Genomic DNA, 288,358 nt, shown 5'->3' with positions numbered 1-288,358 from the left:
AGCCAGAATTGGTGTAGCATAATTCTAATACAACTGGCAACACTTGATCTGTCTGGCAAAGGCGATGTCTCTACCATGTACGGATAAGTCGAACGCAACGTACAGCGCAGCGAACGAAGTTCTCAACCCCGAAAGCACACACAAACAAGCTATGTACCAGTTTCACCCTCCTCCCCTATTGAAACGGGCACAAGACCAATGAGCTAGCTGATTGCACTGAGTCACCTGCAAGGAACACGGAATACGGCACAAAACGAAGCTGTCTGTTGTATGGGGGAGGTGGGTCGGAAAAATCCGTAAAGCAGAAAAAAATGATTGCTCGAAATTATTCGTAACCCATTCAACACATAACATTCAAACTCTTATATCTAAGAGTCACAATACAAAATTTGAAATACCCCACGGATCCCTGACGTCATAGGGTGCTGTGCTGTAGAGCGACCACAAACAAAAAAGCTTCGGTCAAAAGTCCCCGCGCACCTCCTCCTTCACCCGTTCGACTAGGGCCATAAGGAAGCATGATTCACTCTGTCCCTCCCCTCCAAGCGGGGGCGATCATACAGACAAACAACTAGAGTACGTGGAAACAGGACTGCAGGCTCTTTTCCATGTGGTCCCATTATAACCACTCCGTCACGGAAGTCGGCTTTAACGCGCCCATTCCATTATTCATAGTTGCATTACAGCATTCGTGTAAAAAAAACTCCTAAACGGATCGGAGCGTGCTGTCAAAAGCACCACGCTCCGGAGCGGAGTACTGTTGCCTCACGCTCCGCTCCGGATCGGAGCGTGCGTCTAAAAAATCTGAACCACTCCGCTCCGGAGCGGAGTACTGCTGTATCACGCTCCGCTCCGGATCGGAGCGTACGTCTCAAAAAGCTGAACCACTCCGCTCCGGAGCGGAGTGCTGTTGTATCACGCTCCGCTCCGGATCGGAGCGTGCGACTCAAAAAGTCGAACCACTCCGCTCCGGAGCGGAGCGTGTCTCTCAAAAAGCTGAACCACTCCGCTCCGGAGCGGAGTGCTGTTGTATCACGCTCCGCTCCGGATCGGAGCGTGCGATTCAAAAAGTCGAACCACTCCGCTCCGGAGCGGAGCGTGTCTCTCAAGAAGTCGAACCACTCCGCTCCGGATCGGAGTGCTGTCGTACCACGCTCCGCTCCGGAGCGAGGAGCGGAGTAGAAATGACGCTTCGAAGTCGCTCCGGAGCGCTCCTTTAGTACGCTCCGCACTCCGCTCCGAAACCCTGCAACTACGTCGAGGTGACAATAACAGTGGCCTAATGAGGGAGTAGTTATTCACCCCCGTTGAGGTCGATAAATCAATTGATTGGAAAAGATCGATCAAAGATCAATTGATGACCAAGCAGTGTGGGCAAGCAAGGGTGGGGGTTTTGAGCGTTTTGATTTGGTTGTTGGAAAAAAGTGGGCGGGGCATAATGACATGGGTTTCCTGTTGTTAATGAGGAGCTTGATAAGTGTTTCCGGTCTGGAGTTGATTGACGGAGGGCGTTTGCGGTTTGGGGGCTTTGATAAGTTTGAGTTTGAGTTTATTGAGTTTATTGAGCAATTTTCACACCGATAGTACCCCTGGGGGCATTGGTGCATGTACATTACAAAAGACATGTTAACATCGCACACATATATATATCTATACATCAATTTGGCAATTTTTTTAATAATAATATAACATAATATAATAGTAAAACACACAATGACAAATTATTTGTTGAAGTGAACTATATGTCAAATCACAAACCCTGAGACCTTCTGTAAACAAAACCACCTGTATGCAGAAAGCATTGCAAACTCATAGAAGTAAAATAATCCACACGAAAATCCAGCGTTGTTACAGGATTCATTACGTAAGGTAAAACAATGGCCAATTTGTAGTATGGGATACGCTGCCGCAAATGACGTCTCACTTTAAACCCAATGCTTTTTCTTTTTTTACTTATTGTTTCACCTTTATGGTTAACTCTTTGCACCAGTAATCATTTCCCATAAATTTGGCTTCTTTCTTTGAATATATTTTACTTGCATTTTTTAGACAAAATGATATAACATGGTAATAATGTATATTTCTAAGGTTTGATATAGATAGGAGTGTATTTGAAATTTGTTTGTACATTTTATGTAAATTGTATCTTATGTAAATAAAATATATAATGGGCATAAACAGCCATATGCATTGCTGTAAGTCCAATAAATATATTGATGATGATCAAAACAAGACAAAAAGTTCGTAAATTTATTGCGGTTGGAAACTTTGACAAGCATCCTAATAACGATTTTTGTTCCGCCAAATATAGTGCACTTCGAAAAATAACTTGGTGACATGTCAAGGCAAGATAAGTGTGAACATTTTGTAGTAATATGCATTGTAACTTTCAATGAGCTTAGAGATTTGTGTACATAATGATATTTTATAACATTGGTTATTTTCTAAAAATAATCATGTGAACAGCAAGGAAGTAGTGCAACTTAGTAATATTGCCTGACTTATCCTTAGAAAAATAACATGCCGAGTTCTATGCGTGCGGGAAAGTCTCCGTGTTCTCCGAGCTTGTTTTCAAAACACCAGCAAGGACAGCCTTTGAAAAGGGGTGAGAAACAGATTCTACTCAATATTTATGTAACGTTCTGTCAGTGGTATCCTGAGAAACCAGTAAATGAAGTGGTTAAGTTCGTATCCCAGTGCAGTGGTGTGTCAGTGTCTGCAGTTTTAAGGGTTATGAAAGAGAGAATGACCGGGAGAGTAACATTGTATGCGGCTGCATATTCGTCTGATGTTTTGAGAGCGGGTTCTCACATTCAGAGGCTCTTATATAAAATGAATAAGTGCGGCGAACTATGAGTGTAACAGCAGATGATTGCGGTCATGAATCAGCTGACGCGGAGTGATACATCGAATCGGTGAGACCGTTTGTTTACAGAAGGTCTCAGGGTTTTTGATTTACACCTTAGTGCTGTAAAAGTACATGTTATATAGTGTATACAATCTAAATTTATTTTATAAAGTTAGTTAATTCTTGAAATTCTTGAACTGAATATAATGTGTATTCCAATAACAATTTTTTCACTTTACTTTTAAAGATTGTGGTTCTCTCAAAATTTTTGTAACTTTTTGGTAATATATTGTATAACTGGATGCCTGAGTAAAAAGGTCCTGTTTGGAATGCAGTTAGCCGCACTTTGGGAATGTGGAAGTTATCTTTTTGTCTGGTATTGTAATCGTGAGTGTCTATGTTCCTTGGATAGTTCGATTTTGTTTCGTGTATGAAAGTAAGTGTTTCAAGTATGTACAGACTTGGAAGTGTTAATATACGTAATTTTTTGAAAAGCGGTTTACATGTATCAGTTTTATGTGCATTTGCCAAAATACGCAATGCTCTTTTTTGAATTTTAAAAATCCTCTGCGATTGAGCCGAGTTTCCCCAAAATTGGATACCGTACCTCAAAATACTTTCGAAGTTTGAGAAATAGATATTTAGCAAACATACTGTATTGAAACTATTTTTTAAGGTTCTTAATTGGTAACATACGGTGTTTAGCCTCTTGCATAAATGATCTATGTGAACTTTCCAGTTTAGACACTCGTCTATAAATATTCCAAGAAATTTTGTATTGTTAGTAGCTGTTATAACGGCATGCCCTACTGTGAAATTATATTGCTTAATAGAAGAGTTTTTGGCTCTAGATACACCAAATTTTATTATATTAGTTTTTTCGTTGTTCATAGAAAGTTTGTTTGCTGAAAACCAGCTTTGTAGTTCAGTAAGAGCTTCTTCCGTTTTTTGAATTAATGTTACATCGTTAACAGAATCTACCAAAGCCGTAGTATCATCAGCGAAAAGAGTAATTTGGGCGGTATCAACATTTGCTGGAAGGTCATTTATGAACAATAAAAACAACAGGGGTCCTAGTATCGATCCTTGGGGGATTCCAATAACCACATCTTTCAATTCGGAGTAATATGTTGTTTGCGTCCCATTATTGGATATGCTATTTATTGCAACGCTCTGTTTTCTATTCGATAAATAGGATTCTATTAATTTGTTTGATACACCGCGGATTCCGTAGTATTTTAATTTCTCTAGTAGCAAGTGATGATTCACACAGTCAAACGCTTTTGATAAATCACAAAAAATTGCAACAACAGAATAGGTTTTGTTTATGGCGGAAAGAATATTATCAATTACATCAAAAATGGCATTTTTTGTTGTTTTCGATTTCACAAACCCATTTTGTTGCTTTATGAGTATCTTTTTATCTTCTGCATACTTTATTATCCTATTATAGATTAATTTTTCGAAAATTTTTGAAAAAATTGACAATAAGGAAATTGGTCTGTAGTTTTCAATTTTTGTTTTATTTCCTTTCTTATACAAGGGTATTACTTTTGATATTTTTAGACAATCTGGGAAGCTGCCATTTTCCATACACTCGTTAATTAATTTAGCCAAGGGCTCCTTAATGTACGTGCAAACCTCTTTGATCACGTTAATCGGCATTGAATCTAGCCCTGTTGACTTTTTGTTTTTCATATTTCGAATTATGTTGGAAATTTCTTCGTCTGTAGTAGGGGTCATATAAAAAGAATGCGTGAAAGATCTTTTGACGTTATTTAACTTTTCTTTGTATGTGTCCGTTACGCTGATGTTACGTTGCAGGTTAAGTGCTACATTAACAAAATAATTATTAAAAGTATTAGCTATTTTTTGCGGATCTGTCTCTATTACATTACCTGTTTCTAATATGATATCTTGATTCGTGTTCGTTTTTTTACCTGTAATATGATTAACTATTTTCCATAGTTCTGCAGTTTTGTTTTCTGAATTATTCAACTTTTTATCAACATATAATTGTTTGCAATGTTTTAATGTTTTCTTGTAATTTTTGTTGAACTGTTTGTAATGATCTTTAAGGGTAGGGCTGTTTGCATATTTACTCTGTTTATGCAATGATCGCTTTAATTTGCTAAGATTTTTAATTTCCTTGGTTATCCATAGGCAATTGTTTTTGTTGTGAACTCGTGCTTTTTTTATGGGAAAACATTTATTAAAATGGTATCTTACAGTATCAAGAAATTTTTCGAATTTCTCGTTTACATGTACAGCCATATTGTTTATAAAATCCCATGTTTCTGATTTAAGCGCTTTTCTGAATTTTGAAATGTTCTCGTCATTGTTTGTGGGTCTGACAAATCTGAATTTTGCGCGTGGTTTATGATTTCGCTTGTCTTCTATTACGTTTACCTTAATAAGCTGAGAATCATGGTCAGAAAAACCTATGCAAGTTTCTACTGAATATTTATTAACGTTTATATTGGTAAAAATATTGTCTATTGTACTTTTTGTTTTTTTGGTGATTCTAGTTGGAGCTGTAATTGTATGAAACAGACCAAAAGAGTTCATTACATCCAGAAAACTATTTTTTTCTGCAGTGTCTTTAGCTACATCAATGTTAAAATCTCCACAAACAACAATATTCTTTTTGGAGCTTTTTGTTACGAGATTTAGTAATAATGTTAACTTATTTAAGAAGACATCCATGTTTCCACTAGGCGTTCTATATATTGATATTATGCATAAGTTGTAAATAGCTATTTCAATTGCTGCGCATTCGAAGTCTTGTTCTACAGAGAACTCAACAGCTTGTTTTATTTCAACTACGTTACTTTTAAGTTCATTCTGAGTGAAAATTAAAGACCCGCCTCTTATTATATTTTGCCTACTGTAACTAGATGCAATACATAAATTATCAATATAATTAAACTTTGTTTCATCTTTCGCTAACCAGTGTTCAGTGCAACAAAAAATAGTAATTTCATTGTTGTTTTCTTTTTGTTCCTCGAAAAATATATCTATCTCTGACGCTTTTGATATCAAACCTTGAACGTTGCTATGAAATATGGTGATAGTTTCTAATGCTAGGTCACTGCTCGACGGATTCTTACCTCCCCTTTGAACCGATCTCCCACTCCACAGGACTCACTTGTTTCGGTTCCTCAGCTGCATCCTGGAATCCTCGCAATTCGATAGCCGGGGGTGACGTGGTGTTGGGGTGGGGATAGCAGCAGACACTCGTGATTCACGTTCGACACTTATATTCTCATTCACAGATGCATTTCCCGGAATTTCCTGCGTTGTCATATTTCTTTCAACGGAACGCGATCTTGCATATTCTTCGCACTGTTGCAAGGAATAACGCACACCGTTAACAACGAGATGATCGTAACGAAGGAACGCACTGTCACCGCACTTCCTGGCTTCTTCGAGATGAGGTTTTAGCTCGTTTCTAATCTGACGCACACGATCAGAGTAATGCTCCGAAACCGCTACACCGCACTGTTTGAAACTTTTAGATTTCATCAGTATTTTCGTCCTGTCTTTGAACGAGAGAAACTTGGCTACAATCGGACGGCAGCCTCTTCTTGAGCCAAAGCGATGGACCCTCTCGAACGAATTTCCTTCTAGCGCGATGCCTGTATTCTTTTCTATCACTTGGCATAGTATTTCCTCAGTCCTCTCCCATGTTTCCCGTTCTTCCTCCTGGACGTTGTAAAAAACGAGGTTGTTCCTTTTAGATTGGGACTCAAGGTAGGATACTTGATCATTTAACCTGGCGTTCTCTTCTTTTAAGAAGTCCATTTCTTGCTTAATGGCCTTCACGTCTTTCTTGAGAGACGACAGTTCTTCCCGGAAACACAGCACGTTCTTATTTATCTCGTTCACTTGGGACGATAACTGTTCCTGACCTTCCTTCAGCAACCTATACAGATTCTCGATTGTCATCTTCTCAGAGTCTGGACCCGGGTTTTGCTCTATTCCTCCGATGATGAGCAGCATGCAGAGAACTCCAAAACACAAAACACATTGGGCAAGCCATTGCCCGTTACCAGCCCCGTTTCCTGTGATTTTCTTCCATTTAGAAGAGTTGAAAAGTCCTATGCGGGCTCTGTAGGATTCCACGCCTATCCCCATGGTGAAAGTGGGTCACCCAGGAGCGTCTTCGAAACCGGTCTGTGCGCGTCAACTGACAACTGACTGCTGCGGGAAGTGTTTCCTGTTGTTAATGAGGACTTGATAAGGGTTTCCGGTGTTGATGAGATAGGTGGCTATTTTTGGGGGGCATTTCCCGTTTGAGACCATTGATTAGTCTGAGATTCCTGGAAATGAATGTAACGGTTTTCTGTCTGAATAGAACATGTCCGAACATGTTTTGGGCGTAGGTTTGGATGAATTTGCAATTTCTGGGTGATGTAACGGTTTTCTGTGTGAACATGCCCGAACATGTTTTGGGCGTAGCCTTGTAGTTTTAAGTTTGCTTAACGGAAATGGTGACGTAGGAGGGAAAAGGGTATAAATAGAAAGGAAAGAGGATAATAGTATCATGTGAGGATGGATGTAAGCGGTACACGTTTGTCTGATAATGGTGTGAATTTCTATTAGATCAGCTACGAAGAGTTCTGGGAACTTGTTCGGTCTTGCGGCGATCTGGACAGCGATCGAACGGCCCTGGATCGGTTGCTGAGTTATTTCCCGTTTATGTATGTAGCGATACCTGAATCTCCCTGGTGTGGATGTCACGTGGTCAACGGATCAGGAAAAAGACTTCACCGTCGCTGCGAGACTTTGAAGGAGATAGAAGAGAGTAAAAGAAGAGGTGAAGAACAGGATTTCCGAGTCACGAGTGTATCTGCGAACTACGTCGCAGGAAGAGAGAGTTGGGCGAAGCTTTGAAGAAGAGAGTGAAAGAGTGGCTTTCTTTGTTGGCAGACAGAAAACCGTGTGGTGTTTTGGCTGTGATCGTCCATTGTTACTTAACTTAGAAGGTCATCCTTGTTTCCCTGTGGTTCCTCCCGAAGGTTTCGGTGTTCGCAGACGGCTGTTCCCCGACGATCCTGAGGATATTCTGGCTGAACCTTTATCGCCGATACCGAGGACCCCGTCACCTACAGTATCTGATTTTGAGAATATTCTGGCTGAACCTTCATACCCGATGCCAAGGACCCTGTCACCTACAGAACCCGATTTAATTCGTTTTTACCTCGTATGAGAGTGTTTACTCACCACGAATGCTGGACTCGCACCGAGCCGTATGTTATCGATTACCTGTCAGTGAATTCGAGATACAGAACATACAGAAAGTGGCCTATAGGATTATGTCAGACTCCGGAAGAATTAGTGACTGCAGGATTTTACTATTCAGGCTTTAGCGACAGGGTATTGTGTTTTCATTGTTCGTACGGACTTTGCGATTGGACATCCAAAGATTGTCCTATTCTAGGACATTACATGTTGATACCCCTGTGTCCTTTCATACAGAGTGTTGCGGCGTTACATCGTAACTCCAAGAGCTGCAAGTATTGTGACAGTATAGAGACTGTTGAGAAAACATCCGATAAACCTAGTGTGGATTCCATGACAGTGTGCAAAATATGTTTTGAGAATCCATGCAGTGTTGTAATTCTTCCGTGTCGACATTTTGTTTCCTGCGGATTCTGTGCTTCCCAATTGGACAAGTGTGCCGTATGCCGGGGCAGCATTGAAGATACCTTAACTGTTTTCACCTGTTGAACAAAATGGAAGCTTGTTTTTTGGACGTTCAAGGTCTTCGCGGAGCAGGGGGAGAATTTGTGTGGAAACAAGTGGGGATTTTAAAATTTCCTTTCGACAGCGCATTTGACTGTTTAGTGAAATCTCCATATGGTTTTCACTTGTTGAGTGAAAAGTATCGCCGGGTGAATTACTGGCTCCGTACCAACAAACACGGTCTGAACTGGGGAGATGGGTTGCTACCGTATGAGAAATTAGGAGACGTTTTATATTTTATGCTTGTGAATCAGGAAGTGTACGTCAAAGGTATGGAGAAAATAAAATGGTTGAAAAAATTACTTGGAGAAAAACGTATGGGTATAATATCTGTGCGCAACATCGAAGAACTTGAATGTCCAAAATTGGATAGTGTGAAAAAGACTACAGGAAAAAGCAGAGAACATAGTAAATGTGAGAACGTGAAAAAAAAGTGTGCAGTTGAAAATGTCTGGAAGATGTACAGTTTCTATTGTAATAAGTACGAGAAATAAAAGATTTTTTGAACATTTACAAATGTTTTATTTATAATTGTAGATATAGGTTAACAATATGATTCGATCACAATGTGAAATATATTTACATATGGACATCGATAATGGTAATTTTACACAATACATAAAGGTAACAATGGTTTATTTACAATATGAAATACAATGGATAGTTTACAACAGCAAATATATAAACAGATTTTATTTACAATACCAATGTGTGTCCAAGATTGTTCTCAAGATATATTTCAATCATCAGTTCGTTGTACCAAAGTACATAAAAATAGTTCAATACATCGGGTACTTCTTTTTTTTCTGAAACCATATTCTTTTTTATACAATATACAAAAGCCTCCATTTCGGGTTGTAATTTATGATAACGTTCGTTCATTAATTTTTGCAGAGGTCTGAAAAGATTACACATAAATAAATGTAGTTCAGAGGCTGTGAAAATGAAAGCATCCGGTGAATGATGTTGATACATCGAGATGCAACGTTTCCCGAAAAAAATTACACCACTAACGGTGATATTTCCAGTAACCAAATAATTGAATCGTCGACCAGTGTCGACGTAATTCAGTAAGTCAGATTTTAAAGCACACAGTTCTCTAATCTGTTTAGAATCGATGCGTACCGGTGATCTCCCCTGTTGCGAAAACTCCCACACTAAATTGAAAGGGGATTCCTTTTCGAATGCTATGGCTACGTACTTGTTTTTTTCTTTGTTCAGAAAATATGTGTTTGCAAGATAGAGATCTAAACATGCATCTACGTCATGTAGTTTAGGACACTCGATTTTGTCTGTGGAAAAACCAATTTCCCTACGTCTCTTTATGAAATCACAGTCCGTAGTCACATCCATTCCTTCGTCAGCCGTCTCGTTCTTGATAGCAAGTGTTTCTAATTTAATGGGTTGCACACGTTTGCGAGGATTACGTTTGGAAACATCATCCTGATTGGTCATGCGTGTCACAAGTTTGTCGTGTTTCTCCATTATAGAAACAGCAGGAGGTTCCATGGTGTGTTCACTAGAACTGTCTCGATGGCACTGAGAGAAAGATACGCAGCACACATTTTAAATAGATTTCTTCATGACACGAGCCCGGATCGTGTGGATAGAGCAACACGTTTGTTCCCCTCTGGGACACTTGGAATGTGGTAAACATTTGAAGATCTGACGAAAACGGTGCAGGATATATCCATCTTTACTGATACCTGGTGGAAATGTCTGGATGAAATCCTTGGTTGTAACGTGACGTGCTTTGTAATAAGCATACACGCAACAGTAATGACCGCATGTTGTGGCCGATATCCCCTGTAAGGGAATGTTGTTGTAAGTCCAGACCGATGAATGACTGTTCAGGAAAGTTACGAATTCTTGATAGAAAGGATGAAATCCGTATGAATCGAAATACTCGGCCACATTGTTTTTGTTGAAATAGAAGGCCACCCAGTGTGTACCCCGGGATTCGGACTTGTCAGTGTTTGCGATGATAAAGGCTGGCTTAGGAAACGTCCGAGGTAAAAGATCTCTCGGGTAAACACCGTAAAAAATGTTTCTGGTGGAACAGTTACTAGATAGAATCTGTCTGATCTGCGACGTGTTCATGCTGCTTATGTTTTCAATAATGTATAATAATGTGTCTGTCTTTGGTCATTTCTATGCTTCCAGGGCTATTGTCAAGTAGTTCGGGAAACAATTGTATGTTCACAGGTTTTGAAGTTGTCACTTTCGAAGAAACACTACTATGCATAATAGTACGGGTTATCACTTTGGTGGGTTTTTCCATCACAAGCAGTATAATGTTTACATCGGAGCTGTTTCGATAACACTGTGAGTCAGAAACACAGGCACACATATTAAGGGAAAATTCGGTCTCACTGATGGAGGATGACACTTCTATCTTTAGGTATATCTACCTCAGATTCAAATTCAGCATACAAAGGCATGTTATATTTTCCGTCAGCTGAGGAGAAAACTGCATCTCGGCTCCGATGATGCCTTGTTCCTGGAGACTGGTGTGCGTGTCGTTTCCTGAAGAGTCAGGCGTTATGTCGTAAATCAGGAAAAAGAATCCGTTCTCGAATATTTTCCCTGTGATCTGGTGTCCGTAATTGGCGTGGTGAATGCCTGTACCGGAAAATAGAGTTTGATAGGCACGTGTTATCAATCCGCTGTTTCCTCCTGTAGTGATCCGTAAAGGTTCGGAAGGTACGAGTTCTCCATTTTTCACAAGATGGAAAGAAGATAGGTTATAACTTCTAAAGTCGAACGGATTTTTCTTACTGTCTCCGAGAAAGCTGGCGGTGGATACCATAGCAAAAAGAACAACATTCGGAAAAGGACCTTGAAAAGCATTATCGATCGAAATCTGCTGCGTTCCGGCGACGTAAGAATAAGCTTTGATGACGCTTCTGGTGAACGGATAATGGGCAGGAGCGTACGTGAGTGCTTTGTCTATGGCCAAACTGGTGGTAGGAGTAGGAATGATGTGATTTATTTCGAGAACAGCCTTTAAAATTTTTATTCTGACTGTAGGTGATGTCTGGTCTCCCCAGATGTAAAAAGCGTCACGTGATCTAGCTAGATCCATGCGTACTTCAACACCGTTGATCAGGTATTTAGACTGGTGGAAGAAATCTATGTGAAGTTTTCCCATAAGGTCGACCACGGCTGTCACTTCCGTAGGATTTCCGGTCGTCGGAACATACTGGAAAAATTCTTTTCTGGTGGTGAAACCTGTGTTGTCGGCAGTGATTTAATCTTGATGTTCAGGTGTGTCCAAATACCATAGGGCATTCGTGAGATGCGTGTTTGCGGCATCGCTTCCGTAATTGATAGCTGCTTCGAAGATCGCTTTATATGCGTAATTGTTATCGGCGGTTGTTACAGCAATGCCGTTGAGAGTCACTGTACATTGGGAAAAAAGTGAATGGAGAAGATAATTCACGACCCCGCAGTTTTTTGTGAGGGCATTTTCGGTTTCGGAAGCACTCATGGGACTTCCATCCTGTTTAACCATTTGCGTTTGCAGACGGAGATATGCAGATGAAAGATCGAGAAAATCAGTTCCTGCCCCCGGTATGACAAACTGAATTATATTCTGATTATCGATGGAAGCGATAGGTTTGTAGGTGGCTGTGTACATTTTTTCCACATTTTGCTGAATAGGTTTTTTCCGGAAGAGGTCGAACTGCGAGATCATGCACATGTTATCCTCCATCATTATCCAAAAATATCTTTCCCTGAGACCTTCTGTTTGATTTTTCTTTTACGTGTTCGCCTAGATTTTGCGGATGTTTTCCTTCGTTTTTTGGATGCTCGTTTTTTACGGATCGTAGATGTTCTAATACGGGTGGCTCAACGTTTTAACATCAACTGAGCAATTCTTGTTGCAGGTTTCGTTCTTATACTGGAACCTACCAGACAGACGATTTTCCGTTGTGCTATATGCGTAATAATTGTTATCGGCGGCTGTTAGAGCAGTGCCGTTGAGAGTCGCTGTATATTGGGAAAAAAGTGAATGGAGAAGATAATTCACGACTCCGCAACTTTTTGTGAGGGTCTTTTCGGTTACGGAAGCACTCATGGGACTTCCATCCTGTTTAACCATCTGCGTTTGCAGACGGAGATAGGCAGATGGAAGATCGAGAAAATCAGTTTCTGCCCCCGGTATGACAAACTGCGAGATCATGCACATGTTATCCTCCATCATTATCCAAAAATATCTTTCCGTGAGACCTTCTGTTTGATTTTTCTTTTACGTGTTCTCTAGATTTTGCGGATGTTTTCCTTCGTTTTTTGGATGCTCGTTTTTTACGGATCGTAGATGTTCTAATACGGGTGGCTCAACGTTTTAACATCAACTGAGCAATTCTTGTTGCAGGTTTTGTTCTTAAACCGGAACCTACCAGAGAGTCGATTTTCCGTTGTGCTTTACTTTGAAGATATTGACCTGCTTCACGTACCCGTTGACGAATAATAGTTTTCGGAGTTTGTTGGCTTGTTGCAATGTCGGTGCTAATGTTAGCGCCTGTTTTTAAAGCTTCTCTTCCGATCGTCTTTGCACCACTCCAGAGTAGAGGTTTCACCATTCTAAACAGTCCTGCGAAAAGTGACCCCAATCCTCTCCCTTTTTGATTTCTAGTTGAACGGTAGATGGGGCCAATTCCTCCACGGATTTGGTTACTGTAATATTCGGTCTGCGAATTCATGGTGATTCATTCGCTTTTCGACAAAGACTGAGAGAAATAGCGGTCTACTGTTTTTTAAAAGGACTTTGCTTTTCTACGAAAATGTAAAACAGCGATTGTGGGTACGGACCCAGTTCTCTTCTTCTTCTTCTTTTCCCTTATGCCCACTTAGGCGTCGGGTCCTTTCAGCCACTTCTTGAAAGAAGTTCTATCCTGTGCCAGTCTTTTCACTTCGTCTGGTGTCTTCCCTCTCTTCTGTGCCAGTCCATAAATGTACTGGTTCCAGTTCAACCTGGGTCGTCCCCTTCCTCTCTTTCCTTCTGGTCGGGCCTCAAATATTTGTTTTGGTTTTCTCTTTTCCTCCATCCTAATAAGATGTCCCAGCCAGCCTAATTCCCTCTTCTCGATGATTTCAATCAGTGGTTCCTGATTCAGGCATTCTCTTCTTATTGTTGTGTTTCGTATCATATCTCTCCTTGGCTTTCCTACAGTTTTTCTTAAGAATTTCATTTCAGTAGCAGTAAGTCTGCTCTCCAATTTAGTTTGCATTATCCAGCTTTCTGATCCATATAATAGCGTGGGGAGATAGACTGTTTTATATATTTTCATTTTTGTTTCTTTACTAATCTCCTTTTTACCTATAATGGTGTTACTAATATTATAGTACAGATTATTTGCTTTCTGAATTCTGTGATTAATTTCAGAGTCCATTTTCCCGTCCGCAGTTAGTATGGTTCCTAAATATTCAAACTGTTCTACTTGTTCTAAGGTCTTATTATTCCAATGAATGTGCATCCTTGCTGGTTCTTGTTTAGTGAAGTGCATGACTTTCGTCTTGCTAACATTGATTTCCATCTTTCGTTCTTTGAATGCTCGGCCCCACTCTAGGACAGTATTTTGTAGGCTGTTGCTATCTTTTGCTAGGAGAACAATATCATCAGCGTATGCTAATGTTTGTACCCATACCGGTTTCATCTTATAATTTCCAATTTTGCATTTTCTTGTTCTTCTTTTGCATTGCTTTATAATTTGATCCATGAATAATATGAAAAGAAGAGGACTAAGCCCATCACCTTGTTTTACACCTTTTCCCATATTAAATTCCTTGGAGGATTGTCCATTTATTCTAACCGTTCCTTTTAACGTTTTTATATAGACATTGAATTATTCTAGTCAGTTTTGACGTTACTTGGAACTGATGAAGGGCCTTCCATATTTGTCCTCTTGGTACTCTGTCGAAGGCAGACTTTAAGTCAATAAAAGCTGTAAATATTTCCCCTCCTCTGCTTAATATCTTCTCTATTGCGTTCCTCAGGGAGAAGATTAGATCTTGAGTTTGACGATGAGGCCTGAAACCTGCTTGTTCTTCTTCCAATTTATCTTCCACTTGTTGCCTTAATCTTTTTTCTATAATGTGTGAATATAGTTTCTGGGCCACTGGCGCTAAGCATATTGCTCTATAGTTTGAGCAATCGAGGGTACTTCCTTTTTTATGTATAGGAATTATTACATTCTGTTCCCAATCTTTTGGTATTTTCTCTGTTGCCCATATTAGTCTGTATATAATCCCATATCCATTTTACTATTTCCTTTCCTCCATATTTTATAAATTCTGGATGTATATTATCCCAACCGGGTGCTTTACCAGTTTTTAAAGATTTAATTGCCTCTTGTACTTCTTTTAGTTGGATTTCTTCCTCAGCTTCCACGTTCTCATTTTCTTCCCTCATGGGTCTTTCCTCATACAATTCCTCTTCTTCTCTAAAGGTTTCCGCATAATATTCATTCCACGTATCTAAAATTTCCTTCATATTGGTTTTCACCTCGTTATTCTTGTTTTTGATATTCCTTATTTTCTTTCCTCGTTTTCCTTTCAGATTTTTCAACACATGCCAAAATGTTCTTGGATTATTTTTATGATTTTCTTCTATTTCCTTTCCAAATTGTTCCCAGGTTTCCTTCTTCGCTGTTCTCACTATCCGTTTTGCTGTATCTCTTGCCTGTATATAAGCTTCCTTGTCCTCCATTCTTTTGGTCTTTAAGTATTTTAGCCATGCTTTCTTTTTAATTGAAACTTTTTCTTTCACATTATCGCTCCACCATCTTGTCTGCTTCTTTTTATTTGTTATCTTTACTATTCCACATATTTCTGTTGCAACTTCATTGAGGCTTTCTTTCATTACTTTCCATTTATTTTCCACATTCCATTCTTGTCCATGGTTTTGTTCTTTTTCTCTAAGTTTTTCTTTCAGTTTCCTCTGAAACTCCTTTCTTTTATTTTGGGTTTCTAATGTTGATATTTTAAGTTTAGTAAGGTTTATCTTAATTGGTGCAGGTAGTGGTTTGAATCGGGTCGTCATTACTAGTAGTCTATGTTGAGTACTGAGCTCGGCACTGCGAAAAACTCTTACATCCATTACATCATAATGGGTGTTTTTTGTATATACGCAGTAATCTATTGTGCTTTGTGCTCCTCTGCTAATTGCTTCAAAGGTAATTTGATGTATTCTTTTATGCGGGAAGAAGGAGTTTCCGATGCGGAGCTCGTTATCAATACAGAACTCCAGCATTTTATCTCCATTGCTGTTTCGGGTCTTTTCAGCACCATACATTCCCAAACTTCCATGTCCTCGTCTAATTTCATTTCCCACTCTAGCATTCCAATCTCCCATTATAATAACGTTTTCCGTTACATTTCTAGCCTCATCTAATATTTGTTGGAGGGAGTTGTAATATAGTTCTTTTTCTAGTTCATCTTTATCCTCTGTAGGAGCGTATACTTGTATAATGGTAATCCTACGGTTTAATTCCAATTCCAAATTCAGTCTTATTATCCTAGAGTTAACTGCTTTCCAGTCAGTTACTCTAGTGTTCAGTCTTTCGCTAACAATAATTCCCACGCCTTCTTTTGCTCTATTCCTTCTTTCTACTCCTGAATACCTGAGAACATATCCTTTTTCCATGTCAACCTCTCCTGATCCTTTCTGTTTGACTTCACTAATTCCTAATATTTCTAGTTTGTATTTCTCCATTTCCTTTACAATCTCCACTTCCTTTCCTGAGAGGGAGGTGATGTTCCAGGTTCCAAATCTCATAGTCCGTTTTACCTTGCATTGTCGTCGTTGTTTACTCTGTTCGGCTTCTATTCCTGTGTTTCTCTGAATATGTATTATTTCACTTCATGTGGGTTATTAGCCCTACGATGAAGCTAGGGCAGTGGGAGGAGTGCTCCCTTTAAGCCTCTGCCCTTGCTTGGTTTTCTTTCTTGGTTTGCTCCCATAGCCTTCGGGTCAAAACCCTTACCACAAGGCACTGGGGTTGTAGCTCTTCCGCCTCTTAGGATGTTGGGACTCTACAGTCTTTTCCATCTGTAGAGCCGTTGGCCGGTTTTCTGTTAGGGTTCCTTCCCTTAGCCTTTGGGGATCCCTCCCCTCCCTACAAGGCAGTAGGGGCACTTCCTCGCCATGTCAAAATGCTGTCATTGGGCTTTTCTGGGTTTTTATTGAGTATGGACTTGCCAAAGACCGTCCTCCCCAGGCCCTGTTAGCATTGTCGCCTCGGTCCGGGACTGCTTATTTGGCATTGCCTTATTCGCAGCTAACCACCATATCTGGTGGCCGTTCGCCATCCGCCACCTGCGACCCGCCCAGTTGCTGAGGCTCGCATCGGAAAAAAGCTTCATTGAGGCTTCTACCGCTGGGGACCCAGTTCTCAAAGGTAAGAAATCTCCTTTTCTATCGTACAACGCAATTTCTATTGTTTCGAAAGAGGCTTTATCCAGAGGAACGTAATGAATCGGGTCGAATGTTTGATGGGCTACGGGTACTGTGCAAGACGTATTTGTGTCCGAACACTGTTTTCGGGTAAGACGCAAGAGACGTACCATTTCTCCCCCGACCAATTGTTGTTTCACCAGATCGGAGTAAATGAATATATATGGGTTTTTATCCACAACGCTATTGGACATTGCGTGCGTAGAATAAATAGATTTCAATATGTCATATCGAAATTTAGCATAGTCATCAGTTTCGTCTATGGGTGTAACGGTATTTGTTGGAGCATCGTCAGGTTCAGGCTTCGGAACCCCTATCACGGATAGATGTTTGTACACGGCCTCTTTGAAGAAAAACCTGAGATGAGTAGGAACAGCTACATTAGCAGGGTCTGTTTTCAGGAAATAAACCAGATCCTCTATCGTATCTGTTGCTGCAGGAAAATAAAATGGTTGTTCGTTAATATAGAGTGTGTTATCCGCACAGACAGTAGATCCAAATGTTCCCCATTGCGGTTCCGTCAAAAAATGCCAGAATTTCTCGAGAACGGATCTCCTTATTTCCAGGTTGTCGGGGAGAGATTCGATGATGGTAGAGATCAGGTCCTCAGCACTTGCATATGTCCGAACAGGAAGAGTTAACATTTAAGAATCAGTTTCCAAAACATTGTCGTATAGAGTTGAATAATGTAGTTCTGCCAAACTGACTTCCCACAATTCTGGAGACAGATCGATCCGTTTAGCAAGTTTTACGGTGAAATGGGTGAGGGTGTTGCTTGGAAAATATTCCTCCGATGCAGATGATAGGAGGTAAACGTAGAAATTATCGTCCATTCTCGCCGAACACAGAGGAATCACTGGATCGCAGTAACGTCATATTTTGATATAAATATGTTTTGGAAATTATTTCCCCGATAACTGTTTTACGGAAGATGCCTTGATCCATGAATCGAAACTAGGCGGATATCCGAGCCAACGAACCAGGTATTCCAAATTTTTTCCTTTTCCTCGGGTGTTCAAAATTTTATCAATTTTATACTCTTCGTCAGGATCCGAATAAACTTTCTGCAGTTCATGTTTGTAAAATGTACCTTTTACAGGTTCTTCATTTAAGTCGTCTAATATGTATACAGGTACAGGTGTTCGCTGAACAAGGGAATGGATTTTGAAAAGTTCTCGTGACCACGTTTGTTCGTATCCTTTCTCAAAATGTCCTTTGACGACAGAAATTCGTACAATATCACCTACATTAAGATCTGAAGAAGGTTGTGAAACATGTTTGTCAGGTTTGTTAAGACGTTTCCACACAATGTAAACGTTTGTTTCGTTGAGATCTCGAGGGGCCATTCCTATGGAACTGTGGATTGCTGTATTGTAACCTTCGAGAAGTTGTGGTAAAATATCTACATAACGTCTTGTCTGTTTTGAGGTGAAATATTTCCACATCCGTTCTTTTAATGTTCTGTTGAAACGTTCAACTACACTCGCTTTCACAGGATAATTTGTTGCTGTCGAGAACTGTACATGTTCATTTTTTAAAAATTTCTGGAATGTAGAATTTGTAAATTCCGTTCCTTGGTCGGTCTGTAGTGTAACAGGTTTCCGTCTGTTTTCTTCGAAAATAGTTTTGAAAGCTTCGGTTACCGAATTGCTTGTTTTATTTTTTAGCGGTAATGCAAAGTCATATTTTGAAAATACGTCGATCACTGTCAGAAGATATTTGTATCCGTCGTTATGTTTTTGTATCGATGTCATGTCGTTGAGATCAGCTTCCCAAAGCATGTCTATGTTCCATACATTGTAATGATTTCGAGGAAACCTTTTTCTCGCAGGTTTGTGGAGAGTGTAGGTTTCCTGATGCATCAGCCATTTTTTCACCGTATCGCGGGATATATTTTTATCCCGTACCGCTTTCCACAGACGATCTACAGATGAGAATGAAGCATGGTGTCGGGGATCGTAATATATTTTGGTGAGAATTTTATTGTGTTTCAACTTAGAGACTCCCATGACCGATCTCTCTGTCTACGGCTTTTTCTCAGAGGAACCAGTTTGTAAGCGTCAGGTGTTCTCAGAAAAGGTGTAGTTTTCCTGGAAACACGGACGGTCACTTTCTTCTTCTTCTTCTGTCGATGAGACGGTCCAGGGCTTTCCGTTGGCGACGATGAGAAGTTCAACGTTTTCGGATCCGGAAGTGTTTTTTCCTGACGTTCGTCTATCAAATGTTGTGCCGTGGATTGGTACTCATCGATGATATTCTGTAACTGATGACGTGTATTACGGGGTAATGTCTCTGCCAGATTCTGAGGAAAATACGTCGATTCTGGTGAAATAGTAGAAGAACCGTCGTTATCTTGAACAATAGGAATCTGTAATGGTTCTTTGGATTTTCGACTCAGCCATAAATACTCGTCCAGTTCGTTTCTGTATAGACGCCATTTTTGATCGTCTGATATATTTTTCATTTTTAGAATATCGTTCATCTTCTTATCTAGAACGGATAATTTTTGAGTTACAGACAATTCGGAACCACGAATACGTGCTAACTGTTCCGGTGAAAGGACGATCATCTTTTTGTAAGAAGATGTCATTTCTCAATGAGGAATGAGAGTACCGAGAAGACCCGATAACAAGGAGCCTAGAAGTAAAGGTAGAAATCCTCCTTTCTGAACAAGAAGCTTTCTGCGTTTCTCGATGTTCACTTTCGGTTTCACTAGGTTGCGTATGACCGACTTGTAAGGTGTCAGACGACGTTTTGCGGACGGTTTAATTTTCACGTTTCCTTTTAAAACGTTCAGGCAGCATTCGCTGATGAAACGTATTGTCTTTTTCGGAGCACTTTTCAATAATGATTTACGGATTTTGGGTGGTGAATTTTTCAACACGTGCAAAAAAGGTGAATGTTTCTTGAAAGAATTCGAATGTCTATTCCTGTTAGAACGTGAGTTGGTACGTGTCTTCCTCGTTTTCCTCATCTCGATGTTTTAAACATTCATGAGGAAGATATACAGTTGAGTAATTCTGGTTGAAAACGTCTGTTTGATAACGTAAAGGATCCGGTGTTGACTGTGAGAGATCAATATACAAATAACTGTAAGGTTGCGTGGTAGCATCTATATATACTTTTTCGAGTTCCTTCATGCGGTGAGGATGAAGTTGTCGTGCAAAAACAGTGAATTGGTTCATATCTCGAGGATTTTTAAAAATAACAAAGTGCTTCACGTTCAACGAAATGTCCCTGCAATTTTTTCCTTGGTGGAAAAGATTCTGTGTTATGAACACCACCGAAATGTTTTTGTGATGGCTGCCTTTTGTGAAAAGGTCGGCGACTTTTTCCCCTTGTGCAACCATCATAAGATCATCCAGGATTATGAGTGTAGGAGTTTTTCCGTTCCACGACTGCCAATCGACGATACCTTTATGATATTGCACATCTCGAAGATTTTGTGGAATACTGTTCTCCTGATCGTAACACCATATGATTTTCTTGACAAATCCTTCTACAAGATGAACGATGGAATCGACCATATTTGTCACAAAAGTAGTTTTTCCGCTTCCTGATACTCCGCAAACCATCAAGGTGAAAGGATGAGAAAGTTTAGGAATCATGCTGAAGAAACGTCTTACAGATTCTGAAGAAAAATGAAGGTCTGTCAGTCTGCAAACACGTTTTATATCAGCCTACGAAGGGTTCGAACTCTGGACCGTTACAGACATATTTTAGTCTGTACAGTATCCGAAAGGAAACGATAAATGTTCATGGTCGAATTGTCGTTTCAACAATACTGGCTGAAACAGCTTCTTTTCATTTGTACTGATGACTTGGAACTGTTTTGTTCTTCTGATTCTGAAAATATTTTCGACCATAACTTCAGGTTTCTCATTGTTTATCATGTCGCACATGGTATTGAAATTAATCAATTCTGATGTGGAGGTATTCAATGTAATCCATTTCACTTTACAGATATACTGTGCTTCGGAGAACGGTTTTGTTCTTTTCATGCTGTAACTTTTCGGTCCCGTTGAAACAAACTGTTCACAAACCGCATCGGTGCCGAAATCTGCCAATTCATCGGTGAGTTCTCCCAGTGCGTCACCTGTCTGGGGATGGTATTCCATTTCAGGACTATCTATGTAAATTACTGAATCTGTATCACAGTAACATATACTGTCACCCAATTTTTCTAGAAGTTCATAAAGTTTCAGACGAGCATGACATGTTGTGAAGGCAGCGATAGGAACGTTTACTTTCCTGTTCAGACTGACTGCCTCTTCAACATATTTCCCGTGCACTAAAACGGTGTCCTGATTGATGAATACGACTCCTCCGATTATGATATTTGGGTCAGTCATTTTATCAAGGAAATCCTTCGATTCCTTGATGATGGCTGTCTGGGAAAGATTGTCCCGTTGGCAGAACTTGCCCCATAAAGAATTAAGGCAGAGTTTAGCCAGAGTACGTTTCCCGGGATTGACTTCGATACTGTTTTCTTCCAACAGAATACCCTCCTTATCGAAATATTCCTGTATGTATTTCTGCTTATCCTCGTCGTTCTGACACCATGAAGGCCACCCGCTCGCTTCCTGTTTTATTTTCAAGAAGGTGTTGACATAACCAGAAAAAAGTCCTCCAGTCTTTGTGACAGGGTCGTACATCGATGTTTCATACTTCCACACTTCCGACACTGACAGTACTTTGTAGCCTAAACTGTAAGCTTTACGCACCTCGGCTATGACCCAAGTTCCTGAAAGTACACGTTGATCATCGGAATGGCTGCATGTACCTTCACATTTTAATCTAAAAGCACATTCCTTGCACAATACAAACATCAGTTTTCCGTGCATTTTTGTAGGTAAAACAGGATGTAAAAGGGTTTTCGGTGGCAGAATAGTACATTTGATGAGTCCCTCCATGTTCAAAACCTCATTTACCGGAGGAATAGAATTTCCTAGAAATATTGTAGGATGTCCGACAGGATAGGCACAGTATTTGTTCACATAAGGGTACAAACTTGTAAAATCGTTGTACTGCAATTTCTCGTTTTCCTTGATATTGTAATAAGTCCTGACTGTTTCAACTCTTCCTCCATATAAGGCGTCTCGTGGATTTAAAGGAATGCAGCAAACAATAGGATGTGTCGATAGATATCTATTCAGTTCAGGATCTGCTTTCAATATTTTGTTGAAATCGCTTTCCCACATAGTGACGACATGATATCCTTCAGAACGTAAAGCCGCAAGTTTACGACATGTTGTCTCGTATCTGAAGGCTGCAGTGTTCAACATGTCACTGTGTTTCTGACTGTTACTATCCTGATCGGTTTCATCGTCATCTTTCGGATACATATCCCTGTTAACGGATATGCAACGTTGACAACCATGCCAGTAACAGCCCAGGGCCTCATACACTGTCCTCGTCTCCTCGTGATAACCGTCCACTCTGTAACGTCCTCCTATGACATATTTTTCACGAGTACGTCCGCCGTGAAGAAGTATTACATTATTCTGTTCTTCAACGTAGGTTAGCCATTTCAATGCAAACTTCGACATCTGATCTGCATGATGGTAACCTCCTTTAGGAATTATTCCTATAGTGTTAGCAGGCATAAATTTCTGTCTGTAAATTAGTGAACAGACAGATGCTATTGTGAGGCAATCCTTGAAAATGTCTATTTTGCATATGTCTAGGAAATTCTGTCTCAGCTTCAGACATCCCTGTCTCAACAGGGTAACATCCTTGATGCAGTATTGGAGAAGTTGGTTTCTGTTGTTGAAAGGTATGTTTCGCATGCATTCGACGTCATACCAAGACATGAAACGGTGTTGATCTTCAACTGTTTTCATGTATTCATAACCGTATGCAGAAGGAGGAGGCATCGGTCCAATGTAATTTCTGTTCTTGTAGGTGTTCCACAAATGCGGATAATATCCTTTCTGAACAGACAAACCGAAAAGTTTCGAAAAGCCTGCAAGATTTGTCTGAACGTAGTTGAGGCTGTCCACAAAATGAAGATTTTGGTATGTCATGCTGATGATTTTGGTACCATCTAAGATGACACGAGGTTTCATTTCTCTCTCCAACATTCTCCGTAATAAAAATGTACAATCGTAACCTCGTGCATTATGTGCACAGATGGTTATGTCAGAAAACTTATGCTGCAATTCCAAATAGGACAGGAATGTGTCTACAGGGTCATCCCAGAATATAAACTCTCTTGTTCCACAAACAGAACACGGAACTGTTAAATCCTCTTTTTTGTAACATGCGTGACAGGCCGTCTGCACCACAATAAGATTCGGAACGTGAAGAAAAGTTTTTTTCTTTCTTAAGATAAGGAATGTCAGTATAGCATTCAAAGTCGTAAAACACAAATAGAAATTTTGAGTTCTGTTTAGGTTTCGGTATAGACATGTACCAGAAATGATTTACAGGTTTCACACAATTACATACCGTACAATATTTCATGTTGCATCTATGTACTTTCTCATATCTATTGTTCGTGAGAATAATTCTGAAACATCGGGGACACTATTGGATTTTGCTCCAGACAGTACCGTTTCGGAACGGTGTAGAAACATGATTTGTGAAGCAGTTCTCATTTTTGAAAATTCTGTTACATGTTTGACATATTCTACGAACACCCTGTTCAGGCACACACACACGGTGGAGTTAAACGGCACATAGAACATAACTGTTTACACAGATGGTTATGAGCTTTCTGAAATATTAGTTCGGTACACCCGCGACATTCTTGTTTTGCCGCAAATGCTCCAACACGGTTCACTATCACATCATAATGCTGTCTCAGGTTATCGTAGAGAAGATATATAAATTTGGAAGCGTTTTCAACCAGTCCTTCAAACAAAACATCTTTAACGTCACGAAGATTGTTGTATACAATAATTTTATATTCTGGGAGAACTTGCTAAAATTTTCTCAGTTCTGGAATTCCACTTCCGGCACACGTATTGTCTGTCAGATCTACATCTGCTTTTCGCATAATTTCGAAAACAGGTTTGAGAAGATTTCTGTTTCTTCTGTATTGAGTATAGGAAGGATCGTTATCAGCGTAGGCTTTCCCTATGACCAGCGCTTCAGCTAAACAGAGTGTTTTTTTCTATTCGGCTCACCGACGATACTTCTTTTTTGAGTGCTTAACATGTAATTAGGTAAACAATATGTTCGATTACCCCCACCTCCAACAGGTATATTGACATGGTCTGCTCGTAAAATTAAGCGATCTGTAGCAGTGAAGGTTTTCGCACTTCGTAGTATTTTGTACATAATGTTCCACACCATATCACTATGCAACTGATCACATCTATGCCACCCGATGTAAATATGTTTCACAGTTGGGTCAGATATGTTAGACGAAGTTAAACCTATTTTGTCTTCATCCTTGCTGTCTTTTTTAACGTAGGTGAGAAGATTTTCAACACCCTCGCGAATCCAAGTGTGAGGATCGACATTTTCTGGTGGGTGTGAGAAACTGAATTCAACACGTCGTCCCTTGGAACGGAATTTAGGATATTCACGTTCTTGAATGTTATGTAATGTTATATTCCCTATCTGTTCACGAGACAGTGAAGCACGTTTCCTTTTCTTACCTTTCCCATTTGATGGCTGTTCTGCTGGGGGGTCCGGTCTCCATGACGGTCCTGGCAAAGGCTCCGGGTGTGATCTGGATGCAGCGTTAGTTCCTGTGTCGGATGCCTGCGTCTCATTGGTGACTCGGGATACAGGATCAGGTGTCGCCGGGGGCTTGGGGACTCTTCGGGAATACCTGTCCATCCTCCGTCTGCTGGTGGGTCCGGTCTCCAAGACGGTCCTGGCAAAGGCTCCGGGTGTGATCTGGATGCAGCGTTTGTAGAAGTTCCTGTGTCGGATTCCTGCGTCTCCTTGGTGACTCGGGATACAGGATCAGGTGTCGACGGGGGGCCTGGGGACTCTTCGGGAATACCTGTCCATCCTCCTCCTGAAAGATAGTTGTCACTATCCGTAGTAAGTGGTCATACTCCTCGACCAAAGAGATACTTTCTCCTGCGATGATTTTCTGCGCAATGATCGCCAACACTTCCCGTAATTGTGCAGATGTTGTGTAATATCCGTCACGATATAGCACTAACAGATCGTCAGCGGATAACTGTACGTCCATGATCGTACAATGATTATTTCACGAAGACTGTCTTGTGGAGAGAACGCCGTTCTTTATATATGCAAGCATGACGCAACAGTTATCTCCGATCCTAACGGTTCTACTGACCCTATGTAATTATCCCGGAAATGGTTAACAGGCTTCACCACATGTTTTCCTCTTTGATATCACTATGTAACGGTTTTTATGTTTATCTGAAAACGCGGGATACAGGATGTAGATAAATGCTTAACGAAGGAACGTCTGAAATGTTTATCTATCGACAAAGGAAGAAGGACGTAGATAAGGAAATAGCTCGGCTCCTAATTGAACTAGAGAAAAAGTGATTACAGATTCCGAATCTGCACGACAAGACCTTTCATGTGAATGTAACATCAAAGGTCTCCGACCGGAAATAAAGAAACTAGAAAACCGCTAGACCTAGGGAAATGAAACCTGGTTCATCTGAAAGAGCATGTTTTTATGAGAAAAATGACGTTTGAAAGTTTTCGAAAAAAAAAAAAAAAAAATCGAAATTTTCAAATCGCTCTAGCTCCTCCCCTAATCGACGTAGAGCGAATCTGATTATATATTCGTAATCTGCACGTCAAGACCTTTCAGTAGAGTGGTCGGAAGGGGGTCTACGATTGAAAATAAAGAAAGTAGGAAACTGCCGGTCCTAGAACAATGAAACCTGGTTCACCGGAAAGAGGACTTCACTCCGAGTCCAACAAGCTATCAATGATCCTCCTAGCCGAGATATTCGATGGTCAAGCTCAAAGGTCAAAGGTCAAGGTCAAAGGTCAAAAGTCAAGGTCAAAGGTCAAAGATCAAGGCCAAAGGTCAAGTTATATATATGTATATTATACTTATATATTCTCTGTGAAAGCTTATAGAAGTTCGGATCCCCTTTAAAACTATAGGTCCGATCCCGATTAGCCTTACTGTGCATAAAGTGGACTTATAACAGTAAATCAATAACCCCATTATAAAACATATATATCCGATATTATAAAATACATCTTCATTATGGGAGACACCTGCCTCAGTTAATAACATCCATATTTGTAGACTTTTCCTGCCGATCGGTTCATAACATTACATTGGGAAACAGAAAGAAGGAACTTTATATTAGAACAGTTTATCTCAACACTTCTCGACCGGGCTGTCAGAGAGCTGTATATTTAAGTAGACCCAACTTGATATGATACTGCGATCCAAATTTACCGGATATGCCGAATAGCCAGCAGTGAGTTCATCTCGCAAGTGTTGACACCAATTTGATATGATACTGCAATCAAAGTTTACCGGATATACCAATTAGCCAGATTCAGCAATTAACTTACTATCTTGAAAGGCGATATGATACTGGAATCTGTGTTTGCGGCAGCTGCGTATGTTTCTCTACGATCATTTCACACTTGGAAATTGTTAACGAAGGATCAGAATGGAGAACGGGGACGATGTAAGTACCTTATTTTAATTTCATTTTGTCAAATAATAAGTTCATATTTATACATCGCAACCTTTATTGGTGTCGATCATCAGTTTACAAAATATATACACAGAAATTCTTACACATAATGAAACTCTACAGGTGAGTAATTATATAATATCAGTGTTGCAACAAATCAATAGTGCCGATCATCAGTTTACAAAATATATACACAGAAATTCTTACACATAATGAAACTCTACAGGTGAATAATTGTATTGCAACAAATCAATAAACTTCCCATCTATCTCTTCGAATGCAACCGCAGAAAATTGAACAGTGTGTTAGTGTATTAGTACTGTTAGTTCTAGCTGTTCAATTTTCTCTTTTTCAAAAGCTCCACCATTCTCTTCTCCATTCCTTTCTCCTCGTCCCCCATTTTCTCCTCTTCTTTCTGCTGTCTGACACCTTTAAATAACTCCATCAATTCAAAGCACACTCGAAGAGATAGATGGGAAGGTACATACTGCCCACGTTTTATATTTTCGACGAAATCCCCGAATACAGCAGATTTTTCTTTTTTCCCGATTATACATGAAAACATTTTTATCAGATTGTCGATTCTTACTTCCATATCTTTGCACACTTCTTCCAGATTTTTTAACAGATCTTCAGCTAAGTTGTTTTCTTCGCAAAAGTCTACGTAACACGCAATATGTTTCTCCGCTTGCTTAGCCTGGTTCTTATTCCACAGGTTTCTTCTTTCTCCCTTCCGATTCTCGTTTTTAAGGTCAGCATACAAAAGGTCGAAATCAAAAGGTAACAATGCCATCTGAAAATAAAAAAGAAACTGTTATTTTATGCACGCGTCAGTATTATACAATTTACATCAAAACATCTTTATTTTCAGCAACAGTGGATGAATTTCATCAGATATAAAAAGTAACCAAAAGGCTTTCCCTGTACCTCACAGGAGCATCGAAAATTAATAATTTTGAACCGTTATTTATAGCCTTCTCTGGTTTACCAGACTTCACTTTTCCTCGACCAGAAACCGTAACAGGATATGCCAGACACATCGTCTCACCTGGAGGACGTTCCGTATACCCATATAAAAGATTGCACGTTAGATTCTTGAACACAAACTGCTTCCTTTTTCTCAAAGGTTCACCAGCACTGTCGATAGAGTTTCGTTTACGCTGTTTTTTACTTTCTCGTATGCATGATGTGCCGCATTCCTTTCTTCCCACAATTTACAAAATTCTTCTTCACTAATCCAGCTCGGCACATCCCTATTCTTTTCCGTACTCACACCTGAACGCATCGGCGGCTCTGGTGAACATTGAGAAGTAGGTAGCTAACTATCATCAGTTACCGGTTCAGGTGGGGATGACTTTCCAATCATCCCACCGACAAATGACAGCATCCAGGATACAAAACCCATAGTACTCACCTCGGAATACAAATTTTATACCTAGCTCGTCCAGGAACAAGTGTCAGCAAGGTCGCAGATGATTACTACCTGATAGCTTACAGTCTGCCGAACTATGTAAGTGAAACACGGCAAAACTTCTTATATACCTACCTACCCCTCCTCAAATTCACTGATATTCTCTGCGCATTCTCTCGCGCAAGGCATCCAACGCCCACGTGCCTCGTCGGTCCTCCTCTTTACCCGGTATACTATGAAACTCCACCTCCTCCGAGAACACAACTTTTTTTTATTCTATTCACATGCTGCCTCTCGGAAACTTTTTTTCCTTTTTGCCCGCTCTCCATTCCGCCGCCTACTAACGTATCCTGCACACAGTCATACCTTATCAACATTCCCACGAACTTCTACACGCCCATTCCAAGAAACACCGGACATGTCCCAACACGTGTTCCTCAATCTCTCCATATCGCTTTAACATCCCAACACATTTCCTTTCCAACTCCTTTATCTTCTCAACCGTCGACTCTTATCAACTTCAACAGTCATTTACGCCCCTTTATTCCAACCGAAACGGAAACCCATATCATCATTCCCAGAAAACCAACCGTAGTCACCTCCTCATTAACAACAGGAAACCCCAACCCATATCAACATTCCCAGAAAACCGTCACCTCATCATTAACAACAGGAAACCGTCTTATCAATTCCCCAACAGCCACCGATTTTTCCTCCTCCCCCCAACAACCAATCAAAACACTCCTCACAAAATAAACACAACCCATTCAATGACGTCACACCAATCAAATCCCTCCTAACAAAATAAACAACACCCATTTCATGACGTCATCACTCAAAACCCCCACCCTTGCTTGCCCACACTGCTTGGTCATCAATTGATCTTTGATCGATCTTTTCCAATCAATTGATTTATCGACCTCAACGGGGGTGAATAACTACTAAGGGAGATTTCACACAGTGTCGCCTGAAGATTAGGTTTGTGCGACCTTTTGTGTCGCTACGGTGTGAAACGTTGCTGTTGATTGGCACATTCCAATCGACATGTATCGCGTGTCCCTTCGGTCTGAAACCTTCCTACGTCTTGAAAATCCAAGTCACAAGGGTGGAAAATTAGGGCCTTGTTAAGGTTAGGTGTGAAAGCAGGCAGACGACGGCACCCTAAAGGATCATATCCAAACCTGCAGGAAGAACGCATCTTACTTCAATCTCCAATACGGAATGATAAAAACTTCTGGTGAGTTGATTTTAAAAAATGTGTCCGAGATAAAGAGAGGCGTGCCCAAGATTTTCGGAAGGGAGAGGGGTTACGCATACTATATTTGGTGGTCAGTCCTGATTTTGCTATTTTTTCCTGTCTTTGACGTTCCTCTTTTTTTTTTTTTTTTTTTAAAAAAAGGGTGAATACTGGGTCAAATGGGGTTATGAACTCACCAACCCTCCCTTGGGCACGTCACTGGAGATAAATGAGTAAGCATTTGATCATATTGCGAGACGAAACATTAGATGTGTTGGGAACGGAAGGGTTTTCACATTGCATTAATTGTTTCGTGATCCACCTGTATTCGAGAAGACTTCCTTTGTTTCGTGCCGATATATGACAAGACAGCGGTAGCTGTGACAGGCATATTTGAACACTTGTGAGTGCTAAGGCCTGAATCTGAACAATTTGGTGGGTTTCGGCTTTTATAAGAGCTGTAAACATGGGAGGACAAGACACGTTAGTGGTGTTCAGGCTCGAATCAGAGATAAATATTCGAGAGCTGTCTGCGTCCAGTTCGCAGCCCACAATTTGAATCTCGCGTTGTCGAGTGGATTGTCCATCCCGTGCATGTGTAACAGCTTCGTAAAAACACTCAAAGACACCGTAGATGTTTTTATGCCTGATGAGAAGAAATTGACAAACACACATACTGAGATGGTTCCGGCACACAATGTTAATGTGTGGAAACAGAGGAGTCGAGTGGTAAAAAGTGTTCCGATTTCACGTTCTGATTAAAATGACAGCCTTACAGTAGCGACAATTTACGGGATAGTTGCTCCCCATTTTTTCTTTTCTTTTCTCAACATTATGGTCTCTTAATGTTAAGCCTTGTCTACCAAGAGAAAGTAAACTTTCATTGCAACGCCCCCCGCCCGCCCCCCCTGGTTTTGGAACTCAATTGCCACCACTAGTCTTGAACATACAATTGTGAGGTTCTTACTATACCCCTTAAAAAATGGTGTTGATACCCTTCCCCCCCGAAAGGAATTCCTGGAGACGTGGCTGATTTCAGTTACACTTTTCCATCTCCCGTGTAATACGATACACGACTGACGACACTAATAAATCTTGATTCTTCCACTTATACATTCTATGTTCTGTTTATATTTCGATTTGACATTTGCGTGCGTATCCATATAAAATCCAAATAAGTGGTGTGGAAAATGATAAAAGAGACAATAGGCCAGTGCAATTAGTGATCTGCGATCGTAATTATTCTGGTAGTTTCAATTTTTTAATATGTTTTATAAACTGATCCCCTGTTGTAAAATCCAAGTTGTCGACCTTGGCGCGTCTGTGCGCGAGCCGCCATCTTAGAAGAAACAGCCGAAATCACGACAAAATCTAGTTTTTCCCATATATCAACTTTCTAATGCAAATTTCAGTTCAATCAGCCTTAACAAATTTTGTAGAGCATAAAATTTCCTACAACTTTTGTATAGACGGTGTTAAAGGTGGGGCTACTGCGGAGCATGCGCACTCGTCTGGCTCCCCTGGAACATCCGGGTACGCTTATGGTGCTATGGACGTTCATATGAAAAGGCAAAGTGGAGATTCTTTTACGAGGAAATAGCGTGTCAGCTGCATAGCATATGGTTGCAAAGCTCGAAAGGGAACAAATTTATTGAGTCAAGTATCACTTCGTAGGTTTCCGAAGGACGTAGAGAGACGAAACCTGTGGTTACAAGCAGAACGAAAAAATGATTGGTACCCGTGCAAATTTGTACGAGTTGCATTTTGTTACAAGCATGTTGATCGCTTATCTGCGTATTAGTAAGGTTTCAAACCGAAGCGACACGACAGCAATGGTTCACACCAGGCCCGTAGCCAGGAATTCTTAGTAGGGGGAGGAGGGCAAAGTCAATTCCAGAGGGGGCAAATTTTTAATATTGTGTTGCATTGGCAGCTATAGCAGGGTGCACTTGCCCCCTCCCCCAAAAGCTATAAGCAACAGGAAAGGGATGATATCTTGAAACTCCAACGAACAAAAAAAGTTCGAGCAACATCAAATAACAGTATTTCGATAATGACCTTTCCGGGCTGCCAAAGAATACAAAGATATCGTCTAGTAGGGACTGTATCTACTTGATATTTACAGGTCGATAATGTTAATAGACGATTAATATGCACCAACAGCTTTGAGCCTCTCTGCAGAACTGATTAAGGGAGTCCTTTATAAATCGTGCTTCATAATGTTTCCCTCTAATTTCCAGTATGCAAAATTTTTACGCACAAAGGAATCTAATGAAAATCCAACTACAAATTTTGCCGCCTTTTAACCAAAATAATAAATGTGAAACACAATCACATTTTCATCGTGTTTGATAATAATTTGACCAACTAAGCTGTCCTACATCTTTCACCAGCCGACCTCTATGGTGGGATGATTACACAACACACTAGGAAGCCAAGGGTCCCAGTTTCGATCCTGGGCATGAGTATTCTTTGTGAGCAGAGGTGCAACCACTGGCGTACGCTACAGCCCCGTCATAAATTTTGAATAATCGATCATTTCAAGTAAAATCACCATAAGCTCGGGAAAAACCAGAGTGGTAAATTCAAGCCCTATAAAATTATCTCCAGTTGACATTTTTGAGAGTGGAAAGTTGTAAATATATATCTTATTGTGTATGCCGCCCACTAGAAAGCAGTCAGGGATGCCATATTTTGAAAAACATTGGGTTCTTATAAGTTTAAAAAATCTCAAATTCTCCCTTCCATGTATTATGATATTAATACGCACCATACTCGGTATTCTAAAAATATTATTTATTGATTTTAATACGAAAATATATAACAATAATAAATATAATAATAACACGACAAATTCTTAGGTGCGTTATGTTCCCACGGATCCCTATAAGTTTGCGCCACTGAAAGCATCCACCTATACAATTTCAACCCCTCCAGAAAAAAAAATCCTGCGTACGCCAGTGGGCGCAACCACGATTTTTTGTCTGGAGGGGGCCTCTACCAGGACAAACGTGCAAATAATAATAATTGTAATATAGTGGTGATAGTGGAAGTAATAATCGTAGCATCAAAGACGTTATTAAAAATCGCACAAGAAGGGGTTAGAAGTCGGTGCTAAAGCATTTGTGATGGAACAAATGATCTGAAAATATTTTTCCAACACGTTCAATTTCACATTAGCTAATACTGGAAAACAAGCACACAACTGTACTTTTGAAAGACACAAAATGCATGATGAAAATAATTCTATTTGAACATATGACATGTATTACTTTCATGTACGTACAACATATATTTTATTTATGCAACATGGAACGACGTAAAATAAGAAAATACATAAGTATGCAACATATTAACGCTAAATTGTGTATGCATTCAAAGTTTCTTTAATATATATATTATTTATGAGAATACATTAAAATCATTACATAATCAATTCATCCGCCTCATAACAAATCAACAGTAAAAATAATACAAATTTTGTCTCTTTTTCCTCAAAAGAATTATTCTTGCATTTGAGACGAAACGTTTTAGCCGCAACAGTCTGAAGTAGCTACATATTTGGTGTTACTTCTCTGTCGGGTGATTTAGAATGCATTACCGAAAATAATCATATTGGAATCGATGCGAGCAAGAAAATTTTTAGATCTATAATTTTCAAACTGAAAATAGGGTGCAAATAATTTCAGAGGGCGCCATGGCATTTTCTTTAACACATTTTTTATTTCATTTAGACCGTTTTGGCCCCGTAGCTCTGACACAGCAGACATTGCGAGCGAAGCGAGCAAGAAAATTTTACGAAAATTTGAAATCAATGGGGGCAATTGACCCTCTGCTCCCTCCCCCGCAAGTTCCCTTGGCCGTCTGGAAGAAAAAACTAATTCCATCTTGAGTATCCATTTGTCTTACTATTCTTAGATTCTGCTAGTCTTGTTTTATTTTACTTAAATGTTTGCCCCCCCCCCCTCTAGAATGGATTTCTGTTCAAGGTTGGGAGGACAATGACCCCTGACTCCCTGTGGTTGCGGCTCTGTTTGTGAGTGCCTCTTCATCAATTAAATATCCATTCTCCCTTTCTACTGCATGAATCGCTATTACTAAATGGTAGACTTGGGAAACAAAAAATTAAGTAGTTCAATCTTCATAGCAACACATCCAAGAAAAATATCCAAACACATTAGGCACCTTTAATATAAGACTTCTCAAAATGTCATAACTATTCTAGATACTGAAAATTATGAAATAATTTCCCGAAGTCTGAATCAGGAAGGGATCCCCCCCCCCCAATTCTAGTACGACATTATTCGGAATCCCACACACCTTATTAAATCACAAAATCAATAAGTGTCTTTGTTATGTTGCTAGAGTAATACAGGTTATAATTGTAAAGATTAGTGAGAATACCAGGTAGGAATGTGTTCTGTATATTTCGCAGGGGGGCAAAGCAGGCTCTCAGGGGGGGGGGCAGTTGCCCCCCCCCCCTGCCCCCTCTAGCCACACCGAAGTGACAAGTGACACAATACACGCCATTGGGAATCTGAGCGACACGTGCAGCTTGTCTCGTCCTTTCGGTTCGATACATTTCGTTGATCATGAGGATTCACTTTCAAGTGGCACGGAGATTACACACCGAAGCGACAAGCAACGGCCCCTTATTCTAAAGTAAATAATCCACCTTGCATACGAGTACAAAAGACCGAGGCGACACGATACATAGTACTGAGAAAACAGACCAGTCCAAGCGACACGTGCATTTTCTCGTGGTGAATGTGTTCGAAAGGAAGCTTTCAGACTGAAGCGATACGTGTCTCTTGGAAACCAACATTCAAAAATAAACAACACCTTCCGAATTAAAGTGACACGAGAAATTGCAGGTGTCGCTTCTCGTTTTCATGTCGCTCGGACTGGGCCGTTTTATCAATACTGTGCATTGTGTTGCCCCGGTCTGTTATTTGGCAAACATGGTGAATGGTTTGCTTTAGATCGAATGCTTCTATGCGAAATCTCGATCACTTGTCGCTTCAGTCTGAAAACTCCCTTGTTGTTTGAAGTAAATTCGTACAGGTGAAAGTGGCATGCCATATCATAGGTTCTCCCTAAATCCCTCAGACGGAAAGGCAAAGTTGAAAGCACACATATTTATTAGCATTTGCATGTGTCATTACTTGCAGATTTGTTGGCAAAGATTCAGTTAAGCATACTTTATAATATAATAATATCACTAGTTTTATAGAATTCTCTTTTCCTCACTTTTCCATTTACAAAATAATTGAATATATCTAAACTTTCGTACGTTTTGATTTCGTCGTGCGTGTACAGTGTCTCTCAAACGTTTTAGGACAACGACATTTTAAACTAGGCAACCCAATTTACACAAGGAGTTGGTGGGTTGCGTGTAGAGTTAGGCTCAATTTCAGGGTTGCCACATGCACAATAGATATTTATAAAATACGCGAAAGAAATAAAAACAAGTATTATTGTATAAAATTATTAAAAATATCACTATTATATCGCAAGTGATAAAATTCTTTCTCAAAGAAAAAAAAAAGTTCTCTAGTATTTCATCGCTGATGAGTTTACAGAAAGGAAAAGAGGTGAGAGAAAAAGAGAGGTGACAAAGGACAGGAGAAAGAGAAAGCAAAAGGAGAAGAGCAAAAGTAGAGGAGAGAAGAAAGAGAGGATGGACGAGGAGAGCAGATGTAGTGAGGAGAATGGAAAAAGATTCTAGGAGAGATGAGGAAAATGGAGCAAAGAAGAGAAACGAGAAGGAAAACGAGATGAGAGAAGAGGAGACGAGAAGAGGGGAGTGGAGAGTAGAGTAAAGGAGAGAAGAACGTAAAGAAGAGAAGAAGAGTGCAGTGGAGTAGGAAATCTAAGACAGGAGAGGAGATACGAGGAGTGGAGATGAGTGGGATGGAGATAAGATGCGAGAAAAGTAGGGAAGGCGATATGAGATAAAAACATAGGAGAACGAGAGGAGAGAAGAAGGAGAAGGAGAAGAGAAGAACAGAAGGGACTGAAGAGAAGAGGTAGTTGCAGAAAATATCGTCTCAGCGTCAAGAATCGATGCAGTGGTCAAATTATCGTCATGAAACATTCAATAACATTTTGAAATGTATTGGAGAATGTATTTGATCGGTTCAAAATGCTTTTTGGCTTAGTTCAGAGCAAGGTAAAATCTTCCATGTAAGATCTTTGATTTTGCCTGCGATTATATTACTAAAAATATGAATGTAATTTGAATATTTATAAGAATTATCCAATTTTTGTCCACTTCTCGGTTCATTGCAATGGAGATTTTGTAATTTAATACTTCCCCTCCCCCCATCGTTAATTTCAAACTGAATCATTCCGTTTCACACGGCGTGGACAATGAACACAATGGGATAGGTCTAAAACTTACGAAAATTTTCTGCCACCGGAAGGGTTTGAACCTACGACCATCAGATTGACAGTCCTGAACGTTAAATACTACCCTACAAGCTTTCGCTCCTGAAAGTAAGTAGAAGGAGCTGACCATTGTGAAATGTAGATACAACTCTCCTCCTACATGTAATGTGCAAGCAATTCTTGTTTGTAACATAGAAAACGAAGGTAGTACGACTCGGCGAAAACATTTAATTTAGAATTGCACATGATGAAAACTTTTCATTCGATATTTGCGGAGGTATCCTTGCATTGAACTCGAGTGGGAAAAGGGGTAAAATTAGTATGTCCTGAATTGCCACAAATATAAATAGTTATTTCATTAATATTTGTCAATGTCTTTGAAACAGTACACAGTTATCGTTAGAGTATCATAATTCACGATCTTATACATGAAAATATCCCTTTGAATGTGTGTCAATTCATTTATTTGTTTATTTTTTTATAAATTCCATATGCATAACAATGTAGCCACTATACACTGCTATTACAAATAATGTTACCATGCTCTTGTTTATAATAAAAAGAGAATTAAAAAAAGTACACCTAGTATGGAGGATCGAATGCTTTCAAGAACTCTAACCAAGACACTACGCCCATTGTTTCCCTTGGAGCAACAGTTCTTAATTATTCTGTCCCGTCAATATTGTAAACGTTATCCTGCAAAAAGAAGTTCAATACTCTGAAATAGGTCTGTACTTCTAGAATTACTCTATACACATGCATTTGAAATTTAACTCTGAATTTATTTCTTCGTTGTTAGTATATAAGCTTGTGAATATACTTTATTTGTAATTTTATAACGGTTACATGAACATCTACGAAGTAGTTCCTTATAATAACCTCCGGTTGACCAAGTTGCCAATATAAACAAATGGAATACAGATTGTCTTCGAGCTAACATTGTTAAAAAGGAGCGGATACATGTATTACTATCCAAATACTTATTCAATAAGATTTCTTGTTTGTCAGAAATTATGACTTAAAGTATTGCATGTTGACCTAGTGCCCACCTATCCGCCTCTGACGAAATCTATCATTCTTCAGATTCTCTTTCAAATTCGACTCTGGTCACTTGTAACATGCTGGGTGCAGACACTGTGCATCGACGCACGGTGTTTTGCGATAAGAAGCGGCCTTGAATAGCGTGAGTGAGTCACTTTGAATGCGAGCAAGCTACGCTACCAAGCTTGTCTGCCTTTGAAAACCAAGTCATTTTTTTTCACCGTTTCCGAACGCGATTGCTATTGTAGAAGTATATATTCTCTCAAAAGAGCACGAAAGGAAATTTGACCAATATTCTCCCGTCGTTTAAAACCAAATATTATCTATTAAACGAAAAGTTCACGATTGTCAATAAACGGTTTAACCTATCTCAGCATAATTTCGATCCCGTGTTCAGTCTCCGGGAATATTCGGCCTGTGTATAGGGCCGGTGGCAACCCACCATCGTGAGGAAATTGGGGAGCTCCGAGTGAGTGAGCGTAATCCGGTCGCGAAGTCCTACAACGGCTGGGGGTCTGTCGGACCGACCACCCGTCCCCCTAGTCTGGCTGCAGATCTCCACGCCCCCCTGGTTGCCCCTAGTGGGACGGAGGGCAGCAGTCGGTAGGTAAGCCTTGGCCCAATATTGGGCTGTAGCCCAATAGGATTTTATTTATTATTTAAATAATAAAATTTAATAGAAAGATTCTCCGAAATTTCTCTCCCACTGTCTACGTCAGGCCAGTACCCAGGGAGGGGGGGGCATGCCCCTCGAACCCTGAAAAAATATTTAAATGTGAACCTATCAATAACTACGAAAATAACATCGTCGATTTTAGAAATGTGTAAAAATTTCAATTTTGTTCTTACATAAATGAATCTGTTTCTTGCGCAAAAGTCTTCAGGCTGCAATATTGGATGGTTTTAGTTTTATAATCATTGATGCAAGGCTACCAGATGTCCGATTCAGCGATTTTGTCAGGACAGTGCGTTACTTTCAATCCCTGTCCCGACTTTTTCGAACTGCAATCGTGATGCGAGAATGTCTCTCTATTATTGCTTTTTCTTAACTCACAATTAGACATGTTCTTTATTGCAATAATAATTCCTAGTACGCAACATTTAATTTATAAATATATTATTTTCTAAACATAGAATTATCATGACTTTTCAATGGCGCTCGGACTATTTGAACTATTTTGTAATGTCTGTCTCTCTTTCTCTCTCTCTCTCACTCTCTCTCTCTCTTTTATATATATATATATATATATATATATATATATATAAAAAAATTATAAATATGGGTCTGGCCCCTCCCTCAAAGAAATCCTACGTATGGGCCTGGTCTATGTCAATGACAGAAATGCAAGCAATATTTGTATTTATTTTTAACCCAATTAAAGGAATGTGGAAGAATTTAAAAGAAATAAGAAAGAGCAGAACAACTGTTACTCTACTTTAAAAATTGTTGTTCTTCGAGGAAGAAAAATAAGAAGTATTTACTCCAGGACCTTAACACAGTGTCCCACGAGTCTCTCTTGACTAATACTGTCAAATGTGAAGTGATTTTATGAATACAATTTTCCGCCTGTTTACGTCTAACGTTGCGCAGATTTGGTAGTTCGCAAACGGTTTAATTATTTCGTGTTACCTCACGCAACAGCAAATACATTTCAGAAGACTGTTCTGAACACGACACTTGCGTCAGTAAACAATCATTTCGTCTGTTGCAGTATCACAGGAAAAGAATATCGTCCTGCAATGTTCAAGCCTCTAGATATTCTCCATTAATAATGTCTAATCACAATAATAAGTTACAAGAAATAACTCGCATTCGCAACTATCAATATTCTCGTTTTTTTTTTCATCACTTCGAAAATTATTTCTCGAAGATATCTGTTATACTACAAGAAAGCAATTCAAAATTAAAGTAAAAGTTCAACTACATGTATACCCAACGACATTTAAAATATTGGAGGGACAGAATACTTAAAAATTGTTGTTTCAATCGAAGGTAAGGACGTGGTGTAGTGGTTAGAGTTCTCGATTGGGCAGCTAGCGTTCCCAGGTTTGATCCTCCATACTAGGTGTGGAGAGCATGGTAACATTATTTGTCATAGTAGTGTATAGTGGCTACATTGTTATGTATATGGAATTTATAAAAAAATAAACAAATAAATGAATTGACACACATTCAAAGGGATATTTTCATGTATAATAATAATAACCCATAGCTCTACAGCCCGTGAGGGCCTTGGCTTACCTACCGACTGCTGGTCTCCCTCCCACACTGTTCCTCCGTCACCTGTTATAGCGTGGAGATCTTAGACCAGTATTGGAGTGTCGGGGGATCAACCCGACTAGCCCCCAGCCGTTGCAGGTCTTCTCGATCGGGTTACGCTCACTCACTCGGAGCTTCCCAATTTCCTCACGATGGTGTGTCGCCACCGGCCCTATACGTAGGCCGAATAAATTCCGACCAGAGCCGGATTCGAACCTACGCCGTCCCACAGCGAACGATCTCAAGACGAGTGAACGCCTTAACCCGCTCGACTACGGAGGAGGAAATTTTCATGTATAAGATCGTGAATTATGATACTCTAACGATAATTGTGTACTGTTTCAAAGACATTGACAAATATTAACGAAATAATTATTTATATTTGTGGCAATTCAGGACATACTAATTTTACCCCTTTTCCCACTCGAGTTCAATGCAAGGATACCTCCGCAAATATCGAATGAAAAGTTTTCATCATGTGCAATTCTAAATTAAATGTTTTCGCCGAGTCGTACTACCTTCGTTTTCTTTGTTACAAACAAGAATTGCTTGCACATTACATGTAGGAGGAGAGTTGCATCTACATTTCACATTGGTCAGCTCCTTCTACTTACTTTCAGGAGCGAAAGCTTGTAGGGTAGTATTTAACGTTCAGGACTGTCAATCTGATGGTCGTAGGTTCAAACCCTTCCGGTGGCAGAAAATTTTCGTAAGTTTTAGACCTATCCCATTGTGTTCATTGTCCACGCCGTGTGAAACGGAATGTTTCAGTTTGGAATTAACGATGGGGGGAGGGGAAATATTAAATTACAAAATGTCCATTTCAACGAACCGAGAAGTGGACAAAAATTGGATAATTCTTATAAATATTCAAATTACATTCATGTTTTTAGTGGTATAATCGCAGGCAAAATCAAAGATCTTACATGGAAGATTTTACCTTGCTCTGAACTAAGCCAAAATGCATTTCGAACCGATCTAATACATTCTCCAATACATTTCAAAATGTTATTGAATGTTTCATGTCGATAATTTGACCTATGCATCAATTCTTGACGCTGAGACGATATTTTCTGCAACTACCTCTTCTCTTCAGTCCCTTCTGTTCTTCTCTTCTCCTTCTCCTCTCCTCTCCTTCTGCTCGATCTGCTTTTATCTCATATCGCCTTCCCTACTTTTCTCGCATCTTATCTCCATCCCACTCATCTCCACTCCTCGTATCTCCTCTCCTGTCTTAGATTTCCTACTCCACTGCACTCTTCTCCTCTTCTTTTCGTTCTTCTCTTTTTCTCTCCTTTACTTTACTCTCCACTCCCCTCCTCTCGTCTCCTCTTCTCTCTTCTTTGCTCCATTTTCCTCATCTCTCCTAGAATCTTCTTCCATTCTCCTCACTACATCTCCTCTCCTCGTTTATCCTCTCTTTCTTCTTTCCTCTACTTTTCCTCTTCTCCTTTCGCTTTCTCTTTCTCCTCTCCTTTGTCGCCTTTCGTTTTCTCTCACCGCTTTTCCTTTCTGTAGACTCATCAGCGATGAAATACTAAGAAACCTTTTTATTTTCTTTCAGAAAGAATTTTGTCACTTGCGATATAATAGTGATATTTTTAATAATTTTATACAATATTACTTGTTTTTATTCCTTTCGCGCATTTTATAAATATCTATTGTACGTGTGGCAACCCTGAAATTGAGCCTAACTCTACACGCAACCCACCAACGCCTTGTGTAAATTTGGTTGCCTAGTTTAAAATGTCGTTGTCCTAAAACTTTTGTGAGACACTGTACATGAGATACGTAGTGGTAGTATGGTATACAACTGGCGGCCACAAAGACACGTCATGTTTTAATAATCTGCTCTGCAGTTGACGTCCACTCCTTCATAGTAGAACTTTAACAAATACCTTTCTTCATGGACGTCCGCAGAATTTTTTTCCAGGGAGGGGCAAGGAAGGTATTTTTTTCCAGGGGGGGGGGCAAACAAGGCACATTTTCTCCAAAAAGTGTTGTTCTCTAAAAAAAACATTGCTTAAATTTGAATTTATGATGTTCATGCAATAATTAACACATATTATTGTGGCTAAAATGAAATTATATGTGTGAAATACATCATTTTTGGTTGACTTTCATTTTCCAGGGGGGGCCACGGCCCCCCTTGCCCCCCCTTCCGGACGCCCATGCCTTTCTTGACTATCGTCGCACAACTGATGAAAACAAGCGCTCATTTCTTGCTTCGTATGCCGGCGAATCTGTACTGGAAACAACGGGAACTGGCCTAAACCGGAAGTTCAGGGGGGACCGGGCAAGACCTCACCAATGTTTATGTTTACATTTTTAACACGGTCCATTTAAAATTTTCTTCTATCTCTAATAGGTACGGATATATAAAACCGTAAAAATGTGTATACGTTTGCGAAAAAATTTACCAACACCAATTTTGTAGAGCATAAAATTTCATAAAAGAGGTATATGTTTTATGTTTTCAATCTCTGTTACGTATAAAGGTTATAATCCGCCAAAAAACAGGTAAAAAATTGAAACAGAGGTATAGTGTTTTGAACTCGGCATTTCTGGATTTTTTCTTTGTTTAAGAATTTGTATTTGCAATTCCTATTAAGGCGTGTACGGGATCCCGAAAAGTCGGGACCGGGATCGGGTAAAAAAAATTCCAGTCCCGATGCCGACTTCCGGAAATGAATTCCCGACTTTTCGGGATCCCGAGCAGTCGGTAAAATACCGAATGGTCATTTTAAAAAGTCGTTAATTCTTGACTTTTCTGCATTGTAAATGTCTGGAACTTATCGAAAATTGTTAGTTTTTATACCAGAAATGCAAAAACAATCACTTAAAGTGAAAATGACTTGTAGAATTCAAGATTTCCGGAGCTTCGGGAAATTTTGAACATTTCCCGTCCCGAATGTCGGGATTTAAAACATTTCCCGTCCTGATCCCGAACCCAAAAAATTCTGACCGCACACCCCTAACTAAGATACATAGGTATGGTAAAAAAAAAAATTGAAAAATTGGAATTTTCGTAAAATTAACATTTATTGACAATCTTATTTAGTTAAGTCTTGAGTATAACAACAAAAATTAATTTTAATAATTCTTAGCGCTATTAAAGTTTATATTTAACTCATTCACGCTTTTGAAAACACAATAATCAATTTAGGTAGGTGATTCGTCTTTCCTTTTTTGCTTTGGCAGGATATAAATTTCAGCAAGGCCTGAGGTATAGCTCTCTTCATCATTGGTACTAGAGTTAGTAACGTAACAGCATCATTCTTCCACCCCCATTCAGTTGGATCTTTATCTTGCCCTAGCCAAGTCTGCACTTGCAAGTATGTTATTGAAGCGTGATGCTGGACTGCATCTTTGATGGGTGGTAGTCTGGATAAATTGAGTTTGTTCTTTATCACTCCTTTGACAAAAAGAGTGTACCTTAAATTTTCCAAATTGTATGTCCTGCTGAAAAATCCTGAAGAATCCATGCGAACTTGGTGAATTTTTTCAGCAAGTCAATGTGTGTACATTTTCTTATACCAAATTCTCCATATTCACACTAGAGGATATTCTTCCTCTGCCTTGTAATCAAGGGGTCCCGGCTTCGATACCCGGTGGAGACACAAGTGGTTCGAAACCCACTTTAAACTGTAGGTCCAGTCCCAATTAGCCTTACTGTGCATAAAGTGGACTTAAAACACCAAATCAACCAACCAACCAACCATATTCTTCCTCTGGATATGTCAACCTAACTAAAATGCCCAAAAGACACGTGAGGTTATTCTATAAGTCCATTTTATGCACAGTAAGGCTAATTGGTCTTGTGACGTGTTGAATAATGCTCGAACTCTATTTCGTCCACTTTGATCTACATACTTCACTTTCACATTATTATCCATCAACATACATATATCCAACTTTAATTGGATGCAAATTTCCTAACTGTTGGTTTCTACTTTCTATTATCACTAACTAGGGTTCGTCGGCACCTATGTCATACTGGTATATTTTTTCTTCATGATTGGTAGTGTGTTCCATCCTAGAACTTTTGTTACCCATTTCATTTTGTGTTGTATTGTTCCTTCTTTTATTCGGCCCATTTACTTTGTGTGAAATGTCCATAACATCACTTCCATAATTTTCTTCATGTTTTGAATCAGATGATATTCTATCAATATTATCACTGGCTATAGTAATCGCACTATGTCCGTCCTCAACAATATTGCTTCCCTTTTGATCCATTATGATAAATAAACGAGACAGTTAGAGCACATCTCTAATACAATCCAAAAATATATTGAACGTCTTAAGTTGTAATTGATTTGGTTATTATCAATCAACTTTTGTCCTTTTCTTTCACAATAAATAATAATCTAAACACTATTTAGTCTTACTGCACAAGTCCTTCAATTAAATTCACATAACACACGATTCAATCTAGCAAACAATCTTGCTTATTGAACCAATACGCCACGCCATCTTTCGTAGTTGAACAGTATCTTTTAAAATATTACATAACACCATGGGCGTCCGGAAGGGGAGGCAAGGGGGGGCACGCCCCCCGGAAAATGAATGTGAAACTAAAAATTATATATTTCACACATAGTTTCATTTCAATCACAGTAATTTATGTTAATTATTATAAATTCGTTGAAGAAACATGATAATTTCAAAATGAAATAGTGTTTTCTGAGAGGGCATCACTATTTTGGAGGAAAATATGTGTCCTTTGCCCCCCTGGAAAAACATTACCTTGCTTGCCCCTCCCTGAAAAAAATCATACGGACGTCAATGCATAACACCTGTCACTACTAGAAGAACCCGAGATATCAGTATTAGATAGTAAATTTTCTGAAAATATCAAGGAGTCAATTGTTGTAGAATACAGTGACCAGTCAATAAGGTTCGTTTTCCACAATTGAAGCAGAGGTGTATTACGTGGGATCTGTACATTGTACATAAATCTTCCTTGGGCATGTATGGGTTAGTGATCACTTTCACGCATACCTCATCCATAGACCAGGTAAGTTGTTGGAAAATTACATCAGACACTACGGATAGATCTATCACAGAAGGATTATTTCCGGAGCGACGAATATGTGTTACGGAGCCATCATTAAGTTATGTTCTATCCAGTCCACTAAAATTTGGCCTAAATGATCTGATCGTGACCTGCCCCACATTGGGATGATTCCCGTTAAAATCTCCTACACAAATATAAGAGCCTGGAACAGGGGCAGCGCCAGGGGACGCGAGGGGTGCTTGCACACACCTTAATTTTCTTCCGCACCCTCTACGTTCAACTGAAAACACTTGAAAGATATGCCGATATAGGAGGGGGTATCAAAAAGTTCCTGCAATCACCTGGAAGGAAATAACTTTGGACAAATACAAAACCATGGTGGTATTATTCCTTCTCCACATAGTCGCCATGCTTGGTGACACATTTCTGCCAGCGGTCTTTCACTTTGCGTAAGCCGTTTTTATAGAACATTGCATTTTGGGCCTGAATCCACTGTTCCACCTCAGAAATGACATCGTCCCTCGTGTCAAAGTTGCGTCCTTTGAGTGGACGCTTCATTTCCGGAAAGAGGAAGAAGTCACTCGGTGCCAGGTCTGCGGAATATGGAGGGTGGGGCAAAATTTCGTATCCTAATTGAACTGTTTTCGAAATGGATGCATGGGCAGAATGGGCTGGTGCATTGTCTGCCAACAGCAGCACTACCTTTGTGAGCTTTCCTTGCCTTTTCACCTTCAATTTTTGATGTAACCGAGCTAGGAGATCACAATAATAGTCACCTGTGATTGTGTGGGTCTGTGGCAGGTAGTCCTGTCAGGATGACTCCCTCACAGTCCCAGAAAACGGACAGCATTACCTTAGCGGCTGACTTTTGCACTCGTGCCTTTTTGGGGTACGGTGAGCTGTGTTTCCACTGCTTACTCATCTCCTTTGTTTCTGGGTCATAAAGGTAGATCCAGCTTTCGTCCATTGTAACCAGTCTGCTGAAAAAATCCTCTTCATCCAGCTCACAGCGGCCTAACATCTCAAGTGCTGCTTCCTCTCTAGTCCTCCTCTGGAAAGGGGTGAGCAATCTATAACGATCAAATCTTGCTAACTGCCAGGCAAATAGATTAATCGCCGTAATAAGCAATAACAAGCATTGGATGGTGGCTGTTCACTGAGATTTGGACTGCGGAGTGCGGAGGACAAGCCTGTTTCCCGAGCGAAGAGGCCGATCCTCGGGTAAAAAATCATAAAAATACAACTTTGGAAGCAATGATCGGATTCGATTGAAATTTAAGACGGCCCAGCATCAGATTCTAATCGACAAAATCCCAAAAGCACAATATGATAGGAGGTGAATTAAGCCAGATCTTAAAGGTTAAACAACGAGAGTGGATAACAATAACTATAGACTCCCTGGCGCTATCTTCGGAGCGACCGTGCAGGAGACAATGGGTCCGGTCTAAGGGTAACCTCCCTTCGAGGTGCCGCTGGAGAAGGGTCAAGGAACTCAAATTACACGGGCGAAGATAGCAGGATAAGAGGCTACGATTTGAGGACGAGTTAACAAGGCTTAGACAGAGAGGGTATCTTAACGAATATTTTGAATACCAAATAAATAGACGAGCGGAGAGGCGGAAGACACAGTTTTTCTTTGACTTTTAACATTGAGAACCTCTCGGGAACCACCCGCGTAAAGTACCCGCCTCGTGTGTTTGACCGATCCGTGTTGTGTTTATTTCGCACGGGATTGTTTACTAACACGATGGAGTAGAGACAGCAAAAGGCCCCGCTGGGGGGGGGGGGGGCGTCCGACTGAAGATGCTGAGATCCAATCTTATCGCCCGGAAGCCATCTATTCATCACAACGCCAAGCATCCACAACTCCAGCACGATGACTTCAATCAGAGCCGACAAAAGTAAGCCGTGAATGAAACGTGAAAATGGATAAGCTTCGTTCGCCCCGTCGTAACATCCAATGAACTCGCTTAATTACGTAAAAATTACCAAGTGACATTGCTTATTAAGGTGATTAAATCGTACCAACGATAATTTTATCATGGAAAACCGTACAGCTTTCAGTTATTCATTTATCCAAAGTACTTAACATTCAGATTGTACGACGCTAAAAATTGTCAATATAATTATATAACAGTGATCCAAGTTAACCTCAAAAGTAACAATATAAAGATTAACATTCAATTACAACAACATAAAAGGAGTAGTGTACAGGTTTAAGCTCCTACCGGAACTTAGGTTTCCCGGAAAGGGAAAAGTAAATGTTACTATCTTTAAAACATCACGCCGAACTATTTTTGTATTAATTAACATGTCTTTGGAATACCGAGAAACGAATGCGTGAGTGAATGTAAGAATGAAAGGGGCATTAATGTAAGTGTTTATGCATGTGCTCTTATATAGCAATTACATCATATATAGAACTAACCCTGTGGTGTGTAATTTGTTCTACCCTATGCAATCTCTTGGGCTCCAACTGATGACACTTACCTTGGCACAAAAGGTAAATATGTTATTAATGATTGCCTTTTGTTTATTTGTTTAATTGTTTTTTGTTGGTTTGGCATTACCCATGTAATGTAGAGCCAGAACGTCGTCAGACACATTAAATAAGGTAGACGTCGTTACAAATCGTGGCACCTACCGTGCCGACACTTTATGAAGGTGCAGTTGGTGATGGGTGATATTCCAGATGGAACCATAACTAACACCGATTACAGACATCACACTTTCAATGGTGATCCTCCTGTCTTCCATTCTCATCTTCTCCACTTTCTCCATCAATGTGGCATCATTTGTGAAGGACGGTCTCCCTGTCTAGGGGCATCGGAAATGACCATGTGACCGGTTTGGAACTGCCGTTTCCACTTGAAAACCATCTCATAGGATGGGCTTTCCTCCCCGTACACTGCTTTCATCTCATCGTGAATTTGCTTCGCTGCTTTCCCCTGGAGATGCAGGAATTTGATAACTCTCCGCGCCTCAATTTTGTCAATCATGACACCTTCCTTTATTCACCTGTTAAAAAAGGATAGCAATAAACATCCAAAACAGACAAAAATTTGTGTGCTTAACCTAGAAGGGCCATTGTACAATACACATATCCGAGGGGGTTTCTAGTTTGTTTTCTTCTAGGAGATTGCACGAACTTTTTGATACCCCCTCGTGCATACTTTCCTGTTTAAAGATCAAAGGGCCGTTTGTTTTTTTCGTCAACATTGTTGTTCAGATTTGTTTCTTGTCAAGTTTCTTCAAGTGCTCTGTTTGTGGTTTTCGATAATTGCCTGTAGCTTAGTATTAGAATTGTTTTTCCTTTTCCTTTTCCTTTTTCTTATTTGCATTGTTGATAAAATGTTTATTTTCCACCTACTTGTTCTTACTCCCACTGGAGACAAAAAATTCAGCTCCTTGCAATGTATCACCAGGTCGTGCTCGGGAAATTATTTAATGCGATGCAAGTTGTAACGTGAAGGATACTTTTCTTGTTAATACGTTCTATGTTCTATGTTCCACGTAACATGTCTAGTAAACGTACCATTTCAGGTTTTTTTCAAAACTGTTAGTAAGAGGCCCAATGTGCATGAAGAAAGTTTACAGTTCATTGTTGTGGATTGTGCGGCAGAAAGGCTTTTAACGAAAACTAAGTTGCGATTTGTCCTGAATCGGCAGACGGAAGGTACAATGTACTATGTATTTTGTACCTCCATTGGTTACATTGGAAAGGTTCAAAAATTGTGTTTTTAAAGGCAAGGATAATTTCATTTTGTTGATTGATTGATTTGGTGTTTTAAGTCCAATTTATGCACATTAAGGCTAATCGGGACTGGATCTACAGTTTAAAGTGGGATCCGAACCACTATGTGCCTCCCGGGTATCGAACCGGGGACCCTTTGATTACAAGTCGACGACGCTACCACTGCGCCATCGGGAAGGCCCTAATTTAATTTTGTATTTCACTACATGGTTCCATGAGATTGCAATGTATATCTGAATGTTTACACTGTATGACCACTTTCTTGGAGTATAAGACTTAATACATATCATCATGGACGTCCAGGGGGAAGGCAAGGGGGCACAGCCTCCATGGAAAATGAATATATTTCACACATATAATTTAATTTCAGTCAGTAATTTATGTTAATCATAGGGGGCTATTATCTTTTTGCTATTTTCCCCCAGCACCATATCTACTGTCCTTGCCCACATCCCCCAGTTTTAACAACTTGCTCCCCCAGTCTTGTAAACTGAGTATTAAAGGGTGGGATTCCTCAATTAGTTTATTTATTTCTATTTTACGCGCGGAAAAGCTATTTACATTCCACTGAATTAAAAATTCCATCCCCTACAATACTGGTGATTTTTTTCTTTTTTTATATACTTGGATTTAAGAAATCAAGGTTTGCAGTACTAGCTCATGAATATGATGAAGTAGTGTTTGTTGTTTTCTTAATTCTGATATGTATGAGTACCGACCACAGCTCCGGTAAGGTTTCCATTAAGAATTTATATAGTGTCTGGAGATTTTCTGGAGGTTTTGAAATATGTCTATTTGATAATTTTATGCTCGTGTAGATGTTGCTCAAGGTGGTTAGTTTCACACTGGGGTTGTGCATTTCGTCCAATCGGGGGTGGTGGAGTATTCTCCTCGTCTTCGGACAAACTGTCAAGTGATGAAGAGTCATGAAATAGTTCTTTAGGTGGTTTTGGCGTTTCTTGTATCCATGTTTTTCTTCTACGTGAGTGCAGACCATCGTTACCCACACTCGTGTATTTTTTTCTGTTTTCGTACTGTGGGTTGCGAGGACGTAACTATTTTAGGAGATGTTGATTCTCTAGTTGTCACTGCTAGTGATGGACGTGTCATTGTACGTTGAATGACCTTATCGTGAGAAGGGAGCGGTGGAAATTGTTTAGCAGTTAAAGGAGGTGCAAAAATGTCGCTTCTGGTCAGAGGTGGTTTACATGTCCCCAAAATTTTTGCCTTAGCCTCAAAGTAAGATAAGTTTTCCTCCGCCATCTGCGTCTGTATTTCCTGTTCAATTCGTCGCTGTGGGCTTTGCCTTGACATGTGACACAAAATGGGACTTCATTGCAGGAATCTCCATGTTTTTCTTTTCCACAGTTGACACATATTGCTTTTGAACGGCAGTTCTTACTTTGATGGGCATAACGGAAACAAGTTTGACATTGTAAGACAGACCTCGTTCTAGGCCGAACCTCGAAAATTTCACTGTTTACTATTATTCTTTCTGGTAAGACATTACCCTGAAAGGTTATGCAGATTAATTTTGTATCTCTCAGATCGAAATAACCCGCATTATTCCATATTTTCTTTTGCATACGCCTCGCACTGATGTCTGGGATCGCCGATTCCACTCCATCCATAATATCTTGGACACTGATATCCATGGCAACCCCAAAAATGAGACCATCTCGCTGTACAAGAGCTTGAGGAATTGTAACTCGAACCTGTAAATTCTTATGATACATTTCATTTTGTGTAAAAGCATTTGCAGGTGTTGCATTTGGAAAAGTCACACGTACTCTATTTTTACCACACTGTTCGATCAATTCTATGTCTAGTCCTGCTTTTCGAAATGTATTCCCTAAACTGCCACCGGACAGTTTTCCTATATTTTTTCCTATTCCCTGTAATAGTACACAGAAAAAAAAATAAAGAATCGCCCACTCTTACGGTTATGCAACCCAGTCTTGTTCACGCCAGTTCGGTACATACCGGAAATAAGTCCTACTTCCTTCTTGGCGTGAAGATGTTGCCACGTTTAAAGTGTAACAAATGAAAAACAGCAAGCGCTTACGCTTTCGCTACACACTTCGTTCTCTGCTGTCGCTCCAGCCGACGCCAAGATATATTTTTCTTTTCTTTTTTGTTTCAGTGATGTGAAAGGGTCTCCATTGTCAGTTCCCGCGGTCCCCCTACGGGAACTTTATGGGATAATAATTTGTAATGTAAGTCATGTGCCGCCAATATTTTAACGCGTATGTATTGATTTTTTTTTGAGGATCCAATTTTGTTTTGTGGAAGTAACTTAGGCGGGTTTGTGTTCCTCCTTTCGTAACATTGTAAAGACTATTTGACCTAAAGCGTAAGGGATTTGTCTGAAGTAGGAACAACGCGGGCCAGTATTTACAGTTTGAAGCGGTTTTGAACTACTATTTGCTTTCATCACGGGGTTTCGAACCACAGACCCTATGATAATTGCTTTAGGAAACAGCAGGATTCACGTAAAATTGACCAGGGCCAATATTTCACATTTTTCGCGTATTTTTACTCAGAAAACGCTATTTGAACAATTCAAGCAAGAGTTTGTATTGCAATTGAGACACACAAAGTGAGTTTCTTTAACTTTAGCTGAAATTTAGGATTATCTTTTACTCTAATAACACAATTCCATCTATTCAGGCAACATTTTTTATTGCATTTTGAACTCACAAAGATATTTTTTTCAACTTCTTTTATTATTTTTTCTATTTATTGCCTTTTGTAGCTTATATTTCTCATTTACTAATTTTTAACTTTGAGTTTTGTTTTTTTATTTAAATAATTTCTCTAATCACTAAGGAAGAAGTACTTTTAACTAAAACTTTAGCCACAAACTTTATTATTACTATTATTATTATTGTTGTTTTTGATGTAGTTGTTGAATGTGATGATCTTGTTAGGGTTTATTGACTTCCACTATGCTATTTTTTTGTTTTGTATTTCTATATTTATTTAAGTAAGGTGCTACGTACGAAAGTTTGTCTATTTTAGAGTTTCATCGGTATATTTTTAGAGTCCAGCGCAGATATTTCTGCCGTGCGATGCACGAAACAACTAAAGAAGCAGTGTTGCTAATGGAGCAGATAGAAAAATCGCTGCAGTGCGCCGATGCACAGCTGTTACGTTCAACAAGGAAATTAGAGAATTCAGGTCTATCTAACGTTGAGTTTTAAACGTCATGCATTATACCAGGACTAGAATTAATATGTACTAGCAAGTGGCTTTGTATGTAGCTACATACATATGGACTAAAAATTCGCAAAATATGAACTAACACATAAGTAAAATTACCAAAAATGCTGCAAAGAAGACTTCTTCATACGATTCCTTATTTGAGTGATTTCAAACAAAATAATATATATATATATATATATATATATCTATATATATATATATATATATATATATATATATATATATATATATATATATATATATATATTATTTTTCATTGCATTAATGCACTGGTGGCGTTCTAACTTTTCACTCCCAAAACCCGTACTATACACTGGTATGGAACTGCAACGGCAGATAATAACATGCCAACGTGTTAAACCGCTACAATTGCACCATAACACTCCTCCTGAAGCAGTATTATTATTTCCTCTCTGAGATCGGCGACAGTCGGTTGCCTTTGTTGTACATTTACAAAGGATGCCGGCTTCCACAACAATAACAAGTACATATACTGCCAGTGAGAATCATAGAACTTCAGACCTTCTGTAAACAAAAGCACGTGTACTCTAACAGTGTTGCAAACTTATGAAAAAAAATAATCCACATAGCCTACAAGGTGTAAAAACATTTCCATTTGTCAACAGATGCGGAATAAGCAGTGTATCACTGATGACCTGTTGAAAGTTATTGAATGTATGTAAAAAAAAAAAGAAAAAAATGTACATCTTGCCTGGTGGCCGACTTTCAGACTCATCACCGAAGTTCCCTGGCTCGAATCCCGGCATGTGTGTTATTTGTGAGTGTCCCTTCATCAATTTCATCTGACGATCACTCATTCTCATCGTCGGGATTAGCCAAAAGTGGAAGAAAAGCAATGCTAAATTTTAAAAAAATCAAATACAAAATTGACATCTTATCCCCCAAGAGTAAGACGGTTCCGTACCAAAGGATTAATTTTCTCTCATATTTTACTAAAAAAAACCTTGCTAGAAGAATGTGACACATTGAGATAAATGACGTTTTGAAACCGGGGTTTCTTCATTAAATTTATTTGATGTTTGAAAGTGTTATGATTTATTATTATAGATAATGAAAGTAAGCTAATACATATGATTTGATTGACTAAATTAATAATTATTAATTAGATAAAATAATGAAACTAACTCATTTGATTTGATTGATTTGCTTTATTTTACTTCCCCTCTTGTGCCACGTATGGCTAATTTGCGAAGATGGGGATGAGTGATGATATGATGAAATCGATGAATGGACATTCACAAACATTCATGCCCAGGCCACGATTCGAACCCGGGACCCATGGCGTCATAGCCGGATGTGCTAACCACTCCGTCACGGGGACGGCTAACTAATTTGGAATTCAAATATCACCTATCCCTCATCATCTCGTAACTAATGACAAATGTGCGTGTCACAGCGTGGTCGATCTACACCTCAATGTCACACATTCCAGTATCCTCCAGAGTGTACTTCAACATATCTAAAGTTACTTCATCCAAAAACACACTCGTTATGTCCTTTTTATCCCGTTCAAAAATGATGGATTATGCAGAAAGACACCAAGGGAAACTAAAACGGCAACTTAGAGAAGCATAAAAGTGGGGAAAGAAGTTTGTAGAATACAGAAATATTTTGAGGCAGTCACATTTTATTGTACGCTACATATAAAATAAAATGCATATTTGCGGGTGAATTTTTAAATATTGTCACATTTTTCTTCTCTCTTGTTGTGAGGTGTTCATTTTAAATCAACCTCCCTCACCCTACGGCCTGCCCTCCTTTACACACAAAAGTATTCCGGAGTGTAAGGATGTCACCATCCAGATGGTGAACACCTCTGAATTATAGATAGACTCCTGCGTCCCACCCCCTCCCCCATCCCGGAGGATCGTCACTGACAATGTGAAAATATACTATCATATGCCGACATTCGACATACCACTTCCGTTTTCTGCACTTGACTTAGTGAGAAGTATTGAGGTTGGCAACAGCCTAATAACGGATTTCTTCCGCATCATGTAGTCCGTTCTATGAAAGTACGCTAATGGAAAAGAAACGTGTAAATTACATTGGATTATACATTTTAAAATATATTTTCATTAAAGGTTTCTGTTTATAATAATAATACGTGATTATTGTATAAATTACAATCGATCACGTGAACAGCAAGAAAATAGCGCCAGTTTCGAACATGGCGACTTCCATGCGTGCAGGAAGGTCTCCCGTGTTTTTAGAGTAGTCATTCGGAAATACAGACGTTTGAAAAGTGGCAAGAAGCAGGTTGTTCTTAACGTTTATGTGACGTTGTGTCGGAGCTATCCTGAGCAAGCAGTGAAGTTGGTGTCCAAGTGTAATTGTGTGTCTGTCTTTGTATTTTCGGTGCGGTGAAAGAAAGGAAAAGGACCGGTCAAGTTGTGAGTCCCGCAAACACGTTCTTGCTCGTATAAACAAGTACACCGATTTAAAGATAAGCGCAATACAACGCGAGGTGTTTTCATATTCTTTCAATCAAACAGCCGTCCTGTGCACTGTGGGGAAGATGTTGATAGTGATGATTGTGATGATCTTCCTAATTTTAGCAGTCTGCGTTAAATCGCCTCTTGTGCCACGTTGAGTTCCTTTTTGGGAAGCAAATTTGACAGACCGTACTCTGACAGGATGATGTCTAGCGCCGAAAATGCCTCAAGTTCAAAAAGGAACTGCTGAATCAAGGTAAGAAAATACATTACTTGCATGAGACGTGCGTAAATAATGCGCTTATTATCGCCTTCTTGTGCACGAGAAACCGAGAGAAAGATAAACAATCTCTTTTTATTCCCCGGCTTATCTTTGTATAGCTTCTGCTAAAACCGGGGTGTATTTTTGTTGCACAAAGGAGAAAACAATACTCTACATGTCAACAATGTTGGGCAATAAAGGCTTGAATTTACTGAAACGAATCTCTCACTCTCTTGTATAACTTTGGCTCTGTCATACTGAGAGAGGAGGGGGGAAGGGGGGGATCTGTTAACCCAGTGTCAGATAAATGTGACTTTTGGCGTAGAAAAATATGTTCATTCTTGAACAAGAACACGTATTTAATCACTTGTAGAAAATTTATTATACTTCAATGTGTAGATTATCAGTTAAAATAAGAATACGTTTTTCCATGTTACGTAAAATTAAAGGTTGCGAGTGAACAGCATATGATGGCCGCACCATTCACGAACAGCTGGCGCGGAGTGATACGTTACTCGAAGTGATACGTTTGTTTACAGAGGGTCGGAAGGTTCGTGATTCTTAATTTTTTTATTTTTTTTAGACGATAAGCTGCGCGGCTTTTTCTTTTGTTATGAACCAGGGCCGGCGCTTGTCATTTTGCCTCCCTGGGAGGTGGCGGCAGATGCCGCTCTAGTTCGATCCCCCCCCCCGGTCATTACGCAGCAACGGAAAATTGAAAATCAATATATTCCTAACTAAAACATCAAAATATAAAATAAATAATGAGAATTTTTATGTTATTTCAATACTCCACCTAAATCCCATCTTTCGCAGCAAACGTCGCAAACTCTCTTGACTTCCCGCAAAATTTATGTCCGCCTGTAATTTGACATGCAATTTTTTCAATGTCGGCACTTCATTTTCACGCAGAGCGTAGTCGTATATGCGCCTAAGGATAACGTTTTCATCGAAAGCGTCCACTGACGATTTGGTCGCTGGTCTTTGTCGTTCTTTCCCGGGAGTGTGGAATGATGTGGAGGGGCCTTCTGACATCTCAAGAGATTGTCTTTCGTTCATGATAGCCCTGATTGTTCTTTCAGGAACTCCAGTCGCAGCCGCTGCTCTCTTGCCAAAATGCTTTATTGGGATGCTAACACCATGACTGGCTTCCTCCTTCATGAACTCGTGCACGTTGCTTAGAATTTCACGAGCTTGGCTATGCAAGGTTTTTGATTTCAACTTCGACAGAACTGGAGGCATTATGGAATTTAACGTTCATTAGCAAACACACACTTTTACATACACGCACGCAATACACGCACACAACGTCAAACCGGTCAAATACTTAGTATAAAATAAAAATATGGTGCTTCCAATCCAACAAAACTCACCGCCACTTTACCTGCCTTTCCCCTTCCGTGACAGAAATAGTGCTTCATTATTACAGTTGGCAACACTAGTTACTAGCTAGCCAATGAACATGCACTGCATAAAAGAAGCAACCACTACGCCGTGCTATATTGCCACATTATCGTCCCTGCCGAACGGTGGGAACCGCGAGCTGGAGCGCTATTCAAATGTTTTCAATGATTTTTGCGCCAGTGTGTCCAGGAATGGAATGACAATATGGCAACAATAGCGAAGGTTTTCGAGCAGGGTAGAACACGTGATGCTAAGAGAGAGGGAGACGAAACGAAAATTCGTTTCTACGCAACGGCAAATTTATGTGTGATGCACTCTACTGTTAGTGTTGGTAAAGTTTCCTAAATACCGTGCGTTCATTTCGATCTTCAGCCGAGAGATCGGGAGAAGCGTGGCGGGCAGCGCTGACGAAGATGCCGACATTTGCGCCCTGTAATGCCCGCTTATTTTTATGGACATATGCAGACATTTATATAAATATTGCAAAACGAGCACTAACCTGTGTTATTAGAGTACGGTTTTAATTTTAGTAGCTTAGTGGCTGTATGTGCTGATGATTTTCACACGCCCATCTCCTGTGAAACACGGCGTAGAGGTTTGTTTGGAGAACGTTCTAACGCTGCACCAATTTCATCAAGTTTTGCTTCGGTTAGAATCCGTCGTTTTGGCTTAGGTGCTTAAAATTCAACGATCCAGTTTCTCGTAATTTAAGGACAAGATGTCTAACATCTCTATGTGGAGGTGAAACGCCTGGGAATTCTGTACAAATTGCCTACACACGTCTCGACACGAGTCTGTTTTCACGTAAGTGTCATACATAAGAATTCTTTGTTCTAACGTGAACCTTGCGGCTGGCATTCCAATCGTCTCACGGACACAACACACATACACACTGCAATAACACAAACAAGTAACGGCAAGTAACAAAGAATATCACTCTTGCGCACAGTACGAAATTAACAAGCTATTGGTTTACATCTGCTCGCCACTATATTCACAGTTCTGTCTTTATCTAGTCGCCAAGGAACAAAAACCTCGAGCTCGGAGATTTCGGATTGCAAGGAAGCTCACGAAAACCATAGACTTTTAACGGTTTCGTCTGCAGCGTAATCTTGATACAGTGTTGCACATTCGAAACCTCCAAACGATCCCCATCGACACAAAACTCTTTCAAGGATATAAACTTAAGCAGGACGTTACTGGTCAAAACTATGATTAAAATGATTATCGTTTCTAAAGCGTATTTTTTGTGTATATAAGGGCAGAACTCGGATGAATTACAGAATAACTTTTGCGTGTTATAACACAGGTTAGTGCTCGTTTTTTTGCAATATTTGTATAAATGTCTGCATATGTCCATAAAAATAAGCGGGCATTACAGGGCGGAAATGTCGGGATCTCCGTCAGCGCCGCCCGCCACGCTTCTCCCGATCTCTCGGCTGAAGATCGAAATGAACGCACGGTATATGAGTAGGGTTCCATATATTCTTGTTCTTGCATGTTTTTTGATATGATGTGATCAGCACAACTCTCCAAGTGCCTTTACTGCATGTTTCCATTTTATTGAGGCTTAGTGATTCCTAGAGCCACTTTATGCATGAGAGAAAGCTTGAAAATTTCGATCTCAGATAACCCAAAACCATATGTCAGAGTATTTTCGAGTATATTTTAGACTTATTACGTGCCATTAGAATATCACTGCTTGCTTAATTTTTAAGTATGTTACGCTGTTATTGTATTTTTAGCCATTGCTTACCTACTAGATATACTGTACGAAATGTTTAATATTTGTACATTTGCACTTATAAGAGGCCAAACTTCTACTGTAACTAAAATTATTGTGTGTCTATAAGGACTGAAATCCCTTTATCAAGAGGACTATAACTGGACGTTTATTAATATTGTTTATTTTCCCTTTTAAATATAACAATATAATGACAAATCACAGGACAAAACTATGTTAGCATACGACTACGTGGCTCTTAAGTCCACCTACCAAACTTTTTTTTTACCATGTTAGAAGAAATATTTAGCCTTATAGCCCTTTATTCAGGGTACTTTTCAAGTATTACTGACTTTCTTGAGTGATAGTGATAGACTTAATATCAGGGGCTATTTGTATCATGCGAGTCTTATTTTTACTACAATCAGGATTAAATTCCACTGACTGAAGCTTAAAGCTTAGGCTCTAAACGGGCCATTTAACACGTATAGTGACAATTCATAGGACAATATGAACCTTACAGAGGCTTGTAAGAAGCAGAGGAACACATGCCAGAGCCTTATTAGACTGCAAGAAGCACTTACAAGGAGTACTGCGAGGGGTAAATATGCGATATCGCCCGAACGGATTTCTTCAAATTTTCAGGAGAAACTACTTACTGAAATCAGTTTCTATAGCATTGTCGAAGTTCTTCAAGGTATTTTCTTTCGCGGAAACTGAAAACTTCACCATAGAATGCTGCAGAACAAGAAATAATCACTTGTTATATAAGGAACTTGCATTTTCTGTAAAGCGACAACATCATGCCTTTGTTTCCATTATGTACCTGCAGATTGCGCGAGCGTCGAAAATCACGCGGTCTCGCCAGTGTTTCCAAACGTGCCTTTTTTCTACGATTTTTTTCTTTTTTTTTTAACTATGCTTACCTAACCTGACCCAACCTAACCTAACCTTGCCAGAAATGGTTCGTGGGGCTATCCGTCAATGGTTCGTGGGGCTATCGTGAATAGTTTTTGGGGCTATCATGAATGGTTTTTGGGGCTATCATGAATGGTTTTTGGGGCTATCCGTCAATGGTTCGTGGGGCTATCGTGAATACTTTTTGGGGCTATCCGTCAATGGTTTGTGATGACATAATGAACACGAAAGTAGGTATTTTTCGGTTAAGAAGGTTGAAACACTGCATACCCCACTCCAAATCGACAAAACACAAGCACGACGCGCAATGATCCATGACGAGTGCACGCCATATTGTCTGTACCCAAGAGGAACAAGGAAGACAAATAATGGGTGCGTTCCGAAAGTCTTAACGAAACGAACGCATTCAACGAAAATAACTGGGCTCGTGAATCTGGTGAAACCAGTTATTTTACGGACTTATGGGACACTCTAGGCGAAAGCGCAGGCGCAGCGTTTTGTTTAGAGAAACTTTCCGCATGGCGTCAGCGGAAGGAATGTCCTTATGGAAAAAATAAACTCTATTATGGCCACTGTTACTCATTTTAATCACATTCTAAGAACGGTCAAGGCATACTTATCTTGTGCATGTTGCTTCATATCGCTATCTGTTAAAATTATAATACATTTTCCGAACTAGTGCAGTTTGAATCCATCAGCACGCGCTTTGTCTGCAAGGAGCAGACGATTTTCACGGAACAAACCAGCATCCTGGCCCGTGCGTTTGGTGAATCTCGTTCTTGCACGAAACGCACGGAATGCGACTTTTGGGACAGCATAATGAAACTCACGAAACGCACGGAAGCACTTATGGAACGGTCAGTTACCATAACTCGTTTAACGCATTAAACTCGTGCGACTTTCGGAACGGGCCCAATGACTCGTAATATGAAAAGTTGACACTATTTTATGGATAAAGGCATAACTTAACCTTCAGGAATCTTCCGCAATGCAGAATAGGTAAGTATCAATGCTAAAATTAACGAAATAAACGAGTGAGAGGTGTTCGGGCGATATCGCATAATTACCCTGCGAGGAAACGAAGTTGATTTTTTGAGAGCTTTATTATAAGGTTACCAGTTACACAGCCAATATTTGCTATTTCAAGTAAGTACATGTACCACATCTTCAGGCGCTGTTGGCCTTATAGCGCACAGGATCAGTGAACCCCCAGTAATATATGTAATTTACCTCGAGAATGGACAATAAACAATGTCTTTACCTTTTGACAATTTTTCGCTAAAATTTCTCCACAACAAGTCATGTATTTGTGTCTGTAACAAGGCAAATTCTTTTGCTGAGAGAGAGAGAAACCGCGAGTCGGCCGCCCTCGTGCAGACCCTCAGCTGAACCGCCACAGGAGAGCTCTTGCCATAGGGAAGGTTCGGGCGGCAGGCAGAAGCTGGGGGTAGTTATATGGACAAAATATATGGCAAGGGATACTGAGGAACCTCGATCTCCAACCAACGGCCATGCGCAGTTCGTGCTCTTTCAGAAGCCGCAGCAGAATCCAGAAGGCACCGTCCTCGCTGCGAGGAGTGAGACCCAGCTGGTTCTACCTTTCAGTGTTGCCCTGTGTAACGAGCACATGAGCAACAGCCAGCGGTTGGCTCGATGCCAACAGATACCTAACCCTCCCAATAATCAACAACATATGACGTGTCTCTTGTCAGCTGCTCTGCAATGTGGAAGGTCGTAAATAGGAAGTGTTTACAGCCAAGAGAACGGAACCTGTGACTTAGCATTGGGCTAGTGCCAAGACTTGGCACTGAACAAGGTCTACAAAGACACGTGTGACATTGGAAACATTCCAAAGGTCGGCCTTGCCTGACAGCTGCCAACAAGCTGAAAGGTTGCCAACTGACCAAGTGAGTCCACGTGCCAATAAATGAACTTAGGCGAAAATAGTCACAATGATAAGGAAGCTCTAGGAAGGCCACGCGGTAGGGCAGCTTGACGAGTAGACAGATAATACTATAAAAACCACTTAAACATAAAATAAACATCCTGTTGTGTCTGAGGATTGCAGGCACGGGGAACTGCTGACCTATCGAGAGATCGTTGGCTGTGGCTAGACCAAAAGGTATGATGGACTTTATTTGTCTGTTGTTGGCGCCTTAGATTACTCTTCTAAGTCAGGTCTTACATATATATTTAGTTAACATTAAGAGTGCATAAAATGTAATCCTTAGGCTTAGTTTTAGAATAAATATTCTGAATCGTAGAAAAGCGAGTGTCAGTCCACATCTTAAAAAACCTCTTCTGAGTCACACTCCCGAGTAACTGTGTCTGCCAGGCAGTAACAGTTACATTTAATGGTGGAGATGCGGGGCACTCTAGTTGCATCAAAGCGTTGCTTTCCTTGTTGGTGACGTTTTTCGTGCATTTCCTTTGTGATTTTCTGCACTGATTTTAGATGTTCACGGAAGTTTTCGGAAAAAGGATCTATGGGGTTTGCATTCAAACCGATTTCTAGGGGAAACTGGGGTTTCCGCCCAAACAGTATCTCATATGGGGACATCCCTATACCTTCTAGGGGACTGCAGTTATAAGCGTAGACACAGAGGTTGAGATAAGGTACCCAATCATTTTGATGTTTATTAATGTACTTGCTGATCATGGTGGCCATAGTGTGATTTAATTTCTCAGCCTTTCCGTTGGTTTGTGGGTGGTATCCGCTTGTATTTAGATGTTTGATTTTGAGTTCTTGGAGTACATTTTCCACGAGGGTTGCTTGATATATGGACCCACGGTCAGTCAAGATGGACTTAATTGGTCCGTAAACGGTGTAAATTCTGTTTATAAAAAATTTCGCCACTGCCTTGGCGGAAATGCTCTTCAAGGGTTGTGCTACGACCCAGGATGATAACATATCGATTGCAAAAATAATGAATTTGAACCCTTGAGATGAGCTGATTGGTCCAAAGACGTCACTAGCCCAGTTTTCGCAAATATTGCCTAAAGGAATAGGGTGTAAAAACCCTTGTTTCCTTCCCGTTGGTGAATTCTTTTCCTGGCATAATGGGCATGACCGTACGTATTGTAACACATCTTGCCGTGCTGTTTTCCAGTAGTACCTTTCGTAAACTTTCTTCAGGCACTTTTGCTGTCCTGTATGACCTCCAGTGTAGGCGGAGTCATGGATGTCGGATAATACGTCAGCAATCATGTTATCAGGTATTACTAAGAGTTTACGATCCTTATTTGTGCGATATAATACTCCATGTTCTAGTACAAAATATCGCACAGATAAATGATTTGGGTCCTTCTCCTTTAATTCAATTAATGCTTTAATTTCTGGGTCTTGCATTTGGCGTGTTCTTACGTCTTTTTGTCTATCGTTGATTGGATGTCTTGTTTCTTTGTCGATCAAGTCAACAATATCTCCAAAGTCGATGTTATCTCTTTCCTCATCGGTAAGCTCTGATGATGGGGCCCTACTCAAACAATCGGGGATACAGTGGAGTCGACCTGGTCGGTGTTTGATAGTAAAACGGAACTGGGAAAGACGGATCGCCCATCTTGCAAGACGACCATTCAAATCGCGAGCTGTGCGGAGCCAGCAAGCCCCGGAACTATCAACTACTGCTGTAAAAAAAGTGTCGGTGAGATATTGCCTATAATGTAAAATGGAAAATACTAGGCAGTACACCTCTTTTTCACAGATGCTGTAGTTGACCTGTGCACCTGTAAACAGTCGTGAGCAGTAACTTATCGGCTTAATCATGGTTTTCTCGCTATTAAGAGGGTCTTCAACAGTGTGACAAAGTACTGAGCCAAACCCTAATGTCGATGAGTCGCAATGTAATTCTATGGGCAATTTGGGATCGAAGTGATGAAGTACAGGGGCTGTCGTTAGGCATTCCTTGAGTTTATTGAATGCAGCAAGCTCTGTCTCTCCTATGTGAAATTTAATTCCTTTTCTAGTGAGATCAGTCAGTGGTTTTGCTATCAGACTGAAATTTCTGATAAATCTCCTGAAATAATTGCAACATCCTATGAACGATCGTACAGCCTTCACCGTCATGGGGACAGGAAGATCTATTATAGCACTGACTTTCTTTGGGTCAACCGCTACTCCGTTTCTTCCAATGATATGTCCTAAGATTTCTGTTTCTGGAAAACCGAACCTACATTTGGAAGGCTTTGCCTTTAAGTTTGACCTTTCAAGGGCGGCGAACATTCGATCAAGTCTTTCGAGATGTTGAGGCCAGTTTTCACTAAATATTATAATGTCATCAAGGAATACACAGAGACTATTCCACTTAAGTCCAGCAAATACCTTATCCACGCACCTTTGAAAAGCAGCAGGAGCGATTTTAAGGCCGAAAGGTAAGCGTTTGAACTGAAAGAGACCACTATCTGTTACGAAGGCTGTTTTATGTCTATCCTCCTCTGCTATTTCCAGTTGAAAATATGCAGAAAAAAGATCACAATGTGAAATATATTTCACTCCACTCAAATAATGTATAATATCTGAAATAAGTGGAATAGGGTATACCTGGTCAATTATTTTCTCATTTAAAGAACGATAGTCGATACAGAGCCTTGTACTACCTTCTTTTTTACTTACAAGCAGGATAGGAGAACCATACGAAGATTCACTCTCCTCTATAATGTCTAATTTTAACATTTTTTGAATTTCTTCATTTATAAACTCGCGTTGTTTTGGGGACACCCTGTATGGTGTTCGACGTACTGGTGTATCGTCGGAAAGTGGTATTGTAACCTTGTAGACATTTGTAACTCCTAGCTGCTCAGGAGATGCAGCAAAACAGTGTTTATATTTCTCCAATAGCTGTAATAGTTCCTGACGTTGTTGTTGAGTTAGGTCAGGTGAAATTCCTACGTCGGTCTCTAGGTTAAATTCTTTGGTAACCGCTTGAAAGGAAGTTTTCAAATCTTCGTCCCGTATCGCGTCTACTTGGTGATATAAAGGCGTATCAGGTCCTGGCGAGATATTTAGTACTTCATGCAAAATTCCAACCACCAATTTTGCTGGAAAAGTGACAGGAAAATGGTTCATGTTAATAATTGGAATTACGTTCGTCGTACTGGTGTTCAAAAGTAGTCGCGGAATGAGGCAACGAAATTTGTCGTAAACTCCTTCATGAACCTCAAAAATATAATCCCGCTGAGGTGGGACAAAAGGTGAAAAACAAATGTAAAGTCCGGTATAGCGATAAGGTTCTAAAATAATTGTCTGAGCCGAAGAGACCTTCAATTTCCTGTTGACCGAGTTCCGACTGTGCTCTTCCTCAGTATCGTTAGCGAAAGGAAGTTGAGTCAAGATATCGCTATCAGTTGTGTCAATGGTATTATGCAGCAATGCATTCCGGTCTCCATAAGGATTCTCGGCCGTCATATTAGCTTCCCTGTGTGTCGGGGGGACTTGGTCTTTCTGAATGCATTCACTTTGGACTTCGTCGCGGTTAGCCTTGGTGCAAAAAGTAACGAATTTCTTAGGAGGTACAAATGTAACCGGTACTTCGATAGTACTACGCAAAAAAACGTTTTTTGGAGTCTGTTCGCAAGCTGGAGCACCTTTCAGCGAGCTTTTTGTTTTATGTCCGATGTTAAAACACCCACCTTCTGACTCTAAAGTTATATTAGTGCCGTGCATTTTGTTGTTAATCGCACGCTCCGATTCTGATTGGGGATACCCATGGTGTTCCTGCGTGAAGTAAACAAATTTTGCTGATTTCCTGCGCAGCTGCAAACCTCTTGGAGACAGTGAGTGTACAAATTGATTGAAGAAATCTGCTCCGAGAATGATACGGTTACGTAAAGAACTGTTTGTACATACTGCAAATGGCATTGTAATTTTATGCCTTCCTATCCAATAATAAAATGTGCATACTGGAGTGCATTTTGAAGCAACTCCCGCTAAGGTTGTTAACGTAACTGTACCTGTTTTCCTACTATGCAGAGAAAGTGTTGGGGGAATCAAACCTATGTACATAAGGCTACAAGTACTTCCTGTATCTATGAGAGCTGAAACATTTTTGTTAAATATTCTGACGTTGATTGTAGGGCGATTTCGCAAATCATTGTTATCGTCCTGAAGATATGATGAACATGTTACAGAGTCTATAGGTTTGTCAATAAGGGGATTTTGATGACTTGGGCGTAAACGACCCCTGGACCGTTTCCCCATTATTCGTTTGGGTTTTCCTGATATGGAGATGGTGACCGGCGCTGTTGCGTGTTTGGAAATTGACTTCGTGGAAAAGACTGTTGATTACGTTCCCCAAAGTTTCGTCCTCTGTTTGTAAATTGGCCCCTTCCTCTTCCTGAAGGGTACGAACCACGATTAGGACAAGTGTAACTGTAGTGATGTGGGGATCCGCAAGAATAGCATCGCCTATCGGTAGTGCGTCCATTTCGCGGTGTGGGACGTCCTCGGAATGATGCTCTGCCTCTGGCCTGATTATTTCCCCGTGAAGAATTTGAGTCTCGACTGTCCCATGACTGTTGTTGTTTGGGTGAACGTTCCTGATCTAAAGTGTTCACATATCTAGTTTGATTTCCCGACCTAGCCTGGGAAGTCTGAGGCTGCTCGTAATGACCTTTTACTACTTGGGCGTAAGTTCGCTCAGCGAGGTTCGCTTGACGCTTAGCACGCTCTAGAAGACGTAAATTGGATAAAAGGTCTTCGAGAGTTTGTGACTTCATTGTAACTAAAGTTTCTGCATCGCGAGCATGTAATCCATTGCATACGAAATTGATTTTTCCTTCAACATTCATGTTTGGGTCAGCTCGTTGGCACAATTTGAGAATATCATAGAAATAGTTCTCGATTGATTCGGTGGGGTTTTTCTTTCGCGCTGCAAGCTCCAGATAGGCTTGACCTACTGGCAAAAGAGGTTGAAATGCCTTTGTGAGGGTTTCCTCTATTTGAGAGAATCGTTCTAGGCCCTCTAGTGAAGTGTGATTTAAGTCCCAATACGCCAGCGCACTTTTCTTGAGGTAAGCAGGCAAAAACACAATTTTCTGCGCATCTGTCCATCCCAGGATTATAGCAACTCTGTTGTATGTTTTTAAAAAGTCTGTAATGTTTTCCCCTGGATCTGCACTAAATACGTCTGGTTGTATGGAGGGCACTCTAGGATGAGATTGCATAGTTTGTGTGAAAATCTCATTTGGATGCGGTTGGTCCGGCATAGTGAGGCCTCGATCGCAATCACTAGGGAGTGGTGTACGTATAGCTTCGTCAGCACAAGAGGGTAAGTGGCACCTCACGGAATCTGATAGGAGGGGTTTTTGATCACCAGAAGCCTGTTGACGTGTTACAACCATGTAATTGGGCAATTACGATCACAGATAGTCCTTTTTAGCAATAGAGGATTACTCCAAAGGATTACTCCAAAGGACAATCATGGACTTTATACAGCTTCGAAGAATGAGAAAAAGTACAAAAAGAGAGCATCCCATATATTTGAACCTTACTTAATCGACAGAAGCGAGGGAAAAGGATCAAAGCGCACCTCCACCATTAAATGTAACTGTTACTGCCTGGCAGACACAGTTACTCGGGAGTGTGACTCAGAAGAGGTTTTTTAAGATGTGGACTGACACTCGCTTTTCTACGATTCAGAATATTTATTCTAAAACTAAGCCTAAGGATTACATTTTATGCACTCTTAATGTTAACTAAATATATATGTAAGACCTGACTTAGAAGAGTAATCTAAGGCGCCAACAACAGACAAATAAAGTCCATCATACCTTTTGGTCTAGCCACAGCCAACGATCTCTCGATAGGTCAGCAGTTCCCCGTGCCTGCAATCCTCAGACACAACAGGATGTTTATTTTATGTTTAAGTGGTTTTTATAGTATTATCTGTCTACTCGAGTTCGAGTCTACGGACTTGACGGATATTCTTCCATTCCCGTATTCTGTCGATATGACTGATGCAGTAGATATACAATTAGCTTTGACCCCACCTGACTTTGACGAGGAGACGGAGGTCTTAATTTTTAACTTTCTAAACCATGAATTACCCACTGCGTTTGTCGCACCTTTCAACAGTTATGTGGATCTTGGGACCAATGTTATGGATCTTGTCTTACCTCGGGATTCTCCTAATTTTTTCTTTACAATTTTTGACGTTGTCTCGTTCTTACGAGCTGGACTAGGATGCCTTAACTCTCTCCAATCCCGAGAAGACTGGCTTTTCCATTTCTCCCAGACCTTGCGACTCCACGTCCAGATGATGATTGTCGCCGCTGGAGATTTATGGACCCTTCATACATACTTTGACGACCTCGGGGGCACATTGCACTTTTGGCCCCTCTACTTGGAACCTCGAGTGGGTCTCTTCGAAGAATAAACCCAACGACTAAGACTACGATGTACATCTAGTATATTGCAATCTTTTTCTTATATATATATATATATATATATATATATATATATATATATATATATATATATATATATATATATATTTTTAGCTTATATTAATTTCATATTATCTATGTCATGACATATGTTTTTGTTATTTTGTTTGTATGTTCATTCATTACTAGTTTAGGTTATAATCCCACTGGCTTCGGGGCGAAGCACTCTTGTGGGGGAGCTAATTAATGAGAATAGTGGCACTCAAACTCTTTTTAGTTTCAGACCCAATAATGAGATTAATATATCTGTTCATGTTGCTGGGATGGGCATGGTCCAGCCCTACAATTAGGCTCATGCCAGGAGCCTACTGGAAGAAACTTCCTAGGGTAACCCTCTACGAAGGCAGTGTACCCTTGACGTACACGCAGGAAATAACACCTTCACTTACCTTGGACAAGACGCTGAGTGAACTAACCAATGGAGAGAAATTCAATCAGGTAGCAGACAGAAATGAAGACCAGGTATTTAACGCACTAGAACAATTGGTAAGTACTTACCAGAAATTACTACAAAAACACTTAAATACGACATGGATGGATTTTCCTGTCCCAATTGACGACTATGCTAAGACAAAAAGAGGACTAGGACTTAATTTTATAGGAGATTTTGCCAATTGGTGCTGTGGAATCATCAGCCAGCAGCAATTCCAAGACGTCCTAGTAAATGAACGCACCTTAAATTCAGAAATCTATAAAATCACTTCGAGCTTGAAGGGAGAACATCAAACAGTACACTTACTAAAGGCTCAGATTCACGACATAGTATCTCAGACTAATAATACACTTGTAGAGATGGAAAATCAGATAAATATCCTACGAACGTCATTTAAAAACACTCTTTCAGAACTCACCAAGCAAGAAGAAGTAACCATCTATAAATTACACTTAATTGCCTTGCGTTCAGTAATTTTGCATCAAATAGTAATATTAAACACAAGAAACACCGAATTGCACGAGTTAAGGACAGCATGTTTCACAAACAAAATTCCATTGAACTTAATTAAACCTCAGATCCTCAAAAGAGACTTAAAACGGCTACAATTCACTCTAGAGAAACATGGTTATCAATTAGCTATTCCTTCGGCCCAACTTATGAAATATTACACTATGCCACTGGCCCACTGTTTGTTTTCATCAAGAAAAATTGCTGTTACTTTGAAGATCCCTATTATTAAAATTGGTGAAAACCCTGTATTAGAAGAATTTCTAACGGTTCCCTTTAGATGGGGAAACAGCACATGCAGTATTATTCACCCACCTTTATTTTCGGCAACAAGTTCCGCATCCATAAGACTCTTATCAGGAACATTTCTATCAACTTGTGACCCCCATAACTCCCCTATGTGCTACATACCTCGTTATGGCCACGATGCCACACTTGGAAACTCCTGTGCACAAAAGATAAGACAAGGCGCAACGATTCAAGAGCTAGCAGGGCACTGTATGTTTCAGTGCTACGACGGAACTAACGTCATAATCACGGAAATAGCTCAAGACCACTACGTCATTACTAATCCACCGCATGAGATAACAGGAGAATGTAACAACGAGATATTTAACTTCACCACTTACGCTAACGAACCTGGAGCACTAGAGATCACTTTACCATGTCATTGTTCCCTGTCAGTAACTAGTGAGACTTTCATCCCTAGAACCTTCCCTTGTTCTAGCCAATCAAAGGATAATATGGAAATTTATCACATTTTGCCTGCATCTTGGGGAAAAATTCCCACTATGAAAATCGATGTATTATTTACCGGAACAAAGGCTGCCGAATTTAAACATTTAAATGACTGCCTGGATACTACATGGCCCGAGAAAATCCCTTTCTTAAAAATCTCTACACAAACCGAAAATACTGACGTATATAATGATATCTTAGAAAATATCGATACGACTGCTTTACCCCCTCTTACAGGAAAACACCACTACAAAACATCTTTATTAATAATTTGGAACATAGGGCTTACCATTCTAATTGGATGGACAATACGAAAATACCGCTTGCAAGCTACCCAACTCATAGCTCTTAGTCAAATTCAGAATACTACCGCCCTAGACCCCGCTATAGAACTCTTAGACGACATTTTTTTTTACATCCTTATGTCATTAGTCTTCTTACTGTTTAGTGTGCTAATATTCTGGCTATCTAAACGTTATGTAAATTGTGGTAATAAGACAAATCCGACTCCTCATAGACTCACATACGCTCACAGTAACCCTGTTCTTTTCATTAATGACGAAATCCCTAGAATTCACCTCCCTAATAACTCAAGGACAGTACCTACACCCTTACCACGTAGACATAACCCTAGACGCAATCCTGTACATCTCACAATGACGGCATGACTAACCGTTCTGTTCGCAGTAACATTAGGGATGACATCAAAAGCTGACGGATTAACAATGAGAACTTTTATTACTTCTGGGTTTCATCTTAATCAAGTCGATTCCCCTATTCTGTATGAAACTTCCGTACCTCTAATCTATCGCTTTCAATATAATCCAATAACATCAATTTATTTAGATTGGAAAAACTTACCCAATACATTGGGAAATACTTCTATTAACACTGATCCCTCATTACAAGGTTGGAGTTACTTCAGGGCCAAGAAGACACATTTAAGAACACTCTTCTTAAGAGAGCCAGATATAACTGAAATACAACATAGGATCCAAAAATTTCCTGCCAGAGATTGGATAAATATTCGTAACTGGACATTAAAGGACTTACCGGAAATATTTCATCTTCTAGTATCAACCTGCCAAAATAAAGTCATGCATCCTGCGTTACTATCCTTTCAATTGTTGGGACAACATCTCACCCACCTAAATCAAAAGATCATTAACTTCAACTACACCTTAGCGATTCCCCTCATCAATCTAGGCCAATATTATAACATCCCCATTGTCGAATGTACAATCAGTACCACGACAACCTTGCTGGCGTTTAAAGTTCCTCTAGTGCATAAACATGCCACATTAGTTACATACCATCTCAATCCTATACCCTTTCAGTACTATGACAAAACTTGTCAAGTAGCTATTTCTCCTACTCATGTTGTTTACAACGTAAAGGATAAAAGTCTCTATAATCCACTCTGCGCTATTTCTCAAGACACACTGTGCTTTATAACCCCTTTTCGAGACATGTATACTGTTCGTAACAAATGCCTCCTATCAACTATATTAAATGATGTCAAGGGACATGTCCAATATTGCCCCTTAACTTGCACTACTAATCCTAAATTCACTACTCCAATACTGTTCAACGTATCCACATATCTATTGTTATCGCCTTCTGACGTCGACATCAACGTCAAGTGCGAGAGCATACTCTTTAGTTTCCAACGTCAAAACCCCTTTGGTACTCTCGTTATTCAATTAGGTTGCCAATGCAATCTATGTATAATGCACTCTTGTTTCAATGCCCAATTCCCTTGTATACTTCCTGACCCGACCAAAGCACAGATCTCCCAAATCTTGCCCATTCATTGGGTAGACTATAATTTGACTAACAGATCTAACTATGAATGCCCTATTGAGCTACAGAACGCACCTGCCTGCAGAATCAATCACCAACGTGGTAACATGAACCATTCTTTCTCACACATAGATGTGATCGTTTATGTTTGGTTGACCTTAATATCATGTGCCTTATTTACACTCATCTTGTGGATATGGTGGCGAGTTCACCGGCGAACTCTGAGAGCTCGGAAGTCTGTTCCGCGGACCGTTCCGATGAGGGCTCCCACATATGAAGCCCCCAGGGAACCCCCTATCTACGAGAGTATTCTGGAATAATAATGTATGTAAGAATCTATACCCTGTTAATATGTTCCTTCTCAAATTACAGTGATGTCAGTACCAGTGAAGCTGTCCACGACTTCAACCCGCACTACGGAGGCAGCGCCGCTATCTCTAGAAATTCGGACTTTGGACCTACTACCTCATGGTCCGACTCCCCTTAAAAAGAAAAAAAAAAAAACTCTCGTCACTCCTTCCCTTAGTGCTTCCCCTCAAGAAAGAGTGAGCCAGACACTTATAAACCAAATGATTTATAACACTACCTGCGGTGTTTCAAGAACATCGTTGTGTAATGTGTCAATGTTTTCAAGATTCAGTGCCTCTTCAACTACTATGTAATATTTATCAAGAAGACGCCTCTTTACTATATGTATGTAATCTGCTTCATATGCACTCACTATTTTTGTTCATAGGTGAACCCTCCAAGGTTTGGTACGGAGCCTTCTATGTATTTTCAACTTATTAATCATGTTATATGTCACTTGTCTAACTTGCTCCTTGTGGAATTTTTAATTTTTTTTTTATATATATATAGGAGGGTTTATAATTTAGTACTGACTTAGATGGAGACCATCTAAGGATAAGGTGGGGCAATTGTAACGAGCACATGAGCAACAGCCAGCGGTTGGCTCGATGCCAACAGATACCTAACCCTCCCAATAATCAACAACATATGACGTGTCTCTTGTCAGCTGCTCTGCAATGTGGAAGGTCGTAAATAGGAAGTGTTTACAGCCAAGAGAACGGAACCTGTGACTTAGCATTGGGCTAGTGCCAAGACTTGGCACTGAACAAGGTCTACAAAGACACGTGTGACATTGGAAACATTCCAAAGGTCGGCCTTGCCTGACAGCTGCCAACAAGCTGAAAGGTTGCCAACTGACCAAGTGAGTCCACGTGCCAATAAATGAACTTAGGCGAAAATAGTCACAATGATAAGGAAGCTCTAGGAAGGCCACGCGGTAGGGCAGCTTGACGAGTAGACAGATAATACTATAAAAACCACTTAAACATAAAATAAACATCCTGTTGTGTCTGAGGATTGCAGGCACGGGGAACTGCTGACCTATCGAGAGATCGTTGGCTGTGGCTAGACCAAAAGGTATGATGGACTTTATTTGTCTGTTGTTGGCGCCTTAGATTACTCTTCTAAGTCAGGTCTTACATATATATTTAGTTAACATTAAGAGTGCATAAAATGTAATCCTTAGGCTTAGTTTTAGAATAAATATTCTGAATCGTAGAAAAGCGAGTGTCAGTCCACATCTTAAAAAACCTCTTCTGAGTCACACTCCCGAGTAACTGTGTCTGCCAGGCAGTAACAGTTACACCTGTGAGGTTCAAGTTTGAAGCGCATTCGTTACACATTCAATCTTCTCTGTTGAATCATTTTTGTACCGAACTTCTTGGCATTATTGCAAAATTGTGGCAGAGAAGGATGAGTAGAAATGAATGAAAGCTGGAATTAGACACGATGAATTAAAATAAAAGAAATACATTACTAAAATAACTCGTGCATGCATTCAGACATTTTCCTTAAAGATGGAAGCACTTCGGATATGTGAAAGTAAAAGAATGCCGCGATCTTAGACAAGAAAGGAACCTTGTCGGTGTCAATGTTTCAAGTTTGTAAGTTTTCGAAGTGCTTGGATAGTTGTTGCAAAATATTGATGCTCCAAAGGATGTTACGTCATTTGATGCAGTGTAGGTGCTGCTGTCTGCGCAGGTAAGAAATGACCGATAAAACATACCCTCTCGTCTGTTGAAAGAAAATTAGAGATAAAACGTGTGCTGGTCGACCAACTCCAAATTTGAAGATAGAAAAAATTAAAGCTGTAACATTCCAATGAAAGGTTCTCAGGTTTCTAGTACGCATATGCCATTGGTTGCCATTTCCCTTTAATAATTGTAGGACCATTGTGATTAGTCGTTTTATAATTGCAGGCATGGACGTCCGGAAGGGGAAAAGGGGCCACACCCGCCTGGAAAATTACTGTCAACCTAAAACTATTTATTACACACATATATTTTCATTTCAGTCACAGTAATTTATGATGATTATTATAACGTGTCATTCTATAGAATGAAGGGATCTGAACCAGTTAATTGTTGGGGTGATGTAAACTACTCATCATTCATCCTCTTGATGAGACCACTCGTCATGGACATGACGAGTTATTGCTTGGCATGCGAAAGGTATAAATTACACAAAGGAATTAAACTACTGAAAAGACAATGGTAACTCGTTGGATTTTGTGAACCGTTGAACCTGTATCATGGCTGGGTGTAGGATAATTACCTGTCTAACTGAAGTCTCTGAGCTGAATCGAAAATAGCGAAGTCCTCTGTAAGCTTCTCTCTAAGTGTTGACCAAAGCGTGCTTCCACTATCGACCTCCTGTCTTGCTGACCTCCTCTCTCTACCAACTCAATTCCCAAAGTCCAGTCACTTCCCAGCTTGTCTCACCTCTATCTTCCCTGGCCATCGAGCTCTTCCTCGATGCCGAATCGCCGAATCGTGTTTATTATAATTGCTACCATGCAAACCGCTGACACCATAACCAGAAGTGTTACCTGTTCCTGAATGCTCAGGAGGTTTGCATGGCACAACACAATGCATTGTAAACATGCCTAAGAGGCTTGAGACAGCTGAGAAAAACAAGTGAATGCCCTGGTCAACATGAAGCGTTCAGAGAGACTTAATAAAATAAACATACAATCTTAGGGATTGATACGATAAAGACGTTGCAGGGACTGAAGGAGTGTTTTTTGAGAGAACAGTACTATTACAGGGAAAAATGTGCCTCGTTTGTCCCCCCTAGAAAAAAATGATCTTGCTTCCCATCCCTCGAACAAATCCTGAGGACGTCCTTGATGCCCATAAATCCCGAAATTTATTTCATAGATGAACAATTTATTGTACTTAGTTTTAGTCCTAAATTTATACGCACACCTCTACTATGAAACCTCATTCCATGAAAAAATTATGTATCAATCTTTTAAGCCCCCCCCCCCCCATCCCTTTGTTTGCAGAAGAAAGTCTATTTGCGGAAACTGAATGTGTGTCATATGACTTCGGTGAACCCCCAGGAAAATAATGCACGAGCCGCGCCTGCACATCTTACATCTCCAAATTAAAATTCACTTCGAATACCTCACAAGAGGTCCTTTATAGCCGAACACGGAATAACTACGAACTAAAAACTGGATAACACAATCACAATCCGAAAAACCTCTTAGCCGAACACGTGCCAAAATGGCGAATCCTGGATGTCGTTACTTGAAAAAAAAATGTATTCCCCGTTCATTTTAGGATACAAATCCTTTTTTTTTTTTTTTGTTTTCGGTGCGGTACAGGAAATATACACTCATCCGTTCTTGCTAGCCTGATTGAGTGATTTACGAAATATCTTCCACCGCAGAACCAAACCAAAACAATGGCGAAGATTGGCGAGCAGGGTAGAACACGTGAGACAGGGAGACGAAACTAAAATTGGGATCTGTGCCGCGGCAGAGATTGGTGTCTTGGCCTCTACCTAAATCTTATCATTTTGACACGGGGGCCATGGCCCACTCTGGCCCACCCGTGCTGACGATCCTGCTGGTCATGTGCTCCAGCTGCCACATTATTATTGTTGTTATTATACATTTCGTTTCCGGTGGGCTACTGTAACATCTTACGGATGACAAGAGATGACATCGACATCACAGCGAAACAGATTTAAGTTTTCCGAAGCAGTGGGAAGTGAATGTTGTTGAAGTAATCCTACACTATGGAGTTTCACTGGTGACACCCCCAGCTGCTGCACAGGAGGTGTGCATTTGTTTTGAATGCGAACTGATTGCGAACGAATGAAGGAAAAACTTAATATACACCTTCAGAGGAAATATTTATGGATGTCATTCGTATTTTGCTGATGACAAAGTTTTGGTAACGTATTCAGAAGCTGTTCTGGTAATGTTCTACATGGTAAACATAAGACGATAACACACGAAGGTTGACGTTTACGTAGGATGCTAAATCGTGGAAGGAACATTCCCAACATCAATGGTATCACATGCACATTTTTTTCCGTAATGCAATAGCAAGTAAACTTGAAATAAACAGTAAGAACATACTAACATAAACACATTCGTAACGATGTTCACATTTTTATCAATTTCGTAAGTGCTGGTTTCATGAAATTAATTTCTAACACTATTTCTAAACGTGTGTATATCTAGAGTGTTATGTATTTTCCCACAGACACTACATATCAACGTCGAATCGTAATTAATGGAAAACTGGTGCATACAAATGTACTACGAAGAACAACCATTTTTCTATCAAAAGTTGCACTGAATATTGTGGCGTTTGCATGTAAGTACACCGAAGTACAACCACAGAATAAAGACATATGTATTCTTTTACAACTTTCTTAACTTTATATTAATCAAATATATTATATATGGCATGAGTTTACAATACTGGACCACTCTCCAATTTCTATACAATTTCGCCTACTTACTGATTTCAGTGTCCTGATGACGTATCTGTAGTTCATATTTGGCGGTCACTTGTTAAAATTGTACATTTACGTCTAGAACTTGTAAAATAATCTTGCGATTTACCACGGTGATTGTCCATACACAGCAATTCGGAAACATCTTTATTTCGCAATTCATTAATGGTATTCCTTTACGCACAACAATCTTGCTGACATCAGACGAGGAATGCCTACGAGGTTAGGTTAGGTTTCATTAGCTTAAATACAAAGAAAAATTAATTTTTAGCTAAGAGAACTATACCTTGTCTTGCCTGTTGATTTCTTCATGTTGGGAAAATAGCGTCTTTCATGGAGCTATTGTTCTTAAGGTAGGGTTACATTACGTTAAGAAAACATAGTTTATTTCATATTTTTCTCGATTTCCATACTTGACCGCCAATTATTACATGCAGATTCGTGATTAGGAGTTCACAATTAGTGAGTAGGCGAAATTTCATAGAAATTGGAGAGGGATCCGGTATTGTAAACTCATTCCCCATAAATTTCGAAAATTCAATATATATCCTGCTTTCGTAAAAGCTTGTAATTTTTCCTGTCCCCCTCTCCCCCTTTAAATGCCAGCCCAAGTTCACACACCTGTTTGATTTATGCATAATATTCTCAGTACTGGTATGTGATTATTGATGTGTATGAGAGGCAGTAGCTACTTAGGATATACATGTTGCATTTTTGGGGCTAAGATGGAGGTAGTTAATCATAAATACTGCCCACATAGTTATGCATGTAACATAACTCGTGGCACATATTGCATATGCAAATGCATACATTCGTATTGTTTCATGATTTTTTTCAAATTCGGTAAGAATTGACAATATAGAGAAAGTAGGTAATTCACTTCCTACTTATTATACTCACTTCTTATGCACTCCTGGTGACGTATCTGGAGTTATGATGTGAGGATTGCATGTTAAAATTGTACATTTACATGTAGAAGTTGTAAAATAACGTTGTTATTTACCGCAATAATTCTACATATGGCGTGTTCCGTAATGATGAAACATTGTTCGTCCGTTACGTACTACAAAACTAGGAATTGCTTATTGAAAGTGATCAGTGGCCTACAAATCATTCACAGATAACCATTTCAGGTAAGGTTAGGCAAGCATAGTTATAATGATACTAATCTGATATTCCCTGGACAGATTTCTTCATTTTTATAGAAGAAACTACTTATGGTAATAAGTTCCTGTAGCATTGTCTAACATCTGGAAGGTGTTTTGTGTCATGTGGGAATGTATCATAGCGGAAATTCATGTTCTTTGTTGAAAATTAATTCTCCGATGGACAATAGCGTTTGGCGCGTACACCTTCGTACATCATCACACGTTGTGATTGTGTTTTGTTCATTGGTTATCCAGTGTTTCGAACTGTCTGTGTTTGCAACGAAAGTTAGAAACATGACGTGTCATGGATGGGTGGTGAACTTCGTACCGGGTGTGGAAGATCCAGTGGATTTTTTAATTGAATTGAACACAGGATCGTGAAGAAAGGAAAGGAATGTTGAAAATGTGGCAGTGAATGTAAGCTACTTGTTAGAAGGAATGGGCTGTGGGTATATGCCTAATATGACGTGTCGTGGATGCGTGGTGAAATTCAGGTAAGTTTTCCGTATCCTGGAAACTGATTTCTTCAAATTTAAAAGTTTGGTGCTCATTTGGGGCAGGTGACTCCGGCCAATTTCTAACATGCCTTTAACAGGGACTCTATAGAGAAAGCTGGAGCAGAGCGGAGGCGGGGCTGCGGTTGGGGTGGAAGGTCAATTACCCTGGGGGCGGAGCCTGGAATCTGTGGGAAATTTGAACTCAAAAATTTCAAAAACGAAAATAATTTTTTAGTTTAAATTTCCCATCGATTCCGGGACGGATAGCCCCGAAAACCATTCATGGATAACGCCACGATACATTAGAATTTTCTTCGTAAAACAATGCGGGGAAAAAAATGGATCAGATGAGCTTTGTTTACGGGTATTTCTTGGGTTCCGAAGGTTCAAACACTGCATAATGAATGAAAATCGACAAAACACAAGCATGACACGCGATTATGTAGGAAGGTGTATGTGCCATATTGTGTCTCAGGCAAACGAAGAGACTACGAGAAAGAAGTACTTGTAATGTGAAAAATTGCAATTACTTTGATCAAAAAACCGTGATTACTCCTTAAAGAGTGTTCCGCGAAAAATTGACAAAAGGAAGAAGTTATAGGTGTCCAGGGAATAGTAGATTTTTACCGTCAAATTTATGGGTAAACTAAGATGTTAGAGGTACCTTGCGCAAAACTCCCCATTTTGCATGCTTGATACATTACACAAACTACAACCTAACCTAACTATCAAAGCATTCAAGAATATTTTAATGCTAAGAAAACTAAACCTGACGTGCCTAACCTAACCATGAAAGCATTTAGGGTTGTTATTGAAATTCTAAGGGAACTAAACCTGACCATCCTAACCTAACCATGAAAGCATTTAGGGTTGTTATTGAAATTCTAAGGGAACTAAACCTGACCATCCTAACCTAACCATGAAGGCATTTAGGGTTGTTATTGAAATTCTAAGGGAACTAAACCTGACCCTCCTAACCTAACTATGAATGCATGAATTGAACAAAATCTTCGAACATTATGTCAGCAAGAATTATATAGAAGTATGTACATGGAAGTGAAGAAACAGTGTCAAGGAAATATGCAGTAAGTAATCGCTAAAACTCTGTAGCATGTGTTAACCGACATAAATCGAAATCGAACCATGTAAGAAATACATACGTAACATGATGAAATCGGAATAAAACAAAAGGAACAATATAAATCATATGCATTAACTCCTTGCATATTTTAGAACCAACAGCCATTACTAAAATTGTATTTTACATCTGTACGTTGGCAATATTGTCTTATGTTTAATCTCCACTTTCTTTTACCAATGAGGTAAGACTTCTGTTGTCATTCTTGTGGAACACTCAACATCTACTCTTTTTGAGAGAGAAACGACAACAATGTACATGGAGAAGATATCTAATTGTACCTTGAATTTTTGGAAAGTTTGCTTTGAAAACAAGAATCTGTGGAAGAATTCAAAACTGCAACTTTTTACATTTTTTACATGTTAAATCGTATGAGCTGAAAGAAACAAATATGTTTACATGTAAGATTTTTGCAGTAACTGATGGTAAACATTTAAAAATGTAAGTTGTTGTTCTCAAGTGCAAATATGCATATTTGCATTCATATTTTAGATATTTTATAACCATCTTGGCCCTAATCATGAGTGAGGTGCAAGTGGAAGGAATTTTGGAGCTGAAAATACCTCTAAAATCACAAGTAGAGTGAGGAAATTTTTTCCTTGAATAATTATTTCAGAGATAGATCTTTGTCTGTTTTTCTTAGATCTCGAAGCTTCCCAATTCTTAACTTCATATATTGGAACTGTTCTGTGAACAATCAGTTCCATTAGTAAAGTGCTCCCCTGTGCTTTGCACCATGCCATAAAGGTGTAAAAGGGTGGAGTTAGGGCCTTGATCACGGCCGAAATTGGGGTGATGTGATATGTATCTCTACCCCCCTCCCAAAGTTTCCTGCAGGTACCCAGTTTATACGATGCTGGGGGGCGTCGGAGATGCTTGAACATGTGGAAAAAAAATTCCAGTTCTCCCCTTCCGGGGATCAAACCCAGGTCTCTTGCATGGTAGTCAGGCACCCTAACAACATAGGTACCACAGCTCACAATGAGTCCCATTAGACATTTTCAAATTGCATGATCCATAAATCACTGTTGCAAACAAACACAATTATGATTGCCGAGAGCTCGGTTTAATTTTAATGTATCATTCTGTAACTAATTAATCACATTTGAAGCTTGCAATGTAGTTGCTAAAGGTGATATAAGATCATAGGTCTAACCTAGGGTATGCAAGAAACGTGCCTTTTTTTTTTTTTTTAGGATTTGAGGGCCTCCCAATGGCGTAGTGGTAATGCCATCACCTTTTAACCAAGGGGTCCCAGGTTCAATACCTGGTGGAGGCACATGGCACAGTGGTTCATATCCCACTTTAAACTGGAGATTCAGTCCCGATTAGCCTTTCTGTGCATAAAGTGAATTTAAAACAATAATTCATTTTTTAGGAATCAAAGGGAAAGAAGAAAACAAAAAAAGCTCAATTTATTTTAAATGTCTTTATTTTTACATTGAAATATTTTGTACAAAAATAACATCTACTTTCGAGATTAAATATGTCAGATTTGAGGTAATTGAAGTTTGGTTAAGCTTGATTAGAAGTGCTTAGGTTTCTTCTCTGTGATTAGTTGTGCTTGTTATAATTTTGTGTGAGTTAAAGTTAGTTTAGGTGAGAGTAGGTTAGGTTTCATTGATTTGCTTATCTTTAGCACATGGCCCCTTTTATGCCGTGTAAAGTCTGAGGATGGTAGGTTTTCACGTGTTCACTTTTCATACATGTGGGCATGTAAAAAAGTGCAAGAGTAAAAAATCACTACCGAGCCAGCTTGGCTTCGCCTGATTTTTCACTGTCACTATTTTACTTGTGTGGAATCATCTCTGCGGTAAATCAGCGAAAAATCAGGCGAGGCCAAACCAGCTTGGTAGCACAGTGGTTAGTGCAAAGGCACGGTATGCCAGAGACCCGGGTTCGAGTCCTGGTGGAGTCTGCATTTTTTGCTGAAAATTTCTACGTAGTACATCTCCTGTGTCTGCCTAATCTTCAATAATTAACATCTCTACGCTGGGAAGAACCAGGCAACATCGAAGTCTACTGTGTTTCAAAGGCAACAGATCCTGTCGTGGTAGCACTGGCAGAGACGATTCCACGCAGGTAAAATAGCGACAGTGAAAAATCAGGCGAAGCCAAGCTGGCTCGGTAGCTCAGTGGTTACAGCAATGGCACTGTATGCCAGAGACCTGGGTTTAAGTCCTGGTTGAACCTGCATTTTTTGCTGAAAATTTCTACGTAGTACATCTGTGTGTGCCTAATCTTTCAATAATATTACTTACTGTGAAAAATATGTTACGGGGGGGGGGGGGGGGGGTTGAATGGCAGAGATCTAATGGTGAGTGAAATTTCGAGATTCCCCCCGAAATGAACATTTTCACAAAATTATTTTGCCCCAATGATTCAAAGTGAACAGAAAACTTCTAATCTGTAGCTTTAGGCTTATCATTTTCTGTAACATACTTATGTACATGGGGTGCACCGTTCCTCCAATCCTTCAACAACCTTGAAGTATGAAATGCACCGTGAATGATACTGTGCATGCTCAGTTGTAGTGTTTTGCTGCACTTTCTAAATGATGTAATATGGTGATGTTAAAGTCAGTCGTGTACTTGGGGTACAGTTTGAATTTGAATTTAAAATCTTTAGTGTGTCAGCACTAAGGCTATTTTGCACCCGTCACATTATACGGGGTCCAGCCCTTTATCGTTACACGTAAAGGAGCTGTAAAGTAAGGACAAAACACAGGACAACACAAACAAAATTATACTGGCCATGGGGCCAGTCGCCAGAGCCTCGCTTGGGGTACAGTTGTCTCCCTACATGCTTAAATATAGAACAACCGAAGCGGTGCCCTGTTCATTTTCATCACTAACACATACCTATGTGTCCTTCCTTTTCTCACTAACCCACTTTCATATGACATCAGAACCTGCTGTGTGTTCTCTGTTTTGACGCTTTAATATTTTTCTTGTTACATATTTAGGTGCATGTAGACAACTGTACCCCAAGCACGCAACTGACGTTAACTGTATATTATGTAGCTTAGAAGTGCAGCAGAACTGAGAACTGAGGTAAGAACAAAGAGACAAAAAGAATATTCAGCTACACAGAAGCACTCATGTTCAGTATAGTCCACAGTGTTGTAATCTCACAATGAAAATCGATGGAGGACACTGGTACACCATGTGCCTAACGTAAGGACATTCATCTTCAAAAAAGTGAGACACTTAGATCCTGAAATACTCAAACCTTTAGCAGATGGGCATGAATATCCCCCTCCCCCTCTCCCTGGTGTAATCCCCTTTCTTAGCTTCTCAGCACCATCTGACAGCAATTAATGTACAGTTTCTTGAAAACTACACACGATGTTTCAGCTCTTTTTTGTTCATTTGTGTACATACTAAGGTGTGACATACTCAAATTACGAAACACTATATCCATTGTTACTATTATTAACAAGCGGAGTTTGAAAAAGGTGTTTGTTTCCTTTTGGGAAAATATGGGCTATAATTCCTCAACCGCTGCTTGTTGCTGATGTATTTCACTTTTACATGAGCTCTAGGGGTAAATGCCCAATTTTCTAAATTCCTCGTTAATTATAACTTTTAAAAATGTTGTGTAATTTCTTTTTTTTTTTTTTTTTCAAAATTGGTAATGAACATTACATATCCTTGAAGAATGGTGGTTTTGTCAAGCCTCCCTCCAATATCCAGCATCCACAGGGTGGACACCAGAATCAACATTCCGAAAATTTTTGCTGCAAGCTGGCAACACTGCTGCTCTTATATATTGTTATTACTTTTTACCCAAGAAGTATCAGCCTATTTTCAAGGCAGCTTTGCATGGTTGTAGAAATATACCAGTGCTACATAATATATTTTTCCATTCACTTTGGTCTATTGTGGTGGCCACAAAGGCATGCCTAATACCATTTTCTGTTTAATTTTTAATCTTCTTCTTCCACCACCCGTGGTGGAGTGGTTAGCACATTGCAGGGGTCCCAGGTTCGAATTTCAGCCTATACATGAATGTCTGTGAGTGTCCATTCTTCAACCATTTCTTACACCCCTAGTGAATGCTATGTGCGAATCTTTGCCTAGTATACATGTAGATACACTCTCAGCAGTCAAATTTTACTCATTTCTTAGAAAGTCCAAAGAAATGTTTTATGCTTATAGCTAATTCGGATGTTAACAATTTCTGTTTATTTCCCAGGTGGTGACAAAATGATGCCCATCAAAGATAACCAGGATCTTGCATGCTTTCATGTTACCAAACATTCTAACTGGAAAGGAAGGTAAGACAGCACATGCAGATTTTTTAATTATATATTTTTTCCATACTAAACAGCTTCAATGACATAAAAAATGATAACCAACGAACGTTAGATTTGATTTTAAGTAACGTTAATAGCATAACAGTCACAAGGGAATCCGATCCTCTCGTACCAGAAGACATTCATCACCCAGCTTTAAATATTGACATTTCCATGACTAAATTTAAATCTATCACGAAAAATTCAATTCAAGCAGAATATAACTATAACTTTAGGAATGCAGATTTTTTAAAAATGTATAATCTTATGAGAGCTGTAAATTGGAATGATCTGAAGAAATACACTAATATTAATGCCGCTATTGATAAGTTCTATGAAATGGTGTATGACATATTTAACAAATGCGTACCTTCAACGAAAACTCAACCGAAGAAATTTCCGAGCTGGTTCTCACGGGAAATTATAAAGAATATCAGGAAGAAAGCATGTCATAGGCAAAAATGGAAAAATAACGCTCCCCACGCTGAACATCATCATGAGAAATTTAAAGAACTTCGGAATATTGTTAAACGAGGGATTCAAAAAGCATACACGCATTATATTTCAAGCACAGAGTATAACATACTTCGTACCCCTAATCTCATCTTCAGCTTTGCCAAAAATATGAAAAAACAAAAAAGAGCAGAACCTTTTCAATATCAAGGTAAAGTACTTTCTGACACTCTAGAAGTAACAACAGCGTTTGCTAAATATTTTCAATCTGTGTACCGGCAGGATGATGGAAAAAATAAGACTTTGAATATTCAAACTTACAGTGAAATCGATAAACTAAACCTATCAGATATTAGTCTTAAAGAAATCGAAGATGCCATTAAAAATCTTAAACCGAAAAAATCTATTGGTTCCGATAAAATTCCGCCTTACATACTTAAAGGATGCGGTGAGATACTCAAATACCCCCTGCACACGCTGTTCAATCTTGTACTTTCCACCTCAACATTTCCAGATATTTGGAAATTAGCAAAAATTACCCCCATACCAAAAACAAATAAGCAAAATGATGTAGAGAATTACAGGCCGATAGCAGTCCTGGCAGCACCTGCCAAGCTCTTAGAGCAAATTCTTTACAAGCACATTTCTTTTCACATACGATCAGTGATCTCTCCTTATCAACATGGTTTCTTATGTAAAAAGTCTGTCTGTACCAACCTATCAGAAATAACTCATTTTATCGCAACTGCGATGGATAGCGGAGCTCAAGTAGATGTAATATATACAGATTTTTCGAAAGCGTTTGATACCGTAAACCATAGAATCTTAATAGAAAAACTGAAATCATACAATCTATCGAATCCGATGTTACAATTGTGTCAATCCTACTTAACAAACCGCAAACAGTACGTAACGTTTCAGGGAAATACTTCCGATGAATTTGAAGCTACATCCGGAGTTCCCCAAGGCTCTAACCTTGGTCCCTTATTCTTTCTCATGTACATAAATGATCTTCACGAACATCTGAATCAATCGGGTAAACTACTTTTTGCGGACGATTTAAAAATATACAAAAGAATTTGCAGTTACAGTGACTGTACCGAGTTACAGGCGGACATAAACAGTCTTGTGGAATGGTGCGAAAGCAACAAACTAATCTTAAATAGCGAAAAATGTTACCAAATGTCATATACTCGAAACACTACATCAATAAAATACGACTATTGCATAAATAAACAAAAATTAAAACGGGTAGAAACAATCAAAGATCTAGGAGTTCTGTTTGATTCTAAACTTACATTTCACGCGCACGTTAACTTTGTAACAAACGAGGCTTACAGACTTCTGGGATTTATAATGCGTACATGTAAAGAGTTCAAAAATGTCGGAAGCTTAATGATGCTTTATAATGCTTACGTTAGAGCGAAAATTGAATACGCAAGTATAGTGTGGCACCCTCAAACCCAGCAAGATGTAAACAAAATAGAACAAATTCAAAGTAAATTCTTAAGACACTTAAAGTACAAACTAGATGGTATATACCCTCAAATGGAATCCCGTGAGAACCTTCTCAGATATTTTAACCTAACAACTCTCAACAACAGACGCATCATGCATCAGCTCATTTTCCTCCACAAAATTTTAAATAATCTCATCGAAGCTCCTTTCGCCCTGTCACAGCTCGACTTCTACGTCCCCTCAAGCAAATTACGACCAAGAACGCAACTCTTCAGCCTCCGTCGTAATAGAACCAACGCTCTGACAATATCCCCAATTTGGAATATGTGTAAAACATTTAATGATACCATCAAAAGTGAAAACAGTGTGGACTTATTTTGCCCGACCGCAATTTTGAAAAGGAGTATATTAAAATTACATAAATTACGATAGAACCTAAGATTTATATGTTTGTTAAATGTTTTCTGTCTATATACTACATTCATCTGTGCAATATTTCAATAATGTTATCACAAAATTATTGTATAATGAACGCCATTAATGGGTAATATACCTGTTGCGTTCAATTTCTGAAATAAATAAATAAATAAATAAATAAATACAAGTAAATATATGGTGATCAGTGGCAGTATCTCGCTGTAATTATGCAATAATCATTTTTACATATATTTATATGGTTTGCTGAATAGTGATATTGTTTTAAACATGTATAATGTAAGGTATGAGCCAAAGGGAAAAGAAACTTACTATTTCATGTAAGTCTGCAGTAGCAGCAATAAACTTATGCACATTTCTGTTAAGCTGAATTTCAAATACTGCCTAGTGCATTATGTTTATAATATCGTTAATTTTTCATTAATTAAATATTTATTTTTCTTAATTGCTAATTTCCAACTTTACCCAAGTAGGTTTCGAATAAATAAAGGTTAAGAAAAATGAAAAGAAAGAAGGGTCAAGAAAATTTCAAGAATTTTGTTTTTGTTATTTTGGTAGACACTGTGTCCTACCCCCTCCCCCCATTCGCATTATTTCGTACACTGCTTATAAGGTTCACATTCTCTCTGAAGAGTGACTGGATTGTGGTCACTAGTGTTTGGTGATATATCGTCCAGATGATATATAAATTTCTAAATCTCCTGTAATTCGTATCAGATAAATAATGCAACTTTTTTCACACAGGTACAAAAGAATCTTTTCTGTGGGAACAATGGGAATTACAACATACAATCCAAGTACGCTTGAAGTAACCAACAGATGGCCATACAATGACTTCATTAATGTCACTCCGAATGCCAAGGGTGCTGGTCAGCTACCTAACAACCAGTTTACGATTACTATGAAGAAAGATAAGAAAGTGGATACGATGAAATTCTCTACAGAACATCGTGCAGACTTGCTGACTGAAGCTCTTAAATTTCGACAACAGTTTGCTGAGAAGAGCAAAGAATTGCCTGTAAGTACAGTATTTTTGTAAAAGAATATGAAAGTTTTAATTTTTTAAGCTGTTGAGATGTAGATATATTTCACCAAAATGTGTTAATTTTGGTTCAGATTACTTTGATATCCACTTAGTCTTAGTCTCTCTTTCATGAATCAACCTTCTTGCTCGTAGGCATCTCCAATGGCATAGTGGTAACTCCATTGCCTTGTAATCAAAGGATCGTTGGTTTAATACCCGGTGGAGGCACATCGATGTTCGGATCCCACTTTAAACTGTAGGCCCAATCCCAATTAGCCGTACTGTGCATAAAATGGACTTATAGAATAACCTCATTTCACTTTCATGCGTCTTTTGGGCATTTTAGTTAGGTTGAGATATCCAGAGGAAGAATATCCTCTAGTGTGAATATGGAGAATTTGGTATAAGAAAATGTACACACCATTTGCCATCTCTATTTCACCAAGTTCACTTGGATTCTTCAGGATTATGCAGCAGGACATACTACACAAAGTCAATAACTATCTGCACTTTTCACCGTAACTTTCTTTAGGTTGGCCACACTGCCTTCAGTGCTTGCTTGCTGAAAGGTGGTACTCGTGTGTTTAAGTGGCAGAGGTTACATATTAATCACTCCATTCTTCTTTCTTTTGTAACAGAGTAAACATGGCTACACTACTGGCAGTGTGCACCAAGGGAAAACAGAGATCAGTGATCTGAAGTTTGTCGTGGATGATTTTGCACACAGAACCATGACTAACAATAGCGTGCCCAGAATTTTCGAAAGGGGAGTGAGTTACATACACTTTTTTTTAGTAGTCTGTCCTTATTTTGCCATCTTATCCTGCCTGTGACATTCATTTTTATAAGAATACTTTGCCAAAGGGGAGGTTATAACCCCCATGCTCGTTGGGCATGCTACTGATGACTAATTTGCAGAGAGCATGCCACCTCATCGACTGCCACCCTGTGACCAGTCTGTTCGTCAGAATCATCTCTTGAGCTTGTTGAATCTTTCCATCAGTGATGGAGATTGATGGGCATCCTGCTCTCGCTTCGTGCTTCTCACTTCTCCGGTCATTTTTAAATTCTCCATCCACTCATACACACTTCTACGTGGTAGAGTACTGTCCCCGTGTTGTACTGAAAGCCCTTGACACACCTTTGGAGGAGAGAAACGGATCGTTGATATCTGTTCTACCTTGGTGCACACTGGCAGCAGAGGGGTCGTGCTTACTCTGTTAGGAAAGGAAGAAAAATGGAGTGATTTATTTGAAACCTCGGCCACGTAACCACTAGAGTATCACCTTTCAGCACGCGAGCGCTGAAGGCTGAAACGCCGCTCTTTTAGAGAGAGACATTTCTTAAGGGCAGTAGTTCAGGGAACATTAGAGACACTCACAATTCGGAATAATATAATTTATTTAACATGTAGCAAATGAATATTATTTGTTAGTATCCTACTCCTAAGCTATGTTATAACCCAATCATATCAGTTAAGTTTGGTATTACACAAGGAGCATCTAAGTCTCCAGCAACACTGAACTCAGTTGTAAGCTTACCTTGAACTTGCACCCTGAAACAGCTCGGGCAGCGTTCCGACACACACAACATACTTAATTCTCCAATCTTCAGTATATGTAATTTGTTGTTGACCTTGCCTAATTACTCAGCCTGTCAATCAGAAGTGTGTTCTTTCCTGTTTTTGTGGCTATCTTCGCAAACTGTCCTATTTCTATAAGAAAGGCCTTGCCAGGCACATCCGTACTAGATGCGTAACCTTCTAGGTACATCTGCACCGGATGTGTGTCACATTTATTGACATTTGATGATATCACTTGATTGACATCAGATGATTGGCACTTGATGACTGACACCTAATCATATGATGATATCATATGATTGACACTACACGACTGACAGCTAGTGATTGATATTATTGTCATATCATGGCTAAGACCTTGCCTTTTGAGTGGTGTATGCTAAGCCACAGCCGTCTCCGAGGTTCAACCTTCACACGTGGAGGAAGGCGTCTAACCTTAACTGCCCAGTGCTGAGTAACTGGCAAGATCAACTTCCTTTAACTGTCTGTTACTTCTTTTCAGAACCAACTCATACAATTGTAATATGCATTATAACGCTACATTAAATGCACGTTACAATTTGCCCCACCTGATCTTAGATGGTCCCCATCTAACTCCTAGCTAACTAAGTACCCTCATATTTGCTTTGCGGAGCTCACATATACAAAAATATATATATAAGGCAGCGTTTACATGATTGCAGCTCCCGGTGTTGCAAATGACATTTGTTGAGTGTAACGTTAAGAGAAAAATTACCTTCACATGAATTCACATTAAAAGTTCCTCTGGGTTCGAACCAAGTTACGATTGGGTTATTTCACTTAAATCTAGGGTTAGTAATAACACATGAAATCAAGACATTTTACATGATTATGTGAATATATCTCATGGTAGTTGTCTTCTTTGATAACAATATAACTTTGAAAGTCCATGAATATATATATATATATATATATATATATATATATATATATATATATATATATATATATATATATATATATATATATATATATATATATATATATGGTAGTTAACAATATAGGTGATATAAAGTGTGTCTCTATAATTCACAAGCACTAGTATAGTATTCACAGCGTTCACTTGTGACGTTGAGTATCACTAGATCGCAGGTCCACTTGAAGGGTAGTAGTGTTTCTTAGGGATGTGATCCAAATTTCGGGGTTAACTTCACAGGGATGCGTTTTTCGATATCACTGTTCATTTTAAGATTAGAATATCAGGCTGGCCGCACACCCGAGACATCTTGGACATCAAAGGCACAATTGGAAATCTGGAACTCAAAACAGAATATTAATACCTAGGTTTAAAGGTGTATTAACTATTCAAGAATGGTGTCGTAAATAGGGGGGCATTTGGGAGCTTCATATGAGGGTGCCCTTACTGGAGAAGTTCTCATAGCCATTGGAATTGAGGTATGAGAACGTGTTTTACTTTTACGAATCCTATATAGGATCCAAGAGATAAGGCTTATGACTAGACAAGTTAACAAGGTAAGCCAGGTGTAAACAGTTACGTGAGAAGGTACGTTGGAGAGTTCTGGTGCTTGGAGTTGTGATCGCACTGTACAATTAGAATAATGCGTCATTTCCTCGGTACATTCGTAATTAGCGTGATCGACTAATTGATAATGAACCCAGTGCACTGGTAAGAATCGGGAGATTTGTGCTTTGGTAGGATTAGGAAGGATGCAGGGGAACTGCGCTCGGAAACATTTAGATAATACACATAATACACATTGGCAACCCAGTTGAATAACTAATGTACCAAAAGGAGATATTCTTCTGAAACTAAAAAGAATACTTTCACATTTAACATTTATTTCCACCTGAGGAGGGGCTAACACAAGGTAAGTGGAAACATTTAGCAAGATGGGTGGTACCACTTGTGGGTTTTTGGTGCAATGTAAAGGACATCGTTCCACATGAGCTACCACATCTTTCTGTAGAACGGAGTCGATACATTGATACTCAGGGGTGAACATGTTTCTTACTGGAGTGATAAACCAAAGGGTGTCTTGGGAAAGAGAACATAAATGATCATAGAAAACATTATTGCTGTCATCTCGGATAACAGTCTCTGTCGATAATTGTATTTGACACGTATTGTCATAATACTGATACGGTAGAGGGTTTAAATTATACGCTTGAAAATTGGCATAGTTATGAATTAAAGGAATTTTAAGTGCTAATAGGGTGATCACAGAACCAATCGTACATTCTAGAATAGGGAGGTTATAATACTGCCCTAATTTCTCAGGGGAAATGGCTAAGGTATAATTAAAGAAGTTTAATTTATTTTGTAATGATCTTACGTGTTGTTCAAGAACTTTAAATGGTAATAATGCGGGGTGCATTGTTTTACTTTGGCAAGCGGACACTAAGATATGCAACATTTCAGGCAAGTCTCGAAGCGGAAGATTTTGAATTTTAATCCAATCTGTTGCAGGAAAGTCTTCGATTCTTTGCTGAATTTGAGCTATATCTTGGTCCTTTAAAAACAGCGTTCTAATATGGGTCTTTGTAGCCGAGAAATAACTCCACCCTTGAAGTGCAGGGTCAGTTGATATGGTTGTATTGCCTAAAGATGAGGGCAATGTTTCCCAATCGAGAATGTCAGACGTGTGGGGGCTGTACTGTAGGCGATATAGTAAAGGGACAGAAGTTTCGTACAAAATGGGAGGATCAATTTTATTTAAATATAATCCAGACGTTACAAAGGTTTTCATTGATAGTCCATAAGTAGTTGAGAAGAAAGGCCAGTTTAAGATAAGGACAGCTAGTCATGCTGTCATGGTTAAGTGCACTGGTTTTCGGCCAGGATTGTACCTGCGAGGTAAAGGTTTTGGTATGGCTCCAGTGTTTCGAGCAACTTGTAACCTGGGATCGTCATCGTTTATGAATAGAACCTGATTAGAGCCAGTGTGTGGTGGTGTATGAATCAGGGATTTTCGAGTACAACAAAAATGTAAATATTGTCTGCTTACCCAGTACACAAGTAAAATTATCAAAATGCAGAGAAAGATGATAATTACATAAATAAGTATATGATCTAATATGCCATTTGAGAAATCTAGAGCCTCGGTAGTTCGGACCTGGCTAAGGGCAATGAGTTGAATTGCTTGCATTCGGTATCTGTGGATAGTCCATCCAATCAGAAATGTAAGACACAAATTCCATATAATAATTAACGAAAGTTTCGATCGACCATTGTCCACTATTAATGACGAGGGAATATCGGAGATATCAGTCAGATCGCTATCACTCTCGACAGCTTCCGTTTGAGTGGAAATTTTCAGAAATGGAATCTTCTCGGGCCAAGATGCGTCCAGACAGTCATTAAAATGTTTGAATTCAGCTGCTTTTGTTCCTGCGAACAAAACATTAATTTTCATCGTAGGGATTTTACCCCACGAAGCAGGTAAAATATGATAACTCTGTACGCTATCGCTAGACTGACTAGGGCATGGAAAAGTTCGGGAAATAGAGGTTTCATTGGCTACAGTTAAAGAGCAATGACACGGAAGGGTGATTTCCAAAGCGCCAGGTTCATTAGCATAAGTTTTGATTCTCAGCTTTTCACCGTTGCATTCGCCCGTTATCTCTGGCGGTGGGTTTGTGATTACGTAATGGTCTTGCGTAATTTCCGTCACGATAATGTTATTTCCTTCATAACATTGGAACATGCAGTGACCGGCCAATTCTTGGATCGTGGCCCCTTGTCTTATCTTTTGTGCGCAAGAACTACCCAAGGTGGCGTCGTGCCCAAAACGAGGTAAGTAACATAAGGGGGAATTATGTGGGTCGCAGGTGGCCAAAAAAGTCCCTGATAATAACCTTACAAAGGAAGGGCTTGTTGCCGAAAACAAGGGGGGGTGTATAATGTGACAAGTGCTATTTTCCCAACGGAATGGAACTGTGAGAAATTCCTCCAATACGGAATTTTCCCCAATTTTGACAATGGGTATTTTTAAGGTTACCACTACTTTATTTGGAGAAAATAAGCAGTGAGCTAGAGGAAGAGTATAATATTTCATTAAATTCTTGGTGGGGATTGCCAGTTGATAACCATTTTTAGATAAAGTGAATTGTAATTGCTTTAGATCTCTTTTTAACAACTGTGGCCTAATTAGATACAGTGGAATTTTATTTGCAAAGCAGGAAGTTCGTAGTTCTCGTAACTCAGAATTAATAGTGGAACTTATTAAAAGTTGATGCAACAATACGGATCTTAGGGCGATAAGATATATTTTGTAGTTAGTCACATTAGCATCCCTTCCTATAGCGGTTACTCTGTTTTCCAATTTAGTTCGTAAGAGGTTTATTTGTTTTTCAATTTCGCCTATAGTGTTATTAGTTTGTGTCACAACATCGCGAATTTGAGATTTTAGAAGATGAACCTGTTGGTGTTCATTTTTCAAACTCGTGGTAATTTTATGTACTTGTGCATTCAGTACCCGTTCATTTACCAGCAGATCATGGTATTGGCTCTCGCTCACAACTCCACAGCACCAGTTAGCGAAATCACCAATGAAAGTTAAGCCTAGCCCTCTCTTTGTCCTCTCATATTCATCCGCAGGAGGGGGAAAATCTATGTAAGTGTGATTCAAATGATGTAGAAACAAATTTTGTAAGTCACTTACCATCCCTTCCAAGGCATTAAATACCTTATACTCGTGATTTTCCTCCTCAAAGGTGATCTTTTGTCCCCTTGTGGCTTCCAGTAAAGTGTGGTCCACCACCGTGGGTGAAGGGAGACTTTCCGTATAGGTGAGGGGCACGCTTCCCTCGTAGAGTATGACCTTTGGCAGACTTCTCCAGTAGGCTCCTGGCATGAGCCTGATTGTTGGGTTAGTCCACACATATCCCCAAAATAGGAAAATATGGTACAGAAATATCATGGTACTGATCTGAAATTAAAAATATATAAGTAACGGTACTACACCCTACTATCCTCTATTTACTCCCCTTACCAGAGAGCTTCGACCCGAAGCCTCTTCGAGTTAGAGCTCAATTATACTGGAATGAGGCGCAAAGAAAAATGGGGGGAACGATATGTCCTCGCCCCCTGTTTTTTTTTGTTCGTATTATTATTATTATTATTTTTATATATACACATGAGAGCATATATAGTCCATAAGGGGGCAAAATTTCCGTCATCCGAAAACAATAAATATATAAAGAGATATAATAATAAATTGTAAGCGTAGCGAATGCAAAACAGTGAAAATATTTACAAACTGAGAATTACTATTTACAATCTTTCAATTTCATTAATATCCTCTTCATTCCTCAAAGAGACCAATGCGGGCCTCTAAATAAAGGGGCCAAAAATGCAAACGGCCCTGTTCTCTATCGAAGTATGTGTGAAGGGTCCACCAATCGCCTGCTACTTGAATTACAGAATTGACACGTGCGTGTAACTCGAATTACATTTGCGACAGCCATTCGAGTCGTTCCTTAAGACTTGTGAAGTGTCGCAACTTAGGCGTAGGAAGGAAATCAGATCGTAAAGCACATGAAAATATGTGGCTGATCCTTGGGGCAAAACAACGTTGAGGATATTCCTTCCTGTTTCAATGTAGTTATTTTCACATGAAGTGAATGCCCGAACAAAATCTATCACCAGAAATTGTGAAATGAGGATTTCAGCTTCGTCATCCGAAGCTTCTTGTAAAAGTGAAATCTGTATATCAATGGCATCCATGCCTAACAAGTTTGGCGGGGCCAAAGTAACTTCAGGTAAAAGAGCAGAATCGAATTCCATATTAGAATGTATCGCTTCAAAATCCTCGTCCAAACTGAGATCTGAAACGGGAGATCTAACGAAAGGTATTGTCTCTAAACTAGCGAGAGAGTCGTTATCAGAATCTGCTTCTCCTACTGGCTGACTGGAGACCTCCATGTTAATATGCGAATAGATCTAAGGTTTTACTGGCCACCCGAAATTCACAGTCGAAAGTCCAATCTAAAGTATATTTAGCATAGCAAGACTGAACAAATAACTTGATCCTGTCAAAGGACTCCTCTAAAAATGTATCTTTATCATCGGTAGCAGCAGCACAATCATTAACAAATTTTACAAATAGCCTAAGTTCAGAGTCAACAACAGCCTCACAAACGTGCTCACGTATATTCCCCACCTCGCATATATAAAATATGTCCTGAGAAAACCTCGATACCCACCAGTCGACGTTAATGGACATTGTACGCCACTGGCATGAGGAATTTAATGAAAGCTAGCTTATATTGTCCACTGTGCCTGTTATATATATGTATATATCCTTGCCGTGGAGAAAAGGGAGGGGTTGAGCATAGACTGTGTACCACATAAATAATGCTTTTCTGACTGCTTCTAGGGCGCTACCCTATACGGTTCACCATTTCTTCTAATTGTTTCAGGTGATTTAATATTTCCACATTACTTTTGTCGCTCGTATCAATGGGGAATTGTCTATAGATTCCCGCCTTAGAGTGGATACGTATAAAATTTCTAGTAACCTCTGTGCAATCTAAGAAGAACTTCTCCGCCGTTTGCGTTCTGAATAACCATAGCAAATACTTGTTTATCTTCTGAACTTTTTCTGGTTCCAGAACGCGAGAAGAAGGGACATTTATTTGTGCTGCAATTTCGTCGACAATGGATTGGAACTGTGGCCCTTCAGGGGTTAGAACTAAACCAAGACCCTCCACAACAATCTTCCCGGAATACATAAGTGTCAATAATAGAATGTAGGCCAAAGTATGCGGTATTCTACGATAAAGTTCTGGTGATAGTAATCGTTCCCAAGGAATCAAAAGAAACTCTCAGAACCCAATCAAATTGAAAGGTAGCAACCCAAGTGCGAATCTTGTAAACAAAAGATGGAATAAAAGTGTTGTAGAGCCAATTAACCCACCTAGTAGACGTGGTTAGATTTCGATGACAGACAGTTTCGATGAAATTATAGCCAAGGGCGAAGACTAAGTATTGAAGAGTGTTGTTTGGAAATAGGCCAAGCGTTTGTTCGGTGGAATATTCACCTAAAGCTTGCGAAAGAGCAATATTTACAGCTTCGGCGATGATAATGACAATTTCGTCAGGTAAGTTCCACACGGTAGCGGACATATGGTTCTGTCTTTCGTGTAAGCGTACAAGAAAACGGGAGCTAATTTACACGCTGTTGGAGAAAGAAAAAAAATTGTACCTGACTAATAATTCACGGTGGAAACAATATTGGTAACTCTGCAAACTGTAAAAAAAAAGAAAAGGTAAGCGTAAGTTATTTTAAGAGATTTTATTTTGCTTTTCTGAATTTGTCTGACCTCAAAATAAGAAAAGAATTTTGTCGTCGGTACAAGGCAACAGTCTGGGGTTGTATTGGCGGAAATGCGGTATCCGTAGTGATAAGTAATTCTGGCTAAAAATTTCATTGCCTTAGTTATCGTGAAGAGAGGAAAACAACAACAACAAGAAAACAAACAACCTTTAACAATATGAAAGGGGGGGAAAAAGGAATGGATCCATAGTTGTTTATTTGTCGACAATTAGCTTTCGTCCTTTGCTCGTCCCTTCCAATGTTGTTTACAGCTGAGTGTTACGAAAAATCTTCGAAGGCAGAAAGCAGGGGGGGGGGGGGGGTATTTACATGTCTCCTCTTGAAAGTTGAATCCGAACCAGTCAGGGTTTCCACCGTTTACCGAACTAGGTTCATCGTGTGTAATGGTTCTTGTGTAGACCTTATCCTTGGGTAACGATTAGTGTCGGTGCAGAAAAGGAAGGTTTTTTTTTTTTTTTTTTTTTTTTTTGTGTAGCGATTAGCTTTGGTGCAAAAAAAAAAGTCATGCTTTAGTCTTCCTTGACTTCCGCACGCGACCAGTATGGTTTTAACCGGCCTATATTTACCCTTAAGTTTCTTTTTCCTTTTAGGCGTTCAACATCATATACATTTTTGCCGCGAACTTTAGTAATGCGATATGGTCCATCGTATTTCCTTCTTAGCTTATCTGATATACCTTTCTTTTTTGCAGGAAAATAGACCATGACTAAGTCATGTAATGCATATAAGGGTTCACGTCTGGTGGCGTCAAAACGTTTTTTCCCTTGTAGGTGACGTTTGGTATGCAATTCTCTGGCAAGAGTCTGAACTGTTTTAAGATGTTGGCGAAAATTCTCAGAAAATGGGTCAGTGGGGTTAGCGTTTAGTCCCGTTTCAAGGGGAAAAGAAGGTTTTCGCCCAAATAAAATCTCATAAGGTGATAGACCGAGGCCTTCTAGGGGACTACAATTATAGGCGTAGACGCATAAATTTAGGAAAGAAACCCAATCTTTTTGATTTGTTGCTGTGTACTTGCTAAGCATCGTAGCTATGGTGTGGTTAAATTTTTCAACCTTTCCGTTACATTGTGGATGATATCCGCTCGTGTTTAAATGCTTGATTTTTAGCTCACTAAGTAAGTTATCTACTAAAGCAGCCTGATAAACAGAGCCACGATCAGTGAGTAAACTGGCTATGGGTCCGTAAACTGTGTACACTCTGTTAACAAAAAAATTTGCCACGGCCTTTGCCGATATAGTCTTAAGGGGTTGAGCTACCACCCACGACGAGAGCATGTCTATAGCTACAATTACATATTTATACCCTCCTTTACAAGGGGTAATAGGGCCCAGAATATCACTTGCCCAGTTCTCGCAAATATTTCACACCGGCAGGGGGTGAAGGAAACCCTGTTTCCTTCCTGTCGATTTGTTTCGTTCTTGACATATTGGGCAGGAACGGACGTAATTCAGTACGTCCTTCCGTGCGGTTTTCCAAAAATAACGTTCGTATAACTTTTGCAAACTTTTGGATTGTCCGGTATGTCCCCCGGTATAAGGTGAGTCGTGTACATCAGATAACACATCAGCCTTCAGATTGTCAGGAATTACTAATAGTTTCTTATCTTTGTATAGGCGATACAATACCCCATTATCTAACGTGTAGTATCTTACAGTCAGATGGTCTGGGTCGTTTTCCTTTAACTCAATTAAGGCTCGCACCTCAGAGTCTTGTAATTGTCTAGTTCGTATCTCCCTTTGTCTTTCATTGAAAGTCGAGTCTGTCAGTTCGTCAATCAGTCCAACCATGTCACCATGATCGATATAATCTCTTTCGTCATCAGTTAGAGGAGAAACTGGGGCACGGCTCATACAATCGGCCACGCAATTAGTTCGCCCCGGGCGATGTTTAATTTGATATTTAAACTGGGAAAGTCGTAGACTCCATCTTGCAAGCCTCCCCGATAAATCCTTTGCTCGTTGCAGCCAACAAGCACCGGAACTATCGACCACTGCTGTAAAGAATATATCAGTCAAATACTGACGAAAATGGAGGATGGAGAATACAAGGCAATACACTTCTTTTTCACAAATACTATAATTTACTTGCGCTCCCGTAAACAATCTGGAGCAGTAGCTCACGGGTTGAGTCATAGTTTTCTTTTCATTGTTGGGATCAGGAACAACGTGACAAAGAACTGAGCCGAATCCCAGCTGAGATGCATCGCAATGGAGTTCAATGGGCAGATTGGGATCAAAATGTCGTAGTACAGGGGCGGTCGTCAGACACGTTTTCAGCTGGTTAAATGCGGACAATTGTTTTTCACCCATGTTAAATGGTATCCCTTTTTTGGTTAGATCAGTCAAAGGTTTAGCTATGAGACTATACCCTTGTATGAATCTACGATAGAAATTACAACATCCTACAAAGGATCGAACTTCCTTTAAATTCTTTGGAACAGGAATATCCTTTATGGCAGCTACTTTCTTCGGATCGGTTGCAACACCATTCCTGCCTATTATATGGCCTAATATTTCTGTTTCGGCGTACGCAAAATGACATTTGCTAGGTTTTGCTTTAAGATTCGACCTTTTTAAGGCGAGGAAGGTTTTTTCTAATCTCTCCAAATGTTGTGTCCAATTTTCAGCAAACACAATGATATCGTCAAGGAAAACGCATAAGCTGTTCCATTTAAGGGCTGCGAAGACTTTGTCGACGCATCTTTGGAAAGCTGCAGGGGCGGAGGCTAAACCAAAGGGTAATCTCTTGAATTCAAAGGTTCCATCAGGTGTTACTATGGCTGTTTTATGCCTGTCTTCTTTTGCGATATTTAGTTGCCAGTAGGCAGTATAAAGATCTAGGGTAGAAATATATTTCACCCCACTAAGATAATGAATGATATCAGAAATGGCCGGAAGAGGATAACTTGGAACTTTCAATTTCCGGTTTAGAGCCCTGAAGTCACAACAGAGCCTACAACTTCCGTCCTTCTTTGCAACTAACAAAATAGGGGCGCCATATTCCGATTCGCTTTCTTGAATGATGCCCAGACCGAGCATTTTCTCAATTTCCGCCTTTATAAATTCCCGCTGCTTTGGTGATACCCTGTATGGTGCTCGTCTAACCGGAATATCATCCTCGAGTGGTAAAGTCACTTCGTATGCATTGGTAACTCCTAATTGTTCTGGCGAGGCTGCAAAACAATGTTTGTATCTTTCGAGCAGTTGTAGTAACTCGTGTTTCTGGGGATCCGTCAAATCAGGTGATATATCTAAGTCAGTGCAAATATCAAATTCTTTCTGTGGGGATTTCAAGGTACTTTCTAAGTTTGCTGCGTCTATGGCGTTTACCTGTTGTGACGGAGCACTTTGCAAATTTGAAGAGATATATTCTGGTTTGTGTAAGACTCCTACTACATAATTAGGCGGAAATGCAACTTTGAAATGGTTCATATTAATTATAGGAATACATCTGGTAGTGTAGGAATTTATGAGCAACCTAGGGACCAAGCAGCGATACTGATCATACAGACCGCAATTGATTTCGAGAATGAAATCCTGATGAGGGGGAACAGAAGGAGATAAAGTTATCGCCAATTCTGTATATTCATAAGGTTCGAGTATCACAGAATGTGCAGAAAATGCCTTTAACATTCACCGATTATCTGCAAACTTCCTGTTTACACTCTCGGATCCGAACGGAAGTTCTTCGAAAAGGACTTTATCTATATCCTCACTCGACTTCGGTGTCGCGGTGTTTTTCCTATAAGAGGGAAAATTATCGTTCTCCAAAACGTCCTGCCTCGTTTGTTTACTAACGGCAACGTTTTCCTTACTACCCCTGGCAAAATATGCTTCTCGATTAGTTTTTGTATCGAAAGAGACAAATTTTTGGGGTGCAATAAAATTTGGTGGGATATGTAATGAATCCGAATCCAAATATACTGCCGTAGATGTTTCTGCAGTTGGAAATGTTATTTGGTCCTTGTTCTGTACTTCCTTTCCCATCTGTACTTGGATCTCGTTACCCCAGGACTGTATCTGTTTATCCCGCAGATATGGTACAAATGAAGCTTTGGATTTACACAATCGTACACCAGTTCTCGTCAAATGTGTAACATAAAGGTTAAAGAAATCCGCACCCAAAATAATACGATTTTGTAATGAAGGGTTACCACAGACAGCTAATGGCATGCTGAACTTGTGAGGGCCGATCCAGAAATGAAAGTTGCACACTGGCGTGTGTTTTGCTGCAATTCCTGATAACGTAGATAAAGTTACCGAACCTGTTTTTCTAACAGAGAGGGAAAAGTGTCGGGGTAATATTCCAAAATGCAAAAGGCTACATGTACTCCCCGTATCAATAAGAGCAGGAAAATGACGTCTAAAGATAGAAATCATAATCATTGGTCGTTGATTTTGTTTTACCTCATTTTGCGAAAAAGTGGAACAATTAATGGCACCATAACATTGCATTTTCAGAGGTTTTTGTTGATGAGGGTGTAGACGACCCCTGAGGCGTTTCCCCTTTACTCGTTTGGGTTCCCACGATAAGGAGAAGGACTACGTCGGAGATTTGAAACTTGATCTCTTGGAAAATCGCGATTGCTTTCTCTTCGAAAAGGTTGACCTCGTTGTGAAAAAGAACCTCTTCCACGGTTAGTAGAGTATGAACCCCTTTGTGGACATGATCTAGCAAAATGATATGCCGAGCCACAAGTAAAACAACGTTTATCGTTATTCTGAAAATTGCCTGTTCTTCCGCGAGATGATATTCGGCCTCTATTGTTTCCCCTTCCTCGTGAAGAAGTCGAAGCTGGGGAATTCTTTTGTTTCTCGGTATCCTTTGAACTTGTTTGTTCCACGGTGTGCACATATCGCGTAGGATTAGCCGGACGATTTGACGAGTTTTTCGGGCGGTCGCTGGTCCCTTGTACAACCTGAGCATAAGTACGAGATGCAATATCCGCCTGGCGTTTGGCACGTTCGAGCAACCGCAGGTTCGCTAATAGGTCGTCTAATGTTTGAGACTTCATTGTTACTAACTTTTCCGTATCCCGTGCATCTAAACCGTTGCAAACAAAATTCATCTTTCCGTCGTCATTCATATTTGGATCTGCCTTTTTACACAGTTTGAGAACATCGTAAAAATAGTTCTCAATGGATTCATCCCGTTGTTTCTTTCGTGCTGCCAACTCAAGGTAGGCTTGTCCAACCGGTAAGACGGGTTGAAAAGCCGTAGTAAGCGCGTCTTCGACTTGTTGGAATCCCTGTAGGTTTTCCAACGTGGTTCGATTCAAATCCCAATAAGCCAAAGCGCTTTTCTTCAAATAAGCTGGCAAGAATTTTATTTTTTGTGCTTCCGTCCACCCTAAAATCGAAGCTACACGTTTGTACGTGTTAAAGAAATCAGCAATACTGTCCCCAGGGTCTGCATTAAAAACATCCGGCTGTATTGCAGGGACTCTGGCATATGAATGCATCGTTGCAGCGGAGTCTCCGCCACTGTTCTCTTGCGGAGTGATCGGCATATTTGTCTCTATACTATGCTCGTCAGGGAGGGGTGTACGAATTGCCTCTTCAGAGCAAGATGGGAGTGGGCATCTAATGCTAGTAGACAATAGGGGTTTTTGTTCGCCAGTTGCCTGCTGACGTGTTACAACCATTCAAAAGCGGAAAACAAGTAACAATAGGAGATCTGAACAAGTCATTTACAACCCTAATGAAGGAATCTTAGGCTACAATCAACGAGAACAGACCGGAGTCGAAACCAGGATGCAGACCACGACCAAACATCCGGACAATCGAACAACCAGCCGACGTGGAGCGACCACTTACAAGAGACCATGAACAACCATGAAAGACAGATGCAACAGCAACCACTAAGATTTCTTCGACAAATGGAGCAACGTATTCAAACTATCAGACGCTTTACGAAAACAAGAAGAAAGTCACAGAGAGGGGGAACACAGCGCCTCCACCAATATGAAACGCCGCTCTTTTAGAGAGAGACATTTCTTAAGGGCAGTAGTTCAGGGAACATTAGAGACACTCACAATTCGGAATAATATAATTTATTTAACATGTAGCAAATGAATATTATTTGTTAGTATCCTACTCCTAAGCTATGTTATAACCCAATCATATCAGTTAAGTTTGGTATTACACAAGGAGCATCTAAGTCTCCAGCAACACTGAACTCAGTTGTAAGCTTACCTTGAACTTGCACCCTGAAACAGCTCGGGCAGCGTTCCGACACACACAACATACTTAATTCTCCAATCTTCAGTATATGTAATTTGTTGTTGACCTTGCCTAATTACTCAGCCTGTCAATCAGAAGTGTGTTCTTTCCTGTTTTTGTGGCTATCTTCGCAAACTGTCCTATTTCTATAAGAAAGGCCTTGCCAGGCACATCCGTACTAGATGCGTAACCTTCTAGGTACATCTGCACCGGATGTGTGTCACATTTATTGACATTTGATGATATCACTTGATTGACATCAGATGATTGGCACTTGATGACTGACACCTAATCATATGATGATATCATATGATTGACACTACACGACTGACAGCTAGTGATTGATATTATTGTCATATCATGGCTAAGACCTTGCCTTTTGAGTGGTGTATGCTAAGCCACAGCCGTCTCCGAGGTTCAACCTTCACACGTGGAGGAAGGCGTCTAACCTTAACTGCCCAGTGCTGAGTAACTGGCAAGATCAACTTCCTTTAACTGTCTGTTACTTCTTTTCAGAACCAACTCATACAATTGTAATATGCATTATAACGCTACATTAAATGCACGTTACAAGGCAGTGTGGCCAACCTAAAGAAAGTTATGGTGAAAGTGACTTCCCCTCATACATGCATACATACTTACTGGAGGCTACAATGTTAAAAAGTATAAAAGTAGTATCCATAGAAAGATTAAAATCATTGTATTACTACATGTATAAGGTGAAGGTTAATCTTTAGTGGATGGGAGTCTCTCAGACGGGACTTATCAAGCATGTGCTTTAAAAACTTGCCACGATTTACATAATTTTTTTCCTTCTGTAAACCTCACAGTTACTGACAAACAGGAAGCTAAAGTTTTAGAGTTTTGCATGGATCGGTCATTGCTAAAGATGTGGTGGTAGCCTGTAGTCGTTAACAGAAAAAGATTATATCTCAGAATCAAATCAATATAACACTTTGAAATTTATTCGTAAGTTCATAGAAGTTGTCAGCAAGATTCCTTTGGACTGCGAGTCAGAAAAAAGTCTTGTAATATATATAGTGGACTTATTTGTGTCAATGTCTCATTTTACTAAATTTGCATTATTACTATAAGGCGCTGCTCCAGATAGTGTAAACTTTCATAATAAGTCAATAAAGAATTTTTTGAAATGCAGAAGATAGGAGTTTTGTAGAAGAAACTCACTATTTATAATATCTTACAAGAAAAATTGATAATTCTCTAACCAAACAATAGTGTTGTTTATATATTGTAAGGTAAATAAATGTTTGTTAAAAAAATATTTAAACTTGAAATGATTTGAATATTAAAATAATATTTTCATATTTTTTGAAGTTAACTTAAATAACATTAAATACAATTTAGAAACAACTCAATTTGATATGTGAAACAAAGAAGCATTTAGATTTATAAAACATTACATTCTTTTATTATTGTAGGGTGGTGATATGATAATAGAGAAAATTGCACCAGAGAGAGGCATTTGAGATTTTGTACTTTTTGTAGTGTTCTAACAGCTGAACAAAATTCAACTTGTACAGAATTATTCCCAATATTCAATTTTATTTGTTTTTTATTGTTGTTGTTGGTGTTTTAAGTCCACTTTCTGCACAGTAAGGCTAATCGGGACTGGACCTACAGTTTAAAGTGGGATCCGAACCACTTGTGCCTCTACTGGGTATCGAAGCCAGGACCCCTTTATTACAAGGCAACGACGCTACCACTGCACCATCGGTAAGGCCCTTTGTCCCTTTATTGACTGGACTACAAGTTGTTTAATTCAATGTGGCATATACTACTGTCACATTGTTTCTTCTTTATTCCTGGTCCCAAAACGAAACTTACACCATTCAGAGACTGCATTTAACTCTGTAGCATATTTTATCCTCCCCCTCCCCCTTCCAAAAAAGAATTGAACATATACTTTGTGAGATATTCAAAGTCCATCGTCACGTCATGTGTCCTAAAAAATAAAATTTCAATATTTTCATATAAACATTTTTTTAATGACAACTATCCTCCCTTAGTTTAAAAACAAGCCCAAGATGAAAGTTATACCATAATTAGAAACAAATTTGGGTGATTTTTTTTATTTGACCTTGTAAGAATACATTTTACATTTTTTATAATGTTGCCAATCTTGCTGTATGAATACCGCATATGACTGAGGGCTAAAATTTTACATATGTAGGTTATTTCATGTTCTCTACCATCCTCACTGCTTTTATTTCATAGCCTGTCAGAACATACGTAAGCTGCTGTGCCTTATAGTGATATTGAAAAACTAAATATGCTGACCAAGGCAGTAATTTATTTTATTAAAAACATAAACTAAAACGTAACGTTTCAACCTTCTAGCAAGGTCTTCATGTTTTTAATAAAATAATTTACTGCCTTGGTCAGCATATTTAGTTTTTCATAATCATGGAAACAAGGCTTAATGGTGTTATACTTATAGTGATAATGCATATTTAGTAATGTGAGACATTGAAACAAAAAGTACAGCATTACAAGATTTTTTTCTGATTCGCAGTGCAAAGGAATGTTGGTAACAACTTCGTTTTATGGAACATACATATATCTATGAACTTAAGGAATATAATTCAAAGTGATATGTCGATTTGACTCGGAGTTATACCGTATTTGCCAGCTTATGATATGCACTTTTTTTCCTTTAAAAGTAGGTCTGAAAAACAGGGTGCATCTTGTATGCCAATTCTCAATTTTTCATTATGTTCATTTCTGGAAATTTTCTCCTCTGAGTTAGACGTTTTCCTTGCAATGTGTGATGAAGAAGATTAAAATATATTCTTTTCTAGTAAGATTATTTAATTTATTTGTTGTACCTGCATATTACTGCGTATTTGAAAGTACTGTAAATTAATTATAAATTCAGTGAAGGATTTTTCCTCAAAAGTGTGTATGAAACACATTTTATATCTAAATATATTTTATATCTACGCCGACAAATATGGTAATTTTTTCCTGTTAACCACTATAGCCTACCACTACAGTCTTGGCAATGACCAATCCACACAAGATTCTGAAAATTTAGCCTCCCATTTCTCAGTAACTGTGAGGTCTACAGAATAAAAATTTTGTTAGTTCGTACCTTGGTAGTATTAACAAATACGTCAAATTTAATTAAAATCTGAATCGATAGGAAAATTATGCATGTGTTCATACCTTGGTAGTATTAACAAATACATACATCAAGTTTCATTAAAATCTGAAGCAGTGGCTGTCATTCTGAATTTTGCTGGGTGATTTGATGGGAAACAAGTCAGTCCCTTTCATGAAATGATTATATAGTATTTCATGTTGATGCAGGTGCGACTTACTCATGTAGTATAAATTATTATCAGTACAATATAAAAAGATTTTTATAAAATACTGAAAAGTACTTTCGTTGGTGAGTATGAGATTTCCGTGAAACTATGTTTCGGGATATAACTAATCCCTTCATCAGGTAGATATACTATGCCAATTTAATTATGACATTGGCTGCGTCAGACAAGGTGTGGATCAAGAGGTGTGGTAAAAATAGGTAAAAAGGTTAAAAAATGACAAGGCTGCTGAACGTGTAAAAGTGCCTTATTCCTACCATTGCGTTAAAATCCTGATGGGTGTATGCATAAAAACACAAATGATAATACTCGAAACGTGTTAAAAACCACTTTTTCTCTAACATATTTCGAGTATTGTTGTTTTAGTTTTTTTATGCATACACCCATCAGGATTTTAACGCAATGGTAGGAATAAGGCACTTTTACACGTTCAGCAGCCTTAAGTCATTTTTTAACCTTTTTACCTATTTTTACCATACCTCTTGATCCACGCCCTGTGTGACTCAGCCAATGTCATAATTACATTTTGGCATAGTATATCTACCTGATGAAGGGATTAGTTATATCCCGAAACATAGTTTCACGGAAATCTCATACTCACCAACGTAAGTACTTTTCAGTATTTTATAAAAATCTTTTTATATTGTAACTGATAATATATAGTATTTGTTTGGTGTATATATTTTCAGAGGTTTCAAGCTTACAAACAACATTGGTCAGAGACGAGATTGCCTGTGGTACTTAGTGTCACACCATGTTCTCTAGATCAGTTGGATCCTGCAACAAACGCTGTGCTTGCATCCTATTATTACAAAGATATTGAGACTATAGTAAATGTTAAGGACTACCCTGGAGGTTTTGTTGTCAAAAGTGGAGGATTTGGAAGAATGGTAAGTTATTTTTTCCTGAACTAATGTAGCTGTGAAAATATATTTGTTGACAAATTACTGCATGCTAACGGCTTTTCACTGTGGTGATGTTTGTTAAAATTTTAAGAAATACTATCATTTAAATGAAAGCATAGAACTGTTTATTTGGTAGCATTTAGAGAGATCCTCCGTTCCCTTCTTCAAACTTAACATTTTTAACCAGCTTACGAATAAAAGTTTGAAAAGAGTGCAAGTTCTGAAATGGTACCAAATAAATTAAAGATGGATCTCTATACAATTTGCATATTCTATCAGTGTGATATAAAATTGCAAATGATCTGTGAAGAGCCTGAATGATTCATTTACCTGATGGGTAATTCTGTAAGACCTGCGTGAGAATAAGAAACTGCATATTTATGCATTTCCAGACCAGAGTATGTGATTATGCTTTTGAGCTCATTAAAAGAGTATTATAATGGTAGAATTTTGCCCTGAGTTATATACTATGTACAGAAACATCAGATCAGCAAAGTTATCAGTAACTTTACTATTATATTGATATGATTATATCACAATACCAACAAATTGTGTTGTTACTTTGCAATGCATTTAGTCCACCTGTCCACAAGGTTGTGGATACTCTCTAGAAAAGCCTTTTTGGTGTTGCTTTTAACAAGGCCTTAACCAACTTTGCACCACCTCCATTACATCATTTTCATCTGCAAACAAGTGAAAGCCCTATCGTGACAAGGCCAGACTGTATGGTGGGTGTTTCAATACCTCAACTTTCAAAATATGTAGTGTATCCACTGCATGGGCAGCAGATCATATTGTGGGCTTCAACTTGTTCGCTAGCATATCACTGTTTCAAGCACTAGTCACAGTTTGACCATAGCACACCAATGACATCCAAAAAGATGGGCAGCATGACCTTCTCAGAAGAGGCCTGTTCTTGATTTTTTTCATGGCCAGAGATGATGCATGCTCCACTGCATCAATTCTCTCTTTTCTCTGGTTTGTAATGGTGTAATCAGGACTTGTTTCCTATCACAATTTGATCGAGAAAAGCATCTCCTTTATGAGCATAGTGCTCCAAATGCTCCTTAAAACTTGTTTCCGATGTATGCTTGTGTTCATTGGACAGGTTTTTATTTATTTATTTTACCAAAAGTTGCAGATACAGTACAGAATGACCATTTTATACTGAAATAGCAACAACAGGAAAACAACAACAATAATAACAACAAAACTATAGAGTACAAGATGGCACAGAAAAAAATTAAGATTACACATACATTGTTAACAATTTTCTAAAACTGTGCTCTGACAAGAATATGTAAACATTTGGAGGCAGATTATTATATGAGCGAGGAAGGCTGTAGAAAAGAGAGCCTTGTAGTGGGATTGTGAACGAGCTTTACGTTGCGAGTTGGCCTGGTGCAAACTCGTAGATAAAATTTGTTGAGCAGAAATTCAGATTTAATTTTGCCGTTGCTTGGATATTCAAGACAGACATAATATCTGTTTTATGGAGGTGCCTCAGAGAAGATATTCTATGGTGAGCAAGAAGTTGAGGACAGAATCAATCTGGAGAGATTAATTTTTGAATCTTGGTCTTCTGATTCAATGTCTCACTTCACTTGCCACACTATCTGGTCTCCATGTTGGTGTTGTTCACTAACATTTTTTCTTCAGTTTTGAGAATTATCCACTCACTTGTACACTCTCCCCTGACTCAAACAACTGTCTATGTACTGAACTTCATTCTGTATATTTCAGAAGGTTCCACACCCTCTGACCACAAAAAACAAATAACATGTTGCAGGTTGTGCAAGTCAACAGTACAAGCTATTGCATAGGCACATACTACTCGATCGTCATGAGACCCACATAGAAATTTTGCTAATGAGCTATTTTGTGTCCCTAAATAAGATTTTCCATGTACTTAGGAATAAAATACCTGTTTTTTATTGACCTAGTGGATCCTGTTCGGATCCTCCTTTAAACTGTAGGTCTAGTCTCGATTAGCCTTACTGTACATAAAGTGGACTTAAAATAACACCAACTCAATCATTCAATCAAAATCATGTCTACAAATGTTCAGTGTGTGCACGTGCACCCTGAATGACATGCAGACATAGATGCGATATTCAAGTTCATGCCACACACTCTCAACATGGGCCTATGATAGTGTTTATGCTGTTTACTTGTCATCATGCAATTGTTGCGTTCGATTCCCAGGGTGGCTGACCGAAGGTCGGAATTTTTCTGGCTTTCACCCCACATGAAGCGATTCGGGGGCTCACCCAGCATCAAATCAATGGGTACCTGGGGGCAAAGGTGGCCAGAGCATTGTGCTGATTAATCCACCTCCAAAATAGCAGAGATTGAGAATGTGCGGGACCCTACCCCCACGTACCTCTAAATGTACCTTCATGGCACGGTGCTACATGCATGGGGAACTTTACCTTTACCTGCCTTCCAATCTTAGTGTACAAATACTTTTCTTCTTTTATTTTTGTAGCACTTGTTTGCTTCACAACGGAGCACTGAAGTAAAGAAGCACATAATTGAAACTGCTAACCACTATGTAGGAGTACTCATAAGGGAAGCCAAAGATCCAATCTCTCTAGAGGGATTTTTCGAGCAGAGATTGGGAAATTACAGGTAATGTAACTTTTTGCCAGCACAGTGTTTAGTAAATATATATATACAGTTTAAATATATGTTACATATACAGATTTTTACAGGTTTCTACATTATACAATTCAGCTTTCTAGTTCTAACAAAAGAACTCATACAATTTTCCTTCATTTTACCTTTCCTCCTACCCAAAGGCACACAAACATAATTTTAATTGTAACCATCAACAACCATTTTAAAGTGTTAGTCTTAATATTTTTTAAATTTTGGACACGTTATTATTAGTGGTGTCATTTTAACATTTTAAAATGTAATTGTGGTTAAAAATTTCTAACGTTTGCGACAGCAGTAATAATAATACATTTTGAACTGTTACAAACAGTATTTGTTTTTTTTTGTTCTTTTTTGTGATTGTGTATGAATTTGTATGCTTGGGTTTCTTCCATGGTTCTGTGTAGCTTATAAGAGCCAATAAGGTTTGAACTTTCAGCCCTCCCCCATGTGACGCGGGAGGAAGTATAAATATGGCCTGTGTCAGAGGACCAGGAGAGTGTTTTTTTGAACTGGATAGCAGAAGGGAGAGCGATCTTCGGGCTCCAGTGGCCTCCCTTGAGAAAAAGCATCCCGAGGCAGTTCTGCCGATGCTCAGCTTTCCACTTGGCAGTTCTGCCGTGGGGCTCACGTTAGAGGAATGTAAATAATGTAACTTAGAGAATTATTGGAAGAATCCGAGCCTTGTTTTGTTAAATTGTAAATAAATGTATAAAGCCCATTTCTGCGAGTTTTCAGCAATCACCCTGCAACATTAATTCAGTAAGTTCTTACCTGTGATTGATTCTTTGGTTCCGAGCGCTCTGGTGAGGAACGGGATGGGAACCCAGGACTAACGAGCCTATTTAGTTGTTTATTTGGGTTTTTCCTGCCAGAAGCGGCCCGGTAAGGGTGGAGTGTTGCGGAACAGAGAATTATTGGGGTCTCGTCCTTGGATTTTTTGTGTGAAAGGACACAGGCAAAGAAAGGAAAACGGTTGCTGAAAAAGGGTCGAAATGTTGACAAGGGCTCAGTCTGCGTTGTCGTCCGTTAATGGGGAAACTAGTTCGACGCCAACAATGGGTACAGAAAATAATGCTACAGTAACAAACAGGCCGAGGATTCTTCCAGACGACATTAGAGTACAGTTACCGACTTTTAATGGGGAAACAAAAGGGATGGAAGTTTATAGCTTTTTGGATGAACTGGATGCATACAGGGATCTTTTGGGCATAAATGAAGAGGAATTATTGCTGTATCATCTTCCGTTAGCGTTGAAAGGAGAGGCGAAGGAATTCTTTCATTTTGCAAGCCCGTTTGAAGGATATGTGCAATTCAGGGATTTGTTTCTCAAGAATTTTCATGGGTTGGATCACGAACGAGAATTAGAGCGATTCTTGGATTCTCGCTTTCAGCTAAAGAGCGAGTCATTGGCAGTCTATATTCGCAAGATAGATAGATGGTTCGAGAGGGCAAAATCCACCGCTACAGTCGAAGAGAAGGTTAATTTTATTCGGCGTAAATGTAACCCTGTGTATCGTGAGAGATTAAGATGTCAGAATTTCAACAGCATGAAAGAGCTTCACGTAAATGCTTTGAAGCTACAGGGAGAGATGTTGGAAAACGCTACGTTTCCTCAGTATGAGACAGAACAGGAAATCATTAACTTTGCCTTGAGAGGCGCCACACCTCCTCAGTCCGAGGGGCTGTTGGCCGTTAGAGGGGCGAGTAGCGCCGCGGGGGATGATCTGCTATGTGTGCTCGACCCTGGGAAATATTCGAGGTTAGGGAAGGAACCCCCTGCTGTTTCGAGGCAGACAAAAGCGACTACTGACCACCCAAGAATGTCTGGCAAAGAACGCAAGTGTTACGTTTGTCAATCAACTGCACATCTGGCACGTTTTCACAAAGTTGCAAAGAAAGATAATGTTTCAGAGTCAAGAGAACGTCATGGACAGGCCGTGACAGTGAGACGCGCCTGTAATTCGACAAAAGTAAAGATGTCTAATAGTAAAATTCAGGAACCTTTCGTTTTTGGAAAAATAAATGGAATTCAGATCCCTATGTATATGGATACCGGGGCTAATATATCCTGCATGAGTTTGTCTTTATTTCGGAAATTGGCAGAAAAGGGGGCGAAATTACGTCAGAACAAGTTGAATGTACAGTTAGCTGAAGGGATAACAAGAACTGTGGGACATGTCTTTTTTAATGTAACTTTCTATGGTCAACGGGTCCGAGAGAAATTCTTTGTTTTGGAGAATCCCCAGAATGACCTGATCGCCGGTAGAAGTTTTATGGCCAGGGCGAAGATTTTAATTGCACCCGCGTTGAACGGTTGGGCTTTTCAGAATGAAAGGGACGATATTATTTCATTTGACACAATTGGGAAGAAAGAGAAGAAAACTAGTAACCTCCTGTCTTCCACTGTCATTCACGTAGAAGAGAACCGCGACAAAGAAGTGTTGCAAACCCCCAAAACCGAAAAAGTCAGGAAAAAGAAAAGTTTATCGGCGAGGAAAGAAAAAGAAGATCATATTCCGATTAGCGACCTGAAGGATGTGAATAAGAAATTCAGTAAGTTCCAGGAAAAAAGGAAGAGAAAGAAGCCTACTTGCCTGGGAAGAGAGGACTCTGGTTCGAGTCCCGGTACTTCGGCTGCGCAGGGAATGGAACGCGAGAAAGTAACATTAGTTGACATTCAGGAGGATGTAATGTCACTATCTAATTCGGATGATGATGGACGGAACAGCGAAGATGAAGAATTGTATAGCTCTGTTTTCTTCAAGCGTCTTTTGAGAGACAACCCTGACACCGCTTCTGTTGAACTCCTTGGTAATGCAACACCCGAGCTTCGTGGCGAAATCAACAGTTGCACTCAGTCAGCAATAGAACCTAATGCAAAGAAGTTGGAAGTAAACGAAATAACAACCGGCAATATAAACTTGGAAGATAAGCGATTATGGGCAAGAGAGCAACAGAAGGACTCATATTTGTCTTTGTTAATTGCGTGCCTTAAGGGAGAGGAAGTTCAATTGGATGAGGAATTGAACAAGAAAGTTTTCGATTTTCATCTGAGCACTTCTTACCTGGATGAAGATGGGATTCTCTACAGAAACATAGAAGAAGGGAAGGGGATGTTTCCCGTGTTTGGACAGCAGCAAAAGATTTGGACACCGGATTCCTTGAAACCGGAAGTGCTGCGAATATCCCATGACGAAGTTCACGCCGCACATCCAGGGGCAGCTAAGACACTGTTCAAGATTTTGGAACAGTTTACGTGGAAAAATGTTTACTCTGATGTTAGAAATTACTGCAGATCATGCCTCACCTGTTTGAGATACAATCCAGATTCTTATAAAAAGATGGGATTCATGAGAAGTCGCAATCAGCCACGCCCAGGAGCGAAATTGTACGGAGATTTGTTTGGACCATTTCCGACCAGTTCTAGGGGGGGTTATCGCTACGTATTTCTCATTGAAGATTCTTTTACGAGACACATATTCTTGGAATCCATGACAACAGTGACAGGCAGGACTATTTCCAATGCATTACTGAAATATTGTCATCTTTACGGTTTTCCATTGATGTTTACCAGTGACAATCGAGGTGTGTTTCGTAGCCGCCTGTTTCGCCAAGTACTGAAAACCATCAACTGCAAACCCGTGTACATTGATCCATACCGCCCACAAGCAGATCTTGCAGAAGCAGCAATTGAGACAGTAAAGAGAGCGATAGCCAAGTTTTGCACAGGACACAGCAGGTGGTCAGAAAACTTGGATTCGATCGCATTAGCAGTGAACAACCAGGTGAAAAGATGCCCGAAGCGTGACGTACGGTTTCTGGTGGAAACGGAAGGCGCCGGGAAGAACGGTCAGCTGACCCAGAGACACCCCATAGAGCTTCTGGGGAAACAGCTGGGTAGACCATAACAAACCAGTCTTTTCTCCTTTGCCGATCCCTTACAAAATAGTTTCTTTAAAGGGACAGTTCTAAATGAAATCTCCATTAGTTAAAAGTTTCTTTTTATTCGGAGGCACATATTTACTCGCGAGTGTTTGCACCTTCTGTAGTAATTAAGCAGAGAAATGCCGTGAATTCACGTGCTGGATATTGCTCCTACCCTAGGAGTGAATGGGAAGAGGTTCGATCCCAGAACCTCAAAAGAAGGAAGCAGCCTGGAAGAGGACGTCCTTGCCATGGTCAAACAGCCCACACCTGGAAATGGACTTCACAACGATGAATTAGGATGTCACCGGTTCCAGAGATCACAGGATGCAGTGAGGAACATTCGGAAAGACTTATTCCGGAAAGTGTAAAGTCAGTGAAGTGAAGTGAAGTGGACGGTGTTAGTGTTTAATTTTAATTTCAGGCAAACCTCACCAGGACATTGGACACACAGACTTACCTGGGTAAGCTCTTTTTTTTTCGGTGAGGGGAGTATAATACTGTTACAAACAGTATTTGTTTTTTTTGTTCTTTTTTGTGATTGTGTATGAATTTGTATGCTTGGGTTTCTTCCATGGTTCTGTGTAGCTTATAAGAGCCAATAAGGTTTGAACTTTCAGCCCTCCCCCATGTGACGCGGGAGGAAGTATAAATATGGCCTGTGTCAGAGGACCAGGAGAGTGTTTTTTTGAACTGGATAGCAGAAGGGAGAGCGATCTTCGGGCTCCAGTGGCCTCCCTTGAGAAAAAGCATCCCGAGGCAGTTCTGCCGATGCTCAGCTTTCCACTTGGCAGTTCTGCCGTGGGGCTCACGTTAGAGGAATGTAAATAATGTAACTTAGAGAATTATTGGAAGAATCCGAGCCTTGTTTTGTTAAATTGTAAATAAATGTATAAAGCCCATTTCTGCGAGTTTTCAGCAATCACCCTGCAACATTAATTCAGTAAGTTCTTACCTGTGATTGATTCTTTGGTTCCGAGCGCTCTGGTGAGGAACGGGATGGGAACCCAGGACTAACGAGCCTATTTAGTTGTTTATTTGGGTTTTTCCTGCCAGAAGCGGCCCGGTAAGGGTGGAGTGTTGCGGAACAGAGAATTATGGACACGTTATTATTAGTGGTGTCATTTTAACATTTTAAAATGTAATTGTGGTTAAAAATTTCTAACGTTTGCGACAGCAGTAATAATAATACATTTTGAACCAAGACAGAAGAAGCATCAAGACTAACTTGTAAACAAATTATCAAGTGAGAGTACATTCTTCTTCAACTCACTTGTTGATGACTGTTACTGTTGAAATACCTATTGTGTTCAAAGCAATAATATGTGAGAGAAGTATAAATAAAAAAAACATTAGTGGTTTATATATGTACTAGGGATGAATTGATATTTGAAATTTTTGATGATACTAATAAAATGCTGAATTGTTTAATTTAATTTATTAAACCACAATATAATCATGAATAATAATCCTCACAGACATTTTCCAGGCTATTATGCAAATATTGGGATTGATATCAGTAATTGCTTGCTGTTAAGAGGTCCTTCACTTGCAGAGCTTTTACGACTGCTGGGCTAATCTTTCAGGTGCTGCATGTCCACACTTTGTAGGATTACAGCAATGTGGTTATCGTCTTTTGTGGATAGGGAAAGTCTTCCCACTTTTTTCCCTGTAAAATTCATAGAACAAAGAGTAGGGTGTGGGGAGAAGGGAGAAGATGAAGGACATTTAGCTGCCAGTTAAGGTGGGGTGAACTGATGGATAGAAGAGGACAATCATCGAGATAAAAGCCATCAAATTCTATCTATTCAACATAGCCTTACTGAATTATTTATGGAGCATTTTTGTATTATTTCTATTGTTGATGAATTATTCATATCTGTTACAGTTCAGATGAACATATTACGTCAGTCTCAGAGTTTATAGTACACAAAATTCATCCACGCCACCAAGAACCTCAGCGCCGAACTCTGTGTTTATCAGAAACATGCCTTATAGAAAGGGACCCTCAGACATACAGTGTCTGCACAATAAGGCCTTTATGTGAGATATTTGCTCTAGTCAGAAGCCGAGACAATCCCCAGCTTTTTAGCATCGAGTATGTGAAAGGCCAAATAAGAACATACACAGCTATCGACAGGTAAGTTATATCTTATTACTAACTGGATTGCTCATATTAGGAAAGTTAGAAGTTAAGTAGGTCCAAGCTGATATTGATGCTGATGTATTGGTATTAGAAAGTATCATTTGCATTTTATTTACTGATACCAGCAGATACTTTTCCTGCATTTTAATCATTTGCAGGGCCTTCAAAAATATCTAGCAACACTTTTGTGAAGTGTAATTATCCTGGATATTATGCAAAATTAGAACCTTCTATTGATTTTTTTCCAGTATTATGTAAAAAAAACCTGCTTTTTGTGATTTCAAGCATCCAAGTGTCTACTGGTCATGAAAAATCGAGAAAAAGTAAAGAAATCAACAAGTCAAGAATTTATACTTGGGGTCAAGAATTTTTGCTATCGCAATGATCGATTTAATATACAGGGTATCCGAGATGAAACACCCTAATTTGAACTGTCTGTAATACGACATGTATTCGATTCATAAAGAAGATTGATACAATGATGGATACACATAGTTATGAAGTCTTGTTTGTGCAATCACACCATTTCTACATGTGCCCCACGAGTGGCACGGAGGATGTCTAATCGATACTCGATTTCACACCAGGTAGCCTGTAGCATCTGTGGCGTAACTGTCTCAAGCAGCTCTAATCCTCTCATGAAGCTGTTCCACAATTGTCACTTTGATAAGAGTACACCTTGTCCTTAACATACCCGCACAGGAAGAAATCCAGGGGAGTAATGTCAGGCGACGGGGGTGGCCAGGTAATTGGACCACCTCTCCCAATCCATCTTTGTGGGAATTCTTCAGTCAATGTGTAAGCCACACCAAACGTTGACCTTCGGGCTATCTCGTTGATACTCTATGGCCTCTCAAGGATGTTCACTATCCCAAATTCGCACGTTGTGTCTGTTGACCTTACCACTGAGGTGAAATGTTGACTCATCAGAAAACATAACCTTGGCCAAAAAGTTGTTGTCTTCCTCGATGCGCTGAAGAATGTCTTCAGCAAACGTTGCTCGTTTGGGTTTATCGTCATGTTTCACCTCATGTAACACTTGCAATTTATATGCATAAAGCTTTAGGTGCTTGTGTAGCACATCGTGGACAGTTATTTCGGGACATCAAGCTCACGTGACGCCAGACGAACAGATTTTTTGGGACTTTGTATATGAAATGCGCCGAACATTCTCCTCTGATGTTCTTGAAGGGCCACTACCATGCCTCTTAGCAACAGATCCTGTCTCTAGAAACGCTGCTTTCCATGCCTTGATTCTCTTGGCATCTGGAGGGTCTCTGTGATACTCTGCACGAAAACGTCATTGAACTGCGATAATGGACCCTAATTCTGCATACCACCACACGGTTTGTGCTTTTTCAGCATTCGTTGTCATTTTCCTTTTTTTTTCGGTTTTCAGCACCTGCAATGAAAATGATCTTGCTATTACATTACATAATTAAAATTTCCACAGCTAATCTACCATATACCACCTAACAAAATTGTCTTGGTTGTTTATTATGTTTAGTATAAGTGTTTCAAATTAGGGCGTTTCATCTCGGATACGCTGTATTTTACTTTGCTTTTCCGCCCCTTTTGGCTAATCGCGACGATGGTGGAAAGAAGAGATGGATGAAGGGACAATCACAAACATGTAGGGACAACAACACGAGCCCCACATGTTTGCACTGGCTTTGAGTCCAGATGCCAGAGCCTTGCTAGATTGCCAAATGCAGTCCAGAGTGTACTACATGGAAGGGAACATTAATTATTACATGCGTTAATACATAAAACAAATCTGTTTTTCTTAAGTTAAATTGCAGCTTCAATTTTCATCTTCACCAGCCTTTTGATAAGGTTTTTCATTAAATAAAAAATATTTATTTTCTTAATTGCTAATTTCCAACTTTACCTATGTAGTGGTCGAATGAATAAAGGTTAAGAAAAATAAAAGGTCAATAAAAAGTCATGAAAAAGTCAAGAATTGTTAGTTTATTTGGATAGACACCCTGATATATTCTGATGTAATTTTTTGAATATTTTAAAGCAAAATTGGTAAATTAATGCTTGTAATTGGAGCGCAATTCTCACCCACTAATAATAATTAATATTTTTTAAGTAAGTCGTTTTTTCACCTAGCAAGAAAATAATAACAAATTTGTGTTGACATGTGTACTTTTTAATCTTACCTCCAATTAGTAATGTCTGAGTAAAGTAATAATAATGGTAAATGTGCAGTAAAACTGTACTTGATACAGTGGAACCTTGATCCCAGACTTTACATCTTTATGGTTTTAACATTGCAAAATGTAAAATTTCCCCAGATTTTTCAATTAACCTGCATTTAACATTTTTTCATCTTGTCTCCCTGGAAAACGTAAAATCAAGTTCACACTTAGAATTTGTTGTACGTAAAATTCAGTTATGTAGAGAACAACTGTGGACAGTAAGAAGGTTAGTAGCGAGTTGAAGTAAACTAGTTCTTCATTTAAATATTCACATTACTAATGATAGTTTATAGTAAATGAGAATGGTGAAACTGATTTTGAATAACATGACACAATCATGTGACATAGAAGAACATTTAATGATTCTAATATACTTGTTTTAAGTTTCATTTTATGTTCAGATAGGCTAATCCCACAACAGTTTAATGTGGGATTGGAGCCACTGTTCAAGTACCTATACCAGGGAACAAACCTGTGACTCCTTGATTACAAGGTAACAGAATTGGAACTCTGCCACTACTGAAGTACTCTCTGAAAATGTTGAATTCATTCTGATGATAATATTATCTGATTCTGATATACACTCAGTGTTCACTGCAGGCCCTGATGCTAGAATTGATCTCCAGGTAGGGGCTCACGGGTTATCAGGGGAGGGGGGCTTTGTAGACCAAGTCCATTTTCGAAAGTTGAACAGTATTAATTGAAGGTAAATTATGTGTGTGTGTGTGTTGGGGGGAGGGGGGCACCAAGTTAATGTAAAACATAAAATTTAGAAATATCATGCAAATACTACATTTTTTTCTATATCTTCTTAAACATCCCTTGAAGTGTTAATTGACTTTTACTGACCTCATCCCTTACTACACTCTCCATACTACTTTTGATAATACAGATATTTATATCATACAAGAAAAAATACACAATATTCAATCATAGTGCCTACAGTACATTCCACACTCCCCGAAGCAATAAAACTCCCCTTCGTTCCCAAAAATTGGTGGCTGTTGACCTTTGATGCAGATGTGGTAGGGGCAGCGAAGGTACAGATATAGAAGTTCCCTTAAAAAAGAAGTTCCTAAAGTCTAGAGAATCTTCTACCTAGACTTGAGCTCATAAACAAGATGAATGAATGTAATAGCTGCTGTCTGCATTTTCAATTTTCACTGTAAACAAATTATACAAAAAACCTAATGTCAAGGGGGCTGACGGTAGTGCCAGGGGGTGCTGAGCCCCCCCCCCCCCCCCCCCGCCTGGCTACGGGCCTGGTTCACTGAATAGTTACAATACAATGCCAACCCAGCAAGAGTCAGGAAATGGCGAAGGATGATGATCTCAATTTTACATTTTTCAGGGGACCAAGCTGTAAGAACTTAAAATGCGAGAAAATCAGGAAAATTTTACAGCATTTTGCTATGTTGCGACCATGAAGATTAAATGTGTAATGCGGGAAAATGTAAAATCAGGGAACATAAAATCGGGATTCCACTGTATATGCTAAATGCACTTTTTTTTCACCTGAAAACAATTTGGACCTGCTTTGGAATCTAATTGAACTCAACAAGTTGCTGAGAGATAACAATAGGTATACTTAGACATAGATAACTGTTGTACTCTAGTGTAATTGGCATTTGTCTTTTTTAATCTTTATAAAAATATTGTTCTCTCTCATCAGGGATTCCCTATTGGCTTCTCTGCTGGATGGTGTTCGGGCATCGGGTAACAGAGATGTTCATGTAAAAATGAGACCAACACCACGAGGGAAACGGTTGGGTCCTTTAAGTCCTCCTGTAGATGAAGAGGTTTGTAAATTGAAATATAATGTAAAATAATACAGTGGAACTTAATTTCTTTTTCAGGGGATTATCCTGGAAAAACTTAAAAGTGCAGGAAAATGTAAAAACTAGGAAAATTTTACAACATTTTGCTACATAGGGAGCACCAAAATTGAATGTATGATACAGAAAAATGTAAAATCCAGGTTCCACTGTGTATAGGGTGGTTCCTAAGTGTGAAAACTTTCATTCGAAAACAAATACACACAGAGAAACATGTATAAAATGTGTTAGTACATGTTACATGGGAGGAGTACAGTACTGCCCAGTACAGTTTATAGTCATTCCTCAATTTCATTTCTCCTCTTTCTTTCCATTTTGTTTCCACAATTTCTTCAGTCCTTGCTGTCAGTGTTCCAATATTCATTTATCCATATTCGTAACCTGCAACGTCTCCTATTTCCAGTCCGGCTTGCTTCTTTCTTTTCTCTAATTTTTTATATTTTCGTCTGTCGGCTAATCAGGCCTGTCACAGCCTACACCTGGGTGGTACTATTACATTTAAACGTGAAACACATCAGCAAAAATGTTGGTTCAAAAAGAATATGTTTCAAATAACACTGCACATTTTTGGGAAGGGGATTGACATTTTCAAAATGTGTTTGTTAAAAACAGTAACAATAGATATATTGTTCTATCATTCCAGTATTCCATACCTTAATCTGTACATAAATGATAAAAAGAGCAGAACTGAAATATTGTCATTACTTACAGGAAATTTTGAAATTTCGTATTTCCACGTTGCACAGTTTAATGACCATTTCCGCTCCAGATGCCATACCCTTAGTGAATGAAGACAAAGAGTCTTCGAAATTAATTGGATATAACCATTAAATTGTGCAACGCGAAAATACAAAATTTCACGTATGTAAATTTTAAACCGCGTTTACTGTATCCATCATGTGTTAATTGCTGCCATGTGAACCAGCCATTCTCTAAAGGTTAAATACCAAAATATTGGAAGAAAAATTTTTTAGTGTTCTCTGCCCACTCTTGTACAGCAACACTCTGGAATTCCGCTAATTGCCTCATGTGTGAAACAATATGTAATTATATTGTGGGGAATTATTACCAAGAAATATGATGCCTTTGTTGATATGTTATAGCATGTCTTTGTGCATAGTCAGTTTTACTTTGCTATTCATTATCCAGTAACTTATCCAGCATTAACTGTACTTAAAATACAATTATTTTAAAGTTCTAATTTGAATTTATGTACAACCTTTGTCAGAAAAGATCCAGGGCTGATTTTTTTATTCTTTACCTGTGATATTTGAACACACGACGTGGGTGTTATTCAGTCACCTGATATGTCTGAGTAGACATGGCCTTGGAAGTGCTTCCATATAAACTCACTAGGTGACAGGGCTTTGCTTAGGAACTCACTGTTTGGCCTGTTGGCTCATTTAGTTGGAAGTTACATGAGTGACATGATGGAAATGTATTCCAAGCAGAGAGTTAACATTAAGTTCTGCATTAAGCTAGGAAAACCCCTAGTGAAATATGGAAAATGATAGAGCAAGCATATTCTGACGAGGCATTATTGAGAAGCTGCATCTTTGAATGGCACAAAAGGTTTCAGGAGAGCAGAGATTCAATGCAAGACGATCCCAGAGTGACAAAGACACTGTTGGTTGCAGTTTTTGATGCTAAAGGTTTGGTGCACCATGAATATCTGGCTGAAGGACAAACGATAAACCAAAACTTTTATGTTGACGTCCTGAAATGTTTGCGTCAAGCAAATTTGGCAGTGCCGTCCTGATTTGTTGGCATCTGAGCAGTGGTTCTTATTGCACGACAATGCAAGGCCTCATACTGCTTTATCAGTCGAGGAATATCTGGCCATTCATCATATCCCTGCTGTACCACATCCACCATATTCACCCAAACTGTCGCTGTGTGGTATTTTTTTTGTTTCCCCATGTGAAAACACTGCTGAAATGGAAGCACCATAAAGATATTGCAGAAATCCAAACGGGTGTGACAGATGTGCTGAGAAGGATCCTAGATGAAGCTTTCCCTGCTTGCTTCCATGACCTCCAGAAATGGTGGCAGCTGTGCATAGATAGCCCAGGGGACTACTTTGACAAGACGTAGGACCATTAGTTCATAAGTTGAATAAATTAAGTCCTGGAACTTTTCTGACAAAGATTTTATCAATGTAAAATGGCAATGTTTTGAAATATAATGATATTTAAATTGTCATTGTGCAGGTAGAGTCGATGCATCTAAGATTTCTTCAGCAACCACCAGGAAGGAGGACTTTTGGTGAGATAGTAGACAGGTTTAATGCAAATATACCATACAGTGGGCTACTCCATTCAGTAACACAGGATGTAAGTAAAAATGATCATTATTACCTCTTCCGAATTATTGTTTATGCTCTCTCAAAGATTTTACATTTTCTTGGGAAAACAATCACCATAAGTAGATTAACATGTTGACTGCCATGTAATAGGCAGGAAAAGTATGTCCTTGACACCAATCAGTATTATGAACAAAAAATATTTTAATTTTGGAAACACGAAGCAATAACACAATCTTCAAATTTGGCACAAAATACTATTGTTAGAAGCACATATTTTTGGTAAATAAAAAAGCAAAATTTCGGTACAAAAACTGAGTCAATTTCGGGTTCAAAAGCGGTAAATAAAGTAAAATTTCGGTGTTATAGCGGTGAAAAATTGAACGGAAAGTGGTATATAAGAAGACATTTTGGTTTTAAAATTGTGAATACAGAAGGTCAATCTGCGTATATGTGTCCGATTTTGAACCGTCACCCCTGTGCACAAATTTGACCGATCCAAGCGGTTAAAAGCATGGGAGGATGGTTAGAGCCTTTAGTATCGTGGCACTATCGCGAGTGTGTGTTGTGTGCATCATGGCTCCTAAGGTGAACAGTTTTTGGGAGGGCTACATAGTTGCACTTTTCCACGCCAAATATTCGGTGTCAAAAATTCAGAAACAGTGCAAGGAACATGGATGCACCTTGGTTCGACGACCATCAAGAACATAATCAAGCGACATAAAAACCATGAGGTTCCAGCTATAGTCGCCCACCAGTAGGACGAGGAAGTGAGCATGCACTGCAGTGATGCAACCCGTGTGTCTTAAGTTGCATCGAATGGCACTGAAGGAAAACCCCCCGACGTAACGTGTGATGGCCACACGACTCCACGTGGCCCAGTCAACTGTGAACCGCACCCTGTGGGAGAAATTAAACCTCCAGAAGGTTTTTCAAAGCCATGAACATTACCTCAGTGAGGTCTTATCTGTGTAAGGCCTCATCACATACATCTCGCTCTACCCAGAACTTTCTGCAACAGATGGCGACTGACACCGGCATTCGGGCTATTCCATTTGACGATATACCAGTGAAGTTACCGGATGCGAGTCCCATGGATTTCTGTGGGTTTGGTCTACTGAAACGTACACTTTCCTCTCGTCGTGTCACCACTCTCCGGGGCCTGTGGAAAGCCTGTCAGGAGGACTGGCAGAAGATTCCACTTCCTGTACTTCATCCTAGCCTCCTACAATGGAAGTTACGGTGCAGGGCCATTGCCAAGACAAAAGGTGATCACATTGAGGCCAACCAATGGTGGTCCCGTGGATTTTCATAAGGTAAGTGCTAGTCCAAAATCGGATCGACCTTCTGTATAATCCTAAATTTGATTTAAACTACGCTTATTACACAAAATTAACATTTCACTTCTAATAGGACATTTATGTAGTTATCAAAGTATCAAGTTTATTTCTGTGTAAAGGAGTCCATTTTTGCTTCTCCAATATTAAAAACAGAATTAATCAATTTTCCGTGATTTGCATAACTCACAGGATAATTCAGACCTCAGAATGTGTCGGGTCTGTAAATAAACCCTAAATTTCGTGTTTAAGAGTTAATTTCGCATTTTGAAGTTCCTTTTGCATTATTTTGTGACAAAACATGATAGCAAAATGCATCTCACACCTTTCAAAATCTGAAAAATGAACACTACAATGTGTTTTTTGACATTTCGTTTTTTTGTCAAAAACAAAATATGTATGCCCCTAACTATTGTATACCTTGCTCTGAAATATTAATTTTATTCACTATTTAGAATCTGAAGTCCAACACATCTTATTTCAAGTGGCGACTTAACGCCTTTTTTTTCATGTTATGATTAAGACAAATACTATAATTGTTTGTGACGCTCCTCCTGGTGCTTCCTTCTCTTCTTCCTCCTGTGGGTCCCGCAGTGTTGATGCTGGTTCGCTGGTCAGATTCCGGTCCATTATTCTTTCACTTCTTCTGAGCACTTGTGGGGTGGGATTGGGTGCAGTCTCCTGTTTCGTCAGATAAGTCCGCAACTCCATTTCCGACACGAAATTGGCAAGGTAATTTATTTCTTTTTAAAAAACTGGAAGATGTTTCCATTGGGTAGATTCTTTCTTGCTGAGATGATCTTGCTTGAAGTAGGGAGTTAGACATATGTAAGATCGAGGTAAACTTTTTCCGTAACCTGAATGACAACGTATTGAGTGGGTTGACAATCTTTAGTTGGCCTACGTGGCTTTGATTATCTGTAACAGTTTCCTTTTTTATGAAGTGTTATAGGGAACAAAGTTGATTGAAAATAGTTTCCGGAAGTTGTCAGCTACAAGAACAAGAGTTGCTCACTCACCGGAAACTCCTGAAACTCGTGTTCAGAGCTAGACAGATAGGCGAGCGTTCCAGGTGCCACGCATCTGTATTTTGGAACACTCCTGTAATATTATCTCGCATTTCTCGTGTGGCACTGGTGAATATTTCCAAGGTGGTGCATTCAGCAATGAAAGAGCATGCCCTGCCGTGCACATTAACAAAGAATGCAAGTCCAGTGGGTCCCCGAGTTGTCAGCAACTTTTAGGACAAGGAAACAAGCCAAGGTCAGTTGAAATTAACATCCAAGCTCTCTCCACATTTTATATTCTCTTTTCGACTTATGCAGGTGTCTACTTCGAATTAAGCGAAACCAGTTTTGCCGAAGGATCTTCTAAACATCTTCGTATTAGAGATTATGTGTATTTCGATTTATCTGTACCAAAATACATTAAAAATTCTATGTTATCGGCTGGGGAGTGGGAAGAACTTCGGATTAAAGGGAGGGTACTTCGTATTAACTAATATCATATTAGCGAGGTACTCCTGTAACTTGTGCCACTACAGAAAGTATCCTGTGAAGCACATGAATTTTGTTAGATAAAAAAAATATATATATAATTTTAGTAATGATGTAGTTTATCTCAATGAACTTAAATACCAATGAAACTCGATGACAAAGTCAATCAGTGTTTCTGATAACAGTGATCATGTACAACATTTACATATAAAAATTGAAGTGAAGCATTAAGGTTTATTGCAGATGTCATAATGCAACCATAGACTCAAGTTTTTCCTTATTGATTTACATATTTTTTGACATTACTGTATTGGAAGATTTCTGTCCATGCATTCTAACACATATTCTTATTTTCTCAGGGTCTGTTTGCAGAAAATAAAGACAAACTCATAACTGGAGCCCTGCAAGCACTGGTTCAAAAAGAAGGGGATCAGAGTTCAATTTCACTGTCAGATCTTGAAGGACAGTTCCAAGCATTACGGAGGCTTGTGGCTTCTAAAGTTGGTTTTGCAGGATTTACATCTCTGCAAGGGTATGTAAAATTTATAATAACATTGTTTTATGTACACCCTGTGTCTAAGTAGTTCGGTGAATAGTCCGATATATCAAAAAAGTTCGGTGAATGGTCCGATGTATTATGACAATAAAAATAATACATTGTCATAACTACATTTGAAAATGGTTAGGCTAAGTCCAAAGTTCCACATTTGTGCTATATCTATAATAATTTAGTCATATGATTGCTCAAAATTTTATTCATATAATGCAATTAAGTGTCTGAAATTACTATTTAAACTAATTTCATTAAATATGATGTTTAAAAAAGCCAATTTGTATATCATGACAAAATTATCAAATTGTGCAATATTCTGAATTCATATTCATAACAGTTATTTTTCACTGACAATATGAAAAAACAAATATCTTCAATCATATGTGTTATTTCAGGCAAGCAAGATAAGTTACATTCAAATTTATAATTAAATTTATTGAAATTATGTACATTTGCATTGACATCAAGGTTTATATACAAAGGTCAACTCTTTAAAATTGTTCAATGTCTTATATGATGTCATACTTGGTATTTTATATCAACATTCATAAAATGGTAATTGTAATCATTAGATAAGTATATTGTGATATACATAGTAAAATAGCTGTAACAGAGCAAATATGTACATTTACAACACAAACATTCAAGGTGTTAAGCAGTTATGGACAAAAATATAAAACAAAAAACAATTGAAGATAACTCATACTAAAAAATCTGGTTTGAACTAGTTGCTCTAAGACTAGTTGTCTGTGACTTGGAAGGGATCTCAAGATGGATGGTACATAAGTAAAAATGTGACTATTGGTGAAGGTTTGATATCATTAAAAATCTGGATATTTTGAGAGATTATACTTGATAAGTTAATCTTTAATAGTTTGTTTAAACTATATAGAGACATTTTGTTGATAACAGAAGCTTGGAAATGCTTTTATAATGGAATAATCTGTATAACGAAAAAGAAAAGATTTGGAACTGGTGTAAAGTGCCTAGTTTAATAATTGTGAGCAGGAAATTATTATCTGCTGGCATCAGCATTAACTAGCTAGTAAATGAATATTGCATTATCTAAAATGAAATGTTATGAGAAATAAGACTAAGTGAGTGTAATATTTTCTGCATTATGAATGTGAACAAGCCAAATGTGAAGTTTTGAAAATTGAAGGAAGCCATCTTGTGGACCTGATTGAGGAATCTGACATGTTGAGTGTGCTCAGATGTAGAACTGACGCATGCCCAAATATTTAGAGGAGGACTTGCTCTGCCTAGCAAGGAGACAGTAAAGAAGTGTTTTCTTCATATAAATGTTCTTTCAAATAATTGCATAATTTGATGCTATTGTAATTTTTGTTGTTTCTAGTTTTTTTTTCTTTTCATTTTTATCAATATAATAATTATAAAGTTATCAGTATATGTAAATTTAAATTTCCTTTTCAACATAGCACCATAGTTACCTATTGTGCCAATACTGAGTTTAAAATATACTGACAAAGTTGTTATATATTTAAGATTATGAGACGTCAGGTGATTAGTTGAAAAGGTTCAAGCTTATAATAATCTTTGTATTGTTTTGCTTCTTGTTCTGGTTTCTGAGGTTAGGTGTTTTTACCTTTAAATATGTCAGATCCAAAGGGTGATTTCTGCTTGGCAGATGTTATGGCTGCTCTCAATGCTATCAAGGATGGCCAAACAGATCTCAGGAGCTAATCAGGAGGATCTCAAAGCTAATCAGGATAAGACTAATGCTCAATTGATAGAGCTGAATGATATTATTAAAACTAGTATCTCAGAAGTCAGAGTGTTCAGAGGTGAAATCAAAGCTACTTGTACAGAGCTTAGAGAAGAGATCAAAGATGAACTCGAGGTGGGCGAAAAGACAAAAATGGTGGCAGTTATATGTGTGGAAACAGCCCAGTCAATGTCAACCTCAGATAAGTTAGAGGAAATAGATGATATGTCCAGGCTTCTGCAAGAACAGGGAGATGAAAGTGAAGAAGATGCAATTTGTGTCAAAGAACAAAGTATCTTGAAACTAGGAGAGACTTACAAGAAAGATGGCAAAGCAAAAGAACTGGCTGAACTTATTAAGCAGACGAGACTCTTCCTCTGCACCATTAGTAAGGCGAAGGCAGCAAAATTGGTTCGTGCTCTGGTTGACATGTTCTTGGATCTGGAAGCCACCATTGGCAGTAAAGTTCAGTTGTGCAAGGAATGCATTGAGTGTGCAAAACAAAATAAAAAGACTATCCTCCGGCAGTATTTGGAAGCCTGCCTAATAGCTTTGTATTTTGATACTGGAGTGTTTACTGAAGCTCTTCACTTAGGATCGACCTTATTAAGAGAACTGAATAAGTTTGATGACAAAAAGTTATTGCTAGAGGTTCAACTTCTAGAAAGTAAAACTTACCATGCCTTGAGTAATCTTCCAAAAGCACTTACCTCAGCTCGGACTACAGCTAATTCAATATATTGCCCTCCAAAACTACAAGCATCGCTTGATATGCAGTCAGGCATTCTTCATGCTGCTGATGAGATAGACTTCAAAACAGCATACTCTTACTTCTATGAAACATTTGAAGGCTATGATAGTGTGGAAAGCTCAAAGGCTTTGACTGCATTGAAGTACATGCTGCTGTCTAAAATAATGTTGAACACACCAGAAGATGTGCAGCAGATCATAAGCGGGAAACTGGCTCTGAAGTATGCCGGAAGTGCAATTGAAGCTATGAAGTGTGTTGCTCAAGCAAGTCTTAAGAGATCTCTGGTAGACTTTCAGGAGGCTGTGGTTAAGTCTAAAGAAGAACTGGAAAATGATCCAATTGTTCGAGCACATTTAGACAGCCTTTATGACACAGTGTTGGAACAAAACCTTTGTCAAGTTATCGAACCTTATTCTTGTGTTCAGGTGGATTATGTTTCAAAATGCATTAACATACCTGTAAACCAAGTAGAGAAGAAACTTTCACAAATGATTTTGGACAAGAAGTTTCACGGTATTCTAGACCAAGGTGAAGGGGTGTTTCCCCAAAGTGTTTCAAATGTCCAGTTGAAGGATACAATTAGGAAAGACACCAAATTTAAATTGAAAGAAATTAGTAAGACTGTTTTCACCAATTGCCCAGGTGCAAGGAGAAAAGTAACAACTCATCCTAAACATGTTCGTAAAAGAACATTCAGGCAGAGATGTTTGAAATTATGGAGGAGAAAACTTCATCTTGAAGCATTCCATGCTTTCTCCTCTCATAATTGTATTTTGACTGTGATAGCATGCTTGATCATGCATCGTACACATGTACGCAGAAGATGTCACGATGATGTCATGAAGTTAAAGTTAACTTCAAATTTATAATATCTTAGACTTACATTTTAATCATTTGATTACTTACCTGTAATGTATCTTTTCAAAGGCATTGTTGCAGCATGCAGACATGTCTTACTATATTTTATCAGATATGTGACTGAAAATTACTTGATGGGTAAAGATTGTTACATACTTATAGTGCTTATCATTCGTGATTAAGTTCAGTAGTACAGTAATATGAACTATGTGTTGTAACATTCTTATGTGGTTGCACATGTTTGGAAAAAGTATGTTATGAAACATACATAGTTTTATTAGTATGTGAATTTGAAACATACAGTTTAGCAAAATAACTTTATTGTGTACATGTAACATCTGATACGAAGAGTTATCTTGAATATTTTCACTATGATAGTATCAGTATATGTTTAGTTTGGGTATTGTCGATGGAGTAAGGTCAGTGGTTACATAGCTTGACATGTTGAGTCATGAATATAGTTCTGTTTCAATGCTGAAATAAATAAATCACATATGCAAACCCTAAAGTTGAAAAATATTATCAAAGATTCTTTGTTTAAAGAAAAGAATTACACTTTACTTTGTTCTGTGTGAACATCAAGTATAACATTGTGGCCTAAGGATAGGTTCACATGCTTCCGATATCATGTGAAGGATAAACATGGTGACTTCAAAGTGTTAGAAGGGGATGTTGAAGAAACCAAAGACAGGTTTCATCCCAACACAAAAAAGTCTCGGAGCTTCAAGCCTAAAAATGTTCAATATAATTATTTGGAATTTAATATCCTTTACCTCAGATTGCACGGTGATGGTAGGGGAGTAGTTAGAACACTCACAGCCGATGGTAACCTGTTGTCTAGGTGGAGTAGTATAATATTAATAAAGGGGTTCATGCATATTTATTTACTGTGTTCAGCAGCCTAATTCTTCTGTTGGTATACCTGTTAGCAATAAAGGTGCGGTAATTTGGGCACACGTGTTAACATTTGACAACATGTAAGCTGACAACTTATTATGATTGTATACCCATCTGACTTTCAAGCTTTTTAATTTTAACAAAGATTGATTTGCTATACATCCTGAAATATTGTTGCAGGATAATTTAATCTATACTTACCATCCACAGAGTGTAGTAACCCAAAAGGGTTGGTTGGTTGGGAGTTTCTTATTGACTGAGTGTCAAGGGTGGTATATAAGACCTCAGTTCTTTATTTTTTCATTCTTCGTATATTAATTTTGGCATTATGAAATTGCTTATGCTAACTTGTTGTTTATTTTGTTGGTTTGAAGGACAAAAGATACTGCTTCATTTCACAACCATACCCATGAGGGTTGGTTGGTTGAGTTCTTCTCTTAGGATGTTGGTTAAAGGTGGTACTGTGAGTCACTGTACTTTATGCATAATTTTTCTATTGTCGGCTGTTAATGTCAAAATTTTGTCACTTTTCGTGCTTCTTTTCTTGAGTCCGAAACATTAGTTCAGGTGTGAAGTATTCTTCTGTAGAGTTTGCTTTAAGTTGATCTTCATGATCCAATATCGGTCCTCATTCATATTTCTTGATCCTTAGTTGTGTTGAACGGTGGAAAAATTTGATATAACAAATATTCTTTGTTATTTGTATTTTGGAATGCAAAAAATGTATAATATAATGTGATGGCATGTGCATAATAATTTTGAATGCTAAGATTTAGCTTTGGCTTGACAAATATTTACTAGAGCACAAAGATTCCAAGAGTTGAATCGTAGGCTCAAATAGGAATGAACTTGACAAAGAGCAAAGAGATTCACGTGTTGATCCAAGCTTCAGTCAAGTAGTTGTTTCCTTTAAAAATGCTAGAATGCATTATGGCTCCAAAATGTGTTCACAAAGGGCTGAATAGTAAGTTCGAGCCGTGACGCTGCGAGTTCAGGAACAACAATTATTTATGATTTATAATTTTAGTGCGCACATCATAATTTATACATTTCTTGCATGAATTCATTTGTGATGTAAAAAATCTTATATTCAGCACTCCGTAAATCTGAGGATGTTTGCTATTCGATGCAGGGACTTACATTTTTGTCTTGTTAGCTGATGTTGCTAGATGAATGGATCAATTCCTAATGGGAAATTTAGGGAAATTTAGATCAGAGGTAACTTACTCTACATGTAAAAAATTATTATTAATATATTTTTTGGCTAAATAAAAATTAATATAGAAATTATGCTCCCAGGTTGAGAATGAAGTTCTGAATGGTGCTTCATTGTTTGATAATAAATAATAATGTTATGTAGGTACATTGTATATGTAAAAATGGTTACTTTACTGGATAATAATTGTTGGTATGTCGAACTTGATGTTTCTTGTTTTTCAATATTATTATGTACTAAATGTTCATTATGAGTAGTTGCACTGTATTGGTTCATGATGAACAAGTTCTTGTTGTATTGTTGGAAAACAAATATTCAGTCACACTCAATTGATTATAATGCTGAACATGTAAACAGATTGTAAATATAGAGGCATTATATTAATTATTATGTGTTAAATGTCTCAGTAGGGCTCAGATCTGTTGTGGGTTCGTCCCTTGTTGAGCGCCAGTATGACAATAAAAATAATACATTGTCATAACTACATTTGAAAATGATTAGGCTAAGTCCAAAGTTCCACATTTGTGCTATATCTATAATAATTTAGTCATATGATTGCTCAAAATTTTATTCATATAATGCAATTAAGTGTCTGAAATTACTATTTAAACTAATTTCATTAAATATGATGTTTAAAAAAGCCAATTTGTATATCATGACAAAATTATCAAATTGTGCAATATTCTGAATTCATATTCATAACAGTTATTTTTCACTGACAATATGAAAAAACAAATATCTTCAATCATATGTGTTATTTCAGGCAAGCAAGATAAGTTACATTCAAATTTATAATTAAATTTATTGAAATTATGTACATTTGCATTGACATCAAGGTTTATATACAAAGGTCAACTCTTTAAAATTGTTCAATGTCTTATATGATGTCATACTTGGTATTTTATATCAACATTCATAAAATGGTAATTGTAATCATTAGATAAGTATATTGTGATATACATAGTAAAATAGCTGTAACAGAGCAAATATGTACATTTACAACACAAACATTCAAGGTGTTAAGCAGTTATGGACAAAAATATAAAACAAAAAACAATTGAAGATAACTCATACTAAAAAATCTGGTTTGAACTAGTTGCTCTAAGACTAGTTGTCTGTGACTTGGAAGGGATCTCAAGATGGATGGTACATAAGTAAAAATGTGACTATTGGTGAAGGTTTGATATCATTAAAAATCTGGATATTTTGAGAGATTATACTTGATAAGTTAATCTTTAATAGTTTGTTTAAACTATATAGAGACATTTTGTTGATAACAGAAGCTTGGAAATGCTTTTATAATGGAATAATCTGTATAACGAAAAAGAAAAGATTTGGAACTGGTGTAAAGTGCCTAGTTTAATAATTGTGAGCAGGAAATTATTATCTGCTGGCATCAGCATTAACTAGCTAGTAAATGAATATTGCATTATCTAAAATGAAATGTTATGAGAAATAAGACTAAGTGAGTGTAATATTTTCTGCATTATGAATGTGAACAAGCCAAATGTGAAGTTTTGAAAATTGAAGGAAGCCATCTTGTGGACCTGATTGAGGAATCTGACATGTTGAGTGTGCTCAGATGTAGAACTGACGCATGCCCAAATATTTAGAGGAGGACTTGCTCTGCCTAGCAAGGAGACAGTAAAGAAGTGTTTTCTTCATATAAATGTTCTTTCAAATAATTGCATAATTTGATGCTATTGTAATTTTTGTTGTTTCTAGTTTTTTTTTCTTTTCATTTTTATCAATATAATAATTATAAAGTTATCAGTATATGTAAATTTAAATTTCCTTTTCAACATAGCACCATAGTTACCTATTGTGCCAATACTGAGTTTAAAATATACTGACAAAGTTGTTATAGTATCAACAGCAACATGAGCCAGGTGCGTGCACATGCACATCCAGAGACATGTCGAGAAGTGCCACCTAGCTTGGAGTACACGTGGACATCAGGATAAACGCACTATAGGCAGTCGAACGTAGTCAGTGTGAGAGGTAGTGTAACAGTGCAATGGAGCAATGAGTGAACATCAAGTCCTGCTACAAATTGGGGAAAACGGCAACGGAAACGCAAAAAATGTTGAAGCAGCCGTGGCAGAAAATGTGTTTATGACGCTTTTGCGATGGAAAGGGAATGACTGAGGATGAGCCACGTTCAGGTCGACAGTTGACAAGCAAAACCCCATGCATGATCGAGCAAGTGTGACACTTGTTAGCATGAAATCGGCAACTGATTACGATTGATAGTGGAGTAATTGCGCATTAGTAAGAACATGAACGTGGTGGCAATCCAAGAACGTGTCAGTGGTTCTTTGATCGATTCCTAAAGAGGCTTTTGCTGACAGTTTCCAGAAGCTTTATGAACATTGAAAGCCAATATAAATAATTTATTTGTATCTTTGTTTTGTTTGTTTTCTGATACCTTTCACCAAACTTTTTAGACACAGGGTGTATATATGCAGTGTATGTTAGTGCTCATCCGATACAGATACAGTCAAACCTCAATTTTACTTTTTTCAGTTGCCTGTAAATAAAAAACGTAAAATCTGGGAAAAGTAAAAAGTGGGAAAGCATAAGGGAGGGGTGAAACTCAAGTGTCAATAAGAAAGTACTACATAATCGACATTTTAGGAGGTATATTGTGTCAAAAATTATTTAACAACGGGAAATAAGTATGATAATGAATGTCTTAAGGACAAAAGCAAGACGTGCTGTGAAATTCAATAATGGATTAACGGGATCCACTTTCGAAGATAGGAACAGTGGATGACTGTTTCTAACTGCCGCATATTAGGTTCAGTTTATGCATCTGATGATGTGAGATCTCAGTTTACTCTGTAAATTGGTAATTAGTTGCTATTTTTAGAAGTCCCGGGTAATTGGAGGGGGGTGATTAGCCGCGAAGCATTTATATATATTGTATTCAAAGTAGGGATGGGACCGATTAATCGGTACTCTATCGGTATCTGCCGATATAGGCATATCGGTGTATCGGTTTATCGGTAAATTAACGATTATTTTACCGATCCAATATATCGATAAATATCTGATAATTTAGTGGAAAATTCTGCCATTTTGTTGTAATTTTTATGGATAATCTCCATGCTCTTAATTTCTAAAAAAATAAATGTCTAAATATGCAATTTCTTTTTTCACTGCAGTCACCTCAAAACACATTTATTAAGGAGGTCAATGAACCTTTCAGGTTCTTCAAAGACCATTTCTAATTTTATATCGGATCGGTAGAATATCGGTTATCGGTATCGGTAAATTTTATATCGTTACTTTATCGGTATTGGCCAAAATTTCATATCGGCCCATCCCTAATTCAAAGTGTCCTCAAGATGTGCAGAATGGTTCAGATTCAACTTTGAGCTGCATATGTATCCAGTCCCGATCAGCCCAACAGCATGAAGTGAATAAAATAAGCTTTGTCAAACTTGCTCATTTTTAGACGTCACAATAAATTATCGGTAACGCACGCAGGATTTTCGGAAGGGGGAATGGGGTTACGTATACTTCTCATAATAGTCAGCCCTCCCTTTGCCATCTTTTCCTGCCTTTGACTTTTCTTCTTTTTTTTTTTTAGAAATACTGGCTTATGACCTTTTTTATTATTGGATTAGGAAGTCTTGTGGAGGGCAAACACCCCTTCCACCAATAGTTTCCCCATAAATAATGCATTTCTTTTTTTAATATTGCATGATTTATTTTCAGCACGTGAATGGTTCTGATGAAAAGCGGTGGTTGTATTATTCTTAGCATCATGTGCATTTCCTTCATTCTCGGCAAAGTTGCAGGAAGAAAGAAGGAAGAAGGGGGAGGGGAGAAGGATCACTGCTTGAAGCTCTCCCATGTTGTCATGTCAAAGCTTCAGACATAAGAGCAAGATTTCTGATGCGGGGCATTAAAGAATGATAAAGGGGCTCAATCATTCAATTACTGCATAGCTCTGCACAGTGCCAAAGTAATGAGCTCATGTGGAGGAAGATGGGCATCTTTTATTTTTCACTTGCAGTACGCTATGTTCGTTGAATGTGCGTATTCATGTTGAAGAGCAATTTCGTAATTTTAGGATCCAGAGGAAGTCTCTTCGCCTTCATGTTAAATTGGTTAAGATGTCTCGTGTAAGGATGCTCACTTCCACACGAGCAAGAAAATCGAGGCAGAAATACTTGGCAGTTTTCAGTAATTACAAGACTAGTGATTTGGGATGGATGATATCGGAAATTTGATATCGCAATATATTGTCATGAAAATATTGTCACAGACGATACGATACTATATTTTTTCTGTATTGTGATAGCAGCGACATATTGTCTCCACGATAAAAAAAATGTAAAGTACTCCCCTGTGCTTAGCACCACGCCATGAAGGCATCTAGGGGGTGTGGGGGTAACGCCCCACACTTTCTTGATCCGGTGCCTGCATGATATATATTGCCAAATATCGTGACGATATATTGCTGACATGATATATATCGCTAAAATATCATGACGATATATTGCCAAATATGATGATATATTGCCGACACGGTATATATTGCCAAACATCGTGACAGTATATCACAGACACGATATATATCACTAAAATATCGTGACAATATATTGCCAACACGATATAGATTGCCGACATGATACATGTCGCTAAAATATCATGATGATGTATCATCAACACAATATATATCGCCAAAATATCGTGACAATATATTGTCTAGTTGATATCACCTAAACAATATTTTTTCAATATCACAATATATCATCTCGACGATATATCTCCCAACACTAGTAGTAATGAATGATACCATAGGTGGCATGAGAAAGCAAACGCTCCCGCCTGAAAATGAGAAAAAGGTGAAGGTAAAGTTTCCCATGCACTTTGCACCATGCGCATGCATGCACACGCACGCGCGCGCGCACACACACAGACACAGACAGACACAGACAGACAGACAGACATATATGTATATCTATCTTCACCTTTTTCTCATTTGTTGCGTAGTCGAAATAACAGGTTTCTTCCAAATTTTAAGACATCGCCACGGCTCGGAAAACGTATAAAGCGGGAAACTGGAGTTTGAGCGAACGTAAAATAGAGGTGAACGTCCTATTATTTAACATGGCCTTTAGCCGGGGCCTGACTGGATGAACGTTATTAAGCGGGAAACATAATATCGGGGTTTCACTGTACTGATGTATTTATATTGCTATTGGAAAGTATCAGTTGAATTTTATTTACCTATAACGGCCAATATTTTTCTGGTACTTAGTCTTTCACATGGTCCTCAAAAATGCCATGCAACACTTTCACCCTCTCGTGACACTGTTGAACCAAACAATGTTTCACAATGAATCCTGGATGTTCAAGAAATATTTTGCCCCAGCTCATAAGGCATGGATGACGTGATGGTAACTGAAGTGGGCTACAAACTGTGCCCAGAGGTAGAGGGGACTGTATGCAAGAGGAGGCACCCTCTAATTGAAAGTTAAAAGCCCTGCTTGATAGCAGCAGGGCCGGACTTTCCCATCAAGACCATCCATGCTGCAATAGATGCCTGGCCAGAGAGACTTCGGGCCTGTGTGACTGCAAAAAGTGGGCATTTTGAAAACTGTTTGGTGCTATTTGTGTGTAATATATGTAAGTGTAACATACTAAAAGAACATTTAAAAATCTGAAACCATATTAAATTTATTCACAAAATAGTGCGTAACAGTATTTATGGCCAGACTAGGTATTAACTAGCAATGTACAGTCACATGCAATAAAAATGGGACACCCACACACAGCACCTTGCAGGGAAGTGAGTATTTCAGGATGTAGGTGTCTCATTTCTATTGCCGTGACTGTACACACTTAAAAATTAGTTTTTGTAATGATTATTGTCTATATGAAGTAATTATACTTGTTTTGTCAATGAAATATTAATTTCTAATTATTTTATCATGAATAGGTTTCGAGAAAGTGTTGGTCTAAAGGTGGTAAAAGCTTTAAAGAGGAATGATGAGGGTGTAACCCATTCTGCTATTGATATGATATGTGCTCTTATGCATCCAATGCATGATGACTATGATCTGAGGCAGGAGCAGTTGAATAAATCTTCCCTTCTATCTTCGAAAAAATTCCTAGAAAATTTACTGGAGATGTGGATAAGTCATGTGGTAAGTAAATTAGTCCACCATGTTCTATGGAGAATTAGTATTATACAGCTCTCACTATCTTCATGGCTTATATTAATAGCAATAATAATACTAGGGCAAATCAAAAAGTAAGTTACACCTCCCTGTATAAAACAAACAAGACACATTAGAAAGAAAATAATTATTGGAGGAAAATGCATGAACATTTAACTTTTTTCGACATAGTCACCAAGGTATTCAAAGCACTTTTTCAATCGTGTGACCAGTTTTTTGATTTCTTGTGTGTAAAAATTCCGTCCAATTTCAACTCAGTTGACTTTTGTGCTCATCGGTTAACTATCGTGGCACCCAGTGAGAGCACACTTTACTATATACCCAACTGGTCATGAATCAGCATGGACACACTGTTGTATGATGTGTTCAGTTCACTTGCAATCTCTTCTAATTTTCACATGGTGGTTGGCAAGGATGATTGCATTCACATGTTCAGTTTTGTCGATAGTGTTCCATTTGCAGGCTGCCCGACACACTGTTTGTCGTTCACGTTCGTTCTTTCGAACATCTGGCAATTTCCTAATCATGGGATGTGACATTGCATTCCTACCATATACCTCGACAATTTGGCGATGGATGTTACTCTGATTATGCCTTCGTGCCCACAAAAATCGGACGATTGAGTGCAACTCAATGTTGGATGCCACCTCAGTACGACACGCCATATTGACATGCTGACTACTCTCATATTAAAGCAGCTGCATCATGTCTGCTTTGGGTATGGAGAATACATTCTGGTCAGTGCTGCCACCAAGTGTGATTATTTTATTTCTTAGTACAGGAAATGGCTCGGATGTAACTTACTTTTTGATTCGCCCACGTACTAATAATTAAGGAGCAGAGAGTTTTTAAGTCCACTTTATGCACATATAGGCTAATTGAGATTGTAGGTTAATGGGACTGTACCTATTCTCTAAATTGAGTTCTGAACCAGTGTGTGTCAAACTGGGTATTGAACCCAGGACCCCTTGATTAAGGTGTAATGAATGCAGATAAATCAGTTTTTAATTCAAAGTTCAGGGGTTAATTGTGCTGGCAAAATGATTTTTTTAAATATTTTATTTACTGTTAAACATTTGTTATCTAGTGCTTTAAAGTGACTTAACTTTTGTGCATTATACATTGGATAAATTTCCTATAAAGGAAGTTAAATTTTTGTTGTCACAGTCTTGATTATTACTTTATTCTATTATAATATTACAAGGTTGAATGAAACGTCTCTTAATTGAAATGTAAAAGTCCTCATGAAATTGAAAAAATCTTCAGATAGATTCATAGATTTCATCCACGTAGTACATTTCCTTATATCTGACACTCATTTCTCAAGATTTCTCTTCAGAAATACTAAATGGAAATCCAGATATTCAAATATGATGGAAAAATAAAAGTGAGAACCAAAAAGTAACAAAAATAGAACATTCTTGTGTGCATTTGCTGTACAAAAATATCTTGGTTAATAACAATAAAATCAAATCTGTTATCTGTTGATAGAGTTCTCGCCAGTACACATTGTAAGAAGTTGTAATATGTGTGAATGTATCTCTCAGTAGGTGTAAAACTTTTGAAAATAACTTTGCTACTTCAAAATGTGATCTACAAGTCTTAAAAGTTTTGCGAAAAGGTAAAAGTAATAATAATGAGTCATTGCACTCTGCTGTAAATACACATAAGGTGCTGTGGTGTTCCACATTCTCAATTTCATCCATAGGAAAGATGATGGGATCAGCACCATTCTCCATCTGCTCCCTCCTTCTATACCAGTCAGGTACCCTTCAAGCTGGGCCATCATGGTTCTAGAGCAATTAAATGGTTTGTAATAAAATTATTTAATTATTGCAAACTAACGGAAATGTTCATTCCTTTCATAATCGAAAGTGTACACTGGCCTGCTGTTATTCAAGAAATAAGGCTAGGTGTGACGGATACATGGAAGGAAATTAATAATAAAGCAGGACCTCCACGATGGCGCAGTGGTAATCAAGGTGTCCCAGGTTTGATACCCGGTGGATTCACATAGTGGTTCGGATCCCACTTTAAACTGTAGGTCCAGTCCTGATTAGCCTTACTTAAAACACCAAATCAATCAATCAAAATGATTTGCAAAGTAAGACTCTTGACACATTGAGTAGGATATTTTACTGCGCTTGGTAGAAATTATGAAATTTGTAAGTAAATTTTAGTACTGTACCTATCTTCTACAGATTATCTGACAGATTTCTTGTTTTTCTTTTTACACAGACCCGGGGCACTGGTGCGCTTGTTGTCTCCTCTATGCTAGATTTTCTTACTTTTGCTCTTTGTGTTCCATATAGTGAAACAACAGACGGAACACATTTTGATACTTTACTGGAAATGGTGGCTGAAAGAGGAAGGTCATTATTTCGCCTATTTCAGGTAAGAACGTTTATGTGTTGTGTACCAGAACAATAAATTATTTTTAGAATTACGATGGGCAAAATTTTAAATTGTTTATGTCTTTGAAGATCTGCCTTTATCATTGTGTGGTCCTCATACCAGTGTGCGAATTGACAGGGTGGATGCCGGGGAGTTCCCCCCCACAAAACATTTTATCCAACGGCAAAAGAAAATTATTTGTATCCTGCCAGGGATGTTTTCATCACCCTCAAAGGGCCTCCCCAATAGCGCATTGGTAGCGTCGTCGCCTTGTAATCAAGGGGTCCCAGGTTGGATACATGGTGGAGGCATATAGTGGTTCGGATTTCACTTTAAAAGGTAGGTCCAGTCCCGATTAGCCTTACTGTGCATAAAGTGGATTTAAAACACCAAATCAATCCAATCATCCCCCTCAAAGAAAATGGAATTGAATTCATATACTGGGTGTCCCACTTAAAACTGGCACAAGCACATTTCCACGCAGAACAGGCAGGCAGGTTTTACATGGGACACCCAGTAGTATACCATTTCTTAACTATGTAACACACACAACTGAAAAATCATTCTTGTCCAGCACACCACGCTACGACGGCAGTCATCCAAGTGGCAGAAAAGCGAAGTAAAATAAACCAAATCAATCAATCATTGGTGTCTATTAATGGTCCATTCATTAATTATATGCATGCTGAAAAGTATGCAGCCTTGTGGATTAAAGAAGAACCATTCTGCAACTGACCACCTCACCGAATATATGTATTAAAGTGTTCACAAGAAACTTGCATAGGTAGGCTAAATGGACATTAAGTTTGAACGTGGTGATGGAAATTTGGATAAGTTTTTGGTGTTACTACTTCAATAGCTCTTTTTGTGTACGAGTTTGAATTTTCTTAGAATGTAAATACACTAGTAGGGGTAAAAAGACAGTTCTGCGCCAGAAAGTGGCACGTTTTTTGCAGCCGTAACGGAAAATATCGGTAAAGCAAACGCGAAAGTGGCGCGCTCAAGGTTGCCAACCCACCCCAAGAAAATTTCACCATGTGATCTTTTACAGGCGAAGCTAACCTACAAATAGGAGTTGGCAACACTGACTATCAGCATCTTGGAAAACGTCTTAAGACAAATATCTTAATTTTTAAGAAAGTCGACTTCCGGTTTGTCAATTCCCGTTTCTAGAGGCTAATCTACAAATAGGAGTTACTTTTCAAGAACGAAACTTGCCATCATTACACGCTTATTTGCTCTCTCTCCCGGTAAAAAGACAGTTCTGCGCCAGAAAGTGGCACTTTTTTTGCAGCCTTAACGGAAAATATCGTAAGGCAAACGCGAAAGTTGCACGCTCAAGGTTGCCAACCTACTGGGCTCTCGCCATAGCCTTTTACGATGGGGGTTCACCAACATCAAGAGTAGACCTAAAAAGACAGTTCTGCAACCGAAAATGGGGCTCGGAGTGAGGCTCGCCTTAATGGGTCTTGGAAGACGTCTTAAGACAAATATCTTAATCTTTAAGAAAGTCGACTTCCGGTTTGTCTCAAGAACATTTTCTTGAGACGAATATCTTAAGACGTTTTTCCAAGACATTGATTTTCTCGGCTCCTAATTGAGCTAGGATGACGATTTTAGGTTTGTTGGATAGGATTCGACGAGAACTATTCGACTGGCAAATAAAATCGATTCTACCCCCTCCCCCTCTGTATTTTCTAGCATACTGATCTGTTGCGTGCTAACCAAACCTCTTTTGAGGCAGGGGGCTCTTGTAACGCTACGTATGTATGTATGTAATGTGATTTGTAGTAAGAGGGGGCCAAAATTTTAACCTTACGGCTAGAAAATGTTTCCATAAAATAACCATGCCTATGAACCTGTTTGGCTTCAGGAAGCAAGCTATGGAAGTGCCCGTCCAGCCCACGTCGTCGTCGTCGAGCTTCGACGAACTGCTGCCTTCCATGTTATCTAAACTTAACGGTCTGTTAATTATACACTTGAATAGCATTTTGACCCAATACGACGAGGATGTGGGCAAAACCTTCTACGTATTCAACAACAATTTGAACTATTACCGGTTCCCCATCTCCGGCAAACTTAAGTTCGACATGAATCCCGAGATCGAAGGGGAGGCCAATGTTTCCTCAGGCAAGAACATCTATCGCATCAAGCACGATAGGATGGATGCGACTACAACGTACGACGTGTCTGCTGGCGATCGCCTGTACGTGGAGCTCTTGGACGACTATGACAAACTCATCCCTCTTTTCATAGAAATGCGAATCACCGACCCTATAATAAATAACCACAATGCCTAATGACATTTTCGGTCACACCAAGTGCGACGACCACGGCGACGAGCTACTCATGCTCGACGTCAGGGTCAAGAAGCTGCGAAGCGACCTGCAGGCCCTGCAGTCCACACTCAACTCCAGCCTCCAGTCGGAGATAGCTAGCCTGCAGTCTCAGTGCCTGGACCCCGTACTCAAAATTGACGCCGAGCTTAAATCGCTGCTGCAAAAGTACACCGACCTCGCGTCAATAGACAACTTCGACAACTTGGCACTGAGCGTAGGCAAGCTCCAAAACGAACTTGTGAAGCTGCAGCAAGCGCAGACCTCCGACGTGGAAAAGCTGAAGCGACACTTGCAGGACGAAACGAGCACCATCCAGACTGAACTGCAAAACATTATCCAGAGTATAAAGACTCAAGATGACTACGATCGCGTAAATGCCAGTATTGCCAAATTGCACGAACAGTTTCAATCGTTCGAAATTCCTATGTTGGAAAGCATCAAGGCTGAGCTTCAAACGGACGCTTTGCATGCAGCCATCAACGAAGTCAAAACAAAACTCCAAACGCTACAGGATTTCATCAACAATCTACCTTCGTCCAGCGAGCTGAATGCCATTGCCCGTAGCGTGGCCAACATAAAACTCCAACTTGAGACCTACGAGGATTTCGGGAAGCTGCAAGGCACCATAGCCCATATTGAGGATGCTCTCACCGTCATCAAAAATGATCTGGCAAACGTACACGAAGCATTGGAATCCAAACTGCCTGGCATCAGGGATACTCTGGCCAGCGTCCAACAGCAGATCACCAAGTTGGAAAATCTAAACACCGAATCAGAGTTGTCTCATTTTCATCACTTGATCGACGACATACAGGCCAAGTTGGAAACTTTGCAACAATCCACCCCCACCCAGGACGACATAACACAATTACAAGAAGGCATACATGCTGCTGCTGCTGCCTCAGAGTTGGATGCGATGAAAAAAGCTTTGGAGTCGCTCCAAAACACGGTGGCCACCCTGCTCACCTCGCAAGAACTGAAAAGCGTGAAGAGGGCTCTCAACCAAATACTCAAATCCGACGACATCAAAAACATCCAAACCGAAATTGAATCGATTCGGGAGTCTGTTGCAACCTTACCCACCAACCAGAACATAAGCAAGCTACATGCCTTGTTTGCGGAAATTAGAACCCAGGTCCACGACCTCGCAACCCAGAGCTCCAAGTTGACACTCGTGGAAAGTCTACAGCAGATTATCGCCAATGTAAAAGAGCAAATTGGCAGCATCGAGGGGAGCCAGGAATCGGCCATAGCCAATTTCAGTACCCAACTACATGACTTAAACGAAAAATTCAAGAGGCTAATTGTCGACGTTAAGATCAAGCCCGATTACGACACTGTTGTCCAATCTATTGAGGAACACCTGGAATCGGTGAACGGTAGATTAGAGGATGTGGAGGAGAGCGAGGTACGAACCAATGTAAACACCCTGAACGCCAGCATCGACAATCTCAAGCCGTCGTCATCGAACTGTACAGCATTCCAAACAGGGAATTTTCCTCGCTCTTCCATCCGGGTGCCAAACTCTACATGCTGACCCCTGCCAAAGCCTATCACCAGTTTTTCCTCGCTGGCACACTTCAGTTCGTCAAGGTTTCATACTGATCTTTGCCTCACGCAACCCACTACCCAACCATGACCGTAACGAGCATCAGTGACGAACCTAAAATAAGAGGAGTGGAGTTGGTAGATTTCACACACCCGGAAACCCGCGAGACTGCCTATGCCGAAGATGCCACTCAAATTATCGACATAGAAATAGGTGATAAGCTGTACATAGAAAACCCGGCATTGTCTGCGGCCAGAAATCCCATCCAAGCTATATTCTTATTTTCGCGCAATGTCTAGGCAGGCTATTGTGAATGAGCTGCACAAACCTGCACGGCGAAACTACAAACGACTGGCGGTAGTGACCAAAGGCATAGACGACTTGTGGGAAGCTGACCTTGTGGAAATGAGCAGTGGCAACTTAAAAAATTTACATAAAATCAACAGGGGGTACAAGTATCTTCTCACCATCATAGACACATTTTCAAAATTTGCGTGGGCTTTGCCCCTCAAGGCAAAAACAGGAACCTGCATGGTGGATGCATTCAAAACTATTTTCGATGAAAGTGGCAGGCGACCTCGATTTCTTCACACGGACAACGGAAAAGAGTTCTACAACTCTGTCTTTCGTCAATTTATTCAAAAAGAAAATATTCAACATTACTCCACTTTTAGTCACATCAAAGCCAGCATAGTGGAACGTTTCAACCGAACTCTCAAAACACGGATGTGTAAACAGTTCACGCTTCAGGAGAATTACAAGTGGCTCGACATGCTTCCGGAACTCATTAACAGCTATAATCACAGTTTGCATCGCACGATAAATATGAAACCGTCTGACGTCAATAAATCTGACGAGCGACGATTAATTTCTACGGTCTATTGTCCAAAGTACAAATTTACAAGCAAGAAACCGAAATACAAAATTGGAGATCAGGTGAGAATCAGTAAAGTTAAGCGCGCGTTCGAAAAGGGCTTCACAAAAAATTGGAGTACGGAACTTTTCACCGTAGTTCGAGTCTTACCCGGAAACCGTCACACGTATATAATAAAAGATAATCGCGATGAAATTCTGAAAGGAAGATTTTACGAAGAGGAACTTTCTAAAACAAAATACCCCGACACGTATCTTATTGAAAAAGTATTACGTAGAAAAGGTGACAAACTGTTGGTGAAATGGCTGGGACTCGAGGAAAAAAGTTGGATAGATGCAAACGAGGTGATTGTGTAACGGGTGCTTGGGACGTGGTACGGCGACTGCCAGATTTTCCATTGGAATGTCATGATAGGAAAAATGGCGAGCTTCTACCCGACAACATTCGCTGTCTTATTGTTGGACCTTCTGGATGTGGAAAAACAACGTTGCTTATTGATAATTTTCTTCTTGCACCCAACTGGTTAAACTGGAAGAACAGGCACCTGTACGTTTTCTCCAAAAGTTTGGAGCAATCGAAGTATCGCCAGCTGTTGAAACTGTACGAGGGGCTAGGCATAGCTATATTTGCTTCTGAAGTGATACCACTAGACTGCTGTCTCGAAAATTCGGTGGTGGTTTTTGACGATGTGATCCTGGAGAACCAGAACGAAATTCGCAATTTTTTTACTCAGGGTTCGGCACAGAGGCATGGACTGCTTCTATCTTGCTCAGACTTTTTCCAAAATCCCCAAGCAGCTACTCCGAGACAATGCTAATTTCATTTGTTTGTTTCGTCAATACTACACCAATTTAAAACATGCTTACGATGATTATGTGGGTGGGGACATAAACTACAATCAGTTTTCCAAATTTTGCTCTTCATGCTGGAACCAAGATGATTTCGGATTTGTCACAATAGACATGACTAGGAAACCCAATAACGGAAAATACAGAAACAAAATTAATAATTTTCTAAACGTTGCAACGTTACAAGACCTATTATAAATAACTACATACAAAAAAAAATGAAACGCAAACTTGCAGACGACAACCTGAAGCTGCGTAGCTACCTGGCAAAACGGTTTAAGGGTTGGAAATCCGAGAATCGTGGAATTTACGAAGAGAAAAAGCGTCAGGACCAACCTATCATCGATGCCATCAGTGGACTTGGTAAAGAAATCAAAGATGTCACCGAGCAAAACAAAGAGTTAATCAACGAGCTTGTGCCACTCACCGCTCAAAATTATACCATACCCACACCGATATCCAGCATTCACACTACTCCGTTCGAACTCACACCGGCTCCGAGACGTCAGGCCCTAGGCAGTACCTCTTCGGACAAGCTAGTCGAGCTGGGTCCGTTGGCGAGGGATTACCTAAGCACCGGGAAATTCGAAAAAGACGAGGTGTTCGGATTGTACCCGACCATGGAACATAACGAGGGTGTGGTTTGGAAAATTGGAAAATCGAAAGTCACGTTCGAGGGCGACGACGTGAAAATCAATTTGGGCGAGAAGAACAGCTGGACCAGGTATCCTGGCACCGTGGGACTGTGGGAACTCATCACCAAAAAGCAACCTAAAGATTATACAGACGAGGATTACCAAAGTTACACAGAAATTTTGATCATGACGGACGCCCTGTACCAAAACAACGACGCGACACAGAATCGCGTGAAATCTAGCAGTGGAGAAAAGTACAGGAACCTCATCAAGCCAATATGGACCCAGCTCAATACTGGCAGCGGTGTCAAACTCTACAATACTGTACCTAAAGAGTTTGTTTGGGTAGACAACGTAAGGAAGCTTGTAGATCGATTGCTGGTTATCGCAGGCGAAGAAAATGCAGGCAATCACAACTTCCACAACGAGAAGGTGGGCATCGTGGACATGATTAGCACCAAGCTTAGCAACTTTATTGTCAACGACAGCAAGGGTATAGGGTACCTCATCAAAATCATCAACACCCTGCCTCCGAAATTCTGGAATGTAGCCGAGGGTCGAGGTCTCGTAAACGATATTATCAACAAGCTGCCCTTCGAGATGCACCTGCCGGGTTACCAGTACTGCGGTCCGGGTACGAAACTCGAACAGCGACTGGAGAAAGGAGACAGGGGAGTGAACCCACTGGACGCTGCATGCAAGGATCACGATATTGCCTACAATACTCACACAGATCTCGACGCACGTCACGATGCCGACAGGAAGTTGGAGCATGCAGCTTTCGGGAGACTCGTCAGCAGAGATGCCTCGCTAGGTGAATGGGTTGCTGCATTGGGTACGACCATCGCCATGAACACAAAACGAAAATTGGGGTGGGGGCTGTAAATAAATAACACCCTGTGAAAAAGAAAGCAACTTGTATAACTAACCTATTAGAGGGGCAAAGCCTTACCTTTTCACGATATATATAAATAACATACTATCACCATGAAACCCAAAGGTGTTGTTTACCAAATACCCTACGCAAACCTCAAGTCTCTCGGAGCTCTTGATGGATTGCTCACCAAAAAGCAGCGCGAGAAGAAACATTCCTGCCTGGGAAAAGGTCATAGAATGAAATTGCTGCTTAGCATTCCTCAGTTGAGGAGGTTACAAGGTTCGCGAAAGCAGCAGAAGACTGGAGGTTTCATATTCAGCATTCCGGCTATCTTGGCAGCATTGGGTGCTGTAGGCAGCTTGGCAGGAGGCAGTGCCGCCATTGCCAAGACCGTCATCGATGCAAAAAAGAACAAGACCGAGTTGGAAGAGCAGAAACGCCACAACCTGGCTATGGAGAAGAAGGGGAAAGGTGTGACCAAAAAGCGAAAGAACAACCTCGAAGCTTTGAAAAAGTTTAAAAAAAAGAAGAGCCCCTGTCCAACTTCGATATTGAATCTCTGATCGAATCGCTGGGGGTCAAGCACTTCAGGGGCGTTTTCATGTCTGATTCTCTACCTTCTGTTGTGAAGAAAAAAGAGTGTGGCGTGGTTAACCTAGACAGTTACGAAAATCCAGGTACACATTGGATATGCTACCTCAAAGCCAACAACAACAACGACAAAGCATTTGTTTTCGATTCATTCGGAGGCACGCCACCTGCTGGGTTGGTAAAGTATCTCAGTGTTGCCAACCTCTACTACAATGACGTGCGCATCCAGGGTTTCAGCGATGTGAACTGTGGCCATCTCTGCGTTTCCATGCTTGTCTTCCTCTCGCAATTAAATAACCCAACAATCGAGGATTTCCAGAAAGCATTGTGGCACCTAAAGCACTATGGGAGTATTCCATCTCACAAGCGAGACTTCGCTTCTGAAACTCACATTGCATGATGATATCATCTATCCTGAATCTGTTGCTCTTCGTGCATTCTACAGCATGTACCTGATACCTAACGTGACAATACACAACAATACCATCAAAATTGGCAGCGAAAAAATCAGCATCACCCCTGGCCAGTACAACCTGTCTACCTTGCAGGCTCAATTGCCAAGAAGTGTGCTGCTGTCGCAAAATTCTGTAACTCACAGGGTGGAACTGGTGTCTGCCACGGAAACCGTAGACCTGGGTACCATCGGAGAACTTTTGGGATTCGAGAACAACACAAAGCTCGAATCTGGCATCAAGCACATCGGTGCTAACATTCCTAAATTTCTAGCCATCGAGACTCTGAACATACATTGCAACGTGGCAGAAGGTATGATCACCAAATCCTCGGACGGCATCCCAGGGAGTCACAAGCAGACAGGTATTATAGCTACGTTCAAACCAAACTCTTGAGTTCATGGAGCCAATTATCTACACACCCTCCTCACCGATATACTTTCCTGTATCTCGTAATCGCATAGACAACATAGAATTGGCAATTACCAACGAAAAGGGAGAGGTGGTTGATTTTGCAGGAGCCACGACCACTGCCGTCGTGGAGATTAACATATAATAAATAACCATCATGGAGCAAATCGAAAGTTACGAGTTGCAGTCCTTCCCTCCCAATCGTCACATGTTTGCCAACCTCAACGAAGCGAATCGAGAGATAGAATACGACGTGGACGTCGGGGATGGGTTCATTCACCCTCACAGAGCCGATTTGTATATCAAGTTTGATGTTGTGAAGAGAGACAACGGCGAAGCATTCCTTGCCAATGCAAATTTAAGACTTGTAGATAATTTTGTGCCGTACCTGTTCTCGCAGGTGGAAGTTAGAAAGCATGGCACCGTCATCGATAGGGTTGACTACCCCGGGATTACCTCTACAGCAGTGGGAACACTGAAACTCTCCAAGACCGATGCCGCATACTACCAGGCAAGGGGATTCGAAGCAGGTACAAAAATCAAAACTCAAAACTCAAAGTCACACAGTACTGTTTCCCATGCACCTGCTTCCTGGCTTCTTCTCCGACTGCACAGAGATCATGTGGAAGGGTGGTTTGCGCGTCACTTTTCGCAGAAGCGCCAACGACAACAATGTGCTGATGCGTTACAGCACCTTGAGTGCAGACGGTTCAGCAATTCCCAACACACTAGCTGATCCTGCCAAGTGCATCATCCAGTCCATGGAGCTGCGCATGCCCGTAGTTGAATACTAAACTAACTACGCTCTCAAGTATAAAGCAGACATTTTGAAGAATCCCCAAGTACCCATCCAATTTTACGGTTACCAGTGCGTGCAGAAACCTGCTTCCGGCAACCATTTTGAATTTGACGTGACCACACAGTTTAACAGCATCCGGTACGATATGCCAGAGTTTGTGGTCGTGCTCTTCCAGACGGGGGAGGACAACAACCAAGAAAAAGATTCGAGTCAGTTCGACAATTGCAAGATCAAGAACATCTACCTCAAAAATGGCAGGAACGAGATATTCCCACGTGAGAACTACAACCTGAACATTGCAAACGACGACTACCTGAAACTGTACGAGGCATACACAGCTTACAAGAGGGTGACCTCCGGCAACGTGGACGTGTACTACAACCCCAATGAGTTCATAGCTCGCAGACCCATGTTCGTCATTAACACATCTAAGAGAAACAGGTGGTTGTTAACGATCGCACCAACATCAAGATTGTCTGTGAGTTCCATGATGCCTTGGCCGCCAACACTCTGTGCAGCATCATCCTTATTGCAGAGAAAACTTTTGTGTATGATGTCAAGAATGAAAGAGTGACCGAACAGTTTTAAATATGCATAGGAAGTAACAAGAAATAAAAAAAAGCCATGCTTGAGCGCGCAATGGAACTTCCCCTTTTGGCCCTGCACATGCCCCAAATTTTCGTCCCGTAGGACATGGCGGGAGTTAGTTCCGTTAAAAAAAATATACATACTATATATTTGCAGACATTGTTAATTTTTTGTATTCTTTTGTGTAGGTCAACAAAAAATTCTGTTGATTGAATATATAGTATGTATTACAAAAAAAGAACTGTGAAATTAATATTTTGAAAAAAAATATCCCACCTCCACCCCCTCGAATGCAAAACGAGGGCAATTTTTTTTATTTTTTTATTTTGAGCGCACAGAGCAAGTTTTACCTGTTTTCATGCTATAGTGGCCCCACGGTAAGCTATGAATCCCACATTCGAGAACGCATCTCTTGTCGTCTTGTGCATCCAGAGCAATTTTCCTGACGGTGTTGGTTGTAAGTATATGTTTAACACTCTGGATGCGATACTCTTTTCGCAGAATCGGCTTTTTGGTTTCGAGGCACTCGACGTAGTCTTCAAACTTGAGTTTTCTCTGAGCCACCTGCTTGCCTTTGCCTTTAGCTTTTTTGGTCACAGAACTCTCAGCTTGAATTGCAAATGCTTTGGCACGAAGACCAGCAAACTCTAATATAATATCCCCATCTTTTTCATCCTTTAGTTTGCCAGGTACTTTTTTGTTTCGAGCCAGGATTCCATATTGATTTGGTTGGGGATAGCTCGACGTGTCGAACAAGTTAACGAGGGCTGGAATCGTGGCGATATCTTTATATGCGTTAGCAGTGTGGGCGTGATATACCAGACTGTCCGTATCTGTGTAGAGAAGGTTGATGTTGTTACCATAGTGCAAGCGTAGTATATCATAATATATCTCGAACATTTGCAGCTTCCTTAACTCTAACACTGTGGCACCAACATAGACAGGTTTGTTGAGCTTTACCTCACCACGATTCATGTGTACCAAAGCAAGCTGTTCGTTGAAGATTGTTCGAGATTTAAACAGTGGGCTTGCAACAAGTTTGCGACAACGGTCGACGCTAGTAAGCAACCTTATGTCTTCACGATTTCGCGTGTTTTCCATTGTTTTACCAAATATTATATTATTCATGTCCTTAAAAAATTTGCGATCAAGTTCCGAGGTAGCAGCAGTATGATGTTTGGTATTGAGGTCGATGTATGGCTTCAACCAATTTGAATGGTCGAAAATAAGGACTCGGTGAATTGCCGTAATCGTGACCCCTCGTTGCATCAACCACCGAAGATTTCGGTAGTGCAACCCGTAACGCTTTTTGGGTTCGAAATCCATGATGAGTTTTTGCTGCTTCGACGCAGGTGGACACTTGAATTCCGATACTGGTGGCAGGTCGCAAAACACATCCTGCAGCTTCTCGGAAAACTCGAGGTCCACCTCGACAAAGAAGCCTCGTTCTGAGTCGTCGAAACCTTCTACGTCGAATTTGGAAGGATCAGCCCACTCAAATCCTCCAAATGGAAGTTTTTGCACCATGGAGTGCCCATAAAGATTATTAGCATCCGTGTACATGATGTAGGTGGATGGTTGAGAAGGGTGGTACACGGTCGACATGTGTTGGTTGTTAGCGCGAGCGTACCATTGTGACACCTGGACCATGCCACCCCGAACAAGCTTTTCCACAAAAAGCATCATGTCCACATTGGAAATAAGCTCGAGCTTAACTTTTGTTAGAAGAAGCATGGGCGACCATGCCAGCCCGGAGAGACCGTAGAAGTTTGCAGGGTCCAGCTTGTAGATTTGCATCGCATTTGCGCAAAACGCTTGAAAGACGTCTGCGAGGAGTGTTACATCAAGTTTTAAGTAGGCATCGTGGTATTCTCCAAAATTTCGACAACCCAGCTTGAGCCACATGGACTGAGCATGCTGATATTCTTCATCGCTGATGCCCGAACCTCGCAGCCGGCTGTGAAACTTAGCCTGGGGAGGCAACTCCTCCACCTTGAACTTGGAAGGGTCGCTGACATACTCGTAGGGGTAGACCTCCTTACACCTGAAGAGACTAGCATCCAAGTTCGGGAAATTGGCTGAGGTAATAATTAGTTGATTGTTGTTGAGCATCCCAGCAAGAGCATCGAGGCCTGCCTGGAGAAACCTCAGGGAATCGAGAAACCGAAGTTCTATGCCTTGCACCAATTTAGAGATGGCAATGTAGTGCTCCTCATTTTGTGCTATAATATTAATGCGCACATCGTCGTATCCGAGATGCCTGATAAGGTGATGAAAATCGTACCCGGAGCCGTTATGGAAGAATACGGGGACGAAGTGCGGGTCCTTAGCCTTCAGGTTGCACCCGTTACACCAAGAATCAATATAGCTTCCAGTGAAGTGATCGTGGTGTCGAACCTTCTTATTTTTCCTATTATCAATAAATTTTTCGTTACAAACTGGACAGTTTGTAGCCTCTTCGTGTTTACGCTTTTCTTCGGGAGTTAAGTCTCGCATAGCTATAGGATCTAACAATACTTCTCATATCTCGTTCACTTCTACAATCATCCTCTCCAGAAAATGTTTGGCTGCATCGGGACCGCGATATACATATGGCTCAGGGGTAATTATTTGATTTCATCGCACCACAACATAGGCAAAACTGGAGATCTTGTGAATTTGACAAGGCATGGTCGAAGAAACTTCTGGGTTGGGTTTACAGGTGGACAGTGGTTCAAGGAAGGCCTCTAAATCTGCAATGATAATAGCAGGGTGCTCTCCCATAGCATTATGCGCCCGAAATTGCTCCACAGTACCAGGCTCGGGTAAGACTGCAACCCCAGGCCTGTTGTCGTTACAATAGCGCATGTGGCGGGCAAGCTTCTGGGCAGCAGTGTTGGGATCTTGAATGTGTTGGTAATCTTGTGGTTTTTGATTGTCGAACGTGGACAAGCACCTGCGACAGACTTCTATGCAACCATCATGCTTGCTTTTTTGACCTGAAACTAACCGGGAGAGAGAACGAATAAGCGTGTAATGATAGCAAGTCTCGTTCTTGATAAGTAACAAATTGATTTCTTGTACAGCTTCACCTTCCATGTTGCTCACTCGAATAGCGTATACAATATTTGTGTTCTTAGTAAGGCTGTAAACATTGATAGCTAGTTGCAGGTTTAGTAAGTTGCGTGCACGGGTCTCGAATTTGTTTATGTCCGACAACTGAACTGGGTAGGTAATCCCAGCCATCGCATTTTCTAATTTTGATTCGTAGGGCATGTAGTGGGTAACACGATGCGGATGATCTTTCCGGTGGATACGATGCAGCGCTGCCAGCACCGACCAAAGAAAACATTTCGAATCGCTATTCTGGATGTTTAGAACAGCCTTCTTGACTGCAATTATTGCTGGCAGTGGAACATAACTAGACCCAGACAGTGGGACAAACTTGTTAAGACTCAATTTAAGTTTATGCGGAGTACCACACAACGAACCACCCGAGCCTTCAGCAAGATGTTCTTCCTGTTTGGCGACCAGCTCCTCCAAGAATTCGTCGTAGATACTCTCGAGGTTGGCAACATCTGCCAAGTGCAATATTTTTGCCTTGGTATTATGGTGAAAGCTGTATTCCTCATCAGATGGTTTTTTGTATTGGCATCCCAGCGATGCATAAAATTTAGTAGAGTTTAAAGCCAGTACATCACTTAAGATAGAAATTATCTTGAGTCGCACACTCTCTAGAAAGCTACGTACTAGGGATGGCCAAACGGATCAGGATCCGAAAGTTCCTGATCTGGATCCGGATCCAAAAGTTCCTGACCTGGATCCGGATCCGAAAGTTCCGGATCCGAAAATTTCGGATCTGGATCCGGGTCCGGAAGATTCGGATCTGGATCCGGATCTGAAAATCCGGATTCGGATCCGAGAGTTTCGTATCTCAATCCCATTATAATATTACCACACCTTAAAAGGTATTATGCTCTTCGATTACAAAGAAATTTTTCGTGAGTCCTACAAGAATATTTTTCAAGTGTTGTTCCTAAAATACTTTGCTACGCATCGGCTAACACACTCGTGCACACATGTCAGAGGTGATTTTGTAAATGCCATTGAAACGAATATGTATACATTCGAATGTATTGGAAATGAAAACACACATAAATGTGAGACATTCCATTCCAGGATGAAACCTTTAACACATATAACAAGATAGAAATGTTATACAAAAATTATACAATTGTTCTACAGTTAGAGTTTTACAAATTAAAATAAAACATTATAATATATGCAGTGTTAAATAATTACAAGGGAGGTTATCTAAATATCCCCCTCCGATTTCCATGAAACTTTGCAGTATAGTGGGGCCCAAAGGAAGAATTACGTGTTTTTTTGTTTCAGCTAAAATACTGTTTTAGGGGGTCAAAACCCCCTCAAATGTCAAGATGAAGACAAATTGAAGTGAGGATCTGACCCCTGTGTCCCCCTCCGATTTCCATGATACATGGCAGGTGTATAGTGGGGCCCAATGGAAGAAATACGTGTTTTTTTTGTTTCAGCTAAAAAACAGTTTTAGGGGGCAAAACCCCCTCAAATGTCAATATGAGGACAAATTGAAGTGAGGATCTGACCCCTGTGTCCCCCTCCGATTTCCATGATACTTGGCAGATGTGTGTATAAACGGGCCCAAATGAAGAAATACGTGTTTTTTTTGTTTCAGCTAAAGAACGGTTTTAGGGGGCAAAACCCCCTCAAATGTCAAGATGAGGACAAATTGAAGTGATGATCTGACCCCTGTGTCCCTTCCGATTTCCATAAAACTTGGCAGGTGTATAGTGGGGCCTAATGGAAGAAATACGCGTTTTTCTGTTTCAGCTAAAAAACGGGTTTAAGGGGCAAAACCCCCTCAAATGTCAAGATGAGGACAAATTGAAGTGAGGATCGGACCCCTGTGTAACCCTCCGATTTCCATGATACTTGGCAGGTGTATAGTGGGGCCTAATGGAAGAAATACGTGTTTTTTTGTTTCAGCTAAAAAACTGGTTTAAGGGGCAAAACCCCCTCAAATGTCAAGATGAGGACAAATTGAAGTGAGGACCGGACCCCTGTGTAACCCTCCGATTTCCATGATACTTGGCAGGTGTGTATATAAACGGACCCAAATGAAGAAATACGTGTTTTTTTTGTTTCTGCTAAAAAAAACTGTTAAAGGGGGCAACTCCCCTCAAATGTCAATATGAGGACAAATTTAAGTGGGCATTTGACTCATGTGTCCCCCTCAGATTTCCATGAAACTTGGCAATTGTATAGTGGGGCCCAAAGGAAGAAATACTTTTTTTTTTGTTGCAGCTAAAAAACGGTTTTACAGGGCGAAACCCACTCAATTGTCAAGATGAGGACAAATTAAAGTGGGGATCTGACCCCTGCGTCCCCCTCCGATTTCCATGAAACTTGGCAGGTGTGTGTATAAACAGGCCCAAATGAAGAAATACATGTTTTTTGTTTCGGTAAAAAATTTGTTCTAGGGGGCAACCTTTTCTCAAATGTCAAGATGATTACAAATTGAAGTGGGGATCTGACCCCTGTGTTCCCCTCCGATTTCCATGAAACGTGGCAGGTGTATAGAGGGCCCAAAGGAAGAATTACGTGTTTTTTTGTTTCAGCTAAAAACTGTTTTAGGGAGCAAAATCCCCTCAAATGTAAAGATGAGGACAAATTAAAGTAAAGATCTGACCCCTGTGTCCCCCTCCGATTTTCATTAAACTTGGCAGGTGTATAGAGGTGCCCAAAGGAAGAAATACGTGTTTTTTTTTGTTTCGGCTAAAAAACTGTTTTAGGGGGCAAAACCCGCCTCAAATGTCACGATGAGGACAAATTGACGTGAGGATCATCTGACCCCTGTGTCCCCCTCCGATTCTCATGAAATTTGACAGGTGTATAGAGAGGCCGTATGCCCCCTGTTTCTTCCTATGCCATATTTACGTGGTTTCGGGGTCAGATCCCCACTTCAATTTCTCCTCATCTTGACATTTTAGGGGGGGGGGGGAATGAAAACACACATAAATGTGAGACATTCTATTCCAGGATGAAACCTTTAACACATATAACAAGATAGAAATGTTATACAAAAATTATACAATTGTTCTACAGTTACAGTTCTACAAATTAAAATAAAAAAAGTTCTGGATCTGGATTTCGGATCCGCTAGGATCCGGATCTGGCCATCCCCACTATACACCTCACACGTTTCATGGAAATCGGAGGGGAACACAGGGGTCAGAACCCCTCTTCAATTTGTCCTCATCTTGACATTTGAGAGGTGGTTGCCCCCTAGAACAATTTTTTTGCCGAAACAAAAAAACACGTATTTCTTCATTTGGGCTCTGCAAGTTTCATGGAAATCGGAGGGGGAGACTTAGACCTCCCTTGTAAGTGTATTAATTAATTACAAATCGCGCACGCGCGCACACACACTATATATATATGTGTGTATGTATATTATATATATATGTATATTAGCAGGTAACAATATGTTATAAGCACAGTCTTACTTTCCAAAGAAGCGCATGTGGGATGGCAAAACGGATCCGGATCCGAAAGTTTTGGTTCCGGATCCGAAAGTTCTGGATCCGGTTCTGAAAATTCTGGATCCGGATCCGAAAGTTCTGGAACCGGATCAGAAAGTACCGGATCCGGATCTGAAAATTCCGGATCCACGGACCCGGATCTGAAAAATTTTAGGATCCAGAACCAACCGGATCTGGATTTTGGATCTGCCAGGATCCGGATCTAGCCATCCCTACTATGTACATCGCATAAGCTATCTGAGGTAAAATCAAAATCCTCTAATATATGATCAAAAGCAAACCGGCTTGCTTTTGTTTTCGACTTGACGCGTTTGGCAGATGGTAATATGTTTAAAAAATCTGCTTCAGCCTTCCTTTTGACCGAGGTCGATGGTTGCAGCACAGGGTCTCCAGTACCCTTGCAATTAGGCATATGCTTTTTGACATGTGCAATTGTAAAGTGTTTGTTACACTTAGGACACAATTCGGTTGCTGTTAAATGCTTGCCAGGCACACAGGTACGCCTATGTCGTGCATAATAATGATCACTGGAAATATTTTTCTTACATGTAATACAAATCTTCGTAGGACGCATATTTTTGGGGGGTGTTTATTTATATACGTAGATATGCTGATGTATGATTTTTTTTTTTTTAGATGTCGAATCCACACGTACCGTTGTACAATTAGGTACAAAATGTCGTACAATTAGGTATAAAGTGCAGTACAATTAGGTAGAGAGTATTGCACAATTAGGTACTGAGTGTTGTACAAATAGATACCCCAAAAAAAGCACTACAAGAAAAAATAACTACTCTTCAATCAGTCTCACAAAAACTCAACTACTGTATATACAATTTTTAAAATCAAACAGAAAATATCACCATATAAGAGCAAATCTACGAGGAACACTGCAACAGGACGTCCGTACTCTTCAAGCTGCTCTCGCAGACTGTGACTGACTGCTCTGGCCTCTCTTATATAACCTCGGTTTATTTATGACATATTTTTCATCCAATCAGAAGAGACCACGTTAAGTATGACATATTTTTCCACCAATCAGAAGAGACCACGTTAGATATAAGTCATCATATTACGTCATAATTTGTTGTGCAATCAGAAGATATGAGTCATCACATTACGTATTTTTTTAACTAATTAGAAAACACAATATCAAAAGCATTCGCCTCTAGCTATCTCCGACTGGAGGCTGGAGTTGAGCGTGGACTGCAGGGCCTGCAGGTCGCTTCGCAGCTTCTTGACCCTGACGTCGAGCATGAGTAGCTCGTCGCCATGGTCGTCGCACTTGGTGTGACCGAAAATGTCGTTAGGCATTGTGGTTATTTATTATAGGGTCGGTGATTCGCATTTCTATGAAAAGAGGGATGAGTTTGTCGTAGTCGTCCAAGAGCTCCACGTACAGGCGATCGCCAGCAGACACGTCGTACGTTGTAGTCGCATCCATCCTATCGTGCTTGATGCGATAGATGTTCTTGCCTGAGGAAACATTGGCCTCCCCTTCGATCTCGGGATTCATGTCGAACTTAAGTTTGCCGGAGATGGGGAACCGGTAATAGTTCAAATTGTTGTTGAATACATAGAAGGTTTTGCCCACATCCTCGTCGTACTGGGTCAAAATGCTATTCAAGTGTATAATTAACAGACCGTTAAGTTTAGATAACATGGAAGGCAGCAGTTCGTCGAAGCTCGACGACGACGACGTGGGCTGGACGGGCACTTCCATAGCTTGCTTCCTGAAGCCAAACAGGTTCATAGGCATGGTTATTTTATGGAAACATTTTCTAGCCGTAAGGTTAAAATTTTGGCCCCCTCTTACTACAAATCACATTACATACATACATACGTAGCGTTACAAGAGCCCCCTGCCTCAAAAGAGGTTTGGTTAGCACGCAACAGATCAGTATGCTAGAAAATACAGAGGGGGAGGGGGTAGAATCGATTTTATTTGCCAGTCGAATAGTTCTCGTCGAATCCTATCCAACAAACCTAAAATCGTCATCCTAGCTCAATTAGGAGCCGAGAAAATCAATGTCTTGGAAAAACGTCTTAAGATATTCGTCTCAAGAAAATGTTCTTGAGACAAACCGGAAGTCGACTTTCTTAAAGATTAAGATATTTGTCTTAAGACATCTTCCAAGACCCATTAAGGCGAGCCCCACTCCAAGCCCCATTTTCGGTTGCAGAACTGTCTTTTTAGGTCTACTCTTAATGTTGGTGAACCCCCATCGTAAAAGGCTATGGCGAGAGCCCAGTAGGTTGGCAACCTTGAGCGCGCCACTTTCGCATTTGCCTTACATTATTTTCCGTTAAGGCTGCAAAAAACGTGCCACTTTCTGTCGCAGAACTGTCTTTTTACTGGTAGAGAGAGCAAATAAGCGTGTAATGATGGCAAGTTTCGTTCTTGATAAGTAACTCCTATTTGTAGATTAGCCTCTAGAAGCGGGAATTGACAAACCGGAAGTCGACTTTCTTAAAAATTAAGATATTTGTCTTAAGACATTTTCCAAGATGCTGATAGTCAGTGTTGCCAACTCCTATTTGTAGGTTAGCTTCGCCTGTAAAAGATCACATGGTGAAATTTTCTTGGGGTGGGTTGGCAACCTTGAGCGCGCCACTTTCGCGTTTGCCTTACCGATATTTTCCGTTAAGGCTGCAAAAAACGTGCCACTTTCTGGCGCAGAACTGTCTTTTTACCCCTACTTACACTGTTTCTAAATTATGTTATAAGAATGTACTAAGTAAGATTTAGTGATCTAGGTTAGAACCAATGTTTTAAGGTACTTAGAACCGCAAGGCAATAGTTTTAATTTACCCACTGGTAATACGAGGGTTACAGAAGAAGTTATGGCAACATTTTTTTTTTTGCGAGAATGGGGAACCATCACGAAAATCCGAAATATACAAATGGTTGGGGACAGTTTATGATATTGTGGAATGTATGAACAGTGCAGATCTAGTGTACCAGGTGTGGTATAGGGAAGCTAGATAACATCCTTAAAGATAGCATCGTGCCACCTGTGTTTACAAGTCTGAAAGCACAAGAACATTACAGGATCAAAAGAGGTGCATACTACGGTATGACACTGTCCTCCCACAGTTTCCACCAGCTTCCTGGCATTTTCTGGCATTTCTTCCCGAAGAACGGCTATTTTGATACACAAATGCTGTTCACGCCATGTCATGACGGTTGCTTAAAATTGAATTACCACTGCCCTCTGTACAATAACCGTACTGCTGTGGTAGCTCAGTCATTAGGACATCTGACTACCATGCGAGAGACCTGGGTTCAATCCCAGCAGGGGAGAGCCGGGATTTTTTCCACCTGTTAAAGTGGCTCCGGCACCCACCCAGCATCGTACAAAGTGGGTACCTGGAGGAAACTGGGGGGGTATGGTGCTGATCACATCACCCCCATCTTCGGCTGTGATCAATAGAGTGTGGGGCCCTAACTCCACACATCCTATATGCCTTCATGGCGTGGTGGAAAGCACAGGGGAGCACTTTACTTTTTTTTTACTCTGTACAATAACCGTTCATCACACTGCCATCTAGTAATGTGTCCACATACTACGGGTGTCATGTTCTTAGGGACATACGATCTTATTGTGGTATCATCGTTTAACTTTGCAAGAAATACAGTTGCCATGACTTTTGCTGTAACCCTTGTATATACAAATTTACATAGCCTCCCCCCAAAAAAACTACTTCTTAAAACGAAATCACAAATGTGCCACTGAGTGAGCCAACGGTGCCTGCAGGGGGGGTCACTTGCTCCCCCCCTGAGATATCTAGAAAAAGTTTATGTAATTCGAATGGTGAAATTGTAGCGATATTTTATTACAAAGAATATTGTTTTCTGCAATTTACAGGCTTGGCTGTCAGTTACAGCAATTAACTGTCATGTCGAACAAAGTAACGCGATAATGTTTTCACAAGGAACATTAGAATCATGTTGACTGTGTAACTAGGGATGTGCAGGGGTGGTTGGGATGGGATTGGTAAGGTAATATTTATAATTCTGATCCTTGAGACTGAAAAATTCTCAATTTCCCGACAAGGTTAAAAAAATTCGGGATGGAAAATTCTTTAAATTTCCCAATGTGGTGGAGATCTCAAATGGTACATACTCAAATGGTACAATCACAAAATCAAGATGTTTGCGAAACAGGAAAATACTTTGTTTCAATATCTGTACTCTGCATATCAGATTATATGCACAAAATGGTATGGAATTACAGCATGTGCTATTACAGTTAATTTGAAATTATATAAAGTGAAGTAGAACTTTTTACAGAGGTAAACTGATTTATTATAAGAGAAAGAACCTCAAATCAGTAGTGATAGTACAGCTATATTTTAACCCTGGTGTTTGCTAGAACAAGGGTATTAACACATTCCCGTGTTATTATATGGTAAATACTGGAGATGGGTTGATATGAAAATTTGGCCAATACTGATAAAGTATAATATAAAATTTACCAATTACCGATATTTTTCCAATCCAATATAAAATTCCAGATGGTCCTTGAAGAACCTAAATAGATCATTGACCTTCTTAACAAATGTTTGTTTCCATGTGACTGCGGTGCAAAATAAGTTGCATATTAAAAAAGTAGGGCATGGAGATTATCCATAAAAATTATAACAAAATTGCAAAATTTTGCACCAAATTGCAAGATATTTATAGATAAGTTGATAAAATAAAATATTGGATCAGACCAATACACTGATATGCCTACATTGGCCGATACCAATAAGAGTATCAATTAATCTGTTCCATCCCTAGTAAATACGTATATTCTTTCATCGTGCATATGAAATTCTCATTTTACAATACAAAGTTTAAAATTTATTCTGTTGTGAGGTACACATCTGTCACACAAAATTTACCATCATGTTTGTACCTACTTTCTTTAAGCATCCGTCACTGGCCATCGTTAAAGGAGCAGGCTTGGTTATGCGAGCTGTGATAGAAGAAGGGGAACCTGAAGTTGCAGCCAAGATGCAGGATTTAGCACTGGCCGAAGGAGCTTTACCTCGTCACCTCCTCACGGCTCTTTTTACACATGGTGCAGAGGAGCGGCTCCTCACTCACCGACAGCTCTCCCGTCATCTTGTAGGATTGTGGGTTACAGGACATCCCACTGCAATGGGTCTCCTGAAGAGAATAATGGCAAGTAATATTCATATGTTTCTCTTGGTAGCAAGCACATTTGTGAAAAAGAAAACAAATTCTATGTTTCATACGTGAAGTTTGGTGTTTACACGTTGCGAATTAATTTTGAGGACCCACTGCCTTCATTAACTGAGGATGTAGCATCTAGGACAGAGATGGTAGTAACAGACACTGCATGCTCAGTTAATGAAGGCATTGGGCCTTTCAAATTAATCTGAAAACATCCAAAAATTGCAACTCGGAAACACCAAACTTCACGTATGAAATACTAAAACTGTGTTCACTGCATCCATTATGATATATTTGTTTCTTAGCATTTCAAATTTTCTTTATTAAAGGCAAGATTCAGCCCATGGCTGTTCTGCCAGCTAATCCACTTTATACATGTAACTCATGTACCAAAGAGGAAAGTTACATGGTCCTCATGTTTGAGGGCACACATGTTCACTTTCAGGCTGTCACTCACATTCATGCTCAATATAGGCATGTGGTTGTTCATTAGCTCGTACCCTGACATTATGTTGATGATAGAGCATAGCCTCATTACTGAACACAATCTTCTTTAGGAATTCTTCAGCATTGCCCATCTTATTTAGCACATCTACAGAAAGAAACAAGTCGTTTGGGCCTGTTTGGTAGAGTGACTGTACTAATTGGATTTTTTAACATGTAAAACTCAGACATTTCTTCAGCACTTTAGAGACTGTGGTCTTCTTAAGGCCTAGACTGAACAGGTACACACCTGTTTCTTGGGGCTCTTTAGGTAGCTCTCCCGTATAGCTTGAAGAGTCTTGTCACTAACATTTTGCGTCCAACAAGCTGTCAGTTTCCTTAAACTTGCATTCCCACTGGCGAATGTTATTTTCATGTGGTGGCTCTTCATTGAACATGTGACGATATTCAAGATGAACACACACCAAATTTTGCAAGGCAAAGGACACATTGAACCTCTCTCTGAACTGTAAACATCCTGACTGACTAAGTGGTATGGTTTGCATCACCATCACAACTTGTCACATGACTACTCACCAGTGGCGGATCCAGAAGTTGCAGTTGGTTACAGTGTTTCAGTGTGGTGCCTCACCTTACTGAGAATGAATTCTAACCTACACTTACTCTGTTTTACATAAACAATGTATAGTACTGTAACAAGAAACCAAGCTGACTTACAAGTTCTAGCAAAGAGCATATTGTTTTGCAAAATATAGGGACCCAGGGTTGGAATAGAAGGTTCCCATTACATGCCATTATTATATTGTTATCATAATTCCTCCCACTGCCACAGAAAACAGAAGGATAAGATGAGTAGTAAATTGAATAAACATAAAACAACCTATTCTCTGAAGCGATCTTGGGTTCAGTCCCCTTTGGAGGCACATTGCACACTGGTCCAGGTCCAAATTTTTGCTGTAGGCCCAGTTACGATTATCCTCTCTGAACATAAAATGGACTTAAGAAATATTCTCAAGCCTATTATACTTGGTGATATAAGACAGAACATTCGACCCTTCAAGAATATTAGGCATAATAATACCAATGGTGCAGTGGTAGCATCGTCGCCTTGCAAGGGGTCCTGGGTTCGATACCCGGTGGAGGCACATAGTGGTTCGGATCCCACTTTAAACTGTAGGTCCAGTCCCGATTAGCCTTACTGTGCATAAAGTGGACTTAAAACTCCAAACCAATCAATCAATATCAATAATATATCCTAAAACCCAGCAGTTGGAAGGGGTGATCACCCCTCTTGCCCTCCCCATGGATCTGTGCCTGCTACTCATGTGGCCATCTCCATCCTATTCAACACACTTGTAGATTCTCTCAATGCTGTGTATATATATACACACACACACACTACCGACAAAAAGTTTAAGACCACCATGAAAAACGGCCAAAAAATCAGTATGGAGTGTTGTGTGGAAACAGTGTTTCCTGCCCAAGAAAGATGTAACAATGATATACATGGAAAATACAATGTAGTCTAGTTTGAACCTTGCAAGATGAGAAACCAATTTTTTTCCGAATGTGTAGCATGTGGTTGGCAAAGTGGAAAGTGACAGAAATGTTCCTGAAGCTGGCAACATTTCAGCTGTGTGCGTGAAACCGGTCAGTATGGTAGCCAGTCTCTTGCGCATCCTTATCAGTGGCTCCAGGTCAGTTGCTGTTCACGCAGGCAACATTGCGAGCACGTTATTGTGTGTGAGGTGGTCAAGATAAATGGAGATGTGTGAAGTGGCCCGTCATCGTGGGGAACAGGTGATTTCGGTTGAAAAGCGTGCTGTGATATGTGCACTGAAAAATGAAGAATTAGCAAGAAAACTGAATATTTTCAAAACTGGTGTTCATTGTGCATTAGACAAATACCGTAAAACCAACAGTCATGCTGACCGTGCATGTAGTGGAAGAGCTCGTGCAATGTCTGCATCTGACTATAGATATATTACAGTAACTAGCAAACAGAACAGGCACCTAACAGCACCAGTCATCGCTGCTTCCTTGAATAACAGCAGAGTGACGACAGTGTCTGTGTCAACGGTGAAGAATAGGTTGCATGAAGAAGGGCTGCATGGCAGAGTAGCTGCTAGAAAGCCATTGTTATGACGTGTGAACAAGATGAAACGATTAGCCTGGTCTAAAACGCACCTAGGTTGGACTGTGGATAACTGGAAGCGGGTACTCTGGACCGACTAATCCAAATATGAATTATTTGGCAGCAATACGCGAACCTTTGTGTGTCGAAAGGTCGGCGAGAGAATGAAAGAAGAGTGTTTTGTTCCCACAGTGAAACATGGGGGTGGAAGTGTAATGGTGTGGAGATGTTTTACCGGAAACCAGATGGGGGACCTTCATAAAATTCAGGGTACATTGGTAAAAGAAGGGTATCATCAGATATTGGTGTATCATGCCATTCCCTCTGGTCATCGTCTTGTTGGTAATGGGTTTATTCTTCAACAAGATAATGATCCCAAACATACATTCAAATTGTGCATGCGGTATTTGGATCGCAAGGCAACAGAAGGGGCATTAGTTCTCATGACGTAGACACCGCAGTCAGCTGACATTTCACCAATTGAACTGCTATGGGGCCAAATCGACATCAGGAAGAAGTTACCCAGCAACACTCAACAGCTATGGGAATTCATCAACGATGCCTGGCATAACATTCAACCATCCTATCTGGGAAAACTATTGGAGCGCATGCCACGTGTTTGCGCTGCTGTCATTAAGGCCCATGGCAGACATAATGATGAAAGCAAAATATGAGGTGACATTAGTATGTATAGTGGATGTACCTATGTTTATACATTGCCAAGCAGATTCTTACATCTGTTTCTCGTACATTAATTACAAAATACATTCATTTCTACTGATTTTTGGCACTTTTTCTGGTGGTCTTAAACTTTTTGTCGGTAGTGTGTGTGTGTGTATATATATATATACACACACACACACACACACATACACACACATATATTTAATTTTTTTTGTTTGGACACTGCAGGGTTTTGAAACCCCACCATGACTTTATAGACACACTGTATTATTTTGATCCAATACTTAAGCCGAAACTTAATGATTCGTATAGATTCTAATCCAAAAAGCTGCGTAGTTGCAGGTTTTAGGATATAAGTATTCCATTGCAATAAGTATATTGTGCAAATTTACATGTACTGCATCAAAATATTCATTGCAACAAGTATATTGTGCCAATTTACATGTACTGCTTCAAAATATTCATAGTATGTTATTTTCTTACCCTGTGAGATATACATCGGATGGACAAAAACATGGAAACACCACAACATCGGAATGGGTGAAATCGACTCAATTTTACCACTTGAAATTGGATGTGGTGCGACTTTCCTTTGTTTTGCGCTGTGAGATAGGACCATGTTGACGGTTGTGCTGTAGACAGCATGCAGTGGATACTGAATCATGTCTGAGATGACAGTGTTTCAAAGAGGGCAAATTGTTGGTACTCACCTTGCAGGTGCCTGTGTGACCAAAGTAGCCATGTTATTTGGCATATTGAGAGGGACTGTATCCAAGGTCATGATGGCATATAGTGTGTCCGGAAAGACATTGTCAGATATACATCTGCGTGGACGAAAATATACACATGAGTGACAGAAATAGAATGACATTGAGGAGTATTGTAACCAGGAATAAGAAGACCAGTGCTGTGAAAGTAACATCGGAGCTAAATTCTTGTCTGCCAAACAAAAACAGTACAAAGGGAACTCCATAAGCAAGACATTCATGGGCGAGCTGCAATTGCCAAGCCGTTGGTGACCCAGGTGAATGCCAAGAAGAGGAGAGAGTGGTGCAACACCCATTAATAGTGGACTGCCGATCAATTGAAGACTGTCATCTGGTCCGATGAATCGTCCTTCACCTCGTTTCCCACATGGGATGTGTGTACGTGTGGAGAACACCAGCCCAAACATACGACCAGGACTGTCTCATTCCAATGGTGAAGCATGGTGGCGGTTCGGTCATGGTTTTGATCATATCGTGCTATTCAGCAGGCCCCATTTTCACCTTGCACGGTCGAGTCACTGTCAAGGACCACGTAGACATTTTGAGCGACCAGGTCCATCTAGAGATGTTGTTTCCTGAAGGGGAAGCCATTTACCAAGATGATAATGTCCCGATTCTTATCATTGTTTGATGAGCATGCAGGAGACGTTTCGCATCTTCCTGGCTGCCACAATCGTAGGACATCAATATCATCGAGTGTCTTGAGATCAGATTTGGAGAATAGGGTTTGGTCCCGTTATCCGCTGACAGCATTCCTGCAGGAACTGAAACATGTTTTGCATGAAGAATGGTCGAGGATCCCCTTATCCATCTTCCAGGACTTGTAGTTGTCCATTCCTCAGAAACTGCAGGCTGTTTATATACTCTGGAAAATTATTAGTTATATTCTAACTGCTGCTGTGTTGTACAAATACCATTTATATCAACTGCAACATGATGCAAAAATGATAGTATACTACCCACGCCGTATGCAATTCAAATCACACAGTTTTCTATTAAATGGGATCTGTGTATAGGGATTGTGTTAATCAAAATAACATGCATAATATTAAACAGTTGTAAGTGTAGAGTGACTACCTAGTTCTAGATATAAAAACAATCTTCTGTTATGAAATAGACAACATGTACAGTGGAACCCCAATTTGATGTTCCTGGATTTGACATTTTTCCTGCAATACATTCAATATTTATGGTCCCAGCAAAGCCATGTGTTTATAAAATTATACTCGATTTTGCATTTTCCTGCATTTTAAGTTTTTTCATCTTGATTCCATGAAAAATGTAAAATCGGAGTTTCACTGTATCTTGGTCGTCTTGTTCATTTTGAAGTAACTATATATTTGTGATGAATTTAATAATGTTAAATATGTATGTAATTACACAATAAATACAGCAACAGACAGTTCTTACAACTATATTTTATTTCACATTTTAATTATCTGAAATCCAAGAAGTGAGCCTAATGATCATGATCATTTTTTTTTATTTGGAGGGGGTAGAACAGTGCTCAAAATGAGGGAGACATGTGCTAATGATGTTCCCCCCTCCCCCCTAGTTAAGAAAATTCTTATAAAGCATCCCCCACTAGGATAATTTGCATAGGCATCCAACATCCACTGCATTTTCTCTATATTGACCCACAAGCTTCCGTAACGTTTTTCCCAACTGGGCAAAGTGTGCTCCCCTGCTATGAAGCACTGGGGACAGAATAAGTTTTCAAATTTTACCCTTCAGTCATAAAAACTCTAATTTTAAAATTATTATTATTATTATTATTTTACTAATCGAAAATTTGATATTGAGTAGAAAATACCATGGTGCTGTTTTCCAGTTCAGACTTGAGTCCACCATTTGTATTTGACTTGCTTCCTTTCCATAAATATCTGTCCATTTGTTGGTGCACAGTTCTTCGCCTTTTTGTACTCTTTCATGATGCACATATCAGATACTACTTAATATCCTGTCAATGTTTTTACTCTACAGTTTCATTATTTGATTTATATGACTTTTCCCCAAATATCTCAGGGACGGCAAGTCCCCCCCTGGCCTCCTTCTTGGAGTACCCTTGCATATGATATTCTTGATGATAATTTATCACAGTTGATTAATGCATTTTTTGCAAAATGCGCACAGAATAATTAAAATTTGTGTAAGAAGTGAATTCAACTTTGTGGTATTAATTTCTGTTAACCGAGTTAACTGTTTTTACATGCGCTAATTACATGAAGGTTTTCAGGTATTTGAATTTTCCTTTTTATTCACAGCCTTCAGGTCTTTTGTGTTACTTGGATTCAGATGAGAAAGTTCCTGCCACATATTTAGAAGAGGAGAGGCTGAACAATAGGGATAATTTAAAAATAGCCTTGGATCATGCAAATAAAAATCGCCGAGGTCCACAATGGATAGCAATTGAGAGGCAGTTAAAAGTAGTGGAGAAACACATTGAGGTAGGTTAATCTATAAGTGGCTATATATTTAAATGTTTTATAGATTGTCCATAGAACCAGAGATATTTTGTATGAAACGCCAGTTTTTTTAAAATAATGCACTTCTTGTGATTCGAAGAACTTCTCTATTCACTTGGGTTTCTCTTGAACAAGATACTTTGTGTACATGTGTAAATGTCCAATGAATAAAGGAGGTCTAACCAGAAGAAGTATAATTGTTTATATTCAGCAATAGACAGTGAGGAGGTGCTGACCTCCGTGGTGGCAGTAGTTATCACAGCACACTACAATTTCAAGAGTCCCGAGTTCGAATCCCAGCCCGGGCATAGATGTTCTTTGTGAGCATCCCTTCGTCAAATTAATCACATTATCACTTATCCTCATCTTTGTGATTAGCCAAAAGTGGCAGAAAACGGAAGTAAATTAATCCAAATCGGAAAATCAAAATTCAGGAGCCAGCTTTTTTTTTCTTTTCAAATATGGGCTTAGAAAGCCATGAATCCAACTAATATTATAGTCCGATTACTTTCAAAACATCTCCAGCTTCCTGTGCGAGTCCATCAAGCGAGCCTACCAACAGTGTGGAGCGTGAGCGGGAGAGTTAGCGATAGGTGCTAGGTTGAGATGACGTCAGCGGCTCGCTTCTTGATTGGAGGCTTCCGACTTTTTGACTCGCTCCCAAGCTGCAAATGCAAAACATCCAGAGATGTTACCAAAGTAATCTCACTCTAGCTATGAAATGTGATCTTAAATCAATTTATTAGTCAATACAAGATTGTGTTAAAAGTAATTAATCCTTGCACCAGAATGACCGTCCTAAACAAGGCTGTACAGGTAACAGCATGGATAACTGTGCAATACGAACAGGTCTTCTCGGGTTTGTATTCTTTGTAATGTTTGTTTGATTTGTTGTTTTAAGTCCACTTTATGCACAGTAAGGCTACAGTTTAAAGTGGGATCCGAACCACTATGTGCCTCTACCGGGTATTGAGCCCGTGACCCCTTGATTACAAGGCGACGATGCTACCACTGCACCCCTTTCAGGGAATGTAAAAATGGAGACCAGTGTTGGTTTATATACCTATATAAGACTATGATGTGATGGAGTTTGGACTCTTGTCTTCTTATTGGCTCACTCTGGATCGTGGTGTTCTCATTGGCTGTTGTCTTGTTTTTACGGAGGAGTGGGTTCCAGGCATGACTGAGCTGGAGTCCCACGTCCCTGTTGAGATTGGTGCTTTCCCGTGAAATGGATATGGCTTCCTTTACCCGTCAGTCCCAGTAACCAGCATATTTGGCTGTTATTTTGGTGTCTGCAAATAAAATCCTGTGTTCCTCGGTGATGCTGTGTTCCGCAAGTCCTGACTTTTCCATTTGGAGTAATTGTATATTACTCTGATGTTCATTCCTTCGCTGCTCAATGGTGGGTCCCGTTTGGCCTATGTACGTTGTCCCACACTCACATGGTATTCGGTATACTCCTGGAATGCTGAGTTCCAGGTCATCTCTGACTGAACGGAGTAGGGCCTTGGTTTTCAGTGGCGGCCTGTGAATGATCTTCACCCCATGCCTGGCTAGAATTCTGCTTAACTTCCTGGAGGTGCGTCCGACGAATGGTAAAACTGTTGTAGGTGGGCGTTCCTGTCCTGTGTTACTACTACTGGTAGAGAGGTTGTGCAGTGCTTTTGAGTGGCTTTTGAGTAAAGTACGTTAATGTTCATTAGAGAAAACAATTTTACTGTGGAAAAAATTATATCTGTTGTGAAGCTTAATTTCTCACTACTACTACTACCACCACCACCACCAACAACAACAACAACAAATAAGAAGACAGCATACGTAACAGGTTTTAAGGGTGTTTGTTGTTGTTGTCAATCCATACCAAACGGTCCAAGAAGAAAACAATAATTACTTGCTCAACCATTTTTAAAAATTTTAATTTTTTGTTGTTGTAACCCATATGCAAGGGTAGTTTAAAACGTATTATTTTTCTAATGCTTGAATTCATTTGAAAATGGTGGCCAGCATTGCACTTTAACTTTCCAGGTCCCAAAAAAGCAACATGTTCCTTCTAGATGTTTTATTTCCCACATTTTACATTTCTTAAGTTCCACAAAAAGATAATTGAAGTTCCATTGTATTTTATATCCTGATCTGAAATGTCTTTTATCTTGGATATATTGGGTTGCTTGAATTTTTTTAATGACAAATATTCTATTTGCTCCTTGTGTAAGTTTTCCACATGTATTTACAGCATGCTCTTGAACACTGGGGTGCGAAAATGGGGTTGGAAAGGAAGGATGATAAACTAAAGGAGAGACCCATTGTTCTAAGAAAGCGAAGAGAGAGGATCAAAAGTGAGGCCAATTGGCTGTTGTTCTATTACAAATTTAACCAAGACCATGCTCTGCCAAATCTGATATGGAACCACAAGGTAGGCTTGATCGTCATTTACATGCAGGTGACTTTATTCCTTTCATTTCAGTACATTTTCGCAGTATTCCACTGATGATTCATCTCACGTTCAAGCATGTTGTTTGGTTTTTATTATTATTATTATTATTATTATTGTGTAGGTGTAACTGCAATCTCAAAAGTTGTTGAAGTGAAGTGCTAAGTTGTAAGAGTATACATCTGTGGAAAAGGTAAAAAAATAACTTCCGTGAAAATGTATGAATTTTATTTTCCGTATAAAATGAATATGTAAGAAAGATACCTAAATGAATAGGTGTGATCAAGACGTAATAGTTATAACAAAGTAACGCAGAGTAGCATGTGTAAACTTGCAAACCACTGGTATGTTAGATAAACTTTTTAACTTTTAATTATAAAGATGACCAACATTATTTTTATATTCTTAGGCTAGGGCTACCAAAGTGTTTTATGTGACCTGCTTAGTACTTACAAAACCTCTTATTTTATTTTGATATATTGTCTTTAGTGTAAGTAAAACATAGTGTGGTTCGCAACCAATTGTTGAATCATCTTCACTTGCCCTGCGTAAGAAAACATTTGGGTGTCCTGCTTTAGACAATTGCATGTAATTTGCTTACTTTGAACATATTACAGTTTAATTGCACTTATTACCATTACCAACCTCCATGGTGGACTGGTCTGCTTAATTTACTGTAAACGTCCTAGGTGTGAACCCTGAATAAAGCTTGGACGTATATTTGTGTTTGTCCCATCATCATCCAGTCTGGAAAATCTTGAAATCCTGGGAATTTACTTTTTCTGGAAAAGTCATGGAAATGTTAGGGAAATTTACTACGTTTCTGGGAGAATCAACATACTTCAGTATACTGAGTATTACAGGTAGTTGCAGTAGAAATTCCATATTATATACAGGGTTCCCACACACCTGGAAAACCTGGAAATCTCAGGGAATTTGAAAAAAAATACAAATCTCAGGGAAATCTCAGGGAAAATCTTGTAATTGATTAATTGTTCCCAATGAAGCAAAACTGAGGGATTATAATATGCTCCTGTCTGTGGATAATCCAGGCTGTTGTAGCATTTCTCTTTCAGCAAGGAACTCATATGTATTTATTTGTCTGTTTCTTGTTTTTAAATGTGATTCCAGGGCTGGTGACCAAGTGTATACCCTCATAAATTTTGTGCTTTTCAAAATTTAATTAACCGATTTCGATCTTTTACATGACGTAAAATATATTTCAAGATGTGGAAAACGCATAATAAAGATAACCTGATGTTAACCAGTGTTCATCTGATTTCTCTTATTAAGGAGTAGTTTTAAGTTTTTTCTTCCTTCTTTTTTTACAAAATAGTAAAAAAATGGAGTGTCCTGTTTAGGGAAATATTTATTTTCTGCCATCTTTTGTGTACAATATTGTTGATTGTGTATTTACTGCATTTAGAACAGAATTTTAAATATTTACTTACTAGTGCCATGTATTTATGAACAGTACATAATTCATATTTGTTCATATTTTAAGTTTTTGATCATGTTCAATTATTGTTATAGTCATGACATGACGTGTGAATTTTTATGTGCCTCAAAAGCTCTCATATGTGTAAAATGGAATTACTTGTAGGACCAGCAGATCTACATTAATATCATGTAGTGAAATAGTTTTCTCAACAGATATGCCAGAAATTGAATATCATGAGGTGATGGCCAGTCGAATGGTGTATACTTACCCCCCCCCCCCTCCATCACACTTGCGCTTGCAGCTGTCACTAACTTACCATTATGTACTAGCGTTCCTCACTTCTTCATCTTAGATTAGGCTATTTTTGTTCCTGTCATTATCACTGTCACTCATAATATTACCAATTCTAAAGCATGTTTTTCTTGCAGGATATTTGTAGAGTTGGTATTTAAAGGCTCAGGAAAAGTATGTCTACTTTTCACACTAATTTTAATCCCCGGTGGATTGATCCAGGTGTCAACCCAGAGTGGTCTAAGTGGCTAGAGGACGTAAAGGACAGTCGAACACAAGCAAAGTGTAAAACTTGTAAAAAAGTGTTTGAACTTAGTAACATGGGACGTCAAGCTATAGTAAGTCATTCAAAAAGTGCTGCACATAAAAGAAATACTGAAGCTCAGTTGCATCGATCTGTGAAAAATTATTTCCTACCAAGCACAAAGTTTGATGGCCAAAATAAACCTTCTAGTGCTGCAGTAAAAAGTGAGTTAGAAGAGTCAACACTTTCAGTTCCTTCACAAAGTGAACCAAAATCTACTTTGGAAAATTTTGTTGTGAATGAAGATGTAAGAGCAGCAGAAATTATGTGGACTCTAAAAATGGTCATGGGCCATTGTTCCTTTAATTTTCAGGCAGGCTTAGGAGACATTTTCAAGATGTTTAAAGATAGCATGATTGCTCAGCAGTTTACACTTGGTCCTACGAAAGTGTCATATTTAATTTTGTATGGATTAGCACCATATTTTACAAATTCTCTTAAAGACGATATTTTGTTGAGTTCCTCCTTTGTTGTGTGCTTTGATGAATCTTTGAATAAGATTGTTCAGCGTGAACAGATGGACATTGTTTTGAGGTACTGGAATATAGTTGATAATAAAGTGTCCACCCGGTACCTCACCTCAGTATTTTTGGATCATGCAACAGCCAAAGATCTTCTCGGGAAGTTTCTAGAAGCTTTGACGTCTCTGCCTGTTCAAACAATGGTTCAAGTGTCAATGGATGGACCAAATGTAAATTGGGCTTTTCTCCATGAATTGTCTAAACATCTGGTTTCAGATGAAGAAGATCCAGAGCTACTATCAGTTGGTACCTGTGGTCTTCATGTAATACATGGTGCCTTTCAGCATGGTCACAAGAAATCTGGGTGGAGTGTCCATGAATTTCTTAGATGCGTCTATTATTTCTTTAAAGATTCTCCAGCTCGGCGTGCAGATTACACAAAAATTACTGGCAAGACTGATCTGCCTCGAAAATTCTGTGCTTCTCGGTGGGTTGAAAATGTAGCTGTTGCTGAAAGAGCTATAGCCATTTTCTCTGACTTGAAAAAGTATTTTCACCAGAGTAAACGTTTCAAGGGATCATACTGTTTGTCAAGAATTATGTTAGGGCTTAATGATCAGTTTATGCTTGCAAGGCTCAATTTCTTCATGACTCTAGCCAGCTCATTTGAGCCTTTTTTGACAATGTTCCAAACCCCCAAACCCATGTTCCCATTTCTTCATGACTCCCTAGAAAGTGTTGTTAGAGATGTAATGGGGAGATTCATAAAAAGTGACATCTTGAACAATGCAAAAACTAGTTTTAAATTAATGCAAATTGATGTCAGGAATTCTGACAACTTGATTCCTTTGACAAAGATTGATATTGGAATTGGTGCCAAAGCTGCTTTGGAAGCTAAAGAGGTGAATGAAAAGGAGAAGCTTATGTTTTTTACTAGCTGCAGAATTTTTTTGCAGTCAACAACAGAGAAGATTGTGGAACGTAGTCCCCTTAAGTTTAGGTTGGTGAGAGCCGCTAGTTGTTTAGTTCCGAAGCAAATGACTCAGTTTCCAAAGCGATGTGCTCAGCGCATGGAAGACCTGATACAGGAACTTCTGAGGAGAAAGAGAATGAAGGCTGTAACTGGTGATAAAGTAATTCGCCAGTTTAAGACATTGTTGCACAATATCAGTAGTGAAAAGGAATTGAAAGAGAAGTTTTGTAACTTTTCAATCAAAACTGATGCATTAGATTATTTTTTTTCAGGTGTCATGAAGGGCAAGGATGACTTCTCTGAGTTATGGAGCACTGTTAAGTTGGTTTTGATTTTATCACATGGCAATGCGTATGTGGAAAGTGGGTTTTCTGTAAATAAGCAGGTTTTAATAGAAAACTTGAAAGAAGAGTCTGTTGTGGCTATTCGGCAAGTTTATGATGCAGTGAAAGTGGTAGGAGGAGTGTCAAATGTAGAAGTAAGCAAAGATATGATCCAGAGTGTTAAAGGTGCACGTATTAGATACGAAGAAGCATTGCAGAAGACGAGAAAGAAATGTGATCACAAAGAAGGCAAAAGGAAAGAAATGAAACGTAAAGCAAGTGAGATCCGTGCTTTACAAGCCAAACAACAAAAGATGCAAGAAGAAGCAAAGGCTATTGCAGAACAATTAAAAAAACTTGAATCTTCTGAGAAGTAAAGTTTCTTAATTTGCTGTATCAGACACTAAGTACATTTCTTGTTTTATATTTCAGTTTCAGTAACTTATTATTCCTTTTTAAATCGGTACTAATAATTGTCACTTCATTTTTATATGTTTTAAAAATTGCAATAATTTGTTTGTCTTAACTACTATTGTACGCATTACAGATTAATTGATATTGTATCCATTTATAAACATGTATGAAAAGTGTGAAAATATTTCAATGTTCTATATCAGATATGTTAGAAATTGTTTGAGTTGTTTAAAGTTCTAGAAAACTGGTCATCTTTGTTCTTAATTACATGCAAAGAAGTGTAATTTTATTTTATTATTAAACTAGTTTTGTTATTTGCATCAGAAAACAACAGTAATAAAGAAGGTGAGGATGGTATGGCTATGAGGGGAAATGGAGGAGGCCATTGTAAAATTTTAGTAGTCATTTACTGTGCATTCAATACTCTGGAAAAAATATGAGGATTCTGGAAAACTCAGGGAAATCTCAGGGAAAATGTATTTGGAGTTTGCGTGGGAACCCTGTATATACATTAGAAAATGGGATCATAGTTTGAACTATTTTCAAGTAGAAATCTGCAGTAAGTGGCTTTTGGCGTTTACCACTTGTTGCAATTTATGAAAAAATTGTGTTTGGTTGATGTTAGGTTTAATACATATATTAGTAAATTTTACTATAATTATGTATTATTTATGCCACTAACTGTTATATTTTTTATAGAAAGAATTCTTTGTTTAGCATTAATCAATTTATGGCAACTATTATGCAAAAAGCGCACTCCTATATAACAGTCAATATCTGTTCAATTTCACTTAGTCTTACCTTGATTATGTGGGATTCTACGTGTGGTGTGTAGCTAAAATGTAGTGACCTTCTTTCACACATATAAATGCATGAATTGCCCTAACTTGGTGTGGAAAATTTTGGTTCTTTGTTTGGAAAACCTGGAAAAGTCAGGGAATTTTGTTTTTATGAAATTGTAGACACCCTGTCATCATAGGTAACGCAAGAGACACAAAAATTAGGTGGCTACTCACTGAGAATTCCTTCAATTCGGGGAATTATGCATGAATTATTGGCTCTGGGAATTGTGCGTGAATTTTTCTCTGTAGACATGAAAAATTGCAACTTTTGCCTCTTATTTTCATTGAGGAAGGAAAAGGAAGCTGCTTGGAAAATTAAAAAAGAATTCTTTCAATACGTTAACTTTGTTAGTGTCCTCTGCAGAATAGTCTATCTGGTAGATGGAAGATTATTGCAAGATAAGATATCTTGAAGTTGATTATTTAAATTTGAGTTTGAAATTCTTGTAGAGTTAACAATTTTTCGTAGATTAGTACATAGCATTTGTGACTTGTGTTTGTAGATGTATTTCGATTCTGAGTACAGTCAACTCTCGATACTTTCACAGTTCCCGGGAAAGGGGTCATTGTTTCAAGGGGGTCGTTATTGGAATTTGCACCAATTTTCAGCTTAAACGGAGCTCAGACAGACACAAAGATTCCTACGAGAAGGTGTTAAGTTTGGGTTCTTTGTTTTCTTCAAGTATGGAGTAAATAATACGACTAGAGTTTAGACACAAGCAAAAGTGTAAAATTCTCGAACAATATAACACAATAGTATAAAGAACTTACATTATGGTATAGATGCTAGACGTCTCGTCATAAGGATGGTATAGATTTTGCGGCATACATATTGCAAGCTAGATAACAGAAAACTGACGTTAAACAACATACAATAACTAGGTCTGGCGCACACTGATGATGCAGATCAGGTCTGGCATAGATGAGTGGAGATGATCAGTCAGTACACAACACACACCTCCCTTTGGCAGAAAAGACTCCTGTTTCACAGAGTTTGCCCATAGCTTACAGGCGGTCGTCTTGGTCTCTGGAATCTTCTGATCAGCAGATTGTCGTTTATCGCATTTGGAGGCTCTACTTGATTTTCAGCAGCATGTACTGGGAAATAATTCTCCTCTCTAACTAGGACCGGGTTGTTACCGTGCGAGAAACTTTTGATTTTAGACACCAATCTTAGAGGTTTATTTCTTGATCTTCGAAAAATGAACAACAACCACGTAATTATCAACAATTACTTTTGCCATCTTCCGGCCCATCAATTTTACAATTTCGCCAATAGTGTATTTGGAACCATGGCTGAATTTCTTTTTGCAACGTTCCACTAGCACTTTTTCCCCCGGCATAAATGGAACAGGACCAATAGGCTGATTTTTGGAATTATATGGTTACGTCAGAAGTGGAAATATCCGTTCTTGGCCGAAACTTAAGTAAGCGTTCTGCTGGAGTATACCCATGCACTGGAGTATTTCTCAATCTACCCAATAGTTCAAAAATGAACTTGTCCGTGTCTCGCAAAGTGATACACGAACTATTTGAAAAGTTCTTTTCGATCATGTTTTTTACCACCCCAACATTCCTTTCAGCTAGACCATTTGATTGGGGGGTGTATGGAGTTGAGTGAAGAAGCTTAATATTCCTCTTTGAGCAATAATTGTCTAACTCGGAAGATGCAAATGGTTGACCATTGTCAGTAACATAGGTTTTCGGATATCCAAAGCATGAAGAAAATTCATCTAAATGCCCAATCATGGTGTCAGACTGCATATTCTTCACTCTCCACACAGATATCCAAAAAGAATAAGGGTCAACCAGCAACAGGAAATTCATATCTGAGAAATGGAAGATATCAAGCTGGACAGATGGTAACACCATTTATCCTGGTAGTTGGACAACATGTTATGCACAGGACACATGTTGTGAGAAGGAAAATAGAACATGAAAACGTTTTCACAAAGAAAGGGTTTAAAATAATTTTACTTTCTTTCAATTGTGCATAGTCATTGCTCTTCCAGCAAATTCTTACAATTCTAGTTCATGACAAACCTGTTTGCACTGAGACCTATGGAAAAGAAAACAACCTCTCACTTATTGCAAGCAAAACTCGAAGAAGCTTGACACCAGTCACACTGGTGCCAGCAAAAGTCGGGAGATAATCGGTCAGAATGAATGTTGGATTTTATACGAGTCTACTGTAGATTGTCTGTTACAAGATTAACTGGTAAGATAAGATCTCTCGGGAGAAACAACACAACCTTTCTAGGCACCAGACATAAAAAAAAGAAGGTGGGGCTGTAAATTTCGGTCTGGTTTAGCTGTGTAAAATAAATCATAAAAAAAGTCTCGTTTTTTCCTTCTTCAACCAACTTCATAATCACCCCCCTCCCCCATTCAAGGTAGCAGTCCAAACTCGTTCCTCGACTTGCATTGTAATCCAACCTGAAAAAGGAAATATGCAACTTGCAACCTGTTTTCACCCAATGTGTATTTTAGGACACATTAAACAGCATCGCAGTCGATAATCATTTGGGTTTAGAATTGGATTTTACTGTAAACTGTATATTTAGTCCTGATTAGCCTATCAGCATAAAATGAACTCAAACGAGCTTTCTGAAACATGCGCATTATCAAAATGGGAGATCGTTATTTACTCTTAAGTTAATAGACGATTTAATATTGGATTTAGGAGTATTCTTGATGTCAAACATCCACTCCTCCAAGCGTTCTCCCCTTGAATAATGTTTCTTTAAATCGGTCTCAGCGTCCATTCCTACATTCAGCACTTTTTTTTCCTCCCACATGAATGGTTCTGAAGAAAAGCGGTGATTATGTTGTATGCATTTCCTTTCAACAAGTTTATTCTTGTGTCAGATGTAAAATAAAATGTACAGTTTTGCTTATCAGAAGGTGCAGAACATGAAGTTGTTTCAACTCTTGTTTTTCTTTCTGGAGATAGAATTTTGTTGTCTTCAAATCAGTGAGATTCAAAACAGTGACTATTTGCTTCACGCTGGATGAGTCATTGCTGTTATCAGCAAGCGACAGCTTTGCAGACACTAGACAAAACACTGGCGTCAGCTTTTATCAGCAGTGTGAAGAAGAAAGAAGTGACCCTTGCTTTACGTTTTGCTATGCAACAGACAATAATATGGGCAATATTTGCTATGCATTAAATACCAGGTGTGCTGGTTAATATTTCTTAATTGATCCTAAAGAAAACAAGTGTATCTGGGGAGAAAGGTAACAAATGCGTTATTCAAAGTATGCACCATCGCTAGCTGTACATTTTGCCCATCTGTCCGTCAAATTGTGGATGCCCTTCCAGAAAAATCGTTCACATTTTGAGGTGATCCAGTCAGCAAGCCATTGTTCGACATCTTCGTAATTGTTGGGGGAAGTGTTGCTGCGAAAGGGGCTAAGTCTGGTGAGTATGGCGGGTGGGGCAAGAATTCCCAACCAAGTGCAGAAATGTTGTCTGACGCCTTTCGCTGTGTGTAATGAGGCGTTGTCATGCTGCAAAATCACTTTTCCGTGTCTTGTCGCCCAATCCGGGTACTTTTCGATCAATGCATGTTCAAATTGATGAGTTGTTGAAAGTAGTGAACGTCATTCACTGTTTCACCTGGTTTGAGAAGCTCATGGTACACCACACCCTTCTGATCCCACCAAATGCACAGCATTGTCTTCCTTCCGAAGCGATTTGATTTTGCGGTTAATGTTGAAGGTTGTCCTGGGTGAGACCATGAATTTTTGCATTTTGGTTTTCTCGAAGTAGATCCATTTTTCGTCCCCAGTCACTATCCGATGCAAGAAAGCTTTCATGCCGAGAAAGCAACACTTCACACACCTTTTTTCGCTTTTCCATTTGTCTGTCGTTCAGATGATGTAGGACCCATTTTCCTGCCTTCTGGATCTTTCCCAAGGCATGAAGACGAACAGATATGGTTTGGCAACCATCATTTAAATTATCTGCCAGTTGTTGTTGCATTTGCGTATCGTCTTCGTCCAACAGTGCTTGCAATTCGGCATCTTGGAATTTTTTCGGCTGGCCTGGGCGATCTTTGTCTTTCAAGTTGAAAGCACCACTTTTGAATCATCGAAACCAACTCGCACATACGCATCCTGCATTAGGACATTGTCACCGCACGTTTCCACAAGGATACGATGGCTTTCACTCGCGTTTTTCTTGTGATGGAACAAGAAAAGCAGGACGTGCCGCACATGCTCCTTATTTGGATTGAAGGTCAACATGTTTCCCACACAAACCCAATATCACGATCACTCGCACTCGGTTGCACATAATGGGCATTTTGACAGGTACTGTCCTGGCAACACACTGATGTAACAGTTGAGACTATGCACCAACCCTTGCTTCCAGTGCCATCCAGCAAGGAAATTAAGAATTATTAACTGGCACACCTGGTAGCATTAAAAAAATAGGACCCCTGAATTCTGCAATTATCACATTGCCTCTTTGACATTGTGGTGCACACCAGTGGTGGAGAATGAGCTGGGAAGGGGGAGGGTCACTTTTTTTTTACTTGTCCTATGGTTTTTGTCCGTTTACAAGAATGTAGGCAAGAACTGGTTGCCCCATTTTAAAGAAGGGAAGAGGAATCCATTTCCACCCCTCACTTGTAATCACCAGTGTGCACACACGAGCAAGAAAATCTTGGCTGAAACAATTGTCATTGCCACCCCCCCCCCTCCCACACGTCTGCTGAGAGGAAAAGAAGAGAAGTCACTCAGCCAACGGAACACTTTTTTGGCAAATATTATGACAACAGCACAGTTAGGATAACGTATGATGTGGGAAACGGAAGTTATCATGCACGTAACATCGAAGTAAACTTTATTTGGCCTATGTTGCTTTGATTATCTCTAACAGTTTCGCTTTTTTATGAAGTGTTACAGGGGGGTAAAGAACACTTTTTGAATGAAAGCGGTTACTGGAAGTTGTCTGCTACAAGGCCAAGAGTTGCTCACTCACGGGAACCTGCTGAACTCTAGGTCAGAGCTGGACAGATGGTCCATACTTCCAGGCACCACGCATCTGTATTTTGGAATTCCTGCAATCTTATCTCTAATTTCTCAAGGTGGTGTATTTATCGAAGAAAGAGCTTGACCTGCCAAATACATAGACAAAGACTGCAAGTCCAGCACAGTCATTTCGGGCTGCTACCCCCCCCCCCCCCCCAATTGTCAGCAGCTCCTAGGACAAGGAAACAAGTCAAGGTCGATTTAAAATAACATCCAAGCACATTCGATCTTCTCTTCTCATGTATCCAAGAGCAAGGGAAATCACAATGGCAAAAGAAGCCTAGCACGTTGGGTAGCAGCCGTCGGGTGCAGGGTAACATTTGCGCACTTGGTGGAGGGTAGGATATAGGTCAAGTGCTATTTGATATCACTGAAGCTTGTTGTGATGGTGTCTATTTTTAGATCAAACCCACCTGGGAGCTGTAGTGCGCTCGTGAAGGGAATGAGTGTGAATAAAACGATTGCAAAAAAACAAATTTTTCGGCCGATTTCCTTCAATTTTCCAACTTTTTTCCAAATTTTTCATGGTTCCCATGTCGTTACTTCGAGAGGGTCGTTATATCCGGGGTCGTAGAATCGAGAGTTGACTGTATTTGAAGTGGCAAATGTAAACTCCACACCTTAAATTAAATATTTCAAATATATATATACACTGTTTAATTGAATTGAAGTAGAAGTTTTGGATACTTTGGGATCACACAGACCCTTTATATTGATATTTGTGTGTGGGGGTTGAAATAGAGAAAACATCCTGTTGTCTTGTGTCCTTGCATTTTTGGAAATTTCACCTTGAAAACTGGGAATTATACTTGAATTTTATCATGGTCCTAGAGTAGTCACCCCGAAAAAATTTAAAATAACTAAAATAGGAAGAAAGTCATTGGCCTTATTTTCCTTTTTAAATCATTCTTTTAGTATGTGTTCTTGTTGACAAAACATGAAATATGTGCACACATAATTATTAACCTTAAAATCAATTCAACAACTGTTCTATTTTTATTCTATCCAATGTTGCAAAGAATTTAAAACAAATACTACAAGGAAATAGGAGATTTAATCTTGGACATTCTTGTTTAGGTAGATTTTATTAACAAGAAATGTTTTAAGAAGACATTGGTCAATGATCTTTTGTATTAGTTTTTCTTGTATGTACGCATTGCTTGCATTGTAGAATTATTTTCTTAGTTTACGGTTAAAACAGTTTTTCGTTGTGACATTTCAGGAGAACACATGCTCCCTTCATCAGAGATTTATAAAGAAAATAATGATCTTTTGTATTTCATGCTATTTCTGTTATGTATTGCAACATTTGTTACAAATAACATCACTCAGTCTGCGAGTAAACGAAAATATGATTCTATTGTAGTACTTTTATCTTGCCAATTAATGCATATTTATTAACATTTTTCAAATTTGTTATTAAAATTTAATTCATTTCCTTTTGTGCTAAACATTATATTTTAAATATTTTTTTCAGCATAATTTGCATGAATCTGCTATTGTATTAGAATGCAATTAACATGCTATTTAATTAGACTTGCAGAACTAATCCATTGAGAATGGATCTTCACAATTCCTGTGTTTGTGACCTGCATCTGCACATTAGCTGCACGTAGATGTTCTTATTCTCTCTCTTTTTCTTTTACAAAGATATAAGTTTCACTCTACATTGGTCCATAATGCATGCCGCTTTCACTATTGCATCATTCATTCTTCTAATCAATGCAGGACCATGCACTGTCTTTCTGTTTTGTGCACAGGTGACTGTCTGTCTGTCAATTTACAGACACGAGAAGAGCTGAGAGATGCCCTGGAAAGTGAAATTCGTGGATTCTGTAATGATAGAGACTTGAGTGGAAATGCTATGATTTCATGGAACCACAATGAGTTTGAAGTCCAGTACCAGTGCCTAGCAGATGAGGTGCAGATCGGTGAATACTACCTACGGCTTCTCCTTGAAAAGGATGAAAATGAGGAAGGTCTAGATTCACCCATACGCCGATCGTAAGTTTCATTTCTTTTCCCTTATTAAATTGTCAGTGAATTAATTTCCTTAAAGTTGTTATGGAGAAAATTTAAGTGACTTTGTATATTTCCGAACAGAAAACTACAGTGTTTTTCAGAGGCCCATAAATTAAACATGTATAATGTGGGAAAGCATAAGGGAGTAGTGAAACTCAAGTGCGGGTAAGAAATAACTACGCATTTTACTTTTAAGGACATGTAATATATTTATCTCAGTATGGATGGGACAGATTAATCTGTACTCGACAGGTATTGGCCGATTTCAGAGACATATCAGAGTTTCAGTTTGTTGGTAAATTTACCGATTATTTTACCGATTCGGTATATCAGTTAGTATCTTATAATTTAATGCAAAATTCTGCCATTTTGTTAAAATTTTTATAGATAATCCCCATGCTCTACTTTTAAAAAGTAAATGTCCAAACATGCAACTTCTTTTGCACTGCAGTCACATCGAAACAAGGACCATTTAGGATTTTATGTCAGATCGGTAGAATATCGATCACACAGGCCTGCGAAGGGCACGAAATATTTTATGTTATATGAGCCAAATCAAGTGCCCTGATGTCAGATATTGTATTAGTTTCAGCATATCATGTACAGATTTTGTACAATTCTACATTTTTTTAATTGTGATGACATAGCTGTAATAGTATTAGAAGCACTGCTTGTAACTGTAGTAAAATTATATCACCGGTCGACATGGGTTTGGATGTCTCACTATGACGGTATCATAATGAGTACCATCATAACGTGAAAAATAAAATAATTCTGTCGCTTGAAATCTACGATTTAAGTTCGTATTTGGTGGTTTATATTTGTATAAAATTAATTTACATCACTTTGGCTTTGTTCTAATCGAAGTACATATGTAAACTTCAAGCATTTAAAATATTTTTATAAATCAGCAATGTAATTTGGTTTGTGATGCATCAGGAATGTGCTTACCGTAAATTGCCAGTTTATGCAAAATCGCACATATGTTTGGTTTCAACCGGTTTTACTTGCTCATTCATAAGTATATGGATACGAACATGTATTTAATATGTATTACTAACACGTACAATCCATTTGAAATAAGTTTTGGTAAAATTTCGATGATAAAATTACGATTAGTTGCAAGGAGCGCCTTGAAGAGTAATCCTAAAGTTGTAAAGTTGTGAAACATAGCCAACTCACATAAAGGGAAAAATCTAAGTTGTGCGTAAATAACCTTTTTCCCACCAAAATTGTAAAACTTAAAATAACTGTAAATGGTAAAAAGAAAATACGTAAACAAGTAATAGAGTATTGTAATATCTGTTTTATTGTATCTAATTTATTTTACAAGCATTTTCATGTATTATATCTGTACAATTCAATAATTGTCATTTGAAAAATAATAACAAGTTTGTATTCTGTGCGTAAAGTTGTAACAGTGTGAGTTTTGATACACTGCTTGATCTAAAAGATCAATGACTCGTAGGAGGGAGTCGCTAAATTTTTCGGAGACCTAAATTGGAAATATTTTTTATATAACAACAAGATTTGTCCGTGAAATGTGACAATATTGTTACAAAAAGAATAGTAACGGTTTTTCGATCTTCAGAAAGGCCGTGAAGAACCTTAAAAGTGAAAAGGACATTAAAAAGTGACCTGTCGAAACGACATAAAATTGCAGCCATCTTGTCTTCATGATGAACCTACAGATAAGTATTGTCGACATGCATGTAGCTACAAAAATGCAAGGCCTAGTTTGTTAATATGAAAAAATTGTCTACTCTCAATTTGAAGAATCTATAGAACTTATAAATATACATAATTGTCTTTGTTTCTTCTTCGTGATAATCGAGCGTTTCGTGTAAATTGTCTCGTAAAAATCTTCGCAAGATTGGAAGTTTTAATGCGTGGTAATAAATTGACTTGATATTATGCTTAATGTGAAGAAAAACCTGAAATATGTGAAAATGATATCGTAATGCAAAATCTTGCTTCATTAAATATGTAAGGATGTACTAAATTTATGTAAGAACATTTTTTACGCACTTGTTAATTTTGTTCAAATACACTGTTCGTTAATATTTGAATTTTTGGTAATTTTCCTTTATGACTTCGAAAGTTAATTCAGTCAGTTAATATATAGAAAATTTTGAATTGAAATTTTGGTAACATATGATGTGAAATATAATACAATTTTCTTAAATTCCTTTTTGAAAAATGACCACGACCGTGTTATTTTGCCGAGGAAAGAGTGTCGTTCAAAATAAGGGTCATATCACAGATGATTATTTGTTTCTAAATAATTTCAGCATGCTGATTCCAAAAATGAAATCCATTTTTGCCAATCACGTCTAGTTATTTTTTCAGAAAATAGCTACATATTAACTGCCTTAATTTCACAATACAATGTGTAGTTCCATCATTTCCCTAATAAATGGCTCTGTTTAGATGATGGTAAAATATTGGTTTTCTACAATACAAATCGTCTGATTTTGAACTACATATCCACATAAAATAGTAAGCATTTAATCTATATTCTACCTTCACAAGACAGATTGGATTGAAAATTGTATGGACTTTCATTCAGTAACTTTCATTTTTGAAATTCTTCATAAAAATTTCCTTCACAAAATGTCCAAAACACAATATTATAATATGGTGGGTTGTTTGATTTTACTAACGTGGAGAAAAATCCTCGCCTAAAGAAAAATCTTGACATGATGGGAAGAAATTGATGTCATTTCCGTGATCAGCATTCAAAATACTTCCAGAATCACCTATTGGTTTGTAAACAACCAAAATTTCACTTCTATAAAATTATTTTGTTGCATTCTGTGATAGGCATAATCAAATGCTGAATATGAGAATTTTGATTGTGAAATTGTAAAAAATCCTAATGTGATGGGAAAATGAATGTCATGTGTGTGATCAGCATTCGAAATTCAAGGTGACTGCAGCGCAAAAGAAGTTTCATATTTAGACATTTACTTTTTTTTAAAAGTAGGGCATGAGGATTACCCATAAGAATTATAACAAAATTGCAGAAATTTGCACTAAATTATAAGATATTTATGGATGTATTGTTTCGGTAAAATAATTGGTAATTTTACTGATAAACCAATACACCGATATGCCTATATCGGCTGATACCAACAGAATACCAATTAATCTGTCCCAACCCTATTTATGTTTCAATACACACGGGATATATCAATCTTCCTGGTAACTTCATAATGGCATCACAGAACCATTCTTTGGTAGTACTACCCCACCACCTGCAGATGGAGCAACACAACATTTCTTGGGCTTGGGACTTCCTGAATGTTACCATTGCATGGTTGGCGTTTCTTCTCTGGTGTGTGGTTACACCATGATTCGACACCAGCTTCTGTATTTTCATAATGCATTACCAGTAGCCAGTGACAGTCTTCTGCTCAGGACCGTGGCCATGTGGTCTAAAGCATCATGCCTTGGGCTCTGGCTATGGGACGTGTGCATGTTCGAGTCTCCTGGGAAAAGTGTAACAACTTTTCACTTGAGATTTCTGCCTGTGTATGGGACTGGTGGCCACCCAGCATCAAGAAAATTGGGGAGCTTTGAATGAATAGCATAACCCAACCATGAAAACCTACAGCTATGACTGGGTGCTCGTTGTGCTGACCCCTGTAACTGATTGCATGATCTCTAACCACTGCTGAAAGAGTGAATAGGATCAGGTGGGAGTGATTAATTTGCTTTATTTTGCTTCACCTTTTGTACCACTTTTGACTAATTTGTGAAAATGCGGATGAGTGATTATATGATGAAATTGATGAATGGACACTCGCACACATGTCCAGGCCAGGATTCGAACCCAGTACCCCTGGCATCATAGCACGATGTAACCACTCTGCCATGGGGGCCGGCAGGTGTGAGAGGCTGGCAGTCGGTAGGTAGGCCCGGGCTCTCAATGGGCTGTTGTGCCATGAGTTAAAAAAAAAAAAAGATGATATAATGACAGTCTTCCACCATTTTGTCCTGTGCCTGTGTCAATTTCCATGGGCTCCAATGTGCAGACATCTTTTTCATTTACAAATCATTGTAAGTAATGGTGTGCAGGCTTGCGTGCCCAAGGCCTGTCTGATACTTGAGTTAAGTTAGGTTAGATGCCTGTCAACCATAATCAATTCACACGATCTCAAATGTTTCCGTGATTTTGCAATGTTGATGTATGATCAGTACTCACATCCTTGTGCACAGCTTCCATGCCACTCGTGAACCCTTCAACCCAGTTGTATAGTCTTCTGTGCAGGAATGTCCTGACCACATATTGCAGTTAAGAATGTGTAAAATGACTGCAGTTTTGATGCCTTTCTTCCGCAAATGCCACACATCACATCTTTGCCTGTGATAGTCGCCCTCCATCTTGTCTATGTCTTTCCCCACTTGACAAGAGAAAAACACTGTAGTGTTGCTATGCACACTGGTTACACATGCCATCTACTGTATGCATGGCATATTAGTATCAGTCCTAAAATTCGGCCAGAATAATCTGTACTTTATTGGGTTCGATACCTGGTGGAGGCACATTGCACACTGGTTCGGATCCCACTTTAACTGTAGATCCAGTCCTGATTAGCCTATCTGTGCATAAAGTATACTTAAAACATCAATTTGTATATTGGTATTGGCCTATACAGGCATGTTGGTGTATCAGTATATCAGTACTATTAATATCTTACACTTCAGTGCAAATTTCTGTCATTTTGTTATAATTTTAATGGCTAATCTCCATGCCCAATTTTTAAACAGTAAATGTCTAAATATGCAACTTGTTTTGCACTGCAGTCACATGGAAACAAACATTTCTTAAGGAGGTCAATGATCCATTCAGGTTCTTCATGTACCATTTTAAATTTTATATTGGATCAGTAGAATATCGGTTATCGGTATCGGTAAATTTTATATAAGTACTTTATAGGTATTGGCCAAAATTTCATACTGGCCCATCTCTAATCAGTCCATATCTCTGTGATTGGGCATGCCCACTGATTGCATGGTATTTGTATAACATTTTGTAAATTATTTCCGTAATGAATATTTTGAATAGTGTTTGATTGTTACAGTATTCAGGCATTGGTATCAGTGGAAATCTGTATGTCCGTCTTTGGTATTGGTTCATAGTTGTATTGACTGTATTATTTGGTAATCTTATAGGAATTCACTGATGTAAGCATATCAGTGAATCAATTTATTTGTAAAATTGTCCATAGATTTACTGATCTCATATTTCCTGTAAACATTGCAAGATTTTGCTTTTATTTTGATGAATGTCTAATTCAAATACTCTAATTTTGTTAAATAAATGTCTAAGTGCACAGTTTCTTTTTCAAAGGTAAAACTTACTATATTGTCATGTTATTACAGACATTGCATAAGTAAATGATGAATCATTCATATACTTCATGCAACATATGTGACTTTATATCATATTATGAAGCTGTGATGGCTGGTGATGTTTTAGTTCACTCTTCTGAGACATTGTTTTTTTAATAGGGGAAGAGGGAAATTCCACCCTCTGATTACACCTTACCCTACTGATTGCCAATTTTGCCCCTTGGGAGCATGTTTTATATATAATATCCCAATGCTTTGAAAGAAGTTAACAGAACTCCCCCTCCACTGGATTTTTTATGAATACTGCATTGGTATTCATAAGTTTAAAAGCGTTTTGTAATAATACTAAAATATTCATGTAGTACTTTATTTATAGAGAAAATTCATCCTCCTCTCTTTGAATGATAATTATAAACGTCTCTTTTTAACCTGTAGTATTGTCAACAATATTTAAGTCTACTATTGGTTTCCCAAGTTTCTTATCAAAGACTCAAGAAAAATTAATTGTCCATCAATGGATTAACTATTCCCTCCAGAATGCCTACTTACATTGTTCATACTATTAGGGCTGCAGCAGCATGTGGGTGAAGCACCACATATGCTTTGAAACGTATTACACAGTGATTTATCCCCACACTCCCAAAACTTCTCTAAACTTAAAAAATGCCAAATTTTGTTCATTTTGGCTCTAAATTTACCCTTACTCCCCCTAAGTATGAACCTTCACCCATCCTCAGATTGAAAATTCTGGACAAATGCTTGACATTACAAAATATGATGCAGCTCTGCTGCTAAACTGAAAGTCAAGTGCCAGAATAGGTTTTGAGCGCAAGAGCAAGTAAAGAAAGAATGTATTTGTTCCCTCATGTCCGAAATAAAGGGCGGAGTGAACAATTTACAATAAGAGTGCTAGTTTGTGATTATCACAACACATTGATGTTCCCAGAAGAGTGGGAATTTTGGAGTCAAAAATGCAGAAAATGGAAAACATAACTTGCAAGTTATGTGGAAATCAACACAACTGAACACTTTCTTCTTTATGTCTATCTTAGCCTGTTGGCAAAAATGGCATATTGATCAATATTCTGCCATTTTGTTATTATTTTTATTAAAATAAACTAGGGATGTGCCGAAACCGATTACAGATGTATGAAAATCGGCCGAAATTGACACATCGGCATCGGTATCGGAATCGGCAAAAATCCGATATTTAAACTGGTACAGATTATACTAGTTTTTTTACCTTCTACTCCCTCTGTCCCATAATTATTGTCCGGTACACTTTTGTTTGTTGTCTTATAATAATTGCCCAATATTCAAACTGTGCCATTGGTGTATACAGAAGAAGAACATGAAACAAGGGAATGAGTCATACAACTTTACTACTCAAGGATCTGTACAAATTGTGCTTTCCATCTGCCTCTTCGTCTGTCATTCCTGTACTACCATTTTGACATACCGGACTATAATTATGGGACAGAGGGAGTAATAAGTTTTATATTCTAGTTTTGTAAGATTTATTGAAAATTTGGTTATGATTCCTCATTTTTGTAGAGTTTTTGTAATAAAATTATTGCAAACTCATTCAGAGGATCAACCTAACTATAAATCGGAAATTAACATTACATTGCTGAACCAGGATCTGCTGTTGTATTGGAAATTCAGAAATGAATATTCAAACCTGAAGCAAGTCCTGAGAAAATACTTGAGCATACCTGCTGCATCAGTATTCAGTGATTGAGTGTTCGGTGTTGCTGAACAGATTTGCGATAAGAGAAGAAGTAGGTTACTTCCTGAAGTGCTTCCAAATATCGTGTTTCTGAAGTTGAATCTTGCAGAACAGGAATTCATTTTGCATTTCAAAGAACTGCTTGTGTACTAGTGTTTAATCTCTTGAGAATCCATGTTCTTCTTAAAGGTTCACATAACATTTTGTAGATGCAAATGTACATTCGCATCTCTTGAGAATATATATGTATATACATATGATATGCAATAGAAATGTACATAGCAAATTTATTTTGTCATGCTGAAAATAACATCCCATTTCTGTTTAATAATCTTATGTATCGGAATCGGTTAAATATCGGCATCGGTATCGGTTCCAAAAATTATCGGTGAGTACATCGGCATCGGGAAATTTTCAGCTTCGTCACATCCCTAAAATAAACATAATATCTCCATTCCCTACTTGTCAAAGATGTAAATGTCTAAATGTGCAGCAGCGTTTCCATTGCAATCATCTGGTAACATACATTTATTGAGGTAGTCAATGACCAAGTCAGGTTCTCGAAGACCATTTGTAATTTTAAATCTGATTGATATTGGTGATTTTTAAACTGGCAATTTATTGGTATTGGCCAAAATTTCATATCAGTCCATTTTCATTTTTCTTTCTTGGATTTATTGATTGGTTGATTTAGTTTATTTTACTTCACTTTTCTTCCACTCCATTGCAAAGTATTGCAGATATAATGTCCCTGAATATAAACATCTCAGTTGAAGAAGAAATGTTATTTTTCAGTGGAAGAAAATCTGTACAGTTCTTTTAAGGATTTAAATGTCAAATCTTTTCAGGTGCTTAGTTTGGTATTTTCTATTTTGTCGCAGCTTATTTTATGTAAAATTATATGAATATAGTTTTAATATTAATACATGTTAATCAGCTGATGTTTTAATTTTACAGGTACGAGTTTTTCAATGACTTATATCATCGCTTCCTGCTTACTCCTAAACCAGAAATGAAATGTATGTGCCTCCAAGCCATGACTATTGTATACGGGAAACACCATGAAGATATAGGGCCTTTTGGAGACACAAAATACATACTTGGGATGCTTGAAAGGGTAAGCAGTGGTGTGTGCATGTGTGTGAAAGAGATCAACATGAAAAGTGTTGATAGAAGACAATACTTGGTTTAGTAGTCGTGTCACGAATGTGTGAGTTCCACTTACAGAATGTGTGTTGGTGTGGCAGAAGGGTCAGTGGTGAACAAGGAGCTACAGTGTCTATTAAGGGGTAGAGGTACAGTTCTGCATAAGGAGCATATTTATTTAAGTTCTGTCAAAATGTACACTTATTGAAAAATGAATAGTTTAAGTATTTCTCCTGAGATTTCAGTTGTAAGCAGATCTTTAAGTTACTCTCTGCATCAAAAATATTGAGCCCTTGGTTTACTTGCTTGTAAAATTGTACTCCATGCATGAGAAAAAAAAAAATAATTATACCTCATTGGAAAGCCAGAAGTATCTGCTATCAGACAAAAGCAAGAAAAAGTGATTTTAACCTGTTCTCTATTCAAACAAAAATGTTTGTAAGAGAGTAGTGTAGTGTTTTTTTATGTAAGTCGAATTCAATTGTGTGTAGCTTCTTGTAAACCGGTAGAGTAAAAATTGAAATTTCTTGTGATTGAAGCTTGTTTATATAGAAATATCTCAGCCGTATATAATGTTGCTATCATTTGTGGAACAGCCACAATTAATGCTCTATTACAATGTTGCGATCTCGGTAATGGTCAGCTCAATGGTCATGGAATGCATATGAAAATGATAGCCATGGAAAAAGGATGACCTAATATTTCATTGGACAAGTTTTTGCAAGGTGTGGTGAGAAGAAAGATAGAGCGACTTTTATTTTAATTGTCCAATTCAACAAAAGCCACTATGAACAGAATTTTTATATTTTTGCCTTTCACTCATTATATTTATGGAAAATTTATTTGCGTTTTTAGTTCTCCTTTCTCTTCTAATCAACTCACGATTCTTATTACAAGAGTTGCAGCAGTAATACAGACCAAGATATAAAACCAATGTTTCAGGTTGGACGTAGCAACACATTAAATGTTGAAACCACTACTCAACATGATATTAACTAAATTTTGCAAGATGAAACACAATTTACGAGTAGATACCCCTTTGTTCGAAATGCATTTTAAAATGTTAGTTAACAAGAAGGCCTCTCTTTGCTGCGTAACTTTTTAAAAATATAATTGTTATGCGTTACTCTCAATGCTATGTACTTTCTCCTTTTCTGTTTTCCTTTGCTATGAAATCGTTGCACACAAGTTTGTTGTTATTGTATACAAAGATGACCGAAACCACAGGCCACAGGTTTGAATATTTCGTAAGATCTCTCATCGACTTCATACAAATTGTTGCACTCAATCTAGCTGTTTAAATATTTGACATAAAATGATACTGAGAAAATGACATTCATATAAAGATAAATGCTCGAAAAATGCAACAAGCTATAGTACAGCAGGAATATGGTGGCTTCCATTTGCTCTATGAGAAATATTTCATGCATTAGATTATGCTGCGATAATACTTTGGATCTCACTTCCACAATTCCCATACTGCTTGTAGTGAAGCAGCAATGCTGTGGAAGTTGCCTGCAACCTGCGGAGTCTGAGAATGGATGCTCCCTGCCATATGTCATATACCTGTTTACCATATCAGAAATGTGAAATAATAGTTAATATCTCAGTGCATGTTTGAAGTAGTCAAACTTCTGGATTTGGATCAAATGTGTTATATCAACAGTTTTTTTCTAGAAAGATATGCATTTCATTCTTTCCACAGAGGTGCAAAAATAATCAAACTTCAACTACACAAAATCTCAATATTACATGTACAGTTGATTATGAATTGTATGGTGTTCAGTTACCAGTTTCTGAAAATTGGAAGAAAAAAACTACACTTTTCAGTAAATTTTTCTATGTAATAAGAAAATAGAGTTAAGATCAATTTTCGGATCTTTCCATTTATGTGAATTGGCAGTTACATTAAGTAACATGTTCCTAAAGTACTTAAAAGAACAAAATGTTCCTAAACACCCATGTAAATATGTAGCTTCTGTGCAACACGAGATTGCATAAATCTCATTTTGTTCGGCTTTGTATGCTTCATGAAGGGTTGGATTGATTTGGTGTTTTAAGTCCACTTTATGCACAGTAAGGCTAATCGGGACTGGACTTACAGTTTAAAGTGGGATCTGAACCACTATGTGCCCCCACTGGGAATCAAATCCGGGACCTCTTGATTACAAGGCGACGACGCTACCATTGCACCATGGGGAGGCTGCTTCATGAAGGAAACTGTACGTCCCACCCTTAGGACTGGAGCCATGTTTGCAAGCATGATAGCTCCCAGCACTTTCTAATGGCATCGTCTGCAAATACGGTTATGTTGTTGGTAGCCAATTCCAGAATGGACCCACTGATCATCGTATGAAGGATATTAATGAGGATGTCAACAGTGAAATCTTTGTTTTGTGTAGGAAGAGGTGGTTTTTCATATTGATATACTCAAATCTGAATTATTTTCATTCTACTAATCTTTGCACTGTTTCTAACCCGCTGACCACTTAAATTGCATCCATTATACCTTTGACCCACCCTCCTGGTTAATTTAATTTCACTCAGTACTGTGAGGTTTATTTAGGCAACAAAAATAAGTTGTTAGGGTTTTAGAAGATATAAAAAGTAGGACGTCATGCAAGAACTTTCTTTAGAAAATATAACATGTACACATATATCACTTGATAAAGCCATACTTCACCAGACTGACATGTACGAGATGATATAAAAATCTTGACTTGAGAAAGCTCAGGGAAACCAGGATGAAACCTTGTGTGAAAAATAAAATAAAATGCATTTAAAATAACCACATATTAATTTCCATCTATGACAAGGTTAAAAAAATTAAAAAGCTGTTGGTAAATCAGGAATATTGTAATATGAGTGAATATAGAAAATTTGCAATGTATTACATTGTGTGTTTTGGTAAGAAAATAATGTGAAACCATCAAAATATCAGTGCATGCAGTTTCAATGGAGTAATTAATATTAAAATTTACCATGGAAATTAATTTTGGTATTTTTTATTATCAATTTCAGTGTGTTGAGAGAATGGAACGTGATCGCCTTGTTACTTTTGTACATAAATTAATTTTGAATAGACGTAATGTGAAGGATGTGATGGATGCCAATGGTGTTAGAGTATTAGTGGATCTGCTAACTTTAGCCCACCTTCACACTAGCAGGTAAGAAGAAGAAAAATGTGTTGATTTACATATGCTTGCTTTCTTGTGTCAATGTCAAATTTATTGACTCTCATACTCACCTCAATAATTTTAACAATTTTAATTTAAATTTATATACTTGTGATTTGAAAAATATTATTTCTGAGCTTGTATTCAGTTTATATCCATTTAAAATATTCTGCTATTTTTGTTCTGTCTTTCTACTTGTCATATCTCATTCCTCCATTGAGTGTGTGTGCTACCAGTGGACTGTGATGACATGATTGTATGGTATAGATAAATAAATAGCTCAGTCAAAGTGATGCTCCTGTGTTGTGTTGCTATCAGGCCTTGCCTGATTTTGGCTATCGCTGTTTTACCTGAGTGTTTTTTCGCTGAAAATTTCGACTTAGTACATCTCCTGTGTGTGCCTAATTTACAATACTTTCTCGTAATTTCCCAATTTCCCTGCGATGGTGGTTTGCCACTGGTCCTATACACAGGACGAAAACCTAGAGACTTATGATTTTTATCCACCCTGTATGTGACCATGGCTCCACCCTTGCTCTGGTCCGAATCACAGGCTCAGAACAAAAGAAATTGTTTTCTATATCGTCCAGTTGCCGAAAGATCACATAATTCATAGCAGAGCACAAACGCAGTGCTGCTATTTTTTTGTGACTGACTGTAGTTGGATATCTTTTTGGAAAATGAAACAGAAATTGTGCTGTAATTTCAGAATTAAGGATGATATTTGGTTTGTATTTATAGTACTCACATTGTAGCCTTTACTTTACTGAAAATGATGGTTTTAACTCAGCTTGTACAGTTTCCACAAAGCAGTAAACTAACAAAACTACCACCAACAGGGTAACAATAGAAATAGAATTTTTCACTTAACTGCTAAACCATTATCTTGCATGTGTGTTTATAGAGTGAACAACTAAAACATTTTAAAAATAAGATGATAAAGAAATGTGCTACCTTTCAAGGTTTATTTCCATTTTGAATAGGTTTAGTAACAGTTATGATCTGGAAGAAAATGTCAGCATAGTGAATATCTTTTAAAAATGTAAAAACCCTCTTATTTACCCCAAATTTCATTATCCTGCACTTTACTAAAACCTGTGCATTTTTGTGTAATTATCACATCTTTAATTAGTATGTTATTCTTACAGAAGTCATTACACCTAAGGTTTCTTTTTCTAATATAATAGAATATTCTTCAAGTGTATTATGGATTTTCTTGTTTCCTTCCAACAATGTAAGCTATAATTGTGAAAATGTTGTATTGAAATCACTAGCTGCAAGTAAATGCCTTGCATTTCCTTTGCCTTGCAGAGCAGTTGTGCCAACACAAACAAATGTGATAGAAGCCGGTCCAAACATGGGAAGGGAAAATGAAAAAGAATGGTATTATGGAAATGCAAGTTCTGTGTCAGAGAGGAAGGGCCCAGTGAGCTTTAAAGAGGTGCGTATGCATAAGTAGAATGTAATGAAAAGTCTGCAAGAAATATTACCTGTTTGATTCAGCATACAGCGAGATTTTTCAATGCATGCATCACTAGGTATCAGTAGGCATCTTGACACACCCTATTGAACAATGTCACATTATTTGGCGAAAGAAAGGATGGATGGGTAGATTGACTTGTTACTATTTTGAAGTTGATAGATCAGAACTATTCTGTCGTTTTGAGCTGATGGTGTCACAGTGGCATGACAAAATGGCCTAAGACCAGCATTAATCTTTAGGGCTAAGCTAAGCCAATACTACTTTAAACTGATTCCCATACTGATGTTGATAATTATACCAATTCCCACTCATACTACTAACGCTGATAGTTGAACACTGTAAAAATTAAAACATTTTCTTTGGAACATTTCAAAATATTAATATACAACTATGAGCTGCGGTAGCTCAATCATCATGGTGTCTGACTACCATGCAAGAGACCCAGGTTCGATCCTTGGTAGGTGAAAACCGGGACTTTTTCCACCTGTCCAAGTGGCTTCAGTGCTCACCCAGCATCGTATGAAGCGGTTACCTGGAGGAAACTCTAGGTGTCATCCCAGTACTGGAAAATTGATCGTGCAATATACAACATTTTCAATCAAAAAACTGAATTCCAGACTCATGCGTCAGTGTTAAACAAAGTACCATAGATTCAAGAGCTGGTGTATTCAGAAAAAGGCAGAAAGAGCATACCCACCAGTGGCAAGAGTTTCTTTGTTTGTTGATCTGTGTACTTCACTAATTTGTAGTGCTCGCCTTGCAGCATGGAATGTAGGTTAATAACTTCCAGAGAAATTTTCTTTTTTACTGGCAGTTGAGCGATGCGTGTTTGCAAGTCTGTTTTACCAACTTCAGTACAGATAAACTTTCTATTAGCTCGATTACGGATTACATGAAAACTACCTAAGGTCTTAGTAACCCATAAAAATTTGAAGATATCTGCCTCCAGTGGAGTGATAGGTGGCAAGGGGCATGGTGCTGATCACATCACTCCCAGCTTTGGGTGTGGGGCCCAAACTCCACACCTCCTATACACCTTCATGGTGTTGTGCAAAGCACAGGGGAGCACTTTTACTGTTTTTACAATATACAAGTATTCCATTAACAGTCGGACGTTTAACTGCATGCAGGAGACCTGGGTTCAAATCCCAAGGTGGATGAACTAGGGTTGGAATTTTTCTGGCCTTGTCCCCGCATAAAGCAGCTCTGGGGCTCACCCAACCTCAAATCAATGGGTACCTGGGGGTAACCTTGGGGGTTAAAGGTGGCTGGAGCATTGTGCTGATCATACCACCTCCAAAATAGCCGAGATTGAGAATGTGTTGGGCCTACCCCCACATCCCATAAATGTGCCTTCATGGCATGGTCTTATATGCATGGAGAACTTTACCTTTCACTTTATTTCATTACTAGGGTCACATATTTATGGTGAATAAAATATCAGTATTTCGGTACCAAAACTGGGTACAGATCAGGATCGAAGTGTTATATAAAATGGCATTTTGGTGCTAAAATGATGAGTATAACCTTAAATTTAATTTCAAAGCTACCCAGTCTTACCATAAATACTGTCACAACTTTTGAGGGTGGCTGTACCTCCGACTGTAAAAGTGTGCACATATTCCGGAGCTGTGATGTGAAACGTGAGTCATAGCTGGTTGAGCTGCAGAAGTGGAAAATCGTGTGTTTGAAGTGTTCAAGATGGAATGGGGTGAGTACGACAATCGTGTGGCTGTTATACCGTGCGTTCATTTCGATCTTCAGCCAAGAGATCGGGAGAAGCGTAGCGGGCGGCGCTGACAGAGATGCCGACATTTGCGGCCTGTAATGCCCGCTTACTTTTATGGACATATGCAGACATTTATATAAATATTGCAAAACGAGCACTAACCTGTGTTATAATTCATCATCCGTAATTCATCCAAGTTCTGCCCTTATATACACAAATAAATACGCTTTAGAAACGATGTTAAGAGCCACAGATAAAACATTTTAATCATAGTTTTGACCAGTAACGTCCTGCTTAAGTTTATATTCTTGAAAGAGTTTTGTGTCGATGGGGATCATTTGGAGGTTTCGAATGTGCAACACTGTATCAAGATTACGCTGCAGACGAAACCGTTAAAAGTCAATGGTGTTCGTGAGCTTCCTTGCAATCCGAAATCTCCGAGCTCGAGTTTTTTGTTCCTTCATGAAGACAGAGCTGTGAATATAGTGGCGAGCAGATGTAAACAAAGAGCATGTTAATTTCGTACTGTGAGCAAGAGTGTTATTCTTGGTTATTTGCCGTTACTTGTTTGTGTTATTGCATTGTGTATGTGTGTTGTCAGTGAGGCGATTGGAATGACAGCCGCAAGGTTCACGTTAGAACAAATAATTTTTATGTATGACACTTACGTGAAAACAGACTCATGTCAAGATGTGTGTAGGCAATTTGAACAGAAATTCCCAGGCGTTTCACCTCCACATAGAGATACGGTTAGACATCTTGTCCTAAAATTACGAGAAACTGGATCGTTAAATTTTAAAACACCTAAGCAAAAACGACTGATTCTAACTGAAGCAAAACTCGAAATTGGTGCAGCGTTAGAACGTTCTCCAAACAAACCTGTATGTGATGTTTCACAGGAGATGGGCATGTCAAAATCATCAGCACATACAGCACTAAGGTACTAAAATTAAAACCGTACTCTTATAACACAGGTTAGTGCTCGTTTTGCAATATTTATATAAATGTCTGCATATGTCCATAGAAATAAGCGGGCATTACAGGCTGCAAATGTCGGCATCTCCACCAGCGCCGCCCGCCACGCTTCTCCTGATCTCTCGGCTGAAGATCGAAATGAACGCACAGTAGCTCTTCATAAGGTAGGCAAATCTCCAGAGGAGATTTTCAAACATCTGCAGAAGTTGAAAATTAATAAGAGATTCATTTACCGCACAATCCAGCACTTCATTGAGACTGGGGCTGTGAAAGATCGACTGAGGCAAGGCAGACCACGCACAGTACGGACTCCAGAATTGGTTAAAGCAGTAGCAGCACATGTGCGCAGAAATCCAGTAAGGAAGCAGTCAGTGATGGTTCGAGAGCTAAACATATCAAAAATGTCTGTGTCTCGCACGTTAAGCAGTGACCTGGGACTCCATGCTTACAAAGGACACCTCATGACAAGTGAATTGAAGTGCCAGAGGCTCCTAAAATCAAAGTGCTTACTGAAGAGTTACGCGGTAAATGGGCATCGTCAAATCCTTTTCACAGATGAAAAGATTTTCAGTGTTGAGGAGACTTTCAATGCCCAAAATGACAGGGTATATGCCAAATCCTCTAGAGAAGCTGTTGAAAAGGCTCCAAGGGTCCAGAGGGGTCATCACTCATCATCCTTCATCAGCCATCGTGTGGTGGGGTGTCAGCTATGAGGGCACAACGGAGCTCCATTTGTGTGAAAAAGGGGTCAAAACATCAGCCAAAGTGTACCAGAAGACAGTGCTTGAGAGAGTAGTCAAGAATCTCAAGAACACCCTCTTCCATGGGCAGAACTGGAGCTTCCAGCAGGATTCAGCCCCTAGCACATAAGACCCGAACAACACAGCAGTGGCTGGAGGCAAATGTTCCAGACTTCATTTCCACTTCAGATTGGCCTTCTGCAAGTCCGGATCTAAACCCTTTGGACCACAATACTACAAATTGTGGTCCAAGCTTCAGGAGATGGCTTGCAAGAAGAGACATCCCAATATTGCAAGTTTAAAAGCTGTCTCTTCTGAAGGCAGTTGCTGATTTTCCAGTCGATGTGTTGCGTAATTCAGTTGATGAGTGGCCACAAAGACTTAAGGACTGTGTGCGTGCTAAGAATGTCCATTTTGAATAACGATTTGTGATTTTTTATTTTTCATGCATCCATTTCAGTAATGTTATTAGGATATTAAAATATCTCTCAGCATTTTGTGTCAATTTATTAAAAACTTTGTGACAGTATTTATGGTAAGACTAGGTACATTTATTACACAAATTAAACATTTCCCTTCTAATTAATTACACATTTATGTAGTTGGCAGAGTATTTAGTTTCTTCGGTACTTTAGTATTATACGGACTACCTCATTTCAGAAAATACAATGTGGGTCTCCCTTAATGCACAACACTAGGGCAACTTGCATTCTGACGTCACCGGGAAATCTTTTCTTGTTAGGCTAAATGCCTGAGTTGTTAGGTTAGGCTAACATAAATAATAAATTTCCAGTGTATTTATGTTAATAGAACCAAACCCAACAGACCTAACCTAACAATGTAGGCATTCCTCATCTGAACGAGCTTCTCGGTGATATAGCTGATGTTTAGGAACTACAATTAACAAAAGGCTAATTGCATGAATTATATATTGCAAACTTTCAAATACAGTGTTCCTATTATGTCCTTAAGTGTTTCTTTTGCCTTCCCAGAAAACAGATGCTCCGAAATGAGGTAGTCTGTATAATACTAAAGTACCATTTATTCCTGTACAAAGGAGATCACTTGTGCTTCTCAAATATTTACAACAGAACTATTAATTTTTCTGCAATTTGCATAACTCTCAGGATAATTTAGACTTCAGAAAGTGTTGTGTCGGTAAAAAACTATGAATTTCACTTTCTAAAGTTTATTTTGCATTTTGCACTTCATTTTGCACCATTTTGTGACAATACATCATAGGAAAATGCACCTTCCACCTTTCAAAAACATGAAATGTGAACATGACGGTGTGTTATTTCACATTTCGTGTTTCCGTCAAAAACTAAATATGCATGTTCCTTTCCATTACTAATTATACCATATCAAGATTCCATCATTTTGCCTTAAGAATTGCTATATAATTGGAATATTAAAAGATTTGTCATTTAATTATGAAAATCATTTTTGCCACAGAATGTTGGTGCAAAATTAAATAAAATTACACATTTTGAATAATTTGCAGGATAATTTGACTCCATGAAAAGCATTAGCCAGTTTCGGTGATGACATTAGAGACCTTGAATTTTGCAAATACTATAATACCAAAAAATGGTAAAAGCAATGACATGTTCTGAATACATTTTTCATCCATTCAAAAATGCAAAATAATGTGAATTTGGCATAAAATGTGAATTGTGGCCTTTTTCATGAATTGTAACATATGTTTTGCTTAAAAAATGAAAAATAGTACAAAAATCCAACATTCTTGTGTTTAGGCTTAATAAACTAGGGATGGAACCGATAAATCGAAACTCTATCGGTATCGACCAATATAGGCATATCTGTTTATTGGTAAAATTACCGATTATTTTACCAATCCGATATATCGATAAATATCTCATAGTTTAGTGCAAAATTTGCCATTTTGTTGTAATTTTTATGGATAATCTCCATACCCTACTTTCTAAAAAAAAGTAAATGTCTAAATATGCAATTTATTTTGCAGTGCAGTCACCTCGAAACACACATTTATTAAGAAGGTCAATGAACCTTTCAGGTTCTTCAAGGACCATTTCTAATTTTATATCTGATCGGTAGAATATCGGTATCAGTAAGTCTTATATCGGTACTTTATTGGTATTGGCCAAAATTTCATATCGGCCTATCCCTAAAATAAACTGTAGCATATTTGCGCATGTACAACTTGCAGGTTTTCGAAAATTTCATCCCACAATAAACTATGGTGTAATATGAAATAATTCTGACATGAAACCAATTGTTAACACACAATTTTTCATCTGCTATCAGACTGTTTTGCTTCACCGAGAAAAGTGTGAGAGTTCTGATGGGAGATCGAGCATGCACCTGTTACATTGCACAAGATTCCCAACATCGGTATTTGTTGCATGAGGTACATTTTCTGTCGTGGAGCAAAGTGGGATGGTTGACTACCACATAGAAACTGTAACATCGGTATTTTCCGTTTGAGAAATAATGGAAAATTACTTCCTCAAAAATTGTTTCCAGCATATGAAACTGTCACAAACAGGTGTAGGGCATGTGACCTACAATTTAAAATACTAATTGAAAAACAACATGAAGGTATAATTTTAGGCATATTTGGCAGAAAAGTGTGCTAAAATTAAAAAGAAAACGTGAATTTTGTTTAAAATTAAAAAGGAAGGAAATAATTTTGTAAAAAAGTAACTGAAAAACTGATACCACTACATTTGAACTGATACAGTGATGTAAGGGATGATTCTTTGTAAAGATACGCAAATGTGAACCTCTTTTCCACATGGCATGCTGACTTCATTCTTGCAAACTAACAAGGCTCTGGCATCTGAACTCTCAGCCTTTATAAACCTCTTTAGGACTAGTGTTGTGTTCTGTCCATGTCTGTTTGCCCTTTCCAGATTTCATATTATCAGCACTCATCCTCATCTTCGTGATAGCCAAAAGTGGCAGAAAAGTTAAGTAATATAAAATCAGTCAATCAATTGATACTTTCTAATACTGATACCACTACATTTGAATTCATATTTTTATAATGCTGATACTGATTGTTGATATATCAGTATCAGCTCAGCCATGTTTATATTTTTATTGGCAAGGTTTTAATTCAGAGGGAAAGGGAGGGTCAGGTTCATTTGCAGAATTTAGGGGTGGTGGGGGGTGGTCGGGGAGAAGGAAGTCTTGTTTTCTTCTTGGCGGGTCATTGTCAAGCTGACGAGAAGAGTTCTGGCGGAAGAGCACCTTCCCCACGCGAAAGAGTGGAGTCGCCTGGCAGTACGTCACACCTCTTCTGCCAGCGCTCTTCTCGTCGGCTGCCAGCTGTACAATTGGCAGAATCACCCAGATGCACGTGCATGTCCGTGCAATGACGTTACCATGCTTCTCGTACACCAAGGTATGTCAGTAGCAAATTTCTTTACATTATGACCAGTGGTTTGATTTATGTAAATGAAAATCCGGGGCCAAGAGGGTGTGAAACACCCTGTATCACATAGTGTTATAAAAATATATTAAAACTTCTTCATTCACCCCCATGTTTTTGTACACCGACATGGGTTCTTCTACATTGAAAAAATGGGAGGGACCAAGAGGACAGACTCGGTGTAAGCTGAAAACATTGTTGTCCATTATGTGGACTCAAGTAAATATGTATTTTCTAAAAAAAAAAAAAGGTTCTTTCCTTTGTTCTTGTAAAAAAGAGACACATGTGTTGAAACGTTAAGGGAGTTGTTCTTTTTCCTATCCAGATGCGTGATTTTTGGAGTAGCGGTGTCCTCACACCAAAGACAAAATGCTGGGCACAAGGCATGGATGGCTGGAAAACTCTTCAGGCTGTTCCTCAGTTAAAGTGGTGCCTCATGGGCAGAGGAGCTGCAGTTTTGAACGAGAGTGATCTTGCAACACTCATCCTCAATGTTTTGATCAAAATGTGCCAGTATTTTCCTAGTCGGTAAGTTACTCTTTTGAGATAAAATATTGTAGCAGCAAAGTTCAAGTCTTCGTAAAATTTGCATTTTTTACATTGTTTTTCAAGAAGGGTGTTCCAGATTGAAAATAAAATAGAAATCATAGTGTTCATTGATAGCGGTACTTCTAAATCATTAGTGAGTAATATTTTAATTACTCTAATGTGTTGTGTTAACATACCGGGTGCGTCAAAAAAATGTATACACACTTTGAACTATCATAGAAAATTTATTTTCAAACCTATGAGGTTAAATTTCTGGGAAAAGAAAGGCTACAGTCCAATTTGAAAAATAAGTGTACTTTCTGGCCAAACTGAATGTTCCAAATGGTGGTTAAAGTAAATGTTCAGAAATGTTGGCCTCCAGCTTCGATACATTTCTGAGTACGAGTCACGACTGATTCCGTACTTCGCACCGATGTGTCCAATGGGATTTCTGCACACACCGCTTGAATCTCATCCCAAAGTGTGTCCAGGTTACGTGGTTTACGAGCAGCGTAAGGTCTGGAGAGCGTGCAGGAAACTCGATTGGTCCCCTACATCCTATCCACTGTCCTGGTACATTTTGATCCAGGTATGCTCACACATCCCTATGATAGTGCGGCGGGGCGCCATCTCATTGGTAATAAAACTTGTGATTACCGTACATTGCACGAATGGCAGGGAAAATGGAATCAGCAAGCATTGTTAGGTACTTTTCTCCAGTTATAGTACCTTCAAAACGGAAAGGACCAATGAGTCCGCTAGGAGACAAACCACACCACAAATTTACACCAGGCAAATTCACAGCCTTTTCAACAGTAATGTGGGGATTATCTTCAGCCCAGTACACACAATTATGCCCATTGACAGTTCCATTAAGTTCGAATTGTGCTTCATCCGACCAAACAATGCTACCCATAAATCCCCGTTCACGTGTAACCATCTCCTGAACCCGTTCACAAAATTGTACCCTGCGATCTGGGTCGTCGTCACTTAGCTGTTGCACCAGCTTTGGAATATACACATGCAACTTGCCTTTCTTCAGAATACGTAGCACACTACTAGCACTTACACCACTCTCACATGACCCTTGCTCAGAAATGTATCGAAGCTGAAGGCTAACATTTTGAACATTTACTTTAACCACCATTTGGAACATTCAGTTTGACCAGAAAGTACACTTATATTTAAATTGGACTGTAGCCTTTCTTTTCCCAGAAATTTAACCTCGTAGGTTGGAAAATAAATTTTCTACGACAGTTCAAAGTGTGTATACATTTTTTTGACGCACCCAGTATTAGCTGCTCTTATGATTATTAACTTTTGTCAAGGTTTTGATTCTGGAGTTCAGGCCTTGGCTGCCAAATTGCAATTTTATATAAAATATTAATAGTGTCATTTCTCTCTCATTGTTGAACATTGGATTACTTGTGTTTTTTACAAGTTTATATTATGTCAGTGGCTGAGACTGTGAATGGAATTAATGGCCTGGAAAAGCTGGATCGAGTAAAATGTCAGCTAATTAGATGTTTATTCTCATGAATTATATGTATAGTTCCAAAAGATTTGTGAAAACATAAAACCAGATCCCTTTGAGACAGCGTTTGTTAAATGTAAAGGAAGGATTTGCACTTCCAGGTTTGATATAATGCAGCGTGTCCAAAACATGCGATGATTATAAACAACCTCAAAATTTTAATTATGTATATTACAAAATTTATACCGATACCATTCGAAAGAACAGCTCAAAGAATTTTAGCGGATGTGTAATTGTTGGCGTTAACTACAACAATAGATGGCGTAACAATAAAAGAATGAAAAAAGGAAGAAAATTTGCCAAAAGTAGCAGAGACATGCATTTTAGGATGTAAGAGAAATATTAATGAAAATAGTCATGGACAATTTGCACGGTAATACTCATGGATCCCACTGTACAAACCTAAACATCCAGTAAACATAAACAGTAACACAATTTGCTTCTAACAACAATGCCATTTACAATAATAACACATTAACAATCGAAAGATCTTTTGGTGTGTTCTCTCTTGTCCACCATTACGTTTCTTCTTCGGGCCTCCCCGATGGCGCAGTGGTAGCGTCGTCGCCTTGTAATCAAGGGCTCCCGATACCCGGTGGAGGCACAAGTGGTTCGGATCCCACTTTAAACTGTAGGTCCAGTCCCAATTAGCCTTACTGTGCATAAAGTGGACTTAAACAACAAATCAACCAATCAACCAACGTTTCTTCTTCTTATTATTATTTAAGTTTCTTTGCAACACTCATTCATACAGCATTGTACAGTGGGATCCATGAGTATTACCATCCAAATTGTCCATGACTATTTTAATTAATTTTTCTCTTACATCCTCAAATGTGTTTTTCTGCTACTTTTGGCTAATTTTTTCCTTTTTTTCATTATTTTACTGTTATACCATCTATTGTTGTAGTTAATGTCAACAATTGCACATCTGCTAAAATTCTTTGAGCTGTTCTTTCAAATTGTATTGGTATAAAATTCGTAATAGACATAATTAAAATTTTGTGGTTGTTTATAATCACGGAATGTTTTTGTGAATAGCTGCTGTAGATCTTTTTATGTTCCTTATCTAACATTAGACAGATTTTAAAGAGTGACTTATTGATGAATTGAAGAAACTAACCTGTTTATTGGCTGAAAATGGAAAATATATATTTAATTACAGTGCCTCTGATATTACACACAAAAACATGAAGATCATGAATCTAAAATATTAGATTTTGTGATGTTTCTGGATAGATCCTACTTTTCCAAATGGTTGGCACTCTCGACTTTGGTGCGAGCAGTTCCATGTTCGATACCTGGTGTGACCTCAAAATTTCATTGTTGACAGAGCACCATGAAAAGATGAAGTTGCGGGCTCCAGTCTCGAAATCCAGGAAGAGAGTGCCAATGAAACTGCATGCTGACCACAAGTCACCTCATGAAGAAGCTGTTTGGCAGGCTTCATAGACGTACTGTGCCTTAGAGTTTAGTATTTTTGTAGAAGATATTCAATATAAATGAATTGGTTGCTAATCTTTAACATAAGTGCTATTGTTCCACTATGAGGCACTGCTGTTGTATGTACGTAGATTCATTTTGAGATACGAATGAATGGTCTTAAGTTTCAGTGTACCTGAAGATGAAGAAGTGTTCTTTTTTATCTTAGTCTCATGAGTAGTTGGTTCTACAGTTGTACACACTGCAGTACACCTCAGAATTTTCACTGGAGTTACATGAATAAATTACATAATGTGAAAGTAAACATGGAACTTTAAGAGATATTCAAGTCTGGGTTGGCAGGAGGATGATTTACAATCCCATGGAAGCTTATTGAATATAGGTTATACAGGGTGAGGCAGTCAAACGGAACAATTTAAGAAATTCACAAAAGATAGAGCAAATATATATTTTTTTTAAACATGAATGTACTGTACATGAGTGGAAATTACTAGTGTACCTGAAAAATTTTCATTTTTTGAATATGGTGTCAGTAAGGTGGCATCCTTGGTTTTGCACACATTGTCGAAGTCTCAGAGTAAATCCACCCATGAGGTTGCGAGAGGCAGTGAAACGGGAAGATTTCAGGAATGGCTGGCAGGCGTGGTTGGAGGTTATGAGAGGGGAGGGGGGCCTACTTTTTCGAAAATGAACTCTGTAACACGATGACGGTAAACGCTGGATGTTATGCTGGCATGTTGGTAACCTTTTTCCTGCCTGCCCTCGATGACTATGACCCAGATGAAGAAACACACTTCCAGCAAGATGGTGCAACTAGCCATACTGCCAGAGTGTCTATAGATGTGCTTAGACTCGCATTTCCTGGTTGTCTCATCATCAGATTCGGCGATATTCTGTGGCCTGCCCATTCACCTGACTTGCCAGCTCCTGACTTTTTCTTTGGGGTTACCTCAAATCCAAAGTATTCAAGGACAACCCTCCAAGAACCAGGGATGATTTGAAGGAGCGAATTCGGCAAGGGATTCATAACATTCCATTGGAGATGCTATGCAACGTCATGGGCAGATTTACTCTTGAGACTCCGACAATGTGTGCAACACCATGGATGCCATCTTACTGACACCATATTCAAGAAATGAACATTTTTCAGGTACACTAGTAATTTCCACTCATGTACAGTACATTCATGTTCAAAGAATAAATAATATTTGCTCTCTATTTTTTTCTGAATTTTTTAAATCTTCCCGTTTGACTGCCTCACCCTGTATTTATAATTTTTTTAAAAAAATAGTAGTGTTTTATCTGTGTGTACTGAAAATGCTTGTAAATTTTTCATGTTACCTTTATTATATTTTTCTTTCAGTGATTCCGATAATGCTGTGATCCGCCCCCTACCTCGCGTAAAAAGGCTCTTAACAGACAGTACCTGTTTGCCTCATGTTGTTCAGTTGTTGCTTACATTTGACCCGGTGCTAGTGGAAAAGGTTGCAGTGCTGTTGTGTGAAGTGATGCAAGATAATCCACATGTGTCCAAACTGTACCTTACAGGTGTATTTTTCTTCATCCTCATGTATACAGGTTCCAATGTGCTTCCGGTTGCTAAGTTTCTACAGTTAACACACATGAAACAGGCATTTAGAGCTGATGATGTAAGTATATTCCCATATTTGTTTTATATGTAAAATTTTTACCTATCATTAGGGGGACATATTTTTGGTAAATAAAAAAGCAAAATTTCGGTACAAAAACAGTCAATTTCAGGTTCAAAATAGATAAATTAAAATATCAGTGTTATAGTGGTGAAAAATCGGATCAAATCCAGTATATAAAATACCGTATTGACTCATGTATAATGCACACTTTTTTTCCGAAATTTTTGTCCCCAAAAACAGTGGTGCATATTATGCAGGGAATAATTCGGACAGCCAATGTGGAACCGTACAGGGTCATTCCATGTTTTTGTGACACTTGCATTGATTTTTCATGTTTACGGAACCTTATCATGTTATATATCATTGTAAAGATTAAATCCTGTAGTTCTTGAATATGACAACAGTATTTCATTCAAGATAACGACTAATGTGAAATGCAGTTGAAAGAAACTCATCACAAAATGAAGTAACGATCTGATGTTTATGGTACAATGTGTAACTTATTAGGTGGGTAGTTAAATAATAAATAATTGGAAAGACGTGAACTGAGGCCGTGGAATCAAAATTTAAAAGTACCCAAACCCAACAATTACAAAAGTCATTTTGTTTGAAGCTTATGACGTGTTTTTTTTTTTTTTTTTTTTACACAGTTGCCTCAGTCTCGCAAGAGAACCATCAACCGGGATAACCAAACAATTTAACAAAGGGAAAATACTGTTCCGTGCACAAAAACTTACAAATCTAATTACCAAAGTTTAATCAAGGTATAATTGCCGGGATAAGTAGGTAACACAAATTCTGATTTTTGCGACGCGTGGTCTAATTTATTATAACAGCCTCGCAACGAAGAATGACTATTATTTTTTTTCCAACATCAAATACATCTGCGTAACAATTGGACGAACCAGCGTCCGTTTCAATAGTCCAACCCTTCACCGTACTAATAACAACAATTTAGATCAATCTCTTAAAGGTACTCTCCTATGAAATAGCATTTTAACATATTCCTCATTAAACCAATGTTAATTTACCAAATAGCTTATCAGCAATTTCTATAAAAATGTTTCTCCTATAATTTATGAAGACCTAATTATTAATACTTGGCCTTTTAAATTTACATAAGTTCATTTTTAAGTTCCCTTTTTTACTAGCTCATAGTGAAACACGTTCCTTGGTATTTATAAAGCGTAACACTATGATAGTACCGTACATAGGTAGATCGTCAAATTAGGCATACGTGAGCAAGAAAGGGAGCAAAACGTCGCGCCATGTCTTTCCGGGTCAATCGCGGCGTTCGTCTTGACACTTACAAGGGAGAAAAATGTAACCCTTTCGTTTGCACTCTTTACGATACTACTTGGTAATCCAATCGAGGAAATAATCCACCACAACTATGTACAATCGGCGAAGACACTTCGTTATCCACTACAGGTTAACACAAAAAGTACATACCTCAACAACGAGTCGTTCGTCTACAGGATTCCTTAAACAATGGTAACATCAAAAGTCGATCATCCTCTTGCTAAGTGTTGTTATGCCCAAGCACGTCTCTTCTCAAAATCTACGTCCGTCAACGGCACAAATGAAGAAAAAGCGAATAGTTCAATCTCGCCATCGATCCCACGACAGCATTCTTGCCAGACTTCACACGACTTGACTTTTTCCTGAACGACAGCTTGTATCCTTCTCTCAAACATCGTCCATTGCACCCACCTTGTGTGTAGTCAACTTCGGGAACAAAAAAAAGGCGAATCAAAATGGGCAACAGTCAAAAAAACACTTTCGTAATAATCACAACACAACGTTGATCTCCTTTCAACTGCGACAGCTCTCTCGGGTATTCTTCTCCCTGCAGTTTAGAAGAACTTCTTTTGCCATGATCCGAGAGTAAAAAAGGGTGAGCAATGTTCTCGAAGGTCGATCCATGGGAGCAAGAAGTTCTTGCCCAACGTGTCCAATGTTGCTTCGAGTCGAGAGATTCCTCAAAACTGCTGCTTCTGTCTATGCGTAATCTCAAAAAACCAGTGATAACGCTGAGGGCCTCTAGCGGCGATTCAACCAACTAGCAATAAAAAGGGACTGACGCAAAGCGTACCGAAGTGATGAGGAAAACTGTGAGGTTTTTCTACACGATAATATAACGTAATGCTTTTATTACTGATCTGCGTAGAAAAATGTCACAAATGGATGAAACAAAAGATAATGAAAAATAAAATAATAGTTAAAATGTATTACTAGCCAAATAATATTATGTATATCAAGTGTGTAAATGCCTTCATAGAAGAAATCTTGTGCTGCTAACTGCTATTTTGAGGGTCCTGAATATGCCTCATAAAATTGTTACTTTAGTCACAGAAAAAGTATATATCTTGAAGTTTTTTTTTAGAAGAAGTAAAGAAGGAATGAGCAAAACCACGTATAAAAGTTTGAAGACCCTTTCCTACTATTTTTCACTTCACCTCCCGTCACGTGGGATGCGTATCAGCGGTGTTTGTTGGGCGAGAAATAATAGGAAATAATTTTGTGAGCACTGCAAATCCATAATGTAATTTTGATCTTGCTTTCTACTATTACAGAATAAATAAGGTGGTTAAAGAGTGAAAACTTTGGAATGCTAAACACAGTGTAGGGAGAGTGGGGAAGGTGGTGTGGGTTGTTGACTTATTGTTTACACAAGAGGATATTTTCCTCATGGTCCACATAGCAAAAGGTGACTCATTGGAGGCATGAAGTCATTCACACTTTATCGGTGTAGTAACAGCTTTACGACTTACAACTAAGAAAGCATTTCTTCAACCTGAATTGTACTGCACGTTATATACGAGATATAATTGTTTGTCACTTTTCCCCAACGAAAACCAGGGTGCGCATTATACACACGCGCACATTATACACGCGTAAATACGGTAACATTTTGGTTTCAAAATTGTGAATATAATCCTAAATTTGATTTAAAACTGCAGTTATTACACAAAATAAACGTATCCCTTCTAATAACACATTTATATAGTTTCCAGGGTATTACTTTTATTCCCGTACATAGGGGTCAATTTTTTATTCTCAAATATTTACTGTAGAATTAATCAATTTTCAATGAATTGCATAACTCACAGGATAATTCACATTTCAGAATGTGTCACGTCAGTAAATAAACTCTAAATTTTGTGTTTAAGAGTCTGTTTCACATTGCAGTTCATTTTGCATCATTTTGTGACTAAACAGGTAGGTAAATGCACCACACACCTTTCAGGAAGATGAAAAATGAACATTGCAGCATGCTATTTCACAATGCATGCCTCTAATTATCATGTAGGTAGTTTTCATATAAAATTCAAAGGACTGGCCAATTCATATGCAATAACCTGAAGCACAAACTGCATTCTCTTCTATCTTGTTAAGAAAGTCATTTAAAATTTACCCAAGGAGACCAATCTCTGCACAAGAAATGATGTTATTTTGTTAAGGCTGAATATGCCAGATCGGTGGCAAAGCACATTATGGTTGGCTTTCAATCTTTGAACCAAAGTTCCTGTGTACGAGTCTTGACCTGGTCATCGGTGCTATTCCTGCCCTTTCATCAATTCCATCACTGATCCTTATAGTTGAAAACAATGACTTAAGATAATGAGTACAAATTAGGGATTGGACAGATAAATCGGAACTCTGTCGGTATTGGCCGATATAGGCATATCAGTTTATTGGTAAAATTACCAATTATTTTACTGATTCTATATATCTATAAATATCTTATAATTTAGTGCGTAGTTCTGCCATTTTGTTATATTTTTTTTAGGCCTCCCCGATGGTGCATTGATAGCGTCGTCACCTTGTAATGAAGGGGTCCCGGGTTCGATACCCGGTGGAGGTACATAGTGGTTCGGATTCCACTTTAAACTGTAGGTCCAGTCCTGATTAAAGTGGACTTAAAAAAAGTAAAGTAAAGTGTTCCCCTGTGCTTAGCACCACGCCATGGAGGCGTATAGGGGGTGTGGGGGTAACGCCCCACACTTTCTTGATCCGGTCGTGAGTGCGGATGATGTGATCAGCATCACGCCCCTGACCGCCTTTACCCCAAGGGTTTCCCCCAGGTACCCATGTTATTCGACGCTGGGGGGGCGCCGGGGCCGCTTCCATCGTTAGAAAAGTTCCCGGATTTGAACCGGCCGGGGATCGAACCCGGGACCTTGAGCATGGTAGTCAGACGCGTTACCGACTGAGCCACCGCGGCCTTAAAAAAGTGGACTTAAAAACACCAAATCAATCAATCAATCAATCATGTTATAATTTTATTGTTAATCTCCATGCCCTACTTTAAAAAAGAATGAATGTCTAAATATGCAACTTTCTTTGCACTGCAATCACCTGGAAACAAACATTTATTAAGGAGGTCAATGAACTATTCAGGTTCTTCAAGGACCATTTGGTATTTTATATCAGATTGGTAGAAGGGCCTCCCTGATGGCACAGTGGAAGCGTCGTCGCCTTGTAATCAAGGGGTCCTGGGTTCTATACCCGGTGGAGGCACATGGTACAGTGGTTCGGATCCCACTTTAAAACCGTATATCCAGTCCCGATTAGCCTTACTGTGCATAAAGTAGACTTAAAACACCAACTCAAACCAAACCAAACCAGATTGGTAGAACATCGGCATCAGTAAATTTTATATTGGTACTTTATCAATATTGGCCCATCTCTAGTACGAATACAAGTAAAGGTTGAATGACTAGGAATTTTTCCAGGTAGCACAATTGTGGAAAGAGGCCCATACAGGGTGTACAGTCACAAATGAACATGTACAAATAAGATTGTATATCTGTACCAATATCCACCAGCCTCCTTGGCAAATTGGGATGCTATGATGTCAGGGGTCCTGGGTTCGAATCCCAGCCTCGACATAGGTGGTCTTTGCGAGCGCCCCTTCAATTTCATCATATCACTCATCCCTATCTTCGCGATTATCATAAAAGTGTTGTAAAGTAAATGAAATCAATTAATCAATCTTACTGGCCTCCATTGCAGAGTGGTTAACACAGTGTACTATGAGACGGGGTCCTGGATTTGAATCCCGGCTGGACATGAGTTTCCTTTGTGAGTGTCTCTTTACAATTTTCATCAAATCATCACTCATTCTCATTGTCACGATTAGCCAAAAGTGGCAGAAAATCAAAATAAAGCAAATGAAATCAAATTGTAGATTCATTTTGAAGAGTTGCTGTGTGCTGAGGCCTTGATGTGGTGGGAGACTCCTGATTGTGGTGTTTCTGTGGTGTGCTCCTTTTATGTTGAAATCGTTGTATGAATAAAGTAAGTTTTTGGGCAAAAGAGCAGGATTATTACATATTGTATAAGAAGAGAATTGAACTGTTTTGATACTGTGTATATAAGGCAATACTTATGCTAAGATTTCAATGAATTAATTAATGAGATAAAATAATTTCAAAGTATTTGGGAGATTTCAACCATTTTATTGTAAAATTACTCTTAAGATAGCTTACTCATAACTGTTTTTAACTTTGTCAGACACAGACTTCAGACATAATGCATCGGAGTATTTTGGGACAACTTCTTCCTGAAGCTATGGTAAGCTACTTGGAGAATCACGGTGCTGACAAGTTTGCAGAAATATTCCTCGGAGAATTTGACACTCCTGAAGCAATATGGAATTCAGAAATGAGGTAATATCACTGTGCCACATTTTTTGTTTTACAGATAATTATAGTAGATGGTTGTGTGCTGTTACTCCACTGCCCACATGAATATCAAATTCCTTTTCAAAACTTTAGAAATGCACTACAATTGAATTTATTTTAATTCACAAAATATTTCTTGTGTGTAATAATGCTTAAATCTGAAGATGGATAGATTAATAAGTATTTTGTAGGTTTGACCGATATGTACAGTCTTGGACAGTTCTGGGTTGTAACAATTCCATTGACTTTCACTGGGATTGTTACAGTCTAGAAGTGACCATGACTGTTCATATCAATTTGGTAAAATTGCTAAGTTTCCTAACCAAATATTTCTATATATATTTTGTAGATGATCTTGTCAATTCGAAGTTCAAAGAGACCAAAAGTTAACTCTGAATTCAGTGACCTCAAATTTTCCCAAGCAGAATATATACAGTTGATACTCAGTTCTGCATAATTCTGTTTTGTATGTAAATTATTGTAGGTCCAGGCAAAATATAATTTAAAAATGTGTTAAGTAAACCTTATTTGTACGTAATTCATTTATATGTAATTTGGTGTTATACATACTAATTTTCATAAAATACAGTTGATTTGTACGTAACCAACTACAACAATGTCACAGAAGTGACAATTTTCATTGCTACTGTTCGGCCACAACAGAAATAGGGAAAGTTACACACTTGACTAGAAGGTTAAATTTATGCAGGAAGTGGATGCTAATCTCCATAAAACTAAAACTGAAATATCTGCAGATTTAGGCATCGCTTATAGACGATTTTTTAAAGTTGAGTATTAAAAGTATAGTGTCTACTGTAGTATTTCAGTATCAAAGTGTTCACTAATAAAGTGGCAAATCTAATGTATTCAAGAATCAAACTTTTAGATAATTTTCAATTCAATTCAGTGGTCTTTATTCTTGGGCGAGGTTCACCAAATGCTGATCTAGCACCTAACTTTACCACTTTGACAGAAATAACCTGTATTATGCATATCTTGTTCCTCAAAATTGATACAATTACAGTATTTTAATAATGATACGACATAAATCTGATTGGCAAGTAAATTCTCAGTTATATGTATTATTTTCTCTTCACCTTGACATACATATAAACCAGGTTCAACTGTATGCTATTTTGCAATAAAATAAACTAATTAACACATGCAAGTAATATTTTGAACTTGCCAAGAAACCCATATTGGTCAAATTTAAACAAAACTTTGCATATAACATAATTATATTCTACATTTAAAAAAAAAAAAAATAACTTGCATTTGTAGGGTAAGGATTATCTGTGAAGACTTCCCCCAAAAAATCATCTTTGCCTAGAATTTTTCAATGTATTAGTGTTCATGTGTGCTCTGTATCTCTTGCACAGTTTCAAAACATTGTATAGCTGTGGATAAGTTCTAATGTTTCTCCTCTCAAAGCTGAATAAAATAAACAATGTAGAGTTGGATAATAGTGAGAGTACACAATTCTCCAAAGAACGTGACTGAAAATTCCCTCCTGTCCTCATTTGTTTCAACAATGGCTAATTGAAGTATGCAATGTGTGTAATGAAAAAATACATAACAAAAATGATTATTCTGATATGAAGTAATGAAACAAACTCTTGTTAACCATATTTAATATTAATTATTACAGATGGGATGGGTTAGTTGGGTATCAACTGATATATTGGTGTATTAATTGAATGGTATCGATGCCGATATTTAACCGATTTTGATACATTAGATTATTCAATAGAAACGGGATATTATTTTCAGCACTACAAAAATAAATTTGCTATGTACATTTCTTTTGCATATCATATGTATATATGTAATATATTCTCAAGTGGTTATGTGAACCTTAAAGAAGAACATAGATTCTCAAGAGATTTAACATTAGTACACAAGCAGTTCTTTGAAATGCAAAATTAATTCCTGTTCTTAATATTGTAAATTTAATGCTGGCAGATTAAACTTCAGAGTTTTGAAAGCACTTCTTGCATTAACGTATTTCTTCTCTTATTGTAAATCTGTCCAGCAACACTGAATACTGATGCAGCAGGTATGTCCAAGTATTTTCTCACCATTTGCTTCAGGTTTGGATACTCATTTTTTGAATTTTCAATACAACAGCGAATCCTAGCCACGTCAAATAGTTGGTTCACAGTACTATTTTATTTCTGATTTTGAGGTAGGTTGATACTCTGAATGAGAGTTTGTAATAATTTTATTACAAAAACTGTACAATGATAAAGAATCATAACCTAATTTTCAATAAATCTTACAAAATTAAAATATAAAACTTATTAGAAGGCAAACTCTAGTATTATCTGTACTGGTTTAAATATCGGATTTTTGCCGATGCCGATATGTCCATTTCTGCCAATTTTCATATGTCTGCAATCGGCTTCTGCACATCCCTAGTTCTGATGGAAATTCTTATTTTCAGGCGAATGATGATTGAGAAGATTGCCGCTCACATTGCTGAATTCAGCCCAAGATTGCAGAGCAATACGAGGGCACAGTACCAATATTGTGCCATCCCAGCAATAAGATATCCACAGTTAGAGAAGGAGCTGTTTTGCAACATATATTACCTCCGTCACCTTTGTGATACTATCAGATTTCCAAATTGGCCCATAAAAGAACCAGTAAGTGTGAAACTTTATATTGTAAAATAGAATGGATTGCTTTGATTTTCCATCGTTATCTGTCCAAAAATTAATATCATGTCAAAACTGTTTACAGTGGAATAATGATTTTACGTTCCAGATTTTACATTTTCCCAGGTTATGCATTCAATCTTGAACATAGAAAAATGTTACAAAATTTTCCTCGATTTTACATTTTCCTGCATTTTACATTTTGTCAGCTTGGTCCCCTTAACACTTTGACTGCCACAATAGAAATAAAAATAATTCCCTGGGGTCACAATGTTTTATTATGAGAACAAAATAAAAAGGTTAAATGCAATATGTTTCTTGATGATTAGATGAAAAATTGTTATTATTAATTATTTTTATCATATGCAACTCATGTGACACTAGATTCAATTGTTACGCTGCTATTACGTGAGTTATATTTGGCTCTCAGCATATTTATTGTTTTTTTCAAGCATTGTTATTGTTTTTTTTTTCTAAACATTTTGTGATTTGTAACATGACTCTGCCATATACTATTGTATCGATATCGTTCGAGGAGCTGCCCAACAATAATTCAAGGCCAAACGCACAATCGGAAAAACTTGAAAACAGTTCATGAGTGAAAATGTTTTTTGTTTAATTTGTCAGATTTAAGTTAAATTTAAAGGCAAAAATAAATATAGAATAAGTACATTTATTCATTTGATCCACTCTTTTTAAATTGTTTGTATGGTATTGTATAGCAATAACAGCATCACTATATAAGATATTTTCACGAACCATCTGCAAAATTTTGTCCATGGGACCACTTTTGATGTAACATGTATGTTATATCATGGTAACATTAGTTGCCACTGCACCACAAGGTTTGCAAGGTAAGGAGACATGTGAGTTAAGAACGCTTCACAAAACCCTGTGAGTAGTGTGAGTTAAATAGAACTTACGTGGCAGTTAATATGTTAAAAACGTGAAATTGAGGTTCCACTGTAATTATCAATTTCTACATTTTAATTGTAATTCAGCTTAATTGGTGTGTATATGGACTATTTAACACAGCATTTGTTATATACTTTCCACAGGTAAAGTTGTTGAAGGATGTTTTGGAGGCATGGAAGAAAGAAGTGGAGAAGAAGCCTCCAGCCATGTCTGTGGATGATGCGTATGAAGTTCTTGGTTTGGCAAGAGGAGTGCAACACGAGGAAGCCACTATCAGAAAGTCGTACTATCGCTTGGCTCAAAAGTACCACCCAGACAAAAATCCAGATGGAAGAGTAAGTACTAGCTGGATACATCTTTCCCATTTGTACATGATTGCAGAGTAATGATGTGTTACTTCTTTAGACATATGCCTCTTCAATGGTGTATTGGTAACGTCGTCGCCTTATAATGAAAGGGTTCTCGGTTTGATACGCAGTGGAGGCAAATTGCACGGTGGTTCAGATCCTACTTTAAACTGTAGGTCCAGTCCCAATTAGCCTATATGTACATGTAGTGGGCTTAAAACAACAATTCAATTCAATTATTTAGCTATACGTTTTGTGTATGTATGCAAAGATTTGTTGTAGCTATTATTCAATTAACATACAATGTTAGTACATCATATATTATGGGCATGCTCCAAAAGTCGCATGAGTTGAACACATTAATTGACTTGGATGGACATTCCTTACGCTAGCTCATGAAGATTGTGAAGTTTGTTATGATTAAAGCCCGGATTTCTATGTAATTACATATTTTTTCCTTTATATGTACAAGCGTGGAATTAAAATATATTGACGAATTATGTCAGTAGAGATGTCACAGTGAAGTTTTATATTACATATTTTTACATATTTTACTAAATGTTACATATTCCTAAGATATGAAATATTTTTTACATAAAACAGTCCTTAAGAGGAAAATCCAATGAACCTTTGGCTTACTAGTTAAAAAGTATCTTCTCACTTCCCCTCCCATTTCCAGGTCTAAAAAAATATAGTAACTTAAAAGTGCGATTTGCCTTCGTTGTACGTACATAGCAGTTCGTTGATTCGCCGCATCGTAACAATTACATCAAGATTCGACAGTGTTTCAGTTTCCAGTTTGTAACATGGAGCGGCAAGCAACACACAGCGAACGAAGAGAACCAACAATGGAAGGCGGCAAGTACAACGCTGAGAGGCACTTACCTTTCATCCGTACATTGTTGTGATCGTTTTGATTTTTGCAGCCGGCGGCGACAAATCTGGAATGAAGTATTGTTAACTCAACCGTAGAATTTCGTATATATATTTTGTCGCCTTTTCATTTTAACCATTGGAGTTTTAAGAAGAGCTTGCCTCAGTATTTAAACAGTGTTTTAGCTGTAGAAAGCTGGAATGGCTCCGCCTACCTCCTCGTTATCTCAAAAGTTGCCATCTTGGATAGCAGTCGATGATGCATTTACTACGGATGGTAAAGTTATTTTTTGTCGAGTGTGCGATAAAAAGGTTGGGTGCACTATGAAGTCTCAATTAGATCAACATGTTCGCACTTCACTTCATGTGAAAAACAAACAACTACGGAGTGAAAAGAAGCAAGTTTTACTAACCCAGATGCAAGAGGATTCTTCATTCAGTGTGTTTTACAAGGAAATGTGCGAAGCAATGATTGCAGCAAACATCCTTTGGTATAAAATTCAAGTACCGAAGTTCCGGGATTTTCTGGAAAAATATTGTGGCCGTAAACTTCCTGACGAGTCAACCCTTCGAAAGCGATATCTTCCACATGGTGAAACAGTTAACCCTCCCAATGATATTTCTCCCGACCACATTCACCTCCTGAAGTACACTCCGGTTACTTCTTGTGACGTGGAGAGAAGTTTCTCTGCGTACAAGAACATATTATCTGATCGGCGACAAACATTTACTTCTGAACATTTGGAAATGTACCTGGTAACATATTGTAAGTTAAATAATTAAATACAGTGCCTGCCCCAAGATCAAAGGTGGTAACCTGAATTTTTGTAAGTGCTTTTTGAGTGAAAAATTTGGGCAACGAAAATTTACTACTGAACATTTTGAATGGTACCTGGTGACATTGTATATTAAATATTGAATATATTCAAATTGTGGTTAATATTTTTGCTCTATAAGAACATAAAAAATACTTAATGTAAGCATTGTAATATTGTAACTTCAATTTTTGTAAGTCTTTTTGAAATAAACATATCCCTTTGTGAGGAAAAAATGTAACAAAAATAGGAAGTAACGTTTGGAATAAATATTTATAGTACATATTTCATTATGAATTTACATATTTTTTACATATTTCAGACATTTTTATTACATATTTATGTACATATTTTAGGGGTTGATATTACATAAAAATCCGGGCTTTAGTTATGATCTAAAATTTTGCAGTACAAAAGAGCAATACCCTCTCAATCCTATGTAAAGCTGCAAATATTCCATTCAGTTCCTTAATAACATATGAATGAAATTACACCTGTAGATTTTTTTAATGGAGATATACCTTGTATTTATTCATAAAAATAATTTTAAAATAATTTTTTTTACATGAAATTACAGCCTTTATCAGTTGATAGCAATGGACTACCATTTCAACACTGTCCCCTCTCAACTCTGTATCAATATCTGTGGCACATAACTTGACACTTCCAGCAAATTGACTGCTCTTAATGAAATCATGCCAACAGACAAACCAATTAATTGTAGTAATTATATCCAGATTTTGAACGTATCCATGAGTTGTGATGGAGCAGGAAATGTGCAAAATCCAATATACATAATTAATTAGTAGAACCACGTTCATTTCCAGAATTCCGAATATGAGTTCTATAAAATTTGCTGTACGTATCTTAGAGATTTTACATTGGTTCAGAATATTTTACTTGCATATGTAAAACAGGAATAAAGTGTGAGATTTGAAAGCATTACAAGAAAATATAAATTAAAAGTTGTAGGTCTTAGGTTTTTACCTTTACAGCAGGACAATTGTACAATGTTAAATATGAAAGATGCATTCTCTTTAATTAAGCTTTGCAAGATAGAAAAATTGAGTATTGGAATTAGTTTAAATATAGAATCTTTGCTGATTCGGATATCAGTACCAATTCCAGCCAATGTTGGGACAGGCTCCATAAAAAATCTTTCATGTGTTATGTTTCTATTAATTTCCTGCAAGAAAAATAAATCTTTCTTACAGTGATGGAAAGGGGGGGGGGGGGATGGGAAGTCAATCATGTTTTGTAGTTTTTTTTACCCTCTCAACATTCTTCATGAAACTGAACAAATCTTCATTTTGTGCATGGGAAATCAGGATACAGGTACTATAATATGTTACTTTGCAGTGTATTTGAGGAAATAATATTTTCATGAAATATAATTCTGTAATTCCTGTTCATATAGATGTAAATATATTTTGCATTGTTTCAGGACGTATTTGAAAATGTCAACAAAGCTTATGAATTTCTGTGCAGTCGGAACTCTTGGGCAAGTGATGGACCTAATCCGGACAATATTGTGCTAATTCTCCGGGCTCAGAGCATTTTGTTTGAGAGATATTCAGAAGGTAATGTATATTTTATGCAGAAAGTAAAATTATAAATGTTATTGATGCACAGCGTGACCTTGATTTTACATTCCCAGATTTTACATTTTCCTGTATTATAAAGGGTGGGGCACGGGAACCGGACAAATTTGAAAAAGTCATTAGAAAGTTAATTTTTGCTGGGAAAAAAATATTTACAGAAATATATAGTGAAGATCATGTCATTTTATGATAGACATTCAAATGTTCCGTTACTAGTAGTTACTAGTAGCTTTGTTTTGTTTTGGAATGCTTACATGTTATGAGGAGAATGAAGACATGGTGTTGTTGATGAGTGATGAAGCTCACTTCCACCTAAATGGTTCTGTAGACAGAACTGTCACTATTGGGCTGTGGAAAATCCCCGACAACTCCATCAGAAACCTCTCCACAGCCCAAAAGTGACTGTGTGGTGCGCTGTAGGAAATTGACAGAGGCATGCTGCAGAAAGTGGAGGCCAATTTCCATCGCCTTCAAAGTTACATCCCCGAAAATGGACACCATTTGGCTGATGTAATTTTTCGCACATGAATAACATAAAATGCTATGATCTTCACTATATATTTCTGTAAATACATTTTTTTTCAGCAAAAATTAACTTTGTGGTGACTTTATCAAATTCGGCCAGTTCCTGTGCCTCACCCTGTACATTCAGTCTTGGTGGTTCCAACACAGCAAAGTATTATAAGACTTTCCTCAATTTTACATTTTCCCGCATATGTTTTCCAGAAATACGTAAAATTGAGGTTTCACTGTATGTAATTATAACAGGTGGAAAATGCTTGGTGGAGTCAGTAAATATTGATTTTATCATCCATTTTTTTAAAAACAAATTGATCACTAAAGTCTGTAATTTTTATTGTTTCATCTTGGTAGGGGGGGGATACATGATGAGTGAAAGTAAAATCCAAACATGTGATGAAGGCTGCTGATAAAAATATTATTCTGTTCATAAACCCGAAACAGCATGATATAAATGCACAAAAATTGGTTTCAAGCTTTCTGGAGTTATCATCTTGAGTGCAGTTTCTAATTGGAGGTAGTAGTCAATATGGCCCAACTCCTGCTAGAAGGAGTGAAAAGAACAATGGAAGAAAATTTTAAAAAATGCATTGTAAACCAGTGCTGAAAACTGTTGAGAAATTAAAGATGTCTTTAGTAACTTTACTTTGAAGTAAAATAAATACAATTTTTTATCTTTCATTTACTTAATTTTGTTCTCATAATGGTTATTTTTAAAATAAATTATTTTTTACCTTAAGTGTGTAGTACAGTAATGAAGCATGTTTTATTCATCATAAAAACATTAGAAATTTTTAATATATTGTAATCACACAGACCGTTTATATTGTTCGTTTATTTGTGTGTGTCGGTGGTGAGAGGCGGTAATACGTAAGGTTGAAATAGAGAAAACATGTGCTTGTACCCTTGAATTTTTAGAAAGTTTGCCGTGAAAACTGGGAATTATTCTTGAATTTTATCATGGTCCTAGAGTGGCCACACTGAGTTTCAATCCCTGGTTAAGCACAAATTTCAAATTTGTTTGTAACACAGTTACTAGTAGGTTACTTTTTTGAATAACTGTAACTAGTTACATACTGAAATTGTTAACTGCATCTGTAAGTAGTTATTATTATCAGGTAAGAGTGACAAAATTAATATGGTGTACTTTTACAGTTACTTTTTTGTACTTTTGAGCACTAATGGACAAACTTACAGCTTTGTTCTCCATATACAGGGTGTCTCATAAGTAATAGTGCAAACTGACACAGGTGAAAGTACACAATAATAGAAGCAAAAAAGTCTCAGTAAACATGGGTCTGCAAACGAGCCATTTTCGAGATAATCGCGAATGTGTGGGTACAAGCCGCCACTGACTTCATTGTTTGTAAATGTCGTCCTGGTTGGTAAAATGCTAATAATACATAATACAGTAAGAGAAGTGACTCCCACAGTATGATTAGGCTGTGTACTGATTGTATCCATCCTGTTTGATTACAACACCACCTCTCAGAAATGTTCTCTTTTGTAAACAAAGAGCAAACCTCTGAACGTGCAAGGAGTAAAGCACTCGTTGTTTACAAAATGCAATCAGTGACGGCTTCTAACAACACATTCGCACACATTATTAGCATTTTACCAACTAGGACGACGTTTACAAACAATGGATTCAGTCAGTGGCAGCTTGTAATCACACATTCGTGATTATCATCGAAAACGGCTCGTTTGCAGACCCATGTTTACTGAGACTTTTTTTGCTTCTATTATCATGTACTTTCACCTGTGTCAGTTTGGGCTATTACTTTTGATACACCCTGTATATGTTATAACTAAATGTTCTGCTTCATGTAATCTTTTCAAGTATAAGGGCATACTTTGAATTTTCTTACTCCTGTATTTTCATATTTAAGCATATTTATTGATTACAATTTAATGAAAGATAGTGTTAATTTTAGATGGTGATTAGTAAGGTAAAAGATAGGCCAGTTGAAGTTTGTATGTGCAACAGTTCTGCAAGTTAAAGATAATCTAGAATAATGTATCTTTAAAAGTAACTTATAGTTAGTTTTTAAAATAATGGTAATCATAACGAAGTTGCATTTCAAAAATAGTAACTGAACTACTTTTTCAGCAAAGTAACTACAGTGGAACATTGATTTTATGTTTTTCAATGGACCAAGCTGAAAGAACTTAAAATGTGGAAAAATGTAAAATCAAGGATAATTTTACAGCATTGAGCTATGTTGGGCCATCAAGATTGAATGCATAATGAGGGATAATGTAAAATCTGGGAATGTAAAATTGGGGTTCCAATGTATAATTTAGTTACGTTAGTTTTTTTTCCAAAGACCAGAAGAAGCAACCATGGATACTACATGATTTTTACATCGGAGTATGCTTATTTAATTTATTTTTTTTGAAAAATCAACTTTTTTTTAATGGTTTGTAGTTTACCGTTTAGTTAAGTTTGTAGGTTGATGCATGACCCTATTTATTTGTGCATATCTCTTACATATGCTGAGAGGGAAGGGAAAAGGGATCTATTCTAATTTTTGGATACTGTTATTTCCATTTCACACATGAGGGAAGTTGGTAAGAAAATACTGGTACTTGTTTTTGTGTAGATGTTTGCTTTGAGTAAATACTCTTTTCTTTTAATTTTTGAACATTTAAAGTAAAGTTGGCTATATTTTTCATCGTGTTTATGCTCAACTGACTTATTTGAATGCTTCCAGAGCTAAAACCATACAAGTATGCAGGCTATCCTCAACTGATTAAAACGATTCAGCTCGAGACGGCTGATGATTCACTCTTCTCCAAATCTGCTCCATTGTTGTCTGCAGCCAGCGAACTGGCTTATTACACTGTACATTGCTCACCACTGAATGTTGAAGAGCTTAGGAGGGAAAGAGGCCTGGATGTAAGTAATAGGATTTCAAACTTTTTCTTTTTACCCAAATTACTCAAGTTGTAGGAGAAATAGAAATACTACTACTAACATGAAGCGAATCTACATATGGTTTCTTACATGTAATATATGTTTATCAGCAGGCTTTTGTTTGCGAGGAGGGATTTTACTTTTATCTTAGTAATTCTATTGTTTTGAAAGAGATTATATGAAATTTGAAATTAGCTATTGTTCTAAAACAACTACAAGGAGAGTGTGTTTTCTACCTCACAATTCAGTGATAAGTTTAAAGTATGTGCTTATCAACAGTTATTTGTCTAAACATACAGTGCAAGTTAGGATTCATTTCAATAGTTTTGTTTCTTCAGTTGCTGAAATTCTTTAATATGCTCAATGCTTCAATGTACTGCATATACATTTTTTTGAAGAACCAAAAACACAAAAGATAAAGGCAACAATTAAAGTACACAACATTGTACTTTTTGGAAACAGCCAGCAGATATTTAATTTTAATGTACACACACACATATATAATTAGACATGAGAGAGTTAATAGAACCTCTAAAAGTAACTCGCTTACGTCTAATTATTATCAACCACTTCTTTTATTCCCCAAACATGAATATGTATACGTAAAATTGAAGATTGAAATCACATTTAAAATCGTGCACTTCTCTTGCAGGTTTAGCATCGACTTATAAATGTTGACTTTAATGATAAATGTTTTCTGAATGTGATGATAGACTGGACTTTTCTTCTTCTGCCATCTCTTTCAATTTTAACTGTTCAATCAACCTTTGTGTGCTTGCTCATGCCAGTTGATGATCTACCTTGTCAGGTGCTCCTTGACTCACTTCTGAATTGTTCTTTTGACTCAATGAAGTGGATTCCTTGTATGTGTAGATGATAGCGTACTTTGTTATGAGACCTTGTTTTTCTGCTTTTCTGTAAACTTTTCAAGTAACACTTAAGATTCATGTGTATGAGTAATCATATCTTTAAACTAGCTCAATTATATTGCTTTTCCTTCCTCTAAAAATTCCTCTTTAGAGGATGAATGTAAGCTATGGATGTTGTGTGTACAGGACCATTTGCAAATACAGCGTGTCCAAAAATTATTATCAGGGTTTCATAGTCCTTTATATGTGCGGTACAGTCACGGACACTACCGGGTTGTAACGATTACATTGAAAGGCAATGTATTGATTACAACCTGGCAGTGTCCCATGACTGTACAATGGCAAAGCTTATATGGGAGTAAACAACTCAACAAGTTTAAATATGGAGAAACTAGTACTACTCGCTTTATTCGCGAAACTGTTTTTTCTTCTTTGTTCTATTAATTTCAGTGGCCACTGCCACTGCCACTGGAACTCACTGTACTGCAGAAACAGAACAGTACAGCGAGTTCCAATGAGGATGGTGGCAGTGGCCATTGAAATTAATAGAACAAAGAAGAAAAAACAGTTTCGCGGATAAAGTGAGTAGTACTAGTTTCTCCATATTTATATACTACCGCGTCTCTTTTCCCAATAATCAACAAGTTTACATAGTGCACCTTATAAATGTTCAATGTGAGCACCTTCATGACATGGCACACATCTATCCAGAAGTCCAATTTTTCCCAAACACTTTTGTTCGACACGCTGGGATGTCCAGAACTCTTCCCCTTGTACACACATCCAGTTGTTTGAAACTTATTAAACCATCGATGAATGTTGGTATCGGATGGAGGATCACTTCCAAATCACAGTTTAAAAGCTCACTGAACTGAAATAGCAGAACCACGCCTTGCAAATTCAGTGACTCCATCTTGTAATACACCTACACTACTCTGATTGATGGGAAATAAGCGCTCAGGTTAGCAAACTTCCACAACCGTTCTTATCGTACCTGTATGATATAAACATTCACTTTTGTCTGTTGCAATATACAAACTACTTGAAACACCGATATTCATTTTGGGGCATGATGCATGTAAATACAATACATAGTTTTGTGTATAAATAATTGAATGAAAAGTACTGTACATCCTGTACTGTGACTAAAGTAGGTTTCAAACTTGACAAAGACTTCTATTGTAAATAAATTATCAAAAAACCTTTTTTAAATAATCTTCTGCCATCTGTCTTACATTGAACCACACATGAATTCCTAATGAGTAGAAGCTAATATTGATAGTTTTCTCATTCTTTTAGGTCCTGCTGGATGCATATTCAAGATGTGTGTCTGTTTTAAGCAATTCATCGAAACTGAAGGAGGTTTCAGTACAAGTGTGTGTGCATATTACCAGGTGCTATGGTGTGGCTGCTCAGTTTCAGCACTGCAGGGACAGGATGGTTGAAATGTCGCAGCTTGTCAAGGATCTCTGCCATATCTTGTATTTCAAGGTTAGTTCTTTGGTAAAACTATACCTATTACTAAAATATTACTAAAACATATTTAGTACCATAAACAATATGAAATGATTTAGAATTTTCATTTCTTCAACAGTCAGTGTTGCCAGCTCTACTATGGCAAAGATTGATAATATGTGGGACACTACCTACACACTCCCTGTGTGTCTTTAAGGCTGAGTCAATGCTGATACTATAGGTGTTGGTATCAGAAAGTGTCAGTGTCAATTTATTCACTGATGCTGGGCAATACTTTTCTAGAGTCTCCAGAAATTCTTTGTGTCACTTTCAAGAAGTCTGAATATGCATAATTTTTAATATTTTTGTAACAGCATTGTGGAGAAATGAACTAGCTAGCCGATTGGTTCAAAGTGGTATCGGCTCAGCCCTACATGTCTTCATTGGATGGTGGAATGCGCAAGGGAAGACTTTACTTTTCATTAGTGATGGGCTGATATGAAATTTTGGCCGATACGGATAAAGTAATTATTGATACCGATAACCAATATTCTACTGGTCTGTTATACAATTCCAAATGATCCTTGAAGAACCTGAACGGTTCATTGACATCCTTAATAGATGCATGTTTCTAGGTGACTGCAGTGCAAATGAAGTTGCATATTAGGCATTTACTTTTTTTAGAAAGTAGGGCATGAAGTTTAACCATAAGAATTACAACAAAATGGCACAGTTTTGCACTAAATTATAAAATATTTATAATATTTATCAGTAATTTTACTGATAAACCGATACACCGATATGCCTATAATGGCCAGTACCGATAGAGTATCAATTAATTTGACCCATCCTACTTTTCATTTCACTTGCATTAATTCTGAATTTTAATACACATGCAATTAAACAGGAATTTTGGTGTCTCCCGATTCTTACCTAACAAACTTCAGCACTTAAGCAAAAGGAACAAGGAAAATTGATAAATAAGGTGTAATATGTTAACATATAACTATTAAATATAATCATATTTCTTAATTGTTGCTTTTTCAATTAGATTAATGTTCTTAGAAGTCCTACATTGCTTAATAGTTAAACCATTCCCAGGGTTTAATCTCCTCTGAAACCTCCAAAATGTCAGTGTTTACCCTGCATGATGAGAAAAATTCCTGGGCTATTTGAAAGCAAAAGCATTGAACTCCAGTCAGGAGAGCCAGAAAACAATAGGGATTTGATGTGCTGACCACGCTTCATCCAGCAAGAAGTTGCTTGGCAGGCCTTAGTCCTCAAAGGGCTCTTGGCTACGGAAGTTACTTTTAGTTTTGATTAATATTCTCGTATTGTTACGACTGGAAGTTTTACATATCTGTTGCAGTCTAATAAATGTTTCAGGGAGTATCTCGTGAATCATCATCTATTTAAGGTGTTCTTTTTAATATGCACTGAGTGCTCACTGAATTGCGAGCACCCCTCCAAACAACAAGGAATGGCCCAGCAGCTACTCTGATCACATGACCACCCCTACTGGAAGTATAGTTGTGAATGTATAGACATAATGCTACATGATAGTCGAACAGCACACATTAAAATGGGAGGTAATAAGGATTTAATGTCGTTCCAAAAAGGCATGATTGTGGGTTCCCAAGCATCAGGTGAGTCAATAACCCAGACAGCGACACTGGTTGGATGTACCCGTTCCAGTGTAGTGAAGGTGTACAGAGGGTGGCAAGAAAATGGTGCAACGACCACCAAGAGACAGAATTGCAAGGATGTACGGAAGGTGACGCTGCAGGGAGAACTTCAAGTCAAATGGCTCGTAACAGCTTAATGCACCATCACAGTCCGGGCCAATACACTTGTGGATGCACAACATCCATATCCCATGCAACTGTGCAGTGCACACTGGCACATATGAAGTTCCAGAGCTGATGACCCACTCGTCACCCACTCCTCACAAAGTGTCACCACCGACTTTGTCTTGCTTGGGCCCTTGAGCATGCTGATTGGACTGTGGACAATTGAAAAAGGGCGTGTGGGTCCGACGAATCACAGTTTTTGCTACACCACTGTAACGGGCATGTGCGGCGCCAATGGCACGAAGCTGTGGACCCTTCCTTCATGGTTAGTGCTGTACAGGTGGCTAGGGGCGGCTGTATGGCATGGGGTTACTTCAGTTTGCATGGACTGGGAACATTGGTTTGTATGGACTGTCGTGTGACATCCGTTGTGTATCTGGAGGTGTTAAGGGTCCACTTACACCCCACATTGCAACACTTCTACCCACACGTGGACCGCATTTTCTAGGATGACAATGAACGGTGCCACCGAGGTGGGACTGTACTTGCTTGGCTGGAGGAACATTCCACAGAATTGCAGCATATGAATTGGCCACCTAACTCCCCAGATCTTAATCCCATAGAGCATCTGTGGGATGTTGTGGAACGAGCTCTTCCAACCATGCATCCGACACCGACGTCAGTTGGCTTGTTATGGGATGCCATCAGGAATATATGGTGTCAGATACCCGTGGGGACATATCAGCACCTCTTGGAATCCATGCCGCGTCGTGTCCAGGTTGCCTGCCAATCCAAAGGTGGATCAACAAAGTATAGGTATAGTGGAACCACGAGCAAAACAACCTGCGCAGACCCGCAGCTCCTGTGCACCGTACCCCCGCGAGTATGGGAGGGTGAGAGTGGACCATTCTTCCTTATGGCCCGAGGTGGAGGGAAGAAGGGAAAGCTGCACGGGGACTTTTCGTCCCAAGGTTTTTTTTGCTTGTGGTCGATCTATAGGTGGTCGCAATTCAGTGAGCTCTCAGAGTATATAAACTTCCTTTCTTACTTTAAAACAAAATTGGTGTTGTTGATCATACAAATCAAATTTTCAAGTACCACAGTTTGGCATGAAATGTTTAATATATATTTTCGTTCTCCACAGCATTTGACACAACTATGTTCTGTTGCCACGGAATGTGCAAGTTCCATGGCATGTGATAGCATACTTCAAATGAACCTCCTTCAAGCTGGAGTCCTCTGGCACATACTGATGTTCATGTTTAATTATGATTTCACCCTAGAGGAGGGAGGAGTTGAAAGAAGCGAGGATGCAAATCAACAAGTGAGTTCATTTTCAAGAGGGTTGGATAATTGTCAGGTGCATTTGATTTGGTTTCAGAGTTGTCCTATCAGTATTACTGTAGTGCTGTTTAAATTACATGAATGAAATACAGGGTAAGTCAAAATGATGGACCCGATTACAGAAATTTATTCTGTAAAATCTAATAAACACATGTTATTGTGAGACATGCGCTTCGAAAGGTTAACTTTCAAAGTTTAGTTTCCACTTTCTACCACTAGGAGTCAGCAGCGATCAGGAAAATGGCGTTGACTGGAGAACAGAGATCTTTCTGTGTACTTGATTATCATGTGAACAAGTCTGTGATTATTGTGCAACGGCATTTCCGTACCAAATATCGGAGAGAACCACCTACGGCAAAGGCCATTCGTAAGTGGTATGAACATTTCAGAGATTTGGGCTGCATCTGTGAATGAAAATAGACTGGCCATCTGTCGACTGGGGAAGAGACAGTGGAACAAGTGCACACATGTTTTGTGCGGAGTCCACAGAAGTCCACGTACCGGGCAGCGAGAGAACTTCAACTTCCACAGAAAACTGTCTGGCGGGTTTTGCGGCAACGTTTACAAATGAAACCCTATCGCTTGCAACTAGTTCAAGCCTTAAAAGACACTGATTATGCTTTGCGTGCGTCCTTCTGTGCTGATTTCCTCTCATTAATGGAAACGGATGGGTTCTCTGAGAGGTTAATATACAGTGATGAAGCAAGTTTTCACCTTTCAGGGAAAGTGAATAGACACAACGTAAGGATTTGGGGAGCTGCTAACCCCCATGAATTTGTGGAACACGAATGCAATTCTCCCAAAGTGAATGCCTTTTGTGCCATTTCCCATGAAAAGAATTATGGGCCCTTTTTCTTCCATTAAGGTACTGTGACAGGACTTGTTTTCCTTGATATTCTGCAACTATGGCTCCTTCCACAGCTTGCAGAGGAAAGCGCAGATTTCATTCTCCAATTGGATGGTGCCCCTGCGCATTACCATGGCATCGTTCGGGACCATCTCAATGGGTCATTGGGACAACGTTGGATAGGCCGTGTATCTCCGTATGATCGACCTCTCCTTCATTGGCCACCTCGTTCCCCCAACTTGACCCCATGTGATTTCTTCATGTGGGGTTTTGTCAAGGATCATGTTTACGTACCACCACTTCCAACAACATTGGATGACCTGCGTGCCCGCATCACAGCAGCCATTGCTGATATTGACCGCAATGCTCACATAGAAGACTTGTGATTTGTTTGAAAAAAAACTTTGACAGTTTACCTTTCTTAGCACATGTCTCACAATAACATTTGTTTATTATATTTCACAGAATAAATGTCTGAAATCGGGTCCATCATTTTGACTTACCCTGTACACCTTACTGTATTCTTCCATGTTTCTATTCCCATCATAATTTAAAAAATTAATGAACATAATTTGTATGTCATTTGGCTGATATTTTTGCGGTATCAAAGGAATACTATACATATACACAATATTAAAGAAATTTAAAAAAAATATAGGAAGTGCACTGTAATTTTATCCAGGTAGGTTTCTTTTTTTAAGTGGCTTTTTTTTTACAGTGGAAACTCGATTTTATGTGTATCAGGGAACCAAGATGAAAAAACTTAAGTATAAAATCTGGAAAAATTTTATTAGCTCTGTCGCATTGGGATCATGGAGGTTGAATGTACAGGGATGAGCATAATTAATTGACAGTTTTAAAATTGAAGAAATATAATAAACATGTTTCACAAGAGCATGTTATGTGAATAGACTAAATTCTACACTTCCTGGAGATTAATTCAAGAAACAAAAACAATTAATCTGTACCCTTGTGGGAGAATAATTCATACAACCCCCCCCCCACACACAAACTTATGCCGACCAAAAAAAAAAATGTCTTTCAAGTGGTTCCTTTGTGATGCTACACAATATTGGAGTCTTATCGAGTGAGCAATTTAGAGTATTGTGAAAGATTTCTTGAAGCGTGTGATTTTAAACTTCAGAAGAAAGACTAATACTGTCTAGCATCACAAGGTGACCACTTGAAGACATTATTTTTGGTTAGTATCAGTTCGTGTGTGTTTGAGGTGTAGGTGTTGTATGAATTATTCTCCCACAAGTGTACAGATTAATTGTTTTTGTTTCTTGAATTAATCTCCAAGAAGTGTAGAATTTAGTCTATTCACATAACATGCTCTTGTGAAACATGTTTATTATATTTCTTCAATTTTAAAACTGTCAGCTAATTATTTTCAACCCTGTATAATTCAGGAGAATGTATAACCCGGGAACGTAAAATCGGGGTTTCGCTATATCTATTGATACTGCACAAGTCAATTAAAATTGTTTATTATAATAACAATAGCAACATATATAGTATTTTAAGAATATTAAGTTTTAGGGAGAATTCACACAGAAGAAACATGAAAGTTTCACACCGAAGAGAGAAGATGCATGTGACATGCGATACTTGTTTCTTTGCTCAATTCGTATGATGGTACAGATGTAATTGCAGTAATCAGTTTATTAGTCACCCGAAAAAAAAACATAACAAGAGACACTGTTACATGTAAATTGTGTTTTAAAATTTGCGTAAGTTATTGAAACTCGGGAGAGGCATGTTCTGCACAAGAAACAGAGAAATAATATGCACTGACCTCAAACTGTATATGCTAGACTTTCCAGCCTGGATAAAGTGAAGACCCAAACACTAGAGAAATGGTTGTCAACCTTCGAGAAACCATGTGGCAGCATTTTTTTTTCTTTTTGTTTTAAGTTAATGCCCTTAGCCCAAAAGTTTTCCAGTATTTAATATTTTATGCATGAATTATTATGTACGCATGAAATGAAATATTGATGAATAAATTCTGGCATAATAAAAAAGAGTAATAATACATAGTTGGATTATGTTTAGGATTGTTGACAAATATGAAAATATGGAAGACAAAGCGGTAACATCGTCTCGTAGTTAAGTGATCCTGGGTTCGATACCTAGTGGAGGCACATAGTGGCACGATTTCCGCTTTAAACTGTAGGTCCAGTCCTGATTAGTCTATTTCTGCATAAAATGGACTTAAAAATCGGATCGCGGTCTGGCAGTTGAGAAATAATGCACTAGAGTACTCTACCATGTTGACTGATCTATTTTGGACTAAAGTGCCTTGATATGCTGGCTTTTTCAAATGAAAGCAGTCACATCGTAATCTCTTTACAACATGTTGAAGGCAAATTACAGCCGATAACTGCATCAAAAAACTTGATAAAGCAAAAAGAACGTTGTGTTTAAATCTTAAAACATTGTTAAAACTTTGTACATATCGATACTTTATTATATCAACAAATTTGAGTTTCAAACACGTTGTAAGGCCTCCGGTTGGGCTCTCTTCTAGAGTCTAAATATAGCTCGTTAGAGTGAAGTATTCACTACACATACCGGTACACGAACAACAAACTGAGGCGACATGATACATGGTATTGAGAAAACAGCACAGTCCGAGAGGCACGTAAGCGACATGAGACACGTGCATCTTGCTGTGTCAAAAGGTTGCATTGATTACTGAGGGTTCGCTTCCAAGCGACATATGTCTCATGTTGCATGTCACGTTTCTGTTCTGTGTGAATTCTCCTTGCATGTCACGTTTCTGTTCTGTGTGAATTCTCCTTGCATGTCACGTGTCTCTTCTGTGTGAATTCTCCCTTACATGGAAACGACGGGTTCTCACTCATTCACTGTCTCTATATCATTTGATTCAGTTTTCACAACCATCCATTTAATGTGAATATTTCAAATCCTCGTCCAGTTTAATGAAAATACATGCTTACTAAAGAACTCTTAGACTAACATTTAGAGAATGGTGTAATGACATAGTTGTTAAGTTCTTCCATCTTGTGGTGCGTTTTTCAAAGCAAGGTAATTACACAGAATTATATGTACACAAACATTTCTACCTTACACCTTCAGCCAACATAATTTATGTTAAGTATTTTTCACTTACTTTGTTTTATTGATTCTTCTGGCACCTGTTTATTTTATACACGATATTTCAACTACCTCAATCAGTCTTCATAAGATGAGTAATTACAAGAATGCTAAATGTATCAGATAATAATTATATTTGTATTATAATTTGCATAATAATATTCCTAGGACAGGGCTACTTACCGGGAATTGTGCATGATTTTTTTTCCGTAAATGTGAAAATTTTCAACTTTTATTTATCCAAATCCCATTGATACATATTTATAAATGCTAAGTTTTTCACAGTTTAGTTTTTATTTTTATTACGGATGGGACAGATTAATCGGAACTCTATTGGTATTGCCCGATATAGGCATATCGTTGTATTGGTTTATCTGTAAAAATACCGATTATTTTACCAATCCAATATATCATAAATATCTTGTAGTTTAGTACAAAATTCTACCATTTTGTTATAATTTTTTTTAAAAAAAAGTAAATGCCTAAATATGCAACTTCTTTTGCACTGGAGTCACCTTGAAACATAATGTTTTTTAAGAAGCTCATTGAACCGTTCAGGTCTTCAAGACCGTTTGGAATTTTATATCAGATCGGTAGTATATCAGCATCGGTAAATTTTGTGTCGGTACTTTACCGGTATTCACCCAAAATTTCATGTCAGGCCATCCCTAATTTTTATCGAGGAAGGAAGAGAAAACTGCATGGAAAAATGAAACAGAATTCTTTCTATCCGTTTACTTTGTTAGTGCCCTTTGCAAAACAATCTTATCTGATAGATGGAAGATTATTGCAAGATAATATTGAAGTTGATTAGGTAAATGTGAGTTTGAAATTCTTATAAAATCAGCAATTTTGGTAGATTTGCATATCCTTTAACATTTGTGATTTGTATTTGTAGATGTATTTCGAGTCTGAGTATAAGCTTAAATTAAATATTTTGAATATATATACAGTTTTATTTAATTAGAATTTTTGGGTACGTTGAAATCACGCAGACACTTTTTTTGTTAATATAGTCGGGTGTGTTTGTGTGAGAAGGGGTAATACATAAGATTGAAGTAGAGAAGACAATTTTGCTTGTACCCTTGAATTTTTAGAAAGTTCTCCTTGAAAACTGAGAATTATTCTTGATTTTTATCATGGTTCTGGAGTGGCCACTCTGTAGGAATAACAAATATACATATCATGTGAAATGTGATATAGAAAGTATGTGGAGAGTTTGAAATAAAAATCTTATTGAAGACACTCTTCAATAGGCCTCAGTGGCAAAAAGACAAATGAGAATAAGAATAATCTATTGCAGGATGAGACACTGAACATATTTCCAGGACACTTTTATTCTGCCCTTGAAACCACAGCTTACTATACTCCTGTGCATGCATAAGACACTGGTGGTGAAAGACAACTCACTCGAACAGTAAGAAATTGTGAAATTTTGTTCTGAAATTAATTTTATTTTTAGCGGCAACAAATTAGAACTTCTTTGAATTCAAATTGAAGTCTTGAGTTACCAATCAATTTCTTGCCGTGACAATTTCCTTTTTCAAGAAACAAAACTTGTTTTCATCGTAGGAAGTTGCGAACAAGTTGGCCAAATTGGCAGTAAGAGCATGTGCCCGGTTAGGTGGATACTTGAAGGGAGAGCTTGCTACACCTGCAAATAAAGTGATACAGAATGCTTTGGAAAGGCTTCTAACACCATACCTTGCGCGCCAACTTGAAGATGACAAGCCTGAGGAGGTATGTACATATTTACTTGTAGGTAATCATTTCAATTTAATACACTGTTAAATTCTTCATTCCAGTTATTCTTGCCCTTGATTTTTGGTTTATGCTAAGATTACACTTGGACGTGAAAAATTCATACACAGATTTCATGAAAGTTTCATTTTTTTATTGTGTGTATTGCTATTACATCTGTAGATATATGTGCTAAAGTAAGTAATAAAGAAGTCTCAAAATGTTGCCATACAATGCTTTTTTTTGCAAATGTATTTTTGTTTCAACTATGATTTTTTCACTTCATTCATGGGTGCACACACACACGATCTCGGAAAACATCAACTGTTCTTTCTGTTCTGATGCTTAATGAATTCTCTAATGAAACTAAATCCAAAAGATTGATCCATCACGTTCAATACTCTTCATTGCTAGTTTATCATTGATTACTCGTGATATCCCTTCTAGCAGCGGCGTATACTGGGTACAGAATCTGGGCTATGTCACTATATCATAATGTTCAAATGGACAAAAGTTGGCTTGTGAGGTTGTAATGTGATGTGATATTGTGAAATATTTGTGTAGGCCTAGACGCGAGAATAAAATATATAATAAACTTCTTACTGTGTATACTTCTTTTGGAATGTCTTGAGACCTACATATCATCACAAGTTGAAGCTTGGGGCCTCCTATTTGTCTTAGTGGCAACGTCGTCACCTTGAAACAAAGGGACCCCGGGTTCAATACTCAGTGGAGGCACATAGTGGTTTGGATTCCACATTAAATTATAGGTCCAGTCCTCTCTTTGTACACAAAGTGGACAAAAAACAAACATTCAAAAACTATTTCAAGCTTATCCTCACACGTAAGCTGAGTAAATTGCTCGTTAATTATGTGATTCATTTGTTCACTACACAACACAGCACATATCATTCACAAAAGTATAATTCATGCACTGACTCCCCACATTACACAGCGACCTGCCTTGAAAGAAAAAAGTTTTGCACACTACGGAAATGAACCAAACTCGTTTCCACTACAAAACATAGTACCTGGCATCCTTTGTCAGTTCGGACATTTTTAGGTACGGTCATAAGCATAAACCATCATCGGACAGCTGACAAACTCCCAACTTTCTCTCACCCCTGCATCTACTCTGGTCGTTCGAAGGTCAGCGACCTCTTCCTCATGTCAGCAAGTGGTGTTCTTGGCCCAGAGGGGGATATTACCCTTCCATAAGTAACCATTGTCCCCTTTCCTCGCTCCAAAATTCCCCGTACCTGGGAAGATTCCACGCTGGGAGCAGGTGGTTCGAAACGCTGACGGTAATTCGTGCTAGAAGACTGCCATCCTAAACTCACGGGACTCCTTGGGTGCTTTTCTACGTTTCGCGTATTTCAAACAAAACGGGCAGGATTGCCAACTCGTAAGAAATTAGTGTAACAACTTGTAAGGAATAAGTGTGCTAACTCATGAAACGCTGTCATCTTCTTATTGAAATGTACAATTTTATGCACATTTCCAGATCGATTTTTTTTCTCTTTTGAGCATGGGCTTCGCAGGTAGCCTAGATAGCCTGGAGTATACATACGCCTCTGCCTTCTAGGTTTGAAAGGAAGACCAGCAAATATAATGCACATGACTTCAATAGTCAAAACTCCATACATATATTAGTATAGGATAGGGATGGACCTTAACACTGAATCTCTGATGGTGTAATGGTAACATCGCCACCTTGTAAATAAGGGGTCTTAGGTTTGATATCCAGTAAAGGCTCACAGTAGTTTGGATCCCACTTTAAACTGTAGGTCTAGTCCCGATTAGCCTTTCTGTGCATAAAGTGGGCTTAGAAACAAACTCAACAACAATCTCACCACCAACGTTCCCCAGGTACGAATCCCAGGCTAGGCATGGGTGCTCTTTGTGAGTGCCATCAATTTCATCTAATTTTCACTTATCCTCATCATCACAAATAGCCAAAATAGACAGGAATGGGACGTAAATTAGCAAATATACAACAAAATACAACATTAATTTAAATGCATTTTTGTTTAGATTTTTTTACATGATTTTTCATTGTTTTTGTGTGTGAATTTTTCATATCCATATTCTTTATTTAGAAATAACTATCAAGTGAAAGCCTTCCTAGGGCACACATATCTAGTTGTATCCGTGTACTTATTACTTTTTAAGTTGAACTTTTAAACTTTGTGAATACAGTGGAACCTCGATTTTACATTTTTCAGGGGACCAAGCAGAAAAAAACTTAAAATACGGGAAAATGTAAAATCGAGGAAAATTTACTAACATTTTACTATGTTGGGACCATGAAGATTGAATGTATAATGTGGGAACATATAAAATCTGGGTTCTACTATATTGAGAAATTTCAGGTTGAGTTGGGTTAAAAGAAACTTGTGGTATCTGAAACTGTGTGCTTCTTTAATAAAAATGATCGAGTGTACACAGAGTTTGATCTTTCATGTATCTCGTTGATTATATTCATGCACAACTCATTTTCTGCTTGGAAAGAAGGCAGATAGATAAGATACAGGATTATTTACCGTTTTTACTACATACTGTTTTTTTCTGTTTTATATTTATTCCAAAAATTGGTTTGTAACCTTTCATCATGTAATTCTCCATCACGCATCAGATAAAGGTGCAAAAATCTTCAAGCATAGATGATTACATTTTGAAAGTCAATAGTTTGCAACACTGCAGTAAATTTTCTTAAATGCAATATTTCGACTATAATGCACAAACCAATAATAGTAACAATGTGTTAATTTTTTTGTCTGACCAGAAAGATGTTCACTAAACTTTAAAAAGAGAAATTATGTTCATCAATTTCAATTTTCTGTTCCCAGTTTTTACATTTTCCTACATTATACATTCAATCTTGATGGTCCCAACACAGCAAAATGTTATAAAATTTTCCTCGATTTTTATTTTTAAGCATTTTAAGTTTTTTCCCCGGAAAAATGTAAAATCGACGTTCCACTGTATACTCAACTTGAATCTCTAATTACGAGTATTCAGTGCATCTTAATCTTGCTCAAAAGACAGTTTAGAAAAAAAAAATTAAATACTGGTAATACTGGGCCAGTTTCCTTCACACATTGGTCACACCCCACTTTTCACAAAAGAAATTGCATAAAATCTGTAATGGTTATGCAGTGAAATATGGTACTTTTGTATGTTTAACATTAATATGTGTAATATTTTGTTTATAGCTCTTGAAGATTCTAAATAGCAATACCGAAAACCCATACTTAATTTGGAATAATAGCACTCGGGCTGAACTTTGTGAGTACTTGGAAATGCAGCAGCAAGACAAACTGAGATTGGGAGAGAGCGACCCCTCATTTGGGTCAGAGTTCAGCTATTCTATCCATTCAAAGGAGCTGATTGTGGGTGAAATCTTTGTTAGAATTTATAATGATCAACCTACTTTTCCTATTCAGGTAAGTGTTCATTGGGTCAACCATTGTTAATTTTTTGTCCATAAAATCTGTATATATTATATGCAGGGATGGACTGATTTGTAATTTTTGATGACAGCTCATACAGTACCTAAATGAAATGTTCAGATACCAGTAACCAATATTCTACCAACACAGTATATATTGTAAATGATACTTGAATATAAATGGTTCGTTAACGTCTTTAATTGATGTATGTAAGCAGGTGACTGCAAAGGGTTTTGTCTTAGAGAAAAAAACTGCATGTTTAATTTACATAACGTGTGTACCGTATATGAATTACACCTTTATACATATATTTAGAATAACAAAGTAGCATAATTTTGAAATAAATTAAGATGATTTATAAATGTATCAGTTCAGTGAAATTATATCGGTTATTTTACCAATTAACCAATACACTGATATCCACTCATTGACAAAAAAAATGAAACACCTTGAAGGAGTGGTGGAAATGAAATGAAACTGCACGTGTTCACAGGTTATGCTACTGTATTGCAATGATTACAAAATCAGATCAAACGGACAACAGAGTGTCCAGTACGAGCATACTGCTGACCCTATGTCAGTAGGATGTGGCACCTCCTCGGGCCTTGATACATGTGACGATTTGGTTTCGAATGGAGTCGTCGAGCCGTTGTATCCTCTTCTGAGGCAAATTGACCCACAGCTGTTGTGACTGGCCCTCGATATCCTGCAGATCGGCACTTGGTCAGAGTTGACGTCCGAGCTGATCCCTCACATGTTCTATCGGGGACAGATCTGGGGGTTTGCTGGCCATGGGAGTACCTCAACATGATGCAGACAGTCCATAGATACATGTGCTGTTTGTGGAGGGGCATTGTCTTATTGAAAGACTGTACTAGGATGCTGTCCTATGAGGTGTAACACATGAGGGTGCAGAATGTCTGTGACATACCGCTATGCCATCAGTACCCCCCCCCCCTCCCAAACCACTACTAAAGGTGATCTGAAGTCACACCCTATGGCTCCCCACACCATGATGGCAGTGATAATGCCGGTGTGTGTCCTCTCCACTTGGTCCTGCCATACTTGCACACTGTCATCCAAAATGCGGGAACTGCAGAATGGTAATGCGACGCCACTCGTCAGCAGTCAATGACCCTGGTTATGGCACCACTCCAAACACAGCCATTTGTGCTCTGGTGTTAACGGCAGTCTCTGCATATGATGGTGAACACATAGTCCGACTGCTGCCAGTCTATGACCAATGGTGCGGGATGACACTGGATATTGTAGAGAGTCCTGCACCTGCTTCCGGATAGCAGATGCAGATGTGATGGGGTTGCGTAATGCTTAATGCACAATACTCTGTGGTCAGTCTGTCGACCGGAACCTTCATGATGTGTGTAGGTCCCTTCACATAGCCATTGGCGCCAACACCGGTCCACTGTGACATCTTAATTCCCGAGATGCCTGGCAAATACATGATTCGACCAACCGGCCAATTGCAGACTCACAATGCAGCCCCTTTCGAACTCCCGTCAAGTGCTGGTAATGCTGTCTGATACATCTACGAGGCATTCTCTGTGTTGCTGACCTTCCCTCAAGGTGTTCACTGACTGCTCCGCACATGCCTTATGAAGGTTATCAGTCCTGATAACACTATCACGTGGTGGCACAACTAATGCACTCTGGTGGCCGTTCTAGACGGTACATATCATTGCAACTCGAATCATTTACATACCCATCAAAGCTACACTTGTGTACAAAATGACATCCAAATTGGACTTTGCCTTCTGCATGCTTAACTTTTTTTGTCAATGAGTGTAATAATATCAGTTAATACTGATAGAGTACTGATTAATCTGCCCCATCCCAAATATATATTAGTTGAGAATTAGTCAACTAATATTAGAAGATTACCAAAATAATTTTGAAAAAACACTAATGAAAATTAATATTAGTTGAATTAATAATTTGATACATCTTAGTCAAAATTTGTTATTTGACTAATAGCAATTGAACTACTACAATCAACTGCATTTCCAATGAATGCCAGTTAACCCATGGACTATTGTTGTAGGGGTGGGCTATTGTTATGAAACAGAAGGGCTTGATAACGGCCAGTTAATGTAGAAAAATCCATCACATGGTACTAGAGCTATGAAATTTAAGGGAATAAGCACTTCTGATGGTTACTATTTTTGTTTACACTGCACCTGAAGACTATGGCCTGTTATGGGAACATGCCAAAGGATTGACTTTATTGCATGAAAGTCTTCACGGTAGGAACATGGTAGCCAACAAAACTTTGGCAGTGAATTTCTTGAAAAGGAGTCAAAAGATGAATTCTTCTTATGGCCTTTGCGGTTAATTTTTTTACAACAATGGATATATATAGGTCATATTTTATTGCATCTTTCAACACAATATTGAGTAGAGTTTTACTTAGGTATAATTAAGTTACAATATAATTGATATTACTTAGTTAAAAATGTATTACCTGAATAAAAAACACAATAAAAATGTGCACTATGATAGAGCATAAAACTAAATGCCAAAATAGGCAGTTGAATTTTTGGGGATATGTTATCTGCCATGTTGCAATGACTGGAGCTTTAATTTCTGTCCATCGTAAGGCTCGTCTTCCTAGAAATTAATGTGAGATATTCCCCAAATTTTTGCCAGTTAATTCAGATAGGTTAGAGTAATATTCTTCCTACTTTCGAAGCATTATTTGGATGGTTGAAATTACTAATGTTTACATGATATAGACATTTACAGTAATATGTATGTATGTGAATTTTTGATTGTTTCTTAATCTAACTTTTCTTTCTTTTCTCAGAACCCCAAAGGTTTTACAATAGATTTGCTGGAGTACCTGAAACCACAAGCCGAACATCTTCATTCTGCTATTAGCTTATCTCCCTCAAAAGCAGAGAAGGAGAGGCTAATGAATGTCACCATGACACTGCAGGCCTTAGGGAATGTCATTAACAACAATCCAGGTAAAGTATTAATTTATAAATAGGTAAGTACATTGCTTGTGGAGAGGCAAGATATTTAATTTAGCGATATAACTTTTCTAACTCCACAACACTTTCGATGTTGAAATGACATTTGTTAAACTACAATTGGATGAATTTTTTGTGCAGCAAGTAGAAACAGTACCCACATTTATCACAAAGTGGTTAAAGCACTTCTTCTCTTTGTCAGCACCTGTGTGAGACTAGCTTCTCAACTCTCCTCTGTAAAGCTAGACTTGAAAGAATATTTTTTGTCCTTTTTCGTGGTTTTTCTCCTGCATATATCTATATGTGTTTAATGATGTTAGGTGGCAGAACAACCAGACTGAAACTTCACCCTTCAATAAAGATTAATTTGAATTCAAACTCCACTCATCTCATTGATTTATTGATTTGGTTTATTTTACTTTGCTTTTGTGCAACTTTTGGCTAATCACGAAAATGAGGATGAGTGATGATGCAATTGATGAAGGGACACTTGGAAAGAATACCCCATGTCCAGGCTGGGAGTCGAACCCGGGACCCCCGGGTGTTGTAGTGTGCTGTTATAACCACTCCACCACGGAGGCTGGCTCATCTCATTGATGTCAGTAATTAAATTATTTCATGAAACTATTCAGTACAGACATGCATATTTCATTTTTGACGAAAACACGAAATCTGAAGTAACAAATTGTAATGTTAATTTGTCATGCTTCTGAAAGGTGTGAGGTGCATTTTCCCACCCTGTTTTGTCTCGAAGTAACGTGAAATGAGCTGCAAAATGCGAAATAGACTCTTAAACATGAAATTTAGTATTTATTTACTGATGCGACACTTTCTGAAGTCAGAATTATTCTGAGAGTTATGCAATTCGTGAAAAATTGACTATTTCTGCTGTAAATATTCGAGAAGCAAAAATGTACCCCTTTATACAGGAATAAACTTAATTTTCTGGTAACGACATAAATGTGCTATTAGAAGGGGTACGTTTCTTGTGTGTAGTAAGTGCAGTTTTTAAATCAAATTTGGGGATTATATTCATATTTTTAAAACCAGAATGTCATTTTATATACTGCTTTTTCAGCGCTATAACAGCGAAATTTTATTTTATTTTCTGCTTTCAAATCCGAAATTGACTGTTTTTGTACCGAAATGTTGATTTTTTATTTACCAAAAATATGTTCCTCTACTAATCAGCAATAGTTGAAAAAAGATTTCTTATGTCCATTTGTCTCTGCATATCATGATATCTTGGAAACTACGAGAGCTACCAACTAATAGCTCAACTCAGCGCAAATCTATTCTGTCATTAGAAAGAAACAATGATCAAAGGTGATTTGTCAATATCCCGATAACTAAAAATGTTCAGATCTAATATGTAAAATATTATAAAGTTGAAGACTGTCAAATGCTAGGTTAGTAATTTGATTGGCCTTTCTAAGCTTCAGTATCTCAGAATTAAGTAAAGTCACAAGGATAATTTGCTGCATTGAGTAGTATGTAAAATATCCACTTAATTCTGCAGTGTTTTTGATTGATCTGTCCATTTGTTTTTTATGTCAACAGTTACATCATTCAATATGTATTTCTTTAAAAATACCTAAAAGTTGACAAGAATGAGTTTACGCTGTGTGCAAACCTGTTCAGGATTGTGAAACCTGTTGTGAATTAATAAACTGACTTCCTTGAAAAATGCTCTTATTCTTTCCTTAGGTGTCGAGATCCAGTGCATAGGCCACTTTTGTTTACTGTTCAGCTTGCTTCGTTTAGAGAGCTGCAAGCCCATCCAAGTAGGAGCATTGGAAGTAGTGTCAAAAGTGACAGGCAACCAGGAATGTGTGAATGACATTGCTGCTTCTGATGTGTTTATATATCTTCTGGTAGCCCTGCAGAGCCTTCCAGACAACCAAGTTACTATAATTGACACACTTTATGCTCTCATGTCCAATACAAAGATTGTCAAGGATGCCCTTGCAAAAGGTATTATTTTCACTATGTATTTTCATAATGTGCATATTAAATCACAGGTTTGACTTGTGGTGCAGTTTGTTTTGTGCCTATTTCATGCACATTGTATAGAGAATTCAAGAAAGTTTGAAAAATTACAATTTTTTTCTTTAGTTGCATCCACATGTGTTTTCTCCTTCCAGTATATAAATTAATTCGTTCCATTGCATGCATTTATTAGTACCAAAAGTGGAGATTACTACTCTTTCTTGTATAGTTATTGGCTAATCAAGATCTTTGTATCTGTCAGAGTTGTAAATACAGTCAACTCTCGATTCTACGACCCCGGGTATAACGACCCCCTCGAAGTAACGACCCTTTTCCCGGGAACCGTGAAAAATTTAGAAAAAAGTTGAAAAATTTCGAAAAAAAATTGAAAAATTGAAGGAAATCGGCTGAAAAATGCTTTTTTTTTTCCACAATCATTCCCTTCACGAGCGTGCTACCGCTCACAATTGGGTCTGAACTAAAAATAGACACCACCACACCATGCTTGAGTGATATCCAATAGCACTTGACCTCTGCCCCCCCCCCCTCCCTCAAGCGCACCAATGTTACCCCGCACCCGACAGCCACTACCCAACGCGCCAGGCTTGTTTTGCCACGCTTTCTCTTGGATACGCGAGAAGAGAAGATCGAATGTGCTTGGATGTTATTTTAAATCGACCTTGACTTGTTTCCTTGTCCTAAGAGCTGCTGAAAACTCGCAGGGGGGGGGGGGGGGGGAGGGCAGCAGCCCAAAATGACTGCTGGATTTGCAGTCTTTGCCAATGTGTATGGCAGGTCAAGCTCTTTCATCGATAAATACACCACCTTGAGAGATAAGATCGCAGGAATGTTCCAAAATACAGATGCGTGGCACCTGGAAGTCTGGCCCATCTGTCCAGCTCTGACCTAGATTTCAGTAGGTTCCTGTGAGTGAGCAACTCTCGACCTTGTAGCCGACAACTTCCAGTAACCGCTTTCATTCAAAACGTGTTCTTTGTTCCCTGCAACACTTCATAAAAAAGCGAAACTGTTCGAGATAATCAAAGCCACATAGGCGAACTAAAGATCGTCAACCCGCTTAATGCGTTGTCATCCAGGTTTCCACAAAAGTTTACTGCGATCTTACGTGCATCATAACTCCAGTTTCCCACTTCATACGTTTTCGTAATTGTGTCGTAATATCTGCCAAAAAAGTGTTCCGTTGGCTGACTGACTTCTACCCCTTTTTCCTGTCAGCAAAGGGGGGAGGGGCGAATTTCTTGCTCGTGTGCGCACACGGGCTGATTACAGGCGAGGGTGGAAGTGGACCCATCCCTCTTCCTTTAACGTCTAAAATGGGGCAACCAGTTCTGGATATATTCTTGAAAACGAACAAAAACAGAATAAAAAAATTAACCCTCCCCCCCTTTTCCCAGCTTATTCTCCGCCACTGGTGTGCACGGCACCTTCCCCCCCTTTTCCCAGCTTATTCTCCGCCACTGGTGTGCACGGCAATGTTGATAATTGCAGAATTCAGGTATTTTTTTATGCTGTTGTCTGCATAGGAAATATTACCCGTATTATTTATTGTCTGTTGCATGGTAAAACGTAAAGCAAGGGACATTTCTTTCTTCTTTACACTACTGTTAAAAGTTCCATCTTCGACAGTTGCGTTATCTTTAAAATGCTGGGATTTTTCTCTTCCGCCACCTGTTGCTCGAACTTCCAGCCGGTCTCCTTTGTTTTTACGATGCAGCTGGCGCCAGTGTTTTGTCTAGCGTCTGCAAAGCTCTTGCTTGCCGATAACAGCAATGACTCATCCAGCGCGAAGGAAAAAGTTATTGTTTTGAATCTCGCAAAGCTGTTTTCATTTGACGATAACGAAATTCGATCTCTAGAAAGGAAAACAAGCATTAAAACAACTTCATGTTCTGCTTCTGATAAGCAAAACTGTAAATTTAATGCACATCCGCTTTTCTTCAGAAAGATTCATGTGAAGAAAAAAAAAGTGGTCAATGTAGGAATGGTCGCTGAGATCGATTAAAAAGACATTATTCAAGGGGAAAACTTTTGGAGGAGTGGGTGTTTGACATTGGGAATACTCCTATATCCAACATTAAATCATCGATTAACATGAGAGTAAATAACGATCTACCATTTTGATATGTAAAAGTGCGCAGTTTCATAAAGCTTGTTCATTTTATGCTGATGGGTTAATCGGGACTAAATATACAGTTTAAAGTGAAATTTAATTCCAAACCTAAATGACTTTCGACTGGGACGCTGTTTAATGACGTGTCCTAGAATACGCATTGGGTGAAGACAGATCGCAAGTTGCACATTTCCTTTTTCACACTGGATTACAATGCAAGTCAAGGAAGGAGTTTGGACTGCTCCCTTGAATGGGGAAGGGGGGAGGGTGAATGAAGTTTGTTGAAGCAAAGAAAACATGTTGTTGTTTTTTTTGCGATGTATTTTACACAGCCGAACCAGAACGAAAATTACAGCCCCGCCTTTTTTTTTGTCTGGTGCCTATAAAGGTTGTGTTGTTTCTCCCGAGAGATCTAATCTTACCAGTTAATCTTGTAACAGACAATGCTCCACTAGACACGTATAAAATCCAACATTCATTCTGCTCGATTATCTCCCGACTTTTGCTGGCGCCAGTGTAACTGGTGTCAAGATTCTTCGAGTTTCGCTTGCAATAAGCGAGAGATTGTTTTCCTTCCCATAGGTCTCGGTGGAAACGGCTTTCTCATGAACTATAATTGTAAGAATTTCCAGGAAAAGCAACGACTGTGCACAATTGAAAGAAAGTAACATTATTTTTTGTGAAAACGTTTTCATGTTCTATTTTCCTTCTCACAACACTCGTCCTGTGCATAACAGGTTGTATAACTACCAGGATAAATTGTGTTACCATCTCCTATGCATCTTTGTGTCTGTTTGAGCTCCGTTTAGGCAGAAAATTGGGGCAAATTCCAATAACGACCCCTTCGAAATAACGACCCTTTTCCCGGGAACTGTGAAAGGTCGTTGAATCGAGAGTTGACTGTAATAATAATAATACAACTTGCAGAATTGATGCTCAAATACAGTGCTTTCACAGTTTTCACATTAATTTATTATTATTTTTAGTCATTATTACAATTTAATATTTTACTCTTCAACTTTTACTAATAATGGCAACTTCAAATGCATCAAAATCCCCCCCCCCCCAAAGGAGAATTATACTTATCTGATAAGTTTTATGCAATCATTTACAAATAAGCTGCTATTTTTATGCATCTAACATTTATTTTTGTTAATGTTACGATTGTTGCAGCAAATATTTTTGAACATGTTCTGATAGATTGGTTTAGTAAACTTGCAATGAAATATATTTGAATATTTAAAACTAGAGATGTGTTGATATGAAATTTTTGCCGATACCGATAGAAAGTTTACTGATACCAATAACCAATATCCTACTGATGCGATATAAAACTCCAAATGGTCCTTGAAGAACCTGAATAGTTCATTGACCTCTTTAATAAATGTTTGTTTCCAGGTGACTGCAGTGCAAAAGAAGTTACATATTTAGATATTTACTTTTTTTAAAAAGTAGGGCATAGATATTAGCCATTAAAATTATAAAAAAATGGCAGAATTTTGCACTAAATAATAAGATATTTATATAAATATCAGATTGGTAAAATAATTGGTAATTTTAGTGATAAAGCAATACACCTATATGCCTATATTGCCCGATACCAATAGAGTACCGATTAATCTGTCCCATCCCTATTTATAACTATTTTGAACTTCTATCAAATTGTTAAAACTGTTTATCAATATTGAAATTAGTAATAGTATCACCACTGGTATAGTACAACCACCAACAAAAAAACTTGCACTGAACCACGTGTCCTCCACATCATAGTTACGCATAGAGGGGGAGGGGTAGACTATAGTTAGCTTCCCCATGGGCCTAGTTAAGGGATGGAGGGCAAGATGCACGGAGACTTCTGGCTGAATGCTCTTTTGTTTGTGTTCCCTGTATATAGTTAAAAGTAGTGTCAGCTCAACCTTAATTACTGAGAACCAAATATTGTGTTTTAAAAACGTTTCTTGACTAATTCATAGACGCATGAATATTCTGTTTATGACGAAAGCACGAAATGTGAAATAACACACTGTAATGTTCATTTTTCATGTTTTTGAAAGGTGTGAGGTGCATTTTCCTACCAGTTTTGTCACGAAATAATGTGCAATGAACAGCAGAATGTGAAATAAAACTCTTCCAACACAAAATTGAGAGTTTTATTTGTTGCCCTAACACTTTCTGATCTGAATTATCCTGAAAGTTATGCAAATCATGGGAAATAGATTAATTCAGTTATAAATATTTCAGAAGCAAAAATGGACTCTTTAGACAGGGATGAACTAAATAGATATTTAAAAATGTACTATTAGAAGGAAAATGTTTATTTAGTGTAATAAGTGCAATTTTTAAAAATCAAATTTAGGGTTATATTCACCTTTTTAACACCAAAATTATATTTTTTACACAGCTTCTGATCCCAAAATGTTCCCAGTTTTTGAAATCTTTTATTCACCATAAGTATGTGGCTCTACTAATTCACAATAATGAATATCCTCCTCCTGTCAGTACTACAAGGTGGCACATATTGTATCTACTAATGTGAGTTGGCAACTCTGCCAGAATGCACGTATGCACGTGTGGCCTACCTACATCCGTGGACAGTTGGGAGTCCGGCATTTATATAGCACGGAGCGTTGTCTGGTGCAGATGTCGATTGCGGCGGAACAATTAAGATTGCCTTGCACCTGTTCCAGAGATCCACAGCATCTAAGGTGGGTTAGGCAGTGGATAGCCAAGGTAATATTGTGAACCATTAGTCGCCGTGAAATACGCGCTATTACACAGGACATATTGAGATGTGCAACATGAAAGCCTTCCTGCATCACCTCGAACAGTGCATCCAAGCAGGAGGAGGACATTTAGAGAATGTTATTTTCAAGATGCACTGATGTTTCTATTGTCCATATTATACACTGTATTAAACACGTATGTGTATATTTTTATTTCATAAGTCATAACTAGGGCTCGGTTAATTATGCATTTTGCATATTGCATATGCAAATGCATATTTAAGGATTTTTAACTAAAATGCATATTTCATATGCAGGTATACTTGTATGAAAATAAGTTGATATTGAGCATATTTTTGTACCCACAACCAACACCGGGCATATACTGTATTTATTTTTCTTCTCCTCGCTTCTCTTCTCTTTTCGTTATCTTTTCTCTGTCTTTCTTGTTTCCTTTTTCCTGGATTGTTGTATGAAATGTGGCAAGTACGTCTTGCCTGAAAGATTCCATTTGTCGATTAGAAAACAAAGGGTTACAACTTCAAACAAGCATCAAAATTATAGAAGACGTTAAAGAGGCCCTTGCCCAGGTTGATGATCCTGTGTATGTACAGAAATTGGATGCAGAATTCAAAAAGAACAGTGGGTATGCAACAATGGTGAAAGTTTTCAAAATTCTGCATACAAATGGACAACGTGGGGATGATCTGAAACTTGATGTGTCTGACTTTGTTGCCCTAAAATACAGTCCATTTGTATCTTGCGGAGTGGAACGTGTGTTTTCTGAATATAAGACTATTCTAGCTGATAACAGAAGGAATTTCAAGTTCGAAAATTTGAGACATCATGTTGTTATCAAATGCAATCATGATCTTAATCTGTAATGTATTGTGTTTCATTTAACGCAGAACCATATTAGTTGAAAGAAAATTGTGTAGCAAATGAGCATTCAGAATAATGCATATTCATTGCCTGGCATGTAATCTTTCATAGTTTGTAATATACAGCATTTATACATTAAACTGCTTTTTAAAGTGTATATTTTACACTTTTTTAGTGCATATTTGCATGCATATTTTGCATTTTTTTAGTGCATAACTATCCAAGCACTAGTCATAACCATACAAAGTTACTACAAGCACTAACCATATTTTCATTGTCATTTGAAATTGGTAGATGCAATATGTGCCACCCTGTATATATGTACAATATAATTCAATGCTTCGTTCTTCTATTTCAGGAGCTGTGATATATTTATTAGATTTATTCTGTAATTCAAACAACCTGCAAGTGAGAGAAAAGACTGCAGAGCTTATGGCTAAAATGGGTGCTGATAAACTGGTGGGTCCTAAAGTACGTCTCACTTTAACCCGGTTCCTTCCTCTTGTGTTTGCTGATGCAATGCGGGAATCTCCAGAGTCATGCATTAATATGTTTGAAGGAGTCCATGAAAACCCAGAGCTTATTTGGAATGAAGAGGCCAGGCAGAGGATCTGTTCTACTGTCAGAAGGCTGAGAGTGGAGTGAGTAACAATATTTTTTTTATAATATGTTAATTCTACAGCTGTCAGTATCGATGCAGTTTTAATATTTTTATTGTTACTATTTCCTAAATAAATATGAAGGGTTTGCTTTTACTCATTCATACAAAGTAAGAGATGGACTGATATGAAATTTTGGCCAATACCAATAAAGTACCAATATAACATTTACCGATACCGATAACCGATATTCTACCGATGCAATATAAAATTCCAAATGGTCCTTGAAGAACCTGAATGGTTCATTGACATCTTTACTAAATGCATGTTTCGAGGTGACTGCAATGAAAAAGAAGTTGCATATTTAGACATTAACTTTTTTCAAAAGTAGGGCATGGAGATTATAAAAAAAATTATAACAAAATGGCATAATTTTGCACTAAATTATAAGATATTTATATGGTAAAATAATCGCTAATTTTACTGGTAAACTGATACACCATATACCTATATCAGCTGATACCGACAAGAGTACCACTTTATCCCTAATATTTAGTTAAATAAAGTTATTTTGCAAAATCAAGAAAACTTTGCACATCAGCTTTCACTCAGAAGAGTGGTCATTTTCTGCATCTCACTATGGTTAAGCAGGGTGTCTGTCTACCAGTCAAGAAATGTATAGGCATGTCAAGAAAGTCAATAAATTACGCTTGTGGTCAAGAATTTTTGCTATTTTTTTTACAGTATAGTTAATTTACGTTGTTATATTCCTGTACTGGGATTTGATGAAATTGAACATTTGAAAATCTAGAATTGTATTGAGTTGTGGTTAATATTTGTTGACTTTGTTTCTTAAGAATTTCTTGAGCGTGAAGTTCTTTGTAAAAATATTAAATTAAGTAATGTGTCCATTCCTCGTTCAGGATGAAGTCTGAAGCATTATTTTTTACATGCATTAATAAAAGTCTAATTCATTGTTAAAGAACAGCTTCAGTTTTCATCTTAAGTAGCCTTGTGAATAAAAATCTAACTTTTCTTAATTTTGTAACTGTGTATACCTAAGTAGGGGGCGATTATAAGAAAAAGGGGAGAAAAGAAAGGTCAAGAAAAAGTAAAGATTTGTTATTTTGTTAGACACCCTGAAATAGCTGTAATTATGATCTTTAAAATAATACAAAAAAACATTTGAATGACATCAATCCTGATTTTATAGTTTTACTTGCAAATATATAATCATGTACACTATGAAGTATAACAGCAACAAAAAGTGTTGGTTAGCACAGAGCACATGGCTAATGATCCAATTCAGCGTTGCGTGTGTGACATTTTATACACAAAATTTAATATTCTAGACATGAGATTGGATTAAGATATTCATAATGAATTGATTTCATAGAATTATGAAGTACTTTCTGGTGTCTGCTAACAAATTAAGAAAACTTGATTATGATGTCATAGGTTGAATGCATCAAAAGCATTTACAAAAGTGTGTTTCGTGTGTGATGCTTTAAAAATGTAGAAAATTTGGACTTCATTTCTCTGTGAAGCATATGGGCTGCAGATGCTAACATCTTCTATTGGTGATGTGTGCAAATTATATTCATTCACAAACATCTAAACTTTAATGCAATTAAAAACAATAATAATTTCCACATTAATTCATTTTGTTATTTACTTGGAGTAGGACCACTTTTCGTGGATTGCCCCTAATAGGTGTCAGAAAACCTATTTGTAAACTTGTTTAATTTTTAAAGTAATTTTCTCTTCTACTGTTGTACTCTAGACCAGAAAGTATTTCTTTTGTTTCTTCAGACTTGCAACACATCTCATGTATTATTATTGCTTGCAGACACTATGAGGTTCAGCGTCAAAATCCACAGGCTGCATGGAAGATTCCAGAAGAGGGCACTTTAGCCAGTTCCATGGCTGCAGGTGAACTGGTCGTTGGAGGAGTGTACCTACGATTGTTCGTAGCCAACCCAGGATGGGTCCTCAGGCGGCCTAAAGAGTTCCTAGCTGAGTTGATGGACACTTGCCTTACGCTTATGAGCAAAGAGAAGCCAGATGTGAGGATTTTATTTTTGTTTCCACCCTTCTTATTTTTAAGGATACTTTTGTATTGAAATTATGCCTTATCGAAAGCAGTCATAATTTTCTCTTCTGATGCCTAATGATGTTATATTTCTGTGGAAATCATCTACTCTACTTCAAGTAGGTGTGTGAAAGCCTTGGTGAACGTGTGTTTAGTGCATTTCTATTACCATGATTTCTGGATTTCCATAATTGTGTACTAACTCGCTGCAATCAAGTGAGCTCAAGTTTGGTTTCTGGAGGAGGTGCTGTAAACTGTAGGTCTAGTCCCAATATCAGCATAAACTGAACTTACTTTGCTATCATTTCTATTTATTTATTTCCACATTTTCATGTACTTTTAGATTGGTTTTCAGTGCCAAGCTAAGCATTTCTAAGGAAGCACACAACTTGTGTGTAAATTAGTTTTTAGTGCATGTATTATTTTTAGTCAAATATTGAAGAAAATAATGCAGTACAGGAAAGAAAATTGTTGAATATGAATATTACAGGTGTCTACAGCACTGTACTCAGTAGATTAATGTTGCTTCCTAAATATTTGCTCAAGTTTATTTCTTTCTGTTCAGAGTTAAGAGGAAACTGACAAGATTAGTTACCTCATAGATTTTGAGAAGTTTATTGTATTAAGAAGGTAACAATAATTGATTCAAATGTGTGGAATTTTTAGAATGAGAGTAATGCGTAATTCATTTTAAAAATCAAGGCAGGGCATAGGAAATTGCCACCAAATTTTGTACATCACCCCCGAAAAGAATTGTGTGTTCCACTTTTGTGAACTTTGTTCCATTAATATAAAAAATAGAAAAAACTTTATGCATATTAATTACTTACAAACTACTAAAGATACAAATATAAAGTTTGTTACTGAAAAACGTATCATATACTAGTTTATTATGATATAAATTAATGTGATTGGTCTTTTTGTTCAAGAACTGTACGATTGAAATATTGATTTGGCACTTTCAAATGGCTCCCCATGTAGTTTTAAAACCATTTTTAACTGTTTTAATCCCATAAGTGTAGAATTTTTTTAAACAAGTTACTACTTCAAAATCGAGTGTTTTTTTAAGCAAAATTCCATTCTGTCACTCCCTTTTCCTTCTTTAAATTCCGATTCAGATTCACTGTCACAGCTTTTAATGGAGAAGAAGTGCAACTCAAGCTTCCCTGATGGTGTAGTAGTAATGTTGTCACCTTGTAATCAAGGGGTACAGAGTTCAATACATAGTGGAGACACATTTAAACTGTAGGTCCAGTCCTGATTAGCCTATGTTCATATAAAGTGAACTTATAACAAAACTGCAAAAAATTGAACTCAGTGTCTGCATCACGCAAACTTTGGTTTTGAGCCATATTTTGGTTTTCTATTATGTACGAACTACACTGTATGAAAGCAGATAACTTTTCGTACATCTAAGATATATTCTTTTTCTTCTTTTTAATCTTCTTTCTCCTCTTCTTTTTCATCTTCCTTTTCTGCTACTGTGTTTGTTTTTACAATAGCTATCATAATCTCACCTAACGTGATTGTTATGTTCTCAACACCTGGGCATATATGTATATATGCCACCTGCAGTCAAATCTAGTCCAAGCAAACGCTTAGTGTATATGCAGCAGCACAAGTTGCTTGCTTCCTTAGAAATGCAACCCACACTCGAGGGGTTAAGAATGTATTCTAATTTTTCCAATTCAAATTTTTGTTGCATGTAATAGAGTAGAGGTATTAATTTGATTTATTTTTCTGCTTCTTCAGACAGAGCTTCTTGAGACTGCCACAAGTGCCTTAGTCTGCTTACTGCAAGCTCAGCCGGCATTATCCGATCAGGTTCCAACTTTGGGTCACATTCCTCGCCTCTGCAAGCAGATGTCTGTTCATTCTCAAAACACTGCCGTTCCACGTTCTGCCATTCTCATTCTTCATCAGTTGGCAGCAAGTCAGGTAGGTTGGTGGAAATGTTTTTTTTTTCCTGTGTATCAGTATTGGGCAGGTCATGCATAAGTATTGTTTAAAATATTTAACTAGATTAATTGGATATTGATATAAATGCCTATTTTGGTCCTATGGTTAGATTCATATGCTTTCAGTGCGAAATTAGTTTTCAGGGTAACACAATCATTACACGTATTATACTTAAATTCTATAGTGCCTATAAGTTATGGCATATGGATTATATGTTTATGTCAATAAAAATAACAAAATGTCAGAATTTTGCACTAAATTACAGGCTAATTATAAATATATCAGATTTAAAAAATTACTAACAATTTTACCAAGACACCTACATTATGAAAATATAGACTGCCTTGGTCAGCATATTTAAGTTAAGTCTTAATCATGTTGCCTATAGTAGCTGATACCAATAGTGCACTAGTGAGTAATCTGCCCATCTCTAAATATTATTCGTAATGCAGAGTTATGCAGATTTTTCTTTCATCAGTTCAAATAAAGTAAAAAAAGAATTTAGTTAAATAAAGCTGTTTTGCAAAATCCAGAAATGTTTGCACACCAGCTGGTCATTCTTTGCATCTCACTATGGTGAATTAATGATACCTTTTAAATAATCTCTTATCAAAGCAGTATTTCATACTTGTAATAGTTGCTATATATTATAGTTGTGATAATTTTGAATGTTGCAGATGTGCATAGAGACAATGTGCAAAGCCGATTGCATTGCACCACTGAAACATGCGATGGAATTGAGACGAGATATGATTGGTGTTGCCTGTGAAATGCTGAACAGGGTTTTTTCAGCAAATTTTGATGAATTGGTAAAGCAGGTAAGTAGTTTCTCTATTTTTCTGCTGTGCTATCTTGATGCTGTTTTCCCATGACATTAATTAAGCAGTGCAATATTTGAAGCTAAAAATATGTCAATTTTTGCTCAAGTTTTGAGCTACGAAAAAATTTTACATCCAATAATGATATTTTGATTTTTGTTTTTACACAATCACTGCTGAACGTGCTGGTTTCTTGCTTTCTCGTGATATGCAGTGAACACTAAATGGCTCTTCATGAGCCTTCATACAGAGTTCAGTTTGGTGTGGAACTAGAGTTCCAGTTTTACAGATGCCATTCTGAGATTTTGTGTTGTTTGTCTGAATTGTAGCTTTCGTTTGGGAATTCTGCAACTTTTCTGCTCACCATGCAGAGCTGGCCCTAGCGGTTAGCTACTCTGTTACTCACCCGAGGTCCTGTGCTTCAGGGGGCCCTGCACTAGATAAAAATAATTGATTTGTGCAGTTTTTTTATGAGTTTATAGGACACTGGTGTTTCCACATATTTTTGGTAAATAAAAAAGGAAAATTTCAGTACAAAAACCGAATCAATTTAGAGTTCAAAAGTGGCAAATAAAATAAAATTTCTCTGTTATAGCAGTATATAAAATAACTCTTTGGTTTAAAAAATGTGAATATAATCCAAAATTTGATTTAAAAACTGCACTTACTACACAAAATAAATATATGCCTTCTAATAGCACATTTATGTCATTTCCAGAATATTAAGTTTATTCCTGTACAAAGGGGTCCAGTTTTGCTTCTCAAATATTTACAGCAGAATTAATAAATTTTCAATGAATTGCATAACTCCCAGGATAATTTAAACTTTAGATAGTGTCGCGTTGGTAAATAAACTGTAAATTTCGTGTTTTAGAGTCTATTTTGCATTTTGCAGTTCATTTTGCATTATTTCGTGACCTCACATCTTTCAGACACGTGAAAAATTAACATTACAATGTGTTATTTCATATTTTGTGTTTTTGTCAAAAACGAAACGTGCATGCCTCTACCAATTAAGTAACTAATGTGATGCAACCTGTAGCCGTGGATTATTTTGGTATTTGTAAGCATGTCCAAAATTACTGAAATCTTATTCAAAACGAAGTAGGCTACATGAAAATTATGTTCAAATATTTGTATCAAAAATAGTTACACCTTTATTTTTAATAATTTTACGGAAATTCTGTTTTTTTTTTTTTAGATATAGCACGAAATCGTGATGTGAATCAATGTAAATTCACTACAACATCAAAATCCAATGAAAAGTAGAAAAAACATAATTATGTTATTGGTGTGATTACATATAGCCACTTTTATAGTTATAGTAACAGTTGATATTGAACACACCCAGTTTTGTAATTAAATATACTGAACATCAGAATTGAAATGAAACAATAATTTTGCAACTTTAATTAGCGTCACATAATTCTCAGTTTTAACCATCAACATGTTCTGCTTTTGGCTCTTGGATAATAATACGAAATATATACATACATATATACATACATACGTACATATATGCATCCATATATATGTACACAATGTTTATACTTAGAGGCACATATTTTTGGTAAATAAAAAACCAAATTTCGGTACAAAAACTGAGTCAATTTCGGGTTCAAAAGCGGTAAATAAAATAAAATATCGGTGTTATAGCGGTGAAAAATTGGATGAAAAGTGGTATATAAAAAGACATTTTGGTTTTGAAATTGTGAATATAATCCTAAATTTGATTTAAAAACTACACTCATTCCACAGAATTAACATTTCACTTCTAATAGCCTATTTATGTAGTTATCAGAGTATTAAGTTTATTTCTGTGTAAAGGAGTCCAGTTTTGCTTCTCCAATATTAACAGCAGAATTAATCAATTTTCCGGGAATTGCATAACTCTCAGGATAATTCAGACCTCGGAAGGTGTCGCGTCGGTGAATAAACCCTAAATTTCGTGTTTAAGAGTTAATTTCGCTTTTTACAGTTCATTTCGCATTATTTCGTGACAAAACATGGTCTCAAAATGCATCTCACACCTTTCAAAAACATGAAAAATTAACACTACAATGTGTTTTTTCAAATTTCGTTTTTTCGTCAAAAATGAAATATGCATGCCCCTATTTATACTGTATTATGATTATATAGAATATCTGTACTTCAGACTTGGAAACAAAAATCTGATAAATTTTTATTATAAACCCTGCAAATATTGCATGCCTCAGACCCTGCATCGGTCATGAATAATGAAATTCTATCTAGTAAAAGCAGATATGTGAAAAATGTGTTGTCTTGTATTGTATTCATAGGGCTACCAGATGTCCGGTTTTTCCTGGACATGTCCTACATTTTAGCCTTATGTCCGGCGTCCGGGCGGAATTTGAAAAATATCATATATGTCCTACATTTTGAGCTTCACAAAATATGAATTAGAAAAATGCATGCTTCAGTTGAACAAAGAAAATCATGCAAGTTATAATACAAGTCTATGGACTGCACTTCCAACTTAATAGTGAAATTGATTTTGATTCAGTTATTGCCCACAGAGAAAATAAAAGTTTGTTCTGCTACAGCAAAAACGGGAGCGAATTGTGAATAAGTTTTGGGGCCACATTCTGATAATGTCACTGTTCGGTGCATGAGCGAAATTTCTTGCCCTGGGTTTTATACTGATGGACTGAAGTCTGTAAAACATTTGGTACTGGTTCAACATATTTTCAAAGAGTTTCACTGTTCACCAGTGTCAGAAATATAATTTGACTATACCTAAAATTTTGAGAGAAATTGCCTCCTCTGAGAAGTACCAAAATATCTAGTAAGAAGTGTACCGTTTACTTCTGAGTATAAGTTTGGGAATTTTGCATTTAAGAAATCATATTTTTTTTTAAATTGAAAAGTGCCAATTTTAAATTACTTTCTAACTTGTTCTAGAAATCTGTATTGTTTGTTGCGAGCGTTTTGCATCCTACATTTTTACATAAAGTCCTACATTTTGGGACATTATGTCCTACATTTCCCTCAAAGCGATCTGGTAACCCTATGTATTCGTAATAAATAATTTATATCCTCAGATGTAAAACTTTTTTTTTTTTTTTTTGCAAATAAATCACATTACTTCCAAATTTCACTCACAATTATGTGTAATGGACACAAGAAAGGACAAGATTAACAGAAAGTGCCTTTCGGCATCTTTGGCTCAAAGCCAAGAAATGTAAAGGTTACCACAAGGCATCCAGTACCATGTTTCTTCTACAAGATATCATAACATTACAATTTACGAGAAGAAATCTTCAGCACATGGAGCTAGTACAAACGTGATAAAAGCTTTTATTAATCTTTCAGCTATAATTTTCTGTAATATAATTGTATTTTAAGTATGCCTGAGTCACTTTGAACTCATACAGATGCTTGAACATTGTAACAAACATTAATAATATTCATAAATTGTAATATACAGGATGTCCCAAAAGTCCGATCTGACAGGGAAAAATAAACAATATATGTAGATGGAATTTAGCTAAAGTAAAATAAAGGCCCACTCCATTGCATATGTGCCACTGGGATATAGGTGTCATCACTTTGTAATCAAGGGGTTCCAGATTCGATACCCAGTGGAGGCACATGGTGGTTCGGATCCCACTTTAAACTGTAGGTCCAGTCTTGATTAGCCTTTCTGTGCGTAATGTGTACTTAAAAAATAAAAAACTGAGGCCACTGGGAGGTACTTGGTTCTCCTTCTTCTGCATCCCTGTTAACCACAGTATATTCCATTTATGTCTACCTGCAATACATAACGCACCACATTATCATACAGTAGCTACTGGTTAGTACACCTGTCTAAACCAAATATGGATAGGAAAACATGATTTAAACAACATGATAGTAGGAAAGGGGGAAAGCTTGTTGGGATATGATATCAACATGGTAGCCATCTTGGAGTCAACTCAATTTTCTTAAAATGAAAGAGGGTCATGTGACATGTAAAAGTGCTAGAATTTTACAAGCATGCACTATGGTATGCTGCTTGAACCCCGTCGAATATCAACAGTTGCTATCCTTCAATGCAGCCAGACCTGAAGTGGTTTTTAGAGCTCTATATCAGCACCCAAATTTTACTCTCCCTTATGTGGATGGGTCCAAGTCTTTTGAATCAGTTGGTTGTGCTTTTGTTATAAACTCTGAAAGTTGCAGTTAAACTTTACATAATGTGTGTCTCATCTATACAGCAGAACTGTATGCAGTCCTAAAGAGACTGAACTTTGTCGAAGTTCCCACTTTTCAAAGAATCTTCATTTTGCTCTCCAAAAGTAGAAATAAAACTAATTTTGCCTGTAGTAATATATGGATGTGAAGCTTGGTCCCTTATGTTAAAAGAGGAACATAAATTAAGGTATTTGAAAATAAAATCCTTAGAAAAATATTTGGAGCTAAAAGGGATGAGGAGACAGGTGAGTGGAGAAGGTTATATATTTAGAACTGCATAATTTGTCCTGTCCAGATATTATCAGAATAATTAAATCAAGAAGACTTAGGTGGGCAGGCCATGTGGCACGAATGGGAGAGGAAGGATTCTTGCTGGGAAACCTGTTGGTAAGAGACCAGTAGGAAGGCCAAGACGAAGATGGAGGGATAACATTGAGATGGACCTAAAGGAAATCTCTAAAGTTTGAAAAGATTGGATCGATCTTGCCCAGGATAGGGACAGATAGAAGGCTGTCTTGCAGCAGTGATAAACCTTCGGGTTTAAGAAGGCTAGAGAGTTAGTCGAAAGTAGAAACACCAATGATCGAATACCAGCAGTGATTTTTTGAGCTTGAATCCCAGAGTCCCAATTTTACTGTCTCTTATACGGATGACTCCCAATCCATCGAATCAGTTGGTTGTGCCTTTGTTGCAAACTTTGAAAGTTACAGTTACCTATTCCATCTACACAGTAGAACTGTATGCAGTCCTGAACGTACTGGAATTAGCGGAAGTTCACACTTCCCACTCTTCATTTTCTGAGATTTGATTAGTGTTCTCCACAGTCTGGAATCACTCTCTTCCAGGCATCCTTTACTGTAACGTATTCTTTGATGGCTTGTTCCTTATCTGCCAGTGCTGAAGTTCACTTCTGGTGGGTCCCTAGTCACGTTGGCATCAAGGGACGAAACAGCTGTTGTTGGTCCAGCCAGGGACCTTTATAGTGTTCGTTCCATGTTTTAGACATCTAGCAGGAAATGTGGGATGAGGTGAAAGGGAACAAAGTACGTGCCACCAAGCCATTCCTCTTTGTCTTTTTGAGAAGGGTGTGGCTCTTTTACAACATATCTGAAGAAAATGTTAGTGCCTCCTTACCATTTTAATGTGTTGTGTATATACTGCTGTGCAGGTCTCTTTATAGCCATGCACTTTTAACCTTTCTCGAGGGACTTGTGCCTGCCCCTATGATGCCAGGGGTCGAATCCTGGTCTGGGCATGGATGTTTGTGAGTGTTCATTCATCATGTCATCACTCGTTCCCATCTTCGCAAATTAGCCAAAAGTGGCACAAAAAGTGAAGTTAAATAATGCAAATCAATCAATCAAGGGACTTGTTACTTCCTTTTTAACTTTCAGGTAAGGATTTTAGATAAGGGGATTTTTCCTTGTATAGTTTGTAGGCTGCAAAATGACCATATGTACTGATGAAAATAATAATAATAATAATAATAATAATAATAATAATGATAACACATTTATTCATTCTTGATTGATGGTGATGTTACCTGAAGAAAACTACTGAAGATCGTTCTGATCGCATTGTGTAATTGCAAAAGAATTTGGTGAACATCACCCACACACCCTGTGATAAAGTGTACAAGTTGAGTAAGAAATTGCAAGAAATGGGTGCAATGTACAGTGACTGACATTTCTGGGTTGTAACGACTCCAATTTACTTTAGATTGGATCATTACAACCCAGAAGTATCCATGATTATAGATTACATTGCAATAAATTCATTTAATCTACATTCCATTCCTATTCTTTCCCTACAGGGTCATACTTTTAGAACACCCTGTACAAGTATTATACCACATCAATTTACTTTTCTTTCAAACATTCAAAGAATTACAAGCATGTTAATCAGAACACAGTGGGACGACAACGAATATTGTAAAAATTCACTTTTGCCACAAAATGTTGATGTAAAATGAAAGAAATCATACATTGTGCTTAATTCCCAGGATAATTAGAGTCTGCAAAAGCATCATGCAATATTTTTGCAGACGTAGAAAAGACTACATGGATTCCATATAAGTATCTGTTATTCATTTTGAACTGATAACAGATATACTATATAACATTTGGGCTGAAAAGTTTGTAGGCTGACTCATAGATGGCGTTACTAGAATTAAATCCATGTACTAACCTTCAAAAGATACATGTATAAATTTCACAGCTGCCGGATAATTAGTTCGTGAGATATAGCATTGTGAGTGAAGCAGCTTTTGTTATTGTGAAAAAATGGATAAAAAAGAATTTCGTGTGTTAATAAAGCATTGCTTTTTGGCGAAAAAAAAAAAATACTGTTGAAGCCAAGGCTTGGCTTGATAAACATTATTCGGACTCTGCACCAGGAAAATCAACCGTTGAGAAGTGGTTTGCTAAATTTAAACGAGGCGAAATGAGCATCGAAGACGATGCACGCAGTGGATGCCCCAAAGAGGCTGTTACCGACGAAAACATCAAAAAAGTCCACAAAATAATTTTAAATGATCATAAAGTGAAGTTGATCGAGATAGCTGAGACTTTAAAAATATCAAAGGAACGTGTTGGACATATTGTGCATGAATATTTGAACATGCGAAAGCTGTGTGCAAAATGGGTGCCGCGCGTGCTCACAATCGATCAAAAGCAACAACGTTTTGATGATTCGGAGCAATGTTTAGCGATATTCAACCGTAATAAACACAAATTTTTCCGTTGATATATTACAATGGATGAAACATGGCTCCATAACTACACTCCAGAGTCCAATCGACAGTCAGCCGAGTGGACTGCACGTGATGAACCGAATCCAAAGCGTGGAAAGACGCAACAGTCGGCTGGCAAGGTTATGGCATCAGTATTCTGGGATGCGCATGGTATTATATTCATTGATTACCTCAAAAAGGGCCAGACCATCAACAGCAATTATTACATAGTGTTGTTGGAGCATTTAAAGGATGAAATCACGAAAAAACGGCCCCATTTGAAGAAGAAAAAAGTGCTGTTTCATCAAGACAATGCACCGTGTCACAAATCAATGAAAACGATGGCAAAATTATATGAATTAGACTACGAATTGCTTCCCCATCCACCATATTCTCCAGATCTGGCCGCCAGTGACTTTTTCCTGTTTGCAGACCTTAAAAGAATGCTCGCTGGAAAGAAATTTAGCACTGATGAAGAGGTAATCGCCGAAACTGAGGCCTATTTTGAGGCTAAAGAGAAATCGTACTATAAAAATGGCATCGAAAAATTGTATGACCGCTATAATCGTTGTATCGCCCTCAAAGGCAACTATATTGAATAATAAAATCGAATTTTGTCAAAAATATTTTTTACTATGTTAGCCTACGAACTTTTCAGCCCAACTGTTAGACATTGGATATTCAGTTTGGCCTGTGATAAAGTGTATACATATTTGTATTCTGATGGTTGAATAACATTTACATGTTTGATGTTCGCAGGCTCTACAGGCAGACATGGTTACATATCTGTTGAGTTTGTTGGAAGGTCGTTTGGAGACCCTGGAGAATCCAGCTGCCACAAAAGCTCAAATCGTAAAAGCATTGAAGGCCATGACCCGTAGCCTAACTTACGGAGAAAAAGTATTAGGGATTTTAGAAAAATCATCTGTGTGGGCAGAATACAGGGACCAGAAACATGACTTGTTCATTAGCAACACGTCGGTTGGAGGATATCTGACAGGTAGAGAAATATTTATGTTCTCATATGTTGTGGGTGTGCGAATTACTCACAATTACAGAATAATAAGCATTCTTAAAAAAATATTAAAAAATATACATTTATAAAAATACTAAACTTATTTTACTTATGATTAGTGAGTATGTACTATTTCCAAACAATGTTTCAGGAATCAACTGTTCCCTTCATCAGGTTCCTTCTAGACTAGCAAGATCGCTTCATAGCCAAGTTAAATTGAATTAAAAACAAGGAAAAAGGATATAGGAATGGCTATGGTAGAAAAGCAATTCTTAAAACTTGCCCAAACCTGTTAAAACTTCCATCCCCACTACCATTCTTTCGTTAAACCACATGAGTTAAAAATTCAATCTTAAAAGAACTGTTAGACTTAAAAAGTTAAAAGACGCACACCAATTCACTTCCGCCCGTGAGGGATCTGGATTGCCTTCTTGCAGAATGTAGGAAGTTCTCTGATTCCACTCCCTGCCCACAAATTTCCCCTTCACTCCCCCTACCTGCTTAAGTCACGCCATACTCAAAGTCACGGATTTCCCGAGCCTCGCAAATTCCATCCAGGGTAAAAAAAAAGTTTTCATGTTACCCCGGACGTAATTCGCGAGGCTCGGGAAATCCGTGACTTTGAGTATGGCGTGACTTAAGCAGGTAGGGGGAGTGAAGGGGAAATTTGTGGGCAGGGAGTGGAATCAGAGAACTTCCTACATTCTGCAAGAAGGCAATCCAGATCTCTCACGGGGGGAAGTGAATTGGCGTGCATCTTTTAACTTTTTAAGTCTAACAGTTCTTTTAAGATTGACTTTTTAACTCATGTGGTTTTACGAAAGAATGGTAGTGGGGATGGAAGTTTTAACAGGTTTGGGAAAGTTTTAAGAATTGCTTTTCTACCATAGCCATTCCTATATCCTTTTTCCTTGTTTTTAATTCAATTTGACTTGGCTATGAAGCGATGTTGCTAGTCAAGAAGGAACCTGATGAAGGGAACAGTTGATTCCTGAAACATTGTTTGGAAATTGTACATACTCACTAATCGTAAGTAAAATAAGTTTAGTATTTTTTAAATATTTTTTAAGAATGTTTATTATTCAATAAGTATGTTGTAAAGTTATTTACTGTTGTAAATACTTCTTATAGAAGTTTCATACCAGTTCTTATTTATATTTTAAAAACATTCAAGAAAGCTGTGTCATGTGTTTTGAATAAAAGGCAACAAGTTCTAAGTTCATTCCTGGTATTTAAAAAGAAAAATGACAGATTACATGTCAAACATGATACATTAAATATACATAATAGAATAACGTTATTTATTTGTGCAGTACTGTTAATTGCAACATTAGTATGAAGCCACATATATAAACAAGGCTCTTGGATCATTTTCTTGTTGAGAGAATATATGTTCCCACTGACTTGGAAATGGTTAGCACAGTGTTCTGCCATGCCTGGGGGCCCGGGTTCGAATCCCAACCTGGACATTGGTGTTCTTTCTGAGTGTCCCCTTCATCAACTTCATCATACAAGGTGCCACAAAAAAGAACGATGTTTTTGGAATAAGTGTAAAGTCAAGATACAAATGTTTTATTAACACCAAAACCATTGGTAAGAAATGCAGTTTAAACACGTATACAGTGATGATTTAAGTATGGAAGATGATGTCAGCAAAGACATCCGGCTGTATACACATCCGGAGCCTCTGATTATTATTTTTTTCTATAGACCCTGATATAGGGTAGAAACGTCATGTGTTAAGTGTTTTTTTACTGAAATAAAGATGCCATGTCAGCGTGTTTATCGTTTTTCCTATCATGGAAACAAGGCTTAACCCTTGGATGCCGATTTTCCAGGTATTTGCATTAATGCCGAGCACGTTTTCAGCAGGAAATTTGAAATTCTGCTTGCTTCGAAATGAAATTTTATATTTTCGGAACTAAGGATGTTAGATTGATTGATTGATTTAGTTTATTTTATTTTGCATTTCGTGCCTCTTAGCTAATTTGTGAAGATGAGGATGAGTGATGAAATGATGAAATTGATGAATGGAAATTCACAAACAACCAAGCCTGAGCAGGATTCGAACCTTGGACCCTTGGCATTGCAGCACCATGTGCTAACCACTTGGCCACAGGGTCCGGCAAGAATGTTAGAGGTACAAATGATACCTCATTTTGTTCAGTATACTTTGGGCTATAATCCTGATGGAAAGAAAAAATCCGTAATCAGTTAGAAGAAGAAGAAAAGAAGGGAAAGTAATTATTTTTTTCATGAAATTTGAAATTCATCAGACCCCTCGCAGGCTACGCCAGGACGTAATGCCTGGTATGTTTGCCATTGATGTGGAAAAAATTACGCACTTATTGCTAATACTTTTGGAGAAAAAAAAATTCTGCTTGCTTCTAAATGAAATGTTATATTTCATATTTTACATTTACTAATTGTTAATTACATGTCTCTAGACTCGTGCAGAGCTCAAAACATGTATCTTTGATCATTATCCAAGTTACAGTATGGTAAAAAAAAAGTAACATACTACTATGAGCAAAAGCTCCTTGTGACAATATGTTAGAATCCGGCATTGGTGCAAATACCTGCTGTGACAATATGTCACGGCTCATCCTTTAAGGGTTAATCATGTTACAATTTGTTTTAAAATTCTTCTGTAGCTGGAACAAGTGCTAAGTTTTAAATTTTGAAACTTGTATTTGCTGAAGGTCTGTAATTGCTTGTGTTTTAGGAAGATTTTTGCTAAGATTATTCTCAAATTTGTTCAAAGTTATCCTACATTATTATAACAACAAATACACCATAATACCATGTATTTTTAATAACATTTTATTTGTATATAATCTGATGTACTCAGCACAGAAATACTCCTGTACTGTGTTGGTGTTTCACAATCATCTTTTTGCATCCTCAAGGACTCAATTATTTACATCCATTCCTTAGGAAGAGGGAGTGGAAATTTCGATTAAAGCATTTACAATTGTTCTACAAAGAACCTGAATGGTGTATTCACCTCATCAATTAATATACATAACCAAGTGAATGCAATAGGTTATACCTGAGAAAATGAAAATATATGTTTTGACACTTACTTTATAAAATAGGGCTATAAGAGCTGTATCTTTATATTCATAGAAATATAACACAATGGCAGAATTTTGCAGTAAATTACAGGCCATTTATAGAAATATTGGACTGGTAAAATTATTGGCATTTTTACACATAGAACAACATTCCTATATCTCCTGATTAATCTGTCACACAACTGTATATTGCTTAAATGCTGGCTGAAAGGAATTCACAGCAAGTTATTGCATTCCCACAAACTCCTTCAAAATCAAATCACATGTACAGGAAAACCTCGTTAATACGAAGTTTAAGGGACCAAAAAATGTCAACTTCGAATTAAATGATTTCGAGTTATACAAACTTTTCAAGATGGCGCCTGTTTTTCTGGTGTAAATAAAGTAGAGTATAAATTACCCCCACAACGGATGTTTTATACTTGGTGGTAGCTGAGAAAATAAGCTTTATATGTACTATATAGTAATATTGTACGTTTTAAAGAAAGTGTAAAAAATGTTACACAAAATGAGAACACGGAGCTTACGCGGACACAAAGATTCTAAGGAGACGGTTAACACCATTTATCCTGCTTAGTTATACAACCGGTTATGCACGGGATGCATGATGTGGCAAAAAGTCTTTTAAAAAACTGTATTTTGTTTTAATTGTGCAAAGTCGTTGCTCTTTCACGAAATTCTTACAATTTTAGTTCATAAGAAACCCGTTTGCACGGAAACCTACGGAAAGGAAAACAATCTCGTTTATTGCAAGAAGTGAAACTCGGAAGAATCTTGACAGTAGTCACACTGGCGTGAGCAAGAGATGGGAGATAATCGGACAGAATGAATATTGGATTTGATGTTCGTTCACTAGAATACTGTCTGTTGCAGGATTAACTGGTAAGAGAAGATTCTCTTGGGAGAGAACACAACCTTTCCCTGGCACAAAAAAAAATCGTAAAAATAAAAATAAAAAAATCAGGGCTGTAAATTTCGTTCTGGTTCGGCTGTCTAAAACCCATCGTAAAAAAAGTCACCTTTTCTTTGCTTCAGTTAACTTCATATTCGCCCCCTGCCCCCTTTGCAGGAATCAGTCCAATCTCTTCCTCTACTTGCATTGTAATCGTCTCTGAAAAAGTAAACACACAACTTGCGATCTGTTTGCACCAAATGTGTATCCTAGGACACATTAAACAGTGCCGCACTCTATAATCATTCTGGTTTGGATCCCACTTTAAACTGTATATTTAGTCCCGCTTAGCTCATCAGCATAAAATGAACTCAAAACAAGATTTACGAAACTTACGTATTTTCAGATTAATTGGCAATTTATTGTAGGATTCAGGAGTATTCTGGAGGTCAAACACTCGCTCCGCCAAAACTTTTCTTCTCGTATTCCTACATTGAGCCTTGCGTGTTTTTTTTTTTTTTTTTTTTTAAACCAGCACGCTAATGGTTCTGAAGCATTTCGTTATCGTCAAATCAAAACAGCTTTGCGAGATTCAAAACAATGACCCTTATTCCTTCGTGCTGGACGAGTCATTGCCTCGGCACTGGCGCCAGCTGCAGCGTAAACACAATGAGACCGGCTGGAAGTTAGAGCAACAGGTGGCAGAAGGGAAATCATCCACATTTTAAAGATAACGCAATTGTCGAAGACCGAACTTTTATCAGCAGTGTGAAAAAGAAAAATGACCCTTGCATTACGTTTTACCATCAACAGACAATAATACGGGCAATATTTCCTATCCAGACATCTGCATTCAAACAAGAAAGAGGGACCTGAATTCTGTAATTATCGCATTACCATGCACACCAGTGGCGGATAACGAGCTGTTGTAGGAGAAGGGAGGGGGTCACTTTTCTTTTTCTTATCCTGCGGTTTTTGTTCGTTTTGAAGAATGTATTCAGAACTGGTTCCTTTATTTTAGATGCCAAAAGAAAGGAGCCTGTGTGCGCACACGAGCAAGAAAATCGTGGCCGAAACAATTAGCAATGGACTCCCCCCTGTTTACTGATAGAAAAAGGGAGAAGTCACTCAGCCAACAGAACACTTTTTTGGCAAATTTTATGACCGGCACAGTTAGGAAACGTATGAAGCAGGAAACGGGAGTTGCAACATACGTAAGATCGATGTCAACTTTTGCGGAAAACCTAGATGACACCGCATTAAGCGGGTTGACGATGTGTAGTTGGCATATGTGGCTTTGATTATCTGCAACAGTTTCCCTTTTTTAATGAAGTTCTACAGGGCAGAAAGAACACACTTTTAATGAAAGTGGTTACCGGAAGTTGTCGGCTACCACACCAAAACTTGCTCGCTCACGGGAAATTGCTGAATCTCGAGCTCAGAGCTAGACAGATGGGCGAGACTTCCAGGCGCCACGTGTCTTTTATTTTGGAATATTCCTACGATCTTATCTTGCATTTCTCATCTAGCACTGGTGAATATTTCTAAGGTGGCGCATTCAGCGGGGAAAGAGTTTGACCTGCCATGCACATTGACAAAGAATGTCAATGTCCAGTGGGCATTTCGAGCTTCTTCCCTCGAGTTGTCAGCAGCTCTTAGGAGAAGGAAACATGTCAAGGTCAAGTTAAAATAATGTCCAAGTTCTCTCCACATATGATCTTCTCTTGTCGACTTATTCAGGTGTCTACTTCGAATTAAGCGAAACCAGTTTTGTGGAAGGGTCTTGTAAACAACTCCGTATTAAAAATTATCCGTATTTCGATTTATCCGTACTGAAATACATTATAAATCCTATCTTATCGGCTGGGGAATGGGAAGAACTTCGGATTAAAGGGTACTTCGTATTAACCAATATCGTATTAACGAGGTTTTCCTGTATATGAGAATCTTTTCTACATCCAATTTTTATATCCTCAAAAAGTCAGGGAAATTTACTGTTCTGTTTTTTACTGAGCAGGATTGGTCATGCCATGTTTATTTAGAGGATGTTTCCTATGATCTTCCTTTTATTTTTTCTTAATTTACTTTCAAAATTGTTCAATGAACTTTATGCATTTTGATTAAAATGTAAATTGAAGACATTATTTGTTTTGCCAAATGAGTGGAACCCTGGAAGTTGTACATGAAATATATTTTGTTTTCAGCTGGTACACCAAGTGTTGCTGGATACTTGACACAGGGATCAACTAGGGTAATGCCAGATGCACCACCACCAATGGACCACGAGGAACGCCTCACTCACACCGGTTCTATATGATCATCATTTCCCATAGTTCTGGTAGCTAGATAGATGCTACTTGATTGTATTTCACTATGAAGAATTTGTACCAGGTAACAAAAAGAGCTTTATTGAATTTCTCACCTGCAGTGAAGTACTTCAATATATCCAAATAAAGTAAAGTACTTTGTTGTTGGTTACTGAGAAGACTTGATCCGAATGTTTTCTCTCGACAGACACTTGTAAGCATTGTGCTAATTTTCCATTCAAAATGTTTGACTTTGAAGCTGAGAAAGGGTGCATATCTGTATGTGATACATATACAAGACAATAAGGTAATTGCCTACATAATTAAAATAAGTTGAAGCATATTCCAAATACGTTGATTGAAGTGCACAACATGGATATCTGAAAGTGATTGTTACAAGATAGAGAGATTTTTAATTGGTAGCGTATGCTTACAAATAATGCATTTGACACTAATTGTTGATATCAGTGGGAGTTTTAGAAATGGAGATTAATTTTCTATCAGATGTTAACTGCATTGGAATTAGTGAAAGAATGTGTACTTAGAAGAATGTCTGACTTTTTGTAAAAATGAAGATTACAGGGAAAATGAGTTTCAGTGCATTTGATATGGAGATCAGATGGCCAATTGCAATTAAGTGTTTCATTGTGATATTCCCCATTCCCCGTGTTGATCAAGATAATGACCAAGTGATTAAAGAGTTAAATGTAAAGGACACGCTGTTGACAAAAGTGTGTTCCCTCCTGTGTGTCTGTGTAGACATGAGTGTGCATGTACATGTTGGAAGCAAAGCATACAACTGACGTTGTTCCATTCCTATATTCCATATGTGTTTGTGAAACTGGGTGTATGTTTGTGCGTGTGTCTGTGTATATATAGTTATAGAGCTATAAGTTAGTTACAATGTATAAAAAAAGACTGTACATTGCATTTTTATGTACTACAAATGAAGATTATTGTTATATAAATTTATACCTGAAAATTAATGTTGAGCACCAGTGATGATTAAGGAAGAAATCTGTATTTTCTTTATTTGTATAATAAATATATAACATATTTAGTATGTACTGATATTTCCAAAAAAATTGTTCTTTCTCTTTTATGGTGTACTCATGCAGATTGGTATATTGTCGAAATAAGATAATTGCTGCAAAATCTGTGAGCTTTTTGAACTGGCATATATTTTAATATATTTAATATAGAAAAATATTTGGACCTAAAAGTGATGAGGAGACAGGTGAGTACAGAAGGGTACATAATTTGTATTCATCTCCAGATATTATTAGAAAGATGAAGTCAAGAAGACTTAGGAGGGCAGGCCATGTGACACAAGTGAGAGAGGAAAGAGGAGTTTACAACGTTCTTGTTAGGAAACCTGATGGTAAGAGACCAGTAGGAAGGCCAAGACGAAGACTGAGAGATAACATTGAGATGGACCTAAAGGAAATTAGTATGGATGGAAAAGAGTGGATAGATCTTGCTCAGGATAGGTACAAATGGAAGCCTTGTGTTGCTGCAGCCATAAACCTTCGGGTATAAGAAGGCTAGAGAGTTAATTAGTTTTGAACTGGCATATGCTCCACCCTAAATTGACCATGGACCAACCTGTTAACATATCTCTGGTTTTGTAACCTGCTTGATCTATATGAACTACACTGAAGCCTTCTCAGGGAAGGCAATTGTAGATTCGAACACTACAGAAGGTCTTTTGATTGTATATTAGACTTGAAACCTGATTCAAAGATGCAGTAGAAGTTAAGGAGATACTATCAAATATTTGCTTTAGTTAATCTTGCTGGTAAGCCTCAAGGTTCGTGAAGACTTTCTCCTACCCTGCTTCAAGAGGTCTGACCATAACAGCCCCTGTTCAGTGGGGGGGCGGGGATCGTAAATTTGTGATGTCATCGTGGAAGCAAGCTTTCCTTCTGCTTTGACAAAGTCATTTGAAAACAACGAAGACGTGTCAATATTTTTCAATAGTTACAACAAAGTATTTGATTCATTATGTCGTTCACTTCATTTCTGGGGCATGACATGCACGTAGGCACTTATCTAGAAATATATTTGGGAAGGGTTCTTGGATGCTGGTCAATTGTATCACATGCAATAAGAATAACAAAATTTTGATATTACAATATCTGCTAATAATACTATATTATAAGACAAAGAGCGCATAAAGTGGTCGACTTTCGATATTGCCATCGAAGTTCCCGGGTCAGAATCCCGGCCTGGGCGTGCGTGTTCATCAATTTCATCCAATTATCACTCATCCTTGCGATCAGCCAAAAGTGGCAGAAAAATGATAAAATAACTAAATAGAAAGAAATATATACAGAATAGGTAATACTAGTAATAATTATGGATTATTATGTGAATAGAGGCAGGGAGCCGCGGTGATTTAGTCGGAAGTTCCTGTCTTAAGAAACAAAAAAAAAAATAATTAATAATTGAAATGTTCAAAAACAAGATTTCCAAAAAAGAAAAAAAAATTAAGTTAATTAACCAGAAACTTTATAACCATGCTCTGCAACCAGGAATTTTTATAGTGTCTACTTGGGCTGTTTATTAAGGGGTTTAATTACTGGCTTGCAAGTTGTGAAAGTCCGTGGGTAAATCCCTAGACCAAGCAACGTATAAAGTCGGATTGGTGGAAACACTGAACATAGGGTAAAATGCTCGTTTCAACCCGTCAAGCGGGATCGCGTACCGAACCAATCCGGTACGAAAGACAATTTATAAAGTCGAAGTTCAATTATGCAAAAAGGCAACAATAAGCACATGAGTTAAGTACCTGCAAATAAGAACACAATAACCACACTATTTTCTATCCTAGTTTATGTCCATAGACATTATTGCATCTTAAATCTAATTTAGGTAATAACAATGCATTGCATTGAAGAAATACAAGTACATATACCAGAAAATTAAGTTTGAACCAATTCTATTTATTTCAATATCAATAACTTCTTCCAACACCGTAAAACTTACACCATCCGTACCTTTCACTTATACAAGGTACCCGAGCATCATTAGCCTCAAACTAGGTTTCAATTACGCAATATGATTTTTGCCAGTTTGTTCAAATGATCAACAGCGACAGCATAATCTAAAATTCATCCATTACGCACAAAAATTCTCTCTTGAAATGATGCGCCTGCGCATTCTAATCAACAATTATATCTTTGGTACAATTTTAACAATGGGAATAATTACTCTTCCCAAATACATCTACATTAATTGTGCCAAGTTGCATTTTTAGGAACTAGTAAACTTTAATCAAATCTTTCACCAAATGACACTCATATTATGGAAGTGTGTATCTAATAGGTTATCGGACGATCACAATCACCCACACCCAGATTTGAACCAGATTTGAACCAGATTTGAACCCGTGACCCTTTGCGTCGTAGCGCGATGTGCTAACCACTCTGCCACGGGGACCTGCACATGGGAACTACTACTTCTACTACTACTAATAAAAAAATGTATTAAAACAATGTAATTTATTTACTATATTAGTATTAATATATTCATCATTAGTGATTATTTTCTGGGAAGAAAGGTTTGGGTACTCTTTAGGTTCCTTTGTTTTTATTATTATTTGTTATGTTCATCATAAAAACTACTCTAAATATTGTGGTATGTTCATAAATGATCGTGCGGGGTGTAAGGAGTGGCCCCTTCTCAAAACACCCAAATGTCAACCTCACTGGACTACATCATTCAGGGGTGTCTGACTCCATTGGGACTTGTGTTGTGTGCTGTCAATATGTATTTGTGATTGTCCCTTGTCTATATACTCGTATATATCTTACCACCATTTTTCCTCGTCTTCACAATTAGCCAAAAGTGGCAAAAAGCGCCAAGTAAAATAAAACAATTCGTCATTCATAATTGACCGTGCAAGAGAAAAATTGAGTGATATTATTATTATTGCATCCTATAAACACAAGATCTATTGCGCCTGTCACTTCAGAAAATTAGGTTCTCAATTAAAACAAACTAATTGCACTCACTGAAATGTATATTTTTTTCTAAATCTCAGACCACCCACCGACAAAAGACAAATTTAGCTCTCTTTGCTCTTTACCTATTCTTCACAAGGTGTAATAATGAGTGGACTTCTGTGTCTTATGTTGCAGCAGGAACTGAGTTCTGGAGCATTCAGGCTCACTTTAAACCCTGCATACCGCAATTAAGTATTTTGGTTATTCAGTTTTAGTACTTGGCAACTTTTTCTGGGGAGCTTGATTCCCCGAGACCCTCCATCTAAATACGACGTTGCATACAAAAACTCCAACAATAGCATACACATATGTCTGTGTACTAATTGAAAACATTCGTGCCTCCAATGGGCTTCCATGTAAAAAGACTGGTGAAGGAAAGCAACTCCACTGATGAAGATGACAAAATTTAATGATTCGTGGGATAAACAGGATGCCATTGTACATCACATGGTAAGCTGTCATAGGGTGTAGAAAACGAACAATTTTTCTTAATAAATTTTAGCTAATTTTGGACCTCAGGATGGTAGACTAGTAACGCTGTTGCTTTGCATTTAAAACATCCCGGATTCAATCTTCAATCGAAGTACATTGCACAGTCATACAGATTCCACTTTAACCCTTAGTACGCCGCGTGGTCTGACGAAAGTAAGCCCAGTGTCGCCGAGGCTTTGAGCGGGAAATTTGAATTCGTATACATAATGGAGAAAAATCGTAATAACTCTGGCACTATGGGACCAATCTACTTCGGATAACTTTTGTTTTGCAGGCAATACATCGGTGCATGCAACCATGTAAAATTTGGATGCCCCAACCGTAGGGGGGTTACGGGCGGGGGCTGCATCCCCCGAATTTCAATGAAAAAACATAAAAATGTGGAGTTTGCCCCCTCTTCTCCAGCTACTTTGGGGAGAAAACCGGAACTTTTGCTTTTTTTTTTTCAAAGAATAGACCTTCCGCAACAGAATGAAACTTGATTCATGTTCGTGGGTGCAATACAATTTGAATAATAAAGGCAAAACTTAAAACTCGATCGAATTTTAGCCAATTTGCATATTATTCATAAAATTGTTATAACTGACACCATGGGACCAATCTACTTCGGATAACTTTTGTTTTGCAGGCAGAAGATCAGTGCATGCAACCATGTAAAATTTGGATGCCCCAACCATGGGGGGGGGGGGGGGGTTACGGGCGGGGGCTGCATCCCCCGAATTTCAATGAAAAAATCATAAAAATGTGGACTTTGCCCCCTCTTCTCCAGCTACTTTGGGGAGAAAACCCGAACTTTTGCTTTTTTCGTTCGTACTTGCATCTTGTGTAGCTACTGTGAATCTTTCTTCCCTGTTGACTCGGCTCTTTGTGGAAATATGTCCGGAAGGAAAGGATTGTGCGTTAGGGAAATCGATGAGCTGTTATATGATACGAACTGTTTTATGATGAGGCCTTTCCTAACAGAGGAGGGAAGGGAGCCTTTGCAATCATTTGTTTTGTCTATACTTCTGGATAGACGCACACTTTAGACTCATGCTTCTGGCCTCTGGCTATCGTCAAGCTTCATTGCATTTCTAACAGAGAGGCGACAGAAAGCTGACACCTGCCAAACCTCATCCAATCCCCTCATTTCGATGTTACGAATCCTCGAAAAACAGTATTTTCAATCCTATATCTTTGTAATTATAGGAGAAGATTTACAATTGCCACTGCCACTGTAAAATGACAAAATCTGTAGTGTGATATGGAAAAGCTAGGCATCCTGTGGAGCGTTACGAATTATTTCTTTTATGAAAATGAGTGAAGTGAAGTGAGCCGCTCCGGAGCGGCTCAGTGATTCGGTGCTCCGAACGGCACGCTCAGTACTGAAGGCTCAGCGATCGGGCGCCATTGTTTTGATCGCCTGAGAAATACGCTCGCTGTAGTGAACCCGTTCAGTAAACATGGCGGATCAGACAGACGCGGAATTCACGATTACATACAAACTAGGAGATAAATCGTATACGATCAGAGCTAGTGCTGAAATTCACAGCAGTATACAAGCAGGTAAGTGGCCCTATATTTGTATGTACTACTTATTTAAAAATAAAAGGTTGTTCGCACTTTTTTTTTTATCAAAAGTTGCCGCAACTCGCTTGCTGCTAAACACGCGTTCTGTACGAGGGTACAGAATTTCAGGGAAATGATTAAACAAAATTAAAAGAAACATGAAGCAAAAGGGCTAATATAAGTAATTTTGTAACTAATGTACGTATATGCGCGAGAGGCATAGTGACAGTATGCATCCACCAAAATCATTATTAGTGGTATAAATTTGGCCAAATTCACTCCTTTTCACACTCAACTCAACAAAGTTTTATTGGACTCGCAGCTTACATTTGGCTGTTTATGCCCAGCATACTCCTTTTCACACTGGAGTGAATAGAGATTTTGATTGCCTTGATACTATTTATTGGGTGTATCGTAGATATCGATATACGTCAGTAAACATTTTTTTTAACCCAAGAATTTGGCGGTCGAGGAAAGTCTGGGTAACTGTTCCGATTGTTTTATGATTTTTTTCCAATTTCTCCTAGCAGAAAGACTAATTATCGTAGAATTTTGGCAATCATTGTCTCACATACCTTGAACCTAACGTAAAGTAATGAGCAGTGTTTGGATTTAAAAATTACCTTACGCAAGCATGCGGGCTTTCCATGAACATTGTGTTTTCCATTGATAATAGACTGTAAGTATCGTAGACTGGTGGGAAATAAGGTAGAAGTAAATCGGAACCTTAATAGAATGCATTTAGGGATTTTATTTTAATGCTATGAGAACGAAATCTGGCCTGCCTAACCTAACTACGAAAGCATCGCCTATATTGAACAAAATCTTAAGTAATCACTAAAACTCCGCAGTATGTGTTAACAGAATATCGAATCGAAAATAACCATGTTAAAATTGCATTCGTAGCATGATGAAATCGCAATAAAACAAAAGGAACTTGGGCTAAAGTCTGACACGTTTTAGTGTATTTCGAAGGACTTGACAAGGAGATCATCTCAAGTGAAATAACATGAATGTTATATTATGAGGAGGAGGAATATACCTTACTATACATTATCAAGATTGTACACATGGTTGCCTTGTTTGCAATGGGGGGGATTGGTGACCATACACACTTGAAAATTCCATTTTTTTCTTTCCAATCTGTACGTATCGATGTTTTAAGGTGCCTGAAAGTTATGGAAACCACAAATAAGCGAAATATTTATCCTCGAAATGTGGCCACGGCACACCCAATCTTTCCCCACTTGACTTTTTGTCATGCATGCAAAGAAATCAACGATGGATATCAAAGGATAATGCAGAATTACTGTCACCATAAAAAGTAACTCTTCTAATGTTAAAAAAATGGTAAAATATCACTTTCACCATCTAATGAAATCCATTTTCGTTATCCACGATCAACAACAAAAAAAGTAACTTTTTAAAGTAACGTCTGCTACACATCACACATTTCTTGTTCTGGGCCACTAAACCTTCTGAATTGACGTCATAAATCATACCACATAAAATCTGTAATTATTTGATTATAATGCAGCTCCGCATGCTAAAAACAACTAGAAACGTTCTACAACCCACAAAAAAATTTCATGTTACAGGTTTACGAAGGGTCACCATCACCCTGCCCCCCCCCCCAAAAAACAACGTTACATTTGGTTGCTGATGTACATTACTAGGTTTGCTTGTATCAATTTCTAATATGTATTCCTGTTATGTCAAGTATGCAAAAATATGATTATGTACGTACTTCTCTTTATAGATACGAATTTTGCAAGGGAATATTTGCAAAGGAGCAGCACAAATTCAGGGACTGGGACAATCCCAGTAGAAGAAGAGAGTGAGTTGTTTTCTTTTGTATTAGTGTTGTTTTTTTTTTTTTAATGTAGGTCCGTACATTAGCATACATTTTATGGTGAAATATACTGTACACATCAATTGTAACATTTTGCAAGAAATACTGTCTTCACATTCATTGACTTTTTACTGTGCTAATCTGTTTAGAAGTTACCACTCATTGGCTGTTAAAAGAAAATATGTTTTGTTGATTTTATTTCAGCGGCGTGTGTAGTTTTAATTTTTTATGTTTTCATGTTTTTACGAGGGGAAAGCTCTTTCATATATACATATAAAAAATATTGGTAATGCAATGGAAATATATGTTTGTTGAAGCTGATTCACAAGTATATATTCAGTTTTATCTAGTTGGAATTGTTCCTGTAGATTCATATCAGGAAACAGGCTATTATAATATTTATCTTGTTGCAATTAAGTCAATTAAGAAATGAAATGAGTGTCACGTGGACTATTAGATAGGGATAAACAGAAGCTCACTGGACTTAAAAATTGCATTCAAGATGTAAATATTGGGTTGAAGAATATTAGTCCACCTTGAATTTTGCACCTCTTCGTAACACTTCTTATGTTATTGCTATGATATATTGTTTTGAATACTCCATTGATCAAGATACCTCACAGTGATTCTAGAAAGGGATGGGGGAAGGTAACTTGAAAGGTAAAATTTTTCATTTACTAAACTTTCAGATAGAGTACTGAAAGACCATTTTGTACTGAAAGTGGAAAATAACAAAACGACACAATACATGGTGGCACAGAAAACACAAGTCACATTGTTCATAATTTTCAGAAACTTCAGCTGGCAGGAAAATGTCAATATTGGAGGCAGGTTATTAGCAGGGAAGCCTGCGGAAAAGATATTGCTGTAGAATGGAAAGTAGTGGGACTATGAAAGAGTTTTATGTTGCAGGTTGGCCGTGTGTTTAGAAATTTGGTGTTAATTTTACCACTGCTGATTGTATTCAAAAATTATGCAATTTCATGTCTTCTAATTTGCGATAAGTGTGTGGTGGTTGGATATTCAAAACAGACATAATGTCTGTTTTATGGAGGTGTTGGAAGGTATTGTTTAATGAGGAAACAGCTGAGAACAGAATGAATGCTGGGAATACACTTTTCGGAATAAAGATACAAATAGGGAAGATATAAAGATGGGGAAAAAAATGCTAATGAATTATTGGTTTTGTATGTCAATGAACCTGTGCAGAAGAATATGGAGCTGCATGGCTCTTTTTGTAGCATCTGTAATAACGTGCTCATTAAAGATGAAGAGGTTTTCTCAGGATATCAACCAGGTGATTTCTCTGATAGGCTTCCGAGCTTATTAGTGCTCATTAAAGTTTACTTTCTGGTTGATGATGAGATTGCTTTCAAGAGAATAAAAAGAATGCACTTTGTTAATCTTTTGGGGAATAGTGAGGAAGTAGCATTTCGGGTGATTTAAGTCTTAGATTCTACTGACGACACCACACAAGTAGTTAACGTTTTACTTTTCATGGTCTATAATTGTTACTTTTTCTTCTAGGTTCACAGAAAGGAAAGTCTGCAGAGTTGGACTCAAGTCAGTGTAAGTCCATTATGTATAACTATAGTTCAAATCACAAACCCTGACACCTTCTGTAAACAAAACCACCTGCATGCAGAAAGCATTGCAAACTCATAGAAGTAAAATAATCCACACGAAAATCCAGCGATGTTACAGGATTCATTACGTAAGGTAAAACAATGGCAAATTTGTAGTATGGGATACGCTGCCGCAAATGACGTCTCACTTTAAACCCAATGCTCTTTCTTTTTTTACTTATTGCTTCACCTTTATGGTTAACTCTATGCACCAGTAATCATTTCCCATAAATTTGGCTTCTTTCTTTGAATATATTTTACTTGCATTTTTTAGACAAAATGATATAACATGGTAATGTATATTTCTAAGGATGATATAGATAGGAGTGTATTTGAAATTTGTTTGTACATTTTATGTAAATTGTATCTTATGTAAATAAAATATATAATGGGCATAAACAGCCATATGCATTGCTGTAAGTCCAATAAATATATTGATGATGATGACAAAGAAAGTTCGTAAATTTATTGCGGTTGGAAACTTTGACAAGCATCCTAATAACGATTTTTGTTCCGCCAAATATAGTGCACTTCGTAAAATAACTTGGTGACATGGCAAGGCAAGATAAGTGTGAACATTTTGTAGTAATATGCATTGTAACTTCCAATGAGCTTAGAGATTTGTGTACATAATGATATTTTATAACATTGGTTATTTTCTAAAAATAATCATGTGAACAGCAAGGAAGTAGTGCAACTTAGTAATATTGCCTGACTTAGCCTTAGAAAAATAACATGCCGAGTTCTATGCATGAGGGAAAGTCTCCGTGTTCTCCGAGCTTGTTTTCAAAACACCAGCAAGGACAGCCTTTGAAAAGGGGTGAGAAACAGATTCTACTCAATATTTATGTAACGTTCTGTCAGTAGTATCCTGAGAAACCAGTAAATGAAGTGGTTAAGTTGGTATCCCAGTGCAGTGGTGTGTCAGTGTCTGCAGTTTTAAGGGTATGAAAGAGAGCATGACCGGGAGAGTAACAATGTATGCGGCTGCATATTCGTCTGATGTTTTGAGACTGGGTTCTCACATTCAGAGGCTCTTATATAAAATGAATAGGTGCGGCGAACTATGAGTGTAACAGCAGATGATTGCGGTCATGGATCAGCTGATGCGGAGTGATACATCGAATCGGTGAGACCGTTTGTTTACAGAAGGTCTCAGGGATGGTGATTTAGACCTTTGTGCATGGAATTTGCCATAATTCTCCTGTTAGCACAATGGAGTGTTGTGTGATTAAAACACTGTTGTTGATGTACTTATGTCTTTTGCCACACAGCTTCCCACTTGATGTCTCTTACATATTCTATGTCTAAATGCATGCCTAGGTTACTGACCCTATAAAGAGTGGTTTAGGCAGCCCTCCATAGTGTCGTCTGTAGTAGCGACACAAACAGCACAGAGTGAGGACATACTCTGATATTCAATTCATGACTGTATTTGTTTTTTTTGTTTTTTTTTAGTAATTATATGTTGTTTTACCTGAAAATTATTTTATTTTTAGATTTGCACACTTGCAAAGCAAGGAGTGGATGACCATCTGGGGCCTCGTTCCCCATGGTGTTGGGGACAAAAAAATAACATATATAAGAATATTTCATGTGTGTCTTGGTTCCTGAAGAACATCTTTAAAAATATACTATTACCACTACTTTGGTTACAGAAAATTTTAGCTGTGTATTACAAGAATATACCTCTGCCAAGTGTAAATTTCTCCGTTGCATATTATTTAATATAATTTTCATCCGTAATTTATAATTATTATTATTTGAATGTAATTTGCTTACATATCCTTGGGTTCACATTAAGATTTCAAATTTAAAGAAAGGATGGGGACGTTGCATTCTAATCTCACCCAGCACCTTGCAATATGTTCATACGCCTGTGGCTATGCATACATTAAAACAAGAATATATTTACTGTTGTAAATTTATAATACAATGCTTATTCAATGGATAAAGATAATTGTCCAATGCAGAGAAACAGGTAGTTGTAATAGATTTTGTATTCTGCTGCTACTGGACGAATATGGAAAGCGATCGGAGCTCTATAGGGATCCGAAACAGAAAAAGAAATTATTGTGGTGTGGTGTGGCCCAGGCTATGGTGGGTCATGGTTACACCTTAACATGGGAGGCAGCGGAGCGGAAGTTCCGCAATATGAAACGCACATTTGTATCTGCGCTGGACAATTCGAAAAGGAGTGGGAGGGAAAGGGTGTCATGGGAATATTTCGACACCTTCATGGAGTTCTTCCAGAATGATAAATCTGTAAACTTGGGGCCCACCCTGGCATCCAATCTCCCAATGCCCTCTGATATTGTCCAGCCAGATGCCACTGTGCCATCCCCTTCCACTTCGTGGCATCTTCCTGAGGCCACACCCACCACCATGAACACACCAAAAAGGAGGAGAACAAATGCCGATGCGCATAGAAGAAGGCAGCAGGAGGTGGAGAAAGAGAAGCTTTTAGAACTCCGGAGGTTGGTGGATGTTGTGAAAACCAACAATGAAATCCAGCAGGAACGGAATAGACTGCTGGAGAGATTAGTAGATGTACTTGAAAAAAATAAACCTGTTTGTTTACCAATACTATGGTCAAAACTTCCACCTCTTGATATTGCAAATGCACTATCTCCAAGAAGCCAGTATTTTATGGAAGAATTTCAATAAATAACATGGAATATGTTTATGGAACCTTTGTCACCAGTGCTACAGGATTGTTTCCTGTTGACATCTTGAAGTCCCTTTTGAAAAACAATTACATGGTAATTAAGTTATGAATTTTCAGGTTAAGAATTGCATCCATTACTAATTCTGTGAACTGGAGATATGGCTTTTGCATTATCAATGAACAATATGCTATTTATGGCATTTTACATGAATGTTCTACCAATTGGCAACCACAATTATCATATACAGTGGAACCCCGACTTACAGTTGATCTTGATAATCCCAACATAGCAAAATGTTATAAAATTTTCCCCGCATGTTTTTTCAGCTTGTTCTCCTGAAAAACATATAATCGACGTTCCACCGATTCATATTTCCTACATGTAAAGTATAACTTTAAGTAACAAATTTTTTATGCGATCAAAATCCATTTATTCATGCTGCACCAAAACCATCTAACATTTACAATGGGAAGCTGAAAGATAAGTGGCAAGGTGTCCATACTAGAGTACTGCTTTCCTTCGGTCAGGCTCGATCGAATCCCCCCATGCTCAAGCGTGATTTGCTCAAATATGTGAAATTCATGTAGGTAGTAGCCCGTATCAGCCCGTAATTATCTATTCACATATTGTTATGTATTGGTAAGATAGACTGAATAGCATTTTAACATAGAGATGATGACTATGTTACTGTCGATTCCAGAGTCCATCTAGCATCATCCATGCAAACTATTATACAATCGAGCAAAAAAATCTCAATGCAGCACTCTACTCCATACCTTTCATCCCAAGTTAGGAATTCCACCCATTTATTCGGATTTTGAACTTCCATTGAAATTTAATAATACATAAAAAAAAGTGAAGTGTTCCCCTGTGTTTAGCACCACGCCATGAATATTTTAACTAAAATTTTTAACATGCACTGCTTTCTCTTCAATTCCTCTTAAATATATATTGTCTTCCTGACAGAGGATGTTCCTTTACTAGTTAAGTTCTGCAGATGGGATTAATGAGGACTGAACGTAGAGGGTAAAGTAGGTAAATGTACCTCCTCTGGTATCAAACCTGGTATTCCTCAATTGCAAGGCAAACACATCACTACTAGGTCATTGGGGAGTTCCTTCTTTCAACACTAAATACCATATTTACCCATGTACAATGTGCACTTTTTTCAAAAACTTTTGGCCCCAAAAACTGTGGTGCATATTATGCATGGAATAATTTTGACAACTAACATGAAATCATACAGCATCATTCCATGATTTTGTGATACTTGGCAATGGTATTTCAATCAAGATGTTGACACTATTGTGCAATGCGGTTGAATAAGCTCATCACAAAATGAAGAAATGTTCTGATTATTATGGTAAAAAGGTAAAGTGCTTCCCTGTGCTTATCACCATGCCATGAAGGCGTATAGGGGGTGTGGGGGTAACGCCCCACACTTTCTTGATCCGGTAGTGAGTGGGGATGATGTGATCAGCATCATGCCCCTGACCACCTTTACCACCCAGGTACCCATGTTATATATGCCGGGGCTGCTTCCAATGTTAGAAAAGTTCCCGGATTTGAACCGGCCGAGGATCGAACCCGGGACCTTTAGCATGGTAGTGAGATGCGTTACCGACTGAGCCACCACGGCCATCTTTATTATTATGGTACTTAGAATAAAATAAAAGATAAGGGAAAAAAATTATAATTAAAATGTATTACTGGCCTAATAATATGATATATATATAGATATGGTGTAAATGTCTTAATGGAAGAAAACTTGTGCTGCTAAATGCTAGTTTGAGGGTCCTGAATGTGCCTTGTATAAATGTTACGTTAATCTGGAAAAATAATATATTTCAAAGTTTTTTTTAGAAAAAGTAAAGTAGGAATGAGCAAAAACATGTATAAAAGTTTAAAGGCCATTTCCGACGATTTTTCACTTTGTGATGGATGTAATGTTCTGGACACCAAGAAAAGTAGTGCCATTCTGGTGGAATTTGAGCATGCACTTCGCATCACATGGGATGCAACAGGTGACTCATTGAATAGGTATGATGTTATTCACTGTTGATCGGCATTACAACAGCTTTATGACCTGCAACTAAGAAAGCCATTTTTTGAACCTGGATTGTACTGCACATTATATAAGAGATATAATTGTTTGTCACTTTTCCCCATCAAAACCCAGGGGCGCAGTATACATCTGTAAATACGGTACATTTAAGATGTCATATTAGAGAAAATAAAATATCATCCAACTGAGGAGCCCACTACAGCAGTCAGCTCACAAAATGATCCCCAAACAGGGGGAGACGGGATCCTATGGTAAAGGGAAGGACCCTCCCATTTTCAGATTTTAAGGGTAGCAGAGGCTTCCGCTGCGATCAGTGTTCTTTTGGAAGCGTAGGAGTTTATTAGCCAGCACAAAATGCATGTTTCTGACTCAGGGGTGCATTCCCCTAACCCTAATAGTGGGGTCTCCTGTCGCTTCACTTCCGTCTGGATCTTCTCCTGAGCAGTCAGCTGTACCTATGGTAACATTTTTTTTATATATATAATAAGTAGACCTCGGATTTTTTTGTTCTAAAAAGTGTGCTTTTAGGTTCCTAAAATAGGCTATAAAAATCCTAAAACAGGTCCTAAAAATCTTCAGTTGGCTTGAAAACACCTGAAGTAGGTTAAAAAACATAAAATAGTTCAAAATTCCTGAAAAAATGCTGATTAGGTGTATTATGAAAATGGGACCTCTATATCCTGAAATATGCACTATCTTGCATAACGTTATGTGCGTTGCCTATCCTTGGTGCTATTAAAATCCACTCTTCGCCGTATAGTTAGGCAACAATCTTTTTTCATGTTATCCATAGACAAACTCTGCAATTTTTTCTGAGGATCATCTTATATGCTGAAAGTAATCTTTCAACAAAAACATAGTCAGTGGTGCAAACTTTAATGCTGACATGTTAGTTTGCAAGGCGTGAATGTCACAAAGCACCGCAGTGACGCGAAAGTGAGCAAGACCACTTTGGATTGTACAGGTAACAGTGGCACCAGATATTTTGCTTTGTTTAAAGCTTGGAAAAATCACCATGGACTTGGAGGAAGGGAAATCGACAGAGTGTACGTTTCAAACAAGTTCGTCATTGAATTTTTTCATGACCAAACAAAGCAAATGCTTCTGTGCGACATAAAAATCCTTTAAAAAGGCTTGATTTAGGTGCATAAACACAAAATAGGTTCTGACAAGCAAAATAGGTTTTCTTAGGCACTATAAAACATCAGTTGTTGCATTTTTTAACGAAACGCTGACATAACTTATTATTTCTTACATACCTGTAAAGGAAAGAAATAGGTTAAAAACCTAAAATCCGAGGTCTAAAAATAAGGTAACATACTGATTTGGCAACTACTAAATTGTAGTCTTATTGAGAATATCTAACTGGAAAATGATAAGAAACCTACATTTCAAAAGAAGCTTTCCTAGAGCTACATAGGCATGCCCAGACCCTCTGAAAGGGGGGGGGGGGGGAGGACACAACCCTTGATGAAAGTTCAGTCGGGAAAGAAAAGCCTCATATTATCTCCCTCTTTTAGTTTCATTGCATTGATTGGGGCATTTGTGTGTGTATATATATATATATAATATGCAGCAACATATAGTCACCATAACAAATAAATAAATTTTCTCTGAAATGTGCCGCGCTTCTTTTCCTCCAAACAATTGTGTTCATGCATTTAAGACAAACTGTTTAGCAGCAAGAGCCTGAAGTACTTAATGGTAACTTCTCTCTCGGGTCCATTATAGAAAACAACAAAATTGTATCCAAAGTTTCGCAAACTGAAAACAATATTGATAAAATATGGCATAAAACATTTCCTGGGGTAACATGGCATTCTCTTTTACAATTTTCTTCATTTAGATCGTTCGACCCCCAGGGTCAAAACTCCCGCCACCCTGTAGCTACAGCTCGGAACTTGACAAGACTGTAAGAAAGCAGTCACTGCGAGCAAGAAAATTTTACAAAATTTATTTTTCATTTGTATAAAATTTGATATCAAGTGGGTGGGGGGGGGGGGGGCAATTTACTAACATGTTGAGTGTCCTTTTGTCCTGCTACTCGTACATTCTACTAGTCGTGCTTTCTTTTACTTCAATGTTTGCCCCGCCCCCTGTGGTTGCGCTACTGCACCTTCTTCCCCCGTAGTTGCTTTGAACTTTAATCGCCTTGAAAATAATTTATTTTCTTTAAGAGTATAAAGTATAATATGGTTTAATACCACCGATAAGATTCCTCTACACTAAGTGTCTAGGTTTTTGATTTGATTTGATTTAGTTTATTTTACTTCGCGTTTTGTGCCTCTTGGCTAATTTGCGAAGATTGGGATGAGTGATGAAATGATGAAATTGATGAATGGACATTCACAAACAACCAAGCCCGACCGGGATTCGAACCCGGGACCCTTGGCGTCGCAGCGCGATGTGCTAACCACTCGGCCGCAGGGTCGGGTGTAAATCTCTAGGTGAAAGTATATTAATGTAGGGACATGGACATGTGGAAGGGGAAGCAAGGATTGCCACACCTCACCCTTAGAAATCAAATGTCAAGCTAAAAGTATATATTTCACACGTATAATTTGATTTCAGTTATAGTAATTTGCATTAATATCAAACTCAAGTGTTGTTTTTTGAGGGGGCAACACTATTATCTGGGTAATATACCCCATGGAAGGAATATCTTGCTTGACCCTCCATTGGAAAAATCTGCAGATGCGCATGCCTATGTAGAGCTACTATTGTGTACTTGCTAATTCTGCATAAAAAATGAACCATACGGATATTCAAAAGCAGCCCATAATACTTGTACATACTAGATAACAGACTCTTGAGTTTATCATCATGATACCAGCCATTCGATGTATTTTCATAACTGTTTTTTTCTCATCTATCACTTGTCAATCAATATACATGGGGCATTCCATTGTCACGGGTGGGATATGTGGACTACATTTTTTATATTAAAGTAATTCTTCTACTGATACTTAAGCAACATTTTTCTTACAGTTTCTGTGCAATGAAATATGAAAACTGTTGAGTAAACATAACTACCCTTAAAATACTTTCCAAGATTTATAGCTATAAGTGAACAATTTTGTGTCATGGGTGGGGTAGATGAATCTTCACTTGATAATTAATTTATTTTAATTTCTGTGAATTATCAAATGATGAAAGAATAAATTATGTAAAACAAGGAAAGCAATTGACCTTCGAATATTCTGTAGTTGAAGGGGAAATTAACAGATAAAGGATAAATTATGTATTTTTTTGTAAATCCAAGTAAAGTAAATCCAAAATCTAAAATCAACTAACAATATTTAAAATACTTAATCTTAATTATGTGTAATTGGGTCATTCCATGTCAAATCAACCGATGTTCTGAACCTTGACATAGCCTATCAGAAATTCATCATTTTTGGTACAATAGTAGTTCCAGCAAAGTTAACGAAAACTGCCCAATTTCAGATTTTTTGGGATCATACTTTTTGAGTTAGTGACTTGCAAAAAGGAAAAAAATCCCAAAATTTGACGACATTTTGAAATCTTTAAACAGCAGTAGATCACACAAATTAGTGTCATTCTCTTCTTCTTTTAATGGACTTTAATTTGAAATGCAACATGCCTGTGCTATTTCAGTTTTGTAATTTGTATAAAACTAGAAAAAAAATAATTGGAAATCTCAAAAACACCCCTTTTAATCTTTTTATAAAAAAATATGTTTTGAAGACATCAATTGACTATTCGTGTGCAAAATTTCATGAAGGGGTGGCAATGGGTTCCTATGGAAATTAATTATTTTGTAACCTAACCTAACCTCATTGTCACATTAGATATTTCTATCTAACATTACAATGAGGTACCCACCTTGAAATATAAGATTTTTCTATTATTGTGGTGTTTACTGTCTCCTACGCTACACTTTCTCATTCTATTCCTGTGTGTGTGTGTTGCACACACAAACACACACTGCTTTTTTTTTCTGGGAAGAAAGGTTCCAGTACTCTCTAGTTGGTTATGTTATTGTATTGAATATATGAACTACTCAAAATATTTTGATATGCTTCAAATGATGGTTCATCTATGTAGTTCTACACATGCATATGTTTATTTATGTGAAACAAAATGTTATTGGTTTTATTCTCACCTACGAAAAGATGCAAGTACAGCTCTATTGTGTTCTTCCAGAATGGAGCATTATATTTTTTCTCTCTCTCTCTCTCTCTCTCTCTCTCTCTCTCTCTCTGTGTGTGTGTGTGTGTGTGTGTGTGATAGTTTCCTAGCAATTAGGTTGCTACCCAAATTAATGTTTACAAATATATATAAATGTAGTCAGCCTCCAGCCTCTGTAGTCAGCACAGCACAGGTCCCAGGTTTTTTGGTGTTCATTGTGAATATGTCTTCATCAATTTCATTATATCACCACCGATTCTCATCTTCACAATTAGCCAAAAGGTGTCCGAAATGCAAGGTAAAATAAACCAAATCAATCAACGTATATACATGTAATTCAGTGGGAATATTTGTGTTGTTCTCCTGCATTTATTTTAGGAATAATACTTTGGCTTTTTTAATGAATTCTCAATAACGTAAGACACTACACGAGCTACATAAAATAGTCTCGGCGTTGCAACTATTACCATGACTGTATCGAAGAGGAACGAGAAGCAATTCCTGTAGGTGTAACACAAAATCGTTGCTCCTAGCACTGCTTTCAAGAGCACAATTAGCAAGGGTGAGGTTGGCAATGGGCTGCTCGACTTGGGACTCTCTTCCAGCATTGCCAAAATAACGTTAGCAACAACTAGGAGCCGGTGCTTGAATCCCCATTCTCTATTGTTGACAATTGTAAGTAAACAAGAATTTCAGGTGTTTTACAATAGGAAAACCAAATAGTTGGGATGTGTAAAATAAAATAAACATATTTAGATGACAGAAAACGCGTAATTGGAGAACATAAAGTTGCGCAAATATTCATAATATGTTTTGAAATATGGAATAATATGTTAAAATAAATATGTATAGGAGCCAAAACCTAGTGTGTGTAGAAATATGGAAAATAAGAACAATTTTTCAAATCTACATGCCATAATGCACAAAGTTAAAACAAAATATAACTCATTTCAGCTTCATACATAAATATGTAATACCTTCACTGGTCATGATTATGATGCACACCCGACTTGTCTACACATTGATATAAAATAATTCAAATGGTGAAAATTTATATGCTACCAACTTGAATCAGTGTGTAAATTAACAGGGGAGGATGCAAGGGATTACCCTGGCCCCCAAAATAATAAATGTCTGGTAAATGAAAATTATTTTAGCTCTTATAGGGTTTCTATCACCTTCAAAAAAATAGAATTGAAATCACATAGTATATCATTTCTTAACTATGTACGAAGAACATGGTTGGCATTTTTTTTAAAAAAAGAAACAGAATCATAATTTTTGTTTCAAACAGTGTTCTAATCAAGAAAGAACTAAAAAAGTTTTAAACAAATAAAACCGTTTTAAACAAATAAAATGTTTAAGACATAATTCAAAAGGTTTGCTTTTTTTTGATTAATAAGGAATCTGTAAATCATCCAAGGAAGGACTGTATATCCAGAAGTAAAGTAAACACTTTGTTAACTTCTCAAAATATATATTTACGTTACTCTTAAATCTTGCATGTAAGCCGTTCAAGAAGGTTCAACTAATCCACTAAATAATTTAAATTTGTATACAGCATATCAGAAATTCAGACAACTCTCTTTTTTGTTTTTACAAATGCCTGGTTCATGATCACTTTGGCTCTAAATATACACTATTTACATTATATACATTACATTATAAAAATACTAATCTGGAACATGAAAAATATTATAAATTTCTTATTATTACTCACTTCTTGATACCAAAAGGGTCCAAAACCAAAATTCCAGACTAAACCATTAGAGAATTCATCTAGTTAAACATGTATGTAATTTACATAACATTTGGCATGACCAATTTGGATTTGCAAGAGGTACAGCCCATGATATTTTTGGTGAAGTGACAAATGTGTATGAAATGATTGACATGTATATTGTTTGGCCCAATGAAGTAAAGCGTGATGAAATAACAAGGGTTATTTTGAATTTTATTTGTGGGTGAATTTGTATATTTTTTGGAAATTAAATTCTCATGTTGAAAAGAAACATAAACAATACACATGGTAACTCTCTTGACTCACAGTACCATTATGAAATATTTTGCACAGTGCCAGCCTCAGAATCACAATATTTGTTACTTACAAACCAAGGCTACATAAGAAAACTAGAAGGGTATACATTCTGATGTTGAATATCAACAGAAAGGCCAATGATGGACACTTACTGTAGCAGATTTTTACATGAAAATAGTTCAAAACATACCCATGCATAAAGTATTTAACATACAATTTCTAATGTAACTACCGGTAATACTCTGTATATCAAATTGAAGTTTACAAAGTGAACAAAATTTTAAATTGCTTGCTTGTCCTTTTTTCCCATTGTTTAGAAACAAAATTCCCAAAGTTTTCCAGACCAGGTAATTGTAACGTGTGTAAGAATATAACTGTATTTTAGATAAACCTTAAACTTAGAATTCCACTTATGCAAGTTTTTAGAATATTCATTTACAGGTTCCAACTAATAACGAAAGGGGGAAATTTAACAGAAATTGACTGTTGGATATGAGTATCAAGGGCAAGCTTTTATATAATACTTGCAACATATTGACTAATGGTAAATACAGAATTCATCATAACAATTATAGCATAAATAACATGTAATCATAGTAAAATTTAGTATGTTTTGACCCTTGTATAATCCTAAAATTTCCACAAAAAGTATTGAATGTCAATAGCCATTTACTGTAGTAATTTCTACGATAACTATCGACAATATTAAGTGTATCAAACTGAAGTATAGTTTGTACACAACAAATTTAAAACTTCTTGGTTGGCTTTCACTTCATTCAAAAACCTATTTCTAGTGCATTACTACACAAAAATGTTGATTTTTCCAGAAACATGGTAAATTTCTTTGACCTTTTCAGAAAAAGTAAATTCCCTGATTGATATACACCCTGTTACAAGTACTAAAACACCCACCCTGGCTGAGGACATTGAGCAAAGCAGCCATACTAGGTCCCAAGAATGTATTTTGGGACAATCAAAGACAGAAATATGTCACTTTCATTCTACAATTGCTGTAACAAGGTGACAATGTAATTTCGTTTATTTTCCCCTCTTTCTCGAAAATCATCATGACCATTATCAGCAACATCATCATCCATGTCATGAATTTCCACAGCATCATCATCATCACCACCACCACCACCATCTGCCTCCAATCCCTCTCTTTCCAGAATGATGTTATGCAATACACAGCATGCTGCAATAATTCTGTTTGCAGACATTGGATCTGCAACATCAAGATATTTTAATCTTCGGAATTTGCATTTGAGAAGTCCAAAAGCTCTTTCTATTATTGATCTGATGGAACTTAGTTTTATGTTATAATTTATTTTTTCGGGTGTGAGATGACCGTTATTTTTGAATGGTGGCAAAAGATACTGGCTTAATGGATAAGCAGCGTCACCAATCAAATGCTGGTTTGGTGGAAGCAGGTTATTCCTTAACCTCTCATGCAACGGGCTGTTCCTCAACACTCGTGCATCGTGAACTCTTCCTGGCATCCCAACAAAGATATTCGTGAATTTCCTGTTATGGTCACACACACCTTGAAGAATGACAGAATTGCTCATTTTTCTGTTGTAGAAGTCTACTGCATTTCCTTCTGGCTGCTTGACGACGATGTGGCACCCATCAATCGCTCCTACAACTCCTGGAATCCCAGATTTTTCTTCAAACACCTGAATGCAAAGAGAGAATTTTAAAAATAAGGCCAGACGTAAGAGATAATAGCAGGAGCAACATGCAAAGAAGAAAATAATGACCTTTGAAATCAAAATCTTTAATCTCCAAGATAACCATTCATATCAAATGTTTAGCATAACCATTCGTTATGATAATGTTACTTTGTACACAGAGCAAATGTCTAGTTACAATGAATGATAAGACTGGGGCATGACCATGTTAAAATTAAAAAAATAAATCAACTTCTTACTACATACTTATATTTTTCAATTCCACCTTGCTGATGTCTAGAATTTGACCTGCATAAAAAACCTACAGCACATAAGTATTGTCTGGTGAGTTTTTCCTACTTCACATTTCTTTACATTAGTCCTTCTAGTGGTGTTTAA

General features: G+C 38.2%; 1 protein-coding gene across 2 annotated transcripts; it reads left to right on the top strand.

Moving 5' to 3' along the window:
- Positions 1–73,647: 73,647 nt before the first annotated feature.
- Rme-8 (receptor mediated endocytosis 8) lies at positions 73,648–266,906 on the top strand. 2 transcript variants are annotated; one of them, XM_083139435.1, is made up of 37 exons: positions 73,648–73,942; positions 81,494–81,575; positions 84,684–84,957; positions 104,122–104,322; positions 106,826–106,968; positions 112,811–113,062; positions 116,948–117,074; positions 119,321–119,443; positions 122,605–122,777; positions 134,203–134,410; positions 136,682–136,837; positions 158,279–158,533; positions 164,839–165,021; positions 167,276–167,455; positions 179,346–179,563; positions 187,626–187,785; positions 190,836–190,981; positions 192,302–192,431; positions 199,661–199,863; positions 204,204–204,489; positions 210,013–210,167; positions 212,626–212,827; positions 213,898–214,089; positions 217,234–217,369; positions 220,624–220,808; positions 222,995–223,186; positions 226,085–226,264; positions 231,824–231,991; positions 235,207–235,437; positions 238,265–238,427; positions 240,141–240,407; positions 246,517–246,799; positions 248,607–248,823; positions 250,602–250,787; positions 251,486–251,626; positions 259,311–259,551; positions 265,740–266,906. In XM_083139435.1, exons 2-37 carry the CDS (start codon positions 81,505–81,507, stop codon positions 265,850–265,852), a joined length of 6,741 nt encoding a protein of 2,246 aa, XP_082995561.1. In that variant the 5' UTR covers positions 73,648–73,942; positions 81,494–81,504; the 3' UTR covers positions 265,853–266,906. The 2 variants fall into 2 exon arrangements, with proteins under 2 accessions (XP_082995561.1, XP_082995560.1); XM_083139434.1 differs by lacking the exon at positions 73,648–73,942 and adding an exon at positions 73,953–74,062.
- Positions 266,907–288,358: the final 21,452 nt, after the last annotated feature.

Source organism: Lepisma saccharinum, chromosome 17, assembly GCF_977018435.1.
Source record: "Lepisma saccharinum chromosome 17, izLepSacc3.1, whole genome shotgun sequence".
NCBI lineage: Eukaryota > Metazoa > Arthropoda > Insecta > Zygentoma > Lepismatidae > Lepisma > Lepisma saccharinum.
This window is presented reverse-complemented; position numbering and strand designations above follow the sequence as displayed.

Bases quoted from the DNA above. Each gene is read 5' to 3' on its own strand.
- Rme-8 (XM_083139434.1), top strand. From the start codon at position 74,026: ATGCTAAATCGTGGAAGGAACATTCCCAACATCAATG. The intron at 74,063-81,493 runs GTATCACATGCA...TTTATTTCCCAG, and splicing joins GAACATTCCCAACATCAATG to GTGGTGACAAAATGATGCCC. The intron at 251,627-259,310 runs GTAAGTAGTTTC...TGATGTTCGCAG, and splicing joins TTGATGAATTGGTAAAGCAG to GCTCTACAGGCAGACATGGT.